Consider the following 240116-nt stretch of genomic DNA (forward strand, 5'->3'; position numbering starts at 1 on the left):
AATTATGGCTAAAATATATGTTTGGTCACTAAATTTTTAATTTCAGCTTGGTCTACTAAGTTAAAAAAACTTTCATTTTGATTTTTTATAGTGTCTATGTTAGACCAAAAATAGTTCTTTCATTTCTTACACTAACTGTGCTAATTTTGGCAGACATGACAAACACTCTCCGGCTTGGTATCTCTTTGGGAAGAGAATAAGTTGAATACTAACAAATTTAAATGGAAAAAGGGAAAGGTAGAATAAATGCCAAGGTGGAAGATAGTTTGCAGAGAACGCACATTGTTTGGTAAAGTGAAAACGAAAAGATAATTTTTTTAAATTAAAGTAAAATGTGGAAATATGAATATCATCTTATTCTATTATTTTTTTTTTTTTCTCTACAAACGAACGGAGACTTAATGATACATATTACAACCTAGAAATCGATTGGGTCTACTGTTCTAAATACCAAAAGAAAGAAATTTCCCTGTTTTGAGGAACCTTTTTAGGTGCTCTTTGATTTATAAGCTTGTACTATTAATGTATGTTTATTGCCGATTAAAAAAACCATGTGGTGTGAATACAGATACAAGCTTTTCATACACAGACTTAATTTCTCACATTTTTGGGTTCAGCAAGATGATCGAAACCACATCAGGTATATATTTTGCTTTCATATATTTTATTTTAGTAATTTTAACAATTATCTTGGATTCTTTATGTCATTTGCCGAAGTTTTAATCCCATAGCTTGCGATCATCATTTAACTCTAAGAAGATATTATTCCTTAAGGTTTGTCAGGTCAATGCAAGTTAAATCTTCCCATCTATTTCACAGTAGTCTAGAGTTCCAATTTTAGAAGCTCAAACAGGGTAAATTTCTGGCACAAATTAAATTTGCTTCTAACTAAAATATCTAATTTCTATCAAGTCAAACTTCTATGAAAAATGGGTGATACCAAGAGATATTTCAAACTTTGCTTCATTGTGCTAGTGATTTTCTAAGGTGTCATTTTGTAACAATTCTTTTGTTTTAAATTTAAGAATTTATATTAGAGATATTAAAGTTTTACTTTGTAGCTATTATTTTAATTATATATTATTCAAACCAGTTCATGAAAATTAGTTAAGATATGTTTTTGAAGAAAATGAAATAAATCAATATCTAATTAATTTAAATTTCTGTATATTGTCTTGGTCATTTATACAAGATATATTTTAGTGGTGTACTCTATTTCTTTTCACGTATTTTTTTTTTCTCTTAACATAATTTATTACAAAGTAGGATGTTCAATTTCTTTCTACCGGCTTATTAATCAATAATTTCTCTGTAAATCATGAGGTATCCGTGTGTTATTATATATTCTGTTTTTCTTTGTAAATCATATTTTGATAACAGAGTATCGTTTTAAATTGGTGATGTGTTTCATTATTTGCAAAGGGTACACTGAAGTAATTGTAGTCATATCAGAAAACACCAAAGCATGTGCCTCTAAAGAGGATTGTGGCAGAGACATGATTACTTCAATTTAATTTGTCCTTATTTTCTAATTTTTAATTTCTAATTTTGAGTGTTTTGGTGATCAGTGATTTTGCTCCTTTTTTACAAAAGGATGTAGATTTCTATGTGATTTACTCTGACTTGATTAATTCATTGTAAGTATATTCTTTAGCCTTGATTTACTTGAACTCTTTTGTCTTATTTTTTTTTAATTGATTAACCATTAAGAAAATTCATTTAATTGTTAATTTTTTTATTTCTTTCGTTTAATTTTCTGTTAATTAAGTTAAATATTAAGAATGAATTTGTCGTGAATTATATAGTATTTTTGAGTAAAATAATCAATAGGTGATATAGTGTATAGTAAAATATATAATATTGTTTATAAATTTTTTTTAAAGATAATTAATAAATAAATATTAACGATTAAAAAATTTGATAAAATAATTAAAATTCAAAAACATTGTTTTATTATTTGTGATGCTTTTTGAAACCGCCAGCAAATTCAAAAATACAAACATAAAAAATACACTTTGTTACATTTTCAACCACCACAAACTTTTGACAAATTTATTTCAACTAAAAATGATCACAAATTGTTACTTACTTTGTAATCCTAATGATTAATTTTAATTGTCAGTGTGACGATTTTTAAATTTTCAGAAATAGTTTTTAATTGTCGTAACCGTGAATATGACTCTTGTCCAGTACTATCTGACAAATGAACTCATAGTGTTTTCTTTGAAAGGCAATTGAATTAATATGTTGAGAAGATATTATTCAAGAAGTGGCGGCTTTGTGCGAGATGCATGTCTGTCGCTTTTTTACTGGTCCAGGAAGGTTTGATTATGATATGACTAATAGTTAAGTCTCTCTCTTTCACGCGCTCGTGTTCCTATTTGGTACATGTATCCATTCAATGGAGTATCTATGCTTTTATAAGAATCTACCCCTACTCTGGTAAAATAACCTTGAAACATGTATTTATATTAAAAATAAATTAATTAATATTATAATATATTTTGTATATAATAAGAGCATTCTAGTAATTTCAAATTACCAAAATCAACATAATTTTTTTTATACCACCAAAATTTACATGTATGAATACTTTGCCATCCACCCCTATTCTATTAATAAGTGGATAAACATTAAGCTATTTATTCTTAACTAGTATAGGGTCTTACCGACAGATATCTTTAAGTGCGATTGTTTTTTTGGCCACCCTTAGATTCGACAAATTTCATGGCAACTCACCCTGAGTAATTGTTTTGATCATAAAACAGCTCTAAATGATTATAAGAGAACTAATCAGATGTGTGTGTCTTGCCTTAAGGTTTTGATCCCGTGGGTATATGTCCTTGGTTAGTGTCTATAGGTCCAGATTTTGTGGAAGTGGGCGAAGGTGCTGCCTTGATATTAGGATGATCAACGTTTTGAACTTCTAATAAGACCACGTTGGTGACCTAAGTTGGTTTAGATTAAAATTTTAATTAAGAAAAAAAACTAAATTTCATCAAATCAATCTTTACCTTGGACTAAATTGGTGACACAACAATTAGTTTTAAGAACTAATTTGGTGACAAAATATTTGAAAGACTAATGTAGTTGTGATGAAAATAATAATTTAAAATTATCAAACAAATATAAATATAACTATTAAATAATAATAAAATTATATGTAAAAGATAAGAATCAAATTAATAATGTAAAAATAGATTAAAGCTTGATATACACGAACATCAATTTTATTTTAGACATTCTCAACTCCCAAAGTCCCAGCAATCTCTCTTGACTTTTGCAACAGGAAATTGTGCCCACGTCAAGGCGTCGGCTAAGAACTTGTGATGATTTTTTTTAGTGATTAATTAAATTTTTAATTTCTAAACTTTTTAAAATTTTAAATTTTAATCCTTGAATAAAATTATAACCGATCAAAATGCTTAAAATTTATTTTCTCGTTACAACTTTTAATCCTTGGCATTAGTATGTATTGTTAAATGATGATGTGATAGTCTATAAATTTTCACATGTTATTTTTTTAATGGTTCATTTTTTTGTTGATTAAAATTGGCTAAATTTGAGACTTTATTGAAAGATATTAAACCCGAAAATCTTTATGGTTCATTTTTCTCATACCTTTTTGATGACGGAAAGAACTTGTGATACAGCTATTGCTATATCTTAACTTTGCGTGCAGGAAAATTTTTTATTTAATTTTTTAATTCCCACCTCCAAAGTATTGATTTCATTTAACAATCTTACTCTTGTGGACCACGGTTAACAACTCAATCTTTTATTTAAGATTTAATTACTTATTTGTTTGTTGTTTATAGTTTTATTAATTATATCTTTTAGTTTTTATAATTTTAAAGTGATTTTTTATTTTTTATAATTTAAATTTTAATTCTTTTGTAGTTTATGTAACTTGAATATGATATTTTTTAGTCTTTATAATTTATATTTTTAATTTTTTTTTAGTTTTTACAGTTTGAAAATGATATTTTTAATTTTTATACTTTATATTTTAATTTTTTTTTAATTTTTATTATAAAATATGAGTAATATTATTCATTTTAATTAACTATAAAAATAATAACAAATAATTTCTAACTAATAAATCACAAGATAATTTATAATAAAAAATAATTGATAATTTATAATTAATTTGAAACTAATTATTTTTATATGTTTTTTTATAATAATAATTAAAAAATAATTAAAATATAAATTATAAAAACTAAAAAATTATTTTAGATTAAAAAAGAATTAAAATACAAATTATAAAAATTAAAAAGATTACTCTTAAATTATAAAGATTAAAAAAAATTAAAATATAAATTATAAAAATTAAAAAATTACTTTCAGATAAGATTATAGATAAGAAGGAATGTTTATTTAATTATCTTTTCTGTCCTTATCTGAACCCCCAGTGTGGATCATGTGGCTACTATTAAACTCGTATATTCTCAACGGATGGAGGTTTAATTTTTTCCGTCCTTCATAAAATTTTGCTTGGTGGGAAGTATCCTTTTTAGAGGAAGTTATTCTGAGACACCCAACAAACATATACTCTATATTGTTAAAAGAAAAAATCTCTGACATCATTATATAAATGCCATATTCGTGTATAAGACCCAAACCATTCTCATTTTCCATCAAGCAAACGATAAGAAATGTTATCAGAAACATTGGCGATCCCTGCAGTACTCCTTGTAATACTCATTTTGATTCTATCCTCTGTCTTGTTCCATCTTCAAGATGAAAGAACAAATCCACCAGGTCCTAAACCCCTCCCAATTATTGGTAACCTTCACATGCTGGGGAAACTCCCACATCGTTCCCTTCAAGCCCTTGCCAAAAATTATGGACCCATAATGTTCATAAAGTTGGGACAAGTCCCAACCGTTGTAGTTTCCTCCCCTGAAACTGCAGAGCTATTCCTCAAAACCCATGACACTATCTTTGCTAGCAGGCCAAAAACTCTAGCTTCAGAATACATGTCTTATGGAAGTAAGGGCCTAGCGTTCTCTGAGTATGGACCCTATTGGCGTAACGTGAAAAAGTTGTGCACCACACAACTTCTGAGTGCATCAAAGGTCGAGATGTTCGCTCCATTGAGGAGGGAGGAGTTAGGAGTATTTGTGAAGTCACTCGAAAAAGCAGCAGCCTCACGTGATGTTGTGAATCTGAGTGAACAGGTTGGGGAGCTTATATCGAATATTGTGTGTAGAATGATACTTGGCCGCAGTAAGGATGATAGATTCGACCTAAAGGGGCTTGCTCGTGAGGTTCTGCGTTTGACTGGAGTGTTCAATATTGCAGATTATGTTCCTTGGACAGGCTTCTTGGATCTTCAGGTATGAGCTTCAACTACATGATCTTATTTAATCCCTTCTTATACCTTTCATCAAAGTGCTACTTTCCCTTCTAAATATATAGTCCCTTAAGTAATAAAATTGATTAAGCACTTCTTGTAAAATAGTATTGAATGTTTGCAAACTCGTGATTAACTTACCCCTTAATGGGTATTTTTTTTAAAAATCTACCGCCATTTGTTAATATTGAAAAAGAATTGTCCCCTTTGGATAAAAAACCGTAAGTGGTTAGGCTATATTAACACATGAAGCATAGTAAATATTGTTGGATTTTTTGACTTGGATTGTACATTTGTGTGAAGTTTATTACTACTATATATGCCACTTAATCATTTAGAAAATCTACAACAGGGACTAAAAGGAAAAATGAAGAAAATGAGTAAGGCATTTGACGAAGTGTTTGAACAAATCATAAAAGACCATGAAGATCCTTCTGCAAGCAACAAGAATAGTGTGCACTCTGAAGATTTTGTGGACATACTGCTATCACATATGCACCAAGCTGTGAATCAGCAAGAGCAGAAATATGTCATTGGTAGAACTAATATCAAGGCAATTATATTAGATATGATTGCAGGGTCATTTGACACATCAGCTGTTGCAGTTGAATGGGCTATGTCGGAACTCTTAAGGAACCCAAGTGATATGAAGAAACTTCAAGAAGAGTTAAATAATGTAGTGGGGGAAAATAAACTAGTGGAGGAGTCTGACTTGTCAAAGTTGCCTTATTTGAACATGGTAGTAAAGGAGACCTTAAGGTTATATCCGGCTGGACCCTTGCTAGTGCCTCGCGAGTCCCTAGAAGATATTACTATTAATGGTTATCACATAAAGAAGAAGACAAGAATTTTAGTCAATGCATGGGCCATTGGACGAGACCCTAAAGTTTGGTCAGATAATGCTGATATGTTTTGTCCAGAGAGGTTTGTGAATAGCAATGTAGACATTAGAGGACATGACTTTCAACTTTTACCATTTGGTTCTGGTCGAAGAGGATGTCCTGGGATTCAATTGGGTCTGACCACATTTGGCCTTGTTTTGGCTCAATTAGTGCATTGTTTCAATTGGGAGCTTCCATTTGGTGTGTCTCCTGATGACTTAGATATGAGTGAGATATTTGGCCTTTCACTACCAAGAAGCAAGCCCTTGCTAGCTATACCAACTTATCGCCTATTTATCAAAGCTTAACTAAGGGTCCTTTCGATTGAGTAGAAAAAAATAAAATAAAGATCAAATGGTTCATTTATCTTTAGAAAAATTCATTTTAGTTCTTTATCTTTTTAAATTGCCTGCTTAGGATTGGTGAGCTTCTTATTGCAGGAATTAGGATGGATCTAGATGTTTATGTCTGAGTCATTGTAAAATCAATAATGTATTTATATATTGATTCTACTCAGATCTTCAAATCAGAGGTTTTGACTTTTTAGATCTTCTCTCTGGAGGCTTCTTCATATTTACTTCTCTACATGTTTAGAGTTTCTCATGTATGTTGGCATACGACCAAGTCTATAGCTTTTACTTTTTATCTTTTAATAATATGAAATGGAAGTGGGCCGGCCTTCGGATATTTACTTATGGTCTGAGTATCTCTTTTTGATCTTGGTTGTTCCCTTGGTGTTGATTCATGATATGATATTGGACTTGTTCCTTTATCATTCTTTTAATAAGTGACATTTTTAATTCAATTTTATGAATAAATATTATTAAAATGAGTGACTGTGATATAACATACAGTAATATTTTTTTAATGGCTGCTATTAAAACAAAATCCTTTAATCGGGATTCATCAAAGACCCATATATCTCATTTAATATTACAGTTGTTAATTAATAGCACTTTGATAATAAACCGGCATCTTTAAATATTACTCCCTAACATTTATGTTTTTTTAATTAAGAAGAGTAATAAATAATTTAATTAATAAAATAATTTCACTAAATTAACAAAGTTTACATATTGAATTAACAATAACATTTTAAAAATTTAGAGGGACTAAAAATATATTTTACTCATTATTTATTTATGAAAAAACTAGAATAAAAATTTAACGATCCATTAACAATTTAAAACATCGAAAGCACCACTTAATATGAAACCTTATTTTGAGTTTAAATATCACTTATTTTAAGATGTATGAAAATCTATTTTTAACGTATTAGATTTTAAAAGAGTTTTACTTACATTAATTTAAGGATAAAATAAATGTTAGATTAGAAGAATTAATTTCTCCTACGGATAAAATAAAAAAAAAAAGAATTAATTTCATTCAAATAATAAAAGAAAAATACACTTCCGACTCCACTACTGCTCTCATATGTTTGTATGTACAGGTTCTTCGGCCAGTCAAAAAATATGAATTGAATCCAATTATCGAAAACGAACTTTTATTTAATTATCTTTTCTGTCCTTATCTCAACCCCCAGTGTGGATCATGTGGCTACTATTAACTCGTATATTCTCAACGGATGGAGGTTTAATTTTTTCTGTCCTTCATAAAATTTTGCTTGGTGGGAAGTATCCTATTTTTTATAAAGTTATTCTGAGACACCCATCAAACATATACTTTATATTGTTAAAAGAAAAAATCTCTTGCATCATTATATAAATGCCATATTGGTGTATAAGACCCAAACCATTCTCATTTTCCATCAAGCAAACGATAAGAAATGTTATCAGAAACATTGGCCATCCCTGCAGTACTCCTTGCAATACTCATTTTGATTCTATCCTCTGTCTTGTTCCATCTTCAAGATGAAAGAACAAATCCACCAGGTCCTAAACCCCTCCCAATTATTGGTAACCTTCACATGCTGGGGAAACTCCCCCATCGCTCCCTTCAAGCCCTTGCCAAAAATTATGGACCCATAATGTTCATAAAGTTGGGACAAGTCCCAACCGTTGTAGTTTCCTCCCCTGAAACTGCAGAGCTATTCCTCAAAACCCATGACACTATCTTTGCTAGCAGGCCAAAAACTCTAGCTTCAGAATACATGTCTTATGGAAGTAAGGGCCTAGCGTTCTCTGAGTATGGACCCTATTGGCGTAACGTGAAAAAGTTGTGCACCACACAACTTCTGAGTGCATCAAAGGTCGAGATGTTCGCTCCATTGAGGAGGGAGGAGTTAGGAGTATTTGTGAAGTCACTCGAAAAAGCAGCAGCCTCACGTGATGTTGTGAATCTGAGTGAACAGGTTGGGGAGCTTATATCGAATATTGTGTGTAGAATGATACTTGGCCGCAGTAAGGATGATAGATTCGACCTAAAGGGGCTTGCTCGTGAGGTTCTGCGTTTGGCTGGAGTGTTCAATATTGCAGATTATGTTCCTTGGACAGGCTTCTTGGATCTTCAGGTGTGAGCTTCAACTACATGATCTTATTTAATCCCTTCTTATACCTTTCATCAAAGTGTTACTTTCCCTTCTAAATATATAGTCCCTTAAGTAATAAAATTGATTAAGCAATTCTTGAAAAGTAGTATTGAATGTTTGCAAAGTCGTGATTAACTTACCCGTAATTTTTTAAAAAAAATCTACCGCCATTTGTTAATATTGAAAAAGAATTATCCCCTTTGGATACAAAACCGTGAGTGGTTAGGCTATATTAACACATGAAGCATAGTAAATATTGTTGGATTTTTTGACTTGGATTGTACATTTGTGTGAAGTTTATTACTACTATATATGCCACTTAATCATTTAGAAAATCTACAACAGGGACTAAAAGGAAAAATGAAGAAAATGAGTAAGGCATTTGACGAAGTGTTTGAACAAATCATAAAAGACCATGAAGATCCTTCTGCAAGCAACAAGAATAGTGTGCACTCTGAAGATTTTGTGGACATACTGCTATCACATATGCACCAAGCTGTGAATCAGCAAGAGCAGAAATATGTCATTGGTAGAACTAATATCAAGGCAATTATATTAGATATGATTGCAGGGTCATTTGACACATCAACTGTTGCAGTTGAATGGGCTATGTCGGAACTCTTAAGGAACCCAAGTGATATGAAGAAACTTCAAGAAGAGTTAAATAATGTAGTGGGGGAAGATAAACTAGTGGAGGAGTCTGACTTGTCAAAGTTGCCTTATTTGAACATGGTAGTAAAGGAGACCTTAAGGTTATATCCGGCTGGACCCTTGCTATTGCCTCGCGAGTCCCTAGAAGATATTACTATTAATGGTTATCACATAAAGAAGAAGACAAGAATTTTAGTCAATGCATGGGCCATTGGACGAGACCCTAAAGTTTGGTCAGATAATGCTGATATGTTTTGTCCAGAGAGGTTTGTGAATAGCAATGTAGACATTAGAGGACATGACTTTCAACTTTTACCATTTGGTTCTGGTCGAAGAGGATGTCCTGGGATTCAATTGGGTCTGACCACATTTGGCCTTGTTTTGGCTCAATTAGTGCATTGCTTCAATTGGGAGCTTCCATTTGGTGTGTCTCCTGATGACTTAGATATGAGTGAGAGATTTGGCCTTTCACTACCAAGAAGCAAGCCCTTGCTAGCTATACCAACTTATCGCCTATTTATCAAAGGTAAGTAAGGGTCCTTTCGATTGAGTAGAAAAAAATAAAATGAAGATCAAATGGTTCATTTATATTTGGAAAAATTCATTTTAGTTCTTTATCTTTTTAAATTGGTTCAAAATGGTCCTTTTATCGTTTAAAGTTAACGTCATTAATGATATTCAAATATTGATAGCTAAATGGCTTATTTATCAAAGCGTAAGTAATGGTCCGTTTGGTAGAGTAGAAAATAATAAAATAAAGATCAAATGGTTCATTTATCTTTGGAAAAGTTCATTTTGGTTCTTTATTTTTTAAAATTGGTTCAAAATGATTCTTCTATGAGTTTGAAGTTAACGTCATTAATGATATTCAAATATTGATAGCTAAAAGTCATCACAAAATAAAAAATCCCATTATTCCTAAACTGTCATAGCTCTTTCTCCCTCTTTAGAATCATTAATCTTCTCTCAAAGGCCAAAACTTTTAGCATCTTATCCTTCCTCATCAACTTCCTCTCTTTCCATAATCAAATTTGTCCTCATCATTTTGCTTTCCAATCTTTCCCAATTGGATCCTCTCTACACCAAGCAAATCTCAAAAGGCAATGAGAGTGTCACAAATTTTGCTCATTACATACCTAAACAGACGTGATTACTCCTTTACCCTCATCGTCAGTGCATGTAGTATCCTCCATGTCGTGCACGACAACAAGATTACCTCCAATAGGATCACTAAATCCACTGATCCATCACGTTGTTCACTCAAATTTGATTATGATTTATGATTTACATATGTAATTGTAGGATTTTGGATCCAAAAAAGGATTAGAGTTGTGAAGGATGAAATTAATTTATCAACAAAGTGTATTTTGAATCCTTCTTATTTTTTTCATTTTATGACAGCCTTTAATTGTTGGTATTTAAATATCATTAATGGAGTTAATTTCAAATTAACAAAATGATTATTTTGAACCTTTTTAGAAAGATAAAGTTACAAAATGAATTTTTTAAAAGATAAATAACTAAAATAAAAAAATAAAAGATAAAAAATCAAATAAATTATTTGACCTAAAATAAAAATTAATTGAAATGAAAATTTTGAATTAAAGTAAAATATAAAAATATGAATCTCACCTCATTTTATTATTCACTAATTTTTTTTTCTCTTTCCATACAAACCGACGGATCCTAAAAAGGTTTGGAACCTATAATTAAAGTGGCAAGTTATTTTAGTGAAAAAATTTCATCAACAAATTAATTTTGGCTGCTTAGGATTGGTGAGCTTCTTATTGCAGGAATTAGGATGGATCTAGATGTTTCTGTCCGAGTCATTGTAAAATCAATAATGTATTTATATATTGATTTTATTCCCAATTATGGTCTTCGATAATATGCCACCGACAATAAAAAAAGCCTCATCCACGTGTTGTGTAGCAGTGTTCCATGTGATTTAGATTTGGAATAGTTTACCCCAATGGGTCTACTCAGATCTTCAAATCAGAGGTTTTGACTTTTTAGATCTTCTCTCTGGAGGCTTCTTCATATTTACTTCTCTACATGTTTAGAGTTTCTCATGTATGTTGGCATACGACCAAGTCTATAGCTTTTACTTTTTATCTTTTAATAATATGAAATGGAAGTGGGCTGGCCTTCGGATATTTACTTATGATCTAAGTATCTCTTTTTGATCTTGGTTGTTCCCTTGGTGTTGATTCATGATATGATATTGGACTTGTTCCTTTATCATTCTTTTTAATAAGTAACATTTTTACTTCAATTTTATGAATAAATATTATTAAAATGAGTGACTGTGATATAACATACAGTAATATTTTTTTAATGGCTGCTATTAAAACAAAATCCTTTAATCGGGATTCATCAAAGACCCATATATCTTATTTAATATTACAGTTGTTAATTAATAGCACTTTGATAATAAACCGGCATCTTTAAATATTACTCCCTAACATTTATGTTTTTTTAATTAAGAAGAGTAATAAATAATTTAATTAATAAAATAATTTCACTAAATTAACAAAGTTTACCTATTGAATTAACAATAAAATTTTAAAAATTTAGAGAGATTAATATGGGACGAAAAATTTTAGAGCGACCAATTTTAAATTTCATATAATTCAGAGGGACTAAAAATATATTTTATTCATTATTTATTTATGAAAAAACTAGAATAAAAATTTAACGATCCATTAACAATTTAAAACATCGAAACACCACTTAATATGAAACCTTATTTTGAGTTTAAATATCACTTATTTTAAGATGTATTAAAATCTATTTTTAACGTATTAGATTTTAAAAGAGTTTTACTTACATTAATTTAAGGATAAAATAAATGTTAGATTAGAAGAATTAATTTCTCCTACGGATAAAATTTCCGACTCCACTACTGCTCTCATATGTTTGTATATACAGGTTCTTCGGCCAGTCAAAAAATATGAATTGAATCCAATTATCGAAAACGAACTTTTAAACACTAGCCCAATAGTACATATATATTAAAAAAATATACTTTCGAATAGACACCCAATTATTAAAGAGTAAAATACCTTTTTCTGGAAAATATTTAATTTTTATTTTTTTAAAAAAAATATAAAATTTAATTAAAATATATTAATAGTGTAAATATTTTTGTTTACGCTTTTTTTATAATGTATTTGTATAGATTAAAATTTTATAAGACATGTCCCAATGTAAAATTATTTGAACATATATTAATAATCATAATTATTTTATATATATATATATATATATATATATATATATATATAAATTATATACATATCTAACACATTTATAAAATTAAAAAATAATTGATAAAATTTTAAAGTAAAAATTTAATATGTGAGCATTTTAAAACTAATGAAATTAATACAGACGGATTTCGTTGGGTAAATTTCGTCTCAAAGATCAGTCTCTGATTATGTTTACAAGATATAGAGGCGGACACTTTCTTCTCTCAATAATGTCTCTAAAATACAAAAAAATTGTTCCGTCTCTAAATTGAGTCTGTATATCAATTTTTTCTAGTACTGTATTACATATTCCGATTGGGAAGAAGTTTACTTTTATGTTGGATATGCATGCGTTGAAATCGATGAGCAGCCAAGGGTACGTGATTTACTCAAACGAAAACAAAATTGTAGAATACACATACATAAGCAGATATGACCCATTATAAACCACTATTTGTAATAAAATCAACATCAATTAATACATATTTACAATCATATCATTACAGCGACTCTTACATTAGCATCAAAGGTCAATATCCTAATCTCTTAGGTCTGATCTTATTCCTGCAACGAAGAAGCTCAAGGCACACATCATCAATCCATATCAGATTTTTTATAAAACCAAAATAACTTGCCACTATAAATATATATAGTTCGAAACCTTTTGTTAAGCTTTATTCAATAGGCGATAAGTTGGTATAGCTAGCAAGGGTTTACATCTTGGTATTGTGATGCCAAATTTCTCCGTCATGTCTAAGTCATCAGGAGATATGCCCAATGGAAGCTCCCAATTGAAGCAATGCACTAATTGAGCTAAAATAAGACCAACACTAGTTAGACCCAATTGAATCCCAGGACATCCTCTACGACCAGAACCAAATGGTATAAGTTGAAAGTCATGTCCTCTAATATCCACATTGTTATTCATAAATCTCTCTGGATAAAACATCTCAGCATTATTGCACCAAACTTTAGGGTCTCGTCCTATTGCCCATGCATTGATTAAAATTCTTGACTTCTTCTCAATGTAATATCCATTAATAGTGATATTTTCTAGGGACTCGCGAGGCACTAACAATGGTACGACCGGATACAACCTTAAGGTTTCTTTCACAACCATATTCAAATAAGGTAACTTCGCCAAATCAGACTCTTCCACCTTCTTATTTATCCCCACTACACTATTTAACTCATCTTGAAGTGTCTTCATAACCCTTGGGTGCCTTAAGAGTTCTGTCATAGCCCACTCAATTGCACTGGTAGATGTGTCAAATGATCCTCCAATCATATCCAATATAATAGCCTTAACATTAGTTCTATCAATGACATGTTTCTGCTCGTGCTGATCCATTGGTTGATGCATAAGTGATAGTAGTATGGCTACAAAGTCCTCAGAGTTGTGCACACTTTTCTTGTCGCTATCGGTAGGATCCTCATGGTCTTTGATGGTTTGCTCAAGCACTTGGTCAAACGCCTTTTTACTTTTCTTGAATTTTCTTTTTAATCCCTGTTATATAGATTTTGGAAATGATTGACATATATAATAATAATAAACTTTGTAGTTGGTAGCTCGGTATATATTATATCACACTCTTCCCAAATGGCATACCAAATTTGACTAATGGATAATCCAAGTCAAATATATACACTAGCATAATCAAATTTAAACAGTTAAAGGTCATAAACAAAAATAATAATAAACAGCATGATTAAATATTTTTCTTCAAAAAAATATCATTGACCATCCATTGCTCTTCTAGACTAGATGAAAGAGAAATGTTAATAACATTCCATCCAATAACACTCTATCCAATATATTTTTTATTATTGATTATAATATATTAAAATTATAAATATTTTGAATCTCATTTATTATTTAATAATTCAAATAATTCTCTGTTGTGATTTTATAATTTTAAATAAATATCAATCTTAGAAAAGTGTATGTTACTACCACTTAGTAGATGTAATGACGTAACAAGAAGATTGTGATACAAACAAATGAGTGTTTACGCCATAATAAGTGTCATTATTACTTTTTTTGCAATTAGAAGTTTTCCAAAAACTAACTTTTGGAAAAGAAAAAAAAACTTGAGATAATCTGCAAAAATTGGGCCCACGTGGGCATTAAAAGTTCAGAGTACAAGTTTTAAAATGTATTGTGATAGATCAGGAAGCACTGGGGTGGGTAGCAACCTTTTAGCCTTTTGCCTTTAGTTGTTATGGCTGAATCAAAACTAAATACCTTATTGATTAAAAGTTCAATTTTTATTGATACAATTATTTATGTCTATAAGAAGTAACAACAGAGATCGAGAGGAATATTATATAAGGGGTTTGGATAAGTATTATGGACACTCATGCTATATGAACATCTCGAGAGAAGAAACAAAAAGTTAGATATAACAAGTGATATAATATGATAGATAGGAAAAAAGAGATAAAAGAGAAATAAGAGGCATCAAATAAGTTTGTAATAAATAACTATCAAATAAGTGCAGATATATCTGACACCACATCATGTAGTTGGAAGTTCATACCTGAAGATCAAAGGCACGTGCCCAAGGTACATAATCTGCCATATTGAACACTCCACTCAAATGTAGAGCCTCATGAGTGAGCCCCTTTAGGTCGAATCGATCGTCCTTATTACGGCCAAGTATCATTTTATAGACAATATTCGACATAAGCTCTCCAACCTGCTCGCTGATGTTCACAACATCACGCGAAGAAGCAGCTTTTTCAAGAGACTTCACAAATAGTCCTAACTCCTCTCTCCTCAGAGGGGCAAACATGTCAACTTTAGATGCACTTAGAAGTTGTGTGGTGCAGAACTTTCTCATGTTGCGCCAATAGGGTCCATACTCAGAAAACACAAGACCCTTGGTGCCATAAGACATGTATTCCGATGCTTGAGTTTTTGGCCTGCTAGCAAAGACAGTGTCGTGGGTCTTAAGGAATAGCTCAGCAGTTTCAGGTGAGGAAACTACAATGGTTGGGACTTGACCTAACTTGATGGACATTATGGGTCCATATTTTTTGGCTAGGGCTTGAAGGGAACGATGTGGGAGTTTTCCAAGCATGTGAAGGTTACCAATAATTGGGAGGGGCTTAGGACCTGGTGGATGTGCCTTATCATCGTCTTGAGGTTGGTTTGGATGGAAAAGGGCATAGGATAGAATCAAAATGAATATCACAAGGAGTGCTGCAGGGATAGTAAATGTTTCAAGCAACATTTTTTTATAGTTTGCTTGATGGAAAATAGAGAACAGTTTGTGTATTTATACACACATAGGGTATTTATATATTTGAAAAATGATGTAAGAGATGATAGCATGAAGCGATAGAAAAGAGAGAGAAAAATAAATAATGAAAAAAAGGTGTAAAAGGCTACAAGAAAAAAATGACAAAAAGAATATTATTTATATTTGTAAGACCTTGAGTTCTTAACCGTACGTGATCCACAAGAGGAGATTAATTTGTTAAATGAATTCAAGACTTAATTTGGATTTGGGAATGTTAAATTGAATGCTGTGTTCATTGGTGATTTACATAAATAAGATATAATTGTAAAAAAGAAAAAGAATCAGTTTCTCTTGGTTCAAATAGGATACTGGCATTGGGTGCCTTAAGAGTTCTGTCATAGCCTACTCAATTATTACACCACACCCGATGTTGTGAAATGCTCCTGAAATCATATCCAACGCATAATAGCTTTGATATTAGTTCTAGCAATTGGTTGTTGCATCAGTGACAGTAGTATGTCGACAAAATCCTTATTAGAACGCATACTTTTTGAGCAAGTATATAACCTTTTTTGTCGTTTTTTGATGGAAAATAGAGCAGGCTTTAGTTATTTATATAGGAACTAGTCGATATTTTATATTGAATAATGATGATGCTAGGAAAAAGAAAAACAATTGACAAAAAAAAAAGTGCGTACGTGTAAATGGGATACAAGAAAAAAAATGACAAAAATAGTATTTATTTATTATATATGTACGATATTGAATTTTTACTCGTGGGACCACAAGAAAGAGATTGGTAATGAAACCAAGACTTTGGAGGTGGAAATGTTAAATTAAAAATAGTCTTGATTTGCAATCATCAGTTCTTTGCTGACGTCTTCGCATGGGATATCATATATTTTTTTATGATACATGGGATATCATGTGAGCTCAATTTTCTGTTACAAAAGACAAGAGAGTTTGCTGTCTTAGCATTTGGCGACTATATCAAGCATCAATAATCTATTTTAACATTACAAATTTGGTCGTCATTTTTTACATATAATTTTATGTGAAGGTTGTTGCATGGAAGCTGAAAAATGAAAATGTACCTCATCTCTAGACCGAATCCTCCCATCTCTTCAAAACTTAGCTTGTAGAGGTATCATTCAAAGGTAAATTAGATAAAAGCATTTGATTAAAAACAAATAGAAAAATTGTTAATTTTAATTTCACATGACTCATTGAAATTTAAACAAACTACAAATATATGTAAATAAACCTTACTGCGCATTATTAACCTCGATCTCTTAACTTAATCAACTAGTCGATAAACTGGTGTAGCTAGCAAATGCTTACTTCTTGGCGTTGTGAGTCCAAATATCTCATTCATGTCTAACTCATCAGGAGACATGTCCAATGGAAGCACCCAATTAAAACAATGCACCAATTGAGCTAGAACAAGCTTAACAGTAGTTAGACCCATATGAATCCCGGGGCAACCTCTTCGACCGGAACCAAATGGTATAACTCGAAAGTCACTTCCACGAATGTCAACATTGCAATTCTCAAATCTCTTTGGATCAAACATCAAAGGATTATGCCAAACTTTAGGATCTCTCCCTATTGCCCATGCATTTACTATGATCCTTGATTTTTTCTTTATGAAATAACCATCAATAGTAACATCTTCTCGACTCTCACGAGGTACGAGCAACGGTGCAACCGGGTGTAATCGTAGCGTCTCCTTCACCACCATATTCAAGTAAGCCAGTTTTTCTAAGTCAATTTCCTCCACGTGTCTGTTCATCCCCACTACATTTTCTAGCTCATCTTGAAGTCTCTTCATCACACTTTGATGCCTCAAGAGTTCTGACATGGCCCACTCAACCGTTGTGGATGACGTGTCAAATGCCGCCATAATCATATCTAATATAATAGCCTTGATGTTAGTTCTATCAATGACATTTTGATGGCCCTGAAGATCGATGGGTTGATTCATAAGTGATAGCAATATGTCCACAAAGTCCTTGTTATTGTGTGGAGCTTTTTGCACTTTATAATTATCATATTGATTATGTTCGTGGTCTTGGATAATTTGCTCCAAGAATTGGTCAATTTCCTTACTTGCTTTCTTCAATCGTCTTGTTATTCCCTGGCGAGGCAATGTTTGCAGTTGAAGATATAATAAAATGTAAAATTCAATATGTATCAACAAATTAATGTAACATGGATTTTATAAATACATGACATGTATGTACCAATATGATTGTGCAAAAGGAAAATGGTGTTTGACACTAAATAACTAAATACACTATAATTTTTTTTTTCTTTTCTAGCTAAGAACACTGTATAAATATTCATGTATATCCTCTTGGACAAATCATACTTTGTACTTAAAGGTATTAATTTCGGTTGGTTCAACCTGTTCGGGCTATATATATTAAGAGCCAACAAATTTTTTTAGCTGTGTTAAGAGGTATATAGCATGCTAGTTCAAGCTGTCAGGCACCATCAATCGTGGACCAAGCGAGCAACCAATATGATATCACTTTTTATTTTTTATTTTTAAAAAATTACTTCTCAATACATCAAATATAATATAATATGTACATGATAATATAAAAAATATTAATTTACTTCCCATATCTCAATACATCATATACACTTCTTCTCTCTTCTATCTCTATCATCTCGATCTCTAGGTATCGAATATATAGGAGATACGTGTTCATGCACCATTCTTCTGCAACATTGACTTGATTATGATGCGTGAGAGAACTTTTTTGTATGACTGTGTTGTTTTTCTTCGGGCTCCTAATTTTGATCGTGTTTTCTTTTTCTGTTAGGTTTGCGTGGTTGTCATGGGTGGGCCGGGGTTTCTTTAGGTACTACTTGATGGTTTTTTTTTTAATATGAATTTAATCTCCAAAGTACTTTGTGTTTTTATTTTATTTTTAATCAATATAAGGTTGTATTATTTTAAAAAATTGTCTCCTATAAGTTTTTTTTTCATTTAATTTCATGTAATCCTTATATGTTTGTATATTTTTAATTTAATTAATTATTTAAGATTTCAATTTCTAGCTTATGTAAGTCCGTGCTTTAGGGATTAAAATTTAAAAAATATAAATTTATTTAGATTAAAGTTCAATAAAAAAAATCTTATAAGAACTTAAAAAACAAATTTAAAACAATTGAAAATTGAAAATGAACAAGAAAATTTACAAATTTCAAAATTTAAAAAATACTAACTTATGAGTACTAAATTCATATTTGAACGTTTTTTTTTTTTTTGGAATGTCATATTTCTTGTGTTTTTGTAGCTAGTTCTTTTCTTGTTAATACAATATTTTGCTAATAAAAGATTAAAATATATTTTGGATTCCTAAAATTATGATAAGTGATGTGACGAAAAAATATGATAACTGGAAAAAATTAGGCAAAGCAATATGATAAATAAAATAAAATAAAAATAATAAAATAAAAATTTGAATGTAAATTGATGTGTGTGTGTAGGTGAAAAGTATGCTATTGTACAAGTCATCTCATGAATTGTACTCACCAAAAAATCTCAACGTGAATTCTGGACCATACAAAGTATATCCTATGGTATCAGTTTTCTTTTCTTTTATTTTAAATCTTAATTAGTACATCAATATTAATGTAAGGTGTGTGTGTGTGTTGAGTTACGTTGTTGGAAAGTATGCTATTGTACAAGTCATCTCATGAATTGTACTCACCAAAAAATCTCAACGTGAATTCTGGACCATACAAAGTATATCCTATGATATCAGTTTTCTTTTCTTTTATTTTAAATCTTAATTAGTACATCAATATTAATGTAATGTGTGTGTGTGTGTTGAGTTACGTTGTTGGAAAGTATGCTATTGTACAAGTCATCTCATTCATGAATTGTACTCACCAAAAAATCTTATCGTGAATATTCTGGACCACATATACAAAGTATATCCTATATATGTTATCAGTTTTCTTTTCTTTTATTTTAAATCTTAATTAGTACATCAATACTAATGTAACAATTAATACATATGTACATAATATTATAAAAATTTATCTCCCATTCTTAAACATTCTCGTATATTATTTTTTAACACAAGGATTACACCAAATTCTATTTTTGTGCGTTTATCTTTGGCTTTGTACATTACATGGATCAAAATCTAGTTTAATAAAACATTTAGTCCAAATAAATAACAGCAGCAAAAAATTAAGTATTGATTATACTGAAATAATCGTATAATAACTTTCATGGTAAAAGTTTAATTTGGTCTCCCAAATTATTAAGATCCAGCAAATAGATGCTATATAAGAAGTAAGAAGTTAATAAATTAATTGCCATGCACATATGTATAATTGAATTTGATACCTGAGGATCAAACGCACCAAGCCAAGGCATGTAATCTGCAAGATTGAAAGCTCCAACCAAGTTCATCACCTGGTGAACAAGTCCTTTCAATTCGAATCTATGATCCCTAGCACGCCCCAATACCATTTTATACACTATGTTCTCCATAAGCTCCCCCAACACCTCACTGAGGTCCACAACTTCACGTGATGCCGCTGAATTTCTCAGTGACTTCACTAACACTCCCAATTCTTGTCTCCTCAAAGGAGCAAACATGTCAACTTTTGAAGCACTGAGAAGTTGAAGGGTGCACACTTTCCTCACTTTGCGCCAGTAGGCGCTATACTCGGAAAACACCAAGCCCTTGGTGCCATGAGAGAGATATTCAGAGGCTTGAATCTTTGGCCTGCTTGCAAAAACAGTGTCATGGGTCTTGAGGAATAGTTCAGCGGTTTCAGGGGAGGAAACCACTATGGCTTGGACTTGCCCTAGCTTCAAGGACATTATGGGTCCATATTTTCTTGCAAAGGTTTGAAGGGTGCGGTGCGGGAGTTTCCCTAGCATGTGGAGGTTACCAATAATTGGCAACGCCTTGGGACCTGGTGCAATCTTCCCATGACGTTGCTTTGGTTGTACCACCCATATGAATATCACAAGGAGTATTGTAGGGATAGCTAATGTTTGCAGTAACATTTCTGAATTATTCTTAATTTGCTTGATACTAGGAAATAGAGATGCATTTGGGTATTTATAGCTACACAGCGGGAATGCTATTTAATGTGAAAATATATGGTTTCATCGTCAACCCAAAACCTAAAAATTTAATATTATATTCTTTTTGTATTATTCATGTGATTCATTTTTTACATAATTTTTGTTATATTTATGACATTTTTTAAAAATATTAATTAGTTCTTATAATTTTTGTGTAAGTAAATTTAATAAAATAAGATTCATGTATATCTTAAATCCATAAAAGAAGATTTAAAATTATGTTCAAAATTTAAAAAAATGATTAATTTTTTAAAATAACTAATTTATCATGAATTAAATAAATAAGGGGACATTTTATAGCTTTAAATATTAGGAACCCAATTTAGAACCAAGAAACAAGATAAGGAATGACCTATATGTTTTTCATCAATAATGACTTCTCAAGTTATTAGAATCAATATAACTGTAGGGATAAAATACAAAATGAAAAAAAAAATATAAGCATCAAAAGTCAAGAAAAAAAAATTATTAGGTCCAGATATAAAATTTAAATTTTATCAGAGGCAAACATATTTAAACCAATTTATTATAATACATTTTTTACTGGGCAATATTTGTTATGGATTATGGAGAGGACAATGTAAAGTTAAGTATTGTTCTGTGTTTGATCTTCAAATATTTCTTCTATACTATTGAATGACTATATTTCAAAATCAAACATAAAATAAATGTTTTTTGTATTGCTCGGCGCCTTTCATCTTCAATTCATAGTTTAGACAAATCATACAAACTACAGGGAAAATCAGGTAGGGACGTGCTCTACTTTAAACGGATAAATTGAGAAGGAACGTTTCTTCCATGTTAAATTTGTTGAAAATGAGCAGTAGTTTCCAATTATTTATGATTTTTTTTCGTATTATATCACATATTATATATTTTTTTCTTTTATCTCTTTCACTCTCTAAATGTGAAGTAGGATTTACTACATCCACCAATTTTAGTATTTTATTATATTATATCACATTATATTTATTTATTGTTGTATATCATACTCTCTGGAAGTGAAATAAAGGATTTGGGAGTCTATCAATTTTTTTTTTCCTTTGGTGAGATATTCAATGCCCTCGGACCCAGCTGATGAGCTGCTGTTTGCTCTTTTTTTTTTTTTTTTTTGTATTGCCTTTCATCTTTAAGCAATTGATACAAACAACAAATCATGATCGCAAATCAGATAGGGAGAGGAACCGGACTTGCATGATTTTCCTTTGACAACACAATTTTTTAGTCTAAAACACAAGCATTCTATGCACGTATGAGCCAATCTTATTCAAACAATTGATGCAAGCAATAAATCATGATGGCAAATCAGGTAGGGAGTGGGACCTTGATTTGTCATTGACAACAAATCAGATAGGGAGTGGGACCTTGATTTGCCAACAAATCATAATGGCAAATCAGGTAGAGAGTGTGATGGGTCTTAATGCACAGAAATAGTGATAAAATGGATATAACAGTGTAATATAAGTAATGAAACTGTAATGGTATTGCTGTGAGATACACAATTGCAGGAAGATAAGAGCAGAAAGAAAGAATAACAAACTGGTAGTAACAACCAATTTCCAAGCACGCAGTGCTCCCAAATCACCTAGAGGTGACCCCACCAAGTCCTAACTGAATTCCCTCCTCTTTATTCCCTTTCAGCAATAGCTATCTATAGTCACTCTCATACGTTCACAGCCACGTCATCATCTTTCATTCCTTTTGTCTTTTTCCTAGTATAAACTCTCCACACCCTTGGCCTAGGCCCCACTTCACTAATCACATTTCTATCAACTCCCACCTCCTTAGACAATGCCTTGTCCTCAAGGCAAAATTCTGGAAACTGGCCACGTAAGACTTCATTATCCTCCCATGTCACATCCTCTAGAGCTTTATTTTTCCATTGTATCAAGGTCTGCTGAACCTCATTACCCCCTTGTATTATGACTCTTGAACCCAACACCTTGTCTGGGTACACATCAGTCTCCTCAGTCACTTCCAAATCTTTGGGTAACTCTCCCTGTACCTGATAGTTCCCAATAGCTCGCTTAAGTAATGACACATGAAAAACTGGATGAATTCTGGATGCTGATGGAAGTTTCAACTTGTAAGCTACTTCGCCAACCTTATCCGCCACCTGGAAAGGTCTATAGAATCTTGCAGCGAGTTTCTGATGAATTCTTTTTACCACTGATTGTTGTCTATGGGGTCTAAGTTTCAGAAAGACCCATTCTCCAACTTCAAAACACAAGTCCCTCCTCTTCTTGTTAGCATACCTTGTCATTTGTTCCTGAGCTTTGAGCAAGTGGAGTTTGAGTTGATTCAAGGCCTCATCTCTTTCACTCAACTCCAATGCCACAGTAGCCACCTTAGTCTCATTAGACAAAAATCTCAACAATGCAGGAGGTTGTCTCCCATATACCACCTCGAACGGAGTCTTCCCAATAGACACATGAAAGGTAGTGTTGTACCAAAACTCAGCCCAAGGGACCCACAATGACCAAGTCTTTGGATGATCAGAAGCAAAGCATCGTAGATAACTTTCCAGACACCTGTTAACCACCTCTGTTTGACCATCTGTTTCCGGATGATATGCTGAACTCATTTTCAGCTTAGTACCCTGTAACTTGAACAGCTCCATCCAAAAATGACTCACAAATAAAGGATCTCTATCACTGATTATAGAACTTGGAATTCCATGAAGTCTCACCACTTCTTTCACGAAGAGCTCAGCAATTGACTTAGTAGTATATGGATGTTTGAGTAAAACAAAATGACTATACTTAGATAGTCTATCCACAACCACTAACACAGCCGCATAACCCTTTGACTTAGGCAACCCAGTGATAAAGTCTAAGGACAAATCCTCCCACACCCCATTAGGAATAGGTAGAGGCTGTAACAAACCACCAGGAGTAGTAGCACTATATTTTTGTCTCTGACAAACATCACAAGATCTAACATAATCCCTTACACTCCTCTGCATCCCCACCCAATATAAGGAATCTGCCAGTCTTCGGTATGTTCTCAGAAAACCTGAGTGCCCTCCAGCAGGAGTACTATGAAATTCTTCCAATAACCAAGGAATAGAGGGTGATTCGGGGGAGATCACCAACCTGCCATGATAAAGTAAAACTCCATGTTTCACCTGAAACCTAAGTCTAACATTAGGAGACTCCTGCACTTCTTTCAGTAACTTTTGAATGTACGGGTCATTAGTTATTTCATCCAAAATTTTCTGTCTATCAGCCCACAAGGGAAAAGAAATAATAGAATTCATTTCTACCTCACCATGACATCTGGACAGAGCATCAGCAGCTCTATTCTCTAAGCCCGGCTTGTATTTAACTTCAAATTGATAGCCTAGTAGTTTGGCCAACCAACACTGCTGATCTGGAGATGAAACTCTCTGTTGTAAAAAATGCTTCAAGCTTTTATGATCTGTGTGTACAATAAATTCTCTCCCAATAAATAATGTCCCCAGTGCTGAATACAAAGCACAAGGGCCATCAATTCCTTCTCATAGACAGATTTTGCCAGATTCCCATCAGATAAAGCTTTACTGAAGAAAGCAATAGGTCGTCTCTGCTGCATCAGAACAACACCTATACCTCTGCCAGCCACATCACACTCAACTTCAAAAGGTAAATCAAAATTTGGAAGGATTAGCACGGGGGGAGAAGTCATGATCCTCTTCATCTCCTCAAAGGCCTTGACAGCTTTTATTCCCCAAGAAAAATTGTCTTTCTTAGTCAATTCGGTGAGAGGTTTTGCTATTTTACCATAATCCTGGATAAACTTTCTATAATACCCTGTGAGACCCAAAAAACCACGTACCCCCTTCACATTCTTTGGTGTGGGCCATGCAAGAATACACTTCACCTTTTCAGGGTCCACTGCCACACCTTCTCCAGAAATGACATGGCCAAGATAATCAATTTGAGCACAACCAAACCTACACTTTGCTTGATTTGCCACAAAACAATACTCAACTAAAACAGACAAAACCACCCTCAAATGCATTTGGTGTTCCTCGATATCTCTACTGTAAATCAGAATATCATCAAAGAATACCAAGACAAACTTTCTCAAATAAGGCCGAAAAATGTTATTCATGGTGGCTTGGAAGGTAGCTGGGGCATTCATTAGTCCAAAAGGCATTACTAAATATTCATAGTGGCCGTTATGTGTTCTAAATGCCGTTTTAGGGATGTCATCCTCATGCACTCTAATTTGATGATATCCAGATTTTAGATCAATTTTAGAGAACATAGTAGCTCCATATAGTTCATCTAACAACTCATCAACTATAGGGATTGGGTACTTATCTGGTATGGTAGCTTTATTCAAGGCCCTGTAGTCTACACACATCCTCCAGCTCTTGTCTTTCTTCTTGACTAATAAAACAGGACTTGAGAATGAACTCATACTTGGCCGAATGACTCCAGCTTTCAACAGTTCTGACACTTGCTTTTCAATTTCTTCTTTTTGATGATGAGGGTACCTGTAGGGTCTGACATTAATGGCACCATGATCAGGATAAAGATTAATCTGATGCACCTAACTCCTCTCAGGGGGTAGCTGAATGTTGTTTCCAAACACTTCCTAAAATTCTTCTAGTATAGGTTTTAAGCCTTTGGGAACCACTGATTTGGTTGCTTCCATTGACTGTAGATGACCCCACCACCAGCCCAGCTCAGTTCTGCTATGAGTATCCTCCAGATAGGAGTTCAAATAACATTGTCTGACCATCTTGCTGCCTTGACCTTGCAATGTCACCAGCTCATGTTCATAAGAGAATTGCATAGTCATGGCTTTCCAATCCATAATCACATTCCCAAGAGTTCTTAACCAGGCAACTCCTAACACCATATCCATTCCCCCTAGCTCCAACACCAACGCATCCACAATCACTTCAATCCCCCCCATCTGCATATTGACCCCTTTACACACTCCATTAGTTATCAACCTATGACCATCACCAAGCTTGATACTCTTAGCTACTGTAGGTGTGATGACCAGACCCAACGCAGTAGTCACTTTGGGAGAAATGAAATTATGGCTCGCACCACTATCAATCAATACCAATAAATCCACATTATGTATCTTCCCTTCAACCCTCATAGTGTGAGACTCGCCCATGCTCCCCAATACCCCCATCAGCTTACATTCCACTTCCACTTCTTCTTCACTTTCCACCGTCACATCCTTCATGCTTACAATTTCCCCTTCCTTTGTCATGGTTTCACCTTCTCCTAGGATTAGAACCCTAAGAGCTCGTTCTAGACATTTATGAAACGTAGGGTGGTATTTTCCCCCACATTTGAAACACAGACCCTTCGCTCTCCTCTCTTCGAATTCTTCATTGTGGATACTGCGTATTCCCTTCCACCTATCCGTCGTGCCGGAACGCGGACCCCCATCAACTCTGCGAGCTGAGGAAAACAGAGACGAAGTGGAATTTGTGTTGGATCCATTCGGGCCCGTTTTCTGACTCGGGTTTGACCCACCCGACTGAAATGAACGAGTTGCATCCCGGGGTTGAGGTCCCCCTTTTTTCATTAATAACCCGGCCCAATCCTTCTGGCCCACACGTTCGTACCCCCCTTTTTTTACCTCACGATGCTCACCCTCATCATCTTCCTCCTTCAATTCATCTTCAACATCTTTCGCAATTCTCATCATCTCCATCCTATTTCGAGGATTCAGAGTACGTACCCTCCTTCGAATTTGAGGTTTCAATCCACTCATAAAATATCCCAGGTATTGTTCTTCAGGAAGCCTTCCAACTTGTGATGACAACAGCTCAAAAGCTTCTACGAATTCCTCCACACTTCCTTTCTGCCGCAACGTCGAAAGTTCCTCGAACGGATTCTCCAGACGACGTCCTCCGTAACGAGCAATTAACGCTCGCTTCAGATTCTCCCATGACAACTCATCTTCAGTCTCCATCAATAGGTTGAACCAGTGAATAGTTGAACCTTCCATGCTCAGACGAGCCAACTTCACACGCATATCATCCGATGTATCCTGAACATCGAAATAAATTTCGGCCCGTGTAATCCAAGCCACAGGATCATCACCATCAAACAGAGGCAACTTCACCTTCTTCCCGGCGAGGCGAGATTCACTCTGTGCAGAGTCACCAGCAGAGGCTCCCTCCTCTGAAGTGTCCCTTCTCTTTTCGATCTGTTTGCTTAATTCTGCGAGAATCAAGCTTTGTTGCTGCACTTGAAGAGCGAGCTCTTGCAGCGTTGTTGTCACATTCCCCATCTGTGTCTCCAAAGCGTCAACTCGGTCTCCCATCTTAGGCTTCCTTGACATCTACAATCTTCTTCGTTGTGTGAGATTGATCCGGCAGGTCGGACCAATTGATGGGTCTTAATGCACATAAATAGTGATAAAATGGATATAACAGTGTAATATAAGTAATGAAACTGCAATGGTATTGCTGTGAGATACACAATTGCAGGAAGATAAGAGCAGAAAGAAAGAAAGAATAACAAACTGGTAGTAACAACCAATTTCCAAGCACGCAGTGCTCCCAAATCACCTAGAGGTGACCCCACCAAGTCCTAACTGAATTCCCTCCTCTTTATTCCCTTCCAGCAATAGCTATCTATAGTCACTCTCATACGTTCATAGCCACGTCATCATCTTTCATTCCTTTTGTCTTTTTCCTAGTATAAACTCTCCACACCCTTGGCCTAGGCCCCACTTCACTAATCACATTTCTATCAGAGTGGGACCTTGATTTGCCATTAACAGCACAAATTTTTAGTCTAACTATATGTATTTTATACACCAGCCAATCTTATAACATTAATATGTGCCTTATATTTTTCTTTCAATCTTTAATATGATTACATATTTAAAAGTTAAATTTGAAATTATTGATTAAATTAAAATAATCTTATATCGATCGGTTGATTTACACATCCATTTAATCATATAAATAATCTTAACAAAGAAAATCACAACTTTTGTATCTCCTTGTATTTGTATGATTCTTTTTTTTTTCTGGATAAGGGTTAATGAGGATGAGAAGAATTACAGCTTCATTAATAAGCTTGAGAGTTGTCTTCGAGTCGGATTCACAGATCAAGTTACGATTTCCTTCAAGGCAGGCCACACTGATGTCGTGGTAAATGGCTTGAAGCTTAGCATAAATTGGTGTTTGTCAAAACGTCACACGTATACGTATCATAGAAGCCTATAATCAAGCGACCATGAATTTTACGAACCAAGCCACCAAAGCCAGATTTCCCTGGATTCCCATAAGTGTTGCCACATTTAGGGAAAATCAACCTTTAGGGGTCATTCTTTCCCTCCATCTCCATCCCTCTTTATCTTCTTCTCTCCCCACTAATCCCAAGTGTAAAGTCTTTCATGACAATGAAAGACTAAATTCTCCATTATTGAGAGCCTAACAACCATACGCTCATGATATAATTTCTTTCCTACTCTCTACTTAATGCTATTTTAACTTTTACTGTCTCTTTTCTATACTTAATTTTACTGATTGTGGTTTGATCACTCATATTTATGTATCTGTTTTGGGATTTAGGCATTGAGAAATGTTTATTTTCAAAGAATTGAGAAAAAGCATATAAATGATTCATGTCTAAGGATAAAATGATATTGTTTAACCTCTTTTTATGCATATCTCTGTCTAATGCAATTTAACTAGTTTATTTTCTTAAGGGATTAGGAGAGAGATTAGGTGAATTAGGGTTGGGATTAGAGTATCAGAGTAATTATGAATAATAATTGAAATAATATTAAATAAAGAAAAATCATTAGCATTACATCGAGAGTAATTTTGGTAGTCTAGGCCCATCATATTCGCATTCTAAATCAAACATCACATCATAACTCTCTAAGTCTTTATTTTTCTTGCTCTTGTATGTTTTAGATAATTAGTTTAGTTTGATTTACTTTTAATTTTTCATCTATCAACCCTTTAATTTCATTCATTAATTGCTGTAAAATTTGGATTCTTGGAGCAGTTTGATGCATTTGCCAATCGTTCAACACAGATCAAACAAGTTATAGATTGGGTTGAGAAGGGTCACGTGTAGTATTACTTTGTCGGAGAACACTTCACTATTCCGAGCTTTCCAAATGAACCAGTAGGAAATAGGAAAGAGGATCCCGAAGTAGATTTGAGCATGTCTCTTAAGCCAACTCGAACTGTCCTCGTCGTGATCATGAACATGAACATCTAGATTCAGGAGGTCCCAAATCTTTGTTGCCTTTGGACAATCGAGGAGAAGATGAAAATTAAAATCGATTGTCATCACTAGCAATATGTTTGTTAGTACGAAACAAATTTGTTGGAAGACCTCGATTGTCATCCGGGATGTCAGAATTAAGGAATAAGCTTTGGACTTCATCTTTTAACCAATCAGTAGCAACAATGCTGACATTGTCCCAACACCAACAGTTGTTGACCCGCAAATCTTTTATAGAAATATTAACATCATGAACATTCACCTCAACATCAACCAATTCTTTCCAAATGATACCTTTGGTAGACCAACAGCCATACCAAAGTGATAGATCGATCCCCTTGACCAGCCTGGAATATGTATCCAGGTTCAAGAACCCCTACTGCTTTGATTACAGACGATCAAGTGCAAGAGGAGCCAAGAAATTCACGTCTATGAAAAATTGAATTACCAAGGCTTAGTAGGATCTTGAATAGCCGTCCAAATGTGTTTTCCCAGCATATCAATATGCCTCTCCCTAGTGGGTCTGACCCCAAGGTCACCTTTGTTTTTTGGTTGACAAATAATTTTCCAATTGACCCAATGGGATGAGAAAGAACCCAAATGAATCTTTTAGTAGCAACATCAAGAGAGCCTCAAATATCTTGAGGCAACCAGATGTTTTGCATGATATAAGTGGGAATAGAGTTTAAAACCGACTTTTAAAGAGTGACCCTCCCAGCTCTATTGAGGAGTTTCAATTTCCACCCTACAAAAGGAGAATTCACCTTGTCCAAAATAAAGGAAAAATGACTCCCTTTTTTTTACTGCATTTATTCTAAGTTTATAAAAAAAGAGTTTTGCTGACATCATGTAAGTTTAATATAATATTGTGCTGAATGTGAAGTACGCTTTATGGATAATAAACTGAACATTTATTGAAAATGGATGTAATTATAAATTTAGTTATACACCACATTGGCCGCCAGGACCACCAAAGAGAAAAGCTTGCCTAAATTGAGCCCCTTGATCTCCATGATACAACAAATCATAGCAATCTGAACTGGTGTCACAATATGACTTCATGTCTATAGGATTCACATCAAGTTCCCTAAATTTTGAATCCACAATTTGAAGTCTTGCAAAGAAACCTGAGTTAGGAAATGAAGTCTTTGGCAATTTTCCAGTACCCATTGGAGGACTTCCAATATTAGGGGGTCCATAAGCTTCACCTCCAAATTTAATCAAAGATGATCCTTTGCGTAAGTGAGTGAATATTTCCTTTGGCCAATACCCAACATCTTCACTTCCATCACTTCCTTCTACATGCAACCACCAATGGCCTGATACTGAATCCTACACATATTTAAGCAATCACACATGGCAAGTTAATTAGTGATAACAATTGGACACAAAAATTAAACTCACAAACACACACTCACTTACACAACGAAAGATAAAATGAGAGAACAAATAAATTTTACACAAACTCACTCACACACAAAGGAGGAAGAGACTTGAATTTCACAAACTAAAATTGATTTCACTCATACTCCAAGTGTTACATGATGGTGGCCTTTTATAGGCAAGTAAATGGCAGTGCAACAAAAAATAATTGTGGTGCAATCCAATTAGCTACTAGAAGTTTCTACATGTTTCTTTCTAGGTGGGTGGAGAAAAATCTTGAAAGTGAAATTGCTAGTAGCTTTTCCACTCTTCCAATAGTGGTGCTATTATTTTTAAAAGTTTGATTTAGATATTTTTTTAACTGACATTGCCTCCCTTAAATCAAGCTTGTATCATTTGAGCATTTTCTTTAGCTTGTAAAATAACTCGGTCTTCAACGGCTTCATAAAAATATCTGCTACTTGCTCCTCAGTCGGACAATAATTAATCTATACTTCTTTGTCCACTATCAACTCTCGTATCTTGTGAAACCGAATATCAATATGCTTAGATCTCCCATGGAATACCAAATTTTTACTTAATGCAATTGTCGAATTGTTATCGCAAAATATTATTTAGGAGTATTCTACTGATGATACATCTCTTCTAAAATTCTTCTAAGTCATACTGCTTGTGTGACACGATTGTTTTCTGCAATATATTCTACTTTTGTCGTTGAAAGTACAACTATTAGTTGTTTCTTTGAGGACCATGATATTGCATATCTCCTATCCAATCAATGATTGTATATCCAACAAGCTTTACATGATTGTTCTTAGCATAAAAAATTTTCAATAGTTAGAGTACCTTTGATATATCTAAGAATTCTTTTAGCTCCTTGCAAAATGACTAACGCGTGGCTCCTCCATGAATCTGCTAAGCAAACTGACTCCAAAGATAATATTTTATCTTGTTGCAACCAAATATCTCAAACTTCCAATCAAACTCTTATATAGAGTTGCATCCACCATTTTGCCTTCAACATCTCTTGTCAGCTTCAGCTTTTCTTCAACTAGTGTGGAAACAAGCTTTAAATTATCCATCTAGAATTTCTTTAGAAAATCACGTGCATACTTTCTCTAGGAGATGAAAATCCCATCATCTCGTTGATTAACCTCAATGCCAAAAAAATAGGACATTAAGCCTAAATTTGTCATCTCAAAACAGCTTATCATAGCCTCCTTGAATTCTACAATCAACTTTGAATTGTTGCCAGTGAAGATTAGATCATCAACATAAAGACGCACAATGAGAATATCTCCATGATCGATAGATTTGACATATAATGTGTGCTCATAAGGACATCTTTCAAAGCCATTATGAACAAACTAGGAATTGATCTTCTTATACCTTGCTTTTGGTGCCTGTTTCAACCCATACAAAGTCTTCTTTAACCTGTAGACTTTGTCTTCCTTTCCTTCAATAACATATTCTGCAAGCTGCTTAATACATCTTCTTCCAGAACACCATTTAGAAATGCATATTTTACATCCATCTGATATATCTTCCAACTATTTTGAGTCGAAAGGGAAATGATCATGCGAATAGTGTCTAACCTTGCAACATGAACAAATACTTCAAAGTAATCAATACCTGGTTTTTGTTTATAACCTTTCGCAACCAACCTTGCTTTGAAGCGATCAATTTCTCCTTTAGGATTGTACTTAGTCTTGTGTACCCACTTTACTCCAATTGACCTTTTGTTTGTTGGCAAGCCCACCAACTCCCACGTGTCATTCTTCTTAATAGCACGAATCTCATTATCCATTGTCTTTCTCCAATTCTCGCCACTTGAGGCTCTTCAAAAGTAACTGGATCACAGTCTGGAAATAAAGCAAAATTTGTAATCTCTTCATCAAATGAATTATTGTCATTAAACATGACACAGTCTTGCAATCTAGCTGGGAGTTGAGGATTCCTCTATGGCCTCTTGGATGATTCTGGCTTATCAGGTGTTGGATCTAGTAGCCTTTCATCATTTTCTTCATGGTTGTCAACGATCACCACCGACTCCTGTTGAGACTTTAAAGACCAATCCCACATGTCTTTCTCATCAACTTCATGTCTCTGCTTATAATCAAATTCTGTCTCTGGATTATAAAGCTTGTAGGCTTTTGACTTTGTGTTGTGGCCAATGAAAATACACTTTTCTCCTTTATCATCCAATTTCTTCCTAAGTTGATCTGGAACATGTGCATATGCTATACACCCAAAAACTTTAAGATGTTTGATTAATGGTCGCCTTCCACTCTAGGCTTCTTTTGGCATCTTGTCATGAACACTCTTAGTCGGGCACCTATTCAAAGTGTAGACAATGGTAGCAACTACTTCTGCCCAGAACTTCTTAGGCATTTTCTTGGCCTTCAACATGTACCTCACTATATCCATGATTGTTCTATTCTTCCTTTCAGTTACTTCATTCTGCTAAGGCGTGTATCTTGTTGTTAATTAATGTTGATTTCCATGTTGCTCAAAGAAATTTTTGCAAGCGAGATATTCTTTTCCTTTGTCAGTTCAGAGTACTTTGATTTTGCACCCACTTTGCTTCTCTGCGAACGCCTTGAAAGTCTTAAAAGCATCACAAGCTTCTAATTTCTGCTTAAATAAATATACACACATCTTTCTACTACAGTCATCGATGAAAGTGATAAAGTATCTGCTACCTCCAGGTGTTGGAATCTTAACTGAGCACAAATTTGAGTGAACTATCTTGAGTAGCTTTCTTGCCCTCCAAGATTTTCTGATTGGAAATGAATCTTTGTGCTTCTTTCCAATTTCACATGTCTTGCACACTCCATTAGGAACATTCACAATAGGCAAACCAAAAACAAGTTCTTTTCTTGATAGATAATTTAATCCGAAAAAATAAAAATGGACAAAGCGCATATGCCATAACCAGTCATCATTTGGAATAACTGAACTTAAGCAATAAAGTTTTTCATGATGAATTTTTAAAGGGAATAGGCAGTTAGGAATCATCTTTACCTTGGCGACGAATCTTCCATTTTTGTCAATCAATGTGCAATAGCCCTGATGAATCATCATGTTAAAACCCTTCTCTAACAATTGTCTCATACTTAATAAGTTGTGATGAAGTCCAGGAGCATAGAAAAACATTAGAGATGAAATTTTGTGAACCATCCTCCAACTTGATCGTGATTTGGCCTTTTCGCAAAATAGGAATATTTGCGTTGTTTCCAAATTTGACGGTATTACCATTTTGTCTAAAGAAGAAAATAAATCTTTCTTCTCACACATATGAATACTACAACCAGTATCTAAATACCCGATATTTTCATCCTCCTAAAAATTATTATTAGCTAAAAATAAACTTTGTTGGGCATTAGAATTCTCACCCGAATTTTGACTTTCTACAACATTTTCCTATTATTTGAGTCTACAGTCTGCAACTCTATGCCTGAACTTTCCATAGATGAAGCAATTAAAATTCGCCCGACCTTGGTAATTGTTACCTTGACCTCATCCTCGGTTTGCAACACCAAAATTACCTGCACCTCTTCCTTCGTTAAAAGCTCGAAAATTATTGTCTCTTCCTTGATTGAAATTTATGCATCCTCTGCTTCTATAATTTCCTTGACCTCTGTCTTTGAAATATCCTTTTCCCCCATTGTCAAAATTTCCTCAGCCTCTAGCTTCTGCTCCTTGGCTGGATTCAACTACATTCACTTGACTCTTCAATGCTTCTTCACTTACTTTTCCTGTCTTCTTTAAAATTCTACTCACGTGGCTCTTTCGATACTACCCTACAACTTTGCTACAGTCATGGTATTTGTGTCATGGGACTCGATTATCGTAGTCTCCACATGATCGTACTTCATTGGCATGGTGCATAGAATTTTATCTATCACCTCATCTTATTGACAATATTTGTAATATGTGAAAAATATTGTTCTACAGATTCAGAGTCAAACATTTCGTACCTTTCATATTCTCTTCACAGAGATTACAACTTCGATTTTTGGGCCTTTTCTACTCCCTTGTAAGACAACTTCAAGATATTCCATGCTTCTTTTGTTGTTTTTGGCATTTATGATTTTTTCTGAAAATTGAAAAATCTACCACTTGTTGAATTTGTGACAGCGCCACCTGGTCTCTCCTCCAAGAGGTATCATCAGCTCCTTCAACTAGTCACATCTCAACAAAACTTCAAAGATTGTGAGCTCTCAAATGTGCTCTCATCAAAGCCTCCCACTAGTAAAAATCTAATTTCTCATCTAGTTTGGGACTAGACCAAAACAATGTTGTAATTGGTAGTCATCTCTCTCTCAATTGTATCAACTCTATTTTTTAACACTAAATCAGAATGCTCTTGTTCCTCACACAGTCACTTTTTTTTCACTCACTACCACTAAAGCTTTCTAGCTTTGATACCAATTATTGACAATTGGACACAAAAATTAAACTCAAACACACACTTACTTACACAGTAAAATATAAAGTGAGAAATCAAATAAATTCTACACAAACTCATTCACACAAGGGAGGAAAATACTTGAAATTCACAAACTAAAATTGATTTCACTTATACTCCAAATGTTACATGATAGGCAAGCAAATGGCACTGCAGTCCAATTAGCTACTAGAAATTTCTACATGTTTCTTTCTAAGCGGGTGAAGAAAAATCGTGGAAGTAACATTGCTAGTAGTTTCTCGACTCTTCCAATAGCGATGCTATTATTTTTAAAAGCTTGGTTTAAATATTTTTTAAAACCAACAATTACTATATATCACACGAGACCAATGACAATTAAGACAACAACAAAAAAAAGTTAAACAGGTCAAATTATTTTCTGTAGTTTTAATTATATTTTAACTTATCTATTTATATTTGTTGATAATTTTCTAGTTATAAATAATAAGATTATGTACTAAATTGACAAATTGAAGACAGTGGTTTAAGGTATATAAGGTCTAAATATTATAAACAAATTGCAAATAATAAATCACAAAAATAGTTTATGCACGCATATGCATGCATGATGCATATTGTATGTAGTTTTTATTTTATTTTAATACTAACCGTTAACGTTTGGTGGCAAAAAAAGTATACAAGCATGATGCATATTGTAGCTTTATTTATTTTAATAATTTTAATTATAGTCTATTTACATTTAGGGTTAAATATTTTTTTAATCTTTTAAAATATTTGAAAACGTTGATTTTAATCCCTATAAAAGCTAAATACATTTTTATTCCCTATATTTACCTAAATGATATGATTTTAGTAGTTTAATTATCAGACATTAAAAACATGTATTTTTCGATAAATACGGGGACTAGAAATATATTATTTTTTAAAGGAATTAAAATTAATTTTTCTAAATATGTTGTTCAGAGGCCAAAAACATATTTTACTTTTATATCAATTTAATAATATATTTATCTATCTATTTATATATAAAAGCTTTTATAAAAGTTATATTACAGGATTTTTTTTTCTAAGCTTTTAAATTATTTCAATTTATTACATCATTTAATTTTCCTTCATTATTAATTGTTCATTTATTTTATTCGTAAGTTTCTTGACCTTTTAATGTCTTCATCTCTTTATTTTTAATATTTTTCTTAATTTTATAAATTATACTTTTTTTTACAACTTTAGAAAATTAAAATAGGATTTTGAATATTATATGTAAAAGAACAAAAGATAAAATAAATTTACAATGCAAAAAGGTGGAAATGATATTTAATCAAAATTATATTTTTTATTCAGTTAATAAAAATAATGAAATATATATATATATATATATATATATATCATGGAATTGATATATATGAATTCTCTAAAAGTGTGTTAAAATTTACCTGTGTCACTTTGATAGCAATATAGTCTTTGCCATCTAATCCACCTGTAAATGAGGGTTCAATGGTTTGTCCTAAGGTAATACGAGGATGCACTTGCACAAAACCTGGGCAGATAGCATCAAAACATCCGGTTTTTTTAAAATTATCCCCCTGCATGCAGAGTATACATATCTTATTAATCACAACAACTGACGTACGACGACTCATTAATAATAATACATTAACACGACGAATTTCTTACTGTCCAAAAGCTAGCGAGATGTGGCTTATCGTCTCCATATACTCTGGGATTAACCTGTTACATTAGGTAATCAATAAAGTAGATTAATATATCAAATTTACAAGAGAATAGATATGAACACACACACATATATATATAAGAGAGAAACATCCTTTCTTTAATAATAATATCATAAAAAAAACTATATATACTAATTAACTCACACCGACTCCGACTTGAATACTGTTAAGTTCTGAAAGAGGACCATTTTGAAGCCAAATCTGGGAAAGGCTATATTGGGTCCCTTGCACCAATAGATTATCACTGGCGCTGATCCATGCACTTGCTCCGTGATAGGTTGTACTTGGAGTTGTCTCAAGGGTAGCAAACTAAAGAATATATAATTTTAATTATTAATTCTTATTTAATAAATATAAAATTTTGATTTTACACATAAATGATATGAAAAAAAATAAAAAAAATGATACATATGATAGTCATAATCCTAATGAGAGAATTTTAGAATAAGATAAATATCTAAATTTTATTGGTTATTCAAAATGAGATTGTTTAATTCCATTTTTAATTAAGTCAATTAGACAAACCCTGCACCATTATTCAGATCAGACATGCTTATATGATGTAAATTCATTTTTAATGTCATTTAATCTAACTTTCAGCTTATTTAAAAGTCTCTTTTGCAATAAGACATCTAAAAATGATGTAAATTTACCCTTCAACGAGCATATAGACTTTAGGTCCACATACAAATTAATATTAAAAAAAGATAAATAAATATATGATTTTAATATATTGTAACAATTTCAATATAATAATAATGATAAGAAGAGGAAAAAAAATTATTTATATTTAATTACTTAAATAAACTAGTCTGTTAGCCCTAAAAAAACTTTTTAAATGGGATAGAGTTGGATTTTTTAAACAAATAAACTAACCTGCTCATAAATGAAAGATGCTAATAATTAATAAGTATATAATATCACAATCAAATAACATTCAGACACATTTTATACTCAAAATTTCCACAATCAAAGAATAAAATATGATCAATTAATAATTTATCCACTTACATGTTGATAGGGGTTCCGGGAATATTGACGAAAATTTTCAGGTTGTGATTCTGAAAAATTATAGTTGATTTCTTGCCTCAGTTTTAGCATGCGAATAGGCACTTTTCCTGAAGGGCATCCTTTGTTGGAATTATGAATTTGAAAAGTTTTTTCCATGAACGGCAGTCTGGTTTGCATCGTGTACCTTGAGAAAGTCGGATTAAGCTACCTTGCGAAAGCATAGAGAAAGGTTAAATTGAATATATAGAAGAAATAATTTCAAGAGTAAATAGTACATGCGTCGAAAATAGAAAAAGTTTCTACATTTTATTGAATTTAATTTACGAAAAAGTCATTTTTAACTTAATTTTTCCTTTACTAATAACGTAAATATCGCTTACATTATATGTGTATAGAAATTCTACTCAAGATATAATTTAGTGGAGAACACATGAAATGTATGAAAAAAAAACTTGTGTTCAATTCTAGCTTAATACATCCTAAGAGATGGACAATGAGTGACCGGTCAGTCCAAGGGTAAGGTTATTTTGCGTGAAGTCCTGTAGTTAATCCTGCATGTAGGCGAAAGGATGCCGACTACACATTTGGAAATAAAAAAAATTCTCATTAACTCATTTAATTCTTTAAATTTTGAATAAAAAACAATAATACTCTTCTTTAATCCTATAAATCAATAAACATTCTTTTAAATTTTAACTCTTCTTCTCTTTCCTTCTTTTTCTCTCAAAATAACTTTTTCCTTCTCTTAGTCTAACAGTACACCATCTCTCTGTCTCTCTCTCTGACTTTGTAATTATTTTTTGTATTTTTGGTATTTTTATCAAATAGCCTAACATTGATAGGCTTTATTATTAATTGAAAAAGAAATGTTACACAAAATTGATTACAATAATTTAATAAATGACTTTGCATCACAAAATTGATTACAATAATTTAATAAATGACTTTGCATCTCAAAAAATCTGAAAAATTAATTTTAAATAAAATATGAATGATTTTATTAAATATTTTATTAGTTTAGAAAAAAGCCTAGTTTTTTTGTCAAAAAAAGTCTCATTTCCAAACTCGCTTCAGGCCTAGCAATATGTTGGGTCAACTTTGAATGAGTGTGACTAAGTTCCAACAAGATAATTAATTTTATTAAAGTTTATTTAATTAAATGTGTTAGTTTTATGTCATTCAAAAAATCTTTTAGGTCTAACATATAATACCATATATAAGAAAACCATAAAAGAATATCTATTGTTAGGATTATTTTTATATTAAATTTGTTATAATACATTAAAAATTTGAATTTATTTATCTTTTTAAATGTTAATCATATTGATCCACCTAAAAAGTCAAACTAAAATTTATAATTTAATTTATTTATAAATTGATCTTATTTAAATGGTTTATTGTAAAATATATTTTTAAATAAGTTATCAGAAATATTATATTAAACCTTAAAATATGTTTAAGTTAACTTTTTTAAACAAATAAGTTAGATTTGTGTACAATAAATAAAAAAAATACTCGGGAATATTAAAATCCACTGTTAGTCTCTCCTCATCCATTCTAGAGATAAAGTGACAAGTATATGTTGACATAATAAATAATAATATTTCAAAACATATGGATAATGTTGGTCAGTAATTTAATTAATGTCAATTTAATATATTGTTTGGGTCATATATCATAATCAAAATTATTAAATTTCAAAAACATGAAAATCAAATTATATTTAAAAAATTAAAGACCAAAATTGCACATTCTTAAAATTCTTTATGTTCGCTTTCCATCTCTTCTTTAGTTCTCTCTCCACCTCGATCTCTTTCTATCCCTTTTCTCTATTCAAATAAAAAATAATAATATAAAAATAAAAGAAATTTGATTATGTTATCACAACATTGTTTAGAAAGAAAGGAATTTATTTTTTTTTTTAATCAAAATACAAATTTTTGAAAATGAAAGAATTTGATTAGTTTATCTAAACAAAAGAATGGAGGAATTCTCTTTGAAGCAATTTTGAATCTTAAAACCTTAAATTCTTTAGAGTTCTCAAATATCCAAACGCACGCTCAAGTAATTCAATGAATATTTGCGTACAGCAAAATGCACATACTAAATTATTCCACTAAACACAACCATCATTTAGTAATCGCATTACATCAATTTAATGGATGAACAAGTCAATTTACATATTATTTAGCTGGTGAGAGCATTATTTACCTGGATTTTGTGGTTTTTCAACAAACGATGTTTAAAAGCTGGTTGCTTGTATATACCGATGCACTCAAAGTCACTGTTCATTGTAGGCTGTGCAAGTAAACAAAATGACAATGGAAGCACATTTATTAACAACGGATTCAAAAACATACTTTAAAACATTCAAAAAAAGTTAAAATTATAGTACAAGAATGCTCTTCAAATTTAGTGATCTGGTAAAACTCTGTTGCATATCTGGTAGATTTTTGCTCCTTGCATCAACTTCGTAGTATGATATGCTCATACCAAGAAATAAAAGGAGAATCAACGCCATCAAATTAACAAAGCAAATCGTTTTTCAATATTTGTATATTTCTTTCTGTTGTGTGTGCCTATTTATATATATATATGTGTGTGTGTGTAAAAAGGTAAAATTGTTGCATTTAAGGATATTCAGTAGTATTCAAAGAAAGTTAATAAAAAAATACAGAAAACTGAGTTAAAAAATTTAATAAGTTCATGAATGAGTTTGACGAAAGTTAAGGATATCATAAATGACATTAAATAATTTATGGAAAAGCAATCGTAATGATACTCCCCTCCATTTACGTAAATTCACACACACACACAAATCATATTAATTAATACGAAAAAAAAATACTAGCTCCTTCTCATAACTATTGATTTTTTTAACCATGATATTTATACCAAATAATCATAACTAAGAGAGTTTTAGTATAATATTAGTTCCGTAAATTTTTATTAATAATAGAGAAAATGTTATCTTAAAAAATGAACTTAGAGTCTTATTTAACAATAAAATTAATTTCTAAGGTAAAAATTATTTCTATTAATATATATTATTTTACTCATATCACTCGTCGATGTAAAATTTTAAATATGTCTGAAAAAGCTTTTTTTTTTTTACAAAAAATGTGATTCATGATAAATAGTCAAGGATAAGATGGAAAAAAATATTTCATGCTTTAATTTTTTGTATTATAAATAACAACCAAAATGGGATATTTTTTCTGGCTTAAATATAAATTTATTCATATAAGTTTTTATTTCTTTAAAAAATTTGGTCTAGTCCTCATAAGTTCATGTTTTAGGGACTAAATTTGAAAAAAAGTAAAAAACTTACGTGAATTGAAACTGAAAAAAATAATTATATGGATCAAAATTACGAAAAACACAAACTTTAAGAAAATAAATGTTTTTTTCCCCTAAATGTCAAACAAACAAGGTCGGACCGAGTATTTTCGTAAAATCGTTTTATGTATTAAGTTATTTGTTGTTTTTTTTTTCTCTTTGTGAAAAAAATTCAAACATATTTTTTTATAGGAGGAAGTAATTATAAAGATAAAGATAATATTAAAATAATTAAATGCATTAAATGAAAATTAAAATGTTTATTACGGAAAACACAAATCATTTAAAAGTAACTGTTTTTTTTAATAATTTAAAGCATTTAATAAAATGTAATAAACGCTCTAAATTAACAAGTGCCTATGATTTGGAAGTATCTAATAATAATTTATTAAATTTTTGTAATTAATTAAATAATAAACATGCTAATATTTATTTTGTATTTTTAATATATTATCTCATTTCCGTATCTTTCCAAGTTTTAATCTTTTTTATGTAAAAATAATTAGAATTTAAAAGTGTATTTAATATTCTTTTCTCAAATATTATATGATTCGAATAAGATTATCTCCAGAGAAAAAATACTTCTTATCTAAACAAAAATAAATAAATATGAAAGATCAAGGTACTAAATAACACTAATATAAACGGATATTTAACATTAGTTAAAATTAGAATTTTACATTGGTTCTAAGATCAACGTAGATCTTACTTATGTAGAATGTGAGACCTTTTTTTTATGATTTGTAGAATGTGAAACTTTTTAACATCAGACATTGAACCTAAGTAGAAAAACATTTTCTTACATATGTTAAAATTACAATTAATGTAGAAAAATGTCACTTTCCACATCTATTATATGTAATGTTCTTAAGAATTGGACAAATTATTAAACCAATCAAGACATTGGTATAAAATTTAATGGTTCAATTGTGATTCAACCGTGGTTAAAGCGATATTAACAAAATAACAATTAAATAGTTTATTAAATATGATTAAATAAATAATATCACATAACTTTATTAAATTTCAGGTAAAAAGGAGAAATTTTGGAAGGTGTTGTAGTTGCTGTCTCACTAAGTCTGGTCCATGCGCTTAGCGAGATTCATCCGCTAAGGGAGGCATTAGCTCGCTTAGCGAGTAAGAGGAATCTTGGAGAGAATTTGCCTTGTCAGCACGCGCTCAGCGTGTCACCAACTCGCCCAGCGAGATTTTTGTCCCTTCTTGTACTAAGCGCACCTGGCTCGCTGAGCCAAAGTTCACTTACTCGCGCTTAGCGCGAAAATGGCGCGAAGCGCGCCTTCGAGGACAGAAAACCCTTTTTAAGCTTGAAGTGAAGAGAAAAAAAAAGGGTTTGAATAGACTAAGTGCTTGGCAGAAGAACAAAGGCGAAAAACAGAGTAAGGAAGCAAAAACCTTAGCTTTTAGGGAGATTTTAGGTTGAGGAACAATTTATAGGTTCCTAGAGGTGGAGGAGACATCCCCACTACTTTGTAATTTGGTATTTTCTCTGAAACCCTTCTCCTACTTGTGAAAGGTGCTCCCTTGTAATGGAGGGGTAAAATCCTTTGTTGGGAAATTATGTTGAGTACTTGATGTAAATACTTATCATATCTATTTGAAGTTATTTTTTATGTGTTCATTATTTCTATCTGTGCATAATTATTGCATGCTTATGGCTTGATCACCCATTTGTATGTGTTGTTAGGAGCTTTAGCATTGGAAAATGTATTGCATCCTTAGAACTGGATAGAACAGGGCTAGGTTATAGTATAATCTGGACACAGAGTGCGGTAATTTTGTTTTTATTATGTTGTAGTCATAACGTTGTTCGGTTAGGCTAAGCTCAACAAGAAACGTATGAGAACGAAGCTTAATTAGAATTAGTCCAAACTCATGAGACATCGGTGTTTGGTATTTTAGCTCTCAGCATAGAACACGAAAAATAACTTTGAATAGAGATATACATTTAATTGCATCAAGTATCTCAGTAGGAGGACCCAACGCTTTTACATATTTGTTTTCACATCCACTTGCTCATATTTATTGTTTTCAATTAGAATAGAAATCACTTTTGTTTTTAATTCATGATAATCAATTATTTGCACAAATGTCTACCTATTGAATGATGCTTTGCCAAATAAAACAAGTTCCCTGAGTTTGATACTTGGTTCTTACCGTTTTATTATTACTTGCACGACTCGGTACACTTGCCGGTTAGATTTACGCATCCATATTAACAAGTAACACCGGGGCGTAAACACCTTCTGTTGGAGTTTAAAAAGGGCATCCTGTGGGTCATCATAAAAGGTGGGGGCAAATCACGATTCGAGAGCCTGTAATATGGTCGGCCAAGATGTGATGAACCCATTGTAGGTCATCCATTAGTACCAGGACAAGGCGGGTCCATCCAAATAAAATGAGGCAACCATAAGTCGCTTATGGTATGGCAATTCTTGGTAGTCGAAGAATTGGCAAATTTTGAAAATCTATCCAACCGGGTCTTGGCCATCAAAATGAGGTACGTCTAGTTTCATATGAGGTTTGGAGGGTTCTGAAGATGAAGGAATCACTAGAGATTTCGGGGAAGGAGGATTGATTGTGAGAGCAGTAAGATGATCAAGGATGGAATCCATCTTGATATTCTTTGTTGTTTGTGTTTGAGCGAGGGATGCATGGTTTTGCATAAGGGTGGCTTGGCCTTGGGTAAGGGTAGCTTGGCCTTGAGTTAGTCATGAGATTGATTCCTCGAGGCGTTCAATGACTATTTGTCTTGTGTTGTGTTCTGGCATGGAGTTGGGCGAAAAACAAGATAGGTCGAACAAAAAATGATAGCAATAGACTACCTAACAAGAGGAACAAGGAAATAGAGAAGAAACTATGAGAATAAGCTAAGTAATTCTGAATAGTTCTATGCTCATTTCATTCATTGTATTCCTATTTATAGTATTTGTTTACAATATTAGATATTTATTATACTATCAATTTTGTTATAACAAAATTGGATGAGCATTAAAGTTGTTTCCTAATGGAATTGAGCACTAAGGCTGGGACCCTCTTCACGTATAGTCCTTCAGGTATGTTGGTCTATTGCAGTTGCGGATTAGTCTGGTAGTGACTAGGGCTTTTGGTATGCTATTGTTGCTATCAATATAATAATAGAAATGCAAAAAATAAATGCATCTGTGTAATGTTTGCTTTCTCAAGACGATCAAGGGTGTTGCTAGGTGCACCCAACAATAATGCTAGTGCACCCAGCAATTACTTGAACTTCCAAAATTGCCCTTTATTAAAAATTAATAAAAAAAAGGTTCTAAAGTTCACGTAGTTCAAATTTCTTCTCCTCCGTGCGTTTCCTTCCTCTCCTCCAGCGTCCATTTCTTCTCCACGCTTCCTCCACGAAGGTTTTTTGTTGCGTTCTTGTTACCTTCCGCCGTGTATGCTAGCCTTAGGTTAGACGACATTTGTGTTTCGTTTGTTGCGCGAGGGAGAAGACGAAGGTTCTTCCGTGCATTCCTGCGGAAGAAGTTCTTCCGCGGGAATGCACGGAAGAACCTTCTTTCGCAGTTGTAACATTAATTACGGAAGAATGTTCTTTCATGAGATCCCACGGAAGAAGGTTCTTCCGCGGCAATGCACGAAAGAAGGTTCTTCCATGAGATCCTGCGGAAGAACTTCTTCCGCGAGATCTCATGGAAGAACCTTCTTCCGCAGTTGTAACATTAACTATGGAAGAAGGTTCTTTCGCGGTAATGCATGGAAGAAGGTTCTTCCATGAGATCCCGCAGAAGAACCTTCTTCCGTAGTTGTAACATTAACTATAGAAGAAGGTTCTTCCACGGCAATGCATGGAAGAAGGTTCTTCCATGAGATCCCACGGAAGAACTTGTTCCGCAACAATGCATAGAAAAACCTTCTTCCACCGTTGTAATATTAACTACGGAAGAAGGTTCTTCCGCGGCAATGCATGGAAGAAGGTTCTTCCATGAGATCCCGCAGAAGAACTTCTTCCGCGACAATGCACGGAAGAAGGTTCTTCCGCAGTTGTTAATATCAATTGCGGAAAAAGGTTCTTCCATGCATTGCTGCAGAAGAACTTCTTCCGCGGAATCTCACGAAAGAACCTTATTCCGCATTAATAAACTAGCTTTTTATAGAAAAGACACGGTGAAGGGTATTTTGGGAATTATGAAAAATTGCTGGGTGCACCAGCAATGTTGCTGGGTGCCCCTAGCAAGTCCCGACGATCAAACACACTCAATGTCTTGAGGCCCAACACGAAAAAATGTTTTTATCAGCTTGGCCCAATCAACAAAACTGCTCTTTCTTTAAGGTCTGGTATATTCTTGTCACATCATATGACCCATGCCACCTGTCTCTAAATTATTAATAAACTAATTGTTTTTTAAATAAATAAATAAATCTTCAAGAACCCGTAAAAAAATTAATAACTTTAGTTTTTTAACAGTGGGGGAAATTAGCATAAAAAAATCACTCCAAAATATCGTGAAACTAATACGACTGTGCAAATTTATTCGATGGTGGGTTGTTGTTGGGTTGTAATTAAGGTTGGTATAGTGATAAGCAATAATAATGGGGGGGTGTATGGTGTTGGTGTTGGAGCATGGGGAAAGAAGCAATAATAACTAAGCCTGACAAAGTTAGTAATCTATTTTTATTCTATCGAGGAAGGAGGAAATAAAAACCTACTAGGAATTTTTTTTTATAAATTAAACACAATATGAATTATGAAGAGATTTATAACATTTATATATTATATTTAATCAACCGAGTTAACAAGAATGAATTTACCATAACTTTTATTTATTCTAAAAAATATTAATTCTATATAATACACAAATTCAAATAATAAGATAAACTAAATTCATATTAAAATATGTGCAATTCATTTTTTGACAGTTGGGCAAAGGGTAGGTAATTTGCTTTTGTGAGCTGGATTTTCCATGTGCAAAACTGTAAATGAAATAAATAAATAAATAAATGAAAGTAGCATGATTTGCTGCCATTAAGGAAAAAAGAGAGAGAGCATGATTTGCTGCCATTACGAAAAAATACTAATAGTTTTCACTCCGATCAGTGACTTATTTATGAAAAAGTCATATAAATATCCATCCCCTTATCAAATCAAATCTATTTCTCTTCACCGTGTGTGTCCAACTCAGTAGTCAACACTAGGCACTCTCTATTCCCATTCATTGCAGAAGAAGATGGAGGCTCACCCCTACGTCCCACGCGATTTGCACTTACCCGGCTACGCTCCCTGCTTCCTTTCCATGTCCAACATTCTTTCCGTCTTCGCCTCCTCCTCATTGCTCATCGTCACTCTCGTCTGGATCTTCTCTGGTACTATCAATTATGAAACTTTTTAACTTCAATAAACGACCCATCAGCGGAATTTGTTCATTTCTCGTGAAAAAGATGCTTTTTTTATTATTTTATTTATGCACCCAGTGTTCAGTTTCAAAACTTTTTATCTCTTTTAATGTCGAAATACCTTTCATTAGAACAATGATGTTTGGTTACACACTCCACTTGGTGGTTTTCCACTTTTACAGATAACCAAGTAGTTAGACGTGATTTTTTATGTTTCAATGTTGATTCCAACCACGCTAAAAAACAAAACACAGATCCACTTTTTATTGTTTCTTTTATGTAACCGACGTGCAGGGTCTTCAATCTTGATTCGCATTTAAAACATATCATGTTGTTGAGGGGAAGGACTAAAAGATTATTAGATGGTCATGTTAGGGTTTTTTTTTTTTTTGGATTCATAGGAATCGAAGAAGACAGGTATGAGGGGGTTTAGAACAACTCACAGGATTTGTTTTTTTATTTTATTTTTTATTCTGGTTGAGAATATACAGTATGGCAATAATTAATAAGTTGCTCTGTGATTAACTTTTTTCTGCATTTGATTTGGTATTCAACAGTATTGCCTAGTGCTTTTTTATTCAATACAATCCAAAAGGGGTTACCCATTGCCATGTATTGTTTGAACCTATTCATTGTCCTGCTTAGTAACGGTCAAACCGTCCTTTCTCTCATTAACTATTGTGCAATGGGACAAAATTAGATGCAATAGGTGCTTTTGGTGATGTTTTTGTTTTCTAATTGAAGTTTTACCTTGGTAATATGGGTAATAAAGGTTTGCATTAAAGATCAATGTAGGTTAAAGAGATGAAACTCTAATTTTGATCGGAGAATTGGAGAACAATACTCAAAATATCCAAGAGTTTGCGTCTAAGTTTTGTCCAACTAAAGAAACCATATCAGTTGGTGTATGCTGTCTCAGTTCACTCTGTGTTCTCTCAGTTCCTTTGTTTTTGAGTACATTGCTTTTTTCCTTTTAATTAGTTCACAAGGCACTCACACTATATCATCTGTTGCAAGTTTATGGTTTAGTCTCTGTTTCTGTTTTGGCTTCCTACTATTATTTTTATTTGAATTTCTGTAATCAGATTCGCATAAATGATTGAAGGTTTTCTGTTTTTGTTTTCATGACTTTGTATTCTCCCAGGACGCTTTAAGAAAACCAAAGTTGATAGAGTGCTGATGTGCTGGTGGGCCTTCACAGGTCTCACACACATTATTCTTGAGGGTTATTTTGTTTTCTCTCCTGAGTTTTTCAAGGATAAAACTGGCTTCTACCTGGCTGAAGTTTGTGAGTTTCTTTGGCATTGAACAATGATATTGTTCAAATTTGGAGTACCCTTCAAGGAATTTGCAGTTTTTTTAGTTGATGGAAGTTTTTTAATGAACAAATAACAGGGAAGGAATATAGCAAAGGGGATTCAAGGTATGCAGGAAGGGATGCAGGGGTAGTTACTGTTGAAGGAATAACAGCGGTTTTGGAGGGTCCAGCTAGCCTTCTAGCAGTGTAAGTTGAAAATAAATTAAACAAAGGACCAAGAGAACTAATGCTATGATGCTGCTACTAATGATTTTTATTTTTTTGCTCAGTTTGACTCTGTATTGCATGTTTTATCTTCTCATTTTTTCACATAACTGTTTGTATTACCAATATGGATGACAGATACGCTATAGCTACTGGGAAGTCATATAGCTACATACTTCAGTTTGCCATTTCTTTGGGCCAGCTATACGGAACTGCTGTTTATTATATAACAGCAATCTTGGAAGGTGATAATTTTTCTACAAACTCGTTTTACTATTATGCATACTACATTGGAGCAAATGCCTCCTGGATTGTAATACCCTTGATCATTGCCATCCGCTGCTGGAGGAAGATCTGTGCAGCATTTCGAGTTCAAGGTGGCCAGACAAAAAAGCCTAAAGTTCGTTGAAGGAAACATTTTCAGGTTATTGGTCTTAGAGATCCTGAGCTAATAATGATGTTTTGGGGTAGTTGAGATAGGAGAGATTGTTGTAAGAATTGTGACATTGATTCTCTTAAACTGCATATCTCAGGGAGAAAAAAAAAATCCCAGTGTCATTTGAGAAGGTGATGTTTTTAATTTTAAGTTTTGAATAAGTATTTTCCTATCATTGATTTGAAATTGAATATTGAATGTTAGCTGGCAGATGCTAGAATATAGACACCAGCGCTTTTGCTCTTTGTAGCTACACTTGTTTTCCTTAATTTTCATTTGGAAAGAAAAAATAAATGACCTCAGTGTTGTGTTTTAGGTGGGTATTTTATTTGTTTTCTGTCGTATATAGATTTTTAAATAAAAGAATAGTTTTTTTTTTTAAACACTAGAAAGTATAGAAAACATTGAATCAGATCGCAAAGCCAGCAAATCCTTGTCTTCATTCAACAATTCCAAGACTCTCTGAAACCTAACATGGAGCCTATATTCTTGTTCTGTTAGAATATTCGGAGAACATCTTGTGATGTTGTAATTGTATCTGAGAATATTTTTACTTTCTCATTACACTATTCTAGTTATCCTTGATAAATTGTGAGCTTATTAAGCAAATCACAGTGATGCATCCGAACTTTGAGAAATTTTACATAGCTATCGATTTTCCTTAAGATTACTTACCAGATGCTGACCATGATGATGAAGTATCTTTTTAAAAATTTCTCATGTGTAGATGAAAAAACAAAATGTTTTTCAGTCCAATTCTAGCAAAGCACCAAATTAAACAGTACATTAGTTGGAGCATGGGTTGCATTTCGTTGACTAGAACATACCAATTCTAACAAAGCAACCAAATTATACAGTGATTAATTCCACCAGTTTAAACTGACAAATGTTATGCGATATGGACATGCTTATTTTCATTCGCAGTCCTTACTATTTACAAGTGTTGACTTCAGTATGGCAAAATGACTTTTGCCAGAACCGTAGTATTTTCATTGTAAGAATTTAACAAAGGGATTAATATGATAGTAAGTATATTTGTTTCTTATTTGTTATTTATGAAATGACAATAAATTGATCTCATTTTTCATTTACTATTATCTAATTGGTGTATCTTAGTTGACAACACAGGTTAAATTTTGTAAAGGAAAACTTGAGTTTAATCTCTACAAAATACAATGTTAGGGAAGGATGAAAAACTTTAAATGTGACTAAGTTTTGAACTAAAAATTAATTTTATAATCGACCCAAATGACTGAAGCTTGTGAAAATATCTGAGAATCAAGGATTCTACTGGCTACTGACGTACCAAAAGCCCTAATTATTATGAGAATATCTCGAAAGTCCTACCAATTTTTAGAGAGTCGAAATCCATAGTTACCATGATTATAAAAAATATATCTTTTTTTAATAGTAATATATATATATGCACACTTAGAGAGCGAGCCCTGGTGCAGCGGTAAAGTTGTGCCTTGGTGACTTGTTGGTCATGAGTTCAAATCTGGAAACAGCCTCTTTGCATATGCATTAATTCATGGTTATAACAATTCATATATATAATTTAATTAATTGATTTAGACTCGCTTAATATTTACCTTAATTTGTATTAAAATGAGTTTAATTTTTATACATCATTAGTGTAAAAAATTGTAATTTGTTAGTGAATAAAAAAGTATAATCAATATAATTATTATAAAAGTTAATCAACTTATTATAAATTATCATTGATAGTTAAATCACAATAATGGCTGAAATCTAACTCAATTAGTTAAATAAGATAGATAAACTATTATAAATTCCTCTCTCTATATATATATATCCTCCTACCATAGATAAAAAAAAATCAGAATATAAAAACTCTTTACACACTTCACACATACACTGATTTATCATTAACAATAGCTGTTAGTTTTTGACAGTTGGCCAAAGGTCACGTAATATACGTTCATGAATTGGACTTCCACCACGTGCCAGCGGTAAAACAAGATAATGAAGCTGCAATGATTTGGTCAGTTTACCAAGAAGTCATATAAGTATCCATCCACTTATCAAATCTCGTCCCTTTCCGATCATGATTCCCTTCAAATTTTATTTCAAGTGCATCAATCTCAACCATTTATATATACTAAAATAAAACATTTAGAAAAAAATAATTTGAAAAGAATGGAGGGTGAAAGATTGAACTGCATCCCTGCACTTATTTTTCAGCTACAGAGGATCCGTATCCTTCCCTCTCATCCACACTCTTTCTACCGAAAAGTTATCAGTCAGTAAAACTCTTAAACGATAGAAAAAATATGATTAAAAAAAAAAATCTTACTAAATTTTACGAGTCAAGTGTTCTGATGAAGAATGAAGTACAGATACTTCATTTCTTTGTTCTGTCTCGTGTCCGACACGCATTCATGTCAGTATCCGACACCGGCATGATATCCGTATTACATTCTATATTTTGAACATTCCATGTGTTCATGTCCGTATCATGTCTGGTGTCTGTGTCGGTGCGTGCTTCATAGTTAATGAGAGACAAAACCAATAAATATTGTATACCACTAAGATAATAACAAAAGAAACTATTCACTCTGTCCAACCAAGTACTCAACACTTGAAAGCACTAAACAGTATATCCCATTCAGCCTCATTGCAGAAGAAGAAGATGGAGGGGTCTCGAGTCTCAGAGTCAGAGGGTCACCCCTACGTCCCACGTGACTTGCACCTTCCTGGCTACGTTCCTTGCTTCCTTTCCGTCTCTAACATTCTATCTGTCTATGTCTTCTCTTCTCTCCTCCTTCTCTCTCTCGTCTGGATCTTCTCAGGTACCACCAGCACAACACTTTTCTCCAAGTTTTTAGTAAACTCTCCACAACCCATCAAGTATTACACTTTCGCTTAAATATTCTTTCAAATAATGATGAAGTAGTCTTAAAAGTATTAAATATCCATCAATTTAGTTCCTACATTGATATACGAGGAAAATGTGGTTTTAGTCTTTATATTTTTCAGGAAATGTGCTCGAAGTCCCTGTATGTTATTAACATTGTGGCTGAATGTCATTTGTTATTCAACAGTATGGCCTGATCCTGATGCTTTGTTATTTGATATAATCCAAATTGGATTACCCCTGTATTCTTTGAACCTATTCATTGTTCTGTATGCTTGGTAACAGGCTAACAATCATACCACAATTAAGTTATTAACCCTAATTCCAAAGGGTGTGTTTGGTTTAGAGGATAAAAATAGGGAGGATGGAAATAGAAGGAGATTTTTTTTAATTAAAGTAGAGTGTAAAGAGGTGTGAGTCTGACAAAAAAAATTACAAAATTTCTCTTGTATATTATTTCCATCCTTCAAAACAAACACACCCTAAATGAAGATGGTTGCCTCGAATAAGAATCCAAGTCTAAATTCTACAAGCGGAATATGTAGTTTGTGGAATAAATAAATCCATATCAGTTGTTGTATGCTGTCTGAGTTCACTCTATATGTTCTCTTACTTGCTTTGGTTTTTAGAGTATACTTTTTCTTCTTCTTTATCATTGTTATTTGAATTTCTGTCATCAGATTGGTGGAAATGGTTTTAGGCTTCTGATTTTGTTTACATGACTTTGGTATTCTCCCAGGACGCCTTATGAAAACCACAGTCGATAGACTGCTGATGTGCTGGTTGGCCTTCACAGGCCTCACACACACGATTATTGAGGGTTATTTTGTTTTCTCACCTGAGTTTTTCAAGGATAGGAATGGCTTCTACCTGGCTGAAGTTTGTGAGCTTCTTTTACATTGAACACAAATGTACCATTGTTAGAATTTGGAGACCTTTCAAGGAATTTTCTGTTTCTTATTTGCTGGAAATTTTTCAATCAACAAATAACAGGGAAGGAATATAGCAAAGCGGATTCAAGGTATGCAGGAAGGAATGCTGCAGTAGTTGGTTTTGAGGGCCCAACAGCTGTTTTTGTGGGTCCAGCTTGCCTTCTAGCAGTGTAAGTAGTAAATAAAGAACAAAAGAAATGACTAAGATAACTAATGCTATGCCACTCCAACTAATGAATTTTCTTTAACCGAGCCAAATGGCCTCTGATCCATGTAGCTGACCTCACTTACTCAAATAAGATTTTATTGTTGTTGTTTGTAGTAGTTTAACTCTGAATTTCATGCTGTATTTTCTAATGCTTTTCATTATTTCACACCTAGCTGTTTGTATTGCCAATATGGATGACAGATATGCAATTGCAACTGAGAAGTCATATAGCTACATACTTCAGTTTTCCGTTTCTTTGGGCCAACTATACGGAATTGCTGTTTATTATATAACAGGAATCTTGGAAGGTGATGATTTTTCTGCAAGTTTGTTTTACTATTATGCATACTATATTCTAGCAAATTCCCCCTGGATTGTAATACCCTCAATCGTTGCCATCCGCTGCTGGAGGAAGATCTGTGCAGCATTCTGAGTTCAAGGAGGCCAGAAAAAGAAGCCTAAACTTCGTTGATGCAGACCTTTTCAGGTTATTGGTTTTAAAGATCCTGCGCTAATAATGATGTTTTAGGGTGGTTGAGATAGGAGATATTGTTTCAAGAATTGTGTCAATTTACTCTCTTAAACTTCAAATCTCAGGGAGGAGAAAAAAATCCAACTGTCATTTGAGAAGTTCATGTTTTTAAGTTTTGAACAAGTATTCTCCTATCATTGATTTGAAATTGAATGGTACATGCTAGAATATAGACACTATTGCTTTTGCTCTTTGTAGCTACACTCTTTCCACTTCTTTCCGTTAATTTTCATTTAGGAAAAAAAAGGTGGATTATGTTATAGTGTTTTAAGGTGGGTACTGCATTTGTTTTCTGTCTCTTAATAAAACAATAGTTAACCTTCTTTTGTAAACACTAAAAAGTATACAAAACATTTAATAAGATTGCAAATAATCCAGCAAAATCCTTGTCTTCATCCAACAATCCCAAGCCTCTCAGAAACCTCACATGGAGCTATATTGTTATTCTGTAAGAATATTTGGAGAACATCTTGTGATGTTATTGTGTTTTAGAATATTTTTACTTTCCCATAACACGATTCTAGTTATGCTTGATAAATTGAGTTTATTAAGCAAATCACGGAGATGCATTCCACAGGTTCCTTAAGATTACTTGCCAGTGAGATGCTGACCATGATGATGAAGTAATAGAATACATAACATTTTACAAGTTTCTTATAGTAGATGAAAAAACAAAATGATTTTCAGTCCATTTTTTTTCTAGAATTGTTTTTGACATTCACAACAAAGAAACTTACTGCTGACAATTCCTAGAAAAGTTTGTGGGAAGGAGTCATTTTGTGCATATAAAAAGATCTTTGATTTTTGAAAGTGCTTACTTTGAGACAAAGTCTTCAATTTAAATTTGTGGTTTGCAGTTTCTATCGAGTTTGCTTACTTTGGAGAAATAGATCTGTAATGCAATGCTTCTCCCATGACCATAATTGTTGCACAAGATACCTCACCCCTTATAGTACAAATGCAAATCGACTGCTTAATGTTTGATCTTGTAATAGTGCATCAGTTGGATCATGGGTTGCATTTTGCATTTCGTTGACTACAGTATCGTTTAAATCAAAAGCACAAGTCTAACATGTTCACCTAATATAAACTCTTTTTTTAGGCTTATTATTTTAACATATTTAACCTGAAAATGTACTTAAAAGCCTATTTTATAGTAAGAGCTATAAAATAAGATTATATTTTACACATTTAACTAAGTTATTAACGTATCTACTATCTACCTTTATATGAGAGTTAAATTTTAGGCCATGTTTGGAAGAGTTTATTAACACTGTTGTAAGTTCTTTGGAGAGTTTATGAAAATAACTTATTCATATGTCCATAAGTTGTTTTCAATTTGTTTCAAAAAGTTTTTCAAAATAGATTTTGAAAATAACTTATAGCTTATATGAAAATAATTTTTTCCCATTTCCTTTTTATTTATCAAAAAAATTTATACGTTTATATGATAAGAACTTTTTCTATAGACCTTTAAATTATCATAAATCTATAATTTTAAAATATAATAGTAAAAATTTAATCAATAATATTTTTTTGAGTGACAATCAATAATATTATTTTCATCACATTATTATGTTTATTTAAATAAGTTGACTTATATCAATATGTTTAGAGTTAGAAGAGGATAGATCTCACTGAATCTAACCAGCTTGATTCCGTGACAAAAATGTTATGATAACCTAATTAATTACACAGTGTCACATTGATTTTTGCAGGTTTTGAAAATGACTTACAGTTAGTACTACATTATTGCTTCGACCAGAACAAGACTATTTTTATACGTCATGCTTAATGTATCAACACAATCACTAGTAGATGCGATTGAAATTGAATATGTTTGAAATGATTGAATGTGATGCCTAATCTTGTTAATCCTGCAAAGCATACTACGTTGAATTAACATGACAATCATTGAAGTCATTTTCAAGTACCGATCAACTGATGGGAGTAACTTGTTACATCCTAGGCTTTCTTTAAATCCAGCAGTTCAGTTTCCCAACTTGAAGCAATCAGAGGGTACATAGTACATACTTACAAACCAGTTGTGACAAAGCAACCAAATTATGCAGTGATAAATTCCACTAGTTTAAAGTGACAAATGTGCTTATGCAATATGCTCACGGATGGGTAGGAAATTAGTTATTATTGTTGAAAGATATTAAAAATCACATGTGTTGCACGGGTAGGCAATTAGTTATTAGTTTATATCCATGCACCAAACCAAATGTCTTCCCTCCAACTCAGTAGTCAACACTGGGCAGCACTAGACACTACTACTACTACTCTATCATTCTCTTCATCCCCATTGCAGAAGAAGAAGAAGATGGAGGGATCTCATTCTCAGGTCTCAAAGGGTCATCCCTACGTCCCACGCGACTTGCATCTACCCGGCTATGTTCCTTGCTTCCTCTCTGTCTCTAACATCCTCTCCATCTACGTCTTCTCCTCTTTGCTCATCGTCGCTCTCGTCTGGATCTTCTCAGGTACCACCAACACAACAACACTTTTCTCCAGGCTTTCAACAATAATGTAAAAGTTTTTGAGGTCTCGTTATTAACTAGTAAACTATCAATTTGGTGCCTCACCTTTTCTTGCAAATAGTCTTTAATGTAATGAAATTATACAAGAAGTCCCAAAAGTATTAAATATTTATAAATTTACTTCTTACATTGCTATATTTTACTAACATTCAAAGAATTTTTGCATACTTGGAAGGCTATTAGTATGATTTCTAATACTCGATTGAGAGATTATTTATATAATTTATTTACTTTAGGGACTATTTAGAAGAGGGAGAGTAACATTTAGGAATAAGAATCCAAGTCTAAATTCTATAAGTCGAATTTGTAGTTTGTGCAATAAAGAAACCATATCAGTTGGTTTATGCTGTCTCAGTTCACTTTATATGTTCTCTCATCCAGTGTTTCGATTTTGGATTGATTATTAGAACTCAAAAAGCAAATTATCCCACCATGATTTTCTACCATAAGTCATAACACGGAGTACCTTAAAGCTACGATGGTTATATTATATCTATGTGATCCACCTCGTTTCCAAACACTCACTCGGTTGCTTTGTTTTTTAGAGTACACTTTTTTTTTCTTTATCATTGTCATTTGAATGTCTATCTTCAGATGTGTGGAAATTAATGATTTTAGGCTTTCTGATATTGTTTCATGACTTTGTGCTCTCCCAGGACGCCTTAAGAAAACCAAAGTTGATAGAGTGCTGATGTGCTGGTGGGTCTTCACTGGCCTCACACACATGATTATTGGGGGTTATTATGTTTTCTCACCTGAGTTTTTCAAGGATAAGTCTGGCTTCTACATGGCTGAAGTTTGTGAGCTTCTTTGACATTGAACACAGATGTACCATTCTTAGAATTTTTTAGTACCTTTCAAGGAATTAATTTGCTGTTTTTTAGTTGAAGAAATTTTTTCAATGAACAAATAACAGGGAAGGAATATAGCAAAGCGGATTCAAGGTATGCCGGAAGGAATGCAGTGGTAGTTACTTTTGAGAGCCTAACAGCTGTTTTGGTGGGTCCACCTTGCCTTCTAGCAGTGTAAGTTAACAAAAGGCATGATCAAGATAACCGATGCTATGATATTGCTACTAATGAATTTAATTTCTTTAAGCGAATCAAATGATATCAGTGATTCATGTAATTGACCTCACTTAATAGCATAAGATGTTGTTGTTGTTTTTGTTTAATTCTGGATTGCATATTTTATCTTCTCTTGTTTCATTTTTTCACCTAACTTTTTGTATTGCCAATATGGATGACAGATATGCAATAGCTACTGGGAAGACATATAGCTACATACTCCAGTTTGCCATTTCCTTGGGCCAGCTATATGGAAGTGCTTTTTATTATATAACAGCAATCTTGGAAGGTGATAATTTTTCTGTGAACTCATTTTACTATTATGCATACTATATTGGAGCAAATGCCTCTTGGATTGTAATACCCTCGATCGTTGGCATCCGCTGCTGGGGGAAGATCTGTGCAGCATTTCGGATTCAAGGAGGCCAGACAAAAAAGCCTAAAGTCCGTTGATGCAGACCTTTTCAGGTTATTGGTTTTAAAGATTCTGAGCTAATAATGATGTTTTGGGCTAGTTGAGATAAGAGAGATTGTTGTAAGAATTGCCAATTCATTCTCTTAAACTGCATCTCAGGGAGGAAAAAAAAAATCCACTGTCATTTGAGAAGGTGATGTTTTTATGCTTTGAACAAGTATTTTCCTATCATTGATTTGAAATTGAATGTTAGCTGGCACAAGCTAGAATATAGACACCATTTCTTTTGCTCTTTGAGCTACAGTTGTTCACTTCTTTTCCTTAATTTTCATTTTGAAAGAAAAAAGTTGATCTCATTGTATTGGATTATGGGTTGCATTTCGTTGACCACAACATTATTATGTTTAAATTTAACATATTATTAAATAAAGTTACAATCATATATATCTTAACAATTTAATGAGCCTTTGTATATGCTAACAAGTTTTTTTTTTAACCATATTATTGGTATATAGTATTTATCACTTTTACTTATGACTAGTCTTTAGTCAAAAAATTTGACTAATCATCTTAAATGAGATTTGATCTTCCTCTTCAACTAGGTTTTTTTCATCCATAAGATTCAAATGCACTGTAACAAGTTTAAGTTTTTGAGAAAAAAACATCTTAATGAGAAAACTAAATCTGGACCATAAAACTATACATGAAGGATTAAAATTTAATATAAAAAACTCACATGACTTTTTAAATAGTTGTATGATATTAAACTTTGATCATCCAAATTTAATTATACGGTTTAGATTTAATTTTCTCACCCTCACATAAGATAACTTTCTCTCATATATATATATATATATATATATTCATGAAATTTGTATTTAGTTAGCCAAAAGAAAAAGCAGAGGAAAAACAATTCTTTTTCTAGACATCTACTAAAAAAGTCAAAGTCAATTCCAATGGCATGTTAATGGACTAATAGTTTCTTTTTTCTCTTGTTCTGTATTTTGTATGTTTTTTCCCATTGCACGTCATTCATTCGAGTTGATCATGCAACCAGCTTATTCTACCAAAGTTTGGATTATATGTAGCTTGTTTTTGTTTATGAATAAATTCAACCATAAACTATATATTCTAGTTGTACAAGCATACGAAGTTAAGGTGACCACGTCCCTATTAATTTAGTACTTAAAAATATACTTTGAATTCCCAACTTCAACAAATTGATAATTTTTATTGCCATTTCCGAAAGCTAGCCATGATTAACCACGTTCCTAATGGATAATGATAATTAACTTCAAATGTTCAATAGCTTTATGTTTTACGGTGACTTATACAGATCAATCATAAATTACACTATAAGGGCATGGATTTTGCTTACATTAAGCCTTTAATAGGTATGACCAGTACTAGTATTTCAAAATGCAAGGCTGGACTTCGGAAATTCCAGTCCCCTTAAATAAATTAAGTGAGCTAGTTAATATATTGTTCTACTATTTCATATACGCTTTAGAATGTATGTAGAAAATTATGATGTCAAATAGATCAATAAGCTATGAATTGTAAGATACATGTGTATTGAGATGTTGTGTGCATTGAATTGTGAGTTATGAATTGTATAATCACACAATTGTAAGACCCTTTAAGGGTGACAAGTTAATGTATAACGGGTTAAAATTATTTTGAAAACAATTGAGTAGTTCTATGTATTGCATAATTCAAACTCTAATGACACATATATGATTTTAAATGTCTATTCTAATGAGATGATTAGTCATATGAGCATAACATATTAATATTGTTAGCGTGTGATATGTGTGTGATGCATGAGGCATGGTAACTTGATGTCTTGGGATTATAAAAGTATGATGCATTGTGTAAGTGACAAGTTGAGTATATGTTAAATTGTGAGATCACACATGTATTGAGAGATATTGTGTGCATTAAGTTGTGAGCTATAAATCGTATAATTACACGATTGTAAAATCCTTTAAGGGCGACGAGTTAATGCGCGAAGAATATTATGATGAGATCCACTGTGAGAACTCAACGAGTTGAATCACTTTGAGGTGTGACGAGTTAAAATCATTTTGAGAACAATTGAAGTGTCGTGTGTTTTGTATAGTTCATATAGATAAAGTCTGCGTGTTAAAATATTGTCTGGATTGAACTTAAATTAGGAGGGAGAGGTCCTAACGTAGTCTTCATAATCTAGGTTTTGGGGGTAAATACATCCAATTTGAGTGCTCCTTTAAGTATGTGTCTATCCCACGTGGTTGAAGTATTCTCGCAAAATAACGTGACCCTGACTGATCTCTCTATGATTTTATCTAGTGAGAATGATGTGATTACCCAGTGTATTGGGACATGAGTTTTTGTATTAATTGCTTGAAATTCTAAATATTTAGTTTTTTGTTCATTCTCTGAAGTTTTTGATGATCATGTTTTAAGACAGAAATGTTTTCATATCCTTAATTAATAAATTTTTAATTTGATGATTAATACGAATGTGAACCATTTTACTCATATTTTCTCATATTTTATTAATTAAATGTTTTGAGACACGAATATTTTCATATCCTTAATTGTCATATTTTCTTATATTTTATTAATTATCACCCATTTATTATCATTTTTTTAATAGGATATGATTTTCTCATTTTTAATAGAAAAGTACACATCACACCACTTTTATGTTTTCATCTCTAACACTATCATTTATTTATATAAATAATGAAATAAAATTCTTCAGAACCCTTTATTTTTTTATTTTATTTTTGGCGTTAAGGAGGCCTCAAATGCTACTACAGTTTATTAAAAAAATATGACTTGCCATTCGCCACACCAAAAAGACTAGTAGCTAAATTAGTAATTAATTAAAAGCCAAACGGCTGATGGAAAAGAGATGAACTAATTTATGTTCCAAAGCGTATATGAAATAGTAGAACAATATATTAACTAGCTCACTTAATTTATTTAAGGGGACTGGAATTTCCGAAGTCCAGCCTTGCATTTTGAAATACTAGTACTGGTCATACCTATATATTTAAATCAAACGTTGTATAGTAAACAGCTTGGTTGTTGGAATAGGACAAAAAAATAAAAGGAACATATGAAGGCAATGTCAATCCATCGAGCTTTTCCATGGCTGCATATATGCAAGATTATAACCTAGTGGACAAAAGTTTGCATTGAGTTGCCAATCTCCTCATATCATATATATATTTCCATTGGACAATGGACAACTGGTTTATATGATTGCTTTGATGACACTGGAAATTGTAAGCTCTTGTCCGAATTCACCGTGTCGTGTATATATGATGTATCACAAAATTATGTTGCATTCTAATTTGAGCTTAATTAATTTGTATCCACTGTAGAAAGTTTTCCATTACTGTCAAACAATTAGATATCATGATTGACATGACTTTTAAGTTATTGTAAACTTATCAAATAGTCATTGGATGATGTGTGCGTATACTAACTATTTTCTCTATTTTTTTAGATATACTATTTTCTCTTGTTTTCGGGCATTTACATAGGATTGATAACTTGCTATGAGATAATAAACTTCCAAAATTACTTTCAGTTCAATTTTTAATAGGTCGCAATGTGGAATTCTTATATTCATTCAAATTCAGATTCTCTATTAAATAGTATATAGGTATTCAAATTAAAAATCTTCATACACATGGGTATAGTGAATCGGTGCAACTGAACATCTTCATAGATGGCCTGCGACCACAATCAAAACAATTATTAGATGCATCTGCCGGAGGGAAGATCAAGCTAAAGACACCAGAGGAGGCAATGGAACTCATAGAAAACATGGCAGCTAGTGATCACGCCATTCTTTGTGATCGCACATATGCACCAACAAAGAGAAGCCTTTTAGAACTCACCACTCAAGATGCAACCTTGGCTCAAAATAAGTTGTTGTCCCAACAATTAGAAGCCCTGACAGAGACCCTCAACAAGCTTCCACAGCAACTACAAGCGGTAAGTCCTTCTCACTCTTCTATTATGCAGGTAAGGGGATGTCACATATGTGGAGGAACACATGAGTCAGGCTTATGCATGGTCCAAGATGAAGCATCCAATGAAGTTAACTACATGGGCAGCCATAATCATCAAGGATTCCATCAAAGAGGACCACCAGGATTCTATCAGAGTGATAATTTTTTGCAGGACCACGATTGGAGATATTATCCAAGTAATAACTTCAACCAAAGGGGTTCACCCTATCAGCATCCTAGCCAGGGTCCGAGTCATCAAGAGAAGCCGCCTATCAGTATAAAGGAAATGCTATTAAGCTTCATTCAAGAAACAAGGGCAAACACTCAGGAGACAAAGGCATTCATCCAGGAGACGAGATCACACCAAAAGAGCATAGATGCAGCCATCAGAAATCTGGAGATACAAATAGGCCAACTAGCTGAGTCAATTGCTGAAAAGCCCACTGAAACCTTTGCGGTAAATACTGAGATGGAACCCAAAGAGGATTATAAGGTAATTTTCACTGAGAAAGAAAAGAAGGAGAAGAAAACTGAGGAAGATGTGCGTGATGAAGAAGGAGAAAAGAAGGAAGAAAAAGAAAGAAATGAGGAGAAAACACAACAATGGGAGAAGTACTCACAAGTAGAAATTCAGCAAGAAACTATTCTCCAAGTCAATACCCCTTCTCATCAATTGATTGTCAAGGAAGAAATGCATGGAAAGCATGAGAAAGCCTTAAGTGTCATTTTTTCCTTGATCGCTACCACTTCTCTTGCAATAATGTGGAAGGTGCTTCCAGAATACACGAGTTTCATGGCGTCTCTAACTAAGAGGCGAAAATGCAAGGAAGATGTGTTCTACGTGACCTTCATGCCACCTTGAAGGCATTTGACTCGTCAAGCTAATGACGTTAAAGAAGCGCTTACTGGGAGGCAACCTAGGATTTCTTACCCTATCTTTCTTTAGTTAGTTGCAGTTGTTTTTTTAGGGTAGTTGTTATTTCTTTTCTTTACTTATGATTTTATGCATTTTAATTTCAGTAGTTTAAATTCAGTTATTGAATAAAAATTGCATGATATTTATGAAGTCACTATTTAGGCTTTTTCTGAAGAATTCAACACTTGAAATGCTACATGACAATTGTGAAAATACTGGTTTCCTGGAAGCAAGAGTCAGTCAACCAGTGAGACATGAATCACAAATAGAGAAAAGGTTAGCTTGATGGAAAGAGATCACGTTCCGGTAAGCCGATAACTTTATCTTGTCCTGGAGAGCTGTGTGAACTTAATTATGAGAGAACGTCTGTTTTTAAATTCCTAATTTTGCATCATTCTTAGACTGTTAGATTATTTACATAAGGTGGATATGATCAAGGCCATGTTTTTTATTTTAGCCACATAGCCAAAAAGCCAACCTGTGATGAAATTTATCCCTTGCACCCTTGTTGAGCCAAATTAGTAATTATTTTTTTTAAAAAAACCCCTGAGCCTAATTGTGATATCTCTAACCTTATTTTAGGGTTCTAAGAGAGCATAAAGGTTTTAGTCATAATAAACCCCTAATTTGGGGGATGGGTAGAATGAAGATGGTCTAGGGAATGTAAAAGTAGCACATAATAAGGCACCAAAAAAAAAAAAACTTGTAAGCCCAAAGTCTCTTTCCAAAAAAAAAAAAAAAAAAAGAAAAAGAAAATAAGGGCAAAAAAAAAAAAAAAAGAGGTGCCATAAGTGCTAAGGTTGGAAATAAGAAAAATAGATTGCATATGTGTTAAGGCTGAAAAACAAATAAAGCCTAGGCTAAGTATAAGTTTTTCTAGGATGAATGCTCTCTTATAACCTTAAGTTTGAAATCCCAGAAAAACCATGATTTCTTGTCTAGCCAGGTCCCATTACAAGCCAATAAAAGTCCTTAGTGATCCACCAAATGTAAGTAAGAATAACTTTAATTGAGATGAAGTGCAAAATTTGGGAATCTTAATTGCAGGTCGTATAAATTTTAAACACTCACCCCAGACACTTGTGCGTAGAGATAAACACTAACCTTGTGAGGAAAGTGAGGCAAACCAACTTGATTGATTTCCGATACTAACCAATTTCATCTTGATGTAATTCATGCTTCCATTGTGGGATTATGACAAATGCGGAAAGGACCAGTTGGAGGAATCTGAGAAATTGTAGCCATTGAAAGTGTTGAAGCATTCGGGGCCTGCTTTTAATTTGATTTGCTTGGGGACAAGCAAAGTTTTAATTTGGGGGATTTTGATAACTGCTAAATAATTGTATTTTGATGATAGAAAATAAGGCAAAATTGTCTTTAAAAATAATTATTTAGTAGTTATTTGCGCTTAAATATTAAAGAATTGATGTTTTGTTGAATTTTGGCTACAGATATAAAAACTGGAGGTGTAACAAGCAAAAAGGCCAAAAAAATTGAAAAAAAGAAGAAAATCTGAAGCAGGCCCAGCCCAATACGCGCTAAGCCCATGATCCAACAGAAGCGCGTGCTAAGCCTGCAACACGCGCGCTAAGCCCGCGATCTAACAGAAGCGTGCGCTAAGCCTGCAACATGCGCGCTAAGCGCGCGATCTACACGCGCTGAGCGAGGGGGTGTCGCGTTGAGCGCGCCTACGAAGGCCCAAAGCCCACTTCAACAGCTATAAATAGAGCGCCCGCCCAAGGGACAGAAAAAAAAAGCCACGACAGAACCCCCTCTCCTAGGGGTTTCATTTACTCCCTTTCTTTCTTTCACCCCTATTCTACTTGTAAAGCCCTCAATGGCCATGAGTGGCTAAACCCTTAGTTAGGGCCTGGCAGGCCTAGAAGCCAATGTGATGTATGATGTACTCTTCACTATTTATCAATGCAATACCAGGTTTTTCTTTCCTATTTTCTTTTCTGTTTTTATCTTGCATACTCATCTTTATATTCTATTAGGGGTTAGATGCTCGGGAGAGGGTAACTTCTAAATAAGATTTAAAGAAGATATGCATGCATTAGTTTTAGGGGTTAGACGCTCGGGAGAGGATAACTTCTAATAGAACAAGAAGAAAAGATATCATAATAAAATCATTGCTAGGCATAGAGTGATTGCATTATGCCCATGCGTCAAAGCAAACATCTAGAATTAGAACTTCATGCATTTTATCTATTGAGTCTTTGCAAAGGCATTTGGGGGATAGATAGGTAAAATAGGCTTGTCATCGTGAGGCATCAGGGGCAGGTAAATGAATAGATGTGGGTGAGATAAAATCACCTGAATTGGTAAAGAAAAAATCATAAACTCATACATCCTAGGCAGACAAGGCAAGTCAGTTCCTAACACTATTTTATCTTGACTTTATCTTTTTCTTTTATTTTAAATTTTAAATTTCTTTCATCTTATCTTATCTATTATCTTTATCTTTTATTTTAAATTTTAAATTTCTTATCTCTTGCTTTTAAATTGGGTTTGCATTAATCTAAGTACAAACAAAGTCCCTGTGGATTCGACACTCGGACTTCCGAGAACTTTACTACTTGTGACGATTTGGTACACTTGCCAACGAGTCAACAATATGATATGAGGAGATTGGCAACTCAATGCAAACTTTTGTCCACTAGGTTATAATCTTGCATATAGGTAGCCATGGAAAAGCTCGATGGATTGACATTGCCTTCATATGTTCCTTTTATTTTTTTGTCCTATTCCAACAACCAAGCTGTTTACTATACAACATTTGATTTAAATATATAGGTATGACCAGTACTAGTATTTCAAAATGCAAGGCCGGACTTCGGAAATTCCAGTCCCCTTAAATAAATTAAGTGAGCTAGTTAATATATTGTTCTACTATTTCATATACGCTTTAGAATGTATGTAGAAAATTATGATGTCAAATAGATTAATAAGCTATGAATTGTAAGACACATGTGTATTGAGATGTTGTGTGCATTGAGTTGTGAGTTATGGATTGTATAATCACACAATTGTAAGACCCTTTAAGGGTGACAAGTTAATGTATAACGGGTTAAAATTATTTTGAAAATAATTGAGTAGTTGTATGTATTGCATAATTCAAACTCTAATGACACATATATGATTTTAAATGTTTATTCTAATAAGATGATTAGTCATATGAGCATAACATATTAATATTGTTAGTGTGTGATATGTGTGTGATGCATGAGGCATGGTAACTTGATGTCTTAGGATTATAAAAGTATGATGCATTGTGTAAGTGACAAGTTGAGTATATGTTAAATTGTGAGATCACACATGTATTGAGAGATATTGTGTGCATTAAGTTGTGAGCTATAAATCGTACAATTACACGATTGTAAAATCCTTTAAGGGCGACAAGTTAATGCGCAAAGAATATTATGATGAGATCCACTGTGAGAACTCAACGAGTTGAATCACTTTGAGGTGTGACGAGTTAAAATCATTTTGAGAACAATTGAAGTGTCGTGTGTTTTGTATATTTCATATAGATAAAGTCTGTGTGTTAAAATATTGTTTGGATTGAACTTAAATTAGGAGGGAGAGGTCCTAACATAGTCTTCATAATCTAGGTTTTGGGGGTAAATACATCCAATTTGAGTGCTCCTTTAAGTATGTGTCTATCCCACATGGTTGAAGTTCTCGCAAAATAACGTGATTCTGACTGATCTCCCTATGATTTTATCCAGTGAGAATGATGTGATTACCTAGTGTATTGGGACATGAGTTTTTGTATTAATTGCTTGAGATTCTAAATATGTAGTTTTTTGTTTATTCTCTGAAATTTTTGATGATCTTGTTTTACGATAGAAATGTTTTCATATCCTTAATTGATAAATTTTTAATTTGATGATTAATACGAATGTGAACCATTTTACTCATATTTTCTCATATTTTATTAATTAAATATTTTGAGACACGAATATTTTCTTATCCTTAAATGTTTTCATATCCTTAATTGTTATATTTTCTTATATTTTATTAATTATCACCCATTTATTATCATTTTTTTTAATAGGATATGATTTTCTCATTTTTAATAGAAAAGTACACATCACACCACTTTTATGTTTTCATCTCTAACACTATCATTTATTTATATAAATAATGAAATAAAATTCTTCAGAACCCTTTATTTTTTTATTTTATTTTTGGCGTTAAGGAGGCCTCAAATGCTACTACAGTTTATTAAAAAAATATGACTTGCCATTCGCCACACCAAAAAGACTAGTAGCTAAATTAGTAATTAATTAAAAGCCAAATTCGATCTCAAGACAATTGAAGTGCCGCATGCGCATTGGAATGGGGCAAATTCATCTCCTATATATAAATATTTTTTTTCGAAATAATACATTGTTATATAAATATGTTTGTACTCTTCGAGTATTCCAAAAAAAGAAAAATATTTATTAATTAGTTTAACTGGACAATATTATTTCTACTTCAAAGGTTTTAAGTTGATTTAATATAAATTATTACATTATAAAAAAATAAAAAGTACCGCATATTTCATTATACTTGATAAAATATTTTTTAAATAACAAATAATGAGTTTAATTTTGAAACAGTGATAACTAAAATTACACACTAAAATTTCTCTTATTTTTTTATTTTTATTCATTTTTTAAAATTATCAAATTAAAATATTTTAAACTTAAAATATTGTTCATAAATGAATAATAAAAAATGAAACAAAATGAAGAAAAACAAAACAAAATAAAAATTAAAACATCACATGGTGATTCCCCACATCATTTGTCAAAACAATATGTGAGTGTGGCATCATTATTAACATGCCATGTTAATAATTTTTGTTAAAAAAATAAATAGTTGTTTAATAGTAAACCAATATGTAAGATGTAAAATGTTATCATTTTTATATTGGTCACTTTAGAAATTGATGTCAAAATTTCTTGTTTTATGTTAATTGTATCGATAATAAATATAAAAAATATTTATTTTCATCAATCAAGTTGACAAAAAAGTATTATTATATTATTTTTAATAATTAGAAGATCTAGTTAAATTTTTTAATAATTTATAAATTCAATTAAACTTTTTATTGTAATCAAGAGATGAATTATATAATTAATTATACGTTTAAATCAAATGTTACCTATCAGCTTGTTTGTTCGAATTAATTGGACAAAAGTTAAAAGGTACATACGAAGTCAATATCAACCCATGGAACTTTTCTGTGGCTACATATATATATGCAAAAGACAAAAGATAACCCAGTTAAATAGTACTATTTTGTGTCAATCTCCTCATCGATCTCATTTTGTCTCTGATTAGAGCTTCAAAATGGATACCGGTGAAGGTAAGTCAGCACAAGCACCAAACATCAATGCTCCACCCACTGGACAATGGACTACTGGTTTATTTGATTGCTTTGACGACACTGGAATTTGTAAGCTCTTTTCTAAATTTACCATGCCACGTCCTACGCTTGTATGACTTATCACAAAATTATGTATTAATTGTTGCATTCTAATTTGAGCTTAATCTGCATTTACTGCTAGTAAAAAAAATTTAATAGTGTCAAGCAATTAATTAGATATCATGGTTAAAATACTTTCAGTTCAATTTTCACGAGTTTTATTAATTATATACCTTCTCCCCTTTGTTTATGAAGGCTGTTCTACCTGGCTCTGTCCACAATGCATTTTTGGTCCCAATGCGGAAATTATAGACCAAGGAAGAACATGTGAGTAATTAAACTCAAGTCTTCAAATTTAACGGTTACCCGTTTAAGCTACTTACGTATGTATAGTCATAACATTTTTTAATTATTTACTTTCCATAAAAAATGGTGAAAAAAATTGCAGCTTCTAGATCTGCAACTTACATATTTTGTGGCCTTAGCTTGGTTGGGTGGGCATTCTTATATTCATTCAAATTCAGAAGCAAGCTAAGAGCCCTCTACAACTTACCAGAAGAACCATGCGGAGATCTTTGCGTTCACTACTGTTGTTTAGTGTTTGCTATTAGCCAAGAGCGACGAGAACTTAAAAACCGTGGATTGGACACCTCAGTAGGTATAATATAATTACTCAATACCGTATATAAACACAATATTATAATATGTACATTATTATATTCACAAGTTCTAATTATATGTATATCTAGGTTGGAAGGGAAACGAATTCGCAATGAGAAAAGCTAACCTAGTACCTCCACCAGTTGTGCCCGCCATGACTCGCTAGAATTTCTCATGTCAACGATACAATTTGGAGTAGACTTGCTGTTATATACAATCTGGTGCTATAAGTTAGGAGTTTAACTTTCTTAGTTTTTAATATCTAGTATCAGTTGCTTTATAATTTCCTGTTGTTGAGTATGTAGCCACTTTGAATTCAATAAAGAAGCATCAGTTTGCAAGTTACATATATACTTTTCATTCTCTACAAAATCTGTTTCTTAATTATCTGTTTGTGATTTCCCACGGACAACAATGATTACCTTTGTACTCTATATATGTTGAGTGTTGCCTGGATTTGTTAGTTTTGTTGTATTATTAATCGTCTCTTGTCTCTTTCTTGTGAGAAACAAACATTTGTGGATCATGCATGTTTTTTCATATAAGCAAATAATTTTATTCAAGGAGTCAAGATACTCATACATCATCTCACAGCACCTATCCTTCAATCCTTAATACATTATTATAGTGCACAAATATATGTACGGGTCAGGAAATCTAAGTCCAACTCTAGCCAACTCCCCCCGCAAAATCTAATTTTGATCAAGTCTAAAATACAAAGTCCCCAGGATGAATACTATCTTGTTATGAAGTAATATGAATTATATATACAATTTAATTGAACTCTTGTTTAATACTTTTTTAATATATGAAGATGTATACTATAATTCCGATCATGAAAAATAAACTATTTTGATAAATTACACCAAGAAAGTTATTGAAAAAAGTTTTAAAAAATTGTGAAAACGAGAATCATAAAATATTTTCATAAATAAACTCATTATAAACTCTTCTAAATATCTCCTAAGCCAGCGAAATGTTTAAAAAACTTTGTTTTATTCTCAAAAGCATAAAAAAATTAAAATAAAATACATAAAACCTTGAATTATTTTAATATTCCATTTGATGGTTTTCAACTTTCTAAATTTTTTTAACCAAAAAAAAAAAATCTAATTTTTAAAGCTTGCATGGGACCTTACATACAACTGATCATAAATCGAATGGATGAACTGAGCGTGTTTGGTACATTTAAGACGTGCGCTCAAATTAAAAACTACATCAAAACTGTGTTGATACACAAAAGTTACAAGCATTAGTGTTGGCTTGAACGTGGATCAATGTTGATGTCATTAGAAAACAAAAAACTAGAATTGTGTCAATCATTTGGTGGTCAGAAGATATAGATGATCCACCCAAGTCTCGCCTCAATATGTGTTAGGGTTATGTAATATACTATATAAATATCATACTTAATTGACAATATGTGAACACCTATTTTAATTGGCATTCAAAAGTACACTTGTGGTCATATTGATTCTCCATTTATCAGTGACAAAAATTAATTCTTTAATAATAATTCATGATATTATTTAATTTAGTTTTCTTTTTTAATTTATGATAATTTTAAAAACTAACTTATCCAAAATATAATTTCAAAAGAATAGTGTAATACGGCATATATTTCCAACTACTAATTTAATTAAATATACTTATTAATTAATTTTAACATTATTTTGGGTATTTTTTGGAAGAAAATAATAGGCATTCTCTTAGCATCTTTTTTTCACTTCTCAATTCAATCAATAAAAGTTTATGCCAAAATAAAAGGCACAAATTAACCGATACCCATAACTACAAAATGCCAACATATCTTAGAAGTTAGACCTCGATAGCACTAACACCACGGGCTCAACAATTCCAAACCCGCCCAAAAAAATGTGGGCTCCCAATTATTGACACACAAAAATTGCTATTTAAATCCCCCAATATAATAAAAAGTCACATATACCCCCACCCCTTCCCCTCGATTAAAACACCCTTGCTTAAAACATCATCCTCCATCCCCTTTCCCTCGCTTTTCTTCCTCTCTATTCTTCACCCCATTTGTTTCTAATGATTTCCGTACCCCTTCTCTTAGTCCCCACTCCCCTCAAGCTCTCCCTCTGTCGCACTCCATTTTGGTTAAACCAAAAAGTCCTTCAAGCTCCTTCGACATTGACTAGTCAAGTGTGCATTTCAAGCCCCCTTTTTTCTATCTTAAAGATCTGACAGAAACTTGTTTTTGCTGCATACCTAATTCAGTTACATAACAGAACCTTGATTACGTGAACGGTGTCAAATATCAGGGGTATTTTTTGAAAAAAAAGCACATTTCTGAAAAGGTAGGAGTTTAAATAGTTAACTGAAGGTGTGAATAGAAATGCTAAAAATATGAAGCTAAAGCCTAAAGGATCAACTCGGCCCAACGATTACAAGGAAGAACACGTCTCCTTCAAAACTGTACCTGTAAAAAATACTTGTGGATTTATGATAAAATTGATAATGATATCAACCCAGCTAAACCATTATTAACTTAGTGACCAAACAAAACTTGAAAGCTATTAAGCTAAACTAATACTTAATTTACTAATTTACTTGGCAAATATTCAGATCCGTTTTTCTGATCCCACATTACCGCATAAAAGTGTTTTCCGTTTGGTGAATACAGAACCCGAAACCGAGACAGAGTGATAGAACAGAGAAAGAAAAAATAACTACTTCAACCAAATTAGACACTGCACCAGAAATGGAGGCTCCACCAGGTGGATCCGGATCCGGATCCGGACCCGAGCGAGATAAATCCACCGCTCCCTCCTCTTCTCCGATCTCCGTCGTCTCCGCCTTCTGGAAAGGTCACACCGAAACTTCACTTCCACGTTTCGCTCTTTCCAAATTTCCGTCGATTTTCATAGCTTTCATCTGATTTCGTGTTTCCGCGTGTGTGAATTGACTTGACGATCTCTAATCTGTGATGTGTTGCCGCATTGTTTCAATTGCTGCAATTGCGATGAATTCGTGACTCTGTGTTTATTCGTCTTTTCAGATTTTGAGTTGGAGAAGGAGAAATCTATATTGGATGAGCAAGGGCTTCGAATTGCAGAGAACCAGGAAAACAGTCAGAGAAATCGGCGCAAGCTTGCAGAGAACACTAGAGGTGTGTGCTTAGTGCTTTTGTTACTGTTTTCAAATTATGCTCGAAACTTAGTTAATAGAATTATTATTAACATTTATTCTGAAATCAGCGTTCAATATATGCTTTAGTAACAATTCACTTGGATATGGATAGCTTACCTGTTAGGACATGTTTTCACTGAAAATGGAACGGAGGCAGGAGCATAGCTGCGCTTTGTTTTTTTTCATGCTCTGTAATTTTTTATTATTATTGTTTGGGGTAATAAATGGATGTGTCTGAGAATTGCATATTATGCTGCTTACAGACTTCAAAAAGGCTTCGCCTGAGGATAAGTTAAGTTTGTTCAATTCCTTGCTTAAGGGCTATCAAGAAGAGGTTGATAATCTTACTAAGAGAGCAAAGTTTGGAGAAAATGCTTTTCTCAACATCTATCAAAAGCTCTATGAAGCTCCGGATCCTTATCCAGCTCTTGTGTCGATTGCTGTGAGTTCTAGCATTTTGCTTAGGTGCCCTGTTTCTTTATTTTCAATTTTTTGCACTATGTGATAGGACTCATGTAATTTTATTGGATGTATTACATCATCTACATGCATGAGTTAGTTATGGATAATGAATGCATGATTCTCCATTCTAAATATACTGATGTAGTAATGCTCTTTTTAGCAATGAGCACTGGGCATGTCCTTCCATCTTGGAATGCATTCAACTTTAAGGGTGTTTCCTTGCCATCATACCTGTGTTGGGATGAGATTCTATTTCTAGAATCTCTTTTGTGTTCTTCCCATTGCTTTAAGGTGTTTTCATCTCTTGACTTTTAAAGAGATGGGCTGCCCTCCCACTTTTTCAATATGCATATTTAAAGATTACAAAATTAGGCCTCTGTCATGATCATTAATTTATTATGCTTTTAAACTGTTCCATTTTTATTGCTTACTAAATTGTATGTACGATACTTGTGTGGATTAGTGCTTATATTTTATGCATGTAGGGAAACCATGTGCATAGTTACATTTGCTTGTTCATGTTCTGATGTGTTTTCATTGTGCAGGAGCAAGATCTCAAGATATCTGAGCTTGAATCTGAAAACCGGAAAATGAAAGTTGAGCTTGAGGAGTTCAGGACAGAGGCAACTCACTTGAAGAATCAGCAGGCTACAATACGAAGACTTGAAGAGAGAAACAGGCAATTAGAGCAACAGGTTATTAATGCTTCTGATATTGTGTATATGATTACATGTTACAGTCTCTTTCATTTCTTGAGGAAAATACCTGTTGAGTGTTGATGCCTTTATATGATGCTTCCTGTTTTCGGTCTAGTATGCACTGGTGTATTGTCAGGATCCTATTATGATCGCCTGATTTCATTTCTTTTATGAAACAACTATCCCAAAAGCTTAAGCTTTTAGGTGAAAGAACAACAATCGTTTTTAATATATTGCATCTCTAAAATCAGCATCCCAATCCTTTATCCTTTTTTCTTATCCAATTTATTTTTTTAACAATTTAAGGATGAATAAACTTAGGTTTAAGTAATTACGACTTACAAGTACAGTATTGTTTGAAGGTTGCTTTATGTATGTGTTTTATCCAATAATGTATTCTATAACTATCCTTAAATCTAATTTTTGCATTAGATAGTACCTTGGACTTATAAAAGGGGCAAAGTAGGTCTTACCAAATTGCTGATATTGTAACCTATTCTAAGTAAAAGATTTCTCATGAATTGCCAATTTCTGAATTTGAGATGCATTTGTATGTTTCATACCTGTTTTATTGTTCAAATGGGTGAATGTGCACATGCATTCAAACAAGTGCAGAATTTTTCCATTTGTGATAAAGAACTTTGTTAATTGCGGTGACTGCCTCCAAATGTCTACCGATAAATTTTGGCAGAAAGGTTTTAAATGTTTACATTTATGACATGCAATAAATTGATTTCCTAGCTTAACTGAATCCAACTCCTTACTGTCAAATTGATAAGTTCCTTTCAATCTGTGTGTTCATATTTTGTTATTTTATGGCATATTTGCAATGTGTAGAATTCTCTAGATCCCCAACATCTTTAAAATTCAATTATAAATTAGACCTAACTGTCTTTCATGATTTTTACTTTGTCATTTGAATCTATGTGAATTAGATGGAAGAGAAAGTGAAAGAAATTGTGGAGATTAAGCAACGCAGTCTGGCAGAAGAGAATCAGAAAACAATGGAAGTTTTGAAAGAAAGGTATCTGGTAATCTTGTCTGCTATGGCAAATTGTTTGTTTATTCAGTTTAGTACATGTGACAACTGCCTTAGATATATGTTTGTAGCATTCTTAGTTTCTTACCATTGCCAAAGTGGACTATAGAAAGAAGGGAGGGAAACATAGGATGGAGAACCCATGTGAGCCAAAGAAATACTGGCTCCAAGCACTACCTGCACACATGGCAGGGTGGTGGGAGGAAAGAAACCAAATTTTTTAATGGTGTGAAGTATAAGAAGGGCGCACAGGGAAAGGGAGGGGCAACCAAGGACTGAGTGTGGGATTGGATGGGGCGTTAATGTCTCTTGAATGATGTTGACTTCCTTTTTCATTCTTTTCTTTTTGTAAATGTTTCCATTAGCTTTCTGTTTGCTGTGAGCAAGAGAGGGAGAGTCTATTCTTGTGAGTCTGTTTCTGCAATTGGAAATTATTCCCTCTTTTTCTACATTCAAATATAAAATACCTAGGTTCCTATCACTTTGTCCCTCTTGCCCTGTATTGACTGACTACTACTATATCAGAACTGTCCTCTGTCTTGGCATTTCTTACCTAGTCTGATGATCTCTTTATTCTGTGCAGGGAACAGGCACTGCAAGATCAGTTGCAGCATGCCAAAGACAGTGTTTCTACTATGCAGAAATTGCATGAACTCGCACAAAACCAGTTGTTTGAACTCCGCGCCCAATCTGGTAATCAAATAGTTTTCATTTTAATTTTAGTTGTACACTTCACTTGAATCTGTAACATCAGTTCTTACATTACTTTATAATCTGCATATTAAGAGTTAAAAGACCATGATTCTCCTAATATTATTTAATATTGAAGAAAATGATCCCCTGTTTTCTTGAAAACTTCAGAGGAAGAGAGGGCATCTAAGCAATCAGAGGTCAATCTTCTGATGGATGAAGTGGAACGTGCACAATCAATGCTTCTTAGTTTAGAAAGAGAGAAGGTACAATTTACAAACTTTTATTTGATTTTGAAGTGTGGTTATTTGTAATTGTGTGTTCGCCTGTTCAGTCAAATTCTTCAATTTTTGCTGCTTTCTCTCTATTTGTTTCAGAATTTACAAAATATTATAGTCCACTGTTTTTAAATCTGTTTAAGTGTAGTGAAGACGATTAATGTTGAGGTGGGATGATAGGACATACAAGATCAGAAATATGTATTTGAAATAAATTTAGAGTAGTACCTATTTTGAAAAGATGACAGAACCTCGACCAAGTTGGTTTGGTTGTGTTTGGAGTTGACTAACAGAGTTTAAGGGAAAACTTTTGGAGATACTCATACTCATAAGACTTTGCTCTAAACACTTTTAAAAAATTAGTTTTGACAGAGCCTGGTAGCAGAGTTTGACCCCGCTGCCAACCCTTCCTGGCAAGATAGGGCTTGAGTTGTGTTTTGTATCTTTTTTTTGTTCCATATTAGGTGCTCTGTTGAGTTATAACAGTTTGTTTCTTTATCCTTTAAAAAAATTATCACTGCTGCAATCAATTCATATTCCATATACATATTAATTACACAGCTGGGAGCCTCTTACAAACCAACAAACCAGAATTGAAGAATAGAATGCAAGATAGAAAGAACAAGAATGAATCTGTTATTGGAGAATGACATTTGAACAGAAAAGGAGAGAAATCTCCTTCTAAGGGTTTCCCCTTGACAAAGAGTTGTTCATTTCAGGCTTTGTTTTCCAATACTAACAATTCTGAATGCCTAAGCAGTGATAATTAACAATTCTAACCAATAAACCAATTCTAACAAATAAACCAATTCTATTACTGACTCTGACTACTATTAACAACTCTATCTAATTCCATAACTGTCCTAACTACTTTGCTCCGACTCCTATCAGAGTGCTTCTATTATATATGTCAAGCTCAAAATAGGAAAAAGTATCAGTGGGCAATTTTTCAAAATTTGAAATAAACTAAAGAAAGAAAGTATTGGTAACTAGGAAGATGGTGTCTTGACTTTAAATCCCTCTTTAACTATTCCCCATGGAATTACTTGTGCTTGAGGATTCAACTATTAATTGATTCTTGTTGTGATCTTCACTCTTTGGATAAGGCTTGTTTTTTATTATTATTGTTAAGTTTCTAAATTAGTTTCTCTTTGTTAAATTTTCTTTAAATTTTAAGCATATCCTTATAATCAACTTTAAATTTCTATTGATGACCTACCCCACAACCCCGTGTACTGTTCTGGTTTCACTGACAATGTTCTTCCCTCCTGTAGGTATAAAGAATGGAATTACTAGTTTATATTTTTTGCAAAGGCTGTTATCAATGACTGTAAACTGAATATAGTTTGTGATTGTCAAACTGAATGAACTGTGTATTTGTGTAGGTGCATCTTGGTTCTTTATGATGTAAGGATACAGTTTTTACTGTTTAGTCCATAATCAAATCTTAAAATAACCAAGTCTCTGTTTGGTATCCATATAAGGGTAGAGAGGAAGATAATTGGATGAAAGAATTTAATTGGGCCCACATATTTTAAATCCTTCCATAGCTTCTGTAACATTAAGTGGAATGAATCTTGTCTCAAGCTGCTGAGTGCTGATGCTTTTCCATGTTCAATAAGACTTGCTGTTTATTGTAGCGATACTTCTGTGTCTATGCAGGGGGTTCTCCGAAATCAGTTGCAAACGGCAAATGAAGAGACTGAAACTAAGAATAGGTATGGTGATCCTCTTTGTTTTCTATTTAAATTAAAAATTATTATTATGCCCAAACTAAGCAGTATTAGTTGGACATATTTACACATTTCCCTTTCTAAAATCTATTTATGAGTATTATCTGCATTTTAAGTTTCTAATTTCCAAATTCTACATACAGAAACATTTTTTTTATTGGCTGTTAAACTAAAGAAATTTATTATAACTATACTACCCATCTTTAGCATCCCTTTTTAAGTTGAATAACATTTCCCATTCTGCATTTCCTTTAAAGATCCTTTGGTCTTCAACTCTTCATTCTTCCAAACATGATAATTAAAAGAAATCCCAGTTCAATTAGTTTCAAGATTTGCTGCATGATATATTTTCATTCTTAATCAAGCAATCCAAATTTATTTTTATCATTTTAATTTGGTATCTTTAGCTATACGTGTTATTATTTTAATTATTTTTTACAGCTTTAAAAGCTTGTAAAACAAACTCTCTTTACTTCATAAAATTCAGAGCATGATGTGTGAAACAAACTCCATTCTTCACATTCGGGTTTATCTCTTTCGGTTAATAGAAGCAATTATTTGGATCCCTCAACATATTAATCTTTCCTTGAAGAAAGTATAGTCTCTAAAAGAAATAAGACCATGTTTTTGTGTGGACTAGAAATGCTAACAACACATTCTTTTGAACGCATTGTATTATCGGCTGAAATTTATTGGAAATTACAAACTTTGTGGGTCCCACTTATTTAATTATTCTCTCTCCTGATTTTGTAGTTTTTAATATTTTTTAATTTTTAACCAATACTAGAGTGTTATAGAGTGGGTTGCTATTTGCTAACACTCCTCACTCCTCTTGCGTGAATTCACCATACAATAAGTTATTCAGTGATGCAGAGCTACTTTCTGTCTATCTGACCCTATATTTCTGTTTTTAATTTTTAATAATTTAATTATTTGTGTTTTCTGTCTATCTGACCCTATATCCATATATGCATACTCACTCATTGATACTTGCTCAAATCCTTCTAATTTCTTATCTTTTACACTGGATCGCAATCTTCAGATTATTGTTTGTTTTTATTTTGCAGTGATAATTTTGACTCAAATAGCGCGCTGGAGAATTCTTTAAATGCCAAAGAAAAACAAATCTCTGATTTGAACATGGAACTACACAATATTGAAACAGCCTTATCAAATGAAAGAGATCAACACATTAATGAAGTCAAGAAACTTACGGCCATGCTCAATGAAAAGGTAATATTTTGGTAGGCCAAAGTCTACTGAAGATTTCCTTCGTGTGATACTTAAATGCACTATAAGTGACTTTGATTTGTGAATTCCCCAAGATTTTGATCCAATATATTTTGTTTTCAAATTGGCTTAGTCCCGAGCAGATGCATTGCAGTTGATATAGTAGCAATTACAATCCATTTGCTTTGTTATATGGCACATAATTTTGTTCTTCCATGCTCATGAAAATTTAAAACTATTTTTTATCACCTTCTCTTAATATAGGAGGCTGCCCTTGAGGAGATGAAGAAAGAACTTAAAGCAAGGCCAACAGAAAAGATGGTTGATGATCTGCGCAAGAAAGTGAAAATTTTGCAGGTGGTTTTATTGTTCCCTGTATCCTCTATTTACCATTTTGGTGGGCTCTCTTGTAACATCACTATTTGTGTTCCTTGTGAACTATACTTGTAGGCAGTGGGTTATAATTCAATCGAGGCCGAAGACTGGGAAGTGGCTACAAGTGGAGAAGAGATGAGCAAGATGGAGTCTCTTCTTCTTGATAAGAACCGTAAAATGGAACATGAACTAACACAGTTGAAGGTAAGAATGTGATTTGTTTAGCAATGGGACATCCAGTCCTCCTGCCCCCATAAACAAAGAAGAAGACTTTGAAAAGATCAGAGTGAAAGAAATAATCAACTAACATAACACTAGCCTTTTATATAGTGTAGCTTTCAAAGAAAGCAAGACCAGTGATGAAAGGATCCTATGTATTTCCTTCATTTGAGCAATTATTGTGAAGTCAATAACAATTTCATGTAGAAATGCAAGTATTATTGCTGTGCATTTGGAAATACCTCTTTCATTCAGATGGAAGTCCTACCATTTTCAGGTCACGCTTTCTGAGAAAACGTCCATACTGGAAACAGCTGAACAGAAGATAGCAGAACTTACAGCAAAGTCTAATGAACAACAGAAATTGATACAGAAGTTGGAAGATGATATATTGAAGGTTTGGAATGATTACCTGGGTTGCCTCTGTTACATATCCACCACTTTAAATAGAATAAGAATTGCTCTCTTTTGCTAATATTTGGTTATGCGTTTATGAATAATGATGAAATTTTATGCTTTTTATTTATTTAATGCATTTAGTAACCCTCTTGATACAGGGATATAGTTCCAATTCAAAAGACCGTAAAGGGAACTTCCTTGATGATTGGGATCTTTCAGAAGCTGGTGGGGGTGAGGTTTCTGAGGTAAATTCCACTCTTGTGCTGCCATTATTTCTGCATTTTACTTCTTTCTGCAGACCAATCTTCAAAAGAAACAAAGTTTCATACATTCAACAATTGGAAAGAGATGCTGTCTGTCTGAACTGTTGTTTTCTTTTAGGTTAACAAAAAATTAGTTCTCATCAATAATTTGTTGGGTGGAGTTGAGTTGAGTGTTAACAATGGGGAATTACTATTCTAATTTCAGATGCATCTGTAAGAGATATAAGTAAAATTCATCACAGGCCTTCTCTTAACATCTTATGCTTGTGGGATAGTTAGTTCATGGCATGTTGTCAAAGCTTCTTGATCAAGTAATTGATAGATTGATTCTGATCATTCCCATTCCCGCATCCAAATTTAGATGAACTTTATACATTCTTCGAGCTAACAGGTTTCGAAGGGATGTGCGTCATTATTCAACTTTTTCTTAACAGCTTTAGCTTTTGAGTAATAGGAGATGAAGCGGAAGCCATGAAAAACTAGTCAAGGATCGACCTTGCTCAAATACCATAATAGATTCAGAGAAAAGGAAGAAAGAGAGAGAGATAGAGAGAGAGAAGGAAAGGTGATTGTATTGATAAAATCAACCCAACTAACAACAGATTACAAAGCTGTTGTTTATATAGACAGTTACTTAGCAATAACTGTCAACTAACCTTGAGTTAGTTCCTAACAGAAAACTAAGGAAATACTATGGTTAACATAACAAGACTTAACCAAACAGATAATAAAATTCACTATAGCTGGGCGAGTAAGTATACTCTCCTATATTAAGACAGATGGTTTAATGATGCAATCTATTTTCTTTGATTTTTTAATGATAACTTTGGGTACGAATGTTGATTTTCTTACAATTGAACCCATGCAATTAGAAGATTTAGATTTTGAGAACATTGAAAAAATTCTTTTGCTGGATAATTTTTTGTGATTGATTAATAACACCCCCAAATATTCTTTTGTACACATGTATATTAGATTGAAAGAATTCTTGAATTAGCTCTTTTTGCATCAGAATACTGACCAAAGGCAAGTATCCTTAGACCAAGATCAGAGCTCAATGCTTAAAGTGATTTGCAATCAAAGAGATCGATTTAGGACCCGCTTGCGAGAGACAGAAGAGGTATGTTTATAATCAGCCCAATTTTGGATTAAGGATATGGTAGTGTAACGAGTGTTGACTTGGGTGAATTTTTCACTTTTATTAGGAAATAAGGCAGTTGAAGGAGAAGATTGGGGTATTAACAGTGGAACTGGAAAAGAGCAAAGTTGATAATGTCAAACTATACGGGAAGATTCGTTATGTACAAGACTATAATCATGAGAAAGTGGTTTCTAGGGGTTCTAAAAAGGTTTTTAATTTGTGCTTAAAACATCACTCTATTTCATTCTTCAAGATAACTTTTTTCCCTTTTACCCTGAACTCAGATTTATTTGTGATTTTTTGTTCAGTATGCTGAAGATCTTGAAAGTGGTTTCATGTCAGATGTGGAATCTAAATACAAGAAGATATATGAGGATGATATAAATCCTTTTGCTGCATTCTCAAAAAAGGTGACTTAACTTGGCTGCTGCAATGAAACACAGCATATTGAAAAATGTTTCATGCATTATAAGTTTGTATTAGTGTCACAGCTTGACAAAATTGATAGCGCTTGTCCCTTGAATTCGAGACCAAGGGAGGAATCTCCTAAAATACGAAGAAGAAGAAGGATAAAAATAAACTGAATATGGATATTCTGCTTTATTCATTACTATTTCAGGTATATATATAGGTTCATTCAGTACTAGAACCTTCTGCTATCTTATTACAGGCGCGAAATATCACACGACAAGTACTGGCATATCCTAACAGAATGCGTGCCTCATTAATGCTAATACAATTACGAAAATGCACATGCACGTGCTTCATATGCGTACATAGTAACGGGTTGCTGGGTCTCTCTCTCGGGCCTGGTACTCTGAATGCTATCAATACCCGCCGCTGGCAAAACCACCTTGTCCTCAAGGTGGTATACAGAACGGAGGTCGTCCCAGCGCTCCCAAGATGTTTCCTCCGGTGCGAGACCATTCCACTGCACCAGAACCAGCAGAGATGGTGGGGACGAGGTAGTATCCCACTTGGTGTCGAGAATACTTAACGGTTCAACAAGTGGGTGGTGGTCAGAAGCCTGTGGGGGTAGAGGTGCAACGTCTTCGGAAACTGGGCCGTGATGGGGTTTAAGTAACGAGCAGTGGAAGACATTGTGGATTTTGGAGTGAGCTGGGAGAGCCAGGCGATAGGCGACTGCACCAACTGCCTCAGTGATGCGGAAGGGGCCATAGTAGCGCTTGGACAGCTTGTGAAATGTCGTACGGGTGAGAGAGAGATGGCGGTAGGGTTGGAGTTTGACGTAAACCCAATCTCCGATGGAGTAAGAAACGTCGCGGTGCTTGCGGTCAGCCTGGATCTTCATGGCTTGCTGAGCTTTCTGTAGACGAATTTGGAGGTTGGCCCAGATGTCTTGGCGTGATGAGAGCAGGCTGTCGACAGCTTCTACAGAAGAAGAGTCCTTGATGTAGGAGACCAGCGAATGTGGTGGCTTACCATATGTTGCTTCGTATGGGGTAATGCCGGTAGCGGAATGAACCGCGGTGTTGTAGCACCATTCAGCTAGGGAGAGGAACTGTGTCCACTGCGATGGGGAGTCATGCACGAAACATCACAAGTATTGTTCCAAGGTTCGATTTAGCACTTCAGTCTGCCCATCCGTTTGAGGATGGTACGAGGTGCTCATACACAATTTGGTGCCGCTAAGTTGGAATAGATCGCGCCAGAAATGGCCTACAAAGATTGGATCGCGGTCGGAGATGAGACTACGAGGGAAGCCGTGGTGTTTGGCGACGATGTCAAAGAAAAGGAGTGCAACCTTATGGGCGGTGTAACGATCTGGTAGAGCTCCAAAATGGGCGCCTTTGGTGAATCGATCAACTACGACGAGGATGGTCGTGTATCCACGCGAGGGAGGCAAACCAGTGATAAAGTCCAATGAAAGGTCTTGCCATGGGGAACTGGAAATAGGCAGAGGTTGGAGTAACCCTGCAGGGCGCTTGGTCTCGTATTTGACTTGTTGGCATGTCGGGCATTGTCGAATGAAACGCTTAACGTCACGGCTGAGGGTGTTCCAGTGGAAACTGGCTTGTACGCGATGGAGTGTCTTGGCAAAGCCGAGGTGACCGCCGATAGGAGTAGAGTGGAATTCGTCAATCAAGGTATCGACGAAAGGGTTGTCGGGTTCCAACCAAATTCGATTATTGAAGAATAACAAGCCGTCGCGAAGTGCAAACTCAAGGTGTGAACTGGGGTCACTCGTAACTTGGTGAAGCATGGCCTGGAAAGGAGCGCTGGTGGTGAAGTGTTGGCGCAGTGTATCGAGGAAGATGAAGTGAGGGATAGATAATAGCCAGTACTGGCTTGCTTCGGGATGAGGTACCCTGGAAAGCGCATTTGCAACAATGTTGGACTTACCTGACTTGTATTGTATATCATAATTGTAACCTAACAGCTTGGCTAAGTAAGACTGCTGCTCCGGGGTCTGCACGACCTGGTTCATGAGATCCTTCAAGCTTCGATGATCAGTAAGGATCGTAAAAGAGTGGCCGAGGAGGTATTGGCGTCACTTGCGTACGGCGGTGGTGATTGCGTGTAACTCGCGGACGTACGTAGAGGCTTGCTGCATGCGAGGGCACAGGGCTTTGCTGAAGAAGGCCAGAGGATGACCTCGTTGCTGTAGGACAGCGCCAATGGCGGAACCGGAGGCGTCCGTTTCCAGGATGAATGGAATGGAAAAGTCGGGTAGGGAGAGAACATGAGCTTGAGTCATGGCGCGTTTAAGGGATTCGAAGGCTGTCTGAGAGGCCTTCGTCCAGAGGAAGTTATCCTTCTGAAGCAATGCAGTCAGTGGTGCAGCGAGGGAAGCATAACCCTTGACGAACTTACGGTAGAAACCGGTCAACCCGAGGAATCCGCGAAGTGAATGGGTGTTCGTGGGAATGGGCCACTGAACCATAGCATCAATCTTCGAAGGGTCAGAGGCAACACCGCGGGCTGAGACGATGTGTCCGAGGAATGTCAATTGGTATTGGGCGAAGACACACTTGGTTTCCTTGAGGAAGAATTGAGCATGAGATAAACAATCGAATACCTGGCGGAGGTGGGAGACGTGATCATCTAAAGAAGCGCTGTACACCAGGATGTCGTCGAAAAAGACGGCAACAAAGCGGCGAAGGAAGGGCTTGAGGGGTTCATTCATGGTCGCCTGAAAGGTGGAGGGAGCGTTACATAAACTGAACGGCATTACCTTGTATTCGTAGTGTCCTTGGTGGGTGCGGAAGGCGGTTTTGGCGACGTCAGCGACAGCCATGGATATTTGATGAAAGCCCTGGCGAAGGTCGAGCTTAGAGAACCAAGAGGCTAAACCCAGTTCGTCGAGCAACTCATCTATGGTGGCCATTGGAAACCTGTCCTTCACCGTCACGGCGTTGAGCGTGCGATAATCAACGCAGAAACGCCAACTCCCGTCCTTCTTCTTGACCAGTAGGACTGGGGAGGAAAAGGGATTGTTGCTCAGCTGTATGAGACCCGATGAGAGCATATCCTGCACTTGCTTCTCGATTTCCGCCTTTTGGAAGTGGGGGTAACGATAGGGACGAACGTTAACGGGGGAGGTGTTTGGCAGGAGGTGGATTTGGTGGGTGATTGGCCGGGGAGGGGGAAGGGTTGTGGGTGGTTGGAACAGGTGAGTATATTGTTGGAGAAGGTGGGTGATGGCAGGGTGGGGTGACGGAGTTGGGGAAAGAGGGTTGATGGATATGTGGAAGAAAGCAGAAGTGGAGTGGGTCTGCAACATACGGCGAAGCTGAAGTGAGGACATGTCGGCAGGCACCGTGGGGGCATCCGCGCGAAGAAGGACTAAGTGTCCCAGGTACTGAAATTGCATGGTGAGGGCAGCGTAGTCCGTGATGGTGGGCCCGAGGTGTTTGAGCCATTGGATACCAAGAACTATGTCCGCGCCACTGATGGGCAAAACATGAAGATCAACGTAGAAGTCGTGACCTTGAAGGGATAGGGTGGTGTGGGGGCAAAGTTGGTCACAGGGAAGGGAGGTGCCGTTGCCGACGGTGACTTGCAGGGGGTTGGTCGTGACAGTGGCGAGTTGAAGGTGCTTGGCCACGCGTGATTGGATAAAATTGTGCGTGCTCCCTCCGTCAATGAGCACAGTGACGCGTGAGTTGTGGATGGAACCAAAGAGGCGGAGAGCATCGGGGGTGGAGGTGCCGGAAAGGGCGTTGAAACTAATCTGGGCAAGGGTGGGGAGGGTTGGGAGAGGATGGGGTTTGCGGGTTGGGTGTTTGGGTCGGGTTCATCCTCTTCAAAGATCAAGAGGAAGAAACGGGCCTTGCATTTATGTGTGGGGACCCATTTCTCATCGCAGTTGTAGCACAGTCCAAGTTCGCGCTTGCGGGTAGTCTCCTCTGGGGTGAGGCGGCGTACGTGGTTGCGGGAGGGAGGGGTAGGTTTCGGTTGAGGGGAGGGTAACGGGGAAATGATGGCAGTGGTGTGGGGTGGTTGTGTGGTGGGGGAGAGGGTCGGGAAAGGTTGAGGGGTCGAGGCCGGTGGACGGGGGCAGAAGGAACGGCGCCTGTCGTCAAGTTTATCTTCCTGCAGCTTGGCGAGGGAGATGGCCTGAGGGAGAGAGATGGGCTGGAAAGCTTGAACTTCCCGACGTAACTCCGGCGCGAGGCCGGAAATAAAACAGCTGAGTAAACACGACGAGGGAAGCCCGATAATTCTGTTGGCCAAGCGTTCGAAGTCATGCAAATATTCGTTGACGTGCCTGTTTGAGTAAGTTTAAATAGAGTACCTCTGGGATCATCGTAGTAAGTTGGCGTGAAGCGGGTCTCAAGTGCTTGCAGGAGGGCGGCCCAGGACGTGATGAATCCATTACGATACATCCATTGATACTAGCTTAGGGCTGGTCCGTCCATATAAAAAGATGCTACTATAACGCGCTCCTCGTCTGGTGTATGGTGGTACTCGAAGAACTGGGAGATCTTAAAGATCCATCCCATGGCGTCGGTCCCGTCGAAACCGGCTACATCAAGCTTGATATGGTGGCGCGACGAGGGTGGAGATAGCGGAGGAGGTAATGGGGGTGGTTGTGGCTGGTGTTGGATTTGCAGGAGTTGGAGCTGTTCCTGCATGGCATCCAAACAGAGGGACAGGTCGTGGTGAGTCTGTGTGAGACGGAGGACGGCGTCCTCGAGGCGGTCCGTGGTCTTCGAACGAGTGTTGTGCTCGGTCATGGCGACGCCGGCAGGTTGGACCAAATTGATAGCGCTTGTCCCTTGAATTCGAGACCAAGGGAGGAATCTCCTAAAATACGAAGAAGAAGAAGGATAAAAATAAACTGAATATGGATATTCTGCTTTATTCATTACTATTTCAGGTATATATATAGGTTCATTCAGTACTAGAACCTTCTGCTATCTTATTACAGGCGCGAAATATCACACGACAAGTACTGGCATATCCTAATAGAATGCGTGCCTCGTTAATGCTAATACAATTACGAAAATGCACATGCACGTGCTTCATATGCGTACGTAGTCTTTAAGATAAACGGGTTGCTGGGTCTCTCTCTCGGGCCTGGTACTCTGAACGCGATCATATGCATATGTTGAAACTGAAGTGTCTATCTGTCCAAGATAACTAAAAGCCTAAAACCGCACATAAAGATCTTTGAAGGAATTTTCTATCTATTTTAAGGTTGGTGCTGCCAAATGCAACTTGTTCATAACTGTTTGTGTTTGTGAAATAACTTTAGTTTTCAGATGTATTATTACTGAGATTAGAAAATGGTATATGTTTAGTCAGTAGGTACAGGGAAGAATGCCTGTTATGTCCTTGATTGAAAGTCTAATTTTGTTGGTTAAACTTGCGTTTGAATAATTGTTGTTGCCTGTTGGAGCTATTGAACACTGGATTCTCCTTATGTGTAGATCTCCCTCTCCCATTTTGCACCTTACCTAGAAAAGGGAGGGCTTATTGGGATTGGATGAAAGATTAGGAAGTGATTGGTTAGAAACATGACTAAGTTATCTTTCACTGTGTTCTGTATTCAATGTTATTTAATTTTAATTATGAACTGTTCCATCTATTTTTCATGTAATTAGGAAAGGGATCAAAGATACAAGGAGTTAGGATTCAGGGACAGAATTACACTCAGCAGTGGACGTTTTCTCCTTGGGAACAAGTATGCTTGAAGGCTTCTGCTATATTTTAGACATTCTTCAATGCTCCTGTTTTCTTCTGCTTAAATAATTTGTTAACCCGTTTGATATTCCCATTCTTCTGCTTAAATAATTTGCTAAGCTTCGATAGCATTTTATTTGATGTTTTTACTTTCGACTTGGGAAGATCAAGTGTATTATTCCTTCTTCTTTCTTGCACATGTTATTGTTAAGTTAATTGATAAAGAATCCTCCTGTTGCAGGTATGCCCGAACTTTCGCATTCTTTTATACCATTGGATTGCATATCTTGGTCTTCACCTGTCTCTACCGAATGTCTGCTCTCAGTTATCTTAGGTAAAATATCTGACGACTAATTTCACTGTTATAACTACTGTACATGGATTTCAGCCACTCTTTACCCTTCTCTTTCCTGCAGCAATGGCCCAGAGGAATTCCTTGTCGGAGAGAAAAACGTTGATCTTCCGCGTGGACCATAGTGGATATGCAACTCAGTTTTCAGCGATTGATTTCTCAAATTGAACAGTACATGTGGTCGAAATGAAACCTCTTTTCAGTGGTCATTTTCAACTCAATTTTCAGTGGTCGATTTCTCAAATTGAACGGTGCACATGGTCGGTGTGCAACCTCTTTTCAGTGGTCTTTTTTTACAGACAGAACGATAACATATTGTCAATATTCAAATATCAAATGTATTGTACATATGACTGTTGTTTTACTCTAACAATGTTGCAATGAAATATAGAGGCATTTTTTTTTTCTTGAACACGACAATGGCAAAACACTACAAAATCGTGTTTTTTTTTATAGGCAAATGCCACTATAAAATCTTTGTTGACACTTGACGGACCCACGAAAGAAATATGGACTGAAATTTATATTAACAAATTGTAAGACTTTTATGGGTTATGACTAATTGAGGTTAGGTATTAAATTCTGTAAAATTACACTTTCAATACCTTTTTTAAAAAATAAATTTTTTCAATTAAATTGTTAAGGAGGAGGGTTGTGTAAGGTCTTCAATAGTCAACATAAAACTTGTTATATCAAACATGGATTATTCTTGACATATTTCTGCTAAAACTGTGATGAATGACTTCATGTAATCTATGTAGTTGATCTTATTTAGTGGGATAATGCTTGGTTGTTGTAAATTTTTAAAGTTTTCATGAAATAGCCCCCCCCCCCCCCTCCCCCAATAAAATAATGGATAAAATGTTATTGTTCATCTGTTCCTGCATGTTTTTCTATGTCGTCCATGGTCCTCACGCTGATCATATCTTATTGGTAGTACATTTCATTGACCGGGTTTCACGCTAAGCAAAGAATTGAAGCATTAGTGTCTTTGTTCTTACTGTGTCTGTGTGGTCCAATTATTTTAACTGACAAAAGGTTCCTAAGCACATGGATAGTGGTTCTAAACAAACTAAAATACGTTGACTGGAACCAGTGCGTAAAATTTGGCTGAGGGATTTGATAAAGATACAACGATTGTTAAGACTGCCAACAAGATATAGCATATAGTAAGTTGAGTGGTTGTTGAATTTGAAACAAGCAGGATCTTCTTGCCAAGTGATTAACTAAAAGGACTAAACTCCATTTCCAATAGTGAAAATTGTGCCCCCGGCAACAACGCCCAGGAAAAAATTGATAACCAAGTTAAATGTTTATTTCATGATCTCAGTAGTTTCATATTGAGGAGACCAACACTACTTACATGCAAAGAATTCTCCTTAAGTTAAGTGGGTATACTCTGTCTATTGTAACTGAACTTCCATTCTTTTTTTCTGAGAAGACTTAGCTAACATAAAAGCAGCTAAATAATATTTTTATGATACGGTGAAATAAAAATAAAAATAAAAAACTTTGATTGTTAGCTCTGGAAGCCACACTTCAAAGAAAGTTTGTTGTGTTATTTGTTGAAAAAGTTTGCGACGCGGTAACTGTTCTATTGATTTTATGGATGGTTCTGCTATTCAATTGGGATTATATAATTCCACTTTTGACCATACCCGAGAGAAAAAGGTAAAGAAAGAAATATGTGCAAGCTTTGCTGTCATGTTCACCATGATTCGTTATTTTCAATGGTGATGTGCACTCCCTAACTTCTGTGTGAAAATGGGAATTGTCAACTTCCTTCAGAAAAGGTTTGATATATTAAGTTAACTTATTTTAAAAAAAAAATGCCATATGTTTGCTTAAACTTATTCAAGGCAAAAGGCTCACAATCTTTTTTTGTCTAGAATTGGATGTGTGTGTGAAGGAAGCAGTTGCTCATTACGTCAAGTCATCTTCAATTAGTTTCGGGAATAGAACAGAACAACTATCTTTATTAGAAAAAGATTATTGAACAAATAGTTATAATGTGATTAAATTATTATTTTTATAAAGTGCGTGATTTTGAAATCAAATTTTAACTAACCGCAGCTTTTACTCTTTTTGACTTTCCGTCCTCTTTCATACTCTTGATTACATACCTCTTTCAATGATTCCAATGTGTAATAAGTAGTCAACACACAAAAGTTTTTCTTGTTTGAGACTCTAGTGATTTGTATTATGCACCCCAATTACGTAAAGCGATTTCCCAGAAAAAAAAAAAAAACTACCACTACAAAGTCGCAAAGTGAACAACACATATCTTCCTTAATGCTTTTCTACATATTATAATAGCAACATGATACAAGCAAGAAGGAAGAGGTGACCCATGCTAAAGGAAACAATGGATGAGGAAAAGGTCCTTGATTTGAGGCTTTGTTAGTGGCATAACACGTGCAACATTTTTACATGTGAGGCAACAGATTTTGAGACTTGCACTTACTTTTTGCAGCATTTGTAGATTGTAGTTGACCAACCTGCATTTTTGTCAATGGCATGATTTGTGAGAACTGAAAGTCCCTTCCTTGCTTTCACTCTGCTGCTACAACATTTGCTCTCCCAACCACTGCCTTCAATTTTCTGATACATTTTTTCTTCCATGCACGTCCAGTATCCATCGTTATGTATACTAGCTATATCACTTTTGGACATCACATTTTTCTAAATATCTACTTTAGTTAATATTCATTATTTCTCTCTCTCTCTTTCTTTCTTTTCATTACATCTTATCATCTGATATACATATATTTTTATCTCTTTCATCTTTCTCTTATTCAATTCACTTTGTTAGACGTACATGTAAAATTGTCTTTTCACTCGGATCTTAAAGTTAACTTTGTAAAACAGGAATAAATAGAAAAATAAAATATTAAAAGTTCTATGTTTTAAGGATGAAATTTATATTTTTAGGAGCCTTAATGAAGTTTAACTAAACAAATGCTGAATGTTACTTTTATAAGTTTGATATCATAATTTTCTAAGTATTGGTCAATTAGACAAACCCTTAAGATCATACTACCAATTTTAATTTTAATTAACATGAAGAAAATTATGATATTTAAAATCATATTACCAATTTTATAATAAAAAATAATTACATGAATACTGTGAAGATTTTGTAATTTAGAAAGTTACCTAACGCTAACCTGGGACCCTTACTGTGGTTAATGAAACGTGAGGTTTTATTTAATAGGCCTTACATATATCAATAAATACTTATATAAAGATTCCGTACTAAAAAAAAACTCAAAATGTAATTTGTGTTCCCTGTTTAATTGGTAATTTGATTTATTAAAAAAAGTAAAAACCAATTAAAATAAAATACTTTAACTTAAGAACGTGCAAAAATTTATAATTGATAAAATTTATATTATTGTAATCTATGTATTTCACATTATATTTGATTTTGGTAATAGTTTTAAACATTAACTAGAAATTTAAAAATATAGATTTTAATTAACTTTAATTAAAGATAAAAAAAATACTGATTTAATTTAATATGAGCATTCAGAAAACTCAAGTCAGAAAATAAATGAAAAAGAATATTATATCTCTTTAAAAAATATATTATAAAAGACAAGAATCTAAGTTAAATCAGTTTTATTACGTTAATAGTATATAGAAATTCATGTTACAGATTACAATGTTGATTAAAGTAATAGTAAAATACAGTATTATAGCACTATTAAGTTGTAAATGAGAAAAAGAGTTGAAGCTAGTCTTGAAATGAGAAATGGGGAGTGGGTTCCAGCTGTTGAAAAACGCCAGAGAGAGGACATGATAACAATTAACAAACTACACACCACCAGTCTCATTTACTACCATGCATTATTTCGCCGACAATCAGGGATACTTTACCCCACAATTTAATGTTTCCAAATTGCTACGGTACCCACCACTACCACTCTTATGTTATCTATCACCATTATTCATAACACACATCAGAACCCATAACCAGTTAATTAGGTTCCCATAATCAGGCCATGCAGATTGAGAAAAAAAAAAAGAATTTGCAAAACTTTCTTATTCCTGTTTGATTAATTCAAATAATGTAATAAACAATGACGATAATCACATTACCTTTGTCACCTAAGCCCAAGTTGTGGGTTTGTTTATTCTAGTACATCTAAGTTTATGAATAAAAGAATCATCCCCTCATTATATCCAAAACAGCTCCAGCAAACACTCAAAAATTATTGTCCTTATTTCAAGATAGCAAGTACTACCAAAAAACATTATTATCAAAGCTTGTCCTCCTCATCGTTACAGATATGAATCAAAAGAAAGAAAAGACTTTGAGTCAAATGAGTTAAAAAATGATAAAATAAAATGAAGAGACAAACATCCCTCAATTCTCCTTTATTTTTTATTTATCCAAAATAAAATCTCCACAACAAACAAGCCCATGTGAAATTGATCTCATATGATTGTCACATTGTTTGCCATGTGGCCTACATGCAAGCCTTTACACCAACAGCAGAAAGTAGTACTAGAAAGCAGTATGAAAGCATGAACTCCATTCTTAAAACCTAAATGGCCTCATCTTGATCAAATTTCGAAGCCATCGAGAGAGTATTCAATTCAATTGCATACGATCCCACACAATCCAAGGTCCAAGGGCAAAAGCAAAACCTTCTCAAACTTAATTGAGTGGGTCCCATTAGGCTTTTAATAATAGAAACCTACCGCTATATATCACCATAAATTATTAATAACAACAACAGGGTTAAATATGTAAATTACAAGATCTATCTAATCTAGCACTTGTTGGGCGAGAATCCCACCAAAGAGTTTGCTAGATCGAAGCTGACACGTGTCCCCTGCTGCTGCACGTTCCCAATAATCGACATAGACGACGTCGTCGGCGCGAACGCGAAGCAGTAAGTCCCGGCACCGTCCACCGGAATCAAGTAATTCTTCGCCGGCAGCGCCCACGCCCTGTCGCCGCTGAAGTGAAACGACACCGTCGGCACCCGCACGCTCTGCAGAGACGACAGGTCGTAGCACGTGTCGAAAAGCGCAACCCCCTCCGCGGGACGCAGGTTCGAAGTCTTCCTCTTGAAAGCGTCGCGCACCGAGTTGTAGGCCTGAGTCCGCAACCGAGTTATCGCGGTTCCAGAATCCACAATCACACCTCCGGCGCCGGATTGATCAACGGCAAAAGTCTCCGGCGGAACGGTCACGATTTCCCCGCCGACGCTAACTCCGGTGAGCTCCACGTAGTAGAAAGTGTTCACCTTCTGATTCTTCAACAACGGTGCAACGACCGAGTCACCGGGTCGAGGTGAGTTGAACTCGAGCGTGGACGATTTTCCCGAGTCGCGATCCACTAAACAGTACGAAAACGACGTCGCTTTGATTTGTGAAGTTAATGACAAAGGCCCACCACCAAGCCCAAGAAGCCCAGCGGACCCAACGAATAAACCCTCATTATCATGCCCGCAACCGATTGCGACCCTATTAACCGACCCGGCTCCGAACGACACAGTTTCGGTGACGTATTCTCCTACAGTGAATGAGCCATCACCGTATGAGACTTGGTAGAGGCATTTACCGTTTCTGCAAGCGGACATTTCGAGGTCCTGACACTGTTGTGCGTCGCAGGTTAAGGGGTTGTACGAGGAGGACGCTGTCGGGTCGAAAATCGGGTCGGATTGTTGGTAGCAATCGGAGCAGGGTTTGCATTGGAGCCAGTTGACGTCGGAGCCGGTGTCGAGGACCATGTAGAAGGGCTTCGAGGGTTGCCCCACGCCGACGCGTGAGAAGTACTCGCCGCTGCCCTGGGCGGTGCCGGAGGAGACCGGCGTCGAGAGGTCTTCGGGTCGGAGCAGTTCCGTTTCGGTCGGGTAAAGATCCGACCGGTTGAGGCTGGAGAGGGCAAGCTGGAGTTTGGTGTTGAGAGAGTTAACTCGGGCTGTGTCGCGGGCGAGTCGGGAGAGAACTAGGGTTTTGTAGTTGGGGTGTTGCTCGTTGAGGAGGGTTTCTCTTGGGTGGAGTTGGAGAGAGAATGAAGAAGAAGAAGAAGATGGTGAAGTGGGAGTTTCTGTTTCTGAAGATTGCTCTTCTAGAAGTTGTGGGTTGAAGGAGAGGATTTGGTGGGCTTGGTGGAGAGAAGAAGAGACATCGAGAACATTGGTGTGTGATGGGGTTGTGATCGTGCGAGAGGTTGTAAGAGAGAGGGTTGTGAAGATGATGCAGACTGAGAGTAGCAATGGGAGGTTTAGAGTTTCAGCCATTTTTTGTTTTGTTTTGGGAAGAGAGAGTGAAGTGTGGTGTGGGGGGTGATTGGCTTTATTGGTTTGAGGAAAAGAGAGGGGAGAGAGAGGTGCTTGTATCACATAAAGATTGATTTGTTGGTTGGTGGATGGGGAAATTAAAGTGAGAAAAAAGAGTTTGGTATTGCATCGTATGTATTATTAAATTATTATTATTATAAATAAATAGAAAGATGGCTCTAAATCTAATTGCTGGCTTTGTTTTTATGTGCATGCAGAAAGGTCAAGTTTACTGTTCTGTATTTTGGATGTATGCTCAACTCAGTGATTAAATCATGTTACTGAGTAAGTTGTTCTTAAATGAATGAATGATTCCTTATAAATATCGATTTTACATTATTTTTTTCTTTTTATCTTATATTAGTGCATATTATCTTTATTTATTCTACATTTTATTTTTACACAATCCCAGTCGCCTTATTTCCAGGATGGGATGAATCTTTATAATTTCTCTAAATAAATTTAATACTTTTGATTTTGGTTTAGTTAATATTAGTATTAATGAGTTATTATGGTCTCTTATTGGTTGGAGCCTCAATCCAAACACATTACTGGTGAACTTTGGGGCTTGAAGTATGGTATACATACATATTGTCATATTAATCTTAATCTTCAATTAGCCCACTTTGTGTTTGTGTTAGTGTTAGATTGTGTCTCAGTGGTTCAAATGATATGCCATGTTCCCAACATCTAAGGAACATCATGCAAGTCTGGCAGCAAATGACTGACTGGTCTATGTTAGAAAAGCCAACCGTGTGCGGATTTTCTTGAAAATTTGGGCTGGAGGCTATTAATCTTTTGTTCTAAATCTTCCCCCTATGTTAGCCCTCATTGTTGCAGAGGATGCTATTTTTAGAGGGGTATCTCTTCCACTTTTTATTACTATTAGTAGTAGTATTTAGTAATATTGATTTAATTAATTCTAATAAATTATATATAATTTTTCTCATAACAAGAACCAACATTCAGGAGTATTTCTAATTTTAAATTCATAAGAAACTAATAATAGGCCTACTCTTTTAATTTTTTGAAGAAGAAAAATACTTTTTTTTATAAAATAAGTAGTTTTCTCTTTTCTGTGTGTCTAAATTATTTAAAACAAAATTTTTTAAAATAAATTTTTGTTTATTTTTAAAAAAATATTTTTAAAAATTTAAACAAATAGATATTACCTCGTTAGACGATACCCTCATACCAGCCCACACAATTATTTCCCTGTTCCAGATCGTTCGTTGTTCAACCTGTGCCATTTAATGCTTGTGTATATATTATTTCCATGACTACGAACAAGTAAGTTCTTTATATGTTTTGGGTTAATCTATTAAAAAAATATAAATGGTAGTATTAATTGTGGTAGGCACTGCTTGTGCTTTGGTTCAGGCTTTATTTCCAAATTTTAGAATTGTTTATAACAATGTATTTGATCACATAATAAGGTAATTCATTACATCATTGGAGGATGTCATTAATCACTATCGATTGTAATGTTGTCAAACTTGTTTTTTTTTTTAAACAATGCTGTCAAATTACAACTAGCAAACTTTGTTAGTTAATACTTAATATCCTTATTGTACTTTTTGTGTTTATTTATTTCTTAGGGACAAAGTTATTTTATCTTGCCTCCGGGGAAATATAATTGATAAGGAAAGTGAAATGCTAAGTGTATATTATCCAAGGGTCATAAACTCAATTGAACACGCTTTTAAATTTTAATGGTGTACTATAGAGTGTAGTAGGCTAGAGTGAGTTTTCTTCTGTAACACTTTAATGTTCACAGAGTAGGTACGTGGGATGGTTATAATACTTGCAGTTGGAAGAGGGCATAAGAATAAATAGGTTAAAAATATGGATGCTTAAATTGTCATAATAACTTTTTTAAAATCCTACATAATTTTTTTTCAAAAAAATTACGCAATATAAAACTATGTACTCTTTTCACTACATAGGCTTTTCTTGATTTTTTTATACTTTTATATGATCGAAAAATGTTAAAGTAATATCACAAAAGAGAGAAAAGTCGAGCATAATTTATAAAATCTTAGTAAGTGTGAATTCACAAGCCTTCGGGTAGGTTTTGTCAATGAACATAAAAAAATAAGTATAACCATAAGTCCTTAGTTATAAAAAAAAAAAAAAAAGTTAGAATAACGACTTTTTAAGAAAAAAAATGGTAGAATATTACATTAGGTGGTTCCTGCATGTGTAATACAAAATTTCCATATGGGAGAGTAGCCCTATAGAGGGAAATTGAGAAAAATTATAGACAAAGTCATTAAAAAGGGGTCAATAGTTTGTCTATAAACTATAAACATGATTCATAATACAACACTATGGCATTGACATTGTTTGATTTAGTTCTGGCTTGGGCCTCTTGAATAGGCTACTTAGCCCTAAAAGTTGAACCAGCCCAAGTCATATGAGTTGACCAAAGTCACAGCATAAGCTCATGAACAGTATATTGAATCTCGGTTTGTAGTAAAGTTGTCTTGTTGCTACATCAAGATAGGGTAATATTACTTCTAACAAACCTTGAGTCTTTGGCTAGACAATCAGCCTAATTCACACACATAAATGTAGCCAATGTGAAAGCACACTTTGGTCAATTTCAACCAAATTTGGTCAAAACTAGCAATATCATTTTGGACACATCATATTTATACAACTCGATCACTCCACCTAAAGAGAAAAGTTTCGGTTGTTATGGTTGTTGTATGAGCCCTGACAGTTATTACCATTCTTGGTTCCTAGATTCTCTTTTATCTTTGATTATGTTTTTACTTTTCACTGCTTACTGAAACATAGATTGCAACCAACCTGGATTAAACTTTAGGTAGTAACTAATGTTGTACTAATGGATAGCCGTGTATATGTTTTCTTTAATGCTGCAAACTTGAAGATTTAAAATATTTTTCAGATTACTTCTTTTAGGAGTATACATAGCACTGCGAGTTAAAGCTCATTCCCTGCTGATATTTTATACAATTGGGGCTTGCTTGACTGACTTTAATTTTTCTTGAGTATCAATCATCATATTAATCCAAGATATAGTCATTAAGTTATTATTTCTATGTCAGACAACCAATTTTATATAGGCTATGTTCTGTTTATTGCTAATATAAAGAGGCTTGCTTCAATGAAAAGGTGGAAATGTAGGGACTAATGATAGTATAACACGTTAAATCCAAATAATGCTACCGGTTGGTAGCAATTTATGTCCTGTATAAGTACTAACTACTAACTAACTAGCACTATCACTTTCCTTACCTAGTCAATAATTTTCTATACAACCATCTTCAGTGGTTGGAAACATGCACATTATGGAACTGTGAAAATTGAAATGTGTATGATATGATATGATACGTCACCTCTCCAATGAAACTATTAGGCCAAAAGCTCATGTCAATGGTCTCTCTATGTATCAACAACCACCACCATCAGCTGGCTCAATTGAACTTAGAAGGCCGTTTCCTCTTAACTGCATGCAGTGGTCTTCAGCATCCACTTGAGCACATACTATCACCACTGCTAGTCCATTATAATGTGCCTCCTGCATGATGTTAACCGCATTATCAATTGTCATTCCAGGTATCACCTTCATCAACACTTGCACAACATATTCTCGCTTGTTGAAGTTGTCATTGTGCAGCAAAACTCGGTAAGGTGGGGATGTTTTCCGCGATTTCCTGGCAGAAAACATGTCATGAAAGGTTTCATCATTCTATTTTGCTTTATAGTAACATGTGATGAAATGAGACAGGAATAAACAAAGAGAAGAGCCAACAAATGCAGAAAGACAGGAATAAGTTTCCACAAAATGGATTTGCCTACTTTATAATTGCATTTCTTTTCCAATGACAACAAGCCAGAGAAAGAAACAAATCAATCACTTTTCTTTTGACAACTATGCCTTAGCTCATCTCAAAAGCAAATACAGTGGATCTCTAATAAAAGGTTAAGATGAAACTACAAGAAAGATTTCCACCCTCGTTATCAACATGCTATAGACACAACTTTGGCATTTCATTACTTTCACCAGGCTCAATTCCAAAAATCCAATAGTATTATTGCCTTGATTAGTGTTGTTCAGTAAACAAAAACGGGTCTAAAAACTAAACTTGACATCTAGGTGTGGCAGTTTAGTTCAATTGATAATTGTGAAATATGAAATAGTAATTATTCTTAGCCCATAAGAGAAACCTCTCGGCACATCTTACTGTAACACAGTAGGAAATTAAGGGTCCAAGTTTGTACTTCAGTGGCAAAACCTATGTTTTTCAAAAGGTTTAACAATTATTAGAAAGTAAAATGAATGCAAGGAAAAAAATGAAATACTATATGCAAACAAGAAGATGGACTAAAGACGAGAAAAGGAAAAGGTTAGGAGGGAAAAGAAGGACTTAATATACAAGAGTTAAATCCAAACAGAGGAAAAGATACCCTTTCTCTGTGGCATCTAGATGAACTGATTCCAAAAATATAATTTGCATTGAGTGTTAACAATGGATTAATTTCTGTCCTTGAACAAGGGATTACAGTTTCTTGAATGTAGCTTATGTCGGAAGCGCACGTTCACCTCCACGTTCTTTTAATTAATTAATTTTATTATTTTTGAAAAAATTAATTATCTGGTTCATTTTCCATCCGCATTCATCCCATATCTTTGCAAATATATTTGCAACCACCTTCAGTAACAAATCACGTACCCATCATTTATCTCACCTAAAAGCTTTAATTTGTCAGAGAAAAGGTATGATTTACACTTCCAACAGAGACTATTTTATATGAACCAACAAACAAGCAACAAGAGCTCTTAATTTTATATGAAGCATTTTCAAGACATTTCTTCAATTCTTCTCAATTGTGCTAATGTCGTTGGTTACCTTAAGTCAAATTCAGATTCCCGACCAGGTGATGTTGTCTCTATGGTTGGCCTCTCCAACAACCCACCACCTTTCCCTAATATTCCAGTGGCTGCCACTGTCATTACAACACTCCGATCTTTGCTATATTTCAAAGGAACATTTTTATCTCCTGCGATTACAAAACTAATAGCAATTAAAATATGAACCCTTTCTCTTTACTAAGGTTGCATAAAATGAAAATTATATCTAGTAACATGATCTCTTCCTCAATTTTTTTGGGAAAAAAATGTCATAAGCATAAATATAAACAACTAGTACAACATGTTCATTAAAAAAATAAAGCAAACAGTTTTGAATGTAACCCTTATGTTAATAAAATAAAATAAAATAAAAATGGAACACAGTTAGAAAGTGGACATGGTATAGTACCAGGATTTGCTGCATTGAATACTTGATTGGGTGAAAGAGCAAGTGCACTGCATAATGCAGCTTCCATTGCTGTTCTTTCAGTCTCTTTGTGGTTGTTGGAGCAGTTAATTAGCTCCTATAACAACAGAACTATAGAAGGGTAGTATGTAGTTCTAGTGGAAGAGAAAAAGTCCAACATTGTCTTTGTCGTTACCACACTGATTTTTTTGGGTGGGTGAAAGAGATTTTGTAAGGTGCACACTGAATTTGGTTTCACACGTTAATATGGTGACACGTGCACAGCCGAATTTTTTGAGGCTAGTGTAGTGCTCTCGGGATAATACAATTCTTTTATGGTCTGAGAATGGACATAAAATTTTGAAGAACAGCACAAAGCCACGAAGGCAAGAACTAAGTATGGTTGAAGAAATTACTTCAGGGTTTGAAGTTTGGACAAATTGGTTTGTTACAGCACATGTACGATTAATAGAGCATTATTTTGCCATAAAAATCGGTAATTTGTTGCCATATAATTCTTCGGGTTGTCTATAGTTTTTCGTAATTTTGATTTGAATCTTTATACTTTAGTTTTAATTTGTAAATCCTTGTAATTTCAAAATTAGAAGAAATTGATTCACTACTTTATAATAATCTATTGAGATTACTGAAATATTAAAGTATAAGAATTAAAATCAAAATTGAAAAAAATTATAGGTTTTAAATTTATATTTAAACTTAATTTATTTTTGTGTATATAGCAGGAGGATAGAAATATAATGGTAAAAGAAAAAGAAAAATTTGCAAAAAAAAAAGGTAAAAAAATGGAATTGAAGTTCTGCTTAGAAGGAATTTCTAAATCCTTTGCCCGTTTAATAGCAAAAAATCCATCAGAAAAAACATTAGCGGAAAGCTTGCAACGCAGAAAGTGGTGAGAAATACAAGTCTATCCCAAAGAATATTTGTGGGTGAAAAAATCTATAATCGATCATTCCAGCACAGTGCTGAATCCAATTTCAAATCAACCAAGCTAAAAGAACATGCTTTCGCAGTTATGCTCTTTATTTTTATACATAGTTATGCTCCTTTTTAACTCCACAACCTCTAAAATTAATAGTCACAAACAGCATGTGTACCGTAGTTGCCAATTACTTTCAAATAAAAAAGAACAGAAATCGTGAATCTATGACACTTCTTGTGCTTATCAATAAATATCCTTTTTTTCGGACAAAAAAACTTTCAAACAAAGAAAGAAAGAAAGGAAGAAGAAATTAAAGTGCTAGTTTTAGTAGTTTCCAATCATTTTTAATACGTAAAGGTTATGTAAGGCCCACTCATGCACTTGCGAAAAATCTCGAGTGCTAACAAAATAGGAAATTAAGGTTAATGTTGGGTTGGGCTAGAAAGAAGTGGGAAGCACGAGAGGACGCACGCACACAAACAATACATGTTGGGCTGGGTTAATGTCGTTATTAAGTGTTCGTCACGTGATTGAGCATTTTCCTACATGATATGAGAAAAATCTAACAAAAGCAAAATGGGTGATGCGTTATGCGTGTGAGACAAAATTTTACTTGCACATAACATAACATATACAGATTTAACTGTGTACAAACCCCAAAGAAGCTTCCAATGCCAAGACTTATCAATCAAATTTCCCATATTTGTAATAACTTCATCTTTTGGTGTGATACCAAGTAAAGTCTAGGAACACATGTTTGCTAAAGGCTCTTGCCCAATCCAAGAGTCATGCCAAGAAAATATTATCATCACTTCCTATTTCCAGTCAACCATATTATCAAATCACTTTGTAACATTTTCTTCACCTCACACCTTTGCACAAATATTTCCACCACGAAGATAATGTCTTATTGACCTCCGCACTATAGAATTTCTTTCTACCTCTATATTTAGATTTTAACCCTTCACTCCATAAAGTTTTCCTCTCATGAAAAATATGTCACTTTCACTGTACTAAAAGCGCATCATTAAAAATGACAATATTTTTTATACCCAACCCCGGCAAACACACTTTGTCCCAACTCAACCAAGCCATTTCTTTCTTCCCTCCTCACATCCCTGCAAAAAGTTTATTGGGGTATTGACAACTTTTTCCACCACAAGATTTGGCATTTTGAAAAAAGAGGTAAAACAAAGATAAAAAAATTACAAAATCAAATTCACGAGACAAACTCTATCAACAAAAGATAACATCTTACAATTGAATTCCAAGTTTCCAACTCGATAACTTTTTCAAATTTTCTCACAATGGGATTCCTAGTTTCTTCTTTAATTTCATAGGGTTTGCTCTTATAGGTATATCAAGATATAGAAAAGGGACATGCAAAATATTGCAATTCAATAACTCGGTATACCTTTGGCTGACCTCTTCCACCTCTAAAATGATGTCAAATCTATTATTGAAAAAATTACCTTTAACCTGGACACCAACTCAAAACACTTTAGAATACTCTTTATAGTCAAGACTTTAGTTCAAATGCATCTTTAAAATACATCAAATATATTTTTTAAAATCCAAACCTTTCATGATTAACTTTATATTGGAAGGAGGTACCTAGTAGGACAAAACTAGTTGTGACCTCGATTCATTAACATAGAATCTAGTTGAACGTGTTTTGATAAATATTTTGTGACTACAAATATCTCATAATATATTTCTCTATTTTAATCATTCCACTTATATCTTGTGTGACATGCTCGGCCTTTTCTATTTTCTATTTTTTTTAATATTGATCATGAATATTTAAATTAATTTAAAAACATGAGGTCAAACATTTTCTCCCATTTTTACTTCTAAGTCATATTCTTTGCGAGTCTTGCAATGCATACACATATATTGCCTTACTTTGTCTTGCAAAAACCTTTTGTTTCCAAAGCTAAACTTTAAAGTTAAATAATATGCTTAATTTCTAAATCAAAATTACATCATTTGCAAAAAAAAAAAAAAAAATTGAATAATGATAATCTTTTGTATGTTCCTAGTAAACATGTCCAGGACTAGGGGCTTGTTTTCTTAAGTTTTTTTATTATTTAAAAAACACTTTTTGTAAGGAAAATAAATAATTTTATACTTTTTATGTGTTTGTTTAATTTTTTTTAATAAAAATAATTTCTATTTTTATAAGAAAAAAATTCTACGTGCTTCCTAAAAAAAATATTTTTTAAGTTTAAATAAACTGAAAATAAGTTAAAAAAAGCACTTTATTTATGATCACTTTTTTTAAGAGGAAGATCACTTTTTTATATTCAACAAAGAAATGTTTTCATTTGTTTCTTATATACAATAACGTGTTAGTATAATTTTAATATCTTCAAATCAATGGTTCACAGAATCGAGCTTAAATATGTAGAATCTAGATTCCATTAGGTAAATTATTGAGGTCAAAGTGACAAAGTCAATCTGTGCTGGCTAGTACGCAATTTATGAATGAATTATTACTTATTAGGGATACCTACCTGCAAGCGCATTAAACTCTCGTGTACCATTCTTTCTTCTTCTTCTTCTTCTTCTTTTTTTAAAAATTTTTTAGTGTGTTATATTTAATTGACTTTACTATGATTGGAGGCAAAAATGAGTTCTTCCTTTCTTTATTTAAATTTTCAACTTATTTTTATTTTTTATATTATCATACATGTATCATGAATGTTAGCATGCCCCTCTTCGCTGACTCTTGATTCATTCTAACCAATTTTATATATTTTGGAGAACTTCTCAAAAAATTCCTTTTGTGCTGTTGTGCTTAGGGTCTAGGGTTTTTTTTTTAACTCCAAAAGGACAACTTAATTCAAGATTTACAGTATATTGGATGGATGAAAAGGAAGAAAGGAGAGAAAAAATAAAAATAAAATTGAATTGAAAGAAGAATAGAAGACTTTTTTTTTGTATTTATGTCTTTAAAAGTAAACTTTTCTTTTAATTTTCTCCCCAACTAAACAGAAGAAAAAGCATTGTTATATGTGTTTTTTTTTCTTTTCTATTTTTTTCTACCCAGTGAAACATACCCCATTAATTAAAAAAAAAATCCTTTTGTGCTGTTGCGTTTATAATTTCTTTTTTATAATTAAATGGTGGTTCATATTCTTAGAACACAACTTTTTCATGTGATTGATGTAAAAAAAAAAACTTTTCCATGTAATCAACTAGTAGTATTATTAAATTAAGATCAGTTGACTCTTATTTTATCTTCATAAGTTAAACTTATAATATATAACCCAATTAAAATCTCAATAGTATAATTTTCATTTAACGATTATAGTGCACTAAATTGCATAAATACATTAAAAAAAACTAACTGTCCTGAATCCGTTTCCACAATGAAAAACCTCATTTCCATAATTCCATGTTCATATTCGCATGGAATGTAGAATAAATTGCTTCCTCTGCTTATAGTAAGCAACAAACTCCCACTTCTTTATGGTACCAGTATATACTAGATTACGTCCATAAAAACTAACATTATGATAGATTAATATTTACCAATAAAAAAACACTAATTTACGTCTCTCGAGAGAAGAACAAGCAACAATATTGATTCAAGACTCAGTCCATTGTATGAATCCCGCAATGAAAACGTTATTTTATGTGCTAGATTCTTCATGAAACATATGATTAATGTGTCGTTAGGTAAAAGTAAAGTAAAACGAAACTTCAGAATCAACTAACACCACTTCACAGAATGCAAATTTGATTCTATTTTTCTTTTTAGATTTAGTTCCGTCCATATACCATGCCCCTCTTTTCTAAAAAAAAAACTTGTTTGCCTTTTGACTTTTGTTGAATATTAATAAATTAATAAATAAATAAATCCATAAACTAGTAACTTAAAAAAAATGAAGTTAAATAATAAAATGAGCAATAACAAGGAGATAAATGTTTGATTTTGAAACATATGTTTTGTATTAATTTCAAAATGAATTTAATAGGATTAAAAATTTCAAAATCAATTTATTTGTATTAAACTATTAATGTCATAAAGTCATCAATATACCAAACTTAGAAAATGCATTTACCTTATTCCGTCAAATTGAAACGCTTGCACTTTGCATAGTGTCGTGCCTCTTCTTTCAAGCAAGAGCCAATCATAACGGTCCATCACATAACTGATTAAACTCCATCAACGGTCCATATCGTGTCCTATAAAAAGAAGGCGAATATAGCATCACCACATAAATCCTCGGCCCCACACATTACGTGTATCGTGATCCATAGCAACACGAAATTATAGCCAAAAAGCGGCACTTATTATTTTCGCCAATGAGAATCGCCACGTGGCTCCTAGACAGAAACCACCGACCTTGTAGGGCAAAGGTTCTTTGGTTTGGTGAGTGTTATTTTAGAACCTTTCATCGGATTACCGGTCTGTCACTGATTTCAAACTTCCACGACCATCCGCTTCCAATTTGTTTGTTTTTCATTCTGATTCGATTCTGGTTATCGCCAAATTTCTCGGTTTTCCGCATATTTTGGATTTGGAGGGGTTTGAAGAAATAACCGAACTTTGGAAGGAAAAACACAACCCCATGATGCAACGCGTGGTTGATCATGTTCTTGGTGTTGCTAAAGAGTAAGTCCATTTGATTTATCTATGTGGGGGGTTGAATATTTTATCATGGTTGTTGGATATCTATGTTTTAAATGAAATGGGGTGCCTTTTTTTTTTTTTTTTGTGAGTGGAGTTTAATTATATTATGATGGTTTTTTAGGCAATGATTCAATGATAAGGACGTGTTTCTCCTCTCTATTTTTTTGACATAGTTTCTGTTTGGTCCTGGTTTTTCTTTTTACTTGTTGCTATGGCTCTCATTCTGCTGATCCTCCTGGACACTGGATGTTTGGTATTGTTTTTACTGTTCAAATGGGTATCGTTTGTTTGATGGATTGAGTTAAGTCATTTTGCTTCTGTTATGCTTCAATGCTATTCTTATAGCAATTTTCACGCACTTTTCTTTTTCCTTTTTTTTTGGGGGGGAGGGGGATGTTATTTTATTGCTAATCTAAAAGATTTGACTAAAACAATTCTGTTTAATTTTGTTGCTTTTGTACAGTCTTAACTCTTAAGGTGTTAATCAATTCAAAAGATCTTTTAGTGGCAAAGAATTTTTGGAATCCTAATACTTTTTTTGTTTTGATGGAAGTGCTACAATACAATGCATTGATGTTTTAGAGCCATGGGGTATTCTATCCTAATGTCTTAATCAATTGTTTACTTGGCAAAGGATGGGCATATTTATCTGGTTTTTAGTGCAGGTCATTGAAGGCAATTACTTATGAGTCCTTAAACAATATTGTGAGGCTAATCAATGGAGTATCAGCCCTTTTGTTGGCACTACTACCTGGGAAAGCTAATATACTTGAAGGCATCCATGGTTGGGAACTCAAGCCAACTTTCAGGGGACCGCGATTTCCACGTTGGATGGAGAAGTAAGTTTTCATTATAACATTAGTAACTTTCTGTGTGATTTTTTTCTTTATTTTCTTAGTGTTACGTAGTTGATTTTATATACTTGTATTTGTTGCTTTGTTATAACTCAGACTATTGGTATGGAGTAATAGAATCACTATTTATTTGCTAAGGCCTAAGAGTCACTAGTTCAGTTATTAATATTTTTTTTGTTAATGTTCTTTAGAAAATTGCATTTTCTATTATGGGTTGTTTTTTATGTCATTTACCAAGTATTTGCATGCACTGATACTAATTTATAAAAGGTGTACCTATGAATGCATTAAGGTTTCAACCCTTTACTACCCCATGATACTGGTTTCATGCCTTTATATGCATATCCTTCATCTACCTGTTGTGCAGGTTGCTGTCTACAGCACATGGATACTAAAAGAATTAGGAAAGAATGCAAGTTGCAAGGAACTATATTATTGAAAAACCAAATTTGAAAAGAAATGACTAAGGCTTTATATTTTCTGAATTAAGGATTTGAAGTTTTAAAAATCAGACAAGAAGAAAGAAGGGGAAAAATGAAAATTAGAGAAAGAATAAATTAGGACACATAGTGGAGCCAGAGAATTGGCCGAGAATGACGTCAAATTAAACTAGAAAATAATTGATGCCAAGGAATTAGTATATAGGGATAAAAAGTGTAATTCTTTTAGTTTTATTAAAAACTTGTAAGTATATTTGACTATGTATTTTATTTTTTCTTTTACTTTTTTTTAATGTTTTGCTTTTCTAATTCTCTGAAACATTAGAGTTCAGATCATGCATTCTATCTCATTTTGGGATGGATGCCTTTCTTTACAGCTTAACAATGTGGCTAGTTTGTTCATGATATTGTTGTCCTTGCCTTGAACTTTGCTTTCTTTTTTCAAGTGGTGTATCCTCTTTCAACCAGTTCATCCATGAACTTTCTGTGGATTCTGATAATTCAAGCCTTGAATACTCATCTGGAGAAGAAGATAGTGATAGATTCGATTGCCCTCCATCTCCCGCATCTCAGAGTTCTAGAACCTCAGAAGCTGGTTTTGCAAAGTACAGTAGGCATCAGATGGATTGGATCCAGTATATCTTACTTTTGATTTTGTTTCCTGTAAAGTTATTGCTGTGTATTCCACTTCATCTTTTCCGGTTAGTTTATTATGGGGTGTCGAAAGCCATGTCTATCACTGGAAATAAGCGCCCTTCGCATTTACATGCACATAAGAGGGTGCTAAGCCTCAAGGATCATATTATCCATCGTGCTACTGATAGGAGACGTGGAGTTGTAGAGGTTGTGCAACAATTTCTTTATTCATTAATTTGTATTGTATTTGTTTATGTTGTTTAGATCAATTTCATGAGTATGTAAATTATGTATTGCTAAGTATGTTTATATTGTGAATCAGGATCTTCATCAAGGCATAGAGTTATCTATAGAAGCTGTCTTCGATGTTGTTCACAAGGCAGCACATCTTCTTATTTCGCCTTCAGAAGCTTTTGGGACATTATTCAGGTTGTTTTCATCTCATGAAAGTGGCACTAAAGAAGATTGTGATGGTGTTGAGGACACCCCCATTTATAGTGCTACATTAGGAGAGAATGACCCAACACCTACACAGAGGAATGTAAAGTATCAGCCTCTGAATACAGATGCCCGGACATGCCAGGATGTCATAACAGACCTTGGGTAATGTTCTTTATCATGCATTTGCCTTTACATTTTGTTCTTTTTTGTCTTGAAATCTTGCTAGTCTGCTTCATGATTTATCATTCTATCTATGGCAGGTATCCATATGAAGCCATTCGTGTGATCACTGCTGATGGATATATTCTTCTTTTGGAAAGAATACCTAGGTAAAAATGTTCATTTTGATTGAAATCATGTGGATCTTCATAAATTTAACTAAGTAGCCTTTTTGAGTTTTTTTACTTTGATCTTCTGAGATAAAATTAAATGCACCACGGATGGTTATTTTTATGAATTACTTCAGAAGTCAGAAATGGATACAGCAGTGCATGATTCTAATTGGCATACTTTGATATCTCAACTATTTTATCATTGTGTGGAGTGAGTAACTTCAGATATGTGGAATAATTTTATTATGGTTGGGAATGTGTCTTTTTCTGTTTATAAAGTTAACTTTTATAAATTGATAAGAATGTGGCAAAAATATTTGTGTGGAAAATGGTGATCATTAGGGATGTCATTATGATTTCTAGAAAAGGTGGTACCTTGCATGTGGTATCTAATGCTTGTTCTGACTTCCCAGGCGAGATTCAAGGAAAGCTGTTTATCTTCAGCATGGGGTTTTTGATTCATCAATGGGGTGAGTCATTTTATCTCTATATTTGCTTAGCTTTTACTTTATTCTGTTATTAGTTTACTTATGAGTTAAGAGAGTCATACTGTCTATTTGTGTTTGAAAAGCTCATGTTTTGAAGAACAAAAGATTTTGCCTGAGTGTTGTTATGATGTCAGAATAAGCAAAATTTGTGAAGTAGATTGAGAGAAAATCTTTTGTTGCATTGTGAGCTTTATTTTAAGTCAATAGGTGCATGAACCTTACATTCTTACTATTAGTAGGATAGAAACAGTCTGGTAAATGGAATTGGCTTTATTTACTAAAGGCCAGAGCATTTATAGTATTTGAGTTCAGAACTCACTATTGAGCAACTTGTTGAGAGATTTGTGCATACCCACTTAAATTTTGTGTTTGTAAATATTTGCTTGGGATAGGGATATATGTGTTTATGCTAGGAATTGGGATAAAATGGGAACATAGGTTTGTTTGTTATTATAATTTCTGTGACATTTGAGTGGGTGTATGGGGGAGTGACATGGCCTGTAGTTCCTACAGAAAGTCAGTGGCAACTGGCAAATATTGAGTTTTTGTCAAAAGTGACGAGTGAAAAGGTGCTGTGTCCTTTAGGCCAAAGAGAATTGTGCTTTCAGTTTATCCTTAAAATGTACCTCAAATGGCCATGGGGAGTGAGAATTCCCTTATAAGCCTCAAAACCATATGAACTTCTTGATGCTTTATGGTGTGTCCTTCATTTGTCTTTTTCTTGGAGATAATCTTGTTACCAAAATTATGTTTACTGTGCAATAATGCATTTACTTGAGTATCAAAATTTTCTATTTTAGGCCAGTATCTGGACTTCGGATTCATTTCTTTTAACTTCTCAACAATATATCATAGTGATATTCTAATATACTTTTTTTCTCTGGGGTTCAGTTGGGTATCTAATGGTGTTGTTGGCTCTCCAGCTTTTGCAGCCTATGACCAAGGTTTGTTATATTTGTCTAGAAAATATCTGTGCTTTAGCAAACTATTCCTTTTTTTTGGAATTATTACATGTATAGTTTTATTCTATCTGCAGGGTATGATGTGTTTCTGGGGAATTTTCGTGGTTTGGTTTCTCGGGAACATGTCAACAAGAACATATCATCACGTCAGTAAGTTCGTAAAGCAAATCTCTTTATATATTTTTGAAAAATTTCCTAGAGAATGGAATGGAAAGAATTGGGAAGGAAAAGTATGAGTGTTTGTTTTCCCTTGATAATATGTTTACTCCCAAATAAGGGGACTTATTCCTTTCCATTCTTTCCCCTTCTATCATCCTCATTGCCTTTCATTGAATAAAGTTGATTTCTGTTTGTATCTGATATAATCTAGCTTTGTATCCTATGCTATGTATTCATGTAAGAATTGATGTAATGTAGATACTGGCGGTATTCCATCAATGAGCACGGGACTGAGGATATTCCTGCTATGATAGATAAAATCCATGAAGTAAAAACTGCTGAATTGAGGCTTACTAAACCTGATATAGAGGAGGAAACTGATGATGATCAGCTTTACAATCTTTGTGCCATTTGCCATAGTTTGGGAGGAGCTGGTATGATGATGTATGTTATTACACAAAGGATAGAAGGGAAACCCCATAGACTTTCAAGATTGGTTTTATTATCACCGGCTGGTTTTCATGATGACTCTAATGCAGTTTTTTCTATGGCGGAGCTTCTATTAGTTTTACTGGCTCCTGTTTTGTCTCTTCTTGTGCCTGCCTTCTATATACCAACCAGATTTTTTCGTATGCTTGTCAACAAGTTAGCCCGGGATCTGCATAACCTACCTGCAGTTGGAGGATTGGTTCAAACTTTAATGAGTTATGTTGTTGGTGGAGACAGCTCAAACTGGGTTGGAGTTTTAGGATTACCACATTATAACACAAATGACATGCCGGGAGTATCTTTTCGTGTTGCTCTCCATCTTGCACAGATGAAGCGCACCGGAAGGTTCAGAATGTTTGATTATGGGAGTGCATCCGCCAATATGGAAGTGTATGGTTCGCCTATGCCTTTGGACTTGGGTGAACACTACGGACTCATAGACATTCCTGTTGATCTTGTTGCTGGACAGAAGGACAAAGTGATAAGACCTTCAATGGTAAAGAAACATTATAAATTGATGAAGGGTGCTGGTGTAGATGTTTCATATAATGAGTTCGAATATGCACATTTGGATTTCACCTTCTCCCACCGTGAAGAACTCTTGTCTTATGTAATGTCATGCTTGCTGCTTGTGGATCCTAATAAAAAACATCAAGTGAATCAAAGGGTTGTAAGGTCAAGGAGGAAAGGACAAGTTGCAACTAGTGGGTAGGTTGTACAAAAAAATTTACAGTTCATACTTACTGAAGTACTTCTGCCATTGCTTGCAAGAGTCTTTGTGTTACATTGTGCATGTTTGAATATAGAGCTGCTCTGTATACTAGGGGTCATCTTTTCCTACAAATCTTTGTTTTCCGTTTGGAGGAAAAATAGATCTTGAAAATATGTTTGAAATGTACATTGTAAAATAGTGTACAACTGTACTGATTATTAGCACAGAACAAAGGCAGTAGAGTCTAGATTAATGTTGTATTACTATTTGACTACAAATCTAGTGTTGTCTTGACAATTTGATGTTGTCATTAGATTTCCTCAGGCTCACTGACTGCAGTGATACTTCAAAAGATGTTGCTCTCTCTCTCTCTCTTGGTAACTTATTACCCTAAAATGAATTTGAGATTATCTACATGTGTGTCAGATATCAGTCAATAATTCACATCTTTGCAAAACTTTTGAATTTGCCACATATTTTTTGTGAAACTGTTGTTACCTGGTAGTACAATTAGTGTTATGAGACGCAATATCTTTGATGACAGACATGTAATTACCCCGACTTCACCTTATGAAAACTAGAAAAAAGAAGCATGATCTCATGACTGGTCTCTACTCTTATACGTGCTCTTCTAGCTTCTTCAGCAGCTCCTTCAACTTGCTGTTTCGGCTTAAAAAAATGAACTCAATGAACAATATTTTAAACACAAATTTCCAAAAGAATGAAAATGTTCCAAGATTATAATATGGATATATAAAGACTTGTTCAAAGCATTTTAAATCACTTTCTCTCAGTGTGGACCAAATATAACAAAATGTTTTCTAACCTTGTAACAGAATTAATCAGAAATAAAGACAGAGTAAAAACTAGGAATATAGTAGTCAATTGCAGACTTGCAGTATATAAACCAAATAATTAATAAAATTTCAAAGTTGAATTTTCTCTTAATTGAAAGTTAAAAATGTTTTTTTTCTTATAGTTGGTAATTTCTTTGACATTTATCCTTTTTTTTTCAGCCTGTATTTTTCACAACATGGAAGGCTTTGAACAAATAAATTTTCTTATCGTCAATCTTTCACCCTAAAACGAAATTTAATAACACAGACACTTCGTGAAAACATTTCCCTAAATATATTATTCTGCAAAAGGAAAATTTCCTCATAACTATAACTTATATCATCCAAGAAATTGCAATAAAGCAGTAATTGGACTTTTTCTTTTATGAGTCTTATTATTATATATGATGAAATTAGTTGAGTAGATATATATGAAGATGTGAAAGGAAGAGGAAATAATTCATATTATAAATTTGTTTTAGTGAGAAGCCAGGTAAAAACTCATTTTACTGTAGAAGATGAACTACTCTATAAATAAAAATTATGAACTCTCATTCTCACATCTGAGGTGACAATTTTGGCCTCAAAATTAAGGGGAGCTTATCAGAAAATATAGAAGATATGTACAGCAAAATAATGATAAAAGAAGCTAGCCAACCTATCAACCTTTTTTCCACTTTCATAATTCAATTCATGCAATGATATGCTTTTGTGTCCTTGCAAAAAACTCAAAAACCAAGCTCCCTTGAAGCTATGACGAAAGCTGCTTCATTACTATTGTGTAACATGCAAACCATGAAGGTATAAACTTGCGTTGCCCTTCCGGGACCATAAACTATACTATTGTAAGAACAGAGAATTAACAACTAAAGATGTAACAATAACAAAGTCTAATGGTCTCACATTATGTATATTTGTACGTAAATTGTATAGCGTGCAAACCATAAATAAAGGCATAAACTTCCAGTCATTCAAAAACAATTTTAGAGTTTCTTCCTGAATTTCTTTCAGAAGATTGTGTTTGGAATTCGGGAAACATTTGAGAACAGAAAGCTGCACAACATGTTATCAATTGACGGAAATACAGGTTTGTGGAATGGTAGCTTAAGAACATTAAGCAAGACAAGTTGAGAAGAAACAGGGAAACAAATCCAACACACATCATAGGAAGTTGAACATAGAGCAAGACTAAGTTCATAAGGCATAGTATGCTTTCTCAATCTAAGATTGATCAAATTGACTCCAAAATAAAAGAAAACGTCATAATAATAACCAATAGAAAAGATACTACTTTGCAAGAAAACTCGAAGAAGAAAGGTATTATGAGAAGAAGAAAAATTATCATAATGTAAGAAGTATGAACAAAGAAAAAAGAAGGAAGAGTGAGGGCAAAAAAACAAATTTATCCAACAAGCGAAAGGAAGATGAAACCACCATAACTGTTAATTACAGGGTACTCTTCATGGAATGGATGCCTCATGCCACATTTTTTTAACATCATCGCCTTCACTATTTTCCAAGAGTATGTTAGGATTTGGATTGCAAAAATACTTTTGAAGCAAAAATAATTTTACGAATGGATCAACACTCTTGTTTTTGCTTTTGGATTTACATTGAGATACGCATCCCAATATTTTAACTGTAAATCAGACATGCACCAAGTGTTCTAAATATAAGAAACACATTTGACTGGAATTCAATTTCAATAGTAGATATTGATAATAGAAACTCTTTCTTGCATGTAAAACAGAATATCAGAAGAAAAAAAATTGATGCATGAAGAAAGTGGCCGAGCCATCCTAAACCAGCCACAAAATTAGTTCTTACATTATAACCAGACTAAAGTACATCCAAAATGGATTTAGTTAAACCTATTTTGATAAGTCCTTGCTAATAACCAAATCAAAATTAAAATTACATTTAAAGTGTATGTGTCTAAACCTTTTTTATTTTTATTTTACTTTTAGTATGATTTTTAAATAAAATGTAACTTTTTTTTTCAAAGATAAAAAAAAAATTACCACCCCTCAATTTTAGAATAAACAAACAATTGAATGAGTAAGATAACAATCATTCTATTAAGACACAAATTAACAACTAATTATTTAATTTAAACTAGACTTAATTATATAATTGATCTCTTAATTATTAGTAACAGTTGAATTGAGTCCTTCAATTATTAAAATGTCCAATTAAATTCTCTAATTATTAAAAAACACTACAATCATATTCTTTTCATTTGATCGATTAATTTGATTAATTAAAGTTTTGTAAATAGATATTTTCACATTAATTGTCAATATGGAACTAGCTGTAATAAATAAATAAATAAAAAGACTTGAAATATCTGGTATTCTGGCCCATTAAAAAAGGGCCTAACTCTAACAATGCCTCCATTCACAAAAACAAAAACCTGAATTGACACAGTAAAAGCAGAACCTTCACTTCCTTGGATCATGTCGTGATATGAGATACCTTAACTTGTGTGCTGCCGTGCTGAGTAACCCAGAGAGAGTAATGGGAACGGTTTGCTGCTGCATAAACAAGTTTGCTACTTTGAGCAACATCAGGTCACGACCCTTCTTCTCTTCACACTTCCCCTCTCACCATTTTCCCTCCACAACAACTTCCATCAACTTCAGCATCGCCTCTTCTTCTTTTTCTTCTGCCACATCTTCATTCACATGGGATGATGTCTTTCGCATATCTGAATCTCAATCTGCCACTCAAGACCGCTCTCGCTACCTCCAAGGCTTCTCCCACAAACTTCAACTATGCAATCGTGCTTCTGTAAGCTCTTCTCACTGTTTTCTTTGCTTCCTTGGAAAATACAAACAATGAATGAATGAAGCAAATTTGGTATCTTGAGTCACCCAATTGTGTGTTTGTGCGTCATGCTCTCTATTTTACCATAAAGTTTTTTTTCTATTCGGTTTTTGAAATATGGGTCTGGCTAATTTTAAATTTTTAGGACACACTTGGTTTGATTTTATTCTTAGTCTGTGTTGTTGACATTGAAATTGCTTATAGGAGAAACAATCTGAATTCCTTCCATTTGTCATTGAGGACCACGTTGTTGGATTCATTCACAATGGGTAAAATTTAATCTCTCTTTTTTTCCTTGTAAATTGCTTGTATCATCTCTTGCTTAGTTATTTGTAAATGTCTCATTGGTTTACCTTGTTGGATTCTGGCTGAATCAATTCTTTACCTTGCTCTGGCTGATCTATGTAGCTGACCTTACCTAGTGAGAAGGCTTTCTTGTTGTTGTTGTTGTTCTGATTTATTATGATGAAATGAACTGCTGCACCTGCACCTTAGTTAATGATAGTGGCAGGTTTATTGGCTAAACTTCAAATTAGTTCAGGTTTGTGGAGCATTTGAGGGACTTTGGCGATGTATTTGTTTTCCCCATAGATAAAAACAATGGAGGCCCCTATGGTGACTTTGTTTCTTTGCATCCAACACTGAAGACAGCTGACGAAAGAACCAGCGCAGTTGGATATGTGGTAGAGCGTTTGGGAGAGGAGCAGATTCCAGGCATACGGGATGAGGTATTAATTATGATTATTAAATTTTCTCAATTGTCATCCTTCTATGCTTTTCTAATGCCTATGTATCTAACTTATGTTTTTGTCCTTGTTTTCCCAGCTTTACCCCGTGACATCATCATTTGGTGCACCCATTTTCTTTTCATTAGAGCGTGCTGCAGCTCCTTATTTTGGCATTAAGGTACATGGGAATATCTCTGAGTACGTCATTGACTAACATGCTTCATAAGTTTGTTTGTAGTTATTGCAAATGTCTGAAGTCAGATATTTAGATTCAGCTGCCTGTACACTGTGAATTCTGCCCAGGCCTTCTGCTGTTATCATAGTTTATACTCATTTCTACTCTTCTAAAGCATGTTTAGCCACAATTTATTGTTTTGGTAGAAAACAATTTCCTCCTCTCTTCATGTTGTTTATAAACTATTTTATGCCAACTAAGTTTCATGGTAAAAACTTTCAAAAAAATTGGTCAAGTATTATTCGTTGTCAAATTGAACTTGCTTTAATTTTTTGGAATTGAATGTTACCAATTTGCAATCTTAGTGTTGGCTTCATTTTGAAATTAATTGATGATTTGTCTTCAAGCAAATTTGTCACAACCACACATTATTTGTTTTTCAACAGGCTTTCTAGTTGATAGTCCAGTTCTAATCCTAAAGCTCATGTTTTTCTATAACCTTTCTTCTTTAACCTGCATTTTGATATTCTAAAGCTCTTATTGGTTATAACATCTTTAACCGGTTTTTTTCTCTTCAAAGATTAGGCTTATGGAGTCCATATGAATGGCTATGTTGAGGTGGATGGGCAGAAACACATGTGGGTAGGGAAGAGAAGTGACACGAAACAGACATATCCTGGGATGCTTGATCATCTAGTTGCAGGAGGACTGGTTTGTAGTTTCATCAATATCTGTTCTGACCTTGAAATGTTTAAACATTTCTCCTTGAGACCACTATTACCTTGTGTGTGAATCATTTTTCCTCTGGTTAGAAACTGAACAGTGTTAATAATGTGCAAACACTAAACAAGCAAGTCAATGTTGGCTAATAAGATCAATTTACTATTAAATGTTTCCTTTTGTTCAATACATTATCATTGAGTTTCTGAGTTAATTGCTACTGTCACAGCCACACGGAATTGACTGTCAGGAGAATCTCATAAAGGAATGTGAGGAGGAAGCAGGAATACCTAGATCTATCTCTGTCAAGTAAGTTAATAACCTGGTCCCAAACCTTCCTCCTCTAGTGAATGGATTTTCTTTTCCTTTGGGATGGCAAGTTAACTGGGTTTTTTTTTCTGCCTATGCTCAACATGTTTATTAGTTGTGTGCACTAGTTCACTCTTTCCAACCATAAGCCAAAATGACAACAACCAAATTAGTAGCACTCTCTCTCTGTCTAATTATGTGATTGCTTCTGTCAGAGCCATACCTGTTGGTGCTATTTCATATATGGACATTGATGGGTATAGATACAAGAGAGATGTTGAATTCTGTTATGATCTAAAACTTCCAAAAAGTTTCTTACCTAAAAATGAAGGTAAGCCTTACAGGTTCTTCAATTTCACTGTTGTTTTTCTTCTAATGGCGCCCTGTTCACCCTTTGTGATAACTGGTTTAATAAAATATCAGATGGAGAAGTTGATAGCTTCAAGTTGATCCCTGTTACGCAAGTTGCAGAAGTCATACGCAAGACAGAGTTTTTCAAGCCGAATTGCTCTCTTGTAATCATTGACTTCCTGTTTCGACATGGGTATTTCTCTCTTTGCCTACTACTTTCCATACTTTTTTCCCTGTATGTTAATGTAAATAATTAAATGGAAGGAAAAAATTAATCAGCCTTTGTACATTAAAATCGTAAACATATGTATATAAAATAGCAGTGTGGTCATATTGTTCTATTATGGGAACCATATGGTATTTGTATGTAAGACTTTTGTTTGTGTGCTACTGCGCTTTATTAAAACTCTAGTTTGGTTGATTGTCATTCCTGAAATTTATGGGCCTTTGGCAGAGTATACACAATGAATTTGGAATTTCCAGGCTTTGTGATTACTATATGTTAGGAAATCATATATTGCAATTATACTGCATACAAAGTAACAAATGTGAAATTTATTTTGCAATTGTTGTCTTGAGTGATTATTCTTGGGATGGTTCCAGAGAAAACTTGATGATTATTTGTTCTGATATTGCAGATACATCACTCCTGAATATCTTGGATATTTGGATCTCCTACGAAACTTAAGAATAGGAGATTGCTCCTGACTCAAAGCATCATGACCATTTACTATGTTGCTATGCATTGATATGCTGCTCAAGTTTCTTGGTTATTGTTATCCTTTATATTGTTGAAATTCTATAATGATTTATTCAATATTATATTAACTCTTGGGATTGTACTTTTCTCGTAATGCAGTCTGCAACTTGGATACTTATTTGGTACTCTTTTTTTTTTCTTAAGAATTGGTGAGAAAACATTAAATATGTTCAAAGAATTATTCCATGCAAAATCTGACATTATAGATTTCATCGTCAAAATTGCGGCTGTTTGTTTTATCTAGTTGCAACCCCTTCAAATAAGACAAAGAAAGATAGTGTGGTCCAAATCATGTGTTGAAGATGAGTTCCACCAATTAATGGATAAGATTCATGTCAACTTAGTTGGAAAAAAAAGGATTTACCGCCCCACTAAACTGACCAACAAACCTAAGAGAAGAGATACAAACAAACAAAAAAAGTACACTCCCACAAAGCTAATTTAACAACACTATTTCACAAGTACAAACAATGAATTAATTAACACATACCACACTATTTCCACATCAAGAAACCATATAATTCTCGCACCACTACATCAACCTATAAATGAAATGAGAAACAGGTGTAAAACTAAGGTAACAAAAGGAATGAAATTGAGAATTACTAGCCAAGTACACCCTTAATCACATCAACTAGCTGAAGCCATGCAGTTAGCTGAGGAAAGTGCCCTTTGGTGTCTACAAACTCTAATGTAACTTTCCCTTTAATTTTGTTCTTCATGTAAACCGCTGCATTGTGTGGAACAACAATGTCACTAGAGGTCTGAATGATGGTGCATGGAGTTTCAACTTTGTCAAGTATATCTCTGTAGTCACTATAGAACACAGTCTTCGCTAAGGAAGCTGCTACTTCAGCTCTCATTCTTTTCAAGCACTCTCTGAATTTGTTAACAGATGGCTCATCATTTGGATCCACTACTAGTAAGGAGAAGGCAGAAACCCAGTTCTCATAGTTGGATTCTATGTTCTGCAATAACTGCTCAATATCTGAGCTAGTAAAGCCCCCCTCATAGTCATCTGTGTTAATATACCTGTATGTTATGGCAAGAACTTAGAGGGACTAATCCTTTTTTTTAATTGAGAATTAAACATGGAATAATACTAAGATATGTCTTGAGTTTGAGTTGGTTAAAGAAAAAATTATGATTTTTATTTTTATTTTTACCATTTTATTTTTTTCTGGAAGCAAAATATTCTCATAGCCAAAAGTCATAAGACTAACCTTTGAGGCACAAAGATAAAGTGAAGAACATAGAAAATGCCAAAGTTGATCAATGGATTTAAGAGAGTTTTCAACGGGGAACCCATTCTTAACTTACTTTTAGTGAGCCTTATATATATTGCATAAGAATTCGAACAAATTTTCACTTCAATGATAAAAATTTTAAGAACTTAAAATAAATCTCATAATGAACCCTTATCTTAATATTTTTCTATTAGTCCTGGCAGGTATTTTTAATGTTAAGAACTTGGTTCTTATCTATGGACCAATGCCATGTATGCAAATATTAATATAGAAACACAGAAGAACATGTTCAATTATAACTGTTTATCATATAAAATAACTATTTTTTTCTTTTACGATAATTATCTTAAAAATTATATTAATAATAATTTATAATTAGATGACAATATAAAATTAAGTCTCACATGAAAAAAAAGTTGATTGTAATATTTAAAAAAATATGGTACCATCACATCAATGAAATTAAAAGTAAATTAAAGGTGAGAGAGGTTTAATTAGTGTAAATAAAAACATATGTGAAAATCTATGCATATTGTTTTGGGTACGAATAACTGAGATCATAATAACAACAACCCAAGTCTTACAATTCAAATTAACCAAAACTTCTTAAGGAATTTTTAGAACTTCGAATTTAAATTTTTTATAGTATGTTTGGAAAGATGAAATATGAAAGGAATGATAATGGAGGGATGGAAAGGGAAATTTTTTTTTCACTTTTTGGTAAATTTTTAAAGGTGAAAGGATGAGAAAAAAAATTATGGAAGTAACTTATCCTTACTTTTATATACTTCTTTATTTTATTAAGGATATTTTTGTTATTGTTGGATTGCAATAATTAGGGCCCATCCGAAATAGAATCAAATTCAAATCTTCAATGGTATCTCTTGTAGTCCAAAATTTGTGATTAAGATTAATATTTTTTTTTATCTTGACCCCTTTAGTTTATTAGGGGAAGGTAACTAAGATTTTTATTAAGTTAGAATTGGATGAGAAGATAAATAAGATCTAACTAATAATTATTTTCATCAAAACTTAAATTTAGATAATATTCAAATAATTTAGCTTTAATTTTAATATATTAATCACTTCAATCGTTTAAATTGAAAATAAATACATTTCTACTTTTTTATTTTATACATCTCTTTACTTTAAAGGAATCAAAATATAAAAAAAAAGTATAAATATACTGAATTGATCTCTAACTGAAATTGACTTGGCCGGCTAATTGGTGGTGCAAATTCAAAAGAAGCTACGGAGCAATCTTCCAAATCGTATTTTTATCAAAAGTTCGAGATAATTGAAGTCAGCAAAGTGGGAAAGTGAAGTTTTGTCTTTTTTGAGTTAGTTCAGAGCTTTTCTGCTTATTCTATTAATATATATATATATGGATGAAAGCACAGGGCATCATCAAACCCCCCACCACGCTTAAAAAGTTGATAGCACTAGAGTACAAAAAAAAAAAAAAAAAATTGGACTCCCTCCCCCAATCCCATATAGACCACATGTTTTGGTTGGTTCATCTTTTTTTTTTTCCTTCAATTTTGTACCTGGTTAGTTCATTTAAATAGTAAAATAACAAAAAAAATTATTGCTTATTTGGATTATGATCTATCCTCATCTTTCGTACAGTCAAAATTTGCAAGTTGCTCAAATGATTAGGTGTATGAATAGTATTGATTAGTTATTGTTCGTTTTCCCTAATACTAAAGATTCCTACAGGCAGTGGAGAGTCCTAGATAGAATTTTGGGACCAAACCCCCTAAACACATGTCTGTAGGTATAAGGATTCGCTGAAGAGAAAGAGACAAGGAAAAAAAATAGCATACGTGTAACTCTAGGCTAACTCAAAACAATATAGGGATGATGGGATTAGTGAGACAAATATTTAAAAAAATGACAGTGAAGAAAGGAGAATACATGCATGTTAGAGGAGACAATAAAAAGAAAGAAAAGTTATATTTGTATATTAAATTTACATAATAAAAAAAGATGAAAACAAAGTGAGGTGTGATGAGTGGTATATGATAGAAATATAGAGAGAAAAAAATATTGTAGTTAACACTCTAAGAAGTGTTTAATGATTATAGGTTACATGTCATTTAATTATAAATTATTATTTATATGTTTTATAAAATAATTATTATAAAAATTAATAAATTTATTATACATCATAAATTATGATTAGATAATTACGTAAAATTATTTTACATTATTATCGTATTTTTTTCTCTTGTGTAAATAGTACTATAATAATAAAAGTGTAAAGTAAATATTAAGCGGAATAAATTAGAAAATAAAAATATTATTAAAATACATTTATTATATCATACTAAAATTATTTAATATTGATTTTTAAATAAATTAAAATATTTAATAGAACCGTTCAAAGTAGTACTGTCATGATTAATGCAAGAAGAGAGTTACTGTGTTTCATCAAGTAACTCAAGGATTTCAAAGTATCACAAAAACTAACGAGTTGAAAAAGTTCTTTACTCGGAATACACAGGAGGGGGAAGTTTTTTTAATCAAATCAAATAAAAAAAATCAACTTATTTCTTAATTTTCAAATAATTAACTAACAAAGTAACAATTAAGACAAAACAAAGGATAAGCGACCACTCAGATATAGTAGGAGTTAGTATTAATCTCTCACAACAATCTTGGTGAATCGAAATTAAATTTAAATTCTTATTAAAAGAGATGTTTACAATATTCGAGGATTTTTTAGACAAAATTGATTCAGAAAAAGGATACATGTGGAGGAAAAAAACAACAAAAGAAAGGATAAGAGAAAAACAAAGTACCTGGGAGAAGCACCAAGGAGAATAAGTCTCTTAAAAAGTTCAGGCCTTTTGATGGATGCTAAGCAACCAATCATGCCAGACATGGAATGACCAACAAAGGTGACAACTTTGAGGTCCATCTGATCCATAAGAGTGATAAACTCATCTGCAAAAGCTTCCAAGGAGGTATACTTCAAAGGGTCATAGAGGCTTGGATCCTTCACAGCTCCAGAAAAAGGCCAATCAAACAGCACAACCCGGTAGTTTTCAGCAAAGGAAGGAGTGATCTTGTCCCAGATGGATTGGTCTGTTCCATAGCCATGAGCAAAGACTATTGTTTCACTTCCTAATCCTTGGCTTCTAACATTCAAAGCAGTAGAAAGCCACTTTTTCTCTAACATCTTTGGGTTGTTGTTAACGTTTGGTTCCATATGAAAGGAAGATTAAAGGCAGAGAAGTAGTGAAAGAGAGCTAGAGCTAACTATTGCAAAATGTGTGGTTTTCATTGCTGCCTTTTTGGTATGGCCATATTTATAGCCATATGAGAAATGTTTTTCCTTCTTTTTTTTTTTCAGGTCAAAAGAAAACATGTAAGATGGTAGTTGTAAATTGTAAGGGTGCAACTAAGCAAATTGTGTGCCGTCATTTGTCATGTGCTCATATGGATGGTCAGGTTTAACTATCTGATTTTGGTACATATTGCTCTTTTTTTTTTTCTCAAACTTGGTATGTATATTTTTTTATAAATTAAAATTTTATTTTGGATTTAACATCTCTTAAAAGTGAGATGCGTTTTAGAAGACATTATAATCAACTTAGTATTTTGTTATATACATATAATTAATTTTATTATAATTTCCAATAGTTGATTAATGTAAGTATATGCTATCCTTTAAAGTGCATTCATCACTTTATAAGAGTCATATTCAATAAAAAAAAGAGTCAAATTATAAAATTTTAATAGTATGATTCAATAATTAAAATTAGAAATATTTCATATAACATCTTTATAAATAAATTATGTTAATGTGTATAAGTATCGTCGCATTTTTTTACAATGAAAATGAGAATCAAACTTAAGACATCAGGTATATTATTCAAACTCTTCACCACTAATTATTTGTTTAAGATATTAATTTAATTTTTATAATAAATTATATTCAACTCAATGTTAAATTAAAAATATATGCTATTAAAATCTCACATAACTTTATCAGGTAATTTTTCATTGATTTATTTATTTTTATAATTATTAAATAATAAATTATCAAATTTTGTAAAAAAAAATATCAGTCAGAAAAAAATTTAAATATTTAAGGACACATAGATTCATTTTTTTCATATAATAAGGCACAAAAGCGAGAGAATCTATTCCCAATTCAATTTGAATATAAAATAAATTGTGTTTAATTTTAATTTCATAATTTCGAACCAAATCAAGTTTTGGGTTGTTTAGAAACACCCCCATCTATTTAACATAACATAATATATACGTCACTGATTGAGGAAAAATTCTTACTAGTGCTGCCTTAATCTAGTAAAGTTCTAAAAGCATAAACACATATATAATAACAACAAACACAGACGTATGTTATTGAATTAAATTTATAATATTATATAATAAAATATAAATACAATTTTAAACATTGAAGGAATACTTTGAAAAATAAATTGCACTTAATTAGCCACTTTATTTTGTCCCGACAAGGGGATCGAAAAAAAAGTAATATTAGTGTCCAAAAGTGATTATGAATTGCATTAAAAAAGTGATTATCAATTAAATAAATCAGCCCTAATTAAAAATTTAACCTATCATAATATGTAAAACCCACACCAATTAATTAACATTTCCTGTATATATATAATAAATTTATTTATATAATAGGAAAATAAAATAAAAAAGGCAACTTAACCCTTTCCCCGTTATAGCAAAAATAAAAATGCAGTACGGCTTCAGCTACTTTATCTAATTAAGATTTAGTCAAAAGTATACGCAAGTGCATTGAATTTTTTTTTCTTTTTTTGCATTAAGTTGTTTCTGCATTTAATTTCTTTGGCATTTTTTAATTAAAATTTTTTAAAAATCACAGCCAATTTATTATCATTTTGTTCGATAGTTGGAGTCATTTATTGGCTTTGACATTTTTAGGAATTGAAAGTATAGGATATTGCTGCCGAGGTCCACATTGTAGTAGGCTATACCCATTAAAAGAAAAGAAAATTCTAGTTTCAAACTTTCATATATTGTATTTTGAATTTTCTTCTTCGGAGTTATTGCTACTATCCCACTGTTTAGTCCATCAAGTTATACATACCTTTAAATAGATTCATTTCCACTCACTTTCTAAAGTACTCAGTTTCTCCTTCTTTGAGGCAAAACACAACACACAGAAAATTTAACTTTCCTCCTTCCTTCCTCTCAAGGGACTTCTTCTATGGGGCAATTATTCTTATGAAAGTGTGATCGTAAAAGTGGCAATTGTACGTAGAGATGATGAGGGCATCAATAGCAGTTGTAAATTGTAAGTGAAAACTGAAAAGGATGTTAGTTATGATAATTGTCACACTGGCGTTCAATGGAAATAAGGATATTAATGGATTAAGTTGGATGGAATTTAACTAAACTTATTACTTAATTCAATTAAATTTATACAAATTGTGTTGGGTCAATTTTTTTTTTATAAAAAAATGCAATACACAATTTAAATCAACTCATTTACAAACAAATTGAGTCAACAGGTTAAACACACTTAAATTTGTTTATCATTTTTTAAAATCTAGTATTTTCTATAAACTAAATTCCATTAAAATGCAGTCAAATTTAGCAACAAAAAAAAAAAACCAATAGGATAGGAGGTATAGGTCCTCTACCCAAATTTATAAGCTAATAATGCAACCTAGCTTTATTTATGATAGCGAAATTATCTATATATTTTTAAACATATAAATTATATTTTAGGTTTATAATAAAATAAATTATATTATGATATAATCCTAATTTTAATTATTGGTATTTAAAAAAGATGAAATTTAATTTATAATTAAAAATAATAATAACTAAAAGAGATGTGAGTTAAGAAAAATATTTTCATTGAAAAAAAAATTCAAAAATACTAAATAATAATTCCTAACAATACTACCATTCAAAAAAAAAGTATTATAATTTATATATGTGATAAAAAATATAAAAGTATAATATTTTTTACTGTACTTTTTACAATACTATACCCATCATCTCACATTTCTCTCTCCCCACTCTCTACATGTCTTTATCATACAATTTTTTACATCAATAAATTATTCAAACGTAATCCATCATAATCTAATGGTCATCCTTCAAGTAGTGGTTGGTGGGGAACCTTTTTTTTTTCGAAATTAAAAGGAAAAAAAGAAAGAAGGGGGTCCATGTCTCCATTAGACAGAAAAGGCCCCATTTGTCGTGTTATGTTGATAGCGCCGTGAGACTTGGGGGATAAAGTAAAAGTCCAATGCCAACCTTTTTCTGCCATTATTATTTGAACTAACTCCTTCCCTTTTGCCATTAAACTCCCTTTCTTCTCAATTAGGCAACTATGGCCACATGCATGCACCAGAAAACAATTGTTTATTGTTCCATTTTCACACAAGGGGGGTCACTGTACTTTTTCAAAAATGCTAGTTTATATTTTGTCTTATACATTCTTTCAAACACATTTTTTACCAAAATTTACTGAAAATCAACCAGTCTGGTGGCCTTACTCCTACTCATCATTTGGTGATTTTGTTTATTTATTCAGGGTATATTTAGTTGTGAAGAGAAAAAATGAGAGAATGTGCCAGAAAAAATTAAAAAGAATTGAAATAGAGTGAAAATTAAAATTATTTGATTAACGTAAAATAGATGAAAAATATTTAAATTAAAGTGAGTGGATAAGAAAAGAATAAAAGTAAAGAAATTTATAAAATATTATTATTCTACCAGTACACTAGGTGTCGGGAGGACTAAATTGGAAAAGTAAATAATACTTATTTCTTTTCAAATCCGGTCATGTCAGACAAAAAAATTTACTTTTAAAATCCGGTCGAAGAAATTTTATGTAATGGTACTTAGATTTTTTTATATATAAAAAAAAATATTTCTCTTCCTTCGTATCATATTATTGTTTATCCTTCTCTTTTCTTCTGTCTCCTTTTTCTCCTTCGTACCAAACAGGGGCCATGAACGGAGGAGGGACATGCAGGTGTAATTTTATGGTTCCCCTAAAATTTATAAGAAAATTATTATGTTAGATGATAGTTAGGAAGATAAAAAGAAATAAATAAATTGTTGCTAATATTGAGATACATACATATAATTATTTAAAATTAATTATTTTATTTATCTAATTTTTTTCTCATATATCATTACCTTTGTACTTAATGTCGTTATATATATTCTTTATTTATCAAAAAACATTCGAGATATATAATAATATATTAACTTCTTTAATATTTTTTGCATGCAAAAATTTAATTTTTTTTCTTGATCCCCTGAAATCAAATTTCTTACTCCGCCCCTTATACCAAATGAATAGTTAAGTGAGAAATAAAATTTAATTTTTATGTCCATCAAAATTATTAATTTTTAATAAATTTCAATCAATTACACAAGAGTATTTAAAAGAAAATATTAGAGAAAATATTGTTAACTTTTTTCTACTTTTAATTATCATTTAACCTAAATAATATTTTTTTGGGATTAGAAATTACAAATATCTTTTAACCCACTAGATCAACTACTAATCTTATTTACTATTTCATCCAAGAGAATTTTATATATCGAGAGAATCAAATACATATTATCCAATTAAATAAATTGTTTTCATATGAATGCAATGAAACACTGCACCACTTTTTTAACCTATGGGCAATTTGCAATATTTTTGTTTGTAACTTATTGCTTTTTCATGTTGAAAGAAAAGATTTAAAAGAATATATAACGTAATTTTTATGTACGAACTTAGTATGCAAATAATATCAAACTCTTTTTTAAAGATCGTATTAACAACAGTTACCTCTTCCTTGTTTCAAACACCAAGACCACATAAAATTTATATCATCAACTACCGCTAATTTGGTATATGGAATTATTTTATTTCTCCCCGGATTTAAATAATAGGAAACCCAAGAACAACATGAAATGCAACTCTTGTCTCGTCCCTTTATCCTCTGACCAACAAATCTTTTTCAAGCCGATCGAGCATCCCACGTCAATAATATCTACAATTTCTCCAAACTTCTCTCTGCCACTAATTATATAATAAGCAAATTTCCTCTCCATGCTACTAGCTTTTTTTAATATCTTTTTTTTCTTTTCCAATATCATCCTCTAATTGGTTTGAGAAAGATTAAGGCAAATTGGTTTGGGTCAGTTCGATCTGATTCAATAATTTTTTGGGGATAGTCCATATTTGTTTGGATTACATCGGACTATATAGGAATATATTTATATTTTAATGTATTTTTTATTAAAAAAATATATAATGTAAAATAATTTAAAATAGCATAAGTTATTTGTATCAATAAGTTATTAGGATTTGACATTTTTCTCAGACTGAACCGATTTTCTACCATAAATTGGATTGGCTTAGTTGAGTTTTGTAAGTGTGGTAGTGGCGTACCATTTCTAAGTGAAATATATATTTATACACACTAGTACAAAAAGGTATATATTGTAATAAATTTTGTAATACATTCTGCCAAATATTTTTGAATGTATAAAACAATGTATGACACGATTATTTGTGTTTTATATCGACCATCTTTGGGACTAGAGGTTTTATATATGCTCCCTTGCTAGCTTTTATTTGCTCCATATGTTTGTTTTATTGGAGAATCTTATCCTTCTACCATCGTTGAACCAATAAAAGCTCGGCAATTCAGCTCATGCAATTATGGCTAAGGTTTCCTCATTTCCACGAAAGAGTTTATTTTGTCCAATTTTCCAGTAACTTCGAAACTAAAGTTAGGGGTCCCTTTTTGGTTCATGTAGCTTCCCCACAAATATTTAGGTCCATGTGTTCTGTCGTCTTTTTATTAGGGTACCATTCTATTTCCAAGAAATAATATCACCATATATAAAGCCCGAATGAGAAGGAATACACAAAGAGACAACCTTTATCTTGTAAAATAATTAAGAAAAAATACAAAACATATTTAGTGATAACAGAAATAGGTTAAAAGAGAATAAATTATTCTCGTGGCTATGTAACCGCTCTTCTAGTTTAGAATTATGCAATCTATATTAATTAGACTCATGTGAAGAAGGAGTAGGAGAAGAAATACGCAAAGAGACAAGTTTTATCCTGTAAAGCTAAGAGAGAGAGAGAGAGAAAAGACAAAGCATACTTAGTAATAATAAAAATTGGTTCTAAGACAATAAATTATTCTCTGGTCAATATAAGTATATAACCGATCTTCTACTTCTAGTTTAGAAGTGATATAAAAGATAGAGTCAGAGTTCAATCCAAATATCAGGTCACCTGTGTATAGGGTTCTTAGAATGAAATTGTGAATACCACACTTTAAGTTTGTCAAATTGTCATACTATTAAGCTCATTGTATATTGATCACAGGCCACATAAATACCTGGAAAAATGTCGGTGAAAATTGGTGACATGATGGATGAGATAGATCATAAGATGTGCATACTCCTAAGTGGGGTGTGGGTGTTTTATGGTGTACTCATAATTTTGTCAATAATGTGGTGCTCTATGCTGGTATGTGCATGTGATCGGTAAAGTGTGCGATCCAGTTAACTTGTTTTACGTTAAAAGTAGGCACACCACAAAAGTCATTACAGGGTGGCAAAGCATTTTCTTTTTGTTGTTGAGAATCCCATGTTAATATGTTTGTACAGACATAACCATCCATTTATAAGAATTTGCCGTCTCTTTTGTCTTTTCTATATCTCTGTTGTGTGGACAGGGCCATAAGTGACCAATTCTTTTTTGCTTTATGGAATATTCATTACCGACAATATGAACATATCCTAGATTATCCTCTCTCTCTTTTTTAGTTTAATATTTCAATTTTCACTCACGCATGACATGACGATATTCATTTATTACATTATTTTAAACGAAACTCTCAAACATATATAATTCCTTATAACTTTAAGTTGAATGGGAACAGTACTACTAGTTGCTTGTAAACTGTGTAAGCAAAAAAAACTCATATTTCAGTTATTTGATAATATTTTGTTATTAAATAAAACTCATGTTTTGTTGAAATCCCTAAGTAAGTTAGGGTAGAAATTTATCTACCTTAACAAAACATGCATGAAGAAATTCAAAGAGAAGAGAATTAAGAAGGAGAAAGAGAGAGAGAATTTACCGTCGGAGTCTGCAGCTATTGATTCCATTCAAATGTACGGTGCTTAAAGCGTTCAGCCATAAACTTCCATCGTTTTGCCTTCTTGTACAAAAATAAAAATTAAAGAAGATTTATATGGATCATATATTCATTGGCCAATTAAATTTTCTTATCCTTTATTGCTAATTTTCCCCTTATTTATTTACATAAATAGAAATTTTATTTAATTAATCTCTTTTCATATTATATAATTTACATAACTTCATGAAATACTATAAATTTATTAGAATCTTATATATAGAAAAAAATTCCACAGAAGAAAATGAATCTAATCATGTTACAAATATTCCTTATCCGAATAATTCACCACAAATGGGAAAAAAAATCCTCACTCGAATAGAACCAATGCAATATTTCTCGTAATAGTAAGCTGGGTATCATCATTGTTAAAGTGTTGTGTTGGAGTATCTCTACTATGCACCATGCATGGTTGAGCCATTTAATTCAGACCGCAACCTAACCTAGGCTTCACGGTTTCACACGACACGATACACCAATTAGAATGATGCAAAATCATGCAAGGAATCTACGTGAGATATATACTCAGCTCGCTTCTCGTTCATCACGAAACAACTCAGAATAATCGTTATTCAAAATTATCTTAAACGGCCCAATTTTTCACGCCACTTCATGTGGTGAGTACTGAGTCTGAGTATCACAGTATATTCTTTTAACAAACGTGGATTTCATTTCAGAGGGCAACGACACGTAGTGCAAAGTATTACATCATTACATCAAAAGTTGCAAGTTTGTTTCGTCATCTACATAAGTCTTAAGACAAAATGCTTTAAAAAATATATTTTTATAAATAGTAAAAATGATAGCTATTGTTTTCTTAGTCCAAAATTCAAATATAATTTCAATCCCTACAATTTTTATCAATTTTATTTTAATTGGTATTTTATCTTGTACATTACACAAGATAAATTCTTTTATATAATTAATTTTTTTATAATAAAAAATATTTAAATATATAAATTATATTATAATTAAAATTTATGTTATATAAATGAAATTTTAGATTTACGAACAACAGTTTAAATTACGATAGAGTTAAGATTGTTTTTAACTATTGTAATTTCAAAAAAATATATATAAATTAGAAATAAAGATAAAATGTGGTAGAGTAAAAAGAATGTGAAATGTGGTAGAGTAAAAAGAATGTGGTATTAAAAAATGAAGTATTCAAAACAAAAAAAGAAAAATTCGAAATAGTTGAAAGAAGTTTTTTGGCTAGTTACTGCATAGATACATAGATAGTGATACACATTCAAATAAGGAAAAATGATTAAAAATGTCCAATAATTGTGAGAGTTGAGAGAGTGAATATCTCCCTTTTCAAATTATGTATTTTAATTAATAGTATTATAAAAATTATCTAGTCACTACTTACATATATATACACATGTGATTTTCTCATGCATTGCAAAGCTATTTTTGTTTTCACCGCACCTACTTTATTTCTTTTTTCTTTTTTACTTATTTGCTCTTTCTTTTGTTTTATTTCCTGATCGTGCAAAGTATTGGTGAGACTGTTCTAGTTCATAATATGAAGAATGATCTTTTTGTTTTACTAGCTAGTATAAGTTTAATTTTGACCTCTCAAAATTTTAGAAGTATTAAAAGTAATTCTTGGTACATGGACTAAGATGTTAAAATGATGGATAAGGATTAATTTTTAGTGATTTTAAAACTATTAAAACTCAGAAGTAAAAAATTTAAAATATAAGGAATAAAATTAAAACTTATAAAAATAATAAATATTTATTTTCATCCTGAGGAAAAATATATAGACCTATTACGTGTTCACAGCTTAATCAAATACTCAAATCCATATAATTTTCCTTCTAAGTTCAAATACTCCAAATTAAAGAACCTAAAGATACAAAGATGGACTAAGATCTACATTAGGGATAAAGTTATCCCGCACTCTCGTTTCAAAGTAGTAAATAACTGTCCACAAAGGACCTTAGTCCTTAGGTAATGTGTCCGGAATTTCAATCCAATTCTAATCCAACAAGGAGTTAGAATCGATGGTGTGAACCGGTAATCGACTCAGACGAGTATTAAAAGTAGTGGTGGATCCATAAATAATATATTTTGTATTGAAAGTTTTCCATTATGGAGTAAAACGGTTTTTTTCCTCCTTTGATGTGAGCTAACATGGGTACAAGTTTGTAGAATTTGTGTTAATAGCTAAATCCTGATATCACCATTAAATGCTCGTGGACGGAAGACTTTAATTCGCTCAGAGGAGTATACTATACGTAAAAGATACTCATATTTGAGGAAAAAATTAACAATTAAAATATAAAATGTAATTTTTTTATATTGAATAAAAGTAAGCAAGTTAAATAATATATAAATAACAAACTAGAACCTACATAAATATAATATTTTAAGATTTTAAATTAGATGTTTTATCAAATTTATTTATATTTTTTATCGATAAATGTTTAATTATTAATTTGCTAATTTTTATTAGTAAAAGAATCAAATTTGTGATATTTTTTCTCTTTTTATTTTTTTTAATCTTTCAACCAACTTTATATTTTGATTTATTTATATAATTAAATTAAGAATTGACTTTTTTGAGGCGAGAATTTTTATTTAAAAAAGATAATAGTAGAGGTGTAATCATTAATTTTAAAAAATAATAGATAAAATTGTAATAAAAGAATTTAAATACATTGATACCGTCAAATCATAAATAATTATATATGATAAAATTATTGATTTTGGTTATAACTACTTTAAAATCTTATCTAATATGTTTCTAGTTAATTGATAGTACAAAAAAATTTACACTAACATTACATGAAAATTGAACTAATTTTTTTATGTCAAATACCAGAAGCTATGTGCTAATTTTCATTGGATCTCGGTTGTTAAATATATATTCACGCATTTATAAGAAACCTAATCCATCACATTACTTAATGTGTTAATATATTAAACAAGGCAAATCCAATGAACAATGAAGCTAAGTATTAGTGGGCATGCACTAGGCACGGTTTTTTCACCAAAATAGACGGAATTTGTAAACAAAATATCTTTTTGGGTTGGTCTCAAAACAATTAACTTGTTATGGATGATTTTGGCTTAAAGTGAGATTCTTTTGGGTCAATTTGTGGGAGACATCATTCTGAAGGCTTTCACCGTGCCCTAACATTACCTGCCCAATACTTTTAGGAGGCGCCACCATGTGATTTGTCTCCCACAGTTTCATTCTGTTAAGGGACAATATAGGAGCCATCACACTGTTACCTCTAGGAGGCGCCACCCTGTGATAATTATTTTTGGTTAAAACAATCATAGTCTTTAGTTAATTTTTTGGTTAGATAATGTTTTAGTTAACTTTTACATATTTTTTTAGTTAATTTTTATATTAAAAAAATTTCACTACTAACTTTTACTATTTTTCAACAATTTATTCTATTTCCCTGTTTCTTCAATATATTTATAATTAGATATAATTATCTGAATTTTTTGAAAATTTAGTTGCACAAAAATATTATTTAAGTATTTTTTTTTCAGTTTAGGTTTAATTTTCTTTAGTTTTTTAGGTTGAAACAAATTTAGCCTTTTGTTAATTTTTAGGTCAGATAATATTTTTTTTCACTACTAACTTTTATGGTTTGTCTGTTTTTTGTTTTTCGTTAATTAATTCCATTTCCCTGTTTTTTTTTTTTTATAATTTAGTTGTCTTTATTTGTAATATTTAAGTAGTGTTAATCGGTTACAAATTATAATATTTATATTTAATAATTGATATTTATTTGTGAAAACAAGTGAAGATTTTATAGGTTGTTAAAATTTGATAAATTTGACAAATTACCACATTTTGCCAACGTGAATTATGATCATCTCGACCAAGAAATAAATTTTGTTAAGGTTCAATATACGTGGTTCACGTTGGTTGAAATTTAGAGATAATAATATTAAATAAAGTAAAGTTTGTTGAAATTTTTTTGAAAGTAGTATTTGAGAAAAAAAAAAATGTGTTTTTTTCTCTTTATATTTGAGATGAAAGGGAAGAATAACTGATTAAGCTTTTGATTTTTCAGAAATATGAAGTGAAGAGTGAAGAGGCATGATATGAGAAGGAGCCAAATAAGTGCCACAAAGGTCAATGACACACACGGGTTCTAATGAAGAATGTCAAAATCACACACCATAATAAATAAAGCAACTGTCCTAAGGTAAAAAACAAATCCTCATCAAAGAAGTTGAGAACTGACCCAAAGGAACAGAAAGTTAGCTGGGAAAATTTAAAGCTACAATGTGTGAAAAGTAGCCCCTATTGCTAAATACAACAACATTGAACCTTCACTTTGGTCTCTGAAAAATCTCATACTGGGTCCTGTTTTCATTAATTGGCCGGTTCCTAATACTGCTACTTCTAGTGCGACTTAACAAAGCAATTTTAATACTCTTTTAATGCCACACGATCTCTCTAAAATTAATTAATTTTATTCTCAGTGAAATAATAATATCCACAACAACGAACACCAATTAATGGGAGTCATATATATGTGAAAGAGCCTCCTGACCCATAAATGCGCATGAGATGACTCCAACTAGATATTGAGCTGTGATAAAAGAAAGACAATTAATTTTATGAAAAATGTGATTTATGAGTGAAATTAGAGCAGCATTTTAGTAGGCTTTTTCAATTACTTCATGCTACTAAAAAAGTTTTTTAACAGTAAAAATTAAGGTTTGACGAGAAAATTAAAATAATAATAATATATGTATTAAAAGATAAATTAAAAATATATTATATAAGTACTAAACGAATAAAAATAAATTACAAACATATAATAATAATAATAATAAGTTACAATTTATTTTTAATGTTCGGATATATTTATCAAACTTTTTATACTTTTAAGGACTAAATTTTATATTTTCATATTTCAGGACGCATTTGTCAGCGGAGTTGAAAAGCGAAAAGTCAAAAAAATATTATGACAAATATACCCCTATGTTGACAATCCACGTTTGACAATCATGTCAGTGTGCCACGTAAACTACTTTATTGTTGGTGACAAATGGAAGTTAACCACAAAGATATATTTGTCGCATTTTTTACTCTTTCAATGACTAAATTTTGTATTTTCATCTTTCACAGGTACATTTCTCAACGAATTACACATTAAGGGACAAAAGTGATTATTTACCTTTTAATTTTTTAAATTTATTTATTTATATAAGACTTAATTCATATTATCTCATACATTATTATTTTTAAACTAAAATTACTTCTAATTAAATAAGAGAGAGGTTATATTAATTTATAAGAGAGAAACATTAACAACAATGATATTTTTGAAAAAGTAATATATAAATTCAGAACAAATTTATTATTATCAATTACATCAACTACTTTTTCTTAATATTAATGAATTAGACAATTGGATCTTATACAATAGAAATAAAGGTGGTAGTTGATTTAGTTAATCATTAAATATTTTAATTATTTGTACTATTATTCTAAAATTATTATTTTTTTAACTTTCTATTTACTTAATTGCTTTTCATTAATGTTTGAGGAAAAAAATAATTAAGAATATATAGAAAAAATAATTAATATATCTAAAAATTTAAAAATAATCTTATAAAAAGAGACAAATAATTTCTTTTAAAATGATTTTATAATTAGGAGTGAGTCAATATAAGACTTGCAAAACAGAATTATTGATCAACGTGGTTATCGTGTATGTGGCCCAATCACGGCAACCATACAATCAAAGAAATGCCCAAAATTTTAATATTGTGGTTGCAATTGTAATTATAAACCATAACTTAATAAAACCAGCTTGAATTTGAACATTTATTTCATGTATATATGTTAAAAGTATGATCATAGATTCTAAAAAATTTACTGTATTTGATCTTGAAAAATAAAAACTTTCATTTGCTTCATATACCTTTAGTAGTGCTCTTAGGTTTGAAAAAAAATGTAATTGCATGTGCTTGTTTAGATTTTAAAATAATTAGTAATATAATTTCTTTTATAATTTTTTTAAACTTTAATTTTCATATATTAGTAAAGATTTTGTACTATCAATTAATAAAAAACTATCCTAAATAAAGAAAATTAATTTAATTTAAAATAATTATTGGAAAAATGAACAATGTAGACCAATTACTATAAAAAAAAAATTATCATACTTAATGACAAAATTGACAATTTTAAGAAAATATTATAAGTTTTTTTAATTATTTTTTTTTCAAATCTCTTCTTCTAACTTATGATATTTGAAAGAGATTTGAAATACTTGTTCCAAACTTTCAATTGAAAGAAAAAAATAGGGATATATTTTATATTCCTCAAAGAGGCTGTTTCCGGATTCAAACCCATGACCAATAAGTCACCAAGGCACAACTTTACCGCTGCACCAAGGCTCGCCCTCGAACCAAATATTAGGTATATATTTTATATTCCTTTGGAAATTATTCTAGACAAGTGTCATCATTAAACTTTTCTTTTTTTTTTGTATGGTAAAGATGCTGAATCTATTATTGATGAGAGAAAGAAATAACATCGTTTAGAATGATTTCTCCGTTGGAGGTCTCCAAAGAATGGTTTCCTCCGTAGAAGGTTGTGTCCCCAATACCCTTTCTGGAGTCTTCAAGTTTCTCTACATCTTTTGTTCTGTTTTGGAAAACCAGATTGCCCAATTCAGTGTGATCACCATTGTTCTAGCCTCTCCAAAGAATGGTTTCCTCCGTAGAATGTTCTGTTTTACTGAGATTCTGGACAAGTAACTATGGCATGAATGACTGTCTCTCTCTCTCTGGCATTTTCACAAAATGGGCATAGAGTTTCTAAAATCACGTTCCACCTTGCCCAAGTAAGTGTCTTTTATTGGCAGGATATTCGATGAAGCTCGCCAGATCATGTTCTTAGTTCTTACACAAAATGGGCACAGAATGGTTTTCTTATTGCTGTATAAATGCACGTTATGCTATTCACACAGCCTTCTACAGTTCAATATCTTTCTTTTGTTCTTGCTACAACCCTATACATCTTTCTAAATAACCAACAATTCCCCACCTTCCAGAGACAACCTTCTTCCATCATCCACCTCTCCATAATGCTTGTCCACATATAGCATTTGATTCTTTTTTCGCTTCCCACTAAGATTTTTTTGGGAAGTATCTAGCTTTTATAACCCTTGACATCAAAGATTCCTCATTCACCATTAGCCTCCACCATTGTTTGGCCAATATAGCAATATTGGAAGCTTTCACAAAACGGAAGCCCATATCACCTTCCTTCTTACTATTTGTTAGTTTTTCCCAACTCATCCAGTGAGTCTTCCTACCTTCCATATCTCCTCCCCAAAAGAAACGAGCAGTGAGGTTCTCAATTTCTTTTCAGATGGCTGGTGGGAGTGCAAAACATCCCATGCATGACATCCGTTGAAATATGGATTGCACCACTGATTTGATCAACACTTCCCTACCCACTTGTGACAAAGCTCTTTCTTTCCATCCCTTCAGCTTCTTCCAAACTCTATCTCTGACAAACTTGAAGATTTGGGTCTTGGACCTACCTATCAAAGTAGGAAATCCCAAATATTTGTCATGACTTTCAACCGCCTTTACCTCCAACAACTGTGTTAGTTCTTCAAATCTAGTACTAAGCACGTTTTGGCTACAAGAAAGTTCTGACTTATTGTTGTTTATCCTTTGTCCGGAAGTTGCCTCATATGATTTTAAGATGGCTAGAATGTGACTTGCCTCTTTTGTAGTGGCCCTGGAGAAGATAATACTGTCATCTACAAAGAAAAGATGAGATATCATAGGAGCATAATTTGCTATTTTAAGACCATGTAACATCCTATCCCTCGCTAATTTTTCCAGCCTTGCTGACAAAGCCTCAACATATATAATGAATAGATAGGGAGACAATAATGGATCCCCTTGTCTCAATCCCCTGAATGGAGAGAATTCCCTATGCGGGTTACCATTAACTTTAACAGCAAAAGACATATAGTGTTTGCACACTTCATAATTAAAGAGATCCAGCTGATGAGGAAACTCAGAAAAAAGAATCTGCTCCAGAAAAGTCCATTCCACCCTGTCCTGACATGTTCAGTTTCAAGCCCATAAAGCCATGTCTTTCTTTCTCTTTATGTTTCATGAAATTGAAACATTCAAAAGCGATCAAGGCATTATCAGTTATGAGTCTATTTGGCACAAAGGCACTTTGAGTCTCCCCACAATACCAGACATTATCATTAAACTTAAATGCATTTCTATACCCAAAATATCAAAAATTCAAAAATAATATATTTTAATTAGGTGTAAACAAATTATTTTTAATACAATTATTGGCATCAAATTTAAGGATCCCTTCCAAAAGTAGATCGACATCATTTTCACTAATATATAAGGATCCCTTCCAAATTTAAGTGTCATAACGTATAGAAAAGTAACTTAAACTTAACTTCTCAATTATTGTATTTAAACACTAAACTTCTCAATTATATAGTTTTAAGAAATAAATTATGATTTCAATTTTTTTGTTATATTTAAATAAAAGTAACACTAAAAAAAATACTATTTCTATATAATTAAGTGAGAAAAAATATAAAACGAAATTTCCCAAATCACCCCGAAAATAATTGCATGTATAAATAAAAAATAATTCCTCAAATTATAGAAAAAAACAGCTTGAATATATATTGCAATAACAGAATTGTTTTTTATTTTAGTTTCTACAATTAAATTCTTTATTTATTTTTAGTCTTTAATTTAACAAAATAATGTATTTTTAATCCCTCATGAAATATTAATATTTAGAAGCACGTGAATTTTGAAATTTTTAAGAACTAAAAAAATAAAATTAAAATACTAAAGTCTAGAACTACTATTTTTTATAAATTAAAGATTTAAAACAAATATTTCTTTTTTTATAAAAACTGTCATTGCATAGTCTTTTTATTCATAATTACAATGTGATCTCTTTTTCCTATAAAGAAAAGTGTTAGTGTTTTAGCACACGCGCGCGAGCGCGCGAGCACGCGAGCACACACACACAGATATATATATATATATATATATATATATCAATTTGACAGATTCTTGATATTTGCAAAATGTACCCGAGGAAAGAAAAGCCCAAGGAAGAAGGTTTTATGGTACAAGGCTAGTGAATGAATATATAATTCACTTGTGTTCACAGTTGAAAAATAAAAGCTTTATACCCAATGGAACAACAAAAACCAAGGAAAAAAGTTGAGTGCAGTGAATCTCAAGGCCAACCTATACCTTTGCAGAATGCTCTATCAGACTCTTCTAATATCCCTATTTGTTGAAGGACTATGAATTGAGGCTATCATACATGTATATATGATTTTTGCCATATTACCAACACCTACATCAGTACAACCCATCTGATGTTTTTTTTCATCATGCTTGTACACTTGGTTCAAAAACATCAACTAGCCGTTCAATCATCTGCAATTGATCATAAGGAGCAATCTGCAACACAAAGCAAAAATAAAAAAATTAACTATAGATCAAAGTTGCTTAATACTAAACAACTAACGGTAATGGCCTGTGTTCAGAACTGCGTGCTTGCTGAGTACTTGCTAGTTTATACTGTTACTGGTTGCATCTACTAATATGCTTGAGCCAAGGACTAAGGACTAAGGGCTATAGTTCTTATACCAATCAACCAGGTAAAGATATTGTTACAATTGCTTAAATGTGATGACTGTAACTAACAATGTCACAGCATTAAGGTGTCAACACGGTTTGATGTTTGGTCAAAACACACACGTTAGGTTTGAAGCCTATTCTGCTTACTTAAAGCCCAGTCCAAACCTTATTTCTAGTTAAGAATGATTGATATGTGAATAATTTAAAGAGATTAATTTCTATACATTGTTAGTATAAACAATTTACATTGTTCACCAATCAGAAATCTTGTTATTTGTATTATTTTTAAAGTAATTATTGTAAAAATTAACTAACTTACCATATATGACACTTTCTGAGAGGTTAATAATATAACAACTCTTTACACCGTCAGTGCATATACTATTTACTCATTTAAAGTTTTATTGTTTCCTTGGGGATTATCACATCTGACGTATATATTACCTGACTAAACCCATCAGGCCAAGTTATTGAAACTGCATAATTTCCCATTGGTCGAATTTCTTCAGGTTCAATATCTTCAGGAATATCACTGTACTGCAATTTCTGCTCCCCCGTCCATTCATCCTGTTTTAAATAAAATTAGCTCCTGATGAGATGGATTATAGCATACAAAGGATCCCATGCAGACATGAATTTAAATTATTTGATTAAATCCAACATAGATTACTAGTCAAGGTGCAATTTTTCTTCTTAGAAAGCAACACTTTTTTTTCAAAGTATCTGGTATGGACTTTCTGTCACAACAATCCACTCTCATTGGCATGAATTTCAACTTCAATCCCAAAGTTTCCCTTTACTTTTCAATCCAAAACAAAAATAGGCTAGAGTTTAGGAATTCCAGTTTTCTCTGTCACCAAGAGACTTTTGGCTTTAAGTTTTTTGAGATCCAACATTGACTACAGATAAGACCTAAATAGAGCTTATAAAAGCTTACATAAATTTAATTTGCTTCAGTCCTTCTGTGTTGAGTTAGGCTCAAGCCCAAATTCAAGAAATCTTATTGAATTGCAATGACAAATGTGCCACATTGAAGGGTCAAAATAATATATTAGCAAAAATAATATACCCCTCTCAATAGTTTATCTATGACATTTGAGTTTGTTATGCCAGCCATGCAATAATCTCCAAATCTATCCTTTCATTTTTTTTTATCTCTCTTTTGTTACTTTCAATTTTCATAACTTGTGGACAATCACTTCTAGAATCTCTAGTTTACTTTGTATCCTGTGAAGTTGTTTAACCAATTATGTTTCATAATTTCTAACTTTCTGCCTGATCAATATATGAAATGTTACTAGATATAGCATCCACAATATTTTTTTTGGTGACAAAATATTGTCCCAGCAGTATTTATATAGGGTCATTCTATTAATTCTCATGCATGATGATGTAAGCACAATACAAGTTAAGAAATAACTATAACTTTGAAATGTTTTGAAAATAAAACTTATCCACATACCACACTTTGAGCAGAGCGATCATTCCGTCTCACTGTTGCAGGATGCAGAAAGAATTCTTCCTTTGAATCTGGTACCTTCACTTTGATTGCCTTGATTGATTTATCATAGGTGACCGCAGTTGAAACTGAATTGAAAGTAAATTATTTTTCAATCAAAGAAAAAATATGAATGCTACAGAGAAACTGATATCTGTATTAAAATCAATAGAAAGAATAATTTCTGAACATTATTTCCTTGTTACAGTTGTACAGAGGATATGTAAATAGACTTATGCAAACAAGTACTTCAAACCATATATAACAGGATTGGTTTATAGGGTTTTGCAAGGTCCTTTTTCAATTACCACCTATAATGTTGCTTAGCTGTCAAGTTTAATAATGTATCTGGTTAATGCATAGGTTTAATTACTCATTTAGTCTTTATAGTTGCATAAATTTTACCTTTTAGTCCGTACAATTAAAAATCATTTATTTTAGTCCCTACATATACCATTTTAAGGATTAAGGACTAAAATAAATGATTTTTAATTGTACGGACAAAAAGGTAAAATTTATGCAATTATAAGAACTAAATGAGTAGTTAAACCTAATGCATATTTAAAGGAAAAACTGCATACTGTTTCTCTAGAAAGTATCAAATACAACAGTGGGACTAAACATTAACAAGATAACATTATTTCATAAGAGAAGAAAGACTCAAGCTCTCAATTACCCCAAATTGATCAGTGATCAACAACTTAAAATTTAATACCAGTTAGATACAAGTGAACAACTAGCTTCACTATATTGTTATTGATAGATTTGATTAGAGGCTTTTTCTTCTCAAACATTATCAAGTAGTAACATAATACCTTGTTGGCGTATTTTGGCACACTGCTGAACAACACATACTCCTAGATTTTGGAATATCTTGGAAACTTCACCTTGAGGATCAGCTACCACTTCAGGCATTCCACTGTCTCCAGAAGCAGAGAGCTGTGACAATTATTTAAATAAACTTCACTTGTTCTCAAATCTTAGTTTGCATTAAGCAATAAAGAAAAAACACTTAGGGTTTGAGAATGGTATAAACATAATATCTTTGAAGAACTAAACAAACTCATTGTGTGCACTGTATAATTAATGTGTCACCAAACAACGCTGCTCCTATAGAATTTACAATTCAGCAAGCATAAGCAGACCTATTTTTGGTAATTTACTATTGCCAAAACATATCAACCACAGGATGCCTTCAAACTGTCAGATGAGTATCAAACTTTATAATCTTCCTCTCTTTTGCATGTGATTTGAACACAGCTTATATCATGATGGACTTGGGTTTGGATATGCCAAATCATAAACTTTCTTCTAGTAAAACTGTTAGATGCTTTTAATGGAGAAGAGAAAGAAGGGAGACCACGAAGGCAAGTCTTTTTTACAAGATCAGTACTTTTTTATTTTTAAATTGAAGTAACTTTTACTTCAATTTTTTAAGAAAAAGAAAACTAATTATGTTTTTGACAAGCAAACAAAATATATATATAAACATTACCCTTTTCTTGGCTTGTTTTTCAACAATCATGTTTCTAGGCAACATGTATGACACCAAACTGTTTATGTCATTATCAAGTTAGGATTTTAGTTTTATGAATTTGATAGAACCATATAAAAAGAGTCCAATAAAAAGAGTACCTTACAAGTTTATGCCTTTAAGCCTAAGATAACAAGAGTTTAATTATGATTAGGAGGGAAAGCTAGGTATAGGGGGAAAGAAAAGATGGGAGAAAATAATCAAAATATAGATCTGAAACATCTGAGATACTTTGTGTTCTCTTTCAAGTTCCCTATACTTTAAGGAGGTCAAATAACAACAACGTTTGGTTCAGGTGGCAGATTTAATGCAATATTGTGGTGAAGTGCTGTATCCACTGTACCCTTGCATGATTGGGGGTTTAAACTTTTAAATGGTGGAGTATTGTCTTCAAATCCTCTAAGTTGATAAACTTTGGAAGGTTAAGGATATTTTTTTTTTTTGGTAGTAAAAAAGATGTGAGAGAAGAGCAGAAAGGTTTGAAGTATAAAAGATAAAGTAAAATGAAACATACAGTTGGTCTAATAGGGAGATCAAATAGATGAGGTATTCCAAACTGCTGAACAACCTGCAAACATAATCATCAAACTATCAAACACATGCCACAGACAGAACATAATTGTTTTATATTAAGTATCATGAACTTGTCTATAATTTTTCCCTTGAGTATGATGAAGCAAATAAAAAGTTAACAATCGAAGACATTATTCATGCCTGAGAACCTGAACCTCTGCCAAATGGGTAATATCGTTTTCCATCAGCATCAAAATGACACATATTCTCCACAACAGCAACACAAGGCACCTTACGCATTAACAAACAAAAAATAAATGTAAGTATCAAATGAAGTATGACTTAAATTATGACTAGCAAATACTTTCACAATTATATATATATATATATATATATATATATATATATATATATAATGCAAAACACAAGCATGGGATTGAAAACAATAAAATGGAATAGTTATGTCTTCAAATTGTAGAAGAACCACCTTAAGTTTTGAAAACATCCGAACTCCTTTTGCAACATCAATGAACGACAGCTTTTGAGGAGTGGTAACAATTACAGCAGCAGTTAATGGAACTACCTAAATAAATATGCAACCAAAGTCGAATCAATGAGAATTGGCAACTAAAAAGACATTGACAAACAATTAAAGGATATATACACTATACAGGCTTCCTAAGCCAAATTTGATTGAGCTGGGCACGATTTAAGCCCAAAGGAGATCAAGCTGGCCCAAATTTAAGCTAAGAGGAGCTAGCAATACACTTTCTAACACACTCTTTCTAACCCACACTCCACTATTGGTTGAAATTTATTGAAAACTACAAAATTAGGAGAGAATCATTAAATGAGAAGTAGGATCCACCAAAATTTATAATTGCTAATAAACTTCTGCATAGTAAAATGTGTATTCAAAAGAGTGTGTTGCTAGCATTTCTCTTTTGAGGAGTGTTAGCAAGGCACTCTCTAACACACTTCGTTATTGGTTGAAATTTATTGAAAACTACAAAATTAGGAGAAACAATCATGGACCCACCAAAATTAGTGCAAAACTCCAAAAATAATTGGACAGACCAGATTTCCACTAAAAAATGACCGAACTGAAATCAGGCCAGTTCAATTACTTTTGCACTAATATTGAGCTGAAATTTGGGTCAGCTTGATCTCCTTTGGGCTGAAATCTGGCCCATCTCAATCACATTTAGCTGTTCTGATTTCAGATCAAAGGTGATCAAGTTGGCCCAATTCCAACCCTATCAGCCAAAATGTAATGTGAAACAAGCTAAAGGACCAAAACCTGGCATAATGTGAGTTGAATATCTCCAGTTCCAGGAGGCATGTCAATAATGAGGTAATCCAGCTCACCCCTACATTGTATAGCAAATCAGGACTATAAATCAAGCAGAACCCATTTGATCTTCAATCTAATTTTTGGAGAGGACTAAAGTATAGATTACTATATGAATTCAATTTTTTTTAACTCCAATACATGATCTGGGGTGGACCAATAAACTTGAAGGATGTAAAAAAAAATCGGTAACAACAACAAAAACAACAACCAAAAGCCTTATCCAACTAGGTGCCTTATACAATAAATACAATGCAAAATCCTATGAAAGACATGGTTTGGCAAGCGAATAAAGCATGTATTTTTTTAAAATGTTTTTCAGAAATGCATACCACTCAGTAGTAGTCAGAAGTTGATCAATGACTCCAGAAACCATGGGGCCACGCATTATTGCACGTCCTTGTCCAGCAAATCCAAAAGAGATCAACTTCACTCCCAAGTATTCAGTTGGAATTATGGTCTTCTTCTCTGGATTCTGCAGCAAGACTCTGAACAATTATGTTTACAGTACTCAATCAACTAAATATTAAAAAAAAATGGTTTATCAGATCATACCATTACTAACAGTCGGTTTTCAGGAGAGACCATAGTTGGTAAGCTTGGACCATAAACATCAGCATCAAATATACCAACTCTAGCACCCATATCAGCCAAAGTGTAAGCAAGGTTTACTGCTACAGTTGATTTTCCCACGCCCCCCTGCAAAGTTCAACATAAAAGGCATTCATGGCATGAAATGAAATGCAAATCGTGGTAAATAGATTGGCTCATAATTCCACTTAGCAAAACTTTTTAGTTTCAACCCATAGTTGAAATGATATAGTGGTATTGTTTTTTTCAGAAGCGTTCTTTAAATGCATTTAATAGAATATAATGCAAAAATACTTTTTTTCCTTTTATCATGGAAGATCTGCATTTAGTTTATGTTCCATCAAAAACTCGAGAAACTTTTCAGGTGCTATATATATAAAGAACTACCATACATAATAAAAATAAAAGTTCTATTTAACTCATTTAGATGCCACAAAGTTTTTAATCGGCAGGAATAAGGGAAAAATGTGAGGAAAAGATATTGCAAGAAAGCAACCAAATTATTAACTTGATACAACAAGACCAATATATGAAGAAGACAAAACCTCCCACAAAGACCAACCTTGCAACTGGACACAGCCACAATATTTGAAATTGTCTGTAGACCTGCTGGAAGTTGCTCGGCATATATGGGTCTAGCTGGTTGTGCAGACATTGTAACTTTTACATTCTTGACCCAAGGGAGCATTGCCACCACTTCATTTGCCTTCTGCTCAAACTGTCATGCATATATAGTCTAATCAACACATTAGATTTAAAGATGGGGAAAATCAAGTACGAAACATTTCTTTCTCTATAATGGAAGATAGATGAAATATTTCATTTATTATCCCTGCTACATAATGAGCATACAAAAAGAAAGGTCTACCACTCTAACCTACATCAGATATAGCTCAAACAATGGCAATTGTGTCATTTACCACGTCCTTGATTGGACATGCTGGTGTAGTGAGCTCTAACCGAAACGATACCTGAGATTCAAAGGAAAAAAACTTTGGTAAGAACACATTATCATTTACATGTATGTGTGTTGCAGAAAATTTCAGGCCTATGCTTTTAAGACCTCTCCTAGAGCTTTATCAATATGCAGGTCTTTCACAAATCCACATGTAACAATATCTGTTCCAAAGTCTGGATCAATGATCTGAGACAAGGCTTTCAACACATCATCCTCAGCCGTTCCAGTTGATACTGAAGAATCCCCAACTGCATACATGAAAATCAACAAAATTAAGGCATGAATCAACTACAAGTATTCCATTAATAGTTTATGGTGGCTAAACAACTTATGGCATGTTGTTTACTTTTTATGACAGGTTTTATGCATAGGAATATTCAAACTTTTCTAATATACATCTGCCATCATGTTTAACCGAAAACGTGATTCATTAGGCTGTGAACAACTTCTTGAATGTATATTCTTACAATCTATCATATGTCTGACATGACTTACAAGTGCACATCTTTACATCATTTGATGTCTTAATCTTCTAAGCAACTAAATTCTAAGCAATTGCTGAATGTGAATATAAACTGATGAAGCATTGCAAAAAATAATTTTTTTGGAATTCAATTTAAAACATTTTATCACATCAATCCTGATAGGATCTGATAACAAGTTAACCAACCTCTGCCGAGCTTAAGGTTGATCAAGCATTGTATTTACATTCATAGAGACATACATACCCACCAAAACCCAGAAACAGGGAAAGTGAAATATTCATTATAAAACAGTTCCATTATCATACTCTAAACCCATAACCACAATGATATTTATAATTCCCACATCCTAGTTCACAAAAATTTAAACAAATTCCAAAACTTTCGCACACATTTGAGGCCAATGAGCAGAATTAAGCACCTTCCAAGTTCCATGTACAGAAAAGGAATCAAATTTAGTAGTTTACCTTCAACAGAAGCAGCTCTGGAGGTGACCCTTTTATGGCTCCATAATAAACGCTGGTCCCTTTGGGAGTGAAGAGAAAAATGAAGGGCTGAAAAAGGTGAAGAGTTTACACTCACAGAAGGAAGCAAACCTGCAAAGAAAGAAAGAAAGGAAGAAGTGTGATGAGCATAACATGATGTGAAAGAGGTGTATGAGAAGAATCAATTACACACCCCATGTTAGTTGTGGTGCTTTTGAGGTTTGGATAGAGAAGTGTGGAGAAGATGGAGCATGAAGAACTTGCATTGTGTTGTGTGTGAGGAAAAAAAGAGGGTGAGGTAAGTGACAGTTTGTTTCTGAACCTCATGTTTCAGTTGCTACTTGCTACTACTATATAATATTTTATTATTATTATTTTGCAAATTAAAAATTCAATGTTTTCTCAGCCAAAATAAATTGTTTTATAAAAAAAAAAAATGTTGTGATATTGGTTTGTCGTTTGCTGTAGTAAGGTATGGGCTAAAGCCCGCGGCTGGTCCGAATAACGTGCGGTCCATACAATTTAGGATTAATAAAAGGATTTTAATTTAAATACACTTAAAATGTAAAGATTTTTTATACTGTTAATTCAGTTGTAAATTGTCGTATAAGATAAAATTATTTATTTTTGTATTAATTATTCTAAAGTCATACTTATAACGATTTTGATTAGTTGATACTAACAATATAAATAATTAAACTCTTAATAAAAATTTAAAGAGTTATTTAAATTTGCTTTTTTATTTCGTCTTTCATACTATAATAATTTAATTGCAATGCACAAATAATATAAAGGATTTTTTAACATTGTTGTAAATCAGGTTCATGTGGACTAAGCCGACCAAATCCTAAATCGTTCTTCAGCTTCTCTCATACCAGAATGTTATGATCTTATCCTAATTAGAGTTTCACCAATTTGTTTTTGCAATTATCTACATAAGCAAAATCCTCTGTACAAACACTCACTCACACCAGTCACCAAACTAAAATGTTAGCTGAAAAACATTACAAGCCGTTCTCAGTTTGGAACATTACATTATTCAATATGCTTTAATCAAAGTTACTTACATGTCAAATAAATAAAGGCAATTTCCATTTGTTCAGTTATGTTAATTTACTGTAGTCAGCAAAGTGACTAGAGTCTAAACCTGTCAAACTTGGTTGCAAATTATTTCTGAGCTTATGTTCTTATCTTGCTTCGATTTTTTCTTTTTGGAACACAGCTTCTGTATTCAGTATTTTACCATAAAGAATATTATTCAAAAATTATTGTTAGCCTCGAGGGTTATAGGCTACCGTTCTCAAAACAGGACGAAGAATAAACTTTGTAGGAAAAACATTATTCTCAATTTTATAGCAAATTCTTTGATAAATCATCAAAAGCCTTTAATTCAGAAATGATCCTGTTAATAGATTAAATCACCATCGATTGCATATCAATACACCAAAAGAGAATAATGAACTGGCAGAGCAGGTACGCTATATCAGCAAATGTTTTTGGTCACAAATAGAATAATTAGAAATTTAGAATTGAGCTAGCTGATTATATTTTTATAAGTATGTAAATTCACTCAAGATATACATTAATCTAGGTTCTACTCAACTAATTGTAGGTGCGGAACAAAATATTGCAGGCAATAGAGTTTGCTCTCAGACTGTTAAAGTGAACTTCAATCCTTTAAATCATATCAATTGTAGCCAAGCTAATCATACCACAAACAGAACAATGATCATGATTTATTTTTGTTTTTCAATAAATACAAAAATGAAGTAATTAACAGAACAAAAAAAAAAATCTTTCACTTGCTTGACCAATCTAATAGAATTTATGGGCATACAAACAGATCGTATTACTTATCTATCAAAAAGTAAGCAGTGAAATAATTAAAATTGGAATATCTCCAATGGAAAAACATGAGGAAGGTGGATAAAAACAAAGTGTTGATGCGAGAGTCACAAATCACAATCTTCCAAGATCATCATAGCAAGCCATCTGATTTTGCAGGCATCCTCCTGAGGAAGTTTTGAGGGACTGCAGGAATATCAAATCGAAACCTTGGAGGCCTTAACATATAAGTCACCCAAATGAACACCAAAATGCGGAAAGGAACCAAATATGTCACAATGACAGCCACAGAACAGAAAATAACAAACAAAGCTGTTGCTCTTGGATCCCTCCAGCTGAGTAGAGACTGCACCCTCTCTCCTTGAGTTGCCAAGTCTGCCATCACTTCTAGCACCCTCCCCGCGACACCTCTTAATCGATCATACCTCCTCTTCAAATTTTCACCACTGAATTTCGACGGAAAGGAATCAAATTCTTCTTCTAGTTCTTCAACACTGGCTGTGTCAGCCTGAGACAATCTCATATCCATATGGGAAGGACACCTTGGCCTTGTTCTATAGCCCCAAATCCCAGCCAGGAGTAGGAAGGAAAATGTTGATGGCAAAACTATTTGCGGACAGAAAATGACAATGAGAAACATGAAGTAACTAACCACCGTGGTAATTGAATTCTTCCAAGCATGTATCTCACGAAACTGTTTAGCAACAGAAACTAAAACATTAAGAAGACTAGCAATCCTGAAAAACTGAGCTCTTGCCCTCCTCATGCTCCACACATTTACCCCCATGTCTAGCATGTACTCCACAACCTCTTTGCTCAGTGGTGGTTCAGCCCTTTTAAACCTCAATGTGGTGATGGCAGCAGCTTGGTTCCTCAAATTATCCAACTGAAATATAGACAATGGACTTAAATAGTGCATCCTTGGGAGCAAAGGTTGTGCATAAGTTTGCAAAACATTCAACAATGATGGACAAGAAAACCTCACAGCCAATTGAATTTCTCCCATCTTCTTTGCTCCTTGAGTGTGCAAGTTTATAAGAGGGTAAGAGTGAGTGTAAATCCTATCACTTTCAAGTGTTGACAACCGAATCCTCACCTTGCCAATTCTCCTATCCACTGGTCCTTCACATTTTTTCCCTCCGGCATTTTTGTTGCCTCCATGCAAGTTTCCGTTGTCAAACACAACAATTGTGATCACAGTGCAAGGATCAAACACTTCCCATGTATATTGCTCATTCCATTTGGGAGAAAGACTATCTACAATAGTCCTTGTCCTCACCCACTTTGGACCGTACTTAGCTACACAAAACGCATTGGTCCGATTTTCCTTGCTCATTGGAGAGAGCCCCACAGCATTCAGGATTCCCAATTCAAGAACACCAATACTGGGATTGCACAAATACTTAGATGATGGCCTTACATCACTGGTGTAGTGAGTGGCCTCATCAAGAACATGGTACCCTCCATCTAAAGAGATCCTCATGTTAAGTTTACTGGAAAAATTAACCTCCTGCTCTTCTCCCTCCTTTTCCTTTGGCTTGTGAAGATTGTACCACACACTAGCTGGTGGAGTGGCATCAATTCTCTGCTCCACATTCTTCAAAGGAACAGCACAAATTGCCAAGCTTTCGTGCTTGAAGTTATTCCCCTGCTCAATGCTCACAAACAAGCAATCATCAAAGGGTTCTGCCACAACAAACATCAAATCCTCATTCCACGAGGGGCTTGTACTACACTTTATAGAACGGCTCCTCAAAGCCAAGTTCCCCAAAACACCTTGGATGAAAATTTCCGAGTTATTATTGCCACTCTTGTTTTTTAGCAACAAATCCTGGGCTTGAATCACATTAATTCTAAGATACCAAAGCCTAGGAGAAATATATACCTTGGAACGAGTGTGAGCAATGTTTTCACCACTAGCCTCTGATGCATCTGAATGCCAAGCCTCAGAAAAAGCTTCATCCGCCTGAGTTCCCATCCAAACAGAAACCATCAACTCTCCTTGAAGCTTCACCCCATTTTGATTCTCAAGCTTGTACCATTGCGGCGCCAAGGGGCTATCGGGAGGAACCCTCATTGGAACATCACCAATTGTGAATGCAGCACGTCCCACGAACTCATCAAGGTCACCATTATCATTAGGGTCACCATTTTCACCCTTGTTCTTCACCACAATCTCCAAAACTAGTACTTGAATCCTCTCCTTGGCAAAAGCAAAGACTTGGTTCCATTCTGGGGTGGTGGTTTTCTCCATGCATCTGGTTGTTCCTGTGAAGCTTCCAACATTCACTTCCACAAAAGGGTTACAAGGTTGAGATTCACTTTTTTCAGGCAAGTCTTTGGCCTTCACCACCCTGACAAACAGAAACTGCATTTTCTCAACCAAGTCAAATGCAGTTGGGAGCCAATCACCACTTATCGCTCTTCCAGCACTGATGTTTGGAGTTGTCGCCTTCAGAGAGAAATCCTCTTTGTTCTTCTTTTGGTTTTGGTTCTGATTCTGGTTCTGGTTTTGATTTGCCATTGTTTACTCTGCATAAAAAGTGAACACAGACTACAATTAAATCAATTAATCACAAACACATATACATAACCTGAACAAATGCCATATATAGGATTAAAGAGAAAACATACAATCACAAACTGTTTAACTATAAAGAACTCAGAGAATGTTTCCTCAGAGTTTGAAAAAGAAAATGGCGTGAAGCCTTATAATAAAGTGCAGGTTTGGTGAAGAAGATAAAAACAGTTGTCAGTTATGAAATAGAATGCAGTGATTACGGTTTGTAAATAACAGCAATGTATACATGAAATTTGAAATTGAAAAGATGTACTACATATGAAATTTTTGTTTAATTATGTGAGTTTAAGCCTAATTGAATAGTAAAAAGCAACTCAAAAAATAAGGATTCTTTCTCATTTATATATTCTGATTTTATCTTCGACTATGTATGATTTAGGGTTTTTCGAATATCATTGTTTCCATTTTTTTTTCATATAAGTGTCTCCATTTTTTTTTTGTTTTTGTTTTTCTACTTACTATTTATGGCAATGCATATCAATATAACACCATTGCATGCATCCTGAAAGTACTAAATAAAAAAATGAACATGCAAGCAAATTTAACGAGAAAAATTCAGTTTTGAAAAGTAACAAAGACGAAAATTCAGAAGAAAAAAATGTCACGCACACACAAAAAAAAGTGAAAGATTGTGCGAGAAAGAAGAGGGAACTTACGTGAACTTGGTTGATCTGACAAGTTCAATTTGCCGTAACCGCCAAAAAGACAAGCAAGTCTACCACCTTTGACGGTGTTTTGACGGCGTTGCACGTGTTTCTTTTTCTTCAGAATTATCATTATTACTAGCACTGATCGTTTTTATAAGAAGAAAACGCATTTAATTTAATTAAAACTAAAAACAGCGGTTACTCAGTTTCAGAGATAACCGCCGTTACTCAATTTCAGAGTAAAAAATGATGAAAGGTGCGTGCTCTTATGGATTATGGATTATTTTGATAATTTAATACACATTTAATTTTATTAAATTATTATAATGCGCGAAGATATGTGTCATGCTAGGTTTTTAATTTTTTATTTTTGTTCGATTCTCGTATATTGTTAGTTAGCTTTCCTTTTTTTTCAAGGAAACTCGTTTGAATGTACCAGTTTTGTTTCTATTTGAATTTTTGAAGACGATTCAATTTAAAACAATTAATGTTATCAAATAACTGACAATAACTTAAGTTTTATTATTTTCTGCTGCCCTTGATCACTCAGTTTCAGAAACTTCGAAATCCTTTTAATCATCAATATCTTAAAAATATTATAATCATTTCACCTATTTCAAATTTTGATTGCCATAAAGTTAAATAAAGTTATTTTTTTATTACACAAATCTGCCAAGAATGCGTATCATGAATATTAAAAAAATGAATTTAAAACAAAAGATAAATCGTGATTCAATTTTAAAGAGAAAAATAAATTATAAGATTTATCCACTCGCTTTAATTTCATATATAATGATTTTTTTTATTTACTCTATTTCTTACCCTCAAGTTTCAATTAAAAAAAAATAAAAGTTGCAATATCGTCATTATCGTGTTAAAAAAAAATCCTTAATCTTAACATGGCTGCAAAGCATGATACAACCACAATGTTATCTATTGTGCCAACAGCTTAGCTTAATATACTATTAGTGGTAGCTTCAGACCTACAACACCCTATGATGATAACAACCATAGATAGGGTTACATAGTAGAGACCCACATCAAGATAACCACAGTCCTAGTAGAAGTGAGTGATAAAAATTAAAACACCAAAGAAATCAAAAGAATGACGGGATGAATAAAATCAGCCATCACAATGTTGCTTGTCAAATGAAAGTAATAATGAAAGGAAAGTTCAACACTAATAATATCTACGATGACTAAATTCATAATTGACAAATAATTGCAGTAATTTAGTAAAATAGCAAATTGCCTTCAACATCCTGAGACTTCCATGTCCCGAGATCCTCCTTCCCTTCAAGGATGAATGAGTTACTACTGTCTGCGCAATCATCAATGCAAATCCTTTTAGCAGGACAAAAACTTGTCCCAACAAAATGAATCACGGTGAGTAATAAAAAATGCATGTACAAGGCAGAAACAATCAGGGTTGATTTGAAAATGGTACTAGTCTTGAAGCAAATAGGGATGATATCGGGTAACAGGATTCCACAGCCTTAACTTGATGACACAGCCTTATTGGAAGAGAGCCCATTTCTTGGCCTCTTGTTGGATATAATATCAGAAAATGAGTCAACTAGTTGCCCTGCCAAACTACTTGGATCATCAATCAGAGTTTGAATGAAAGTATTTACCACCCTACGTTCTTGTTCTGTCGACCTCAAACTAAACCATGTCAGCAATTTCAACCTAAACTCCTGCTTGATATGACCCTGGCATTCTAGCCAGCGAATTACTTTCACACAATACTCAAAGTTCTCGTCTAAGGAGAATGGACCATCAGATGCGCGTAAAGGAGAATCATTTATCAAGGTGCTGTCGCAATCATGTGTCTCTTCATTGGTGCTTGCCATCCTTTTCCTACATGCATCTCCGCGAGAGTCAACTGCTGGAACTTCTCCGGTTGGTCCATGGTTCCAAGTTTGGGAACCACCACTACCGTGTGATATTGCTAAATTTTTCTCTAAATCATGAGAAGCAGCATCATCATCTGCCTCAACAGCCTGCTGCAAAGTGCAACCATTATCTTCATCCCTAGAAGACTCGAACAGAGGTGTAAGCTCTTCATTTAAATCAGGCACCGAAACAACATTTAGATCAAGGTCGCGTGAAACTGAAGGCAACTGCTCTTGTAGATTGGTAGGCTTGATTGTTTCACTTTTCCCACAGCAATTTCTCTTGTCAGCGCAGCAAAACTCCTCAAAGCAGCCTTGTTCTTGAGCCCAAGAAAGATGCAAAATTTTTCCAAGGTCTCGAACCTTAAATCCAGAGTCTTCCATTGTGGGATTGGGCTCCATTTCGGAGCCAGAAGAATTGCATTCAGTTTGAAGGTTCTCCTTTTTTTTATTCATGGCAACTGATGAAGATGAATTCTTTTCCAATATCTCAATGCTCTTGGTGAAACACTTGGCCTCAGAATGACCCAGGTCACTCGTATCTGTAAAAGATACAATCCGAAATGTATATTCTGTGCAAGGCTGGAGGTTGGATATCAAAATCCTTCTCTGAGCTTTGGGAAACACAGAAACGGGATCTTTAGTGTGTGACTCCTCCCTACTTTTGTAATACCAGAGCTTGTATCCCTTAATGTCCACAGAAGATGATGCATTTGACATTTCAATTAAAATGATTTTGACTGAGAAAGCTGTTACCTCTTCAAACACAACCTTGCATGCAGCAGGAAGTGAACCCTCTGCAAGTTAAAGAAGTTCATCATATATACCATATAAATCAAATTGCTTGGGAAGCAAAAAGAATTTATATATTAAAAAAAAAATATTAGTTCCAACCTCTGGATTCTGGATGTACATTGGGAACAGTGGCCAACCATTCATCAGCTTTCTCAATAGCAAGAGAGCAGAGTTTTTGTACATCACTGGCAATAGGGAGTCTGCTGACAATCCCACGTGCCATCTTGGCAGAAACCCCATTAACTGGACCAACTTCAGTTTCCAGTTTAGCCTTTGCCTCTTTTACCATTTCATGTAATTCTTTATATTTTGAAGTACCATCCAAAAGCCTGTAGCTCAAATATATCCTGTAACATAGTACATCTACACGCCGGGCATCTTTTGCTATATTTAGCTGCTTCTTCCAACATCTGCCAGTATTAAACATGAGGCACCAATTTCATCAACATAGACTAAAATTTTAGTCACAAACACAAGTTGAAAATGGTTTAAATGTATTGTACACCTCAATATTCCATTTCACAATCAAATTAAAGGAACTGAGAAAGGCCATGATGGAATTCATTTCTTTGAAAAAGACAAAGTATAACAAAAACTGTAGCAGTTAAGTTTGCTTCATTGTTGCATGCATGTCAAGTGAATAATGGACAAGAGAAGCAGGAGACATGGGAAAATCCATTTTTGATTCTCTTATTCAATATATAGTTATATACATAATGCAGGCTGATACATATTATTTCACAGCATAAACAAAGAAATTTGAAAGATCAATCGAAGCCTCACAGTATCAATAAAATGATACAAAGAAGAGCGGGGTAAAACACTAATAACTAGGGAAGTAAAGAAAATTACTCACCCAAGTATCCCGGTAACTTTACCGCAGGATGCACAACAATAACCACCATCAAGTTGCATCAGTTGTCCATGATCAACAACTCCTACTTTTTCATGTTGAAGAGCACACTCAATATGGCAAGACAACCCACAGGAGTCCCCTTGAGAAGATTCACATGTGCATACCAACCAAAGACTAGGATCCTTGTTATCATCAAAAAGGTGACAAATACAGCAAGAGCACCTTCTACAAAAAGTGTCATCTTTAGAGAGAACAGCTCGGCAGGCAGAATTCTTACAGATCCAGGAGTTTGAATGTCCAAAATCACTAGGTGGGTCAGGAGCTGGTACGAACCGCACCGGGTTTTCTCCTTTGCGATGTTGCTTCCTAGAAGGCTGATTGGTGAGACCAGAAACTTTTTTCGAGTCCTGTTTCTTGACAATCTTACTGGTTGACTTAGTTTCAGCCATCCTGCTTTTTGAAGAAATTTTCTTTTTGTCCTTATCAAAGCAAGTTGGTAAAAGTTCCTTCTTAGGACCAGATTTTAGGAACTCCTAAAGAAGTTCTGAACTTTTTGAAGCATCATCTGAATGGCCATTTTTTTCTGGAGTACTTTGAGCACTGAATGAAAGGCTTTGAACACCAGAAACTGAAATAACAACCAAATACAAAGTAAGTCCGGTGGAAACAGATGGAAAATCCAACTAGAGTAAACAATGAAACCACTTCTCGTATAGATGTTGATCAACTGAAGAGAAATAATAAAAATAGCTGATTAATCCAGAGCAACAACAAATGAGATAAATAATAAATTAAACACAGGTTCAGTTCCACCAAAGAAATATGAATAGAAGATTAATCACAGAGCAGTTTGACCTCGAACACGAGAACTTCAACCCTTCTATGACTACATCGTTCAGATCAAGGCAGTCAAACTCAAAATTTTACTTAGACTCAGGAAGGGGAAACAGAAGCAAAAACCGTTGAATCATAATTCGTAATGCAAAGCATAAGATTCTACAAGATTCATAAAATTCATATATAAGCATATTACAAAGCATAAATAAGAGAAAAAAACATTATAATGCACATCAAATACTTAATTAAGCTTAAATTCGTAATCATAACCATCCCCTTCATCAACCATATTAGCAAGATGATCCCCATATAGATGTGGCACCGCAAGAACATCCACAATCACATTTGTTTTGGGGGAGGGTTGCGAGAGGTTGAAGATGAAGACAAATAGTTATTTTGTATTTCTCGGTTCTCTCAGTAGATGCTTCTTGGTTCTTAGTGTTAGGGTTAGTGAGCACTTGGTTTATGGGCTTGGATTTACGGGCTTAGTTTGCAGAATCCCAGAATGGCCAAAACAATTTGGAACCTGACTTGCCAAGCAGAATCAAAAGTTCAATGATTCTGTGAGGCGATGCTGCAGATTTGTGAGACTGAGCTCACACCAACTCATGCAGGGAGCGTAAAATATTGCATTTCTACGACTCACAAATCTGCAGAGCCTATTTGATTTCCTTTCACAAACAAAATCATGGCCCCAATTGTTTATATTTAACATCAAAGCTTAGCATATGTTGCTACTTGATTCATACAGTCTCATTCTTGCTCTAACACCTGTGTTATTATTAGTAAACCAATACCTGCTTTAGCTCCACACTTGTAAGCCTCATATTTTAACATCATACATAGGCTTAAGAGTATAAACTGGAAATCCAACAACTAGAGATAAACACATCTAGGTTATGTTTCTACCTTGTTATCATGTATGCATCAATCAGCAGTAGCTAGACCACCTGCACTAGAGCCCAGAACCCTCCCTATTCAAATGCAACAGAAGAATGTAAATAAATTGTCCACGATAGTACATTATTACAGATGGAAATTGAGAACAAGAGAGAAGTCATAACAGGATGAACAAGTCGACTGCAACTCACATGAACTCAATCTAAAAACAAATTGAAGAACTAAATGAAGAATATAAAAACAAAAACCTATGAAGAGTTTATTCTGGAGACAGCCATTAATTCATATGCAAAATCAAAGAAAATTCAGAAAGTATTAGCAAGTTTTTATCCATTCCAAATAATGCTACATAAAGCTGTTTTGACTCTTGCATTTTAAATCCTTTATCATTTAATCATGAAGTATCATCCTAATGTTAAATTCTAATCAACACAATCATTGTCTTTGAAAGTATTCCTCTTTGTATGGACAGAATCAATGTCAACTCCATTTCCACCTTCAACTTCAAAAAAAACAATCAAAATTTTTAAACATCAATGTCAAAAATATGAGCAGATGCTAATACTACACTAAATCAGGAAATGAATTAAGCATTTAAGAGAAACAGCCAACACACCAACAAATATTGTATTCAGTTATTTCAAGATGCACAACAACCAAGGAGAAAACCTGGAATCAAGTTCCTCCAGTTGAAATGCACAATTCATAATTAAATAGGAGTAACAAAAGTCAAGCTACACTGAATCAGTTAAAATTACAGAACAACCCCAAAATTATATTCCAAACAATAGGGATCACATCTTCTCAAGGACACAACACATAAAATATATGCACACATCAGGCATTCTCATAATTCAAATACCTAAAAGACTACATAGAGGAAAGATAACAGGAACAGTTGAGGATGAGAAGTCAATACCTCATAAGCACCAGATCCTCCCTACCATGGAACAAGAAAAAGAAAAGAGATATCCTGACAGAGTTGACACTACAGGAGCATCTCCACATTCAACAATGTAGTAAATCCTGGACAGGAATCCAAGGCCAACACGCAACAGATATAGTTTGGAATAACCCTTTATACTAGACTATGCAGGCAAAGGAGAAAGACCTAAAGCTTTAATTTTTAGTTTATTATGCACATCTCAATCAATACAAGTGCAAATCTTTATACGCTTCCACCATTTAAAATATTTTTAAGGAATGTATTCTTCATCGATCCAACCATTGAAGTATACTTAATTATCTTGATCCTTCTTGCCAGATTTTCTTGTGAACAATTACAAATCAATTTAAGATTATCTAAATTAAGAGAATTGATTATCACATGGAAGATTTTCTATGAAATTTGTGCTATAAAGAGTCTTGTCAGGATAAACATAAAACTGTACGGTAGAAATAAATAATATTTGAGTATAATTATATAATCACCGCACACGGGAGTTCTACTAAAATTGTATCTATTTTAAAAGTACCAAGTGCATGTTTGGATAATTGGTAAAGTATTACTTGAGTCATTGAGTGGAATTCATTTGGAAGAAATATCTTCAGTAGAATGAGTTGTACATTTAGGAGGGTTCTTCCTAAAGGTAATTGTTGTAGAAATACCAAAATTACTTTCAGCTAAACTTTTAATACCCTAATTAAATTTTAAGTTTGGTAACTGACAAGACAATTTGGACAACAGAATCACTTGTTGAGGAGCTATTTATACAAGGACTAAATTCATTAATCATATCCCACTCTTAGCATTTATAATACCATCAAATTCTACAATGTATGTTTTAATTGGGAGGATTATATGTACTTCAATTGTTTCTAATTATACTCAATAACAGAAACACGCATATTAATGCATTAATATTTCATAATTTCATATGATATAAACAGAACACTATTGGTATATCAAAATTCATACCCCCAAGGTTTAAAGGGAAAAAATAAATGGACATTCATATTGTGAATAAACATAACAGGAAAAAGCACAAAAATAAATCCATTTAAAAGTTAGTCCCAGATTGGTTTTGTAGACAATCGTCATAGCCTTACCTAATTTATTGCTGAAAATATTATGCCACATAATTCTTCATTATTATTTTCCTTAATAAGGAGGTATCACAAAGGTTCACAAAGTATAACATTTCCATACAACAAACGACAAACAGTACTGTTTATTTAGTAAAATATAATTCCAATTAACAAAAAAGAGAAAGAATAGGAAATTATATATAGCTTTATGCATTGCAGCCCATAGCCACAATTACTTTCCAAATCTATACCATACAGAGGAAGAAATACAAATACTAGATTGTAACCATATGTGTTCAGCATTTATTAAACCTGAGAAGCTTATCCTGATATAACATTGATCCTTGATTCTTTAGAAAATAGCCATGCAGATGATATCACCTCAAGCTTATGTCATCATATTACTCTATTTTAAGCCCATTTTATAATATATTGCATCATAAGAACCAACCCACTTTCAAGTTAGGGTTTGGTCAACAAAAGGGTAAATATTGAAAAAGCAATTAAGCATAACACAAAAGTTATGAGGCACCTAACCATGGGGCTATAAAGTGATTTAAGTGACAAAAGGCCTACCAAAGGAAGCCACTTTCAATATTTAAACCAAACAACAGTGGACTGAAACTGTACATAAACACTAGTCCTTACCAGGGAAGAAAGCAAAAGAAACTTGATGGTTAGTTACTTAGTTAGACATGTTTTGAAACATGAAGCAGTGTGTTAGTAGGTAGTAAAACACACATAAAAACAGAATCATTAGACAAATCACACAGCATGCATCAGCCAGTCAGCATTACAAACACAAAGAATAAACTCAAAAAATTGTTGCAACCTGTCACTACTGAAAGAACAAACTAAAAAAGAAGCAAAAAAACATACCCTTGGCAAGGAACTTGTCTTCTAAATCCATTTGAGAGTATCCAACATTGTAACAGAATGGCCCTTCTCTGACAAGCAGAGAAAAAATGGCATTAAAAGGGTGTTCACGTTATTGTGAAGAGAAAATGAGTCTCATCATGAATCATCACTCCACTCAACTCCCATATCCACATGAACAGAAAAAGGAAACATTTTTAGTCAAGTCTAAGCCATGTATAACACCAAAGCAAATTAACAAACACTAGTTAACCAAAACTTCAAACATAACCAGCACCTCACTTAAAGCACAAATTCCAATTTTGAAAAGATCAAGAGGAGCAAACAACTATTATCAAACACTTCGAAAAGAATTATTTTGGATTGTTCACTTGTTTTTCATTTACCGTTAACGAAAAAGAAAGTAATAACTTAGCACAGGAGAGAGGAGCCATGTTTCAAATTTCAAAAACACCAATGTCAGAATGCAGCTAGCTCCTAATGACTTGAGCACGATAAACAAACAAACACATTCAGAACGCAAAACCAATAGTACATGACACCAACCATAAAAATCAAAAGTATATATCTCAAATTGAAAATTAAAAATATAATAAAATAAAACTACAAATACAGCTGTATTACCTATAGCTCATTTGACTTAAATCCACGTTGCCCCATGGAAAAGATCCAATTCCAATCAACTTCAACGGCAAAATAAAATTATTATTATTATTGTTGTTAATTATTATTATTATTAACTTAAAGTCTTAAATACATTCTAAAATAAATGAAATAATAACGAGATAAATAAATGAGAAACTGAACGTAAAAAGAAAAACAGAAGCACAACAAAATCACGATTTAACCGCTCTTCCAATACACATTGCGTGCCGTGCATTATTTTTCTTAATTTAAAAGAAAAAAACAAATCGAATAAGGAAAATTTAGAAACGAATAAAAAGCGGTTATTTATGCGAGAATCACGAGGCGAACGTCAAAGTAGGAAAAGGGAGCGAGGAAGGGGGGGAAACGAGAACGAATCTGCGAGGAAAAAACGAATCGAAAAAACGAAAAAAAAAAAAAGGTTGAATCACTGACCTTGGGAGAATGGGGAGAGGAATCAAGGGTTTATTGTTGTCATGAAATCCCCAACAACACAACACGACCTGACACAAACGTTGTTGTGGTTGTTGTTAGTTTGCGTAGTTGTGTTGCGATAGAGAGAAAGAATAGAGGAAGAAAAGAAAGAGCTTTGTTTTGTACGAGTCGCTCACGTTTACGTTTTAGGAAGAGAGGAACGTCACGCGCGGGGGATGGGGCGTGGATTAGTGGTAGTTTGAACGGTTCGGTTTTTGTGGGTGCATGGTACGGATAATGTAGTCAGGTCAGCTGCTGCTACTCCTCCCAACTCTTTTTATTTAGAAATATATATATATATATATATATATATATATATATATATATATATATTATTGAATGTATTTGGAGGATTTTTTTTTTTGAAAGAATATTTAGAGGAATATTAATAACATAAATTTTAATGTACTTTATTTGAAATTAAAAAATGATAATTAATGTAATTAGGGTTTTTTTTAACAGGACTTTAAGGTGTTTTGTAAACTTTGATCGTAATTATATGACTAATCTTGGATCTGGAATTTAGTATGCGGTTGGACACATATCTAACATGCACGTATTTAAATAGAATCACGTTGAGGTATTTAATTTTTTTTTTTTATGCGTCATCAGAACATTAAAGAGACAAATTACAATTAATAAAAAAATAGTGTCCACTGCATCAACTAAAATCAATTTGCACACGAGTTAGGTTCTCTTGAGGTGTGCTCAATGTTGACCTATATATCAAGGTTTGGCCATGCGAACACGAATTTTGGATGAAACAAAGACATCTGTTAATCCAGAAAATGATAAGCATTCATGGAGTTCGGTCGCAAATCAAGAGCAAATAACCATATTTCCAAACTATTTTTAGAGCATGGTATATGACAAACAATTTTGCATGAAGGTTCGTAGTTACTTTTTTTTCGTTGCATGAAAGTGTATATGGTAGTTACACCACAATAGTCCAAGTATCCGTTAATCCATCTGTCAAGAGAATACGAAAGATTTCACTGAAGCCTAATTAAGTGTAAACAATGCACAACTGTAGAGTATTAAAAAATACAGAATTAAACACATTCTTTATCACGTTTAAAATTCTTCATTCCATCTTAAGAATGTATTTTTTAAGTGAATAAAATTCAATCTTCTTTTTCAAATTTAATGTATGCTGTGAATTAAATAACACTCATTAAGTATTAAAATTAAGATAAATCTCAATAAGTGTCCTTTAAGGAACTTAAAAGGAGGTTTTTTTCATAAAAATACGTAAAATTAAGTTGTTAAAAAAATTGTGCTTCTCTATGAGTTTTAGATCAAAAACTCTCTTCTTTAATTCTTTAATTCAATACCCGTAGTCAGATCCTAAAGTTAAAGTTGATAAAATTGTGAAGAAGAATCAATGAGAAGATTTATATAATTTTATAATCTGTTTTACAGTTCAATTGATAATTAACCAATATATTAAAAAAATTGTTGGTGGCTTTATTTTTTTAGTTGACCATTGCGGTCTCTGTCTCTTTCTTGTTGCCAACTCGTCGTTTTCAGGTTTAAAAATGAACATTGATATTGATGGACATTAATGTTGAAAATTATAGAAGTATCAAATCCGCTGCAACTGTTTTTCCTTCTGTTTTACGTAATCCCTATCAAACAGCTGTACTCGTCACCGAAAGAAATTGAACTGAATATGAATAATAACCTACTAAACTTGTTGAGGGCCTGAGCGGTGCCAATTCAAATTTATTCAAATTAATTTAAATAATTTGAATTGTAATTTTTATCTTTTGAATCGTACTCAAATTAAATCAATCAAATTTATCCCGTTTTAGATTGAGTCACATATTTTAATATTTAAATCTGTTGATCGGTTGAATTATTAATTTATTAAATTATTATTATTATTATATGTAATATGTGTTATGTTTTTAATTTTTTTTTAAAAAAATAAATATTATTAACTATTAATTACATAAATTTATTAATCTGAATTGAGTAATAATTACTATATATTTAACTTTCATGATCAAAGATAAAAATATTTTAGTAATTAGATAACTTCTAAAAATATTTTAAATTTATTTATAAAGAATAGGTATCGTAATTTTCATTAGTTTTGGTAAAAATAAATATTTAAAACTCATCATCAATGTGTATATTGAAATTTCTTATTTGAAATATAATATGTTTAATTTCTCATCTTATATGGATAAATAAATAGATAAATAGGGATAAGTAGAGTAAAATATAATAATATCACAAAATTTTATTTTTTAATAAAAAATCTAACAGAAAATCATTTGTGTCTAATTCATTTAATAAAAATTTTAACTTATAAAAAATATTACATTTAATAAATAATAGACAAGATTTAATATTTTAAATCGTTGACCCAATTAAATCCAAACTATTTACAAATAGATCAATTTGAATTGGGTCTCATTTTTTTCTTAAAAAACTTACCAAAACAAATTCGTTCAAATTTAATTGAGTTGGATAATGAGTTTAATTAAAGTCAACCCAAACCGACTCGCTTACACCCATATTGTAAGCCTAGTTTTTTAAGGCAATCTTTTCTATAATTTATTTTGAATAAAGTAATTTATGTTTAGATGAGAAAAAATATGTACCATAAAAAGGATTAAAAGAAAACAACTAGTCAAATTAATATATTTTTTTGGTTAAATTAACGAATAGCTTTTTTTACTATTTAGGAATTTTTAATTAAGTCTCTAAATTCATTTTTTTAATCTTGTAAATTCTATCAATTGTGTTTCTATGGTTTTAAAATCTGCTACAAATTATTTTTTTCCTGATAATTTTTAGCATGCTTATTCTATCGTTAGATATGTTATAGCACGTGTTTTAATGCATATTTAACAAATCAATGAAAAAATAAGGATAAAGATCTTTCTTACAAACTTTTAGTTTGAGCTCTCTCAATGCTTACTAAAACATGTATTTTAAGCTGATTATAAATTAATTTCAGAGACTGGACATAGTTTGATATAAAAAATGTCTCACTTTATAGTTTTATTTCTGCATAAAATACATTGCAATATTTATTTTCTTTGTGCAAAAGTTATATTGTAATATTAATTGATAGTAATTGGTTTATTTCTTTCTCAATTATCGTATACATGTTAGGTCAAACTTACCTTTTTAAAATAATGTATGGGACTGATATTATTAAACTTGTGAAGTTTGTACATCAGTAGAAATCAACATTCTCAGAATACATTTCAGCATAAGTAAAAGCAAAAGAAGCTAATTTATCAAGGAAAAAAATGTCTGGTATGAATAAGTTTGATGGATCCCATGGACCATATTTGAAGCCAACTCCTTTGCATCCTAAACCGTTAAATTACCATGAAATGTATAAATTTGTTAGTAAAGACTCTTCAACTCTTAATTAAGAATCTTCAGTTTGACTATCTAAAAATACATTTATATTAAAAACCAAAAAAGGAAGAGCAAGAGAGCTTTTCTATCCATAGCAAAAACTTATTCAATTCGTCCAAAAATAGTAAAATATTCATTATAAAAAATATACTTGTAATCATTTTTACTTAATTCAAAGTATAAAAATATTTAGATTTACCGTACATAATTTTTTAAAAATGGGTAAAAAGTAAAAAACCAGTGACAGTAAAAATGCTCATTAAGGAAAAGACAAATGAAGAAATAAGAAAATTAAGGGAAAATAGTGAATAGCTGATGAGTGGGGCCTTAGGCCAGGACAGGGTGTAGCCAGCAGAGAAGAAGGTACATTAAGCAGTAATACCTGCTGTGATTGGTAGGTGCATTCTCCATGCTATCCATTGCGCGTGAGAATAACATTATCCAACAAATTATTAATTGTTTTTTTATATCATTCTATTTATTTATTTATTTGTTTATTGGAGACAAAAAGGTTGTTTGAAGAAGGGTTTGGTTGTTACGTGAGAAAGGGAGAGATCGTGTTTCATGATCCATCGTAAGGGAAATATAAACAAATGAATGTTCATATTTGTGCAAATTAGGTTTTTTATTTATTATGTCAAACAAATTCACTCAATCCAATATATGTGGCTCAATTGATGACACAAAAGATCCGAATTCAAATACCAAGTTTAATTCTTATAAAAATACATTTTTTTAAATGTAAAATATTTTAAATATGATTAAGCTCCAAGATTAAAAATTACTCAAAACTGTTTTAAGAGTCCTAAATTTATGAAAGTATCTCCAGATTCTATTGGAAATAGAAAGATTTCATTACCTGTGGTAAAAATAAATTCACTCAAACATTCTTTCTATGTTGTAAAAAGAAATTTTCATCATGATATTATAACTAAAAGCATGTATAATAATATATTGAACTGAAGAATATAAAATATTTGGGACATTTTCAAGTGTTTTGCATTCTTATTTAGTGGCATGCAGAACTCAAATATACATTCTAATATGACAAAAGAAGATTCTAAACCATAAAGGAAATGAATATCTGATATAAAAAATAAAGGAAATTAACATCAGCAAGATAAGTTTGTCCTGTCCGTAATTAACTAGTTATGTTCTGTCATTCAGCTGCAGTGCTAAGGTAACAGCTAGTTATGTTATGGAGTCAGTAAAGAACCCTGAAATCTTTTTCGAGCAATATAATGGTTGGTTATATATAAATTAAAATTTTTAAGTTAGTTGTGATCCCGTGATTATTGCCGTAGCATTACCAATGTCAAGGTAGCAACTAGCAATGCATGCATCTGAAATTTCTTAAGAAGGTCTGTTAAGTTATATTTTGTGGGTTCAATAATATTTTTTATTATTTGTGATATCATGGTAAAAAATTTATATATAGTTTTAATTTAATGATAAAAAACTCTTTAAAGTTTTAAGAAATTTACACTTTTATAATTTTTATTTTTACTTCATTGTGATTTAATTATAGTATTATTATGTGTCAGATAAATATTATTTTTTTATTATTAAAAAATAGTTTTTTTACATTATACAAGATATAAATCTTATTTTTAAGAGATTCTTCCTGTCACATAAATTTTGTTCTTGCAAGAAATAATTTATTCACTTAAAAAAAAATTCAAGAAACTTTATTAAAGATGTTCTTGTTTGAGTCGTATGATAAATACTTATTAGTAGTATTAACTAAATTAAATTAATAGTAATAAATTTACTTGTAATTTGCCTATATTGACGCAAATCAGTCCCATGCATTAATCTTATAAAACTATAATTTTAATTATCACCTATATTGACGCAAATCCACTGTAATTTGGATTAAAAAAAAAACGATATATTATCCTAGCCAAATGCCACGGGTTGCATGAGACAAAAGAGACAAATGTGGTTTGATTTGAGCAACCATGGTAGATATGGGTCAATTGTTGTGTGTGTTTAGGGGGATGATAAATTATATTTGTCATTTGCCAAGTTGGGAACTAGAGATGCCTTAAATATGAAAGTCAATATTAAGGATTCAAAACTACATAAGTTGAAAAATATAGAGGTCCAAATTAAGTAATTAAAATTGGAATTGTAGTAACACTCTTTCTTTGTCAGCAATATCAGAAAATTTATGTTTCCGACTAATCCAAAAATAAAACAATTGAAGTTTAAACTTTAATCCTATCAAAAAAAAAAAATTATTTATTCTTAATTTTATAAAAGCAAAATGACTTTTTATATTGACAAAAAGTTCACATATATTACAAAAAAAAATTCAACATATAATTTTTATTTAAAATAATAGTTTTATAATTTATTTTAGATCTCACTTACCTACCGTTGGATAATATTGTTCATGCCACCCACTTTATAATTATGTCAATATCTGGTATAAAAAAACTATGTCAGTATATTTATCAATATTAAATCTAAAACTAATAAATGAGTTGAAATCATATATTTTCCGCATAACCACAATCCCTCAAAAAGTATAAAACTTCTTTTAAATAATTAGAAAACTTATTTGGCTTGACTGTTTCATTCCTGCTTTTGGTTAGTGTTCTTGAATTCATTCAACGTGAACCAAACTCAGATTGGAGAAGAATATGGTCCGTGAGTTTCTTTTATTGAAACTTTGTTTTTTATTTATTTTTGTTTCTAATTGGTCAGAATGATATTGAAACTTTGTTTTTTATTTATTTTTGTTTCTAATTGGTCAGAATGATATAAATACTACTGTTGCATTAGTTTTACTTACATCAATTACATATTTCTTTCCGGGCCTTAAAAAAAAGTTACGTTAATTTAGAAAATACATTCAACCAACTCCAATCGTCTTGTCCATTAACATTTTGAAAGATTTCACAAAATCCTTATATCTTAGTTTTTGACTTTTCGGATATATATTAACTGATGAATTAACATGTTTGATTTACAGTTATAAAATTACTTTTAAGACAAGAATAATTTTGTCACCGAATCAAAATCCTTTTGCATTTATTTTGTTTTTATCTGGTAAATTTGTATTGAAACGCAAGTTCCAATATTTTCAAATACAAACTAAACATGCACATAACTCACGAATGTGTTTGTCAAGTTTCAACTTAAATAATTAATAAAAAGCTGTGTAGTTATTAAGCACCAAACTACTTCCTTCCATGGGACTGGAAGCTATTGTGGATGGTGGAATTGGACAATTGGTAGGGTCTATTTTTTGTTATAAGGATTCTCAAGTTTTTTTTTTTCTATAAACAACATTTAAATCTGTATTTTGGATATATATTGTATCTTTTTTAAAAAAGTATTACTAATTCTCAAGAAAATAATATTTTATTTTGTATCTTTCTCTAATAACTTGCTAAGAAACTGTACATCAAACACGTATTAACATGATTAAATTATAATTATAACAAGTTTAAATATAATTTATATAAAATACAAATATATATTTTTAATTTAAATAAGTCTCTTGATCAAAACACAAGTTCTCGTTTAATAAAATTTTATTGGACACATTCTAAATCCAATCATTTACTAATTAATCGACAACGTTGGGAAAAAAGGTTGATATTTACATGGCCATACTACTACAACAGAGAATATTAAATAAGAAACGTACAAAATGGCCTTATTCACGGGTCCAACGAGTGTATGAACATCAAAGTAGATTCGTCTTATGGCATAAATATGATGAAGTAAAAGTACTATTACCCTTGTAATAACACAATCTGCACTTAGTGGACACTGGATGGATGCTATCTCATTACATAACACGAAGGCTGCGAATAAGTAGCTAAAACCCTGCATAAAGGAAGATCCAATCTACGTTAGACTCCACAAAATTAAAGGCCAGTTAAAACAAAAGAAAGAATACCGTGATCGAAACTAGAACAGATTCTAGGAATTAAAAAACAACCAGTTTTATCAATCACCTAAATATCATTCGTAAGTCAACAAGAACAGATTCTAGGACTCAAAACATGTTTCATCAGTGCACCCAAATATGATTCATACGTCAACTAGAACAGAATCTAGGACTTAAAAATAGCCTGTTTCATCAATGCAAAAGAAGATATAATAACGAAATTTTATAATATGATATCTTGACATCTCATCTGGGTCTTCTATTCTCCCAAACCAAAAGAAAAAAGAAAAAGGAATTTGCACCAAACCATCGTGCATGGCTTCAGCCTGCTTGAAGGAAGACTTCTAAGTTGGAGCAAAATACTATTTTTGAAGTACAGCGGATTACCCTGGGTCGTATAAGTGGAACTGAATCATGGTTAACATAGGAACAAGAACCACTGAGACTCAAAGACACTGGGAAAACAACAATGAATCTATGAAGATCAAGCAAATAGGCAGAATACTTCAAAAATCAGAGCTTAAACCAAACTCCAGACCTTATAAGGCCAAACAAAATCCAAAGTAACAGTCACTAACCAAGTGTACCTAACCAAAAAAACAAGTCAGTATAAACCCCAAGCAAGTCAATTTCTAAATGATAAGTAATAGCAAAATAATTCGCAACCAAATAAATTTAAGACAGAAATATCACATTAGTTTGTAAATGTTAAAACCAAGGCAAAACCATTGACAGGGAGAACATATGGCATCCCAGGTAAGGGTACCAATGCTTGGTAGCGGATATTGTAAAGGTGGAATGGTGGAAACAATATCTTCAGAATATTGTGGGCTAGCCAACCCAAAAAAACCAAAGCAATATCTGAGTGCGGTGGTCAACAAAAGGATGCTATGGACAGATTCAGTTCAGTAACTATTTGCCACTGCCAATAGAAAGCTATGAGGAAACAGGCTCAGAACCAACCCCCTAACTGCTAGAATTTATTTTGCAGTTTACCTAATTAGAATAGAACAGAAACCAAAGGAATGAACAAAATAAATAAACACTAAACTCCACCAAGCCACGTGATTCATTTTTCATTGAAATGATAAGACAGGACAAAATGCTGAAGTAAGATCACATAAGAAACAACATTGAGCAATGTAACAAAACTTTATAAATAAAAATGCAAATCCACATCCTCGTATATTTAATACAGTAGCAAAAAATATCAAGCAGAAAAACTAAATAAAATTTTGAGGGGTAACAATGGAAACACGCAACTAAAGCTTTTGAGTTTTGTCAGCCATGGTTCTTCACGTTGAAGAAAAGAGAAAAGTTCGTTGGCAGGAAACAGTCCATCAAATATTAGTCAAAGCTTAGATAACAAGTAAAATCATTAATAATGATTGTTATCCTTACAAGTTATAATCATATTAATACAAATCAAAACATATTACCAATAGTCTCTAAAACTTATTGAATATATTGATAATACCAAGGATCTGTTTTGAAGAATTTATTTACAGCTTATTTGAACTTAAGATATAAGTATATAAGTTTTTCAGAAAGTTTATGAAAATAGCTTGATATATTTATAAACAGCTTAAAGCTCTCTAGGATAGCTTATGAAAACAACTTATATAGCTTATACGAAAACAATTTAACCTTATTTTCTCTTTAATTGTAAAAACAACTTATAAATACTATGTTTACATAAAGCTATTTACCCCAAACGAGCCCTGCATCCCAAAAAACCTATACTATTGAACCCAATGAAAGGACAATGTCAGCCTGTAATTCTAATGAGCACAATCTCTACAAGCCGCCAATCAGACTCATGATATAAAATCCCTGAAAAAGTGAAGATAACAGTGACCAAACTAATTAGATTTTCAATTTTTCATGGTCCCATCAATGTCATCATTTTGCTTTTGCAATGTAACAAAACATGAAAATGAAAGAACTATATCACCGTGCAGCTCTCTCAGTCATTCTATCCCCATCTAAAGTTTTATTTTCATTTCCAATTACAACACAAAAAAAAAAAAACACAAAACAAAAAGGAATAACCAAATCACCGAAAAAATAAAAAGGCACTTACACTATTATCAAATTGTCATATATGATAAGTCTCTTAATTTATGAATAATCACCGAAAAGTTATATCTATCGTCATTTCTAATTATCAACGGTACAACTTTTTTTTACAAATAGGGCATAAAAATTAATCGCATATTCTCACATCAAATAAATCAGATTCGTGTGCAACTGAAAATCAAGTTTTTCTAATTAAGCATCACGAACCAGCGAAAAAATAAATAAACCCTAACCTTTTCACGAAGAAGAGTGCTGGCCCTCGCACGCGGGGCTATCGTCGAAATTCTTCGATGGATACTTCGCCGTGACCATGCCGACCTCGAAGACGATGTCGTCGCCGGAGGAGCGGATTCCGGTGATGGACCACCACTTGAAGAACGCGCGAACCCTAATTCCCTCGAGTTCCGCGATTTTTCCCTTCACGATCTTCCCGGTGATGGTGTCGGAATAGGTGGCGACGTAGTTGTCCGGCGGGAGCGTGATCTTGCACGCGCCGCTGAGCTTGACGGTAAACTCGCCGGAGGTACGGTTCACGGCGTAGCCCGAGACCGTGGTGGCGGGGAGAAGACCGACGGGTAAGCCGTAGTTGACGAGCTCCACGTGAGCCTGCGACGGCGTTGATTTAGGGGTTTTAGGGTTAGGGTTTTGGAACGAATTGGATACGAGATTCAGAAGAAGAGCAAACACGAAGAGGATTTTGGGATTCATGGCGATTTATCGATTCAATTTTGAGTTTTCTTTTATTAAAAGAAATTATTTTTTCCTCTGGTCTTTATGAGGAAATGAAACTGATATTTTTATTTTTATATGTCAACTTTGATATTTATTAAGAGATCTAAATGATTTAGTCTTTAAAAGTTTGAATCCGTCAACTTTCGTTAGTAAAATTGTAAGATTAGAGTGGACGAAAATATTATTAAGAAATCATTTTTGAATATAAACATCAGTAAAATTTATATGCATCAAATTGTCAGTAATTTTCTACTTAGAGGAAATTGTTAGTCATTTTATTTAAACTTAAATGTTATTACTTTTTTTGGAATAAAATGTCAATCACAAAAAAAATGTGATAGATTTTGGTTATTTGGATGAAAATAATCACCAATTTTAAATAACGGTCAATAATTTTATTTTTTTATGAGTAAAATATAATTTTATAATAAATTTTTTATATTTTTTATCATTACAAGTATAACGCTACAATAATCACTTGCAAAAATAATTTATAACAAACATAATATCAATAGTATTGATTATGAATAATAATTTTTCTATCACAACATAAATTATCCAAAATAAATATTATATCAAAATACCAAAATAAACATTGTATTAGTGTATCAATTATTATAAATTTATTCAGATTATAATAATTAATTAGTATCTATAAATAAAAGATTAATCTATCTCATATTTTAGTTCTTCGAATTTTGGTGGCTAGACATTCTTGGTGTAGGTATGAAGCTCATGTAATTCGATTGGTTCTTGTCATGAGATACTTCATCTAACATTATAATTTGAATTGGTGTTGGAGGTTCAAGTAAAGGTGGTCTAAATGCAGTTGACATCGTGGAGGTTTGAAGATTGTTTCCTACAACAATAATAAATAGTGATTAGTTATGCATAACATAATTTAACAATAACTAATCAATAAAATATAAAAATCACTTACTATGACTTGGAGTTAGAACATTTTGAGTTGGAGTAATTTCCAAATTAGTTGAAGGTTGTTCAACTTGTGGAACAGATTGAAAATAGTTAATCTCATCCTACATATGTGTAAAATAGTCATTAGCCTCTGTACAAATTTAATATAACTATAGATAAATAGATTATTGAGAACTAACATTGGTAAGTAATCATTAGCAACTAACATTTCACGTGGATAACACAAATTTAATGTAACTATAATAGACAAATGGTGTATGTAGTGGCATCCTTCGAAATGAGTAATTATCAAAATTTAGTCTTTAAAGGTAACCTTTTGCAACAAAACAAAGTAGCCAAATGGTTGCTAACAATATATATGATTAGTCCATTCTTATACAACACAAATTTTATTTAAGAACAAATGCTTGCTAACAAAATTTTAAAACAATATACAACACAAACTACATTTAACAATAGCAGACCTGCATCAAATCCAGCAGAAAGTAATCATGTATTGGATTAAAGGTAATCTTTTCCAACAAAATAGAGTAGTCAAATGATTGTTAACAATATATATGATTAGTCCCTTCTTATACAACACAAACTACATTTTAAAAACAAATGTTTGCTAACAAAATTTTAAAACAATATACAACACAAACAACATTTAACAATAACATACCTACATCAAATCCAGCAGAAAGTAATCATGTATTGGATTAAAGGTAACATTTTCCAACAAAACAGAGTAGCCAAATGGTTGCTAACAATATATATGATTAGTCCCTTCTTACACAACACAAATTACATTTAAGAGCAAATGCTTGCTAACAAAATTTTAAAGTAGTATACAACACAAACAACATTTAACAATAACAGACCTGCATCAAATCCAATAGAAAGTAATCATGTACTGCATAGTCAGAATTGCATACTCAATGGATTAACAACAGTAGATCAATTCACAACATACACATAATAATTGACAAATTTAAGTCATGTGGTTATTGTATCTGATGGTAATAGTAGATCAATTCACAAAATACACACAAAAAGTGGATTTACAGCAAGTCAGTTGACAACAAGTAATTAGTGCTTAATCTGTTACAACCATGCCTCAAAAACAATAAGAAAACATATCCTTGGATGACTTTTGACTTTTCTGAAACATTGAGGCTTGTGTGGGCATTTTTATGAAATCAAAATATTGATGTATCTTTGCCCTAGTTGTCCATTTGGAGCTTTACTGAATATTCTTTGTCACCCTATTTTGTATTTTCTTGTATAAATTTTGTGTTGGTGATTAAAGTGCAGGGGAATGAACAATGATGGTACAGGTTGTACAAATGAGAAAGACAAATAAACTTCAACTTCTTCTCCCATGAATAAAGAAAGAAGGGTCAAAGACCTTTGAAAAACATAGAAGAAAAAAAAAGAAAAAAAAAGAGAAGAACTGAGAATTTAATGAAAAGCATGGTGAATGCAGAATGTGAAAAGAAAATGTATTGGTTTCCTTGGATTTTAAGTTACTAATTAACGATTGTGTTTGAGCCTTTTGTTGCATATTTCCTTTAGTATCTGCCTTATATTATGAGCATAATCCCATTACAACCTGAATTGTCTCACTTGTTTAGGATCGTTGAAAGTTTGTTTGAGTTGAATTGATTGATGAACAATTTTGTGAACATATCCATTGAATTGTGATTTGAGTGTATACTTAATTACCTGAAAATAGAGAGATAGAGAACTGTGTGAAATAAAGTTCTTTGAGAATTATATGCATATGTAATTTAAAGCCTAATGAATTTCTTCAAAATTTTTGTTGTATCCTTATCACTTGTTGTTATTGTTCTTTGTTTTTATTTTTTTCACTAGAGTTCTATTACAAGTTTCTTGACTAGAGAGAATTAATTGAATTTATAAATCAAAATAATTGCTTGAGGGCAAACAATGCTCAAGCGTGAAGAGGTCGATAAATTAATATTTGACTGTATTTTTATATGAGTTTTCATGTCATATTTATGTATTTTGATATATTTTATCTCACTTTTAATGACCCAAAGGTGTTTAATTTTAAGGGTCTCTTCTAGACAAGATAATGTATAATATTATGATTTGAGTAATTTGAGTTCTTCTCCTCCATTATATGGGTAAATTAGAAATAAATTTAGTAATTGATTGATAATGACAATGGTTTGATTTGAGTTCTTCTCCTCCATTTGTGATTATATGGGTAAATTATAAACTCAATTAGTAATTGGTTTTAGTAATTAAAAACATAATTAATTAACAAAATTAGTGAGAAAGTCATATGTAAATGTTTTTTTTTAATTTATTCTTCGATGTATATACAATAAATAGACTATAGACTAGACTATAGATATATGATTAACACTAGTTATTATTGTTATATTATAAATATATTTATATTATATATTATTAAATAATTATTTGTTAGAAATCAAATATTTAATAACTATAAAAAGAAATTCCCCCTTTTGTAACTCTATAGATTCGTCCCTGAAAGAAATTAAATGAAATAATGTAGTTGTTTTACTGAAAAATAAAATAATGTAGTTAAAAATTATTAGATGAACATGTGATAAGGATAATAGTTAGTAGAAGTCCAATACTATTTTCTTTGATAATTTTTAGTTTTATATATATATATATATATATATATATATATATTATTGGAATAACTCACCCATAAATAGGACATACTCTATTTTTTAAGTCATATTTTTCAAAGTGAGTCATCTCATTCCAATTAGGTTGAGAAAGGAGCAAATCAAAATCAAAATATGTTGACCTATTTTATCATTTTTAATTCGTGCAAACCCAATTAAGGATGTAAAGAGGCGAACAAATCTACCCAATAGGACAAAATTATTTCAGCCTCTATTATTAATATTCATAGTTCAAAATTGAAATCTTGGAAGGATAATTAAGCCCCTTATCCCTTTTGTTATGCATGTGACATGTTACTCATTTCTTTGATTAAGAAAAAAACCTTTCCAAGCTAGTTTCTAATTCTATTCACGTGGCCAAAAAGTTAACAGGGCTGGACCTCTCAAACTAGCATTATGCATGTACCTTGTTCTTTTCATAACTTGCACATGTCCTGCATTAGGCTAGAAACAAATTTAGCCCTCTTTAAGTAAGAGATGCGTTCCCCATTCTTTGGCCTCCTTTTTATTTCTCATGATATATGACAGAGAGCATTGTGTTGAAAAGCTGTACTTGTGCATTTTTTATCTTTGATTGTTTGTGACATGGGAGCTCAATAACGTGAGAAAGAAGGCAAAGAACAGAAGGGTAAGTACAAATCATACATTTATTTAATGGTGACGGCTATATTAGGAATGTAAGTAAGGAAAACCATTCTCCTTCATGCTGTATTTGTATTTAACACATTTGCTTGTGACTCAATTAAGCTTCTTTTAGTCTGTGGCCATGATATAATTATTTTGTTTGCTATCAGTGACACATTTTTTGTTTAGTAATTCAAACTAGTATAGAAGCCGTGCATAATGGATCTTCCTTTTAATTATTTTCCAAGCAATAACTATAGATCTTTTGTTGCCTTTAATAATATAAAGTATAAACATCACTGACCAGTGGTCACCCCAGAAGAGTTTGAAGTCAAACTTTGACTACTGCTTAAACTGTCTACCTTGTTATCATATGTCAGTATTTCCAGTGGCCTAAAAGTTCTGGTCACTGCCACATTACTACTAGTTTCCAGCTTCTACGAGCATAATTTGTGAACGAAATTTGAGGTAGAAGATTTTAAACATGAGTGTTACATAGAAGTTGACTAAGATCATAAATATGTGGAAGCATACAATAATTTCTCCCTAAAAGAATGTCAAAAGAACAAAAAAGAAGGTTCAAAAAGAGCAGAGATATTGATACATTTAAACAGAAAATGCAAAGAAGTATGACATATATTTATGGCGCAACTTGGTCAAACAGACGTGAAAATTTTAATTCCCAATGGTAATGGCTTACATCTGAGCACCTTCACAAATGTGTTAAAACTTAAAACATATATATCAAGTCTCCTAGATAGAGAAACATTAATAGTAACACTTCTGTTTTTTTAACTTTTCTTTCTTGCACGACAATTTCTGGAGCTTGGCAATAGGTATTAACATGATATAAACTATATACAACACCAAAAAGCACATAGAAAATAAGAGCTCCTTAATTCTGTTTCAACATATATCTTTGTTGAACTTGAATCTGATGAAGATGGATGTTGCGTCCAAAATTATTCCTTACTAGCTTGAAAATTAAAAAGCTCTGCATTTTTCACCTTAGATACACTCTGCAACACTTCAGAGGGAAGAATATCGCCCATAACCACTATTATTTTTGTTTCCAAATCCACCTTATATGAGCTCACTCCTGTTGTTGAAAGAGGTGGATAGATTCAGAAATTATAATTATGATAAATAGATACAAAGCAAACAAGATTAAAACATACTGAAAATGAACAATAATAATGTTGACTTTTTTGCAGATGTTGTCAAAAGGAGAGGTTAACATATTCTCTATTCTGTGGTGGACATTTGGGCAACCCCACTGTTCATCTTAGTGTTCAAGTTCAACAACATCTGACAGAATTTGCTTTAGCTTTTGATGAAATTTAGGAAAAAAAGATAAAGCAAAAGGCTAACATGCCTACCAGTATCAATAATGTTACATACTTAAAAAGTTACATAAATGATATGGAAAAAATGGCAATATGCTCACCTTCCAACTTTGAGATATGTTTCTCAATCTTTTTTGCACAGCCATGGCAATGCATGGACACCCTCAATGTCACTATCTGCATGTTTGGTTACCAGGAAGATATTAGATCAACCCTTACTAGATGTATAATATAATACCAAACATGCATTTTCTTTTTTTCATTTTGGAAAGAGAGAAGAAGGACTAATGATGTTATACTAGAAAATTTGTTGTAACAACATCAACAACAAAGTCTTATTCTACTAGGTGAGATTGACTACATAGTTAAAGACCAAAGTATCATAATAAGAGCTGGAACAAAAAGAAAAAAGGTCTCACCTGTGGTTTCAATTGAAAAGCCAATGTCTGCTTTCCACCTACAACATCCTTCAATCTCAGTTTATGATCACTGTCACTTACAATCAAGGGCTTTTTCTCAAACTCATCTTCAAACTCCATGGAGTTCATGCAGAAACAGGTGTTTGAACCAAAAGAAAGACAGAAGGTATCCAACACCCTCCGTAGTTTTCCCATTTCTAAGTCTTGTTCTGAGTCACAGGCAAATCTGAGTTGAAAGAAAGCCACACTTGAAAGTTGTAACAACTAAACTAACCTTCCACACAAGTCTCGAGTCTCATCTCAACCAAAGCAGGGTTTTAGGAATAATATCTTATATTAAGGAGGAGAGAGACTTCAAGGTAGTGGGGCAACAAATAAGCTTAAGGTCAATTTTTATTGGGGAAGCCAAAAGCAACACAGAACCAATAAATTTTACGAGGAATAAATAACAATAGAAAATTGTTTCAGTGTGGTTAGATATTGTCATGTGATGAACCTCCAAAAGCACCTGACCAACCTATAAAATCAAGGATGCAACTAGGATGGCATTAATTGTCACTATATACTACTACTAATCTTATCAGTCACAAACTCACAAATTTTAATTATGTTGAATCGAATGATGGGTATATGGGTTTAGAAAACGTGATTTTGTGAACCAAAATACATTATAATAAATTTTAAACATTATGTCATCTCATAACTTTTTCTAGTGCAAACCCACTAAAAACAAAAACAATAAAAAGTGTCATAAAAGGAGAAGCATGGTTTAAGAGTTGTCTCTCTATGACTATTCTGGCTATGGAGGAAACAAGTGTGTATTAAAAGAGGAGAAACTTGGGTCACATGATGAAGGAGAACATAAGTAAAGGAATAAAGGGATCGCAGGATTGGAAATAGAAATGACAAACTTTATTAGTGAATGTGATGGGACTTAGCCCAAGTAGGAGGAAAGGAATATGTATGTAGATCCATGTGATGTGTCCAAATTAATGAACTATAAGAATTGAAAAAGAGTCAAATATATAAGAACAAGTGTGCCAAATATTTTTAATGAGAAGGTGAGACTGTTGTATTAGTTCACTGATGTTGATACAAAGTAAACTACCGGCATATGACATTAGTGTATAGTGCTTAACTGACAACACAAATGAATTAAATAGTCTATACAAACATTTAAAAATAAGTCACTCCCTGTACTTGGACCTAATATTAATTCATTAGAAAATACAATTGATCGAAATATTGGCATGCTTGACATTATAGATTATGCCACTAAAATTTTTTAAAGGGCTTTTTTTATGAATTATGATATAAATTTTTTTATATTCTCCAATCATATATAATTAATTTATGAGTGTATACGCAGATAAATTAACATGGCATATTTTATCTTAATCAATGATTTTGAATTTGAATCTTATTAAATGTAAAATTTTATTGTTTATAATAATTTTATCTAATTCAAACAAGATTATCTCTCATAAAGGATATACATGTGGTCTCTAAAAATAAAAGAATCATGTATAGTTAAATTATTTAAAAATTAAAATTATAATAACTCTTACTAAAAAAATAGGTTGAATTGTAATATTGGTCCCCTAATTTTTCAAATTCATATATTGGTCTCTTTGATTTTTAATTGTAACATTTGGTTTCCTAGTTTTATAAATTTGCGATTTTGATATATTAACTAATAATTTTGATTATTAGAGATAATTAAATTAATTATAATTAAATAAAAATTATTAGTCATTAAAAAACTAATAAAAGACTATTAATTTTAGTGTGATGTTCGTGCTGTGGAGTCGTGTGTGACGTGAAAATAGAAGAGGTATTTGGGCAGGAGCAAAGAACCACAGTGATGTGAAAATTTAAAATTAATAATATTTTATTTAATTTTTTAATAATTAATTTATAATTAATCTTAATAACTCAATTAATCATAATTATTTGTTAATAATCTATTAAGAGGATCAAAATCATTAATTTATAAAACTATAAAAATCAAATGTTATAATCAAAATTTAGGAAACAAAAATTATGGATTTGAAAAATTAAATAAACTAAAATCATGGATTTAAAAAAATTAAAGAGATGAAAATCACAATTTACATACTTAATAATTATTAATGTGGCAATATGTCATGTAGTGCCAATATGTCGGATACTTAATAAAAAAAAAAAAAAAAGGTGATCGGTGCATCAATTTTAAACTGAGTTTTAGGTGGCTAAAAGGCAAAGGGCCGGTACAAATGATCGAATAAGTAATTGAGACCTATTAAGACCTGAATGAGACGCTGTGGACATGTTTGTCTTCACCTTGAATATATGATGGCGCAAGATGGGACAGGAGGTGCAGCCATTATTGGACGCCATGATTTATAAGAAGCGTTTACGAATTATTGAATCATTGAATAATTGCGTTAAATAAAGGCTCTTTTATCTACAGGTTGGTCCATGTGACAGTGTGGAACCTTTCAATGGAAGCAGAAGGAGAATTTTGAAAAACAAATGCTAAGGGCTAACTAATGTGTCAGGTATGTGTTAGTCACATGAGTTTTGCTTCTGCATGGATAATAAAAAGTAAGAGGGAGAGTTTCTTTAAGTGGTTATACATGAAGCTCAGACACACCTAACAGATTAGACAAATGTAGGGTTCACTTCATGGTCACTTCACATCAGTAACCGCTGTTACCAAATACATGCATAAATAAATTGATATAAGATTATTTTAATTTAATTAAAATAGTCTTAAAAATTTGAGTTCTTGATACACATACATTAATGTTTCATTTAGTAGACATGAAATATGATAAAAAAAAGTGAAATAAATAGTAAAATTTTGTAAAATTCACACTTTTATTTTTTATTTTAATTCAAAACTTTCAATTTTTTTTTTTTTTTTACTTTTATCTCTTTTCTTTTCCCTCTATCCAACATACACTAAATATTCAAGAAAAACTGTTATAATTTTACCTAACACAAACAAAATTCTCTATCGTAAAAAAATATATGCTTGCCTTGTAAAAGAAATAGCAGCTAAGAGGTGATTGCAGGCCACTTGTACTGCATCTGCGTTAGTTCATAAAGACCAAACACGTTGCAGTGTATTCATAGCATTTTGCATGAAACACCTTTAATTTAGAGTTATATTATTTTTATTTCACTTATTCATATTATTATAATTTTATCTTTTTTACAGTAAAAGAATTATATAAAATACTTTTTCTTTAATTTTATAATGATAGAAACATAGCTAGAGGAATTAATGCAATATGTATAACAGAAGCAGAATGGACTGAGGTTCATACTCCATAGTTTGCTACGTTGCTACCAGTCAGTCGCTTAATATATCGAGTAAAACATTTTTCATAATTGAAAAGTGTACCAAGTTTCAATTTAATCTTCAAAATGTAATTATTTATTAATAATTTATTCTTTAAAACTATTAAGTTTTTAATTTTTAACCATTCCATCTATTTAACTTTAGTGTTAGCTAGTAACTTAAAAAGATTTTGCGTTATATTAAAAAATGTCATGGCATAGCATATATTATTACATGGATCAGACCTATGAAGCTACAAAAAATTTAGTCACCCATCTAACCTCTGTACATGATAACCTTTTTTATGTTATTATAATACATTTGACCAATTTGATATTAATATAATATTTTAATTTAATAAGTTTAAAAAAAGTATTCGTGTTGTGGGTCTAAATCTAGTATATTGAAGTAGTAGGTTGTAGCTAGTAGTTACTTGAGTTTGGAATCTCGTGTGTAAACTAATATAAGAGTTTATAAGATGATTCATTTATGAATTAATTAATAACTTTAGAGGTAGTTTCCAAATGCATAAATAATGCTATCATTCAAGGGGCAAAGAACTTGGTGGTTGATTTGATCAATCAAAAGCATCTACGATGTATTGAAAAAAAAATATCCTTAATTCAATTTGAGTTCTTAATTCTTTTTAAGTGAGTCCCTTATTGTCATAAAAGATTTAAGAAGACTCACAATCTAACTTAAATTCTTAACTTATCTTTGGTGTGTCTTATAGCTTATCTCTCTACTCAACGTACAATACATCTAATTTAAACAAAAAATATATATTTTCATAGTTAAACAAACTTGATGCTAGTTGTTTATATAACTATAAGTAAGTGTGCAGCTCGAATCTCAATTGTAGGATCAAAAATGAAAATATCTAGGATTACAGTATAATATAATTTGTTCTGCTCTGCCATTTTGGTTTAACAAATTTTCTTGTGTTATTGGAAGCCTTGTTTTGTAATCTTTATAATTAACTGCGGATGAGCAAAGTGTAAAACATCTCATATCCCGAAAACAAAACATGGTTGTGTATAATCCCATGTGAACTTCCAATCCAATTAAAAACATCAACTAATTAATTAAACCAATCATTGTTGTGATTAGGCCAAGCTGATGTATCCGGATATTAGGAAACTCACTCCAAACAATTTTCGACGCTTGTTAAAGGTGATTATATAATTTTTTATACATTTTTAATAATAAATACTAATCAATGTCTTGGAATATTGGTTGAAAAATTAAAAGAAGAATTTTTTTTTATTAACATACGTAAAATTGTATTGTTTATAATTTTTTTATGTTTTTCATAATAAATATTTTTTCTTTTAATTTCTTAACCAATTTTTTTTATTAAGATACAATTCTTTTATTAAGATACTTTTTTTAATAACACCACATTATTTCTATTATTTTGAGTAATTGTATTTATGTTTTTATTTCAATTTAAAAATTCTTAAAAAGTTTTTAAAATGGACTTTACAATTTAACAATTCTCGACCCTTTCATACTTTTCTTAAAGAAAAACCAGAGTGATTATTAGGGATGAGACTATGAAAAATGGAGGAACAAGTTCAACAAATTGAAGGATTTTGGTCGTAGCATGTCAGACAAGTTTATTCTATACGCATCCTAGGCGACAGTTTATTGAGTAATATCACCTCTTCTATATATACCCTCTTTTGTGTTTTTTTTTCTTTCTTTCAAATTTCTAATATGGGTTGGTTTTATTTTGCATCCAGAAAAAGAAAAATGACCAAACCCAATCATGGCTTCTGCAATGCCCTTAATGGATGGTGCTATGCTCTGTCTTCAAAAATGCCCTATGGATACTCATTAAGTTTGCGTTTAATTACCATTCATATTCTATTGAAATCAATTTTATCCTTCTTATATTTACATTTATGGCCCGATTGAAAGACGAAAAAGTAAAAAGAAAAAAAAAATAGAAAAAAGGAAAACACAACAAATCACGATATTATTTTTTTTGTTTGATTGGATAAAAAAATAAGAGAAAAAATTAATTTTACGAGACAAAAATTTAAACTTTTTTTCCTTTCATTTTCTATTCAATTTAAAATTTAAAATTTTCTTTCCTTTTTCATTTCCTTTTTTTTTAATCTGACGTAGGGTTGGATTGCAACCACCACTAGTAAGTGGTGACTTTCTTTTTTTACAACTAGAATTTTTTTACAATTGGTGATCATTTTAATAAAAGATAATTTTTATTTTTTTGCGTGGATTAAATGGGCACTGCCTCTAATTTGATTGAAAAAATGGCAATTGAGTTGAATAAGATGAACTGAGAGGTAAAGTCACTAGTTTTTCAATCCAAGCAATTAGACCAGTCTGGCATTTGCGTTGAGGAGGAAGAAGACCTTGACGGAGAATGAGATGTTTATTGTCTACATAGCATGTCTAGTTTGGATTTAGAGAAATTCAAAATCATGTAATCAAACTATGATCTTGAGCTTTCAGAAGTTAAGTCATGCATATTAATGATAGTCGTCATGTATGACCACTAAATTAATAGTTATACCCATTTTGTTTATGCCTAATCGAAATCATATCACTCCATTCTCATCTTTCCTAAAATATACCTCCTGCTCCATTAAACTTGATTTTTCTGCTGTCCCTTCAAACCTACATAGTTTTTATAATTTTCATGGAGTAGATCCACAATTAAATATTAACATAACTGTTATACAATGTTGTTTTAGATGAGCAGTACAAGAAAAGTTGGAAAAGGAAAAAGAGAGAAGCCATATCTTATTCCATTACATCCTAAACGGTCTAAACTAATACCTAAATAAAAAAAACATACTTATTTAATTATCAAATTTTATCAGAATCTACTTAATATATACGAGTTTTTAATTAAGATTTTAATTTTCATATATTGCTAAGAAAATAAATAATTGTTATCAATTAATTATAAAACATTTTAAATATGAATTTTTAGATGATTATATAATTTTTTAATTTAATTTATGATTGATTAATAATATAAAAGAAAAAATTTACAGATAGTTCTTTTAGCGTTTGTCTTTTTTTTTTTTTTTGAGTTTTTAGCATTTGTCAATCATTCACTAAAAAAAGAGTTTGTCAATCAAAATTTGAATTTCAATTCAATAATCCCTATAGTTACAATTAAATGTCAATATAAATTATTTAGGTAAAACTTCAGCTATAATCGAAGAATAATAAAAAAGAAGAATAATAAAAAAAACATGTAAAGAAGAATTAAGCTCCTTTGAATCTTGAATAATCATTTATAATAATTATTTTAATAATCATATTTAAAATAAAAATTTAATTTTTATGTATTGATCGAATCACAAATTATTATTTGAATTACATAAAAGTCAACAAACCTAACATACATGATAATTATGACCAGATGATTTTATAAAACTTTTTACATTATTAATGTACAATCCTTCTTTCTTTAAAATGATTTTATAACGAGATAATTCTATAATTTTTCTTTAACAAATTATAGTTATCTTTAACAAAGATATAATCTTGCTCAATTTGAGCAACAACAATAAATTAAAATCAAACCGTTGATCATTATAACAATTTTTTAATTATAACTATTATTATGTTATATATTTGTTAATAATTTTTATAAAATTTTAATGAGAATGAATTAAATAATACCAATATAACTTATATCAATAATTATATTATTCCATAATTTCTGATTGAATAATTTCATTTTAAAATTTATCATTAGATTAAAAATTCCTCTCATATAAATTATATCTATCAAATTTTATATTAATAAAAAATTGTGTAACATTTCATTAATATATATTAGAATCGATATAATATATACTTTTTAAAATATACTATAATAAAAATAATTTGTTTATTTCTTATTAATGTATAATTTTTTTTATAAAATTTGACATAAATAATTAAGATAATATATAACGACATAAATAATTTTATATAAAATTTGATATAATAATTTACATGCTATATAAAATTATTAAACAATATAATAATTATAATTATTAGTATAATGTCATTTGATTATTCTCTTATTTGAAATATTATATAATAAACATGAGCTTTTTCTGAAGAAATATAAAAAGTACTGCAAAATGTATATGGAGAAGGGTGTAACTGTTTACCGACTAAAGACACCGAATTTTGGTGCTAAAACCTCTCTTAGCTGTACAAAGCCGTCATTGCATTACGAAGCGAAGAAATCTGCGACTCTTTTCTCTCTCTGTTTCGGTGGTGCCTGACTGCTTCATCCCTCTTTCTTCTCTTCAATCAAAGTCTCCAACCTTTTCCTCTGGTCAGTTCCTCAACTCCTTAGGGTTTAGTTAACTTCAAACTTCACTTTCTTCAATCTCTCAAAAGCACATCACTCTTATTCTCAGATCTGTTCTTTTCCGTTTCCGCGGAAAATTGTTGCCTAAGAAATCACCAATTTGTTCCCTTTCTCTTCTTCGGATTTTTAGATGCATGATTTCGAACTTGTTCCCATTCGTTTCCTTTTTTCTGCTTTTGAATTGTTAGTTTATTGATTGTTGTGATGTTTTTGAAGTGCAGAATTGAAGCAGCGGAGGAGATGGCGAGTCCCATGAAGGAAGATGAGAAGAACGAGCGCGTGATTCGAGGTCTTCTCAAGCTTCAACATAATCGCAGATGCGTTAACTGCAACAGTCTGGTAAGTTGTTAAACGGGTGGATATGATGCATTGTTATGGTTCGATTGTTTTGAGCGTGTGAATGTAAGTTGCTACTAACTCGGCGGTGGAGTAGAAATAAAAAGTAGAAGCTAAACGGCGTGAGAATAAATCGAAGAAGTGAGAAGTGAGCAGTGGAAGTGTAGCACTGCCATGGATTATTGTTATTTTTTTTTTTTTTGGTCAGCATATTGTTATTTATTTATGTAAGGTTACTGGACTGTGTTGCGGTGGCGGGCACTAACGCTATGATATGGTTTTGCCTGTTAATGGCATGCCAGTGCGAAACACTGAGTCTTTCATCTTAAGAGTAAAATGGTTGAAAATTGGAGTTTGGGATTAGATGTGTAGTATTTTTTAAAGTGAGGCTTTACTTGATTAAAAATGTAAGCTCTGTTAATAGGGACATCAAATTAGATTTTTTAAGCTCCGCGCCACAATCAAGCCAATCCTAAGATAAGAGGTGTTAAACTGAAGTAGTAAGAGTAGGCGTTCAGGTGCTGGTGCTATGGCATTTTTTCCTCCTTTTTCGAATAGAATGATTCAGTGCTCTCAGAAAGTGGATCAAAGGCTTCCTATTCAACGGATTCAGATTATTCTACTTTAGATGCTTCTGATGCTTCCCTATTTAGCTAGGACTTTGACTCACTAGAGTAGCCCCTCTGTATTGGAAGGCACATTTTTGTTTATGCACCTGAAAAGGCTTCCAATTTGACTTGCTTATAGTACAGTAAAGTGGATCAACCTTGTTCAGTAGAATTCTGAAGACAGAAGGCTAGGCTTCTTGAACCAGAGCTAATTCGATCTTTCCCTTTCGACAATGTATTTGAATAGCAAACAAAAGTACCATGACTGAAAAATTTAATTTGGTTAACAGACTACCTCTAGAATGAACTACATCACGTGGACTTCAGTGATGCAGACCCAAAACTTCCCCAGAAGCACGATCACAGCCGCTTCATCCGCTATTAGAAAATGAAACACGTTAGACGTTTTGTCGCCCCACACTGCCGCAATGACCCACTCCCATGTATCTGTATTGAGCATTGAGTCACTCGGGCTTATCAGTTTTGTAATTGGAAACCAAATAATGAACGCTTCTCTTTGTGGTTATTAAAGCATCGTCATTAAAGATTAATGACAGACACTGTCTTGTTATTGCCTTTCCTTATTTTACATCACTCTACGAGAAATGTTCCTATTGAGATAGTATTAATGATATTCATTTTATTTTAGGAAGCTTCATGAAAAAAGAGTGCTAAAAATCATTTTTGGGCTCTTCACATTAGTTGTGTAAATGGGATTTTTTAGCTATAAGTGCTTATTTGGCATCATAAACTCTGAATGAGGATTTATTTTGTGTTTGGATGATGTTTTACTAAAAATTGCTTGATGAGTTTATTCTTGCTCATATCGACCTGTGTTCAGATGATATTATTGAAAATAGCTTGAAGACCCTAATTTCCCATCTTTGGTTAAAAGCAATGCAAAATTTGTTGTTAGTATTGAGATGAAACAATAAGCTTTTTACAGTTAGTTGTTTGAGATATTTCAAATTTGCTTAAATAGTTATTTGAATCCATTTCCAATGAGTACAGAGTACTATTTCTAAACATCCAAACGGGAGTACCCGGATTAGGCTGCGTTGGGAATGAAACTATTATTAACTGAGTATTTCAGAATAAAAAACGAGTTAAAAAATATTTTCATGTGATGAACAGTAACTAAATGATTTGGGTTTCAATGGAATGGATTGTATTTTAAAAAAAAAATCTACTAATTTTCAAGGTCTCTGAGAAAGGTTAAAATTTCTAGTGCATGTTGGGAAATGTGTATAGATCATATAAAATTGAATTATATGTTTTTTTTTAACTGCAAAAATTGAATTATAAGTTTTTTTTTAACTGCAAAAATTGAATTATAAGTTATTTAAGGATGTGTCTAAATTGTTTGATCCTTTGCTTTAGGACTGATATGATTGAATAACAAGCATTTAATATATTTAATAGATTTCTAAGAAAAGTTCAGTGTGGTATTTGAGAGTATAAATTTCCTTGATCTTACAGATTTTGCTTCACCCATAGCCTGTGGCAGATGGGCTTTATTTCAATGCCAGGCAGTTCATTGTTTTCATTTGTATTTAATGTCATGTTTGTAGCATGTAGACTACAAAATTGCAAGGATGGTAACAGTTCCCATCACCTATCTGCCATTCCCTAGATTCCATGCAAAAACAGGATCCTTAACAAAGATATAAATTTGAGTCTCTTCTCGAGTTCTTTTCCAATCATTTTGTGGACTTTTAAGTGTCGCTAATTTGTTAGGAACCAAGAATTGAAATGAGAAATAAAAGAAAGAATTTTATTGACTAGTAAGAAAAGAACAGAAAATAGGAAAAAAAACTCTCCTCCAAGGGTTTCCCCTTCACAAAGAGCTAGTGCTCAATCTACAAATGATAAGATCTCCCTCTCTCCTATCCTTCTTCCTCTATTTATGTCTAATAAACCCCTCTAACTAACTAACTAACTCATCAATAGTCTAACAATCTTAACTAACTTTCCCTTCTCCTTATATCCTAACATAATAGCTAACGAAATTTTAGAGCATTTTGATTGCTTTATTCTAGCAAGGAAATTATTGCATTTGATATCGTGACTGGTCTGTTATATTAATTGTTTTCTTTTCTCTTTTGGAAGGGGCCACAATATGTGTGCATAAATTTCTGGACGTTTGTTTGCACGAACTGCAGTGGAATACAGTAAGTCCTTACAAGATTTTTGTACACTGGTTTTGAGTTGATTACATGTTCTTATGGTTCATGATGGCTTGCTTTGCTGATCAATACTGCCAATTTTAGTGGACTGTGTTTTCCCATTTGCTTTTGTTTAAATGCTTTGCCGAATGTTTTGCTCATAAAATTCTACTCAATTGTCTTTTTACTGTTAACTGTGTACTTTGTGTATATGTTGGACTGCTGTTTGTAATGGGTTGGATTTCATAAAATTATATGCCTACAAAAATCTGATTTTCCTTTGGCAGGGAATAAATCTCACGTAACACTAATAATGTGCATGCTCTCATATGCCTTGTGTGCATAAACTGCATTTGTTTAAAATATATTGTGCTGTACTAGAGATAAAATAATAACTTTTTATTTCTAGTGTCCACTTTTCTATGAAAGTCAACTGTTTTTTGTGTTGATTTATAGCCGGGAATTCACTCATCGAGTAAAATCAGTTTCAATGGCTAAGTTTACTTCACAAGAAGTTAGTGCCCTTCAAGAAGGAGGGAATCAGGTATAGATGCCGGTTTATGCTAAAACTCATGCTAGATATCTTTCCAGTTGGCCTGATATCATATGTTTCTTAAGTTGATTTCTGCTTTTTCTAATACTTGAAGCGTGCAAAAGAAATTTATTTTAAAGAATGGGATGCACTACGTCATTCTTTCCCTGATAGCAGGTAACTACTTGTTTATATGTTTTTATGTACAACTGCAGGATCCATCATTCATTTATTCTTATTAGCATGGTTGGTGCCAGTAATGTTGACAGGCTCCGAAACTTTATTAAACATGTTTATGTGGATAGAAGATTCACTGGAGACAAGACCAACGACAAACCACAAAGAGGCAAGCCGGTAAGATATCTCTTGTCCCCTTTTAGATTCACCATCTTTAAGTTTATATTTCAGTTTGTTACAATTTCAATTTCATTTTTCACACTATTGTTTTTCTTTAGAGTTGCTTGAATATATCACAGCTAAATCTAACACTCTTGTCTCTTCTCATATGTTGCATGTTTTACAGGGTGACAAAGATGATTTTTATCAAGGAGGATCTATAAGTCCTCATTATGAGGACACATATGAACGTCGTTATAGTGACAGATCTAGTCCAGGTGGAAGAAGTCCTGAATATGATAAAGACAGTAGGCAATATGGTGATCATAAGAGAAGTCCTGGTCGTCCTCCAATAATTAATGATTGGCGCCGTGAAGAACGTAGATTATCAGATGGAGATTATAAGTTGGAAAGCCAATCTCCTGAGCGAGCCAAAGATGTGGATACTTCAAGCCCACCTGTGGTCCGACCTGTTAGAGATATTTTGGGAGAAAATGTAGTGCCTCTTCGGATAAGTGAACCACCCAAAACAAACAGTGGAAGACCTGCTGATAGGTCAGCACCAACACAGGTGAAATTATTAATGATGGTCCATTTGGTTCTACCACCTAGGTTCTGAATCCTGACGCTGGATGCTACATGACCTGCCTTTGCTGTGGAGTTTCTTCAGTGTTTATCTGTGATCTGTTTATCATTGTTTCTATGCCATAACAAATTCACTGTTTTGTCAGTCAAAGCTGATATTTTTCTGTTATTTCCTTAAAAATGTTTTTTTTTTGTTTTAACGTACTGTTTTGCTGGTGAATTTGTTATCATTGTATACTTGAAGATTTTATTCAAGCATCTGATGAACAATAGGAATCTAGTCAATCAACAATAGCATGAACACTAAATGTTCATTAGAGTTCATAGTTAATATTCTGCAAGATCTGTCCCAGTGTTTACTGTCTTTTTTTTTAGCATGAATTGTTTTGACATCTCTTTCCCTTAACCTGCTTGGACACTGTAGTTTAGTAGGGTAGCCAAACTTGATTTTTATGACAACTGACTGTTTATAATTTCAGAGAACTGCATCTTCCAGTAGCTTGGCTTCTGGCAATGAAAACCCATTAGATGTAAAGCTTGAGACTACTAAGAGCCTTATTGATTTTGATGCTGATCCTGAACCTCCAGTAGCTCCATCAATTCCTCAAGCCCAACAAACTACTGTGCTTCAACCTGTTGTGCAGCCAGCAAACTCTAGTAATGACAATTGGGCCTCTTTTGATGTTGCTCCTGCAACAAAAGCAACTCCAAGCTCCTCAAATTTAAGTCCACTTGAATCAATGTTGTCCCAATTGTCTGTGCCAGCATCTTTACCTGCTCAAGTTTCTGGAGTCCAAGGTGATCTAATTGTCACAGCAGCTATTCCTAAGGCACTGTGATATCATTACCAAGAACTGACAACTCATCTGTTTTACTGCAGGACCTATTCCAGCATCATCTCTTACTTCTACTTCTGGAGCTGCAAGTGTTAGCGGTTTCTCAGCTTTCCCACCCAGCAATGCTTCAGTACCGTCTCCTGGATTGACATCAGTGTCACCTCTTAATAATGCAGGACAGTGGGCCAATTTGCAACAGCAGCAACCATTTTTCCCTGTTGCTGTTAGTCAGTCTAGTACACAACAATTTATACCACCATTAGGTGGAACAGCAAATAATCAGGTTTGGCAGTCATTTCGAATGTTAGTCTGTCAATTTCAGATTAGTATTTGTTTTCACTCTTTCCTGGAAATATCTTGCAGCCATGGAATGTACCTTCTGCACCCACAGTGCAAGGGCATCCAAGCACACCAATGCCACATACATACCCTCATGCCTCAAAGCCTGCCAATGAGACTATATCCGGTGTTGTTTCACAACCTCCTGTTGCAGAAGTTAGAGCAAGTGGAAGGAAAGAACTTCCCGAGGTATTTTTTAGTCCTTATTTTATTTCACAACCATCTAAATTGTGTGCACACTTGCATGTGTATATTTGTTGTCTTACCGTTAGTTGTGGTTAATGCAGGATCTGTTCACTGTAAAATATTCTTCCTTCCCTGCTCCAGTCCTAGGTTGGCAAATGGGTGTTCCCCATGGCATGGGTATCTCAATGCAATACAATAATGTGGTAGTACTATTAAAATCCAGAATAATTAGCTTACCAGATTATCCTAGTGTGTTTGGATTAGTTTGCTTTTTGTTCAAAACAGCATACAATCAACATCTTACTCTTAAAGACCTTTTTCCTTTTCTTTTAAAGGCTATTTTTCCCAAAAATAATCAAACCAAACACGTGCTCAATCTGTGGCTAATGCATTAGTGTGAGCATTTCTCTCATATAAGTGTTTGCCCACGTTGCAGCCTGTGCCAAGTTTTCCACAGCCATCAAAGTCAACAAATCCGTTTGATGTCAGCAGTGAACCAACTGCAAATCAAGCCCCAACTGTATGTGATTTTCATTCATTCATTTAAAATATTTTTGTGTGCTATTTGGGGTGTAATGCATAAATATTGTATTAAAAGTTTAAAACCACATTTAATTTTGGTAATTAATGATTTTACTTTTCTATGGTGCATCCTATTGGATAAATGATGGTTTGGATTTTGACCATTATTGAGTCCAAAATATTTTTTTTCATCATTGGTTACTGTATGTTGCTCTCTGAAGTTTACATCTTGCCTTTAGCAGAACTATATATAAGAATGAAAATTGCTATCTTTGTTTTCTGTATGACCTCTTCACATCAAAAAGACACTGAAATGCGTTGTACTAACTTTGTAGCATATTAATTCATTTGTTATTTCAAATTTTAGAATTCCTTTATGCTTTTGTTCAGGAAAATTTTCTTAAAAAAAATCCTGGTTGATGATTTTCTGGTTGGTTTTCCTTGAATACAGTTTCCTTCCATGTCATCCTTGCAAGGTGCCCTGCCTAGTGTACCACCTGCTGGTGCAGTGCACCCTTCAAGCATGGGTAATCCAACACATGGCTGGACTCCTCCCCCAGCATCATCATTTCTGCCTGCACAAGCACAAATGCATGCAACTGCATTGGGACCGAGTATGTTTATCGTTTTACGATTCTTTAATTAATTGTTCTATGCCTAAGGTCAGTTTACTTTTTTATCTGTATTCTGAATCAAGTGAAAATCTCAGGGGCATATATGGAGCAACAAATTCCGACTAACATGCCAATGCCAAGGTAAACTATTCTTTAATCACGATAACATGTCTTGCAGGCTATATTGGGTTTGGTTGTATACTAGCTCTTGGAAACTCATTTTGGGTTCATTCCTTTATATGTACCAAATCATGCATCTAAAACATTTTATCATCACTGTTTCTTATGTGGGTAGATGACTATATGTTATAACGTTAGGTGCTATCAATGAGAACTGAGATTTTTTTTTTCCTAGTTTTTGAAGTGACTTGTTCAAGGGGAAATTTATTGCAGTTTTATGGTTAACATCTATATGATTATTTGTTGTTCACCATTACTTGAATTGCTACTCAATGATTTTAACTGAATGCGTAGGCAAGAAGTTGGGAATTTTGGTAACCAAGGAGCTGTTTTTGGCTTGTCAAATCCAAATCAGCAGCTGATCGGTAGGTTATCAAACACTCCCACCTCTAACTCATTTCCTACAGGAGGGAACCCATTCGGATAATGTGAAGAATTGTCCACCTGAAATTGTAAAGTCAAGCATCAACTTGTTGCTCCTTGTACAAATATGTGCAAGTTTCAGCTTCGCTTTCTGTTGTTTGTCAGATTGATACACTTACGCATAATGAGAGGTTTGTGGTAATCCCTGGATTGAAGTCAAATATTTGCATTTGGCCGTGTAAATTGTTATTTCTATATGAATGGTGAAGACAAAATCCACCTTCTTGGAAGAGGGGAAAACAGTGAGATGAGGAACGGATGAATGAAAGGGGTGCAGAGAACCATTCGAGGAGACATAATTTTTTCTTTCTTTTTTGTGGGTGCATCCATGTGTTGTTCATTTGTAATTTGTAGTATAGATTGGTTGGTGGTGTTTGCTAGTTTGGTGCCCCCTACTTGTGTTATTTTTATTTTTTTTGGTTTTACAATATTATATGATTTTGTAATCTTGCAATTTTGGTAAGGATTTTCTTTTTTATGGATAGTACATGAAATGAAATCATCTTATTTGTTTTGTAATGGGGAGGGCCAGAGGCCAAAAAACAAAACTATACAACTGCCCTAACACAGTGAGGGTCGAAGATCCCCCATAACATCATTCAATAACAGTATCGTTTAACGAACAACCCGCAGGGGGAGAAGCCCAGGCATTCACTCCCAACGAAGCATTATGAGCAGAATCTGCCAACCAATCAGTCATGCTGTTAGCCGGTGGAAGTGGGTTGTAAGATAACGATGTGTATATTTTTAATTGCCCTCCTTAAAATATAAATACAAACGCTGTGCATTCATTGTGTGGACTTAATGGTCTTGTAAAGTTAACATATGGCATGACTAGAAAGATCTCACATTGTCTCATTTCCTCCTTTTCTCTCTCCACACCACCCACCATTTGTTGATTATCTGAAATCCAATCTCTCCGAATCTGCACACACTCAAGTTTTTCACGTTCTTTCTAGGTCTCGCTTTTTTAGGGTGTCACTCTCGGATGAATTATCACTGTTACTGCCTATCTTCTTTAACCCACCTCAAATGCAAAAGCTACCTCAATTTCCACCAACCATGGTCCTTTACCTACACAATCACGTTTATAATCAGGTCGAGAAGGTGGATGTAGATGGGTTTGACATGTAGTTCAAGTTGCTAGTGTTTGGACCAAATAAACGTGGCCGGTGTTGGATCTAGCCATAAAGTTGCAAGGACTACCACAAGGGCAAATGATATCAACTTCTTATACCAGACAATGTAAGTGAATGGGGTGCACGTTATTTTTCACATGATATTGTAAGGTTTACGTCATAAGTACACCATGGACCTAAACAAATACACCACGTGGAATTTATAATCTCCGCATAACAAATCACGTACACTTAAAAATGATATTAAATAGAGGACTAAAAGATAAACTGTATGAGAGAAAAAAATTATAGAACTATTTTGTAAGAAAGAAAAAAGTGAAGGTAAAATCATTAAAATTGATGGATTAAAATCATTTGATCTTATGTTTTCTTTTAAAAAAAAAACGAGACTTTTCGAAACTGAACTTGCCTATAAAGTGGACGAGTACAAGTTTATTAATATTTATTAAACATATTATGATTTCACCTGACAAAATATTAAAAGAGGAATACCCTTGTTTACTTTAGAGATAATCGCGTTATTTCTGCCAAAGATGTTATTGAAATTGGTTTTTCAAGAAATCGCAACAAGAAATTAATTAAGTCGCTTATTTTGCAAATCTAGGCACCATTTTAATCCAAAAGATACTTTAAAGTATACTTCATAAATGATTACTTTAACAATAAATTATGTAAAAAAAAATCAAAGCACGGATCGAACATGGTACAAATAAATATATTAGAAAAAACAATGAACTCAGACTCGGTGTTTCATTGATTGTGACTTCTATATTATTTGTCACTGACAAATGGTAATACACTGCTTACCTTATGTTGAACATATGATGATTCACTCACAACAAAATTACTCTGATAAATTGACAAATCATGAATGAACTTTCTGATGAGCATCCTCTAAATGGTTGTTAAGTTACTTTATACTCCTTCAGTGATCAGGGATAAATGAACAGGTACTGTGTAGCTTCAAGTAACAAACCCAACAGCTTATGTGCATTTTTGGCAGAACCATTGCTTCTGACATCAAATTTGCAGGGTGTTGATTCCTTTTTCCTAAGAGCAGTATCTGGAGGAGTCCACTACATGTGCAGCAAATATATGTGGCATTTTAAGATCTTAATCCTCACAATTTCAAACCAGAATAGAGATAACAGGGAAGTTCTCATGTAGAATCAGCATGTCTACTCTTCCATATGATTGGAGCTACCAGCATCCATACTGTGAAAACACAAATGTTTCCTTTGTTCAATAAATTTACACACAACGTGTTGTATTAAGAGTCACTACTCTCTCAGTTTAAAATTTTCAAACTAGCAGTACACATTCTTTGTTATTGTGTGATATTTGTGTTCATCTCAATAATAATGTGAGTCACACACTTCAATTTAATAGATCTCATTCCCAATTCAATGGTTCCCATATGTATTTCACCCAATAACAAAGAATGTTTTAAAAAGTGATTTGTGAAGTTCCTCTTTTCTCATGAAGCTTTAGATAAAATTCAAATCTTCATGCTAAGCCTAGTTTAAGGGGTAGGAAAATACAGTAATTAACTTACAGTAGACACAAACTGCCAACCATTCATTTACTATTCTGACCCATGCACTGGTCCATCCCACATCAATTGTCCATCTGCAGTAGAATATAGTTATTATACATCTTATTTTCACATAATTTATGACTTCAATTAAAGTCTTTTAAGACATAATCAACCTCAAAAAAAACTTGCTACTAGCACATATAATATAAGTGAGCAACTAGGCAAATTTTTTGGACAGGACATTGCTGACAACTATTTTAGTATAATAATAAAGTGCTCATCAGATCCAGAATGATATTATGTCACACAAAGGATAACTTCTCAAACTTCATGATGTACCACTTTAATTGAATTAGGTGGCATCTAGATTTATATATGATAGTTTGGAAATTAATAACTAGAAATGAAATATGTCCTTTATTTTGGGTGACAAAGCAAAACAAGATATCTAAACAAGATGAGCATAACATGTTATGAACCAAGTGCAAGATGGGATCATACTTTCTCATAGAATGATGACTATTCCATCCGATCAATAGCATTGCAAAGTACATTGCTCCTGTGGCAAAAACGAAGTGGAAGAAACCATAACCATATGGAACATCATCTTCTGCTGGTGGATCACTCTTCCTGAACTGTAAGGATTTGTTAGATATGCATTGGAGAACCTGATATTAAAATTCAATTAAGTTCAATTTAGATCTTGTAACTAACCTGAAAGCATTTGGAATCTATGCCGGTAGAAAATGTTGCAACAACAAGTGCTAGTATTGCAACAACAAAGCTCTGCCAACAGTCATTGTCAAATGTCAGCCAATAATAAAGAATGTTTGATGAGAACAAAAGCCAAAAGAAAAAGAAAAAGATTTGGATCCTCTCACTAATTTCTTTATTGCGCCTTTTTATTTTTTTTCATAACAATGTTCTTTTTAACATGAGAAGATCCAAATTGAAAAGAAAAAAAAAATCAAATCTTAAAACTTGCATATTAGTTTTCATGATAATGAAATAATTATATTTTCTGGGAATAGCATCCTTTTCTCTTTTGCATATTAATAGCAGGGAAAACTACTAACAAGCGACAAGATGCTAAAATACATGATCAACATAAATATTTGTAGATTCACAATTATCATGTTTAAGAACAATTCAAACATTAAGTCCAAATTTCATTTGAACATGAAATAATAAATATTACAATGATGCTTTGCCAGTCTGTTTTGTTTGCAGATTCTGACTTCCTGATGCATTCAGCTCCCTCAGGTTCACTGCATACACAAATAAGTTCTAAAGCTCAAATTCAAGGAAATGAAAACAATATTAAGTTAGAAGGATAACAAAAGCAATAAATGGACAATGTTTTTTTTTTAAAAAAAATGGTTTGATTTTACATCCAAGTTTCTTATGTTGAAAAGAAAATTCTCTAAACATTAGACAGCTATATCAAATAAGTTATCAATATAAGTCCAAAAGTAAAGACAAGATTGGTGGCCCTACCTTCTAATTGCACACCAGCAAAGGAAGACAACATAGAGCCCCATCAACCCTGGACTTAAAATGCCAGCATTCACCTATGAAGAGACATTAATTCCACATAAAGTTATGATGGAAGATAAAGTAAGGTGAGCATGCAAAAGCCAACAAATTAACAGTACTTACTTTTGGGTGAAGAGATACGCTTGTCATGAGTTGGAGAAGCACTAGGGTCCAAGTGATGAAGAAAATGTTGAGGAGGCAAGATGGTTGTGGCGCATACCAAATGTACATCAAAATGATCCCCACCAAGCAGATAAAATATGAAATAGTTGCAAATAACATCACCTGGATTTGGCTGCACAAAAATTGAATATTAATAATGTAAACATAAAAGGAAGTACTATTTTTTGTTTAATATACAGGTGTTTAGAAAATTGAATTTAAAAAATGAACTAAAAATATGCATAATTAATTTAATTAAAAAATTCATACCATCTTTCTGCATATTTTTCAGAGCCAAAACAATCAGTCAACCAGTTAATGAAGCTGATTATGCTTATTAGTTGAATTAGGAGGAAAACCCTGTAAAAGATACAGAGAAAATTAAAACACTCATAGATCAGTTTAAAACAAAGATATGCTGAAATCATTTAGTGGAGATGCAAAAACACATACCCAGCACCAAAATGTGCAATCTGTCCTGCAAATAAATAAATAAATAAATGTGTTAGAGGAATAACAAGGTAATAATTATGGTTCTTTGCTAATCAATATCCTTACGATATCCTTACGATATTCGATTAGGAACTAAAAAAAATGTTTTATGTGAAAATCATATGAGAACTTAAAAAAAAGTTATAAGCAATATAATTTTAGGTATCCCAATAAAATAATTTCTGCTTTTAGTTTCTTAATCAATGTCCTAAGAGCACTTGGTTATATGTAAGCAACATTTTCTGTACTATCAAAGAGGAAGCATTAATACTTGGAGTCTTTTTCAGAGACCCAATTTACCCACCATAGAGATCAATCAACTCAGAAGGAAGTAAAAATGGGAATATTGTCACAAGGACCAAGACAACAATCTTCACTAACCACCATCCAGAGTGCCATTCATCTCTGCCTTCCTTCAATTTAGAAGTGCCAGCAGTCGACCAAAACATTATCATATAAAATAACTGATCAAGAATTAAGGTTGAAAACTGAATATATATTTTGATTAATGATTCATATAATGGTCTTTCTTTTTCTTTTTTAATAAGCCTTATTGTACAGAGGCTTTGACAACCAGATTTCATGCATATATAAATATTTAATTTTGAAAAGGATACAAAGCAACCCATGCTCACACGCAGAACACCATCTGCACCCAAACAGTTTTTTCCAACCTTGCATCCCTTTAACCCTGCGGGTTCAATATACGTTAGAATTGAAGCTATTGGCAACACAAGAATAGTATTATGCTAGAAATGTTAATAATGTACTTACTGTGGTACTGTTTTTAAGGCACGTTGAAATTTATTGAAACTCTTTAACTGAAAACTAATTTAATGCGCCTTAAATAAATTTCAGCCAACAATAGAATAGGGGTGGAGGGTTCACATAATTTGGATGGGGTTTTAGATTCAAAATTCGATACTTTCATTGTAAAAAAAATTGTTAGTATTCTATTGCATGAAAATGCAACACCCTATATGCATATAAGAGCCCAAGGTTTTAAAAATGATCTGTGATAGCAATTTCAGTCACAAGGTCAAAGTTTTTAGAATCATCATGACAGCAATTGTTGTCGTTTCCACAATATTAAGGATTCAGAGGAAACTGCAATCGCGACCACAATTTAAAATCTTGTTATCATACTTAAGGCATTGACATGGTCAAATTTGAAAGTAGAAGCAGAAACCTAAATGTTATGGTGATGGGATGTGAAAGTTCATAAAGGATTAAAGCAATCTTACCCTTCATTTCTGTTAAAGCACTAAGACTAGAAAGTTCGTCACGGGCAGCCCATGCCAACAGATTGGCCACTAGGAAAATCAAGCCATACACATATCTTGCCATCCAAGGATTGGATACATTTCTGAATTGAGTGTACCATTTAGAATCCTTCATCACTGCACAACTTTGGTTACTACTACTAGTACTGTTGTTTTCACCAGTCTCCATCTAGGCATCTACTCTTCAAAAAATCAATGTTCCACAGTGCATGAATGGATCACAGACAATAAATGGGCTCCACAACCCTAATCAAGATCTTCTTCTATTCTTCTCCTCTGCACTGTAATGCATCAAAAGTCTCGCCATTAGCATTCAAAATTCGTCACATTCATCTAGGCCTCGAATGAAACAAAACATTTAAATAAGAACCAACAATTAGCCTTCTTTGGATCACTTTATCTTTACGTAACCATGAGAATAATAATAGTTAGTTTAGTTGGTCCTAGTAGTCGTAGATTCTTTTTTGGTCAAGTATTATCTTACCTATCATCATAGACAAAAATGCTAAACCCCAATTATTTTGGTATGCCTACCATATTATTAACATTTAAAATTCCCTCTTGTGTATGTTCCTCTCTCCTACTCTAATAACTTTAATCAACCAAAAATTTATATCAATTTGTAAGAACTAAGATATTCAATAGAACATTCCTTGGTGGTTTAAAGTCTTACCTGTGGTACATTGAATTCGAAACCTCCACCTTTTTCTTCAAGTGGAAAACGGTATGTTTCACGAAAGCATTGTTTTTTTTTTTTAAGTTCGAAAAAAAAATTCTTTAGATTGTTATTTTGACCTCCACCTTCTTCACTGGCTACAGTTTAACATATTTTTTTTTCCTTTTAATTTTTATTTGTTAGAAGAAAGTGAAAGAACTTTTCACGTCATTTGCTGTAACTATCGTGATATTGGATTTCCCTTCGCAGTGCTAAAGAGATGTTTATGGAGAGAAAAAAAATAAGAGAAAGAGAAAAGTGTAAAATTACTTTTTCGTATAAAAAAATGAGTTTAACAACTGTTAACCATATTATTTATAAGTTGAAAATTTAATAACTAATTTCACCAACAACATTTTTAAACTATAAATAATTTAATTGATCACACTTGTCAATTTTAAAATAATAAAAAAACAAAATAAAGAAAATACCGATATATATACTTTTCTATGAGAGATTTTTCAAAGTTTTTTTTTTTGCTGAATTTTTCAAAGTTAGTATCAATCAGAACAGAACAATTGGAGTGATATTCGTTATTCTTTACCTCGAAGTAAGCGTCCAATTTTTCGTTTATTTCCCTTTGTGATTTTCTCGGCAAACAAGAAATCGATCACACTCATGTGTTCATCAGTTTCATAATCCATACACGTATGTGTGTATATATTAAAACTATATAATCTATAATTTATAATACTTATAATAAAGTAATCATTCATCAGAATGGTAAAGATTCAATGAACACACAAACAGCATAAATACTGATCATCGAAGAATATTAATTAAAGAGAAAAACAAAAGCAAATAAATATCCCTATCAAAACATGATCATATAGTAATAGAATATATGCTAAGAATGAAACTACGTAACAATTCATATTTCAAAGGCAAAAAAAAACTGCAAAAATTAATGGAATCGTTAATTAATTTGGAAGCATCAAATGGGGTTGATATCGATAAATGAGAATCAATAAGTTGAAGAATGAAACAAATGGAAAAAAAAATGTGATGAGCAATATATATGTACCTGAAGATCAAAATCATTGGAGAAGAGAATTGAAGAAGGAGTTAATCATTGGAGAAGAGAATTGAAGGAGTTAGATGATGAATAAGTACTACTCCTATAAGCCAACAACACACTGAAGAGTCACTATGTTCCTTGGACAGACTTTGATGATCCTTTTCCATTACAATCTCTCATTGAGAGACACAATAAAAACAAGAAAACACAGAGAGAGAGAGAGAGAGAATGGTTGGTGGTGCAACATGTGTTGTTGGTGTGTTTAAAAATGATGATAAAGATGTCTCTCTCTCTCAGAGACACACTTAGACTTGTTGTGAGACAGCGACATATAGGTGGCGATGTTGCTTTTCGGTGGTTTTGCTTAGCTTTTTTGCTTCCTTTCTTTTATTTCTCCCGCCGTAAGCTTAAGCTAAGCTTCAATGCACTTTCCCCTCCCAATTGCTCTGCCTTTCACGGTAAACTATTCTTCTCCACACAACTCTTTTACATTAACTCCTTTTATTCCCCCACTTCAACTATTTTGTCTCACATATACGTATTTTTTTCAGGAATCTAATTTTCATGTACGGTTAGTATAAATAAAAGCAACTATGATTTTTAATGCATTGTAATTATGTTTGGTAAGATATTTTAACTAGTTTTTAACTTTTTTTTTAACTAAAAAGTTTGTTTGATTATTTAATAAACAAATTTTTTGAAAACTATTTAGACTATATATGTTCGATAAAATTAATTGAAAAAAAAATTAGTGGTGGAAAACTTTTAAGTTAGTTTATTAAATCATAAGTGTTTGATAAAATTAATTGTTGAAGTAGTTGAAAAAATATAAAATGACATATTTAAAAAGAATAATAAGTAAATTGAATAAATATTTTAAGGATAAAAAATGAATAAAATATAAAAAAGTTAAAAGTTAGAAGCTTGTTTTCAAAAAATACTAAAAAAACTATTCAAAAACATTAAAAATTATTTTTAAAAATTTGTTTATCAAATAATCAAGTAAGCTTTTCAATTGGAAAAAAAGCTAGAAACTAACGGAAATGGTTTGTCAAACGTAATATTTTTTTAAAGTTACATTTTATAAAAAAGCTAGTTTTTTTATTTTAAATTTTGTATATTTTCTTTCATTTTTATTTTTAATATATTTATTAAATTTAGGACGAAACTTTTTTTACTATTATTATTAAACACGCTTGTAGAGCTTTAATTCATTGGATAGCTAGAGTAAAAAATAACACGATTTTTGGGGCACGTTTTTTCCAATAATTTTGAAAGGAATAATTTGTTTAAATGTAAATTAAGTCACTAGCTGTTTTTACAATAGAAAGGAACAACAGCAAGTTCGCATGCTGCAATGAGGGTTGGTGATATCAGGATAGTAATCATGCATGTACCATCCAGGCGTTAATTGAGTGTAAAGATAGATAGATTCTAGTGTTTGCTTCACGCCGAACTTAATCATTGGTTTCATGCTACATATTATTATGTTTTTGGTAGTAATAACAATAATAATGGACTGATATGATTATTCTTTTTTTTTTTTTTTTGCGTGCATGTAGCCACAACATTACAGTATGACTTTTGACGTTTGCAAAAGGTGGTTGAATTTTATTCTTCCCATTTTGACTTCTCAATCTTGTGAACAATAATATTCCATATTCTTGTGTAATAAATTATAACCTGCAATATGAAAGTTGAATATTTTGGCCTTATATGAAGAAAAATCAGATTTACTCTGTTCTTCTTTTCTTTTCAGGGGTGGAAAGAATATATATTGTATGGAAGTAATAAAATTTAATTTGTGGGGAATTATATCAGACATCAATTCTTTTTAACATGGTGCACTCCCACCTAATAGTTAATTGTAAGCTCTAGCTTCTTCTTTTTTTTTTACTTAGAGATCACATATATATAGTTTGTGGGAGAATTGATTTCGACCGATATCTTTATTTGACAGTTATTAACTTTTTTAAATTATATATATATATATATATATATATATATATATATATATATATATATCACATGATGATGAAATTTGTGTGATCTTAATCAATTTTCATGTGACATGATATTAATTTTTTTCATAAATAAAAAATATTAATTATGTTACATAGAACATGATCGAGATGATATAATTCTTGATTATATAACATTTTTTTGTCATAAAAGATAATTATGTTCAAAATCAGATAAAATAATATGAATCTCTATTTGATTATTGAATACGATTGCATATTCATAATTTAAACTTAAAATTATTTATTAAATTGAAATAATCTTATACTAATTTGATGTGAGTACCGGATGATATTATAAGTTATAATTTATTTATTTTTAATTTGTACTCATTTTTATTTTTTTCCACATGATAATATCAAATGAAATTCCGTTTCGTCCTTTGATATTATTGCTGCACGTAAATTAGGCAGCATCCAATGTTCCTTAGAAAAGGTTCCTTTTTAACTAGTGGATTTCTGCACTGAAAGCACATTGTCCATCCATTATTGTTTGATGTTCTTAAAGGAAAAATAAAGGGTGGTCCATTTGGCTGCAATTCTGCAAGTGATCACCGTCTTTTGGTTTCATACGCACACATAAACATCCAGAATGGCAAAAAGGAATGTTTGCTTCTTCTCAACGCTGGGATTTCTGACCATAGAAAAACTAGAAAAATTCAATTATAGATAAGGGTTTTATAAGGAAGAGACATGCATTCATAATAATAATAAAAAAGACCTAATCTCAAATTCTCAATACTCATAGCATATGCGTGTCACGTAATAATTTCAACTGAATAATTAAAATCGAATTTGATTATATTGGTCCATCACGCACTGTTTTTGTAGTCATCCAAACATGACTTAAAGGAATTTATCTTTTAGAAGGGGTGAAGCTGATGAGAATAACGTGTATAACTCACATAAAGACCACTACTACGGAATTGAGGACGGCAAATACATATATAAAGTAACGATACGTGAACCTTTGAAAGAAAGATGTGTTAGAGTAATACACTACGCAACAAAGTCCTTTTTTGGAGCTTCTTGCTGCTTACCATTGAAACTAACATATATATATGAATCCTTTTTAATCCTTAGACGCCAAAACGTTGAGTCCTATGCTGTGAATAATGCTAAGAAATACTGCAAGTAGAAGATATATATATGTATCTCCCAACACTACAAAAAAAAAAAAAAAACTATTATTTTATCAATGAACAAAAAGTTGTTGAGAATTCATTCTCAACTTTCTCACAGTACGATTGTGTACGAATCATTAGCCCTCAATTTATCCTCTTACAGTATAAATCAAAATAAAAATTTTATCTATAGTTTTATACCTAGCTTTAAGACAAAATTTATATCCAAGTTTGAAAAGTTCACTTAGCATTACCTAAGAAACATCTTTCTATTGGTCATCATGTGTCCAAGGGCGATAACATCTAAACAGAGTGAAAAGGATTTTGTGTCTGTCTGGGCCTGTCTCACAGAATTTACCTATTCCGCCGAGTGAAGGATGACCCAAATCTGTCGGATAAATCATAAAACTTGGGATAAAAAAAGTGTAAGACATTTTTAGCAAAAGAAAAAAAGGGAAAGAGAGAATGACGATGAGTGACTAAATTCCACTGTGACGTTATTCCAGTTTCCAAATTTCAGTAAGTTAAAGACTCTCTTTTTTAAATAAAATAAAGATGTTTAATAACCTAAAAAAATATATGTTCGGTGTAGTTTGTTTTTTTCAATTCAGATTGATGAATAACCTACAAAAATTACTATTATTTTGAGAGTTTTGATAGGAGACTGTTATAGAAAAGTGACATTCACATGAACGACATTTTAGTTTGGATCATGCATGCGCTCATCAGACATGTTGCAACTCGCGACAACATATTTCCCATTTTAAAGTATTTTAATCATTTTTAAACGAACTTGAAACAATGAAGTTGAAAATTATTTTCTTAATATATATTTGTTATGTATTATTTAGTTCTTATCGGATTTGAATCAATAATTAAAATAAGAAATCGTTATAATCCAACAGTAGAATTAATAAATACAAATCACATGTTATATAAATTTATTAAATGGTTTAAACAATTTTAAGTATTTATTTACAAATTAAATCTAACTTCTAAGTATAAGGTATTGTTTAAATCTTAAAATGTTTTTTTAACCATATTTCTAAGTATTTACATGCCTAAGATTGGACATTTAGAGAATGTAGTTTACGAAATTGATATCCAACATATATAAAATTATATAGACTTTGATAAACATAAAAAAAATATATAGTTGAATTGGTTCGTCAAAAATGGTTTCCTAATTGTTCAACCTTATATTAGCCTAATAATAAGGCTTTGAATTTGAAGTCTTTCTCTTTATAGAATTATATTTTGGGGATCCGTTTAGATCCAGAATTAAAAGCTGAAAAGCAGCAACATAAACAGCCCAACAAAGAGGCCCAACTAACAAACTCAGACCCATACCACACAGAAGACAAAGACCCTTCACAAAAAATAAAACCAAACAAAAAAGACAAAATGACCCACCATTCATGCTTGCTTTGGTCACTATATAATGTGATTTTAATTTATATCATTCAAATAATATATATTTTGTCAATATTATTTTTAGAAAAAAGTACAAAACATGAACCCCATATTATTCCATACTCGAACCTAACTAAAGTAAAGTTACTTTATCCTCTAATCCAAACAGAAACATAAGTTGAGTATTTTTTTAAACATAAATTAATTCACTTCAAACTTAATTTTGACTGAAATCAATTTTATAAAATAAATAAAAAATTAAATTAAATTAGTAAACACTAACTTAAACCCACACTAAAACCTTATAAGTTACTATTGAATAAGAGGACTTCCAATGCTTATAAATAACTCCATTTGTTCAATATTTTGCTATGATCTTTTAGTCCTTTTACCACTGCAACTCCATTTATTCATGCTTGGCGTTTGGTAACCCTCAAAATTGACAATAATAGTATGAATTAAATAAAATTTCCAGCCACTGTATCAAAGATAAGTCAATAATTGTAAGTCGTGTGCTCTAATTCTCCATGTGTGTAAACAACTAATCTTTCAATAAGAATCAAACTATAAGTTTCCTTCGCACGTATCCTTTAGTCCCCTAATTATAGAATAATATTTCATCATAAAAACTAAAAAGTAAGATTTTTTTTTTTCATTATAGTAACACGTTGTTAACAAGTTATTTCAACCCTAAATAGTCTTTTTGAGACTTTGGCTCTTTGCTCATTCTCCAAGCCAACTCTTGTTGTGAAGTTATATGCCTTGATTGCCTCATTGGACTGTTTATGACAAAAAAATTGGGTTGACTTTAATCCTCTTTAGTGGCAAAAACACGAATAGTTCCACTAACTCGCTTACTTACTACGTTCATCAATGGCTTGGAGAGCCTACAGAAAAGTGCAAATGTATGATCAACGGGGAAAGCCTGAAAACTTTGAATGATGAAGAAATTGGCTGGTTGTTTCATGCCTTTCCATGACTATTTCCGGCAAAATGATATTTTCCCAAATGCAAGAAGCAATAATTGGAATGCAGGAAGTTTTAGCCAAGAAATTGCTGGGCACTGATGAAAAATAGAAAGGCCTCATGATAAACCAACATAAAGGCCTTAAATTATTGGGCCTTAGTAAAGATTCTCCACTAATACTAGTCATGTGACACGAGAATACAAGGCTATCCATGAATAGCTTCATAAGGAATGACATTCGGAATTGAATTCAGTGACATGATAAATAACATTTTATCTTTTTTTATTTAAATTAACTTAGCACGTAGACTGTTAAATCTTTCAATTTACATACTTTGAGATTCAATATCGGACACAATTTTTTCACTGAATATTTAGTAATAATCTACTAGTTGGCATATGATGGCTGTTAATACATAAATTTTACCAACATGCATTAATATTAGAGGCATTTTTTTGAATTGGGTAAAATGTTGTACTGTAGTAAAAGATAGTAAGCAATTTGCGGCTAAATTGCAAATAAAAAAGAATGAAACAGAGATAATAGAAACAAGAGGCGCCACAACACGTGTGTAATCAAGAGAAAACAAAACAATAGGAAATCACGCGAATATTGTCGGTGACTTGTTTACGCCAAACATTATCACGAGTGCTCACCTCTTCACTTGTTTTAATTAAATTATTATTAGTTGTAACGGTAGTGCTTTTTGCATTATGATAGAAACGAAGAGTATAAAGTTTTTAAAACATAAAAGTGCATAAATCCAGGGCTTCAAAGTTAATTTTAAAAATGTAGCCAAAAAAAAGATAATTTAAAAATTATAATGATTAGTAAAAATAGCATGCTAGAAGCAGCAGGCTTTACATATTTCGGTCTTAGTGAATTTATGACAAAATTAGTTTTCTGTTATTTTATGACAACGTTAATAACACAACATTTATAATAATTCACACATGTTAAATCAACTTAATTAAATTCTCTTGATATTTTCGTGCATTCGTGCATTGCAGTATCACTTTATGAGTTGGATACTTAATACTTGGATTAAAGGAAGACTTGGATGGAATTGTCTAAATTCAAATACCGTATTTATAGTCTGGTTCAATACAAATTACGGAAATAGAATTAGATAATAAATGACATGATCAGCATGTCAACGTATTGGAAAATAACTACAAATCAAATACGCAAATCACGAGCAGACATTCTCATGATAGAAAACTCCTGCTAATTGAATAAGCTGTGGATGGAAATTTCAATGGGTCTTATTCTTGTGTTTGCTACATCAAAATCCTAAGTGGGAGCTAACATCATTTTCTTCCTTGAATTTATTTTCCTCTAACATCCCTTTCATTTTTTTTTTCCTTTTCCCTGGGGGCTAAGAAAAAGAGTAGCAATTGGGGTTATACTCACTTGTGACTTTTTCATTGACCCCTCAATTTCGGCAAAACTTTCTACTCTACCTAGGGTAATTTAATTTAATTTAAATTGTCCTTTTCTATTTCCTCTTCTACTACTTCGTCTAAATTGCTGCTACACTACACTACACTAGATCGTTTACATTGACAGTTATTCGTTTTTCATTTATGTGTGTGCACTGCTCAATTCAATAATTGGATTAGCAGAGAATGGAAGCTGAAAAAATGGGTTGCACAAAAAAGCCATAGCTACTTACTCATTTCAACCATTATTACAGTACAAAAACCTCTACCTGTCAGCAATGCCTTTACATTTTGTGCGCCCGTGAATAATGCCTATGATTAGGTGTATGCATATATGAATTAGTTGGCACTGCCATCCCTCTTGCCCTTCATCAATTTATGAATTACCTACAAGCTTAAAGGAGTTAAATCCCTACTTGCTTTTCATTCATTTTGCTTTCATGGTGTTCCTTTTATGGCACCACCGACATTAATATTAACCTAAGCTCAATTACAATGTGTCATGTCTTGTGTCTAGGAAGGAGAAGGGGGTTGTCAATTCAAATCTTCGGACTGACCAAAATTAATAACTAACATTTAATTATAATAAAAAAAAAAAACACTAATAATGTCTTGTTTGTTTTTTAAAGTAAGGATACCTTTTATCAAGAATTAAGAATTAGTCTCTTGAGTTATACAAAATTATTTAAAAATTGACCTCTTTTAATAAATATTCCTTCATGTACACAAACTTGGATATTGAAATTTTATTTATATACTTAAGAGACATGAGTAGTTATCAACCATAACTAATAGTTAGTGTCTTTTCTAGCTAACCAGATGTCAATGACTGGCGTACTCTAGTACTCGAAGATATGAAAGAAGTTCATTATATGCAACCATATCCTTGCATATTGAGTATATATTATTTCCTATAATTTGAAAACGTTGTTTCCTATAATCAGATGACAACAAGGGGGGAAAAATGAACATTATTTGTTATATGGGAGATTCGGCATAGTGGGGCGTCTGTTAAAGGGTAGTGGTAAATCTCAGTTGATTTGAAAAATGAAATTTCCTATAAATTTGTAAATCCATAGGGGTGTGTTTTCTTTTATCTTGCTTGAAACAGAGACTTGTCTATTCTTTTTAATGTGACAATGGGGTCAATATCATGAATCACTTTATGAAATGTCATTAAATATGCTTGACCTAATCACAGGCTGTCCTTGAACCCTAATTAAATGAATACTTATGTCCCGGTTGAGGTATAGAACAAGTCAACCAACTTCTAACATTAATATTTTTCATTGCATGTTGGATGTGAAAAGCCTTTACAGGCCATGTGAATTTTTATATGGAGGGGCCCTTCAATTTAAGTCACTATCCATTCGGTGGTGGGATAGGCCCTGCTTGTGTTGCAATTTTTTCTCATTTTCCCTTTCTTCCAAGGGCAAGTGGAAGTTGTGTGCTTTTACTTCTTTCCACTTTTTCCCTTCCCCTAACACAAAGGGTATAGCGAATTAATTGAATGCCAAACCCGCCGAGGTATATAGAACTTTCATCTAACTTGTCATGGTTTCCATTGTGGACAAAGTAACCCAAGGACCAAAGTTTCTACATCTAGAAATTTTGAAAAGGGAAATTCTTTTCATGCATATTATAAAATGGTCCATAAGAAATTGATTCATATATAAAAGATCAATTTTATTCTGAGTCCAGCTTCTTTTTTTTTTACTGGTCCAATATGTGGGTACTAATGTGTAAGAAAAAGGTGCAAAAAGAAATAGGGATGTGGCTCATCAATTCCCTAAATATATTAATTAAGAAATTAATAATAAATATTTTATTATTATTAAAAATCACTTTGAAAATAAATTAAAAATGATAATAGGGTGCATTAATAATATTTTTTTAATAAAAAAATTTCTACATTCCTCGCCCGTAAAATATCCCCGCTCATTAGAGACACCTATTACCAAACACGTTAAAGCAAATACATTTAAGGCGCTACTAGCTACCTCTAGTGCATTTTTCTCACAAGTGCAAACAAATTTATTAGATGCCACCTTTCTTTTTCCCTACTATGATGGAAAAGTTGCTATCTTTCTATTCAAATCCGTGTCTCTCTTCAAGAAAAAACAAATAACAAGAGGAAAATAATGGACAGCAATGCACCATGGAATTAGAAAGAAGTTGCCATGAAAACTGGGAGCTCTTAGATGATAAGCAAATATTGAACCCAGTCCAAGTGTCCCTTGTAATTGCAGTTCATTATTTCCACATAAAAATTGACATTTTACGTGAAATTATATACAATTAGTTTTATCTTTTTTACACATGTAAAAAATATATCCTATAAGTTGTCCCAATTTAAATTGTTTGGAAAAAATACCTTGTAACCATAAGGTCTCTTGTAAGAATGAATACCCCAAAATTACTTGGGCTAGAGATTTTATCCGAATTTATGAACAAATCACATCAATGGGCTTCAAATTGATAAGCCAGAAATAGTATAGCTTCGTTTGAGTTGGCTCTTCGTCGTTTGAAACAAAAGTTTAATTTTCATCTTGCCTTTACTTTTATGTGAGACAAGTTTCAGTGGATGAAGGCAGGTAATGAAAGGGGTAGCACAGAAGAGGCGCAACCAACAAAAAGCAAAAGACAAAAGCATTTTTTTTGTCATTAAAGTCAATAGCTATTTGAATAAAAAAGCTTGTTTTCAATTGACAAACTTTTTAATTTAGGATTTTGATTTTGTAAAATTAATTTGAAATAAATTTAAAGTGAAGTAATTTATATGTACTTTTTTTTCCTCTAAAAAAGCAACTTGTCGTTGTTTGAGGCAAAAAGTAAGTTTTGGTTGAGCCAATGTGGTAACAAGAAACTAAAGATGTGTGTGTTCATACACGACGGAAAAGTAAGTTTGAAAGTTTGCTTGGCGAGGCACAATGCGAAGGAAACATCTCACTGAACGGGCTTTCCTTTCCGCAAGCTTAACAGTGTTTATGTAAACAATTCCAAAGGTGGAAAATTGTGCATTAATTAAACAGATTTGAATTCAAATCTGAGTTATTATTATGACGAAGGGTGCACATGGGGGGCAATCTTAAACATACCGCTAATCAAGTGAAAAAGAAGGCTTCAGTAAATTAAATAAATGAAATCCTTAATGATTCTTGGGATGGCTATTCAGGTCCCACCACCATGACCTGAATTGGGTCCTCTAAACCATAGACAATGGTGGTGACCTCGAGCGAAGATTGAGGATCATTTCAAACCGCAAGTATAATCTTTGATAACAACAACCATAATTAGCTGCTTAATTATTAAGTTTTTATATAAAATATTCAAAACAACATCTTGCTGATTCCGTAACCCCTACTCCACGTAGTAGTATGTTGTAAAGGAATTATCATTGAAAATATTGTTTTGCCAAGACAAATGATTATTGCTAAAACCATATTTAAAGTCTTAAGAAAGATGGGCGTTTGGAGGTCTAAATTGAAGTTGAAACAAACATATAAATTGATCATATGAGAAAGAAAGTTCATGTCATTAGCATGTAGTCACATCACTTAAATGCAGATAGATTTGGTAAGTGAAGCAAAAGCACACACAACATTCTCATAGCAGAGTAACATTTTTGAGACACTGATACGAGAAAGGAATTACCTCAATTCAGAAAATCAATACATGTAAAATGTTCATAAATTATACTATAAAGAAACAAAATTAAAGCAAAAAAAAAAAAGTATGATATAAGAGAGACAATAACAATAAACTCCACAAACATGCAGCAGCAACAGAAAGTGTCACTACTGTCTATGCAACCCTGAATTATGGTCTCCAAATCCATCCCTATACATACACATTTTCTCTGCAACCTACTCTTTCGCAGCCATTTTTATTTCACAACTCTGAATATCCATAACAATTCAAATCAATATGGAGAGACTTTCTCCTCTAACCTCAATCCACTGTAACAACCTCTTCTCAGTTTTCATCCCATATTACAAAAAACGTGTGCAGCCTTACACAAGCCCTTCTCGATTTCTCAGGTTTTATTAATTTTGCGACGAGTGTCGCGTACTTGACCTGGCTGGCACAGGAAGAAGAGGGCACGGAAGAAATGGCCACCAATAATAACAAAAGTATGAACTGATCTTGAATGGGTGTTTTTGGTTTTTTTTCGTTGCTATGGTAGAGGCGAAGGGTTAGAGGAGAAAAGTTCTCAAAAGAATCAATAAAAGGGTGGTGGAGGAGGAGATGCATACGAGACTCCGATGACGGGTGGCAAAGGCCCTTCATATACAGGTGCAGGTGGTGGAGATGACGGTGGTGGCGGTGAATTGTAATGATAAACAGGTGTTGGAGGTGGCGGTGATGGTGGTGGTGGTGAATTATATTGAATTGGGGGAGGTGGTGGTGATGGTGATGGTGGCGGATGGTAAGGTGCAGAGTGTGGTGATGGTGGTGGTGGTGAATGCTCTTCACAAGGTGGTGGAGGTGGTGGCGGAGGAGGTGACTCTATACAAGGTGGTGGAGATGGGGGTGGCGGTGGTGGTGAATAAACTGGTGGGGGAGGAGAGTGAACTGGAGGAGGTGGTGGCGGTGATAAATAGGGATAAACTGGTGGTGGTGGTGGTGGTGAATGTGGTGGTGGCGGTGGCGAATGAGGTGGAGGTGGCGGTGGAGAGGCGGCGAATACACTGGTGGTGGAGGTGGTGGCGAATACACCGGCGGTGGGGGTGGTGGAGGGGAATGAGGAATGTAAACAGGCGACGGCGGAGGCGGCGATGGCAATGGTGGTGAGGGAGGAGGAGGAGGAGGCAATGAAGGCACAAAAGGCTTACACCTAAACGAATTACAATCGACAGGGTGCGACAAAAACGACTTACATTGCCCAGCGGAGCGCTGGGCAGGCCTGGCCGGAAGGCAGTTGCGGCGGTCATCAAACGCCGGCAAAGCGAGACATCTTGGCGGCTCGCCAGTGAAGAAGTTATAAGAGTAAGTAAAGTTCTGCAGATTCGGAAGCTTACAAATGCTCTCTGGAATCTTCCCCGAAAGTAAGTTATGCGCCACATTCAACTGCTCCAAACTCACCGCACCACCAATAGCATCAGGCAAAGGCCCCAGCAACTGGTTGAAGCTCACATCGAACACCGTCAAGTTCTGCAGCAACCCTATCTCCGCAGGGAAGCACGACTTGAACGCGTTGTTCATCAAAATAATCTCGTTCAGCCCCTTCATCTTGCCGATTCCCGCCGGCACGCATCCGTGGAAGCGGTTGTTCGCCAGCACAATCACCGACACCGGCGAGTTTCCGAAATTTTCCGGTAAGTCGAAGACGAAGCGGTTGTCATTGATGAAAATCGCGTCCAGGTCCTTGTCGAAGAGCTCCTTGGGAACCGTACCTTCGAATTCGTTGAATCTCAGATCTAGAAACTTGAGCAGCGGCAAGCGCAGCACCACGTCGGGGAACTTCCCGGCGAAGCGGTTGTTGCTGAGATCTAACTCGAAGAGGAGTTTCAGCCGGTCGAACTTGTGCGGCAAAGTGCCGCAGAAGCGGTTAGTGTTGATGTGGAGAAGAGCGAGGTCAGTGAGTAAACTTAGCTCCTCCGGGAGGTATCCGGCAATGTCGCCGTGGTTGAGGTCGATTCCGGCGACGGTGCGGATCTTATGGTTGTCCGGCGCCGGAGCGCAGAAAACGTAGGAGTAGTTGCAGACATTGGGTCCCACCCAGTCCTGCGTGAGGTTCTTGGGATCGGAGAGAATGGCTTCCTTCCACGCCTGTAACGCTATATAAGCGTTTCTCAAACGGTCGTTTTCGAAGACGAAGGAGGGATCGAGGGTTACCTTTTCACCTCTGTCACCGAAGTAGTCCTTGTAATACAGAAGCTGACGCTGCTTGATGAAAGACACTTGGGAGTCTGTGAGAGGTCCATTGTGCGAGAATGCGGAGGCACAGAGAGAGTGTGAAACTAGAATGAGCAAGAGAGGAAGAAAAAAGAGAGACAAGTCGGAGTAGGTTTTCTTCCTCATCTCACATGAGGCATCTGAGGAAACCAAACGCCTCAACACACAAAGACTTTAAAAGTGTGCTTTAAGAGAAAGTTGATTTCCTTGGACGTTGCTATAGATCTGAGAAGAATGGCTGCAATGTGCAATGTGCAATGTGCAATGTGCAATGTGAGAGAGAGAGAGGGATTTTGGAAGTGTGTGTGAGGCGTGAAGGAGCGTATATGAGTGTGAGAAGAGAGAGAGAGTGGGGATGAAATAATGCATCAAAAGGACAGCTAAATCACAGCTCAAAGCCCACCAGATTCTCTATCTCTTGGTTACTCGCTTTCTTTTTTAAATTTACTTTTTTTCTGGCTTCGTTACTCGAGACAAAAAAGGAACACTATTTAGACTATTACTAGTATTTTCTTCTCGCTCCTTGCAAGACGCTAGCTAATTGTTTTTTAAACTTAGTTGGCACTCACTCCTTCACGCTTTGAATAAAGTCAAGTTGTTTACGCGGAGAGATGGATATGAGCTGAGTATGAGAGAGAGACTCGACATTTCCCACCAAACATACACTTAAATCCATAATTAGTTCAGTTTCTTTAAGGAAAAAGATTAAAGTGCAAAAATAACTAATCAAAATATTAGTGATACATACTTTCTGGATATTCTTTTTTTTTTAATTTATTAAATTCATTAAAAAAATAAATTAAATATGTGATTTACACTTTATATTTAATGAATATTTATACTTTTTAATAGAATTAGTCAAAAATGATGAAAATAATACATTATTACATAATTTAAAGACTATTAATTTTACTTAATAATAAAATAAGTAAAAAATGATAAAAAATAAATAAATAAATATTACATAACCCAATACTAATATAATCTCAATCAATTTTCTACCAAACATATAATTTAGTACCAGAAAAAAAAATCATACACTAATGTAGAATTTTTTACTTAAATATTCAATCACAAATTATTATTATGTAACTTTTAAAATAATTTAAAATATGATTTATAATTAGATGATATAGTAAATTATTTTATGTTTAGCGTCAATATTATTAATTATTCTAAAAATTGAAAATTAATAATTTGTAACATAAAAGTTAACTGAAATGATAAAGATATTGTTTAGAACACTAATGTGGTTTTCCTAATGATTGTTTCCGTTATTATTATAAGGAGTAGTTGTATCCTTCAAGTTATGACGCGCCTCACTATTTGACAGAAGATTTCCGTTGAAAAATAAAATTAGAAGCCGTTAGCACTTAGCAGATGATAGTGGAATTTGGAAGCGGCACAAATTAATTTAATTGTCGAATTTTTGCTGATTGATAACCTGGGAAGTGGTTGTCTGTGTCGGTGACCCTTGTCAAATCAAAGACCTCTAGGCTCTTACAGTAATTTTATTTGTAATAATAAAAAATTTAATAATATGGTACTTTGTTCGTAATTTAGTATAAAGTCAATTCTTTGGCAATATAATTTATATAAACTTTACTTATTGATAGAAATAGTATATATAATAAAAATACGTATAACTAGGGTTGTTCATTAAAAAATGTATAAAATTATGTCACGCACTCGCGCCTCTTGGACTTTTTTTCCATATCGCACATTCCCGTGATGGCGATAACTTATGGACGGCCTTTTTTGCCTTTCTAATTTATGGCCTTTTCTGGTTAACAGAATCCACCGATATTTATTTATTTTTTATTTTCTTTCAGGATAATAATTAGAAATAGTTAATCTTCCATGCTATGATTCCGAAGGTGTATCTTAATATCATACTCTCTGCAAAAATTTACTGTTTTTATCCCATTAAGCTTGTGGTTTTTTCTTTCATTTTGTTGTGTAATTTATTTTAATTTTTTGTGAAATTTAGGTATAGAATTTAATATTAGAAAATAAATTTTATAATAATTACAAAGATGTTTTTTAATTATAGGAATTAAAACAAATATCACACATTTTATTCCATCAATTAAGTTAAACTTCCTTAATATACTAATTATAAAAAAATACATATTTATAATAATTTTAAATTATTTGATAGTATAAATTTTCTTACACTTATATAATTTATTTTCATACAGTATATCTTTTGTTTATGTTTTTGAGTGTCTTGGTAACATCTTGTTGCCTTGACACTTCTCTCTTAATGGAATTCATTTTGACTTTTAAAAAAAATAATTTATTTTCAATCCATTTGTTTTGAATACTTGGATATTTATTTATTTTTTCCATAAATATTGACGGACTAAGTTGTAAAGTATTTTTCAACTTTAATTATATTTGTTTAAAAATGTATATTGCAAAATTAACAATTAATAGACATTTTACAATATTTTACCCGTTAGAGTATTATGAGCTTATAGCAATATTACATATTTATTTTGTTTCATAAGAATACTGAACCTTACGATAACTTTCATTACATGATTCCTTAAAAAAACCTTCATTACATAATGGCTTATAACAACTTGGTCACATAAAAGATTTTAACTGCTTACGCCAGACTCCGGAGATTCAAATGATCAATTTTTTTTTATTCACTCAAAATGATCAATATGTGACTGTGAGCATGTGATCTGTTATGAAACATAATTTGTAAGGGTAATATCCATGTATGATTTGTGATTTCCTAACATTAACAATGCTATTTACTGGTAAAGATTATTTTAACGAGGTAACCTAAAAGACGAAAATATTCTAACTGTATATTTTATATGATTTAATTTATATATACACCTTATTTTCTTTAAAAAAAAATATTATTCATTCACTTTGTCCAATTATCCTCTTGTGTAGACTATTATTATTAGCTCATTTTTTACCCCAAACAAAAGAAGTAAATGAGTAAAGAGAAAATAACTATTTCAAGGGAAAAAAATGTTTATAGACACAAAAAACACACACACACATTTGTATATCTTTAACTAAACCAGTTTTCATACCTATTAAAATTTTCCTTAAAAATCCTATAAAAAAAATCCTTAAAAATGAAAACAAAAAATATTCCTCACTATCTTATCCTTCTAATTTATGTCTTGTTTTATTGCAACAAAACACGAAAACAATACAATGCAATGTATCTTTCATTCTCTTGTAAAGAATACATCGTTTTAATACAAATAATCATCACATATTCAAGTGTTTGTAACTCGAAAACGCGTTTTGATCATAAAAAGTTAGCAACAACTGGTGGAAATTACTTAATCGAAACGGCAATGTTTATTTGATATAATTTTTAGACATATTTCTGATATCTAGAAATTCATTACATCTATCTAAACGGTACTACCTAATTGACCTGTTTTGTTTTTTTGTGTATAATCTTTGTCTCCATGCATTTTCAACTATAATTGTGTTTACGAGTTGGATTGGTGTTTTTTTTTTAAGAGAAGAGTTGGATTGGTTGGAATTTAAGATAAAATAAAATTTAAATAGATCAAACTTAGTTAAATTAGTTTAATTTAAATTAAGTATAACTCAATTAATAATATATGTTAAGTTTGTAGGAAATAACATGAATTTGATCTCATATAATATGTATTATTGGGAGGGAGCATAAATTTTAAATATGACTAAATCTCAATTGAAGATTAGTTTCCTAGTTATTGGATCAATTTTTTTTTAGATAACTTGAAGTAATACTAAAGATAACAAAATGGATGATCTGATCCACCCGATTACACATTAAAAATGGATCAATTCAAGCCCGACCCATATTCTTTCTGGTTGAAAATTTTTAGACCCAACTTATTTGTATGTTAGGCTGATGGATCACTGGGCCTATTCGGACCAATTTACAAATTAATATAAAAAAATAAAAAAAAATTGATTTTATGTAAAAAAAACCAAAGACCAAAAATTATTTATTACACATTTATTTTGCCTAACAGTATTGATAAAACCATTTAAATTACATTTAAGGAATACTCATATTAATAATATTACATTTGGATTGTTACTTCTAGTGGATACTTAATTTTATGTTAAATGAATATGTCTTGTCTTTAAAAAAATTATAAATTGTAATTTAAAATTATAAATTACATTAAGAAATAATTATATTTTATTTAATATTTATTATATATTACTAATCGAGTCAACTTGACCCGAGTTCACTTGACCCGTCAGGTTAAAAGGATCACACCAAGAAAGATTTGTTTATATTTAAACTAATATTTCTTTTAGCTCAATTTAACTCTAATTACTTGTTGACTCATCATGCCAAGTCCATTTAACTAATCCTAGACACCACTAGGAAACCTGAAACTTAATTATCATGATATCAAATAAAAAAAGGTTAAATTAATTTTTTATCATCTAATTTATTATTTAGGTTTAATTTGATTTATTAAATTTTTTGAGTATCAATTTGGTCTTCTAATTTTTAAAAATAATTTAATTTGATTTTATCGTCTAAATTAAATTGAAGGGATTAAGAAATTATAATTTATGACAGTTTAAAATTGTCACTAAGTAATTTTACCGGATCAAATTAAATCTAAAAAATAAATTTAAGAAAAAAACCTTAATTTAACAACAAAAAAAAAAAGGATACAATACATATTTATTCACTTTATCATGAACGAACATTCCATGCATCGTGGCCTCACCAAGGCAGGCGGCCATGCATTAACAAACTCACTGAGATCACCATTTTTGTACTCTTCCTCTCTCATGCGCATCAGTACTAGAAATTTCATCTTTTCACCTTGCCATTATTAGCACATATGTAACATCGATCACTACCGCATGCAGTGTGTAGGTTGTCCCTTTTTTCCCTGTGTTGTTCATGTAACTTTGCAGTAGTTTCACTTTCACATGAAGAATTAATAGAGTGAAACTGTTGAATCATCAGTTTTCACTAGTTTAGCACCGGTTTGACTAGTTTTAGTCTAGTTCCTTAGAAAGACAGATTGTGAAAACTTTGATGCAAATTGTATCTATAGATTGCCTAAACTTAATTGAAGGAATTACGCGCCAGGAACAAGAGAAATTAAACAGCACTTAAGTTCCAATCATACCAATACAAGTTTAATATTTAATCCAATCAAAATTGGCAAATAGATTCAAAATATCCCAACCGACCATTAAGTCATTTTTTTTAATGACGGAACTAAAAATAAGAGCCGCGAGGGAATCCAACAGAATAAAACTCAGTTTGAATGAATCTCTTCGAAAAGATTTTGAATTTGAATCTTCTAAATAGAAATAAATAATTATAAAAAGAAATCATATTAAAATTGATCAACTAAATTTCATTATAAAAATTAATAAATATTTTATACCAATAATATAATTATAAAAATATCCTAACCGGGTCCATATATCTATGAAATAGGCCACCATAACTATGTCAAATGTCCAAAGTACCAAAGCTTAGGGGTAACGGCAGTTAGACTCTCATATCACAATATTGTTATTAAGTAGTTTCTTCTTCTTCTTCTTCTTTTATGTGTTTGAAGAAGAAGGAGGCTTGAGAGTTCTATTTCTGAGTTTAGCTTGCAACCACAGACATTCCCATGTTACGCATCCGTATTAGCATTGATGCGGCTGAGGAAGTGGATCCCGCAAAACACGAGAGATAGAGAAAGCTCACATCCTAATTGGGCCCCACGTGTCACGTCTTTCCCGCCTGGATCGTCGGCGATCGTCGCATCTTTCCCTTCCTCAAAATTTCACCATTTTCAAAATATTCAATAACTCTTGATGCCATTTTTCATATTAAAGTTTAAGGCTAGTTTTTCCCCTTATAATTTTCTTCTTTTTGATCTATTCAAATTATTGTGCGTTTAATAGATGAATGGTAAAAAAATTATAACTAGGTATATTTTTTATTAATAAATAAATAATATTTATAGACTATATAAAAAATTATATTCTATCCTTTAATTACAAGTAACCATGTATAATACATTTATTTATTTTTAAAGTAATTATTTTGAGAAATATTAGTTAAACTCTCAAAAAATTATGTCATGTGTAAAATATCTATTTTCAGCAAAATATCAGTTTTTTATTTTTTATTTATTTTATTTGAATTCTTTCACTTGTATTTTGTAAAATTAATTAAATAAATCTGCCTAGTCACACATACCAAAAACAAAAAGAGCACTTAAACTGAATTTGATGTTATGTCATTCCAAATAACGACAATATTTTAAGTTGTGTATTAAATTTAATTATAATTTTTAAAGTAATATACCTATTGTACTTGCTTGATGGAAAAATATACAGTAGACAACTAACTGTCTGAAAGGAGTGGGGGCGTTCTCTACAAGGCAACCACGTGTGATTTGTGTCCACTTGGGGAATCATAAACTGGACTAGTGCAGGTTCTATTTGGGAATCAACTCATTACTGTTTTTTTAAAAAAAATAAAATTGTTACACTCTTTTAAAAAATTCTAATTGCCCATACATACATAATCCGATATACGTATGAAACGATTTAAGCAGTAAAACCATTATTTACTTTTACGTTCTACAACTTCTAACAAGCTAAATGAATATTTGTTTGGCCACATATTGTTCCAATACATGTATTTCTTGATATTATATTAAATCTTTTCATCAATAAAAAATGGCATATGAATGCATTAAATAATATAAACCAAGGTGGAGATCATGCATATCATAGCGTCTTTAATTTCGACATTTGTCCCAAGGGGAAAATGAAGAGTGGTACGTGCACTTTGTACAAGCGTTGTTTCGACCTGTACGGAAATCATATTGTAGGCATGGGCTACATCTTTTTGTGTTTGAATTTTGTATATTGAGTGTGAGGGAAAAGATGATTGCTTGTTCCTCTGTCCTAAGCAGAACAATTCTCCTTTCCCAAACCTCTATCTCCTTGCTCGTACTTCGATTTGTCCATGCCATCTTTCCTGTGTTTACAACTGAAGCCCTAATCTGACATAATTTTAGGCCTTTGGTGTGTGTTTGGATTTTTGTTTGAAATTCTTCCTACGAAAGTTTATGCATTCCGAAGCAACAAAAATAAAAGTAATTTCATTGTTACTTCTGTGGAAACGTAAGTTACGTTCAATAAACTTTTCCTTTAGTAGTTTTGGTCTTGTATTTCTCCTTGCTATGTGATCATTGACTTTAGCCATAGGTGGGAAAACAAAAACAGAGAGAGGAAACATAACATAAGGACACTTGACCAATAAAGAGAAATATTTTGAGAGGAAGGAAACAAATTAAACAAAGGAAACTCAACCATATCATACAAAACACATATAAATAGATCATTTTGTAAAAAATCACACACATACAATTAGATAATCTAAAGAAAAGACATAAAAAAGGATGCTTCCAGAGCTCGTTGACGTTGCATTAATTAAATACATTTTGGTTGCATGAACCGGATTCTTTACAATTAGGGTTGGTTTCTTTGAAGTTTGATAGCTCTATCGGTGTATACATTAAAAAAAAAAATGTAAAGATAGTTCATCATTATAAAACTATAATTATGATTTCTTATAGAAGGGGTTACTTGATTAGGCCAGGCAATAACAAAGTTTATAATATACCAAAATAATAAATATTTTATATCCATAAAGATTGATCTATGAATAAGAATCAAACTCATATTTTAGAAGATATAAGTTTGAATGTCATTGATTTTTTAACCTTAAAAGACATATTTTTAATCTTTAAGACTTAACTCACCTAAATTTTTATGGATAAAAATATAAAAACAACATAATACATTTATATTTATATAATATACATAGAGATTAATTGACATACATGTTAGTGTAAAAAATATTATCAATCAATCAATATTATTATAATTTAATTGAATCTTTTATTAATTTTTTTAGTAGTTCATGCAATAAAAAAATCATCAAATGATATAATATGTTTTGCTCTTTTTTCATGTTTAAATTATCGATATTATTGAACAGGAGATTAGTTTAAATTAATCCTTTTGGAGCTTTAAATGTAGGACTGTTCTTATTTTACAGAAAGGTTTTGAATTCACAGCCCTCATAAAGAGAAGATACGCAAATAATCAAGGAACTATTTCGTTAAGTCGTTCACTTTCTTAAAATAACTATTGCTAAATTATTATTTTTCATCATACATTCAGACATGAATAAATAGGATAATAACAAGTTGTATTGGCGGCAAGCAACCACTCCCATATTGTATACATAATTAATGTTTAAATGCTCACCAAACGATGTATCAAGTAAGAAAAATCATATTGGTTGAGAGATCTCAATTATCAATTATTATGTTTCGATTAGTTAGATTTTTTTTTTTTGACAGAAGTTAGAAATTTTATTGTTATGACGATTTTTCTATTTTATATAATAGGTGTATAGGCCAATGAACCAACTTTTTTTTTATATATAATAAATATTTTTTTCCAATTTTTTTTTAACTTCTTAATTCAAATATGCACCTTTTTTTTTCATCTATATACTTTGTGTATAAGATGAAAAAATCAATTATTTGTACATCCCCCCCGCCCCCCAACATATTTAAAACGTGTGGGTATGATTATTTGATTTAAATTTTTAAGTATGAAAACCAGTTAAATACTTTTACAAGTAAAAGAAAAAACCATTTAATTAAACTTTAGTTAGTTTTGTTAGTACTTAAGCTTAAAACCGAATTTTTGAATAAAGCTTTTTACTAAATTTTACAAAAAAAAAGTTAATTAAAAAACCATTTAAATAAATAAAAAGAGAGTGGAATGATAATAAAAAAAATGACTCTGATTTACTAATAATAACAAATTTAATTGGAAGTTACGAATGGACTTTGTCTTTAGGAGCATTGGGCTAAAAATTCAAATAACCTAACTGAACTTCTGTGTTTTAATTTTGAATTAAAACCTTCATCTAAGAATAAATGATATTTTCATATAAATATTACATATTTAGTTAATACAATTTATGATTAAAATAATTTGTAAAACTAAGTTGATTAAAGTTATAAATGATTAATATGAATATGAAATAATTGATATAAGAAAACTAATGAGAGGGTGGAGTGGAAAGAATCTTAGGTGGCAGTACTTGCCAGCCGGCAGAGCCAGCTGCAAGACGTTGTGTTTTGAGTCAACACGTGTCATGCTGTAGACAATCCACGTGGGGCCAAAAATCTTATTCCATCTTGACTAGGAAATATTCAATACCTGCCATCTTTATTTTCAAGCAATCATCTTTTTTTAGTGTTTTTATTTTTATTTTTAAGAGTCCCAAAAGCAACTTCAACCAAAAATTTCAAATTGTATTTTCTTTAATAAAATTATAAAGCATTGGAACGTAAATCATTAATGAAGTAATTGACGTGCAAATTTGAAGCTAATAAAGGAAGCTTTTGCGTTAGTGAAAAAACACGTGATTTTAAATGCAATCTGATCTGACACAGATCCAAACATATACTGTAACTTGTTACATTTATTTTATTTTTTATATCAAATCACATGTATTTTTTTCTTAATTTTTATGAAAGATAATTTTATTTGAACATAATGGTAATAAAATATTTATTTTTGAAAGTTGAAAAATTAATTTATTAAAATATAAATATTTGATAAAAATTAGTTGTTGAAATAATTAAAAAATATAAAATAACTTAAAAATAATAAAATTATTTTTTATCTTAAAAAAATAAACATAAAAATTGATAATATGTTAAAAATAAAAATGATAGAAAATATAAAAAATTAGAAATTAACCTTTTAGAAAATATTATTTAAAGTAATATTTTAAAAATATTAAAAATTATTAAAAATATTAAAAATTATTAAAAAAATTATTTATCAAACAATCAAATGATTGTTTTCAATTAATAAATAAAGTTAAAAATTAGTTAAAATATCTAACCGAATAATGCCTTGCCGAATTTAGGACTACACAAATTATTATAATTTTTTTTATATTTTTATTCAATTTTTACAAATAAAAAATGCATAATAAACCAAAAGTTACTTTAACAACCCAATAAATAATTTGGTACTCTTTTCGGTGGGAAAGAAAAGAATTGAACTTGAAAGAAAGATGAAGAAAACTGTCCACGATTGATTAGCTGAGAATTATGGACACGATTATTTACGGATATAGGATTATTTACGTAGATTCTGTTGAACAAATTCATTAGAACTATATCACTATTTTATGATATATCTTAATTAAACATATTCCTAATGTTAATTTTGATAAATACTTCTTGTTCTGATCATATATATATATATATATATATATATATATCTCGGTATAAAAAGTGTAGAAAATGGCCGAATTTTTCGAGCAGGAACTTTTGATAGAGAAGCTTTAAGATGCAGGACCATATTTCCACGTCCAGGTCTTGGATAAAAGCAAATTTGTCTACCTTTACTTACTCTTTTGTACAGTGATATACAAATCCGGGATCTGTTTGATTGATAAATCTAACTTGGGATATTGTTGAGGTGAATTCGAACCTCTGCTGTTGAAGGCTTATTGCTTGTTACTTACAGTTGTTGCAATAGCTTGTATTCGGGAGTAATAGATTAATATTACCTTAATTGAATGACATATAGCATACATTATTTCTAATTTGTGGTTTTGTTATGCATCATTGATGCAATAGGTAAGAGGATAGTATAGTGTTGCAGAACCAAGTCAGTTCATCACGTACCGGTTTAGTTGTGTAAGGGTTGGATACTCTCCTCTTATCTTTGTCTTCTTTCTTAATGAAAATTTTCTTTTGCTGATAAAAAAAATTATCTACACTAGATCTTCGCCGTTGAAGTGAATATCTGATTCTTCAATCGACCACTTATAATTTTGAGCTAAATTAGTCTTTGATCCGGGATAATTTTTTTTTTATAAGGATTGACATAAATTAGCAACAATATGAAATGACCATTTTATATTTTTGTGACTCAAACATTTCGATCTCTTAATCCAGTGAGTAATAATTTATTTTTAAGTTGGATTTTTTCTTCTTCTTTTCTTTCATAATGCAAAGTTGTAAAACTAATCATTTTATTGTCGTAAAATTTGATTAATCAACATATATAATATATTTTTTACCTATTTACTAAGAGAATAATAATTCTAGTGCATGGGGAAATTGAAGGGACGAAGGTTGATTGTAGGTCCTGAACTTTCTCTTTTATTTTATAAAACTATTCTAATTAATTATAATTTTTATATAACAATATTAATTTTTATTATTTTAATGTTTTTACATGTTTTAGCAGCAGCCGCTTTTGCTTAATTTAAAGCAGCAAAAACACTTGCACAATTCAAATGTTCATGTTTCGCAACAAAAATAAATATTCCGAAAAATATGACAAAATTAATACGTGACTGATAAATTTGTTATTGACATAAATTATTTGTAACGTGGCTCCAAACAATTCTTGCAATTAAATTCAAACATGTGAAGGTTGTTAAGGTTCGATTATTATTCTTATCACCAAACTTTTAAGACACCACCATTTTCTTTTTACCAATATTCCGCGTAGTTTATGGAGTCATAAAACTAATAGATCTTTATGTTGTCCCTTTTAATAATTATTTTTTTGTTTCTCCTTTATGAGGGTAGTGGAAATAAATGTTTAATATACTTGAAGTTGAAAGACGTGAAATGGGAATCCAACTAATCAAAGGATTAAAAAAAATCAATGTATTAGATTATCTTTATTTATTTTAACGAGTTTATATAGGATTGAAATATATTTTAACAAGTTTGAATTTTAGATATATAATCGGAAAAAGAATATTATTTTTCATAATAAATCTAACTCGAATTATGTTTCTTGGATAGAGGATACCTTGATCTGTAAAAAATAACCGTTTACACTTGAATACTAAAATCAAACATTCTTTTTTTTTTTTCTTGAAAGGAAATCAAACATTCTTTGAAAACCTTTGATGGGTTGAATGCTTGATCGCAATTTATTATATGGTGATGATAAGTAAGGTTTGAAAATGAATAAATATTAAATAAAGGTCATTCAACTGAATTGAGGGTTAAGAAAAAAAAAATGAAGGAAAAAAACGCGGTGACGCAAATTACGGAGAATTTTAAGAAGTCAAGTTGACTCCTCTTACTTTTGTTATTCTTTCTCTCCCACCGCTTACAATTTACTATTAATTTTTGTTATTTTGAAAACCAATATTTAATTATATTCCACGTTACAACTTCGTTTACATTTTAATTTGGGTCAAATTGCTAATAATCTAAGGCGTACGTTTGTCTAATGAGAAACTATAAAATATATATTATTATATTCTTATTTAAAGAGCAGAAAATTGATTTGGTAGAGAACTAATTCAAACTCTTTGTGCTCTCCACTCTTTAGAGTTTTGTTTAATACCCCATTAAATAAGGAAAAAAAATGAAAAGAAAGGGAGAAGGTAGAAATAATAAATTCCATCACTTATTATAAATGGAAAGGAAAAAATATTTAGAAAGCATTATATATATATCCCTCAATTTTACTATTTTAACCTTTTATTAATTATATTAAATATTCTTTTCTTTTTTCTGATATCAAATGATACCTTACTTCCTTTCCTTCCACGTACTAGGTCTTTTCAGGCTTTATTTTAAGTTGAACTTTCAAACAAAACATGTGCGTATACATGGTTATATAGCATGCAAGCATTTAATTTTACCCTTGACCTTTTGTATGTATATTCTTTTCAATACAATTATTTTATGTCGAGAAAGTCAAGATTTCGCATGTCAGATGGAATTATAGTTCTTCAAAATTGTAAATGGACCAAAAAAAAGGACAACTATCATAGCAAAATTATTCAATATTTTCTATTTGTTGCACTTAACGACTTACTTACGACACATGTGCTACCTGATCTGTTTAGGATCTAGCCCCCCCCCCTGTTTTATAAAAATAAAATTCTCAGTTTAATCCTTTAAATTTATATGTGTAATTATTTTAAAAATTTATAAAAAAAACTCTCTAATAATTAAATTGTCACTTTGCTAATCCTCTAAAACATTTGATAACAAATTAATTCATAAAATTTTAAAAGGAAATTATTTTATATGAAAGTGAGAAAATTTATGAGTTTTTTAAAAGAATAACATCATCTAAGAAATATATTTTGATACCCATAAATTTGAAGAATAAAGTTTAAACTCCTGACAAGATACAAAATTATTCATGAATCATGTTACCTAATAACTTCCTATTGATCCTTATAAAAGAATAAAATGGTGGGAAAAAAAAAATTCTTTTAGTGCTTTTTTTTTTTGCTGAATAAATTTATTTGAGTGCTAATTTGATGAGATTAAATCTTAAAAAAATATCTTAACTTTTATAATATTGATTTCTGTTGAGGACTAGTGAAAGATTAATGTTTTTTTATTCATAAGAATCAAAAATAAATATTTGTGAGTTTGCATGGAATAAGTAACTTATGTATTTTGGTTAATTAATTCAACTAGATTTTTTGATAAATATTAAATTTTTTATTGTTGAGATTAAGAATCCAATAAGATTGAAAAAAAATGAGCCAGCTTGATTCTTTAGTATGGTTGAGATGGGAGATAATAGAGGCTGGTGAGGGGTGCGAGATGAGGGAAATGATTACATAATTAATTATTAATTTTTATTAGTAAGAGAAATTGAATCTGTGATTTTTTTAATATTGTTTTCTTAATCATCTAACTAATTTTATATATCTTATATAACAATATTATAGGCTTATTATTTGCTTTATTATTCATAAAAGAAAAGGTTATTATATATATATTATTCGGCCGTCGTTATGTGTCAATGAGAGCATATACTTTTTTTAATGCATTTTATTTTTATTTTTTAAAAAATTAAATATTTTATTCTACTATTTTTTCTCTTATTTTTCATTTATTAAAAAACCCGTACATTGCACAAGTTCCAATGTTACTTTGCTTTAAAATCTTCTTTAAAGATAACTTAAGTATACTAGTACCGTAGTACGTGTGTATAATACTTTACAGAGTTGATCAGAAAGTGCATATTGGTTATGTTAGAAACACAGAAAAGTTAGAGGATTTCGGATTGGATTAGTTAAGTAACTAATTTGAAACTTTTAAATAATAAAAAAGAACAAGTTAACTTTATAATGAAGTAGTTATTTGGCAACATTTTGATTCATAATCTTGATATTGATAGCTTGAATGGCCTCATATGCAAACAGGTTTTCACAGGGCCGGCTATAATCTGAACCTATAAAACAAAAGTAAGGGTTTTAACTTTTTAGGCCCCACATGTTCTTTTATGTATACAGTTTCAGTGTTTTACTATGATATGATATAATTTGATTATGTTTAAATTAAAATTTCTTTAATAAAATTCCTATATACTCTTTTTTTGTAATTAATCTAGAAAATTAATTTTATCAGAACTAAGTCTAAGAACTATAGTAAATATTTTGCTCCCGTGCCAAAACATAACTACGAATTTGCAAAGGCAATCGGTAACCATATTACAAATCAAAACCAAAATAAAACGAAGATAAGGATCTTGATCTATGTTTTTTTTTTTTATTCCTTTATACGTATTACAGGACCGCGACTCTCACTCTCGAGGATAAAATAAGTAATGTCATTTGTTGAAAAAAAAAATCAAAGATTGATATTTAATTGACAAACTATGAATATATTAAAATATCAATTATTACTTTTTTTTTATCAATGATTTAAATTTTATCTAGTAATTTTTGCTCTCCTCATAGACTGTGTCTTCTTGCTTCTGTTGTTTTGCCTGGCTTATATTTATACGACTTTGTACTAAATGTAGAAGATAAGACAATAAGGAGGCTATGTAAGATAGTTCAGTTTGTTTCTCTTGCACAATTTTGATAAAGACAGGGGACAAACTAGATATATTACTTTTGTGATATGGAAGGAACTATACATTTTTTTTTATATATTAACCATAACTTTGTTTTTCAAGCAAAAAAGTATTTATCATTAATTAATTAATTAATTAAAGTTTTCTAATTAATAATCCACAAAAATTTATAGACATTCCTATTTTTCCACTTACAAAAATTTCTCGTCATTGACATCTTAATTCTTAGTACAATAATTACTAGCAACCAGGGATGAATCCAATAATTCTTATCGGTGGAGGTAAGAAATAATTTATGATATTTCTATAAAAGAAAAATATTGTAAGTTTTTATAAAATACATGACAAAAGAATAATTTTAAATACTTAAACTTTTATAAATTATAATTATGTTTTATGTATTTTCATTGAAAATGTCATGTGATTGCATCATTGTTAATATTATAAAAAAAATATCTCTTTATGTATGTAATCAAATAATTATTGAACCATTAATCTTGTATCTTTTTTTCTTCACCAAAGAAACATCTTAAATGACAAATTCTCTTAATCTATTTCTTATTCTATTTAAAAATTAGGATGAAATCACTCAAATAAAAACATGTAATGTAAGTTAGTGAATGAATTGTTGTGCTTGGTTGAATATTTATTAGAGGAGTTGGAACATTAAAATTTAAGTTATTATTTTGGTCTTCTAATTTCTTAGGTTCAATTTAGACCTTTTATTTTTAAAAGATTTAATCTAATCCTTAATTTATATATATTAGATTTGATTTATTTCGTTTATTTTTAAAATTTCTAATTAGGTCTTTATTTTTGAAAATAAATTCAATTGGGTTTCATTTTTTGAAAATATTTGGACATAATGAAAAAAATTAGATCAAAATAAATTCATTTTAAAACATAAAAAACCTAAACAAATCCTTTAATTAAATTAAAGGAACTAAATTGAATGTAAAAAATAAATTAGAGGATCAAGATAGTAATTAAATCTAAAAATTAAAAGAATAAAATAGTAAAATTTATATCAATTTATTCTCTCTTTTTATTTCTTATATTTTTATATATGTTTTTAAAAAATTATATTATAAGAACAATACCTATTTTTTGATAGGAACAATTTTTTTTATTACACATATATAAGTAAAAAAAAAAAAAAAAAGAAATTGCCTCTACACCACAATAGGTGAATCCATCCCTGCTTGCAACTTATTATCATAAGCATGCTTACGGCAGTGTTATGAAAATATTCAATGGCCTAAGAAGGGTCCAATGGTTTACCCTCATTAGTGATAATATAGGGTTGAAAAAAAAAAACCCTCATAAAAAAGTACACATTAGTTTACTACCTACCTCTTGATTTTGATTCATAGTAACTTGCATGTGGGATGGTTTGCAAATATACTTTCTCTTATTTGAAACATAGAAAGATCACTATTGCAGTTCCTACTCATCTGCCATAGAAGATCCAACTCATTCTCTTGAAATTGCAAAATACGTGATCGCTCTTCTAGCTCCTTTTATGGCCGATTGAAGTGTTAGATCAAAGAAGAAACTAAATATTGATATTTTAATTCTTAGTGTTATATTTTGAGTTATCATAACTAATTCATACCATAATAATATATGTGAAGTTTTAACTATTTTTCTTAAAGAAAGAGAATCATATCATTTCATTTTATCATTCAAAATAAAAAATGAGTACAAGATGAGATACAATAGAAAAAAAAAACATTATTATTAGCATACAATTTTTGACGTCCTAACTAATTGATATGCTTATCTTTTGAGAAAACTCACCACAAACTTTGAATAACTATTAAGACATGCTCTACATTAAGACAAGTTGAAGTTTAAAATGACCTGCAGTGAAACTCAATAAACCAAACCAACTACAACTGTGTTGCAATCATCAAGCTCAAAAATTACATTTTGGACATCAGGATCAGCCAACCATGTTAAGCTCGGAAAACTACACCCGTTTTATAATATTGAAAAAAACTTTTCATATATTTAAAATTTGTAGATCAGTTTGAAACTATTATAAATTCCATGTGTTAAAAGGGAATTTTCAATGTTCGGTAGTTAGTAGTGTTTGAAAGATTATTATTGCCATTCATTGAATTGAGAGTGTATTGAGGCCTATTATTTGGCGCACCACCAGTAATAGAAAATTAAAACAATTACACTAATTATTTGGCATCAGCATTTGTCAATCTCAACCATCTAATCACTTCCTGTAATCAAGTACGAAAAAACAATTCTTTTTAATTGAGTCAGTGATTTGCCGCCACTTTTTGTCTCTAATTATCAAAGCCTTGTATGTTAGGCTACCTTTGGATTGTTTTGTTGAAGATCAATATGTGGCTCAACTGCTCAAGGTTGCAATCAATCAACCCATCGAAATTTTTTTTCTTCATATTTTTGGTTTAAAACACAAAAATATCTTTTAATGAAAGCAATTTTGCCCAAGTTTTGTAAAACTACTTTAGGTATTAAAATTTGATGCAATTACATGTTTTGACTCGAATTCAAAATAACTGATTAAGATGAGACAATCTCATACCAACTCGTTTATGCACTTGATGATAAATTTTCCATATATTAATTAACCAATATTATTTTCATCTTGAATCGTTTTTTACGGGCCTCGCAGTAAAAGGCAAGAGACGAACAACAAATCAAAAGACAATACCAAATATGGTGGTGGCGGTCCCTAAATTCAAAGTGTCCCTGTGGGTGGCATGTGCTAATTGGCTCTCTTCTTATCATAAGGAACATGGGTACCTGGTTTTTGTGGCATTGGCTCACTCTTTTTTCTCACCATCAACACAACATTTACTAAATATCCACTTGACATTCCACTCTACCCTTTTAGCATCGGTGTCAAACCCCTTACACACCCAATAACCGTTGGTACACCTTCCATTTTAAACTGTAAAGTTAAACTCTTCCTTTTTCCTAGGTATAAAAATCTTGAACTTACTTATATAACATGCATTGCATTTGTCACACACAAGCTTTGGACAACACGAGATAAAATTAATTAAACACCCTGATCAAACATTAATTTGAGGATTAATATAAAACCATTATAAGCTTAGAAGTTGGAATTAAATTAATATATGAGAGAATAAGAAAGTAGGCAATCATGGACAAATCCTAGGGAAGTTATTGAGAAGAACATGAGAACCACCAACTCGATTTTTTTATGATCCGTTCTTATCTCATCTGAATAGTAGATATAGAGTAAGCAGATATATGGAAAGGAATGGAAACAAACGGCTAAGAACTCAAAACTAGTATGCTTTTCTTAACTTATAACCATAAGAACTTGTCGGCACGTTAGAACAAAAACAAACAACTTTGTATTGTTCAAACTAACCGTGACAAATTAGATTCGTTCGCAGACGCGTATTCAAGGAAACCCCACACCACCCAACATAAGAAATATGCAACCTTTTCAAATGCCAGCTCAGTTCGCATGCCTGATAGAATGGGTAAGCTAAGATACCACATATATATGTTGTACAAAAGATGCTTATAATATTTATTTAAAAAATAAGAGCACAATTATCGCTAATTTTCTGATCCTCAAGTCTCCGACCACTTTTTTTATTTGCCTAATGCTTATCAAAAGGTAACCAAATGATTGGCCATGATTGGGACATTCTTTAATATAGTGCGGGCTTTGGAGTAAGAAAGGCAAAAGGTATTTAGCTGATCACAAAAGAGTGAAAGAGACGAACAAAATCAAAGAAAGGCATTATGAAGATAAAATAAACAAGGAGAAGCTAAAATTGGTGCTAATTAAATTAAACTACAATTATTCTACTTAATACTCTTACATTATAGAGATTCGTTACAACTACTAAAAACAAATGCCATTTGAAGCACCTGGTCCCTTTGATTACCTTCTTCTGGCCCAATGACAACCTGCTACGAGTTGGAGAGCATTTACGAATAATCTAAACCAAATGTTTGTATAGGATGTCCGTAAGAGATTCCTTTTAATTGCTCCTCTTTATTTTTTTTTCTCGTTCATTTATTTTCCCTTCTTGGTTTGTATAAGCTTAACAAGAATAACTATCCGTATAATTGTAAGGGTCACTTTGGAATACGAACATGGAGTTAACAAAGATCACCAGGACTATTGGAGATTAGAATTTGTGTTTGGGTCCTTTTCCAAGAGTGTGGGAGAAGTGGGTTACCGGACTTTTAACTTAAGTGACCTCTTAGTCCAAAAATATCTTGGCACTTCGAATTTATGGTATTTTTTTTTTATTTACAAGCGAATTTATGGTATTCTTATTTATATATTTTTTAACTTGTTTTTAACATACCAACGTTAGACTTATTTTCCAACACTCCTCCTCATGTCCTTAACCTTAAGGACAGTGTGAAATGTCATTTGTGATCAATTGAGTTTGGGGCAATTTCTTCCTGCACCCTAATCCGGATCGGAATGTAATTTAAATTTTGGATTTTCCATTCCAAAATGTAAATTTATATTTTTTACATTTTGGATTGAGCTTTCTGCAAGGTTAAAATGATGCAGGAAGCACATCGGAGGTGAAGGAAGCAATTGCCTGAGTTTGGAAGTTGAGATTCGTGATCTAGCCCATCTACAATAACAGTTTGGACCTTGACTTGTTTTATTTTGGCAATTGCTATTTCCACTTGCCAATTTTGCTAATGCACTCCCCTTTTAAATTTGTTTACCCAAACTACCCTCTAACCGGAAAATAGATTCTGGAATTTCTCTACACTCCCTCTTTTTTCGGAGTCTAATTTCCCGAAGCCAATTCTATTAAATAGGGGATTAATCTGATAATAGTATCAAATTAGTGTATGGAATGAGTGCATGCAGTGGCGGGGTTTGAAAACGGGTCTGTCATAAAATGATGTGCAGTGTGTGGATAGAAGCAAATTCAACCTATTAAAATACCCCGAACAGGATTGCACCAAGATATCGATCTCTCTTTTGAGAAAAGACACAACACGTAACATCATGGACCAAGTCCAATTCTGAAATTTCTTGTCTGACCTGATATAAACAGGATATGGAGAGAATCACATTCCACTAGCATCATTCTTCATTACCACTGTTTCTGCCTTCCAACTGTTCGATAAAACTCCCAGCCCAACTGATCCTTCTGTTTTTATTAAAGCCATACAAATCCCACCTATCTCCATAGGCCACCACATATTCCCTGGAAGTGCCTGATACAAGGTCAACAAAACATATCTGTCTACCCTCCAAGGCCCAAGCCTCCCAAGCAAGACATATTTAAAAAGCCAAGCAGTTTACAAGATTTATTAACCTCGCTGAAAGTGGATAGATTATTTAGAGTATCGAAAGTCAGAATGTTGGGTGCAATTAGTTGGCGACAAGGACATTATTTCACAATTGGCGTAAAGCTTGTTGGTACTGAAAGAGAGATAAAAGGATAGCTTTTTGATAGATACGAATTTTTGTATTAGGTGGAGAAACATGTATGATTCATGTTGCTTGAATCTTTTTCTATTGTGGTTTCTTGAACTGACACGTCTTGTGCTTTTTTGGATTTTTTTTTTTTGATAAAGATTTTGCTTATCCAAAAAAATATTCCTTAAAGGGGGGAGTGTAAATACATTTTAGAGTCTATTTTCCAGTACGAGGATATTTTGGGTAAACAAATTTAAAAGGGAGTGCCTTATAAAAAAGGAGGAGTAGAAAGAACAATTGCCTCTATTTTTAAACTTCAACTTACTCGTTAAGTTTGGACCTCAAAGACAAGTTTAACTTATTGCCCGGTGCTTCTTTTCTTGAGTATTAGAGGTCTTTGTTATAGCCTTTTTTGGTTTTGTTTTGGGCCTTCGAAGATTTCTTTGCCAATCTCTATTCCTTTATTTTTTTGGACTTTGGGTCTTCCCTTGGACAGACTTTGACAGTTGATATAAAATTAGATGTTAGACTTAAATAATTTTTTATTGTTGTAATATAGGATTGCTATCATTTTGGTTTTCTTTATTTTTTCTCTCTTTTGATCCTTATAAAATATTTGCATTTGATTTTGGTCCCTTGCATTACTACTATTTCAGTTCCTATACAATTGAAAACTTTTTATTATATAAATCTCTTTTATATTAAAAAAAAATTCATTTTAGTTCCCCTTATATATAGAAGGATTTTCATTTTAGTTTCACTTCTATAGGGAGATTTCCATTTTAGCCCTTACATAATACTGTAAGAAACATTAAACTTGTTTTCAAATTTTATTAATCATATCACTTAATAAAAATTATGAAATTGATAACTAAAATGAAAAACAAATAATTAATAGGGATCAAAATGAAGAAATTTTAAGAGGACAGAATGAAAACCATATATTATATAGAAACTAAAAAACTATTTAAGTCTAGAATTTTATGTGGACCTTTATCCAACTTAAAAGAATGGATTAGTAAAGACTTTTTACCTTAGCGACCTGTTTGTTTAAAAATGCTTTGATGCTGTTGGACTGATCATGGCTCTCTCATATAATAATATCCTTTTACCCATTCTCTAACAAAAGATACATCCATCTATAGTATCCATAGAAATAGACTAGGATAAAAAGTGATGAGATAGTAACGTATTTTCATGAGATAACAATATCCCTCACTGCTTACATCAGACAACTGTATTCCACACAGCCACATCAGATGACAATATCCCACACTGCTTCAGTGGTTATATTCGTGCGTGGCGCCACACTAGTAGCATCATAATGTCTTATGCACAGGATTTTCGTTTAAATGAAAAAAGCCTACTGTGCAATTGAATATTTAAATGGAACGCAATGCTGTAAGCCAGTAATTCAGAATCATTCGTGAAGATTGTATATTGCAATCTATATATGGTTATGTTTGATCTTCTGTTTGGAATGCTTCAAACTTATTTAAGAGTATTAGATTACTGTTGTGACTGGTATTAGTTAGTTTAATTAGTTATAAATTAGTTACTCTTGTAATTAATTATATAAGAATTTATTAACATTAATTATATAAGACTCAATGTATTTATGTAAAAATTTAATTTACTCATAAGAGTATTATTTAAAATAATATTCAATTTTTTCTTTCTCTCTTTTACATCTCTATATCTTAAATTTTATCATGGTATCAAAATCTTACCACCCATCATAGAAATTTTCCGTTGATCCTTCACCTTTTTGTTTCTGTTTGGTTTTCCTCTTTGTTGCCACTATCGATCAACCTCTTCATTCACCGCTCTCGTCATCCTTTATCACGAGTCATCGATTATAGCCAACACCTACTTTCATTCAATCCTTATTCGTCTTCTCCTCATATTTCTCTTCTCGTCATCCTTTATCATGAGTCATCGATTATAACCAACACCTACCTTCATTCAATCCTTATTCATCTTCTCCTCATATTTCTCTTTGTTGTCACTATCGATCAACCTCTTCATTCACTGCTCTCGTCGTCCTTTATCACGAGTCATCGATTACAGCCAACACCTACCTTCATTCAATCCTTATTCATCTTCTCCTCATATTTCTCTTGTCGTTTTTTGATTTCATTTTCCTAAAATTTCCCCAAAACACAAAATCCTAACATTTTCCTTTTCCATTTCTGGCCAATTCGGGTTGCAATTCATGAAACCACCACCACCAATCGACTTATTTCCATGTCCGCAGCAAAACCCTTATGATTTTAGTTTCTGTCGCTGTGCGTCGCAGTGAGGTGATTTTCGGCCGCCGCGATCCTCCGTCATTCGCCACAGACAATGATTTCTGGCCACCGTCGGATCTGAATCTCTCCATTGCCTATTCTGCTTTCGACGTTCCATGCTCTCACCTTGTGCTTTTCAATTTGGTCATTTAGCTATCTCTTCCATCCTCCTCTGTTTTTGTCGTCGTGTTGATTGTCACACAAGTGTAGTGTTTGGATTTTGACAGATGTTGTGTACGATGGAATCTTCTTAGGCTTTTTGTTTGAGCACTAATTTGAGATTGTTGAAGCCTCTTATTGGAGTTGTTTAGTTCGATTAGTTGATGAATTTTCTCTTCTTGTTTGATACTGTGCTACTTGCTTTCAAGCTGTTTGTGAGTATTCCTGTTTGATGACAGATTAGAGTTGTGGTTGCTTCTGTTTCACAAAATATTTGTAAAAAGTCATCATTAAAGATAAATTTTGTGTTCTTCTATTTATTGATGCTTTATGTTGATGTAAACTTTTGTCCATGGTGATTAAGCATTGTTTGAGTTTTTGCCATGAATGGTTAAGCATTGAATTATTGTTTTGCTTCTGTCTTGAGTGGTTAAGCATTATTGTTGGCTTCTACTCTTGATGATTAAGTCTTGTTGCTTCTGCCAAGTGGTTAAACTTTGAGGTATATTTTCTGCTTGACAGTTAAGCTTTGATAGCTTCATGGATTGATGGTTGTAGCTTCTACCAAGTGGCCTTGTGTTGTGGCTTCTACTTGGCGGTCAAGCTTTTGATGATTGATTTGGACTCTTAGTTCTATTGGAGTTGGAAGAAGTTCTACGAGACTTGTATTATTACTTAGTTTCATTGTATTTTGATATTTTTTCTATTATCCTCTCCAAGCTAGAAGTGTTATAAACACCTTCCAGCTTGGGGGGCTATTAGAGATAAAAATTACTATTGGAGTTGGAAGAAGTTCTACGGGACTTGTATGATTACTTAGTTTCATTGTATTTTGATATGTTTTTTTTTATTATCTATACTACAAGATGCATCTATTTTTTAGTTACCTATCACTTAAGAATTTTATAGTTAAACGTGTTAGTTTTGGAGTAGTTATGAGATGTGTGACCTTTTGGAAAATTTCCTGAAAAATGTGTGAGTGAGGACAAAACATGTTAAAAAGTCTTGTTTTGATTTGTGGGGTGAGTTATTGATTCTAGAAGCAAACAGAACTGGAGGTCAAAGGATTACCTACGAAGAGTTTTGACTAATAAGGATGTTGAGTGAAGTACCACCGCTTGAAGTATTGTAGTGTGAGAGTCGCTCAGAAGTTGAAAATCAGGTATGTTACAAATGATATGAGAACAAACCTCTCTTCCATTACGGTGTGGTTCAAAGATGAATCAAATGGAAGCTGGTGAACATGTAACACTCCGATCGAATCAACCAGAATGAGAGAGATTCAAAGACTATGGAAATATAAGACTGTACAACCGATGATGATTTAAATGAATTAATTGATATTACCTATACTAACAAGATACATTTATTTTTTAATAGTCAATCACTTAAAAACTCTATAGTTAAGCATATTTAACTTAAAGTAGTTACGAGATGAGTGACCTTCTGGTAAATTTTTATAGAAAGTGTGCGAATAAGAACAAAACATACTAAACTGAAAAGTCTTGTGTATTGACTTGTGGGGTCAATCATTAATTTTAGAAGCAAATAGAACTGCACCGATAAGTAAAAAATCCGGAACCTTAAAGTGATAATAATGTTTCCCACATGATCATGCATAACACCAACATAGGCAGCTTGCTTGAGGAAGCTTTATACGACCCATCAACATTTATTAACAGGCTAGGAGGAGGGGTCCAAGAGATGGCTACCTCTTTCCGATTGGGGGGAGCGAGGACAGAGAGTTTCCCGATGTTTCCTTCGAAATCACCTTGGTCATAGAAACAACATGCTGACATAGGTATAGGGCATATTAGTCCTGTTATTGAACACCAGCTTATTACGATCATTCCATAAATGGTAAGTAGCAACTCCAAATAAAATAGGCCAGTCGAGATTAACATTTCCACTATCAAGAGATGAAAGATTAAACTGAATCCACTCGTGAAGACCAAGACTAAAGAATTTTGCCCAACTGTGGGAAGGGACAGAGCAGTCCCAAAAGAGGGTCAACTCCTCACAATCCCAAACCATATGCATAATAGTTTCAGGACCATGGTGACAACAGGGGCAGGTATCATTATTAGACATATAGCGCCTCATGCACTCATGGTTCGTAAGCAGTCTGCCATGCACAATCTTCCAAAGGAAAACTCAAATCTTCCAAGGGTCATTCCACTTGCAAACTAAGGGGAAAATACTATCAACTTGAGACGGATCATCATCTAGCATAAAAAGGTAATAATAAACTGTTTCTAGTGGTCAAAATACCATTTGCTGAATGGCATCAAATAGGAACATCCTCTCCTGATGGGGATGGAGGTTTGACAGCTGAAATCAAATCACAAATATCTGGGGGAAGCAAAGTAGAGATCGTGTCCCATCTCCATCCAGATTCACATGCATAAGCAGAAATAGGGAGGTTAATAACAACATCAACCCCTCCAAATACGGGACGCATCAACAACATGTTTAACAATCGGGATAACTCCCATCCCACAACCATACTTAGCTCTAATAACTTTAGCCCAAATCTTATCAGGTTCATGAATAAGAGACCACCCAAGGTTATGCGGCTAGCTAGAGACAAATTCCTGGCCTTCTAGCTAGATAATTTCTTTTTAATCTTTTCCAAGATACCATCATACTGATGACAAGGTTTTCTTCCATGCAAAATAGAGAACCCAAGATAAGATGTAAGATTATCTGTAATTGGAATGTTGAGCTTAACACTTAAATTGACAACATTTGGTCTAACATTCTTCCAAAAGAACATAGAAGATTTCGCCATCCTAATAGCTTGATCAGAAGCCCCACAAAAGAGATTAATAATCCTATTCATTTCATTAACTTGTCTCTCAGAAGCTTCTCCCACTAAGTTGTTATCATCAGCGAAAAAGATATGAGAGATAGGAGTTTGAGTCCCCCTCCCAAAGTTAAAAGGAACCCATTCCTTGTTCTGGACCGAGTCAAAGATAATAAGATGAGAGAGTCGTTCATCACTGAGGAGAAAAAGTTAAGGGGACATGGGATCCCCTTCGCGCATACCCCAAATGCATGTATATATGCAAAGATAAATAAGTGAAAACATAAATAATTAAATATGATCTCATGAACTATGCTAAATGCAAAATTGCAAACATGTGAACCTATCTTAGAAACCTTATTGTGGCTAACAAAACAAAAAGATATTTTGAACTTAACCTAAACTATATATAAATTAACTTTTAACGAAAAATCTGTCGAAGATATATGCTAATTTCATTGAGTTGATATAAGCTACAGCCACAACAAGAATCAAACTATGTAGAGGTGGGAAATTTATGACTCATAAGCCACGACACTTCCATGTGTTTAGTTGGCAGTTGGCCCTACTGTTTGCTTTTTTTTTTTTTTATTATTGATTTAGTTTCATTATTTGAACATAGAAAGATTAATATCATACGTGATTATTATCTAATTATTTATATTTATATTTATATTTAATTTATATATATATATATATATATATATATATATATATATATATATATAGATTTATGTTAAAGAACGTTATATTCATTGTTGATCTATATGAGTGATAAAAAACTTTCTGTTATCATCAGTTTTCGGTGAGGGTTGCTAGCTCTTCCTTCTACTCATCCTTCTCTTGGCTATTCATATTAATTGGCTTGCTCAACTTGCAAATGATTAGGACCAGAACTTTAATTTCTAATTTCTTTACCGAAAACGTTGATTTGAATTATAAGCTTTTTGTTCCCTGGCAATATTATCTTTTATTTATGAATTTTATTTCGAGAAGCTGCTGCATAATTATATTCTCTTTTGCATTTTGCAGAGAGCACAAGTATCTTTTGTACGAAGGAATCTGCTCGATCTAGTTACGATAACTATGGATATGGAAGTTTTTCTTCATTCCCAATATTTAACTTAGCTGCATAAAACTATTGACTAGAACAACCTTACGTCATGTTCTATGATAGCTAGCAGCTACTACTGGTAAGCTACTGCAGAGCTTAACACAGCCTCACCTCCCTTGCACGTTTTGTACCTGATGAAGAGCCAACACAACCATTGGTGCTAGTCAAAAACTGATTAAAAAAACCCTTTCAGTTGCAGCTATGCCGTTACTTTGGAAGATGGAGTATCATGATATTCTGGAATAAACTAATCAGACATATATAGACCTATGTACAGTAGTGTAAATGGTTTTTACTTGGATAAATTTAGATTCCCTTTTGTTGTTTGTTATGGAATAATATGAAATATATAAGCCTTTTAGAAGGGGAAAAAAATGCAAATTCATCATAGACCACAATAATTGGATGTAAAATCCAATATTTTTTTTAAAAAGATATTGTCTTCTCTCTCGACTTTAGGGAACCATTTGAATTATTTTGGAAGCTGAAAACAAACATATTATTAGAAAACCATGCGTTCTCTCCAATTCGATACGATCTAAGACCCTGAGTCAGTGGGTATAAATTATAAAAAATAAAATTAGTGGGTTCAATTATATAAATATAAATAAAATAAAATATAAAAATATAAGATTTTATTTACAAATTTAGTGAATTTTAAAAAATGAGGGGATGCAAGTGCACACCCTCGGTTCAATGTAGGTTCGCCACATCACTACTCATGTTTCTGAATTACGGTTGACAAGCATATTTATTACGAACAATATCAATGTTTTAAAAGTTTTTACTGTATCACATTGTAATAGTAGTAATGTTATTGGAACCTCAATTGTAATTTAAAACCGTATTACTAACATATATATAAAGATCGATCTATTTTATTTTTGTTACTGATGATATCAGTGTTGATTAGTTAAATTAATCTACAACCTTTCAGTTATTCTATGAGTTGCTAAATATCGCTGTATGCTTCAAAAAATGGGAAAAGTCAATAATTTATTAGGGAATACTTTCTTAATTCCATAAATAATTGTATAATAATAATAATACTATACTATAATACAGCATTGATTTGGGCGATCGAAAGGCGAATTAATTTACTACTTAGCCATGAATTTCTTCTTAAACCACCTCTTGACCATTATTTGCCGCCTTTGATGAACGAAGTGAATATTGACTTGCCATCACTGCATCATCCAATATTAGATAAAACGACTCCTTCCCAATTTTCTCAACAAACTTGGACATTATAAGCTTCTCCATCACCTCCAGTCTTGGGTTTACGAACAAAACCTACACAATAAGGGGATGGAAAAAACAACATAAATCACTTAAACAGATTCGTTTATACACAAATCAATTTTGGAGGATCTACTCAAACGACTTGAAATCCATGTGATACCTTAATTCCATTCTTTCCCAATATTATAATTAACTCGTCCAATGCTTTAATAGCAGTTGTATCAATGGCTGTCACTCCTGTATAATAAAATCAAGGAAAACTTTATACACGTGTATAATAACCATAATTTTTTTTTTCATATAAACTGCATGATCCAAGAGAATTCTCAACATTGTATACAAATTTTCTATCTTAATATTAATTACCTGACAAATCAAGTATGATGTGCTCAACTACATCTCCAGTAGAGCTTTCCTCACTTCGAATGTACCTCATAATCCTAATGCAAAATTCCAGAAAAAAATTAGAATGTTCAATTGGGATGCATCGTGTTTGTCGTGGACCATTAATAACTGTGAGCAAGAATGGATCCAAGGAGACAAGCACGGACCTTGACCTCCTGCCTTAGGGCTCTTTGTTTATATATGAGAAAAAAATTATCAAAATTAAAAAAAAAATATTAATCAAGAGAAATATATCTATCCATAGTAAAAGAAATTGTTCCCGGATCCGTCGTCCTGAGTGTGAATATCCATAATTTACCTTTCTTTGACGTATAAAGAATTTGCAAAGTAAACGGGAGAACCAAGTTGTACAACAAGAACTCCTGGGTATGTTAATACTTTATATTGCTTCGTGTCTCTATATAAACCAATTTCAGGTAACTTTCCAAGCTTGCATGACGCAGGTCTAGCCACATACATAAGTGCTCTAAGAATGCCGAGTCCAACCTTGACATTGCAAATAGAATAGAATAATCGATTAAAATTAACAAATTAAATCGATAATTAAAAAAAAGAATTAATTGAGTACTCACAGACAGCATGAGGCCAATATCCATGCTTACTAAGATAACTCCAAGGAAGGCAACCATGCAAATAACAAAGTCAAACTTGTCAACTTTGTAGAGATGGATGACTTCTTCGAAAGGAATGAGCCCAAGCATGGCAGAAATAATAATAGCTGAAAGGGCAACAAGAGGGGTGAAGCCAAATAGTGGCGCCAAAAATAGTAGTGCGAGTGCCACTATTATTGCCTGTACCACGTTTGCCATCGCAGTTTTACACCCTGCGTTGTAATTCACCGCAGTCTTGGAAAATGGTCCTACAAATATACAATTAAGGACCAAACATATATTTATTAGCATATACTACTATTACCTAGGTACCCAAAAATATTCATCCAATAAGAAATAAGTTTTTACTTTGTTAAAATTTATTTTTTATAAAAATGAAAGGAGGTGGTAACATATAGTATTTTTCCTATTATTAATGGGACGGTTGTTAATTCGTGC

The 240116-nt window shown here is 32.4% G+C and overlaps 22 protein-coding genes and 1 pseudogene across 38 annotated transcripts in view; 10 read left to right on the forward strand and 13 right to left on the reverse strand.

Annotated features, from left to right (window-relative positions):
• The first annotated feature begins 4465 nt into the window (after positions 1–4465).
• Positions 4466–9967, forward strand: LOC100782181 (cytochrome P450 CYP736A12). Its single transcript, XM_014762257.3, has 4 exons — positions 4466–5342; positions 5712–6534; positions 8121–8710; positions 9074–9967. The coding sequence occupies exons 1-4, from the start codon at positions 4659–4661 to the stop codon at positions 9911–9913; spliced, it is 2937 nt and encodes a 978-aa protein (XP_014617743.1). The 5' UTR covers positions 4466–4658; the 3' UTR covers positions 9914–9967.
• Positions 9968–13063: 3096 nt separating this feature from the next.
• Positions 13064–21059, reverse strand: LOC100782715 (uncharacterized). The gene is made up of 4 exons (XM_003534126.5): positions 20248–21059; positions 17182–18012; positions 15171–15761; positions 13064–14137 (listed from the first exon to the last, which is right to left on the reverse strand). Exons 1-4 carry the CDS (start codon positions 20917–20919, stop codon positions 13298–13300), a joined length of 2934 nt encoding a protein of 977 aa, XP_003534174.2. The 5' UTR covers positions 20920–21059; the 3' UTR covers positions 13064–13297.
• Positions 21060–30118: 9059 nt separating this feature from the next.
• On the reverse strand, positions 30119–40324 carry LOC102668761 (uncharacterized). Its single transcript, XM_006587443.4, has 7 exons — positions 40168–40324; positions 39984–40070; positions 37773–37976; positions 36906–37070; positions 36703–36756; positions 36462–36611; positions 30119–30545 (listed from the first exon to the last, which is right to left on the reverse strand). The coding sequence occupies exons 1-7, from the start codon at positions 40291–40293 to the stop codon at positions 30156–30158; spliced, it is 1176 nt and encodes a 391-aa protein (XP_006587506.1). The 5' UTR covers positions 40294–40324; the 3' UTR covers positions 30119–30155.
• A 5802-nt stretch (positions 40325–46126) lies between these two features.
• LOC100783250 (probable 3-beta-hydroxysteroid-Delta(8),Delta(7)-isomerase) lies at positions 46127–48775 on the forward strand. Its single transcript, XM_003534127.5, has 4 exons — positions 46127–46472; positions 47647–47790; positions 47898–48006; positions 48163–48775. Exons 1-4 carry the CDS (start codon positions 46337–46339, stop codon positions 48431–48433), a joined length of 660 nt encoding a protein of 219 aa, XP_003534175.1. The 5' UTR covers positions 46127–46336; the 3' UTR covers positions 48434–48775.
• Positions 48776–50857: 2082 nt separating this feature from the next.
• Positions 50858–53197, forward strand: LOC100815125 (probable 3-beta-hydroxysteroid-Delta(8),Delta(7)-isomerase). The gene is made up of 4 exons (XM_014762258.3): positions 50858–51273; positions 52078–52221; positions 52332–52440; positions 52680–53197. The coding sequence occupies exons 1-4, from the start codon at positions 51114–51116 to the stop codon at positions 52909–52911; spliced, it is 645 nt and encodes a 214-aa protein (XP_014617744.1). The 5' UTR covers positions 50858–51113; the 3' UTR covers positions 52912–53197.
• A 1865-nt stretch (positions 53198–55062) lies between these two features.
• On the forward strand, positions 55063–57396 carry LOC100783787 (probable 3-beta-hydroxysteroid-Delta(8),Delta(7)-isomerase). The gene is made up of 4 exons (XM_003534128.5): positions 55063–55496; positions 56210–56353; positions 56470–56578; positions 56803–57396. The coding sequence occupies exons 1-4, from the start codon at positions 55238–55240 to the stop codon at positions 57071–57073; spliced, it is 783 nt and encodes a 260-aa protein (XP_003534176.2). The 5' UTR covers positions 55063–55237; the 3' UTR covers positions 57074–57396.
• Positions 57397–59973: 2577 nt separating this feature from the next.
• LOC100815657 (uncharacterized) lies at positions 59974–63725 on the forward strand. Of its 3 annotated transcripts, none has more exons than XM_014762259.3 (2): positions 59974–60313; positions 60690–63725. In XM_014762259.3, the coding sequence occupies exons 1-2, from the start codon at positions 60287–60289 to the stop codon at positions 61908–61910; spliced, it is 1248 nt and encodes a 415-aa protein (XP_014617745.1). In that variant the 5' UTR covers positions 59974–60286; the 3' UTR covers positions 61911–63725. The 3 variants fall into 3 exon arrangements, with proteins under 3 accessions (XP_014617745.1, XP_014617747.1, XP_014617746.1); XM_014762261.3 differs by having other exon boundaries at positions 59976–60313; positions 60763–63725; XM_014762260.3 differs by having other exon boundaries at positions 59977–60313; positions 60734–63725.
• Positions 63726–67190: 3465 nt separating this feature from the next.
• FWL1 (protein FW2.2-like 1) lies at positions 67191–68484 on the forward strand. The gene is made up of 4 exons (NM_001249367.3): positions 67191–67416; positions 67642–67713; positions 67835–68044; positions 68136–68484. Exons 1-4 carry the CDS (start codon positions 67311–67313, stop codon positions 68210–68212), a joined length of 465 nt encoding a protein of 154 aa, NP_001236296.2. The 5' UTR covers positions 67191–67310; the 3' UTR covers positions 68213–68484.
• A 2030-nt stretch (positions 68485–70514) lies between these two features.
• On the forward strand, positions 70515–86640 carry LOC100784316 (protein CASP). The gene is made up of 19 exons (XM_003534129.5): positions 70515–70877; positions 71069–71179; positions 71463–71641; positions 72207–72356; positions 73295–73383; positions 73982–74091; positions 74260–74354; positions 76029–76084; positions 77167–77332; positions 77594–77686; positions 77780–77908; positions 78201–78320; positions 78481–78567; positions 79598–79705; positions 79791–79934; positions 80035–80136; positions 85798–85877; positions 86118–86210; positions 86293–86640. Exons 1-19 carry the CDS (start codon positions 70772–70774, stop codon positions 86351–86353), a joined length of 2079 nt encoding a protein of 692 aa, XP_003534177.1. The 5' UTR covers positions 70515–70771; the 3' UTR covers positions 86354–86640.
• Positions 86641–90593: 3953 nt separating this feature from the next.
• On the reverse strand, positions 90594–92842 carry LOC100784849 (protein ASPARTIC PROTEASE IN GUARD CELL 1). The gene has a single exon (XM_003534130.5). The coding sequence runs from the start codon at positions 92483–92485 to the stop codon at positions 91007–91009; it is 1479 nt and encodes a 492-aa protein (XP_003534178.1). The 5' UTR covers positions 92486–92842; the 3' UTR covers positions 90594–91006.
• A 2832-nt stretch (positions 92843–95674) lies between these two features.
• On the reverse strand, positions 95675–98030 carry LOC100785379 (ATP-dependent Clp protease adapter protein CLPS1, chloroplastic). Its single transcript, XM_003534131.5, has 3 exons — positions 97816–98030; positions 97405–97555; positions 95675–96207 (listed from the first exon to the last, which is right to left on the reverse strand). Exons 1-3 carry the CDS (start codon positions 97880–97882, stop codon positions 95943–95945), a joined length of 483 nt encoding a protein of 160 aa, XP_003534179.1. The 5' UTR covers positions 97883–98030; the 3' UTR covers positions 95675–95942.
• Positions 98031–103070: 5040 nt separating this feature from the next.
• On the forward strand, positions 103071–109204 carry LOC100785917 (uncharacterized). Its single transcript, XM_003534132.5, has 9 exons — positions 103071–103376; positions 104060–104233; positions 105135–105531; positions 105647–105927; positions 106026–106094; positions 106511–106567; positions 107477–107529; positions 107622–107697; positions 107965–109204. The coding sequence occupies exons 1-9, from the start codon at positions 103333–103335 to the stop codon at positions 108905–108907; spliced, it is 2094 nt and encodes a 697-aa protein (XP_003534180.1). The 5' UTR covers positions 103071–103332; the 3' UTR covers positions 108908–109204.
• Positions 109205–112138: 2934 nt separating this feature from the next.
• LOC100786431 (nudix hydrolase 20, chloroplastic-like) lies at positions 112139–115684 on the forward strand. The gene is made up of 9 exons (NM_001254714.3): positions 112139–112533; positions 112774–112838; positions 113111–113297; positions 113395–113475; positions 114058–114183; positions 114422–114501; positions 114717–114832; positions 114925–115045; positions 115491–115684. The coding sequence occupies exons 1-9, from the start codon at positions 112210–112212 to the stop codon at positions 115558–115560; spliced, it is 1170 nt and encodes a 389-aa protein (NP_001241643.2). The 5' UTR covers positions 112139–112209; the 3' UTR covers positions 115561–115684.
• Positions 115685–116070: 386 nt separating this feature from the next.
• LOC100786968 (probable strigolactone esterase DAD2) lies at positions 116071–120149 on the reverse strand. Its single transcript, NM_001317443.2, has 2 exons — positions 119664–120149; positions 116071–116644 (listed from the first exon to the last, which is right to left on the reverse strand). Exons 1-2 carry the CDS (start codon positions 120071–120073, stop codon positions 116218–116220), a joined length of 837 nt encoding a protein of 278 aa, NP_001304372.2. The 5' UTR covers positions 120074–120149; the 3' UTR covers positions 116071–116217.
• Positions 120150–136182: 16033 nt separating this feature from the next.
• LOC100787510 (fe-S cluster assembly factor HCF101, chloroplastic) lies at positions 136183–144456 on the reverse strand. The gene is made up of 15 exons (XM_003534135.3): positions 144318–144456; positions 144107–144235; positions 143263–143405; positions 143120–143170; positions 142762–142917; positions 142164–142307; positions 141941–142083; positions 141558–141627; positions 140745–140840; positions 140459–140548; positions 140259–140312; positions 139026–139149; positions 138175–138299; positions 137157–137279; positions 136183–136532 (listed from the first exon to the last, which is right to left on the reverse strand). Exons 1-15 carry the CDS (start codon positions 144388–144390, stop codon positions 136461–136463), a joined length of 1593 nt encoding a protein of 530 aa, XP_003534183.1. The 5' UTR covers positions 144391–144456; the 3' UTR covers positions 136183–136460.
• Positions 144457–145863: 1407 nt separating this feature from the next.
• Positions 145864–148980, reverse strand: LOC100816193 (FT-interacting protein 3). The gene is made up of 2 exons (XM_041005015.1): positions 148604–148980; positions 145864–148501 (listed from the first exon to the last, which is right to left on the reverse strand). Exon 2 carries the CDS (start codon positions 148491–148493, stop codon positions 146103–146105), a length of 2391 nt encoding a protein of 796 aa, XP_040860949.1. The 5' UTR covers positions 148494–148501; positions 148604–148980; the 3' UTR covers positions 145864–146102.
• Positions 148981–150294: 1314 nt separating this feature from the next.
• LOC100816714 (VIN3-like protein 1) lies at positions 150295–158665 on the reverse strand. Of its 9 annotated transcripts, none has more exons than XM_014762264.3 (7): positions 158465–158665; positions 157388–157455; positions 155400–155506; positions 154490–154554; positions 152744–153371; positions 151987–152297; positions 150295–151889 (listed from the first exon to the last, which is right to left on the reverse strand). In XM_014762264.3, exons 5-7 carry the CDS (start codon positions 153190–153192, stop codon positions 150694–150696), a joined length of 1956 nt encoding a protein of 651 aa, XP_014617750.1. In that variant the 5' UTR covers positions 153193–153371; positions 154490–154554; positions 155400–155506; positions 157388–157455; positions 158465–158665; the 3' UTR covers positions 150295–150693. The 9 variants fall into 9 exon arrangements, with proteins under 9 accessions (XP_014617750.1, XP_006587507.1, XP_040860956.1 ...); XM_006587444.4 differs by lacking the exon at positions 155400–155506 and adding an exon at positions 158009–158067; XM_041005022.1 differs by adding an exon at positions 158009–158067 and having other exon boundaries at positions 154490–155506.
• A 6752-nt stretch (positions 158666–165417) lies between these two features.
• LOC100527832 (uncharacterized) lies at positions 165418–168649 on the reverse strand. Its single transcript, NM_001251208.2, has 2 exons — positions 168107–168649; positions 165418–165730 (listed from the first exon to the last, which is right to left on the reverse strand). Exon 1 carries the CDS (start codon positions 168579–168581, stop codon positions 168111–168113), a length of 471 nt encoding a protein of 156 aa, NP_001238137.2. The 5' UTR covers positions 168582–168649; the 3' UTR covers positions 165418–165730; positions 168107–168110.
• A 4814-nt stretch (positions 168650–173463) lies between these two features.
• On the reverse strand, positions 173464–175430 carry LOC100788037 (protein SODIUM POTASSIUM ROOT DEFECTIVE 2). The gene is made up of 3 exons (XM_003534136.5): positions 174603–175430; positions 174285–174360; positions 173464–173936 (listed from the first exon to the last, which is right to left on the reverse strand). The coding sequence occupies exons 1-3, from the start codon at positions 174795–174797 to the stop codon at positions 173800–173802; spliced, it is 408 nt and encodes a 135-aa protein (XP_003534184.1). The 5' UTR covers positions 174798–175430; the 3' UTR covers positions 173464–173799.
• A 6628-nt stretch (positions 175431–182058) lies between these two features.
• Positions 182059–190421, forward strand: LOC100817254 (probable ADP-ribosylation factor GTPase-activating protein AGD14). 6 transcript variants are annotated; one of them, XM_006587446.3, is made up of 15 exons: positions 182059–182245; positions 182503–182620; positions 185335–185396; positions 185847–185934; positions 186038–186099; positions 186180–186276; positions 186446–186829; positions 187323–187641; positions 187724–187962; positions 188043–188207; positions 188306–188407; positions 188641–188724; positions 189178–189340; positions 189436–189481; positions 189815–190421. In XM_006587446.3, exons 2-15 carry the CDS (start codon positions 182522–182524, stop codon positions 189945–189947), a joined length of 2043 nt encoding a protein of 680 aa, XP_006587509.1. In that variant the 5' UTR covers positions 182059–182245; positions 182503–182521; the 3' UTR covers positions 189948–190421. The 6 variants fall into 6 exon arrangements, with proteins under 6 accessions (XP_006587509.1, XP_006587510.1, XP_006587513.1 ...); XM_006587447.4 differs by having other exon boundaries at positions 182066–182245; positions 188306–188404; XM_014762270.3 differs by having other exon boundaries at positions 182067–182245; positions 182498–182620.
• Positions 190422–191783: 1362 nt separating this feature from the next.
• Positions 191784–198074, reverse strand: LOC100788574 (serinc domain-containing protein). Its single transcript, NM_001253214.2, has 13 exons — positions 197832–198074; positions 196054–196373; positions 195427–195500; positions 195114–195273; positions 194771–194795; positions 194588–194677; positions 194279–194450; positions 194117–194190; positions 193818–193887; positions 193334–193405; positions 193121–193254; positions 192638–192711; positions 191784–192297 (listed from the first exon to the last, which is right to left on the reverse strand). The coding sequence occupies exons 2-13, from the start codon at positions 196259–196261 to the stop codon at positions 192242–192244; spliced, it is 1209 nt and encodes a 402-aa protein (NP_001240143.1). The 5' UTR covers positions 196262–196373; positions 197832–198074; the 3' UTR covers positions 191784–192241.
• A 10356-nt stretch (positions 198075–208430) lies between these two features.
• LOC100817785 (leucine-rich repeat extensin-like protein 4) lies at positions 208431–211183 on the reverse strand (annotated as a pseudogene). The gene has a single exon (XR_003262872.2). The product of XR_003262872.2 is annotated as a leucine-rich repeat extensin-like protein 4 (transcript).
• A 27216-nt stretch (positions 211184–238399) lies between these two features.
• Positions 238400–240116, reverse strand: part of LOC100789107 (probable sulfate transporter 3.5) — a 6114-nt gene continuing 4397 nt past the window's right edge. The window contains exons 8-12 of the mRNA XM_041005037.1: positions 239640–239953; positions 239366–239553; positions 239029–239102; positions 238823–238899; positions 238400–238713 (exon numbers count right to left, since the gene is read on the reverse strand). Of these exons, the coding sequence (XP_040860971.1) occupies positions 238543–238713; positions 238823–238899; positions 239029–239102; positions 239366–239553; positions 239640–239953 (824 nt within the window). The 3' untranslated portion in view covers positions 238400–238542. The remainder of the gene's footprint in view (positions 238714–238822; positions 238900–239028; positions 239103–239365; positions 239554–239639; positions 239954–240116) is intronic.

This window comes from Glycine max, chromosome 9 (assembly GCF_000004515.6).
Source record: "Glycine max cultivar Williams 82 chromosome 9, Glycine_max_v4.0, whole genome shotgun sequence".
Classification (NCBI taxonomy): Eukaryota; Viridiplantae; Streptophyta; class Magnoliopsida; order Fabales; family Fabaceae; genus Glycine; species Glycine max.

What these genes read in the sequence shown, in the direction of transcription:
- LOC100785917 (XM_003534132.5), top strand. Translation starts at nt 103,333, where the DNA reads ATGATGCAACGCGTGGTTGATCATGTTCTTGGTGTTGCTAAAGA. An exon ending in GTTCTTGGTGTTGCTAAAGA is followed by an intron (nt 103,377 to 104,059) that starts GTAAGTCCATTT and finishes TTTTTAGTGCAG; the next exon opens with GTCATTGAAGGCAATTACTT. An exon ending in GGAGACGTGGAGTTGTAGAG is followed by an intron (nt 105,532 to 105,646) that starts GTTGTGCAACAA and finishes ATTGTGAATCAG; the next exon opens with GATCTTCATCAAGGCATAGA.
- LOC100782181 (XM_014762257.3), top strand. Translation starts at nt 4,659, where the DNA reads ATGTTATCAGAAACATTGGCGATCCCTGCAGTACTCCTTGTAATACTC. An exon ending in TATACCAACTTATCGCCTAT is followed by an intron (nt 6,535 to 8,120) that starts TTATCAAAGCTT and finishes AAGATGAAAGAA; the next exon opens with CAAATCCACCAGGTCCTAAA. An exon ending in CAGGCTTCTTGGATCTTCAG is followed by an intron (nt 8,711 to 9,073) that starts GTGTGAGCTTCA and finishes AATCTACAACAG; the next exon opens with GGACTAAAAGGAAAAATGAA.
- LOC100783250 (XM_003534127.5), top strand. Translation starts at nt 46,337, where the DNA reads ATGGAGGCTCACCCCTACGTCCCACGCGATTTGCACTTACCCGGCTAC. An exon ending in CTTCTACCTGGCTGAAGTTT is followed by an intron (nt 47,791 to 47,897) that starts GTGAGTTTCTTT and finishes AACAAATAACAG; the next exon opens with GGAAGGAATATAGCAAAGGG. An exon ending in CCAGCTAGCCTTCTAGCAGT is followed by an intron (nt 48,007 to 48,162) that starts GTAAGTTGAAAA and finishes TATGGATGACAG; the next exon opens with ATACGCTATAGCTACTGGGA.
- LOC100787510 (XM_003534135.3), bottom strand. Translation starts at nt 144,390, where the DNA reads ATGCAAGTTCTTCATGCTCCATCTTCTCCACACTTCTCTATCCAAACC. An exon ending in CTTCTGACTACTACTGAGTG is followed by an intron (nt 141,628 to 141,940) that starts GTATGCATTTCT and finishes TATACAATGTAG; the next exon opens with GGGTGAGCTGGATTACCTCA. An exon ending in GGATGTTTTCAAAACTTAAG is followed by an intron (nt 140,549 to 140,744) that starts GTGGTTCTTCTA and finishes TTAATGCGTAAG; the next exon opens with GTGCCTTGTGTTGCTGTTGT.
- FWL1 (NM_001249367.3), top strand. Translation starts at nt 67,311, where the DNA reads ATGGATACCGGTGAAGGTAAGTCAGCACAAGCACCAAACATCAATGCT. An exon ending in TATAGACCAAGGAAGAACAT is followed by an intron (nt 67,714 to 67,834) that starts GTGAGTAATTAA and finishes AAAAAATTGCAG; the next exon opens with CTTCTAGATCTGCAACTTAC. An exon ending in TGGATTGGACACCTCAGTAG is followed by an intron (nt 68,045 to 68,135) that starts GTATAATATAAT and finishes ATGTATATCTAG; the next exon opens with GTTGGAAGGGAAACGAATTC.
- LOC100527832 (NM_001251208.2), bottom strand. Translation starts at nt 168,581, where the DNA reads ATGAATCCCAAAATCCTCTTCGTGTTTGCTCTTCTTCTGAATCTCGTA.
- LOC100786431 (NM_001254714.3), top strand. Translation starts at nt 112,210, where the DNA reads ATGAGATACCTTAACTTGTGTGCTGCCGTGCTGAGTAACCCAGAGAGA. An exon ending in AACTATGCAATCGTGCTTCT is followed by an intron (nt 112,534 to 112,773) that starts GTAAGCTCTTCT and finishes AATTGCTTATAG; the next exon opens with GAGAAACAATCTGAATTCCT. An exon ending in CTCCTTATTTTGGCATTAAG is followed by an intron (nt 113,476 to 114,057) that starts GTACATGGGAAT and finishes TTCAAAGATTAG; the next exon opens with GCTTATGGAGTCCATATGAA.
- LOC100784316 (XM_003534129.5), top strand. Translation starts at nt 70,772, where the DNA reads ATGGAGGCTCCACCAGGTGGATCCGGATCCGGATCCGGACCCGAGCGA. An exon ending in ATGGAAGTTTTGAAAGAAAG is followed by an intron (nt 73,384 to 73,981) that starts GTATCTGGTAAT and finishes TATTCTGTGCAG; the next exon opens with GGAACAGGCACTGCAAGATC. An exon ending in ATGAACTAACACAGTTGAAG is followed by an intron (nt 77,909 to 78,200) that starts GTAAGAATGTGA and finishes TACCATTTTCAG; the next exon opens with GTCACGCTTTCTGAGAAAAC.
- LOC100785379 (XM_003534131.5), bottom strand. Translation starts at nt 97,882, where the DNA reads ATGGAAGCTGCATTATGCAGTGCACTTGCTCTTTCACCCAATCAAGTA. An exon ending in ATTCAATGCAGCAAATCCTG is followed by an intron (nt 97,556 to 97,815) that starts GTACTATACCAT and finishes TTGTAATCGCAG; the next exon opens with GAGATAAAAATGTTCCTTTG. An exon ending in GAATCTGAATTTGACTTAAG is followed by an intron (nt 96,208 to 97,404) that starts GTAACCAACGAC and finishes GTTTTCTGCCAG; the next exon opens with GAAATCGCGGAAAACATCCC.
- LOC102668761 (XM_006587443.4), bottom strand. Translation starts at nt 40,293, where the DNA reads ATGGCGTTGATTCTCCTTTTATTTCTTGGTATGAGCATATCATACTAC. An exon ending in TAAATTTGAAGAGCATTCTT is followed by an intron (nt 40,071 to 40,167) that starts GTACTATAATTT and finishes TTACTTGCACAG; the next exon opens with CCTACAATGAACAGTGACTT. An exon ending in ATCTCGCTAGCTTTTGGACA is followed by an intron (nt 36,612 to 36,702) that starts GTAAGAAATTCG and finishes CTCTGCATGCAG; the next exon opens with GGGGATAATTTTAAAAAAAC.
- LOC100786968 (NM_001317443.2), bottom strand. Translation starts at nt 120,073, where the DNA reads ATGGAACCAAACGTTAACAACAACCCAAAGATGTTAGAGAAAAAGTGG. An exon ending in CTCCTTGGTGCTTCTCCCAG is followed by an intron (nt 116,645 to 119,663) that starts GTACTTTGTTTT and finishes CATAACATACAG; the next exon opens with GTATATTAACACAGATGACT.
- LOC100782715 (XM_003534126.5), bottom strand. Translation starts at nt 20,919, where the DNA reads ATGTTACTGCAAACATTAGCTATCCCTACAATACTCCTTGTGATATTC. An exon ending in TTGGTGCGTTTGATCCTCAG is followed by an intron (nt 18,013 to 20,247) that starts GTATCAAATTCA and finishes TTGCCTCGCCAG; the next exon opens with GGAATAACAAGACGATTGAA. An exon ending in CTACACCAGTTTATCGACTA is followed by an intron (nt 15,762 to 17,181) that starts GTTGATTAAGTT and finishes GACGATGATAAG; the next exon opens with GCACATCCACCAGGTCCTAA.
- LOC100815657 (XM_014762259.3), top strand. Translation starts at nt 60,287, where the DNA reads ATGATTGCTTTGATGACACTGGAAATT. An exon ending in CTTTGATGACACTGGAAATT is followed by an intron (nt 60,314 to 60,689) that starts GTAAGCTCTTGT and finishes TCTATTAAATAG; the next exon opens with TATATAGGTATTCAAATTAA.
- LOC100788574 (NM_001253214.2), bottom strand. Translation starts at nt 196,261, where the DNA reads ATGGAGACTGGTGAAAACAACAGTACTAGTAGTAGTAACCAAAGTTGT. An exon ending in GTGTGAGCATGGGTTGCTTT is followed by an intron (nt 195,274 to 195,426) that starts GTATCCTTTTCA and finishes ATTCTTGATCAG; the next exon opens with TTATTTTATATGATAATGTT. An exon ending in CAGACTGGCAAAGCATCATT is followed by an intron (nt 193,406 to 193,817) that starts GTAATATTTATT and finishes GACTGTTGGCAG; the next exon opens with AGCTTTGTTGTTGCAATACT.
- LOC100783787 (XM_003534128.5), top strand. Translation starts at nt 55,238, where the DNA reads ATGTCTTCCCTCCAACTCAGTAGTCAACACTGGGCAGCACTAGACACT. An exon ending in TCTCGTCTGGATCTTCTCAG is followed by an intron (nt 55,497 to 56,209) that starts GTACCACCAACA and finishes GTGCTCTCCCAG; the next exon opens with GACGCCTTAAGAAAACCAAA. An exon ending in CCACCTTGCCTTCTAGCAGT is followed by an intron (nt 56,579 to 56,802) that starts GTAAGTTAACAA and finishes TATGGATGACAG; the next exon opens with ATATGCAATAGCTACTGGGA.
- LOC100816714 (XM_014762267.3), bottom strand. Translation starts at nt 153,192, where the DNA reads ATGGCTGAAACTAAGTCAACCAGTAAGATTGTCAAGAAACAGGACTCG. An exon ending in AAAGTTACCGGGATACTTGG is followed by an intron (nt 152,298 to 152,743) that starts GTGAGTAATTTT and finishes TAATACTGGCAG; the next exon opens with ATGTTGGAAGAAGCAGCTAA. An exon ending in TGTACATCCAGAATCCAGAG is followed by an intron (nt 151,890 to 151,986) that starts GTTGGAACTAAT and finishes TTTAACTTGCAG; the next exon opens with AGGGTTCACTTCCTGCTGCA.
- LOC100784849 (XM_003534130.5), bottom strand. Translation starts at nt 92,485, where the DNA reads ATGGCTGAAACTCTAAACCTCCCATTGCTACTCTCAGTCTGCATCATC.
- LOC100817254 (XM_006587446.3), top strand. Translation starts at nt 182,522, where the DNA reads ATGGCGAGTCCCATGAAGGAAGATGAGAAGAACGAGCGCGTGATTCGA. An exon ending in GAAGGAAAGAACTTCCCGAG is followed by an intron (nt 188,208 to 188,305) that starts GTATTTTTTAGT and finishes TGGTTAATGCAG; the next exon opens with GATCTGTTCACTGTAAAATA. An exon ending in CTGCAAATCAAGCCCCAACT is followed by an intron (nt 188,725 to 189,177) that starts GTATGTGATTTT and finishes CCTTGAATACAG; the next exon opens with TTTCCTTCCATGTCATCCTT.
- LOC100788037 (XM_003534136.5), bottom strand. Translation starts at nt 174,797, where the DNA reads ATGGGAAAACTACGGAGGGTGTTGGATACCTTCTGTCTTTCTTTTGGT. An exon ending in CTTTTCAATTGAAACCACAG is followed by an intron (nt 174,361 to 174,602) that starts GTGAGACCTTTT and finishes CCAAACATGCAG; the next exon opens with ATAGTGACATTGAGGGTGTC. An exon ending in ACATATCTCAAAGTTGGAAG is followed by an intron (nt 173,937 to 174,284) that starts GTGAGCATATTG and finishes TTTCAACAACAG; the next exon opens with GAGTGAGCTCATATAAGGTG.
- LOC100815125 (XM_014762258.3), top strand. Translation starts at nt 51,114, where the DNA reads ATGGAGGGGTCTCGAGTCTCAGAGTCAGAGGGTCACCCCTACGTCCCA. An exon ending in TCTCGTCTGGATCTTCTCAG is followed by an intron (nt 51,274 to 52,077) that starts GTACCACCAGCA and finishes GTATTCTCCCAG; the next exon opens with GACGCCTTATGAAAACCACA. An exon ending in CCAGCTTGCCTTCTAGCAGT is followed by an intron (nt 52,441 to 52,679) that starts GTAAGTAGTAAA and finishes TATGGATGACAG; the next exon opens with ATATGCAATTGCAACTGAGA.
- LOC100816193 (XM_041005015.1), bottom strand. Translation starts at nt 148,493, where the DNA reads ATGGCAAATCAAAACCAGAACCAGAATCAGAACCAAAACCAAAAGAAG.